Here is a 288,358-nt window from a genome sequence, read left to right on the forward strand (position 1 = left end):
ATAGTACAAATTTAGTTGTAACAAATTATATATGCGCGCTGCTGTTTTTACCTTGTACTACATCACTCAGGAACGACCGGCCCCACCGCCCGACTGCAAGCTACCACCACTACTGCCCACTGCTCCTACAGCAGCCGACACTGCTCTCTGGTCTGCGGTTCTATTGTTGTTATTGTTGTGGTCTTCAGTCCTGAGACTGGTTTGATGCAGCTCTCCATGCTACTCTATCCTGTGCAAGATTCTTCATCTCCCAGTAACTACTGCAACCTACATCCTTCTGAATCTGCTTAGTGATTTCATCTCTTGGTCTCCCTCTACGATTTTTACCCTCCACGCTGCCCTCCAATGCTAAATTTGTGATCCCTTGATGCCTCACAACATGTCCTACCAACCGATCCCTTCTTCTAGTCAAGTTGTGCCGCAAACTCCTCTTCTCCCCAATTCTATTCAATACCTCCTCATTAGTTACGTGATCTACCCATCTAATCTTCAGCATTCTTCTGTAGCACCACATTTCGAAAGATTCTATTCTCTTCTTGTCCAAACTAGTTATCGTCCATGTTTCACTTCCATACGTGGCTACACTCCATACAAACACTTTCAGAAACGACTTCCTGACTCTTAAATCTATACTCGATGTTAACAAATTTCTCTTCTTCAGAAACGCTTTTCTTGCCATTGCCAGTCTACATTTTATATCCTCTCTACTTCGACCATCATCAGTTATTTTGCTCCCCAAATAGCAAAACTCCTTTACTACTTTAAGTGTCTCATTTCCTAATCTAATTCCCTCAGCATCACCCGACTTAATTCGACTACATTCCATTATCCTCGTTTTGCTTTTGTTGATGTTCATCTTATATCCTCCTTTCAAGACACTGTCCATTCCGTTCAACTGCTCTTCCAGGTCCTTTGCTGTCTTAGCAGAATTACAATGTCATCGGCAAACCTCAAAGTTTTTATTTCTTCTCCATGGATTTTAATTCCTACTCCGAATTTTTCTTTTGTTTCCTTTACTGCTTCCTCAATATACAGATTGAATAACATCGGAGAGAGGCTACAACCCTGTCTCACTCCCTTCCCAACCACTGCTTCCCTTTCATGCCCCTCGACTCTTATAACAGCCTTCTCGTCTCTGAACAAATTGTAAATAGCCTTTCGCTCCCTTTATTTTACCCCTGCCACCTTCAGAATTTGAAAGAGAGTATTCCTGTCAACATTGTCACATAACTACTGAGAAGGTATTGAATAGAATTGGAGAGAAGAGAAATTTGTGGGGCAACTTGACTAGAAGAAGGGATCTGTTGGTAGGGCACATTCTGAGGCATCAATGGATCACCAATTTGGTATTGGGGGGCAGCGTGGAGGGTAAAAATCGTAGAGGGAGACCAAGAGATGAATACACTAAACAGATTCAGAAGGATGTGGGTCGCAGTAGGTACTGAGAGATGAAGAAGCTTGCACAGGATAGAGTAGCATGGAGAGACCAGAACAACATTCTTCGGCAATACATTTGTCTAGGTAACATAGTAATTATAAGATCACAGGCTAATGTAAGAGCGGGATAAATCATTGAAAATGTGGAACGCTGCTACATTAACAATCGCTCTAAGCGCCAGACTGTTGAATGCAAGCGTGCAAATGTGGCTGCATTGTGTTGTGCAGGTGTCGGGTGTCTGTCTGCGGAATGGAGTTGCGTGTCCGTTGCACTTTGTCGGTCAATACAGCAGTTAATGCTGGCTGTGGATGACGCAGCAGTTGTCGTAGGCTGATGCCACTTGTGTGCTCTTGGAGACACATCTGGTCATCGACCACTGCCAGCAGTCATCGACCAGGTCAAGGCAACATGTCGACACTCTGCAGAGCATGCCGGGTTATAATAGCGGTATGTGGGAGAGTGCTATCCTGTTAGAAAACACCCCCTGGAACTCTGATCAAAGACGGCAGCCCAACAGGTCAAATCACTAGAGTGACATACAAATTTGCAGATAAGGTGCGTGGGATGACCACGACAGTGCTCCTGCACCCCAGATCATAACACCACGTGTAGGTCCAATATATCTAGCACACAGACAGGTTGGTTGCAGGCCCTCAATTGGGCTCCTTCTAAGCAACACACGACGATCACTGGCACCGAGGCAGAACCATCTTTTATCAGAAAACACAAGAGACTTCCACCATGCCCTCCAATGAGCTCTCGCTTGATGTGACTGAAGTCGCAAATGGTGATGGTTTGTGGTCAGTGGAATGCACGCTACAGGGCACCACTGCCAGCAGTCATGTACATTCCTGCCAAGTCTTTCTGCAGTATCGCAGAAGGGACATCCAGGTTCTCTTAGCCCTATTACACGCCCTTGTTCAAACTCAGTGAGTTATAGTGTAAGTAGGCTGTGCAGGTTTTTAGATTGTTTAGGTTTTTATGTTGCTAACGCCACATAGCGCTCTGTATGAAAATCACTGACTGCTGTGTGCAGTCCGTGCTCTGGTTCGACTCATTGTTGGAATATTCGCTATTGTAGTGTTGGGCAGTTGGATGTGAACAGAGCGTAGCGTTGGCCAGTTGGAGGTGAGCCGCCAGCAGTGGTAAATGTGGCGAGAGAGACGCCAGAATTTTGAGAGCGGACTATCTGGACGTGTATCTGTCAGAAAAAGGAAATTTGTAAGAGTAGATGTCCTGAACTGATATATGTATAATGACTTTTGAACGCTATTAAGGTAAATACATTGTTTGTTCTCTATCAAAATCTTTCATTTGCTAACTATGACTATCAGTAGTTAGTGCCTTCAGTAGTTAGAATATTTTATTTAGTTGGCAGTATTGGCGCTCGCTGTATTGCAGTAGTTCGAGTAACGAAGATTTTTGTGAGGTAAGTGATTCATGAAAGGTATAGGTTATTGTTAGTCAGGGCCATTCCTTTGTAGGGATTATTGAAAGTCAGATTGCGTTGCGCTAAAATATTCTGTGTCAGTTTAGAGATCATCAGAATAAAGAGAAAACTGGGTATGTTGAGTTTTGTTCAGCTGTTTGAAAATCAAATAACGTAAGAGGTTTACCAGCACCGTCATTCATTATTTTTCTAAGGGGACGTTTCAGTAGATAATGGTGTCTTTGTCGCCGCAACTAACATTCTTAACTAACACCAATTCACCACGTGCAACCTCAAAGGTTATTAACACTCACAACCGTTACCGTGTGTATTTGAAGCAAACCCGATCTGAATCCTCTTAGTGGCGCTACTAGCGACATTCTTATACGAATTCGTGAAGTTTGAACAAACGTGATTTTCCTGATATAGAAACACGTCTACCAACTTCGTTTATATCGCACAACTCGTTTTTGATCTTTCGATTTTTTCCGTCAGTCTATTTCACCTTCTAAAATGTATTATATTAAAACTGAAATACACTCCTGGAAATGGAAAAAAGAACACATTGACACCGGTGTGTCAGACCCACCATACTTGCTCCGGACACTGCGAGAGGGCTGTACAAGCAATGATCACACGCACGGCACAGCGGACACACCAGGAACCGCGGTGTTGGCCGTCGAATGGCGCTAGCTGCGCAGCATTTGTGCACCGCCGCCGTCAGTGTCAGCCAGTTTGCCGTGGCATACGGAGCTCCATCGCAGTCTTTAACACTGGTAGCATGCCGCGACAGCGTGGACGTGAACCGTATGTGCAGTTAACGGACTTTGAGCGAGGGCGTATAGTGGGCATGCGGGAGGCCGGGTGGACGTACCGCCGAATTGCTCAACACGTGGGGCGTGAGGTCTCCACAGTACATCGATGTTGTCGCCAGTGGTCGGCGGAAGGTGCACGTGCCCGTCGACCTGGGACCGGACCGCAGCGACGCACGGATGCATGCCAAGACCGTAGGATCCTACGCAGTGCCGTAGGGGACCGCACCGCCACTTCCCAGCAAATTAGGGACACTGTTGCTCCTGGGGTATCGGCGAGGACCATTCGCAACCGTCTCCATGAAGCTGGGCTACGGTCCCGCACACCGTTAGGCCGTCTTCCGCCCACGCCCCAACATCGTGCAGCCCGCCTCCAGTGGTGTCGCGACAGGCGTGAATGGAGGGACGAATGGAGACGTGTCGTCTTCAGCGATGAGAGTCGCTTCTGCCTTGGTGCCAATGATGGTCGTATGCGTGTTTGGCGCCGTGCAGGTGAGCGCCACAATCAGGACTGCATACGACCGAGGCACACAGGGCCAACACCCGGCATCATGGTGTGGGGAGCGATCTCCTACACTGGCCGTACACCACTGGTGATCGTCGAGGGGACACTGAATAGTGCACGGTACATCCAAACCGTCATCGAACCCATCGTTCTACCATTCCTAGACCGGCAAGGGAACTTGCTGTTCCAACAGCACAATGCACGTCCGCATGTATCCCGTGCCACCCAACGTGCTCTAGAAGGTGTAAGTCAACTACCCTGGCCAGCAAGATCTCCGGATCTGTCCCCCATTGAGCATGTTTGGGACTGGATGAAGCGTCGTCTCACGCGGTCTGCACGTCCAGCACGAACGCTGGTCCAACTGAGGCGCCAGGTGGAAATGGCATGGCAAGCCGTTCCACAGGACTACATCCAGCATCTGTACGATCATCTCCATGGGAGAATAGCAGCCTGCATTGCTGCGAAAGGTAGATATACACTGTACTAGTGCCGACATTGTGCATGCTCTGTTGCCTGTGTCTATGTGCCTGTGGTTCTGTCAGTGTGATCATGTGATGTATCTGACCCCAGGAATGTGTCAATAAAGTTTCCCCTTCCTGGGACAATGAATTCACGGTGTTCTTATTTCAATTTCCAGGAGTGTATATTATAACGTAATGGCTGAAGAATGACAATTTGACCGCAGCCGACCTGCCCCACAGAGGGTAAATGTACATGACTGGTTAACAAACTCAACATCACCTCACCCATGACCACCCTCATACACAGCCCCTACATAACTGGTCGATGAAGCGGGCTGACACTACTCCAGCACAAGACAAGGAGACCGCTGTGCCAGGCAGCCTCTACGTCGGAGGCTGAAAAAATGCGCTTGCTGCATCTCCACTCCTATTAGAGACGAAAAACTAATCCCCACAGGACTGATACTCGTGACATATGCTGTTTGTCTGCCAAATTTGGGTGAAATCAATTCAGGGATTTTGAGGATATCCTGGAAGTACAAGTACGTACAGTCTGGTTCATTATATACAAATAGATTATGAAAATTTGTCTGACAGTAGTACAGTGTTTGAAATGTCCCCTTAGAAAAATTATGAATGACTGTGCTGGTAAACTTCTAGGTTATTTGAACGTACTCAGACAGTTCTCTCTTTACTTATTCTGATCATCACTAAACTGACACACAATATTTTTTAGCGCAACGCAATCTGACTTTCAATAATCCCTACAAATAATGGCCCTTACTAACAATAACCTATACCTTTCATGAATCACTTACCTCACAAAAATATTCGTTATTCGAACTACTGCAATACAGCGAGCGCCAATACTGCCAGCTAAATAAAAGATTCTAACTACTGAAGGCACTAACGACTGATAGGCATAGTTAGCAAATGAAAGATTTTGATAGAGAATAAACAATGTATTTACCTTAATACTGTTCAAAAGTCATTATATGACATCCTCCTTTACAAATTTCCTTTTTCTGGCGGACACACGTCCAGATCGTTAACTTATAGTAACCTCTCAAAACTCGGGCATCCCTCTCTCCACATCCACCACTGCTAGCAGCTCACCTCCAACTGCACAACGCTACGTGCTGTTCACATCCAACTGCCCAACACTACAATAGCGAATATTCCAACAATGCCAACCAGCCACAGACTGCACACAGCACAGTCAGTGATTTTCATACAGAGCGCTAGATGGCGTTACCAACATAAAAACCTAAACAGCCTACTTACATGTTATCTGTATATATGTATAAGATGATCAACACTTCAGAGTGCTTCGATAGTTCCTTAGTAGCATTAGTCAGTTCAATGTAAATGATCAGATGCAAACAGGGTGGCCGATTAGACTCTCCTTACTGCATGTAAATGGTCTGAAACGGACTATGTCGAATTACTTCTGTCACATTATTCTGCCATTATCATACTCATTCAGAGACTCATAAGGAATTGTGCGTTTTTATAGTATCCTGTGTGTAGCCTGCGAACAGCTTTGAACACAAACAGCATAATGTACTTCAGATTATATTTTTTTGCATTTGTTTTAATCGTTACTATGTGTTTTTTTCCGTTTGCTTATGAAGCTGCTGATTATATGTCATGGGGCCTTCAAAAAAATGTTGAAATGTGTGTGAAATCTTATGGGACTTAACTGCTAAGGTCATCAGTCCCTAAGCTTACACACTACTTAATCTAAATTATCCTAAGGACAAACACACACACCCATGCCCGAGGAAGGACTCAAACCTCCGCCAGGACCAGCCGCACAGTCCATGACTGCAGCGCCCGAGATCGCTCGACTAATCCCGCGCGGCATGGGGCTTTCAACTGCTAACCTGAACTGTGGTAGTTCCATGAATTTTGGACGACGGGCCGGAGCAATCTATATGCTGGGAAAGTTTCAAATCTGACATGATCTATAACAGTTGTCATCGTATAACATTTATTTCTCTTTCGCTAAAAATTTATCAGGAGGGTTTCTATAAAACACAACAAAATTGTACTTTACTTTAATGGTCTAAATAATAATATCCACTAAATATAACGAAACCTCTGACATTGCAAGAAATATTTGGTGGAATGTACATACGTGTGACAGTAAATTAGTGACCAGTCAGAATTCACTAGCCAACAAAAAAATATATGATCCAAAAAGGAACATCCACTAGAGCAAATACAACTTATTAGACACCATACTACAACATAATTTTCAATAAAGCTGTAAGATGGCAGAATAAATTATCAGATTCGCACCTTACATGAGAGCTTTATACATTGCAATGAGAAGGTGAATATGACACTTAACGTAATTCGGCGGTTATGAGAACATTTGACTATCAGTATGTAATGCAAAAATGGTTTACAGTAAATCGACAGTAATTAACGCACCATTCTCATACAATGCATGTCTTTGAGCGGAAGGTGGAACAGGCAACGTGAGCCGTTTTTACTTTGAACACCCAGGTGGACAATGGCGTAGCGACGACGCACTGCAGGGGTTACGACGGAAACCACTTAAAGGGGTAGCATGGAGAAGGTCAGCGACTCTGACCAGACGATTGAGGAGGGAGGGCCGAGTGTAGCGGCACATCTGCACAAGGGACAGAGAAAAAGCTTTAGAAAGCTGCGTTTTGGGATCCCAACAGGATACGAACAAGAACTAGTAATGCACTTCAATCACATATACAGTGAGTGCGACACACGGAAAGGTCAATGTACTTTAGATGTCCAGAATGGGCACAAAACGTCCTGCCGGCCAGAGTGGCCGTGCGCTTCTAGGCGCTCAAGTCTGGAACCGTGAGACCGCTACGGTCGCAGGTTCGAATCCTGCCTCGGGCATGAATGTGTGTGATGTCCTTAGGTTAGTTAGGTTTAGGTAGTTCTAAGTTCTAGGGGACTGATAACCTCAGATGTTAAGTCCCATAGTGCTCACAGCCATTTGAACAAAACGTCCGCTTGGCGGAAACGCCCTAGGAAGGAGAAAAACATTGAAGTTTCGACACAGTTTGATAGAAGGGACATTGCGATTGGTAGAGTTTCCACAAAATAAGAGGAAAGCTCCTATTGGTCGGAAAAGGCCGTGATGTGAATAACGAATGAACCCAAGTGGGGGAGGAAGTTCTGCCATGAGTAGGACAAGAGAGAAAATTTCGAGGACTCTTCTCTGAACTGACGTCAAGTGCAGAACGGAGCACTTAACACTCTGTACAACGCAGAGAAGAAATTTGTGTGGACACTGCATTCACAGTGGCTGCAATCCAGCTAGAGATTAGCTGTAGCAACGTTTACCTCCAGCTAAATTCTTGTGAGAACTGAAAGGGCACTATAATATGCACGCTGCTCCAACCATGTGCATGTATACCGCCACATACTAAGACTAGGGTTGAGTAAATGTTTTCTTGCATAACGAGAAACATAGGGAAAGTTTCTGCTGGAAAGTTCAGCAAAGGACTGATTAGTTTTGTAGGAATTTCGGTGGGAGACAGCAGCCTTGCAGTCGGCAGCTTAAGGTAAATACCGCGTGCAGAGGCGTAAACTTCGTTGGTTCACCAGCTTGCGTCCACTGTAAACTCGAGCGGCCTTGGGTAATCTTGCGCTCAAATTTGTCACATAACTGACCATCCACCGTAGACTTGATTGTCATTCTATATAATACCGAACTTTGAACCCGAATCGGACGATTTTTGTAGTACTGACCAACATCAAAACGTATGCGTAGGAGCAATTTTGTAAAGAAACTTCCAATTAAACTTTGATATTATTGTGCTTAGGATTAATGTTCTTTCAGAGAGTTAATATTTAATAGTGTTGTGTATAGGATTATCTCACTTTTTGATGTTGGCGAGATGCGTTATCCATTGGGCTCTTTTTATGTTGTCGATTTGAAAACTGTGTAAAAGCTGTAATTTTTGTGCTAAAATTTGCGACATTAAACTTGTCATTTCAACTTACACAGTTGTTCTCAGTTCTAGAATAAGTACCCACTTTACAAATCAAATATTACTATAGCACTCAGAAATGGGTACAAGGATCCACAATTGACATAGTTAAAATTCTTACTGCCTTTACCGAAAACGATTCCTGTTGATATCAACGTACTTCTTCCACACACTCTGTAATAACGTTTTCTGCAGTAGTTACGACCGCTATTCGACAGCATCCATGACATCGTTGTCAGCAGAAATCTTTATGCAACCGAGATCATCGTTGAGATTTGGAAATCACTGGGGCCATTTCAGCCAAGTACAAAGGATCTGAAAAACTTGGAAATCTGTTTGCAGAGCAATAAGATGTAGGTTTCGTCATGATTAGGAAAGTTACTGTGCACAGTTCAGTGATAGGGAGTAGCGGATCACGGACCAGGAAACATATTGGACTGGTTGGTTGATTTGGGGGAGGGGACAAAACAGCAACGCCATCAGTCCCATCAGATTAGGGAAAGATGGGGAAGGACCATCCCGGCATTTGCCTGAAGTGCTTTAGGGCAATTACGGAAAATCAATGTCAGGATGGCCGGACGCGGGTTTGAATTGTAGTCCTCCCGAATGCAAGTCCAGTGTGCCAGCCACTGCACCACCTCGCTCGGTGAAACATAATGGAAAATCGCCTTTCCTTCCCTTTTAATGTACGCACACCTAACGTACATAACGACCACCATCAACACCACCACCACCATCATCACCATTGCTACTCCTAGTACTAAGGCAATGACAACTACTAAACTACTACTTCTACTACTAATTCTAATAGTAATAATAATGACTCTCATTTTCTTACAAACAATCTGGTAGATTGTGTGTTTGAGCGTCGTAAAACAAGTAAACTCTCCGATCCTTCTTCCCGAATCTTTTCATGACGTCGTCTTACCATGTGTTTCGGCATTCAAGTATTCACAGTACTGGTTTCTCGACTTAAGTACAAGCAAGAGTCGATAAGGGCCCATACTGTTCCTTAAATACGTATTTACACGCTTAAGACGAGAAAAACTCCTTCCAACTGCAGCTTTCGTTTCAGGTATGGTAGCAATTATACAAAATAGTTTCAAAGCTTCTGGAAGAATTTGGTCCATTTCACTCTCGGTCATTCTTTTGATTACATCTCCCGAACTGACAGAGTGAACTGTTTCTTTAAGCTGGGATGACAAAACAGCCTCCAGTTCTACAAGCAACTGCGAGCGACTGAAGAACGCACCATATGTTTGTATTAATGAATCCACACTGTCTACAGGAAATGCTGAGCATAGCTTGCGAAATGAATAGCACCACCTAATTTAAGGAAGAGCAGTTTATCAAAATGTGAAATCTTGTTTCCAGGTGTGTTAAACAGTACCTCAAAGTACACCTGTTAGGCAAAATTGTGCGCCATTGGTTTTTTTTCTGAAGAATGTTGAAAAGCGGTTCAGTCTTTAAATTATGCTTTGGAAAACAAAGAGAAGAAAAAAAGTCAAGGCCTAGAAAGTTATTTTTTAAATCACAGATTTCTCTTGTAGTTGTTGCACTGTAGTATAAACTGTCTATTATTTCTGTTATTATACACTACTGACCATTACAATTGCTACACTAAGAAGATGACGTGCTACAGACGCGAAATTTAACTGACAGGAAGAAGATGCTGTGATATGCAAATGATTATTTTTCAGAGCATTCACACAAGGTTGGCGCCGGTGGCACAACCTACAACGAGCTGACATGAGGATGGTTTCCAACCGATTTCTCATACACAACAGCAGTTGACCGGCGTTGCCAGGTGAAACGTTGTGATGCCTCGTGTAAGGAGTAGAAATGCGTACCACCACATTTCTGACTGTGATAAACGTCGGATTGTAGCCTATCGCGATTGCGGTTTATCGTATCGCGACATTGCTGTTCGCTTTGGTCGAGATCCAATGACTGTTAGTAAAATGTGGAATCGGTGGGTTCAGGATGGTAATACGGAACGCCGTGCTGGATCCCAACGGCCTCGTATCACTAGCAGTCGAGATGACAGGCATCTTATCCGCATGGCTGTAACGGATCGTGCAGCCACGTCTCGATCCCTGAGTCAACAGATGGGGACGTTTGCAAGACAACAACCATCTGCACGAACACTTCGACGATGTTTGCAGCTCGGAGAGACCATGGCTGCGATTACCTTTGACGCTGCATCACAGACAGGAGCGCCTGCGATGGTGTACTGAACGACGAACCTGGGTGCACGAATGGCAAAACGTCATTTTTTCGGATGAATCCAGGTCCTGTTTACAGTATCATAATGGTCGCAACCGTGTTTGGCGACATCGCGGTGAACGCACGTTGGAAGCTTGTATTCGACATCGCCATACTGGCGTATCACCCGGCGTGATGGTATGGGGTGCCATTGGTTACACGTCTCGGTCACCTCTTGTTCGCATTGACAGCACTTTGAACAGTGGACGTTACATTTCAGATGTGTAACGACCCGTGACTCTACCCTTCACTCGATCCCTGCGAAACCCTACATTTCAGCTGGATAATGCACGACCGCATGTTGCAGGTCCTGTACGGGCCTTTTTGGATACAGAAAATGTTCGACTGCTGCCATGGCCACCACATTCTACAGATCTCTCACCAGTTGAAAACGTCTGGTCAATGGTGACCGAGCAGCTGGCTCGTCACAATACGCCAGTCACTACTCTTGAGGAACCGTGGTATCGTGTAGAAGCTGCATGGGCAGCTGTACCTGTACACGCCATCCAAGCTCTGTTTGACTTAATAGTTGGTTGGTTGGTTGTTTGGGGGAAGAGACCAAACAGCGAGGGTATCGGTCTCATAGGGTTAGGGAAGGATGGGAAAGGAAGTCGGCCGTGCCCTTTCAAAGGAACCATCCCGGCATTTGCCTGGAGCGATTTAGGAAAATCACGGAAAACCTAAATCAGGATGGCCGGACGCGGGATTGAACCGTCGTCCTTCCGAATGCTGTTTGACTTAATACCCAGGCGTATCAAGGCCGTTATTACGGCCAGAGGTGGTTGTTCTGGGTACTGATATCTCAGGATCTATGCATCCAAATTGCGTGAAAATGTAATCAGATGTCAGTTCTAGTATAATATATTTGTCCAATGAATACCCGTTTATCATCTGCATTTCTTCTTGGTGTAGCAATTTCAATAACCAGTAGTGTAGGTTATCTGTCTTGAGCTGACTGCAATGTAATTAAAAAGAATTACACTAGACGCATTTCGCTTTTATTTACAAAGCATCTTCTGTGGTATTTCTTTTTAATTACATTGCAGTCAGCTCAGGACAGATAACCTATGATAACAGATGTTAACAGCTGTTGCGGGAAACGGCCACACAAACTAACGTGTATTATTTCAATCAAAACCTCAATTGATCCGGACGGTTTTCGTGATCGGCAGATATTACGCTGGCGTTATTGTTCCGTCTCGTTCCACTGTTCGAAGGAATGCGTTTAAGAACAATACCGTTCAGAATTGCTGTGAACTTGGAATACCGGTGGAAGAAAGAGGGAATGCCCTGACGCATGGAGATTTAAATCCCTACTGGTTTTATATCAGAACAGCTCTGCTGGAAAACTAAATCCTAACGGCCTGGAAGACAGTGAGTTAAAGGAGTCTGGGGCAGTTTGAAGGACATTAGCTTGCAGACCATTCAGTTCTTCTACATGTAACAACGAGTAATAAAAATAAAAAACAAATATCACAATTACACTGTTTATAGTCCCATTTAAAGAAATATATCAGATTTCCTTAGTAGCAATAATATTCCAATTGTCTTTCTAATATGAGAAGACCCATAAACTGGTATGGCATCACTGTTCAAGCTCTATGAGTATTTCAGTAGCAAAATGTAATTCAGCTAAAGTTAATTCTTAGCTTCACATGGAATAGTTTATGTTTTTACTTTTCAAAGCAAATTGTTTAACTCTGAACTCAATTAATTTCAAAAAATCGTTCACGATAGTAATAAAGGCTAAATTATGTTTCAAATAAGTTTAACTTACGTGTCTTTTTCATCACCTGTGAAGCAGGTATTTTACACAGTAACCGTTACACAGTCTAGCACTGAATTTTTGCAAAACTATACTTTGCAGTAAGTTGAGAATATTTTAGAAAAATTCTAACTAGCTTCAACTTTTGCTAATCCTTGCACATTTGACAAACATAAATAAACCACTAGTTCATTTGAAACAAGATACTAGGGTTTATAAACACTTAGGAGGGGATCCTGCATAGGTTCATGATCAGGATAAAAGTTATGGTACTAAACACAAGTTTATAGCCCTTGGATTATTATTAAGATCACTCACACAAATTAACTGGTCCATGCTCTGATACATATCTGTATGCACGAAGTTGGTGGAGCAGTGGCGAAGTAATGGTGGCACGCGATGTGGCGGCTAACTGTACTCACGGCTCTTCATGTTTGAATGCTCTATAGAATTTCTTCTTGGCAACGGATTTTTAATGTGTCAGAGCCATGCCTTAATGCCGAGAGCACCATGCAACAGCTAAATCCACACCCGAGGCAAAATTCCTTGCAGAGCGGCTTCCAATTGTCTCCCTTGGCTCCGTCGATGCGTACCGTGCAACGGCTAGCCACTGACTGCGTACCGTTCATACAAAGGAGCCGCCCAGTTTGACCGCCAAAACCACCTTTTACATCGCGCCAAGCCACTTACGTTGAGGAGGGACTTCCCTGCATCTTTTACATTTTACAAACACAAACGCCCTAGGCATGAACCAGCTTCCAATATACAAAGTTTATGTTCTAAATATACACATATTACAAAATTTCATTATTTTAAACATCATTTAGCTTTTTCTATGTATACATTCCAGAACTCTAAATTTCCTGTCACAAATCAATGACCTTAACTAACAAAGAACACACACTTCATAATTACAGTTACACAGTTACCTAATATAAACCTGTCTTTAATCAAATGGTTCAAATGGCTCTGAGCACTACGGGACTTAACAGCTATGGTCATCAGTCCCCTAGAACTTAGAACTACTTAAACCTAACCAACCTAAGGACATCACACAACACCCAGTCATCACGAGGCAGAGAAAATCCCTGACCCCGCCGGGAATCGAACCCGGGAACCCGGGCGTGGGAAGCGAGAACGCTACCGCACGACCACGAGCTGCGGACTGTCACTAATCGATATAAGTGTTACAACTTGTTTGAATACTTTTTTGAAATGAAATAACAATACTCAGATGGTCTTTAGAAGAAGCATACCGTGCTAGACCCCTAGACAGATTCTCTAGACCGTCGATAGCCTCAGTGGACCGTACTGTTAACATGGCTAACATGGCCAGCAGAATTATTTTCCTTTTGTGGGGCTAGCACATAACCACTTGTTCTGCTCATACCATTAAGTTTGGAATGCACGTGTTTTGAACTTATCATTCTGAAGAAGGTGTAACATTTGTGGTGGATGCCCTTTCTTCAAAATTCCATGTCGTTCAGCTTCACACCTCCTTCAAATCGAAAGCTCCTGCAAGGAAGTAATGATGTTTTCACTCTAAAGCGTTACATCATTACTTGTACGAGGTTGGTCTTTACCCATATTCACTGTACACAGGACACCCAACGTATGGGACGTCTGGATACTCTAATAACGTAGCGTGATTGCAACGCAGTAGTAGGGGAAGGAATAGAAGACAGAGGGTTTGACATTCTCTAAGGCTGTAGATACCGCGACAACGAATACCACAGAAGACAGTCCATTTGAAGAGGAATGGACGTCTCTAAAAAGAGCAATGAAAGACCTTGGCCAGGCAAACATAGGTACAACGAAGCTAATTGCGAAGAAACCCAGACGAAATACTTCAATTGGTCAATGAAAGAAGTAAAATACAACAGCGTCCAGGAAAAGACAGGAATATAGCAATATAAGTCACTCAGGAATGAAATAAATAGGAAGTTCAGAGAAGATAAGACGAAATGGATGTGTGAATAACGCGAAGAAATTGAAAATGAATTGTTCGCAAATCTAAAAAACCTTCGGTAAAAAAGCAAACAAAGGTGTCAATGTTAAGAGTGCAAGAGGAATTCTACTGTTAAACATAGAGGAGAGAGCGGATAGGCGGAAGTATTACACTCTCTATTATAACTTAGAGAATATAATATTTCCGCCTACATTTATGGCCCGTCTGACGACGTGATAGAAGAAGAAACGGAAGTCTATATCAAAGACATAGCGGATTTAGTGTTAAAGGCGTAGTTTAACATATCCTGGAAGACTTAAATAAGGCGGAACGCTCAGATAACTCTTCTTTGGAATTCTAACATCACTGGGGACGTGGCAACCGAAGGACTATATAAATACTAAGATGGTATCTGTTCTTTCGGACATGTCCGAAAGAACATGCGGCTCGTTAGAATGAAATTATAATGAAATGAACACCCTTAGCTGCTTTCAGGCGTTGACATACGTCAACGGGGACAGATGAAAATATGTGCCCCGACCGGGACTCGAACCCGGGATCTCCTGCTTACATGGCAGACGCTCTATCCATCTTTTTTTTTTTTTTTTTTGGCGTTTTGTGCGTTGTTGATCGTTGTGTTTGGTCGTTGCGGACGTCACGTGACATCCACTCAAGTTCGTTGTTCATCGTTTCACTTAGTTTTTATTACAAAGGCCAACCAGCTCTCTGACCGAACACGCTGAGCTACCGTTCCGGCATCCATCTGAGCCACCGAGGACACAGAGGATAGCGCGACTGCAGGGATTTATCTCTGGCACGCCTCCCGCGAAACCCACATTCTCAACGTATTGTCCCGCACATTATACATTCGTAGTGCCTCCGCCCATTATACTCATTACTCGCGGCGCGTTGCCGATTCCCGTAAGAGTCCGGACTCTGTTTGTGCATTCGCACAGAAGAAGAAGATGGTCAAACGGCCGGTGAGCCTTAACTATATATATGCTAAGATGGTCCGAAAGAACAGATACCATCTTAGTATATATATAGTTAAAGCTCACCGGCCACTTGACCATCTTCTTCTTCTGTGCGAATGCACAAACAGTGTCCGAACTCTTACGGGAATCGGCAACGCGCCGCGAGTAATGAGTATAATGGGCGGGGGCATTACGATTGTAAAAATGGTTCAAATGGCTCTGAGCACTATGGTACTTAACATCTGAGGTCATCAGTCCCCTAGAACTTAGAACTACTTAAACCTAACTAACCTAAGGACATCACACACATCCATGCCCGAGGCAGGATTCGAACCTGCGACCGTAGCAGTCGCGGGGTTCCGGACTGAAGCACCTAGAACCGCACAGCCACCGCGGCCGGCTACTACGAATGTAGTGCGGGACAATACTTTGAGAATGTGGGTTTCGCGGGAGGCGTGCCAGAGATAAATCCCTGCAGTCGCCCTGTCCTCTGTGTCCTCGGTGGCTCAGATGGATTGGACACCGTGGCCAGGCCTCCAAGTACGAAGCCTGCCCACTGACCTACTACAGAAGATCCCGGGATCGAGTCCCGGTCGGGGCACACATTTTTATCTGTCCCCGTTGACGTATGTCAAAAGTGCCTGTAAGCAGCTAAGGGTGTTCATTTCATTGTAACCAAAGGGCTATTCCACTTGGTTTTTAAAATCTATGAGTTTGGGGACATGCCATCAGCCATTCGGAAAAATGTAATCCACACAATCCGAAGATAGTAATAGCGTATCATCTCAAGAACAAATGGAAAAAATGTCATCGACTTGTCATGAATAGAAATTATAGAACATATTTTTCGTACCCAAGATATATGGTTTTACGGGTTTATCTGGATAAAGGATACGATCCTTATAGAACGGGGAAAAGGCGTTTCTAGATGAATGCCTAAACAACGTGTAGTTAAAATTTGAGCCATTTGCAGTGGTTAGTTATTTAGATTATTGCGGCCCACGGTGCAAAAACGGCAAAAAAACCATTTTTGCGGTTTTCTGCGAAAGCCACTACCTTTGAACCTCTGGATCTCGGTAATGGACAATGATATAGAAAAAAGTTTCGAAGTTCCCCGACAATACCATCTTAAGAACGTATGGTAAAAATTTCGACGACCTGCCGTGAATATAAATTATAGAAGTGGCCGTCCCCAGAATTAGTGCTTTTCGTAACCATTAGAACCAACCAATTCTGTCAATCTGCCTGGGCTGGAAGAAGTGTGTAATGTTTAAATTCTGACAAGACGCTGTAGGATGACTAAAGTATGCCCGTTCTTCCGATCGGTATACAAATGGTAGCTAGAACAAGGGCTAACCAAAACCCTTGAGCCCTTATCTCTGTGATCAATAGAACCCATGACACGAACCCCTGACTCGTCACATTTTAGAGCGCGGCTTTTTGAACGTACTAGTACCGTCCACATCCGTCACGTCATTTTTAATGACCTTCGTGAACGTACAGGGTGACCGAAAAGTCTTTCCCTGATTACATAAATTGATAACTCAGGCTGGAAGTAAGATACAAATACGAAACTGGTGTCTAATTGTTTACAAACTATCAAAGTTTTTTCACACATCAGTAAACTTCCACATGAGTACCCTTGGTAGCACGTAGCACATCTAGGCGATATTCAATCTCCGTGCACACATTAGCCAACATCACTGGAGGGATCGATTCAACGACTGTGGTTATCCGTTGCCGCAGGGTTTCAAGATCTGGTACATGTGTTCGGTAGACCTCGTCCTTGACATAACTCCATAAAAAGAAGTCTAATGGGGTTATGCCAGGAGAGCGTGGAGGTCAAATCGTTGGCCCATCACGACCAATCCATCTCCCAGGAAAGGTCATATCGAGATAGGCACGGACGTCCAAACCCCAATGAGGCGGTGCGCCGTCTTGCTGAAACAAGACATCGGGGTGATACTGAAGCAGCTGAGGAACAGCATACAGTTGCAACATGTCCAGATACACTGAAGATGTGATGATAGCCTCAGCGAAGAAGAATGGACCGATAATTCGATCGTGCAATAGCGCGCACCAAACATTCACCTTTGGACTGCCTCTGGTGCACTCCATGACCTCGCCAGGGGGTTGTGAATCCCAAATGCGCACATTATGGCGATTCACTACTCCACTGACAAAAAATCTCGCTTCGTCGGAAAAGGCAATTCGACTGAGATAACCATCATCGTCCTCAATACGTGATAGCATTTCGACCGCAAAGTCATATCGACGTGTACTGTCATTGGGCAACAAGGCCTGAACGATTTGCACTTTCTTCACTTAAAACTTCCGAGCTGATAGGCCGTGGTCGAAGTATAAAACTCTCTCCTGACGTTTCGTCTCCGACTGCGGGAGACATCCTCGGAGGTACAGCGGGGAACTTTGCACTTTGTGTGCATGAAACAATAAACGTTTGTGTAAAATGTCATGGAGAGAGCTTTTTTGGCATCTGTAATTCACGTGAGGCCCTGCGTACCGATTTCTTCGGACTTCGCAGAAAAGACTGCCTTACAGCTTCCACCCTGTCTGCTGAGGTTCTTGGTCGACCAGACCTCGGAAGGTCAGCAACCGATCGTGTGTACTTGAACTTCTCATACCAGGCTTTAATGCTCTTGACATCAGGTGGATTCCTTCGAAATGTTGTCTGGAAGTGTCTCCGCACTGTGGTTGGTGATTGTGTCTCATGGTACCACAGGACACACTGTGCCTTCTCCTGATTGGTTAACATGGCTTCTTGGGCACTGCACCTCATCCACTACTTACGCACTGCGAACTTAAAACAGAAAAAAACTTTGATAGTTGTAAACAATTTGACACAAGTTTCATATTTGTATCTTACTTCTAGCCTGAGTTAGTGTGTGTGTATGTGTGTGTGTATGTGTGTGTGTGTGTGTGTGTGTGTGTATGTGCGTGCACGCGAGGGCGCGCGTGTGTGTCAGTATTTTTGGTTTTAGATAGTGACTAAACGCTACACGCATATTCTGTGTTATTCCTCTACAAGCTTTTCAGGGCAAACGAAACGATTGTTTACGTTTATCTGGTCAACAAGCACTATACGCAACTGAAGTTTTCAAAACCTCGAAGTGAGTCATCTGTGTCAAGCTTCACTTACTATCGAGACTTCAAGGAAACAGAACACCTTGAGAAACAGAAGCGGCTGATAAAACGCCGGCCACTGATGCGCCACAAACACACGCATATTTCTAAAAGATATTGGCGGTCAAAAGCTTCTTCCAATTACGGGAACACTTCACAAATAGCGTGCCTAAACTTGTAGTGGAAAGGAAACGTTTTAGGTGCGATCTACAGTTGTACAGCAAAGAGCTTTACTAACGCGAGAATTATAACGGGATGTTCGATACTGAAATTATGCACCTGTTGGTTTTTATAATTTTATGCTGATCAACAAGGAACACTTACACATTTGAGCTCCTCTTGCTCTTTAGAAATATTCTATTCTCATTATTTTTTTCATCTTTCTGTCAGATTCTGTTGTCTGTCTTCCGTCCGTTATGTTTTGTCTTTATTTCTCTAGCTCTTAATTCGCGAGGTGACTTTTCTGTAACGTATACCACGAGGTGGGGTCTCTGGTACTCCTAAGTTTAAACCAAGATTTAAGGCAAAAATCATTTGAAATTTTTAATTTATGCTATAAAACATTTATTTTTATAATTATTTCAGTGTAGTTTAAATGCTTCTAGTTTATTTTCTTGCACTAAACAAAGCCTGCAGCATTTTACTATATATCACACAAAAGCACATAATTTTGTGTGGTTCTTTTAAATAGTACACAAAATAGACTCTTAGAGTACTGAATTTTACATTCTGAAAAATTATACAATCTCTATAGCAAATAAATTTCCAAATAAAACTAAATTCCAGGGTTTAAAATTGCTCATAAAAATTCCACCCGATAGGTACAAAAAGAAAGTCCGTCAATCTGACACTCATTGCTGGGAACTACGTTTTTATCACCACTCAGAATACATTCGATTTTAACACATACTTTAAGTAGTTCATTGGAGAAAAAGACAGATCCCCATTACAACGTTCCTGAAGTTCTTCCTCTGAATGATACTCTTGATCGATAGCAGAACTGTGATCACTGGATACTGCAAGATCGTCGTCTTTTTAGTTTATTTCTTGATCTAATCACTGACACCTTCCTCCATAGACCGACTAACAATTTCATCAAACTCGGGAAAGTTAAAAATGACACATTCGTGCCAACACATTTTCAGCTATACGATACCGTACTGAAGGAAACAGGTAGGTAGTTCACGAGGCGCGGTCTAGGAGACTCCAACACCAATCAGTAACACGTGTCAACAATAAATACATAAGGTGATAAAGCAACCGACAACAAAACATCGAAGGCTTCGCAGTTTAAGGAGGGTAGGGGGAGTATAGAAGCATTCCACCACAAATGGCCTTTGAAATTGAGTTCGAACATTTCCGCGCTGTCTGAGAGACCACACCTCGTGAGTTACGTGCTAGCTTCTAATAATTTTTGTTTCGTTTCTTTTCCTATAATTATTTCTCTTTTTTTCAAAAACTACAGTTTAATTCTTCAAGGCATTTTGACATTCCGATACAAGCAATCGATTTGTTTTCCAAGAGATACGTAATTTTTTAAATCGAGGTTTTCTCATTCTGTAAAGGCGTGTACTTTTATCCCATTCTTAATTGTTCATGTGCATTGAACATCATTTTTAAATAGTATTCTACGTAAATTATACATTTTTTTTCTTTTCAGTTCGCCGTTAATTCTTGCTCATTTGTGATATTTTACATATTTAATTCTGAGAATTTTTGCGCTGTTGTCTGTTTCAGTAATTATGTAATCGACACCGTTTGTGGGTTACTCACGAATTCTTCTTCTGACAATATGCTGAATTCTGAAATGGCCTGATAGCGGTAGCTATTCTACCTCGTACATGTGTCGAATGTTGTAAGCTACCCGAAAAGCTAAATGTTGCTTAAATTCTGCGTACTTTCGCAAGTTATGAATTCCTGTTTTCAGACTTTTCGCCTTTTTAAGACAGAACTGCACACTGAAGATTATAATTCACGAACTTGTTTTAGGTCCAGTACATTTGATAATTTACATAGCATGTTTTTAGAGATATCCTTCATTAAGGGATCAATTTTTACCTGGAAATTGCAGTTTGTTACATGGCTCTGGTTTCTGTACGTTAGTCCATTGTGCGATACCTTATAGTTGATGTCAGGAAATTATATGACCAGCACATTAATTTGTTGAACCCAATGGCTGTCATTGTCTCAAGTCTCAAGTATGCATTAAAAACATCTGATTTTTGTGTGGGTCCACATCTATGAAGATACCGACACACCTTTATTTGTCCTCCCAAATTTAGAATATGGCAGTCACAGTACAGTAGTCTGCAGTATATTTTGGCAAGATAACATGTATAATTCTGAGTCACATTTTTTCGAAGCTCATGATTCTGAAGGCTTGGTTTTGTGCAACTGTTGTGGGGGCAGTCTCATCCAGCTGCTTCTAACCAAGTTGTTGTTGTTGTGGCCTTCAGTCCTGAGACTGCTTTGACGCAGCTCTCCATGCAACCCTATCCTGTGCAAGCTCCTTCATCTCCCAGTACCTACTGCAACCTACATCCTTCCGAATCTGCTTAGTGTATTCATCTCTTCGTCTCCCTCTACGATTTTTACCCACCACGCTGCCCTCCAATGCTAAATTTGTGATCCCTTGATGCACCAGAACATGTCCTACCAACCGGTCCCATCTTCTCGTCAAGTTGTGCCGCAAACTCCTCTTCTCCCCAATTCTATTCAATACCTCCTCATTAGTTATGTGATCTACCCATCTAATCTTCAGCATTCTTCTGTAGCACCACATTTCGAAAGCTTCTATTCTCCTCCTGTCCGAACTATTTATTGTCCATGTTTACCTTCCATACATGGTACACTCCATACAAATACTTTCAGCATAGGTTCTGAAGAAGATTCCATTACTGGAATCGAAACCTAGGTAAACGAATAAAATTACCTTGCAACTGAAGGCTGAAAAAATTGTTTAATTGTTTCAGAAACGACTTCCTCACACTTAAATCTATACTCGATGTTAACAAATTTCTCTTCTTCAGAAACGCTTTCCTTGCCATTGCCAGTCTACATTTTATATCTTCTCTACTTCGACCATCATCAGTTATTTAGCTCCCCAAACAGCAAAACTCCTTTACTACTTTAAGTGTCTCATTTCCTAATCTAATTCCCTCAGCATCACCCGACTTAATTCGACTTCATTCCATTATCCTCGTTTTGCTTTTGTTGATGTTCATCATATATCATTCTTTCAAGACACTGTCCATTCCGTTCAGCTGCTCTTCCAAGTCCTTTGCTATCTCTGACAGAATTACAATGTCATCGGCGAACCTCAAAGTTTTTATTTCTTTTCCATGGATTTTAATACCTACTCCGATCTTTTCTTTTGTTTCCTTTACTGCTTGCTCAATATACAGATTGAATAACATTGTGGAAAGGCTACAACCCTGTCTCACTCCCTTCCCAACCACTGCTTCCCTTTCAAGCCCCTCAACTCTTATAACTGCCATCTGGTTTCTGTACAAATTGTAAATAGCCTTTCGCTCCCTGTATTTTACTCCTGCCACCTTTAGAATTTGGAAGAGAGTATTCCAGTCAACATTGTCAAAAGCTTTCTCTAAGTCTTCAAATGCTAGAAACGTAGGTTTGCCTTTCCTTAATCTTTCTTCTAAGATAAGTCGTAAGGTCAGTATTGCCTCACGTGTTCCAATATTTCTACGGAATCCAAACTGATCTTCCCCGAGGTCCGCTTCTACCAGTTTTTCCATTCGTCTGTAAAGAATTCGTGTTAGTATTTTGCAGCTGCGACTTATTAAACTGATAGTTCGGTAATTTTCACATCTGTCAACACCTGCTTTCTTTGGGATTGGAATTATTATATTCTTCTTGAAGTCTGAGGGTACTTCACCTGTCTCATACATCTTCCTCACCAGATGGTAGAGTTTTGTCATGACTGGCTCTCCCAAGGCCGTCAGTAGTTCTAATGGAATGTTGTCTACTCCCGGGGCCTTGTTTCGGCTCAGGTCTTTCAGTGCTCTGTCAAACTCTTCACGCAGTATCGTATCTCCCATTTCATCTTCATCTACATTCTCTTCCATTTCTATAATATTGTCCTCAAGTACATCGCCCTTGTATAGACCCTCTATATACTCTTTCCACCTTTCTGCTTTCCCTTCTTTGGTTAGAACTGGGTTTCCATCTGAGATCTTGATATTCATACAAGTGGTTCTCTTTTCTCCAAAGGTCTCTTTAATTTTCCTGTAGGCAGTATCTATCTTACCCCTCGTGAGATAAGCCTCTACATCCTTACATTTGTCCTCTAGCCATCCCTGCTTAGCCATTTTGCACTTCCTATCGATCTCATTTTTGAGACGTTTGTATTCCTTTTTGCCTGCTTCATTTACTGCATTTTTATATTTTCTCGTTTCATCAATTAAATTCAATATTTCTTCTGTTACCCAAGGATTTCTGCTAGCCCTCGTCTTTTTACCTACTTGATCCTCTGCTGCCTTCACTATTTCATTCCTCAAAGCTACCCATTCTTCTTCTACTGTATTTCTTTCCCCCATTCCTGTCAATTATTCCCTTATGCTCTCCCTGAAACTCTGTACAACCTCTGGTTCTTTCAGTTTATCCAGGTCCAATCTCCTTAAATTCCCACCTTTTTGTAGTTTCTTCAATATTAATCTACAGTTCATAACCAATAGATTGTAGTCATTGTCCACATGTGGCCCTGGAAATGTCTTACAATTTAAAACCTGGTTCCTAAATCTCTGTCTCACCATTATATAATCTATCTGATACCTTTTAGCATCTCCAGGATTCTTCCATGTATACAACCTTCTTTTTTGATTCTTGAACCAAGTGTTAGCTATGATGAAGTTATGCTCTGTGCAAAATTCTACCAGACGGCTTCCTCTTTCATTTCTTAGCCCCAATCCATATTCACCTACTATGTTTCCTTCTCTCCCTTTTCCTACACTCGAATTCCAGTCACCAATGACTATTAAATTTTCGTCTCCCTTCACTATCTGAATAATTTCTTTTATCTCATCTTACATTTCATCAATTTCTTCATCATCTGCAGAGCTAGTTGGCATATAAACTTGTACTACTGTGGTAGGCGTGGGCTTTGTGTCTATCTTGGCCACAATAATGCGTTCGCTATGCTGTTTGTAGTAGCTTACCCGCATTCCTATTTTCCTATTCATTATTAAACCTACTCCCGCATTTCCCCTAATTGATTTTGTGTTTATAACCCTGTAGTCACCTGACCAAAAGTCTTGTTCCTCCTGCCACCGAACTTCACTAATTCCCACTATATCTAACTTTAACCTATCCATTTCCCTTTTTAAATTTTCTAACCTACTTGCCCGATTAAGGGATCCGACATTCCGCGCTCCGATCCGTAGAACGCCAGATTTCTTTCTCCCGATAACGACATCCTCTTGAGTAGTCCCCGGCCGGAGATCCGAATGGGGGACTATTTTACCTCCGGAATATTTTACCCAAGAGGACGCCATCATCATTTAACCATACAGTAAAGCTGCATGCCCTCGGGAAAAATTACGGCTGTAGTTTCCCCTTGCTTTCAGCCGTTCGCAGTACCAGCACAGCAAGGCCGTTTTGGTTATTGTTACGAGGCCAGATCAGTCAATCATCCAGACTGTTGCCCCTCAACTACTGAAAAGGCTACTGCCCGTCTTCAGGAACCACACGTTTGTCTGGCCTCTCAACAGATACCCCTCCGTTGTGGTTGCGCCTACGGTACGGCCATCTGTATCGCTGAGCCACGCAAGCCTCCCCACCAACGGCAAGGTCCATGGTTCATGGGGGGGGGGGGGGGGGGTCAACCTAGTACATGACATTATAACTGTGAAGGTTTCCTTTTCACCAGTATTTTATCCTATTTTCACTCCGATGTTCCGTGTACTCGTATCATGTCTCAAATGAGTTAACACCATACATTCGTACATCCCATGAACAAATTTTGCAACAGATCTTACCTGTTCTCTTATTTCCATCTAAGGTTGCCTTTTTGTTATACTCGCATGCAGTGGAGGATGCAACGCATGCAGTGGCGGATGCAGAAAAAGTTCAAAAAGTGGGCGCTCAAGATACCTTGAGCTACCATTACTTTTAACATAAATTGGTTAATTACATCATCAACAGGACAATCAATGTCAGGCTGAGTGTTCGACAGAGCTAAGCAATTAAGGGGCTCCGGAGCGCCCTATACTTGCAATGTTGAAATAACGCTTATAAATTACATCTTTCCTCACAAAGTATTTGAGGTAGGAAGTTGAACTTTTTACAGATTATTTATTTGAATATGGGCTACAACTTAACACAGGGATTTTACAAAATTTTAGTTCAGTTATTAAAGATGATTTTTTTCAATTGTAATGAAAATTCACAAAATTTTTTTGCAATTTTTTATTTATATGTTCAAAAATATACAGTTTTTTGGAAAAAGGCTATGTTAAATTATGCAGAAGGTACTGTGTAACATTTACTGAAAGTTTGAAACAAATATGTTTGGAAGATCCTTAGAAAACATGTAATTAGTATGAGAAAATAAAAGTTTTGGGAATCGAGCGACAAAGATTGGATTAACTTTTTAGTGCATTCCAGGTCCATAGGATGGATTATCTTCATCCTCTGCAAACTCCTCCTCCAGCTTCCTCTTGTTCCTCCTCCTGTTTACTCTTGCTTGTATTTCTAGACTCTTTACAGCCCTGTCTGCAGCCCCAAGGCGTTCCTTGTCTAAAGCAAGCATCGCTCGTACCATTTTAGAACCTATCTTCATTCCCAAATTTTTAAATACCTTTGGCTTTCCAACATTTCTCCTTTTCTTAAAAGCCTTCAGAGGATTTCTAATAACTTTACTTTTACTCATTATTATACTTCAACAAAACAGAGACTCAAGAAACAGAATTAATTACGAATATTTTCGAGATAACGACAGAGTAAATAAACATGAAACAATCGACAATCACACCAGCGATATATATTGAACCATCACAGGTTAGCCACAACACATACTTTATATCACATCACTAAAATGTACCTGATGAACACGGACGTTAATAATAACTCCATTTGACAGCAGTTTAACAGCGCCACAGTGGGTCACGCCCATGTAGAACACATTTCAAAAAAAATTTAAAAATAGTTGTAGTCTTCGGAATTGAATAAATTATATATCTATTAAAAGGTAATAGTCTGCAGATTCAGAAAACGCAAAAAAGTAAAAATTGAACTTTTCATGATTTTGAGCCTTTCCGGAGTCCCTTAAGTCAATCCTCCTTCATTGTCGACCTCGGCCATGTCTTACGAGTTAGGTATGGGAAACTGTTGTTGCGTTATTAGTAAAAATATTGTTAAGAATCTCGTAACAATATTTTTACTGAGAAATTACTATGAATTATTATTATTAATACTTCACAATCAGCTGATCACTCTTACTCTTGACTGATCCTCACACATGCACTTGCTACAACTAGGACTTTTTACTTATTCATTCTTCAGTCTTAATATTTCTGTTTCTGAATGTATAGCTTCCTATTAGGCAAGTTGTCCGTATTTATAACGCTACGTATCGAAGGTGCTCTTTACAAGAAAACAGTAGAATATTCGTGACTTTTCTGGAACAAATGCCCGACAGAATAACGTACCGAGATCTCAAGATTGACAGCGACTTTTCTCGTAGGTATTTGTTAGCCATATAAGTGCCAGACAGAAACGTATAAAATACGCGCCCCGCGCGGGCCCCCATCCGCCACTGCCCGCATGGAGTGCGTATCTGCACCAGCTGTGATCATGTAATACACTACTGGCCATTAAAATTGCTACACCACGAAGATGACGTGCTACAGACGCGAAATTTAATCGACAGGAACAAGATGCTGTGATATGGAAATAATTAGTTTTTCAGAGCATTCAAACAAGGTTGGCGCCAGGGGCGACACCTACAACTTTCTGACATGAGGAAAGTTTCCAACCGATTTCTCATACACAAACAGCAGTTGACCGGCGTTGCCTAGTGAAACGTTGTTGTGATGCCTCGTGTAAGGAGGAGAAATGTGTACCATCACGTTTCCAACTTTGATAAAGGTCGGATTGTAGCCTATCGCGATTGCGGTTTATCGTATCGCGACATTGCTGCTCGCGTTGGACGAGATCCAATGACTGTTAGCAGAATATGGAACCGGTGGGTTCAGGAGGGTGATACGGAATGCCGCGCTGCATCCCAACGGCCTCGTATCACTAGCAGTCGAGCTGACAGGCATCTTATCCGCATGGCTGTAACGGATCGTGCAGCCACGTCTCGATCCCTGAGTCAACAGATGGGGACGTTTGCAAGACAACAACCATCTGCACGAACAGTTCGACGACGTTTGCAGCAGCATGGACTATCAGCTCGGAGACCATAGCTGCGGTTACCCTTGACGCTGCATCACAGACAGGAACGCCTGCGATGGTGTACTCAACGACGAACCTGGGTGCACGAATGGCAAAACGTCATTTTTTCGGATGAATCCAGGTTCTGTTTACTGCATCATGATGGTCGCATCCGTGTTTGGCAACATCGCGGTGAACGCACATTGGAAGCGTGTAGTCGTCATCGCCATACTGGCGTATCACCCGGCGTGATGGTATGGGGTGCCATTGGTTACAAGTCTCGGTCACCTCTTGTTCGCATTGATGGCACTTTGAACAGTGGATGTTACATTTCAGATGTGTTACGACCCGTGGCTCTTCATTCGAGCCCTGCGAAACCCTACATTTCAGCAGGATAATGCACCACCGCACGTTCCAGGTCCTGTATGGGCCTTTCTGGATACAGAAAATGTTCGACTGCTGCCCTGGCCAGCACATTCTCCAGATCTCTCACCAACTGAAAACGTCTGGTAGATGGTGGCCGAGCAACTGGCTCGTCACAATACGCCAGTCACTACTCTTGATGAACTGTGGTATCGTGTTGAAGGTGCGTGGGCAGCTGTACCTGTACACGCCATCCGAGCTCTGTTAATGCCCAGGCGTATCAAGGCCGTTATTACGGCCAGAGGTGGTTGTTCTGGGTACAGATTTCTCAGGATCTATCCACCCAAATTGTGTGAAAATGTAATCACATGTCAATTCTAGTATAATATATTTGTCCAATGAATACCCGTTTATCATCTGCATTTCTTCTTGGTGTAGCAATGTTAATGGCCAGTAGTATATTATACCTCCATTTGTAGTTGCCGATGATTCTTCTGCTTAACACGCAGTTTGACTATTCCATCACTCTCCCTTACTTTCCTTCATGAAGCTAATTAATTTGTATAGCGTTGTAGAAGTGTGTACGTGTGCGTGCGTGCGTGTCTTTTTGGAGCTTACGGGTGCTCAATGGCGAGGTTATGAGTGCCCTTACACATATTAAAAAAAAAAAAAAAAAAAAGTGGATAAAACAAAAAAAATTGCTGTCACACAGTGAGGAGGAAGACTGTAAAATGACACTCACTCATTTCACTCGCGTTGACCCACACACTTACTATATCTCATTTGCCTTAAGACGACGGAGAAAGAGTGAAAGGTGCTATAACTGGGATTAAAACAGAAGTAAAACGACAGAAGAGTAAAAGACAGAGACCCTGTTAACACATAAAGAACATCTCCCTAAAATTTTAGGAAACTAGTTGGACAACTTACATTTAAAACTCCAACCGTATTCGTTTGAATGTGTCTTAAAATAGATGACAGATCTGTCGGCAAATCTGCCGCTGCCATCTGGTCGGAAAATAGAACACAGTCTAATAAAACGTGATACACTGTGATCTGTAGACAAGCACCACATATTGAAGGTTCCTCTCGCCAGAGCAAGAGGTCTTGCGTCATAGGGCCATGGCTTATACGAAGACGAGTAAGCAGAACCTTGTCCACCCTGCGCGGCTGCAAGGAGGCACACCACGACAGCGTTATGGGCTTTACTAGAAGGATCTTATTGTCTGTCACTTCCAGTCACTGATCTTCCCGTCGACTGTACCTCAACAGCTAGGCGACAGTGTCCAAGTGGATGGCACACTGAGCTAATGGAGGATCACGGCACGCCTCCGTGGCTGCTACATCCGCCCTTTCTTTCCCCGCAATGCCCGTGTGCCCTGGTACTCACCAGAAGGACACCTCCCTGCCCAGTTTTATAGTTGGAAGAGGGTGTCCTGGGTATCGTGGACTACTTTATAGGCTGGACAAAAGCGCTGTAGGGACTAAAGGGCCCTCAGGGAGTCGGATCAGACGAGGGATTTAGCAGTCATGGCACTTCTCATCTGCTCCAGCGTCCTCAAATTCGCATGTAGTTCGGCATCAAGTACAGTAAACTCTGGAGGCAACCGAATCTGGCGGACACGATTTGGGAAAACAACAGAGTCCCCCTGTTCAGACCCATACGTGAATACAACTACATAGTTGTGGTGCTCATTTGCAATGTCGGAAAAAATCTTATTAAATGGAGCGTAATCTCCCCTGTACTGCACTAATTCTCTACAGTAATCAGTGTGACAGTCCGTTAAAACCCTGGATTTGAGCGTGTACATGTCCCGCACCAAGGAACTCTAAAACACACTTACACACTTCACACGGATCCCAAACGGCCTCGTTGTCCATGGGGGGGCTGGGGTAAAGAGACGTTCCATAACTGGACAAGCAACGATGTGGTATGCTGGTGAATTGGGAGAAGTGAGGAATGCTCACGCCTGCCTCACCACAAGGAGTTGTCGCCGGATGGTAATCGGCAGTTCACTAGCCTTAGCACAGAGCCGTCCATACCCGGTAGCTGAGTGGTCAGCGCGACAGAGAATCAACCCTAAGGACCCGGGTTCGATTCCCGGCTGGATCGGATATTTCTCCACTCAGAGACTGGTTGTTGTGTTGTCCTAATCATCATCATTCCATCCCCATCGACGCGCAAGTCGCCGAAGTGGCGTCAAATCGAAAGACTTGCACCCGGTGAACGGTCTACCCGACGGGAGGCCCTAGGCACACGACATTTACATTTAGCACAGAACCTGGGTACGAGGGTAACCCTGTAAGCGCCCTCGGCCAGCCTGATCCCCTCATGGTGTACGGCTTCAACGATCTCCAGGTACAAAGGCCGAGTTGACCTGAACGTTGTGCACCCATAGTCCAGTCCAGCCGCGATCACACGAAAGCCCTATAAAACTGGAGCAGATGTGCCCTGTCTGCTCCCCAATACCTGTGGCTAAGACACTTCAGATGTTCAGTGCCTTCCGGAACCTTGCCTTCAGATGCTTCAGGTGTGGTAACCAAGACGGTTTGGCGTCAAAAACAAGGCCCAAAACCGCAAAGAGTCTTTATAAGGGAGAATGGTGTTCCACATATTAAAATTACGACGATAACGATTAAAATGAAAACACACACAGAGACTACTCTGCAGAAAATGTAAAACCAGTCTCTGCAGCCCACTCCTCCAGCCTCGTTACTGTAAGGTGCAACTGACTAGTTGCTGTTGCAATACTGAAGGAGACATAGAAAACGGAAAAATTGTCCACAATAACGAGCATTATACGGGACTCCTTACCATATAAGTGGTACTCTTTATGGCAACGAGGGTAACACTTAAAGCACTGCCCTGAGGAACGCCATTCCACTGCTTGAAAGTATTCGGCACACGTCAACAATACGGTACCGAAAAAAGTGCTTTGATAAGAAGGGCCAAATCAAGATGGGCCGATATCCACAGAGGCCCCATTGGTGGAGCTGCCCCAGAATAGTGTCTCCAAGTAGTGTCATATGCCTTACTGATATCAAATAATATACCTATACAATGCTGCTTACGTAGGAAAGCCTGCTAGACAGCTGCCCCCTGCAGGGTAAAGTTGTCAACAATTGACCAACATCTCTGGAATCCACACTTGGAACGACTTAGGAGTTGCTTAGTTTCTGACATCCACACCAGACGACAGTTAACCGTAGACTTCAAGGTCTTTCCAACACACTTGTTAAGCCAAGACTCCAGTAACTACTGGGACACTTTTGGTTCTTTCCTGTTTTCCCTCCACGAGCTGGGAAAGTGGCCCATCTACCATACAGAATTACAAAATTGCGAGAGGACTTCCTCTGACGCTGATTTTAGTGGCCCATCTACCATACAGAATTACAACATTCTGAGAGGACTTCCTTTGACGCTGATTTCAAGTTCTGCTGCATGCTACATCGCATTTGATCGTGGCTGGGTGTAGCATCAAGTGTGTCAGACAGTGCTGAACCCAGCCCCAATGTTGAGGATGGGCAGTTGTAGGACTCTGACGAGCTGGACCTTTCCATGGTCGCAAAGTAACGACGGAATGCTGGATCCTGGCTGGCAGTGGCAGTGGCTGTAGCCGTTGTAAAATTCTCTGTCATCGTCTGCATGATGTCTTCTTATGTTGTTTGCAGCCACCACTAATTCAACAATGCTGCTATAGCGACGTCTTTACCACAGATGCTTCCAATGGCAGATGTAGAACAATTGGAATGGTTGATGGAGTGCAGGAACAAAGAATCATGGGATGTTGATCCTTGATGTTTTAAGGGGCATCTGCCACCAACAGTGAAGGCAAAATGCAGAAATTACACAAGTATCTTGTTGCCATTCCAGGAGGCATGACTTTGCAACTATAACTGTTAAATGCAGTTTAAAGACCATCTGAAGCAGCTGTACAACAATTGGTTACTTCAAAGGGGTCCAGTCCTGACTCATACCAGGAAGTTGATGACGCCTTCAGTATCTCTAATTGCAGAATGGGGCCCAGACTACTCAGACACGCATATCCAGTGCATCAGTTGTGTATGGCTTTAAGAATTGTGCCATTTCTCTGGCGCATTGCGTATCCGGCACTATTGATAGCGACTTGTATTTCTGTTTCCGTCTGGTTCGGCCTGCGCAGGCGCTGAGGTGGCTGCTGCCCTCTGGAGCGTTTCTCGCGGGGGGCGGGGGGGGGGGGGGGCGGCGCGCTCGGCTCGGCAGTTGGATTCGCACTGAGCTGGTGGTATTTTGCCTTCCGCCACGGCACGGAGGTGTGGTCTCGTTGTTGGCGGGCCTCGTTGACTTGGCCGTTGGGCGGTGTGGCGTGTTGGTGACGTGATGTAGTGGACAACTGATGGATCCCCCGCACGCGATCGCTCGAGATTCTCCGCCTCTGAAAAGGGTGCCACGATATCGCTTGGGTTTCCGCACCCAGGAGTTGTAAGGACTGCAGGGTAGGCTTTCTGTGTGTTTGCTCTGCATGGTGGGGTTCGTTTCAGCTTCTGTTTATATTTTCTGCGTGATTCCGTTTTGGTCGGAGTCTAGGTGTCGAGTTTTCTGCTGGTGTGTACCCGGTCGTTGCCCCCGTTTTCCCGCCCGGGGGCAGCCGTATATGTTGGTGGGAATTATTTGGCAGTGTGTGTTTTGCGTGAACCCGGTGTGGTCACGCGCACTGATTCTGAGTTGAAATTACTGTGGTCAGGCTGCCTCGGTTGCTGGAGTGTGTGTTATTGGTTTTCTGGCTTGCTGGGGACTGCGCGTGCGCCTGTTCCGTTTTGTGACGTGGCACCAGTCTGATATTTTTGTGTGTGCTTGTTAAGTTGCTGGCAATTGCTTTTAGCCTTGTGCTTACTTATTTTTATTTAAATTGCTGGGCATTGTCATTTCCCTGTTCTTTTACCTTTGTTTATTTGTAGTGTCAATTAAGCCTAAGACAATGTCCAAGGTGCTAGCAATTGATTTTAGCCTCGTGTGTACTTAATCCTATTTAAATTCTTGGGTATTGCCATTTGCTTGTTCTTTTACTCTTACTTATTTGTTGTGCCAGTTAGCCCTAAGATGATGTCAGACCTTGGTATCTGTCAACCTTATTTTGGCTATTAGCACTCAGGTGCAATATTGCCAGCCTATCCCAGATTTTGTCGTTAATTGAGATACTTTTATACTATATTTTTAGTAGTAGGTTTGGCAAGTGCACTTGCATATGGTATTTATGGTCCCCCCCCCCCCCCCTCTTCCTCCTTCGTGTAAACTGATTTTGGTAAGATTGCTAGGTGGCCTATGTTCTTTTATTACCTATGTAAGTTTGCCCGCTGCCGCAGTCTTAATATGTTTTGACCGGCAAGCGGCCCATGTTGGCTAGAGTGAATGTGGTCTGCGCTGTTGAAATCAGCAAACTTTCTGTAAGGAAGCAAATGTTGGGTTTTGCCATACATATATTTATTATTTGAGCTAGTCATGTAAGTGTTGTCGTGTTAAGGGTTTTAGGGTGTTTTTAATCGAGATACCTTTTGGAAATTTTATCACTCTTTTAAAGAAGGTATAGGAAGGAGTAACTTCGACTGAAAATTTAATTGTAAATTATACATTTGTGCTTCACATTATAAAATTTAACTGTATTAGGTGAAAGTATGTAGTTTAGTGCACAATAATTATTTGTTAATGTATCAAATTGTAAACAGTTTTGTTTGACAGTGATTCAAACGACACAAATAAGTTTCTCTGTTCACCTGTGGAATATAACATTTTTATTACCTCATATTGTAAGCAGCTTGATTTGTTTGTGTCACTGTAATTTGTAAGCCACAGTGTAATTTATTACAATTAATTAATTGTTTTGGGGAAATAAACCTTGAATTGTATGTCCCCTTTTCATTAACCGAATCCCATCCAAATCATCCGCTGAAATTACTGTGTAACAAATGCATTAGATCGGAGTGAAAATGTACTATGAGAAGAAATGCAAGATAACCTCGACAGTCGTAGTGACCCTGAAGATTCTGTAGATCATTCCAGTGAGGAGGACCAAGTGGCATCTGTCTCTGAGTAAGGGAAGTCTTTATCTGATTTTATTGTCTGTGTACACGTACTTTTATAGCATTTTTCTGTCAGCAAAGACGACCTGCCATGGCTAGCTGAAACAACATTCAGTTTAACAATCACAGATTGCTTGTAATAGTCTATGAAGAGCCATGTGTGTGTGTGTGTGTGTGTGTGTGTGTTCATCTGAACTTGTATGAACCCAAGTGCATCCACTGCAATGTTAAAATACATTTTATTCACTAAAAGAGAGGAAAAAAGTGTGAAATATCAAGGTGGAGAAAATGTAACTTCAGGATACTGGTCTTACAAAAACATGGGATGCAACACAGCACAACATGCTGTCATCTTAGTTCAATACTAGGCTGTTAATAGTTGATTGTACCACGCAATTTGTGGTGGTTTTGGGAGGGTTCCGCATTCATCTCCTTGGATGCTGACCTGGATTACATTTACTCAAACCACCCAAAAACATAGCTTTTAAAAACTCGTGTAGTTAAACGTTAATTCTGGCAGTCAATTTTTAAAAGTATAAGGCATGAAAATAGTACAATAAATCCATCAACACGATCAGGTGTGAAGTTTCATTAGCACAGTGTGGCATAAGTTCGATGAGTTTTTAAAGTTTATTTCCTATTTCTTTACTTTGAGGAGAACTAATCAATGGCATTTTTGCTTGTTCTATTTGTTAATAAACCACAGGAATTGCTCAAGTTTCCTGGTACCAAAAATGTCAATTTTAGAATCTTGCCCCCCTCTTGCCTAAATTTTTGTGGATGCTCATGCCTAAGTGCACAGTAGTTTTATTCATTCATTCAAAGTTAATTATATACACAGTGGAGAAACTTTCAGTAAGTTTTGTAAGCCATCTCTCAACAACTCATTCTCAAATGGTATGTATAGCTTAAAGGCCTTTGCCAACTTTAATCTAAGGAGGTGCTGAAATTTTCTGGCACAGGAAAACAGTGTGTCACTCGAAGAGTAGAACATGGCACTGCATGTATCTAAGTAGGTATCTTCCCGAAAGTTACCAGTGTGTATGGGTGTACCTGCTGTTTTTTGGCAGATAGCAATTAGTTCTTAGTGACAACTGTGAGACACTAATTTACTGTTCTGGGCAGCTATTCTACATTTTGTATCACCTGGTCGAGTGAACATATCTACACAATAAGATTATATTGCCTTTTGAATACTTAGTTACTGAAAAAATGTTGCAATAAATGACGTGTTAGTGATTAGGTTGTGGTTCAGCAGGATCTGCTTGTTCCAGTCAAGCTGATGTACGAGTTGGAGAAAGAGATGCTCATACAAGTTACTCTAATTTGACAGGAGTCTTCTGGGGAAATGTACGGTCTTTAAAAATTATGCTTTTCATTGTTCAGAAAAGCAACAAGTTCACAATTCTCACCAGTATTGTCAAGCTCCTTAGGAAGTCATGGGAAACACTCAGAGCAGCTTAACTAGTGTCCTGGTCACTGCTTCCTCCGTAATTGCGCTCTCGGTAGACCTGCCACTACTTGGATGCTTTTGCACACCACCTGCATTCCTTCAAAGTTGATGTCTAACCTGACGGTAATGGCAGCTTCTGGCAAAATAATGGTCCAGCCCATGTCTCAAGGCCCGAATTGTGCTACAGTGGTTTGAGGAGTATGGTAGTGAACTTACATTGATGTCCTCGCCACCAATTTTCCTGTTCTGAATCCAATGGAACACCTCTGGGATGCTATTGGGCAGCATCTCTGTGCCTGTAAACAACTCGTCTGTAATTTATGGAAATTGTATGATCTGTGCATACGCATCTGGTGCCATATATCTGACACCCATGTAGAAATTGTCAAATAGATGCCATGCAGAATCGCTGCTGTACTGCCTTCCAAAGGTGAACCAACGCACTATTAAGCAGGTAATGTAAGTAAAGGGGATGGCAATACTGAAAGTCATGGGTTCTTTATCATAGCCCCACATGGAATCTGCAAACAGACATCGTATGTTTTTTCCTCAGTAATTCCCTTCTTAGATTTAAATATATTGTGTGAGTGTAGTAGGTTGCCTAAAGATATGTCATAAAATACCAGAGAATAACAATAAAGAGCTTAATACATTAGTCACAATCTAGGGCGAATGGAATAACACCTAAAATTGGTTACTGGATGAACTACATGATTCTCTGGACCCTTTTAATCAATGATTAATTCAATGGCCAACTTAACTGACTACAGCCGTTCATATGAAGGTAAGATTTTACTTTTAGTTGAGATATATGGCACATACTGTATGTGCCATTGGAAAGTACATTCCGAAATTTTTCACACACACACACACACACACACACACACACACACACACAAAATATATTCGTACAATAGTGAAAGCTGTAATAACATTAATGATCATTTGAATTGCACTACTTTCTAATTTAAACACATTATTTGACTGACTTGTAGTGTTTTTGCAACTCTTTCACCATCTGTATACTGATAAGATAACCATTCACTAAGTTACACCTACAATAATTATTTGAACACAGAAATTGGGTGTAGAGCTGCAATAAAGTGGCTTAAGAACAAACTTTAGTCTGTTCGGTGAAGTTAGTCAACTTTCAATGGAGCTACGTGGTTGTAGACATACCTGTAACTAGCAAACAAATCACAAACACTAACACCAATGTCTTCTTACATTTTAACTCTCCATGAAGAATAATCTCCAGTTTAACAGGAAAAATTTGGCCATCTAAATGTCTCCGTATCATTTTATTGTTTTCTATAAAACTGTCTGATAATGTGCCTAGGGGATTTGGAGAGATAACAAATGAATTACTTTAACAACATTGGTCAAACTGACCTCTCAAAATAAGACACATTAAGTGTTTTCTTAAATAACACAGATTATAAAAGAAAATAACTGAATGCTCAATATCTGCAGTCAATAACATTATCCTTTTCCGTTTTTCTGAGCATATCATCTCACTATTTATTTCTTCTGGGTGCAGGAATGAGTATACATTGCCAGTATGGTGATTCTGACGTTGGGTGGAAGTGAAATGAAGAAAGGAAGCTCAAGAATTTCAATGTCCCACTGACATCAAGGGGTCAGGGGTAGAGCAATAACCAAGCTTGGCAAGAACAGGGAAAAAAATCCACCATGGACTATTTAAATAATGAAAAGAAGCATCTTTTTAATCTCCCAAATTGACTTTATTCTTGTCGTATGTGTCACTATGCACATAACAGAAGATATGAACTCAGAAAACACAACAAATGCACACGAGGATAAAGTCACTTTAGGGGATTAGAGAGGTGCTTCTTTTAATTATTTAAATAGGCCACGGCTGATTTCTTTCTGTTCTTTTTCAACTTGGTCTGACACTTGACATCAGTGGGACACATTGTAATTCTACAATCCAGACTACGATTCAAATACTATACCTGCCTTTCACATGTATTATTACTTCTCTAACTCTTTCACAAGATGAAAGAAAAGAACTGGTTAAGAGAAGAAGGAAAGAGAGTATGTTAATCCAATTTTTTTTTCCTCCTTAACGAAACTTGTCAAAAACACACTGCAGTGAAATTCCTGGACTGTCACGATAGACGTAATGTACGTTAATATATAAATAAGCAGAGACCAGAACACTGCACAAGAGTGATTCTCGACAACAGCAAAAAGTATCTGTTGATGTTAAAGGAGCATTCCATGTATTTAAATGAATAATGGTACTATTTAGTATTTGTGCTGAAGAAACTGAAAGAAATGATCATGGGTGGATTATATGCAATTATTTGACTATTTCTGCACTTATTGGACAATAATAATATGCCCATGTTTCTTATATGAATGTTACATCTATGTTGAGTGCTAACACTGGTTTTGAAAGGAGTGACCTCTTAAATATTAAAACCTGCAACTGGATGTACAATTAAAAAACAATGGACAAATAGTTCTTTTCACCTTTAATTCAGATTTAATTGGAACTAATAAAATAGAGTCTTTAAAGAAGCTTACGAAAGGGTAGACGGCTGGAGATGGTGGGGAGGCAGGGGAAGGTTAAATTCTGTTAGCAGTTTGTCATATATGGGCAATGCAGTATCATCAGTTTTAATTTTTAATGTACTTCCACTAAGCAGAACATTCAACATTTATGAAATTCTATGACTGATGTGAAAAAAGGACAGCAATAATAATTTAGAACATCCTACTGCAGCGGGATCACTGGAATAAAAAATAAATAATAAATAAATAAAACATAAAAAATAAAAAGTTATTGATGACCCAAATCTTGCAGGCCTTTCTTATTAGCACAAAAGGGAAAGTATTATATACTTCATGTGAATTATGCAGTCCAAAAACCCTCTGGATTAAGTAAACGTGAAAGGAATTACAAAAAGGAAAAATAATGTTAAAAAAAAAACATTGTTGTATTAACACACAGTGAGCTCTACAATGTACAAACTTCAAAATAAATAATTTTAATTACAAAGAGACACAGGACAATGTAATATTACATTAATTTCAATAAAGTTGTCAACCATCTCATGGAAGTTTGATTATTGGAAAATGACGATGAGTTGAAAAGTCAAATTCTGGTGGTGTGGTCGAATCTTTCTTGTGGCCTCCTGCAAGTAGTTTCAGAACAACAAAGTTTGTTTTGGCCACTTTCAGCAGATCATTAACCTGTATAAAAAGTAAATGTACCATTAGATCTTTGTTTTAGACATTGCACTACACACTAACGAGAGGGAAAGAGAATAAAAATAATCATATCCCATGCAGCTAACATAATAAGCATTAATATAAAACATCCATAAGCAGGTTCCATGCATTAAAATAACCCAGTTAGACTGAAGTGTGTGGGAGACAGACAGAGAGAGAGAGAGAGAGAGAGAGAGAGAGAGAGAGAGAGAAATGTTTTTGATCTATCAACAGAAGTTTATTCACAATCAAAATGTTTATCTAAATTCACAATGGATGAAATTTTGACTTGTAACAAACACAATAAAAATTACAACCTTACTATTATTTGATGGTTAGGAGTGAGACAATACAGAGATACCCAACAGCACAGTTTATTAGCACTCTCATGAGCGTAATTTAGGACAAAAAGCTCAACACATCATCTACTGCAATTCCTTGTGACTAAGCAACCAAAAAGTATACTGGACCCAAGAAAGAGAGACATTGTAGAGGTAATGTGAATTTAGGGAGCAGAGATCTTAAATAGCTTCTAACCAGGAGTGAACTATATAGTTTCATCTGTGTGTTTTGGTAGTTTAGTTTTTGAATCTCTATGTATTAATCTACTTTATTGGACACAGTTCTTGCATTTACCCCCGTGTCTACTGTAGAGTTCTGTAGCGCTTTTTATAAGAGAACACTGGTAACCCATGTCCTGAAATACTGATTTAACCTTCCTCTCACGTTGACAACAACTACTGGTACATTGCAAAAATATCTGCCATTAAGAATTACTACATGGCCACAACCAACTACTTGTCATCTAGACCAACTACCTGTCATCTAGAGCTACAAGTATGTGTCTGTCTGTGTATATGAATTTTATGTACTTCCAATCACAGCTTTCATGGTCCAGTTGGCTAGCCAATGGGATTTGCACCAATCCAGCAATGGTAGCTGAATGATCTCCAGTCAATCTCTGGGCACTGACCCAGATGGCACTGATTTGTTGAAGTTTTGTTCTGATATACTGGCACATGTTGTGCAATAATCTAAGTCAAGTGACAATTTGATCAGCAGAATAGTCTTGTTAATATGCTGTGTGACATGTGGTTCCATCATGTGGATAAGTTGGAATACCGTCCATCATAAATTCTTTATTTCAGGTGGTCTGTCATCAATGAAAGTTTATCCAACTGGAAAATGTTTATCAGAAATATAACAGAAACAATGAGGAAGTGCACAATACACTATAGTACAAAGGGTGATTAGTGATTCAAAGGGTACGAAATAGATGATACTATGGGCATTTCAGAAAGAGCACTGTACAGGAGGAGGGGGAGGAGGAGGAGGAGGAGATTAGTGTTTAATATCCTGTAGACAATGAGGTCATTAGAGACGGAGCACAAGCTCGGTCTACGAAAGCATGGGGAAGTAAATCGACCGTGCCCTTTCAAGGGAACTACCCCAGCATTCGCCTGAAGTGATTTAGGGAAGACGTGGAAACCTAAATCGGATGGCTGGACGTGGGTTTGAACCATCATCCTCCTCAATGTGAGTCCAGTGTGCTTAACCACTGTGCCATCTGGCTGGGTAGGAGTACTGTACAATTCATATGAAAAAGCTATGTGTGAGATGGAAGCTGCATCGGTTGAATACTGAGCAAAAGCAATGTGACAACGAAATTTCCCGCTATGTTTGGGCCATTTTTTTCAGAATGATTCTAACTGAATGCCTGAAGCAATTAAATTTGTTACTGTTGGTGACACGCAGGTACTGTGGTTGATGACAGAAGGGAAGAATAATCAATGAAGTGAATGGAAGCCATTAGCTCTGCAACTAAAAAATAAAATTTACTTCACTAAGTGATGTTAAGTATGATTTGCTGGAACATTCACATCATTTGCCAGATATGGCACACACTGACTTCCATCTATTGTAACACCTAAAGAAATCTGTGGTTGGAAAAGGTTGCAGCACTCATGAATGGCTATTTTGTAGATCCTCCTGAATCCAACCTTTGGGATGGAATCTACTCACTGGAAGAGTGTTTCACAATGTCTATTAAAGAAGACCACGTCATCATTTTGGGAAAAAAAGATATTTCATATCCAGTTGAGAATTCCTCTCCCCCCTGCTCTTATAAATTTTGATTTTCCTAGTTGGACCTCTCACAAAATTGTAAACATGGTCCACCTCACACTACAATCTAAAATATTATTCATGGATAGCTATCCAGTCATGCAATATGAAACACCCCCCCCCCCCCCCTCTCTCTCTCTCTCTCTCTCTCTCTCTCTCTCTCCCCCCCCTCCCCCATATAATAATACATACAGTAAGTAATGCTTACCTCTTGATCTTGATTTGTAATCCCTTCTAATATTGTTCGGGCTTTATGGAAATGTTGACACCCCGACAAGTACAAGTTTGTGCTTGTAGGTGGCTGCTCATAGCGTTGCAAGGAAGTCATCTCTCTAAACTCCGTATACTGCATAGGTGGGGGAGTCAACAAGCTAGCAAATGGTGCAAATCGATGCTCATAGCGTACTTGTTCATTATCAAATTCTGGATGAGGAAGCCTGATTTTTCCATCCAGTCGGAAACCCACCATAGCCTGTGAACGTATGAGGAGTATTTCATAATGACCAGTTGCTTACATCATGAAATTAAATTTACATGACTCTATAAACTTGAGAAAACGTCTTGATAATTTTTAACATTCATGTGCCACATTCATGACTTAAATGAAATATGATAATACAACAAAATTTTGGTTTGTATAACAATAATGGAAATTCCTGGAAGAAGCAATACATAAAATACGGGAATGACACATTTACAGACACAACCACACAGACATCCAAACGCACTCTCCCACGGCTAAAGAAAGACTAATTATTGATACTCGATTATTGAAAGCAGTTGCCTGAGCTAGTGGAGAGGGTGACAGGGGTAGTGAAACACATAAGGAGGGGGTAGTGGAAAAGAGGCAGATCTTTGGATGGATGACTCCATGGCTGCACAATGAGATAAAAAGTGTAGAGAGGGTAAAGCAAAAAAGAAATGTAGGAACAGGGAACGGGGGAGGGGTGGAAAACAGAGAGAAAGGTGAAGGTGAAAAGAGAAAACGGGAAACGAGACGGGTTGAAACAGGAAGGAAGGAGAGGGGGAGACAGTGAGTGGGAGTGGGAGTGGGAGTGAGAGAGAGAGAGAGAGAGAGAGAGAGAGAGAGAGAGAGAGAGAGACTGGATGGGGGGAGAGGTGGGACAAAGAGTGGTGGAAAAGACAGATCATGATCTGGACTGCGGAAGAGTGGTGTGGACAGAAGATAGAAGGGAAAACGTAAGGCAAGGCAGTGGTAACAGTTTAGTGGAAGTGTAGGCTACAGGGGATTGCGAGAGTGCAGAATATGTTGAAGTGACAAAAGGTCCATGTAGAGAAGCAGCTGTTGACGTCATTTGTGTTGCGGAGTGCACCATGTTCAGCAACTGGATGGTCAAGTTTTCAGTTTGCCACAATTTGGCAGTGGTCACTCATGTGAGTTAACAGTTGGTTACCTGTCATGTCCACGTAAAATACTGTACAGTAATTGCACCATAACAGATATGTGACAACTGCTTTCACACCTGGCCTTATCTTTTACTCACTAGGAAATGCCTGCAACTGGACTTATGTGGGTGGTTGTATGGGACAGGTCTTAAACCTACTACTTTCTCCCACCACACAACTCCCCCCCCCCCCCCCCCCCCATGTGGGCACTCACTCACTCTCTCCTCTCGACACTCTGTGCCTCGTCATCTGTCCAAAGACCTGCCTCTTTTGTGTAACTCCCTCTTTGTGACCCCTTCCGCATCTGTTCAGACAACTGCTTTCTGTAATCGAGTGTCAATAATTAGTCTTGCCGTCGCCACGGGAGTGGGTGTTATGGTGTCTGTATGGGTGCACGTGTGAACATATGTACTTTTGCTAGAGACAGCAACTGTACTCGAAAGCTAGTGAGAGTGCTGTTTTCCATTACATGTTTCTGGGCTCAATGCACTGGTCCACTACAGGTGAGTAGTTGCCTTTCCCTTATTTTATGTAAATATTGGTTTGGCTATGTTTTCTACTACGCTACCATAAAATGACCATCACAGAAGTTATACCTTGTACAAACCACCACAGATATTCTGCAGTGCTTGATAGATCATGATCTCCCTCCCATAAGGTCTCATTTTCTTTTTCTTGGCTTTATTCTTTTTATTTGCTCTACTCCTGTTATGTTGCTCAACTACAGATTCTTGCTCAGCAAAGAAGCTTTCAGCACGGTTCAGGGCAGAAACCAACCAGCTATACAAGAATTCATACATGTACCTGCAAATAAGTTTCTGGTAAGTATGGTCAGTATCAAACAACAGATTTCACCATTTGCAACAATGCATTAATTTCTAACAGATCAATGAATTCAAGCACTTAATGAATGTTCTTAACAATAATACATTGGGGTCACTGTTTCATCATAACAAATTTTTATGTGGAAGACAAAGGTGAAAAATGCTTTTTGTTTTGTTAGAAGGCACAACCTATTACAGAGTCTTCCTCCTAAAACGTGTGTCCATCACCACCTAAAGCATGAGTAAGCAACACCCTTCCCCCACCAATATTTTTATTCTTATTTTTCTGAATGGACTGCTCCCTTTCATACATGATACAGTATGAAAGTTATACATTGCTGAATTCACAGCAGAATCATTTTATCAGATCTGGATGGAGAGACAAAGGGAAGTTGATGGTTAAAGAGACAGTTATAAGGTCCAACTGTAATGAAAAATTTCTCTTGGGCATCAAAACTTGTATATTTCTAACCTGGAATTTTACCTCAGCTGTCACAGACAGTGCAGCATTTTGCTTACAGAAGTGGCAGTAAAAAATTTTTGATAGTAGTAGTAGTTGTTGTGGTCTTCAGTCCCGAGACTACAGTAGAAACCCTCTAATTTGACCTTGGATGGTCCGTCACTCCGGTTAGTCCGACCATGCTCAGGCTCGCAAGCCTGTGCCAACTTGTCCCTGACTGGACACCTGTTGGGCCATTGTTGTGGTGTCTATCGCTGCGCATATTGTTATACTATACATTACTGTGCAGTTTTATCCTTTGCTTGGATTAAAAAACATCGTCGTTTGCTTTATTCCGTATTCTCTACAGTACTTCCTACTGTAGATTAATTGTGTGTACAGTTGTCTGTTCTTCAACATGTCTGGATTCAAACGTAAACACTTAACTCTTCCGCTAAATGAAAAATTAGCAGTGCTACAAAGACTGGATGAAGGGGAATCACTCCAAAAAATTGCAAAGGAACTGAACGTAGGTGTTACGACAATTAAGGATTGGAGGAAGAATCGGAAAGACATTGACTCCTATACAGTTACAATTGATGGTTAAAACACTCGGCAGAATCGCAAAACATTAAAAAAGCCTAAACTTGAACTGCTTGATAATGCATTGTGGATGTGGTTTTGTCAAGAAATAAGGAAAGGAAATCCAATATCCGGACCAATTCTCAAAGAAAAAGCAACAGTTTTGCACAAAAAACTGGAAGCCGAAAGTAAATTTGCTACCAGTGAAGCTGGATTGATCGCTGGAATACTCATCATAGTGTCCGATTTTTTTCTATTTCTGGTGAAAAACTCTCTTCCGATGAAGCAGCTGCTAAGGAGTTTTCTGTTAAGTTCCAAGAAATTGTAGGAGAAAATGATCTGTTACCATAGCAAGTGTGTAACGTCGACGAGACAGGGCTGAACTTTAAAATGTTACCAACAAAAACACTCGCAGCTTCAAATGAATCCGTAGTAGAAAAAACTTATAAAAGATAAAATAATAGTCATTCCTTGTAGCAACGCAGATGGTACCCACAAGATCCTCTTGTTCATCATTGACAAATCTAAGAAGCCAAGGGCATTTAAAAATCTAAAATTATCTTCCTTGTCGGTTTATTAACGCAATCAAAAATCTGCTTGGACGGACTGCAACCTTTTTAAATCCTGGTTTTTCGACGAGTTTGTGCCATCAGTCGAAAATGACTTCATGCAAAAAAATCTGCCTGTTCGTGCTCTACTGCTGTTGGATAATGCACCATCACATCCATCTGAGGAAGATTTGGTGAAAGGTGACATAAAAGCTCTCTTTCTGCCTCCTAATGTGACCTCGTTCATCCAACGAATGGATCAGGGCGTTATCAAATGGTTAAAAAGGCGATATCACAGGAAGTATATCAGCTCAGTATTGGAAAAATCTGAAGGAGGTCATAACTTATTTGATGCAATGTAATCCCTGAACATCAAAGATGATATCTACACAATCGCTGCAGCATGGGATGAACTGAAACTTGACACACTGCGGAAATCATGGTGTAAGCTTTGGCCAAAGTTATGACTGAAAATGAGCATACCAAAGAGGAGCAAAACAACAATGCACTGCAAATCGTTAAAGATCTACAAACTCTGGAGCTGAACATCCATGCCAATGAAGTTGAAGAGTGGGTCAACGAATGTGACAAAGACTGGAACACTTTTGTAGAGCTGAATCACGACCAGATTGTTGCCACTGTTAGGCAGGAAACTGTGAATGAGAACTCTGACGGCGAAGACGAACCCCCCAACGCAGATTTCACACAACAATGCAAAAACCGCTTTTGACATGGCCCTTCAATACATCGAGCAGAATCCAACTTCAACTCCAATGGAAGTTTTGGGGATAAAAAAATGGAGGGACACTGCAGATAAATCTAGAATAACATCTGTTAAGCAAAAATGTATCACTGACTTTTTTTTCCAAGTAATCTGTTTTCGTTTTTACTGTAAAAACAATTCATACAGTGTAATCATTTCTTAGTTTATACATACAGTAGTTTATTTCATTGCAAAAAATCTCTTTTTTATATACAGTGCTATAAACATTTTTTAGTTTACAGTATATATCGTTTATACGTTATTAAGTACAGTACAGTACTCTAATTTGTCGTTTTTCCTTTCCAAAAAACCAATACATATTATAGTGTGTGTACACTTTTATAGTAAATATATTGTTTAACACTGTGTAAAAAACATCTTTTTATATTACTGTAGATGTCTTTTAGTTCTTAAATTGTTTAATTTTTTGTACTAAATATCTTCATATGTTTTGCAATAAATATTAGATTTTTCGGATAATCTGCCCTTTTTTTCTTTCCGACCATGGGCCCGGTCCCAAAGGTGACGTATTAGAGGGGTTCTACTTTAGTTTGATGCAGCTCTCCATGCTACTCTATCTTGTGCAAGCTTCTCCATCTCCCAGTACCTATTGCACCCTACATCCTTCTGAATCTGCTTAATGTATTCATCTCTTCGTCTCCCTCTACGATTTTTACCCTCCACGCTGCCCTCCAACGGTAAATTGGTGATCCTTTGATGCCTCAGAACATGTCCTACCAACCAATGCCTTCTTCAGTCAAGTTGTGCCACAAACTTCTCTTCTCCCCAATTCTATTCAATACCTCCTCGTTAGTTATGTGATCTACCTATCTAATCTTCAGCATTCTTCTGTAGCACCACATTTCGAAAGCTTCTAGTCTCTTCTTGTCCAAACTATTTATAGTCCATTTTTCACTTCCATAAATGGCTACACTCCATACAAATACTTTCAGAAACGACTTCCTGACACTTAAATCTATACTCGATGTTAACAAATTTCTCTTCTTCAGAAATGCTTTCCTTGCCATTGCCAGACTACATTTTATATCCCCTCTACTTTGACCATCATCAGTTATTTTGCTCCCCAAATAGCAAAATTCCTTTACTACTTTAAGTGTCTCATTTCCTAATCTAATTCCCTCAGCATCACCCGATTTAATTCGACTACATTCCATTATCCTCGTTTTGCTTTTGTTGATGTTCATCTTATATCCTCCTTTCAAGACACTGTCCATTCCGTTCAACTGCTCTTCCAAGTCCTTTGCTGTCTCTGACAGAATTACAACGTCATCGGCAAACCTCAAATATTTCTTCTCCATGGATTTTAATACCTACTCTGAACTTTTCTTTTGTTTCTTTATTGCTTGCTCAATATACAGATTGAATAACATCGGGGAGACGCTACAACCCTGTCTCACTCCCTTCCCAACCACTGCTTCCCTTTCAAGCCCCTTGATTCTTATAACTGCCATCTGGTTTCTGTACAAATTGTAAATAGCCTTTCGCTCCCTGTATTTTACCCCTGCCACCTTCAGAATTTGAAAGAGTTTTCCAGTCAACATTGTCAAAAGCTTTCTCTAAGTCCACAAGTGCTAGAAGTGTAGGTTTGCCTTTCCTTAATCTTTCTTCTAAAATAAGTTGTAGTGTCAGTACTGCCTCACGTGTTCCAACATTTCTACAGAATCCCAACTGATCTCCGCGTGAGGTCGGCTTCTACCAGTTTTTCCATTCGTCTGTAAAGAATTCATGTTAGTATTTTGCAGCCGTGACTTATTAAACTCATAGTTTGGTAATTTTCACATCTGTCAACACCTGCTTTCTTTGGGATTGGAGTTACTATATTCTTCTTGAAGTCTAAGGGTATTTCGCCTGTCTCATACATCTTGCTCACCAGATGGTAGAGTTTTGTGAGGACTGGCTCTCCCAAGACCGTCAGTAGTTCTAATGGAATGTTGTCTACTCCCAGGGCCTCGTTTCAACACAGGTCCTTCAGTGCTCTGTCAAACTCTTCACACAGTATCTTATCTCCCATTTCATCTTCATCCTCTTCCATTTCCATAATACTGTCCTCAAATACATCGCCGTTGTATAAACCCTTTATATACTCCTTCCACCTTTCTGCTTTCCTTTCTTTGCTTAGAACTCGATTTCCATCTGAGCTCTTGATATTCATACAAGTGGTTCTCTTTTCTCCAAAGGTCTCTTTAATTTTCCTGTAGGCAGTATCTATCTTACCCCTAGTGAGATAAGCCTCTACATCCTTACATTTGTCCTCTAGCCATCCCTGCTTAGCCATTTTGCACTTCTTGTTGATCTCATTTTTGAGACGTTTGGATTCCTTTTTGTCTGCTTAATTTACTGCATTTTTATATTTTCTCCTTTCATCAATTAAATTCAACATTTCTTCTGTTACCCAATGATTTCTACTAGCCCTCGTCTTTTTATCTACTTCACCATCTGCTGCCTTCACTATTTCATCCCTCAAAGCTACCCATTGTTCTTCTACTGTATTTCTTTCTCCAATTCCTGTCAATTGTTCCATTATGCTCTCCCTGAATCTTTGTACAACCTCTGGTTTAGTCAGTTTATCCAGGTCCCATCTCCTTAAATTCCCATATTTTTGCAGTTTCTTCAGTTTTAATCTACAGTTTATAAGCAATAGGTTATGGTCAGAGTCCACATCTGCCCCTGGAAATGTCTTACAATTTAAAACCTGGTTCCTAAATCTGTCTTACCATTATATAATCTATCTGATACCTTTTAGTATCTCCAGGATTCTTCCATGTATACAACCTTCTTTCATGATTCTCGCACCAAGTGCTAGCTATGATTAAGTTATGCTCTGTGCAAAATTTTACCAGGCGGCTTCCTCTCATTTCTTAGCCCCAATCCATATTCACCTACTATGTTTCCTTCTCTTCCTTTACCTACTATCGAATTCCAGTCACCCGTGACTATTAAATTTTCGTCTGCCTTCACTATCTGAATAATTTCTTTTATCTCATCTTACATTTCATCATTCTCTTTGAAGCAAGTTGGCATATAAACTTGTATTACTGTGGTAGGCATGGGCTATCTATCTTGGCCACAATAAGGCGTTCACTATGCTGTTTGTTCCCCCATGAACCATGGACCTTGAGGTTGGTGGGGAGGCTTGCGTGCCTCAGCGATACAGATGGCCGTACCGTAGGTGCAACCACAACGGAGGGGTATCTGTTGAGAGGCCAGACAAACGTGTGGTTCCTGAAGAGGGGCAGCAGCCTTTTCAGTACCTGAAGGGGCAACAGTCTGGATGATTGACTGATCTGGCCATGTAACATTAACCAAAACGGCCTTGCTGTGCTGGTACTGCGAACGGCTGAAAGCAAGGGGAAACTACAGCCGTAATTTTTCCCGAGGAAATGCAGCTTTACTGTATGATTAAATGATGATGGCGTCCTCTTGGGTAAAATATTCCGGAGGTAAAATAGTCCCCCATTCGGATCTCCGGGCGGGGACTACTCAAGAGGACGTCGTTATCAGGAGAAAGAAAACTGGCGTTCTACGGATCGCAGCGTGGAATGTCAGGTCTCTTAATCGGGCAGGTAGGTTAGAAAATTTAAAAAGGGAAATGGATAGGTTAAAGTTAGATATAGTGGGAATTAGTGAAGTTCGGTGGCAGGAGGAACAAGACTTTTGGTCAGGTGATTACCGGGTTATAAATACAAAATCAAATACGGGTAATGAAGGAGTAGGTTTAATAATGAATAAAAAAATAGGAGTGCGGGTTAGCTACTACAAACAGCATAGTGAACGCATTTTTGTGGTCAAGATAGACACAAAGCCCATGCCTACTACAGTAGTACAAGCTTATATGCCAACTAGCTCTGCAGATGATGAAGAAATTGATGAAATGTATGACGAGATAAAAGAAATTATTCAGGTAGTGAAGGGAGACGAAAATTTAATAGTCATGGGTGACTGGAATTCGTCAGTAGGAAAAGGGAGAGAAGGAAACATAGTAGGTGAATATGGATTGGGGGGAAGAAATGAAAGAGGAAGCCGCCTAGTAGAATTTTGCACAGAGCATAACTTAATCATAGCTAACACTTGGTTCAAGAATCATAAAAGAAGGTTGTATACCTAGAAGAATCCTGGAGATACTAAAAGGTATCAGATAGATTATATAATGGTAAGACAGATTTAGGAACCAGGTTTTAAATTGTAAGACATTTCCAGGGGCAGATGTGGATTCTGACCACAATATATTGGTTATGAACTTCAGATTGAAACTGAAGAAACTGCAAAAAGGTGGGAATTTAAGGAGATGGGACCTGGATAAACTGAAAGAACCAGAGGTTGTAAAGAGTTTCAGGGAGAGCATAAGGGAACAATTGACAGGAATGTGGGAAAGAAATACAGTAGAAGAAGAATGGGTAGCTCTGAGGGATAGAGTAGTGAAGGCAGCAGAGGATCAAGTAGGTAAAAAGACGAGGGCTGATAGAAATCCTTGGGTAACAGAAGAAATATTGAATTTAATTGATGAAAGGAGAAAATATAAAAATGCAGTAAACGAAGCAGGCAAAAAGGAATACAAACGTCTCAAAAATGAGATCGACAGGAAGTGCAAAATGGCTAAGCAGGGATGGCTAGAGGACAAATGTAAGGATGTAGAGGCTTGTCTCACTAGGGGTAAGATAGATACTGCCTACAAGAAAATTAAAGAGACCTTTGGAGAGAAGAGAACCACTTGTATGAATATCAAGAGCTCAGATGGCAACCCAGTTCTAAGCAAAGAAGGGAAGGCAGAAAGGTGGAAGCAGTATATAGAGGGTTTATACAAGGGCGATGTACTTGAGGACAATATTATGGAAATGGAAGAGGATGCAGATGAAGATGAAATGGGAGATAAGATACTGCGTGAAGAGTTTGACAGAGCACTGAAAGACCTGAGTCGAAACAAGGCCCCGGGAGTAGACAAAATTCCATTAGAACTACTGATGGCCTTGGGAGAGCCAGTCATGACAAAACTCTACCATCTGGTGAGCAAGATGTATGAGACAGGCGAAATACCCACAGACTTCAAGAAGAATATAATAATACCAATCCCAAAGAAAGCAGGTGTTGACAGATGTGAAAATTACCGAACTATCAGTTTAATAAGTCACAGCTGCAAAATACTAACGCAAATTCTTTAGAGACGAATGGAAAACTGATAGAAGCCGACCTCGGGGAAGATCAGTTTGGATTTCATAGAAATGTTGGAACACGTGAGGCAATACTGACCCTACGACTTATCTTAGAAGAAAGATTAAGAAAAGGCAAACCTACGGTTCTAGCATTTATAGACTTAGAGAAAGCTTTTGACAACGTTAACTGGAATACTCTCTTTCAAATTCTGAAGGTGGCAGGGGTAAAATACAGGGAGCGAAAGGCTATTTACAATTTGTACAGAAACCAGATAGCGGTTATAAGAGTCGAGGGGCATGAAAGGGAAGCAGTGGTTGGGAAAGGAGTGAGACAGGGTTGTAGCCTCTCCCCGATGTTATTCAATCTGTATATTGAGAAAGCAGTAAAGGAAACAAAGGAAAAATTCGGAGTAGGTATTAAAATTCATGGAGAAGAAGTAAAAACTTTGAGGTTCACCGATGACATTGTAATTCTGTCAGAGACAGCAAAGGACTTGGAAGAGCAGTTGAACGGAATGGACAGTGTCTTGAAAGGAGGATATAAGATGAACATCAACAAAAGCAAAACGAGGATAATGGAATATAGTCAAATTAAATCGGGTGATGCTGAGGGGACTAGATTAGGAAATGAGACACTTAAAGTAGTAAAGGAGTTTTGCTATTTAGGGAGTAAAATAACTGATGATGGTCGAAGTAGAGAGGATATAAAATGTAGACTGGCAATGGCAAGGAAATCGTTTCTGAAGAAGAGAAATTTGTTAACATCGAGTATAGATTTAAGTGTCAGGAAGTCGTTTCTGAAACTATTTGTATGGAGTGTAGCCATGTATGGAAGTGAAACATGGACGATAACCAGTTTGGACAAGAAGAGAATAGAAGCTTTCGAAATGTGGTGCTACAGAAGAATGCTGAAGATAAGGTGGGTAGATCACGTAACTAATGAGGAGGTATTGAATAGGATTGGGGAGAAGAGAAGTTTGTGGCACAACTTGACTAGAAGAAGGGATCGGTTGGTAGCACATGTTTTGAGGCATCAAGGGATCACAAATTTAGCATTGGAGGGCAGCGTGGAGGGTAAAAATCGTAGAGGGAGACCAAGAGATCAATACACTAAGCAGATTCAGAAGGATGTAGGTTGCAGTAGGTACTGGGAGATGAAGAAGCTTGCACAGGATAGAGTAGCATGGAGAGCTGCATCAAACCAGTCTCAGGACTGAAGACCACAACAACAACAATGGTGTTTGTAGTAGCTTACCCGCATTCCTATTTTTTTATTCATCATTAAACCTACTCCTGCATTACCCTTATTTGATTTTGCATTTATAACCTGTATTCACCTGCCCAGAAGTCTTGTTCATCCTGCCACCGAACTTCACTAATTCCCACTATATCTAACTTTAACCTATCCATTTCCGTTTTTAAATTTTCTAACCTACCTGCCCGATTAAGGGATCTAACATTCCATGCTCCGATCCGTAGGACGCCAGTTTTCTTTCTCCTGATAACTGTGTTACTTAGAGTCTCAAAAATATCATTCATGGCAATCACACTGGGATGAACACACATTTGCTTATATTATAATATATTCTGGGCTCACACATCTAACTAATAATTTGAATCTCAGAACAGATATATTCACATCCGTCTTTTGCATTCATACACCGAGAAGAATTCACCGTTTCTTCTTAATTTATCAATTTTTGGGGTTCTACTTTCTTATCTTGTTTGATCTTTTGTATTTTTAGTATGAAGTGAAGGGAAATTTATCTTATTGATACTATAAATATCCTTGTGTTGTGTATCCATTACTAGAGCTGAAATTATTTCCAAGCATATTTTAATTACATAATGTCTAATTATACGCAGAACAGAAATATAACATACACATATGGCTTCAGATTCCTTACCAAAAGATGTAATGATATTCATGTGTGCTGTACAGTTCAAGTTCAAACCCAGACAGCAAATACATAATCATTATCCTCAAAGTATGATACAAAATCCAGGTTCCAAAACATGCTAAGTGTGGCCTTGGTGTTTCAGACTTCAAGGAAAGTGTGTGCAGATATCCATCAACTCGTTCAGCCTGATTCAGAAACACAGAAGAAAAATAAATAAACTGTTTACAAACATGTAACTAACAGGTTGTTGCAGTTTAAATTAACAATACCTGATAGCACAGAAACCAAATCACGCATTTTTTTAAGAAAGAGAGGAAAACAGAAGATTAAGGTTTAATGTCCTGTCAACAATGACATTAAGGAGACAGGACCAAAAAGGTAGAGACAAGATGAGAGGACAGGAAGAAAATGAAGGCAATACTTGCATGAAATTTACAAGAAATGTCATACACAAGTGTCACATATCAAAACGTGCAGCTCTAGAATAATGTAATTTATTATTGATGTAATATGGCTGGAACTACTGTTTAATGTGTGACGAACATCATTGTTATGGAAAACATGATAATCTCCAACTTTTGTATTCTTGAAAGGTAGGAAGTGCAAAATCACCCACCCTTTCCTGGTGAAAGGGGGGGGGGGGGGTGTTATTTTCCTAAAAAAGAAATATTTTTCTCAGATATTCGAAACAAAAACTGAGCACTTAACCACACCTTCAAATATACACTGAAATTATGCAGTGGAACATACTTGTCAAGAAGGTAACTCTGGATTTAGAACTTAGTGTGGTTTCTCTTCACTATTAATTAAAATTTTTAGTATTCTGTTTAAGCAGATTATTTTCATTTTCTACAGCATAAGGAAAAGACACATATTAAGTTGCGGACAGGCACAACTAAAAGACACTCACACATTAGATTTATGCCACAGCCTTCATCAGCAAGCACACCTCATGTACACAATTTCCATCACCTGAAGTTCAGATCAGAATGCAGCTGTTACTTAGAATGGAAACTGCTATCTGGTGGAGGCAGCGAGTGGGAAGAGTACGGATGAGGAGAGAGAAGAATACAGTCTGGCAGAGGATGCACGGACTAGACTGCCGATAGATGCAGCATTGGAAGGCTGTGGTGTGATAGGAAGGTGGGGGACATGGAATGAAAATGGAGAGGGGCAGGGAAGGGGATAGATGGGCAGGTGTGTTGGCTGAGGGTGGCAAGCAAAGAGAGGGGAGATGAAAATATGGAGCAGGTGATAGGACAGAGAGGGTGGAAACAGTTGGGTGGAGGGTGTGGAGACGGTATGCTGCTTTAGGTTGAGGCTGGGATAATCTCAGGAATGGAGAAAGTATTGTAAGCATAACTCTCATCTGTGCAGTTCAGAGAAGCCGGTGGTAGAGTGAAGGATCCAGAGGGCTCAAGTAGTGAAGCAGCCATTGAAAGCACACATTTTATTTTCAGCTGTGTTTTGGGCCACAGGGTGGTCTACTTTGCCCTTGGCCACAGTTTGGCGATGGCCATTCATCCTGGTGGACAGCAAGTTAGTAGCTGTGCAATGATTGCAATAGAACTAGTATATGACAAGGCTGCTTTCATGGGTGGCCTGGCCTCTGGTTGGAGCCCTCTTATTGGGTAGGATAAGGCAATGACAGGACTGGAATAGGAAGTGCTGGATGGTGGATTGGGCAGGTCTTGAACCTAGGTCTTCCACAGGGGTATGATTTTTGTGGCAAGAGGTTTGGATTGGGAGTGGTGTAGGGATGGACTAGGATGATGCTGAGGTTGGGTGGGCAACATAATGCTATTTTAGGAGGGATGTGAAGGATCTTTGGCAGAATGTTCCTCATTTCAGGGCAAGATGATAGGTAATCGAAGCTCTGTCGAAGGATGTGGTTCAGCTGTTCCAGTCCTGGGTGATATTGCATGACAAAGCCACTCTGCATCAATGACCTTATCTGTGCACAACACATGACTAAATGACCTTGCTGATTGTTGTTCTTCCCACCAATTATCATCCCACTTCCTCCCTCATCCTCACATATTTTAGCATTTTATTTTCCACACCTATCAGTGCCACACGACTTTTGGTCCTCAACTTAATCAATGCCGCCTCCCTCTTTTTTTCCCTTATCCCAACACATGCATACTATCACACATTATTGGTTCCTTTTCTCCCAGGTTTTTGAATGTTTTAATGTACTTTGTGCATTTTTATACATTTGTGTGCATTTTTATGTATTCGTGTCTATTTTGCATGTATGTGCATGTTTTTGCATGTCTAAGTATTTTTATGCACCTTTTCTCTTATCCAGCTCCCCTCATAACCATCTGACACCTTTTTTCGCCCATTTCTGCATCGTTCCCATTTCCCTTATGCCATCCCCACCACAATGGACCCAGCTCCATTTTTCTGCGCCAGTTCAGAAAAGTATCTCTTTCCCTGACTAAAACCCAGTCCCACATCCTGCTTCTTAAATGCTACCTAAACCATGGGATCTCCCCCAATGCCCTAAACATAAAAATTCCTTGCTCTGGATCCCACCTCTCCTTTCACAATTACCTTTGCCTTTTCAGATTCTCCAAAAACACATCTCCATGGCACATGCATCCCAGAACCACCTCTGCTCCCTCTGCAAGACACTGCTACTGTGCAATCCCTACGCCATACATCACATCTCTGAAACTGAGCTCCTTGCTCTCCAACACCTCGACGATCATTCCAACACCACCTCCATAAGTCATCCAACCTGTTAGCATCTACTGCCAAAGTGGTTCCATCCCAGAAGTCCAGCATAACCTCCAATCTCTACTTAAAGCCTTTGGCTCTTCCCAGAACATCTTCCCCGAATCCATTCCCCCTCACCCCTATGACACCCCACATACCCATCTTCTACATGGTCCCAGAAATCAACAAACCCAACAACACTGGATGCCCCATTGTGGCTGGTTATTGTGCCCCCAGTGAAACATTTCAGCTCTCACTGATCAACAGCTTCAACCAATTGCCCATGATCTAGCCTTCCTACATCGATTCTCCACCAGCCCTACCTCTTTACCTCCTGGAGTCCTACTTATCACTATTAACACCACCTCCCTATATGCAAACATTCCTCATGCCCATGTGCTTACTGCTATTGAACACTGCCTTTCCCAAAGTGCTACTGACTCCAAACTCATTACCTCATTCCTCCTACACCCTGCTAAATTTATACTAACTCACAACCACTTCTCCTTTGAAGAGAAGGTATACAAATGAATCTGCAGCACAACCATGGACACTCACATGGCACCCTCCTATGCTCATCTGTTAATAGGATATTTAGAGGTGATCTTCCTAGCCTCTCAAAATGCCAAACCCCTAGTCTGGTTCAGGTTCACTGATGATATCTTCGTGATCTGGACTCAGGCCTGAGACATACTGTCTTTGTTCCTTCACACCCTCCAACATCTCTCCCATCCCCTTCACCTGGTCCTCCTCAACTCAGTATGCTACCTTCATAGATACTGACCTCTTCCTCTCTGATTGCTCTTTCCACACCTCTGTCTATATTAAACCCACCAACAGAACCTGCATTTTGACAGCTGTCATCTCTTCCACGCCAAAAAATTCCTCCCACAGAGCCTGGCCACTCATGTCCAGCACATCTGCAATGACAAAAACTCCCCCTTGCCCAGCATGCTGAGGGTCTCCCCTGAAGGTCTTCACAGACAGGCACTACCCCCCACCCCACCCTCACCCCCTTCCCACCCTCCCTAAGACCTACTCCACAGACAGATCTCTTGAGTCATTTCCCTCTCATACCCCCAATCCTCCCACCATTGAACCACATCCTTCATCAGGGCTTTCATTATCTATCATACCCTGAAATGAGGGACATGCTACCCAAGAACCTTCCCACCCCTCCTAAAGCAGTGTTCCACTGCCCACCGAATCTCCGTAACATCCTAGTCCACGCCTACACCTGCCCCAATCACAATCCCTTGCCACAGAGATCATATCCCTATGGAAGACCCAGGTGCAAGACTTGCCCAATCCATCCATTCATCCATCCATCCAGCAATTTCTATTTCAGTCTTGTCACAGGCTTATCCTACTCCATCTATCCCAGCAGTGGCCAGGCCACCAGTGAAAGCAGAAATTTCACATACCAGCTCTGCTGCAATCATTGCACAGCTGTTTGTATTGGCATGACTACCAACCAGCTGTCCACCAGGATAAACTGCCACTGCCAAACTGTGTCCAAGAGCAAAGTATACCACTCTGTAGCTAAACATACAGCCGAACATAACATGCTTCACTTCAATCCCTATTCTCGTCTCCCATCTTCTTTGTGTGCCGCTCTCTGCCAACGCACCTGCCCATCTTTCTCCTTCCCCACTCACCATCTTTTTCACCGACCCCACAGCCTCCATATGTTGCACTTGTTGCCAAGACTGCCATTTCCATTCTAGGTGACTCTTGCATTTCAGTCCAAGATGCTGGAGACAGCAGCTTGTGTGAATGAATGCATGTTTGGTTCCTTTTCTGATGAATGCTGTTGCTGCAAGGTAATGTGTAAGTATCTTTTAGTGTACCTGTCTGCAATTTAATGTGCCATCTTTACAGTAAGCAGCAATCTATCTTTCCTTTGTATGTTTGATATTCCAACCTGGAATTTCCATTATTCTCACTTTCTCCACTGTTGTTTACCTCAGACTGCCTCTCTTGACCTTCCTCATCACAGCAAGAAGGTGTGACGAAGACCTCTAATTCACTTCTCAGTTTCAGTTAAGTAACCACAGAAGATGTCTAGACCTCTAGAGTTGTAGTGCAAAAGAACTATCAGATTCACATAATCACTTAGGTTTCTTCCACACATGTGACAATGTGTGTCCACAAAATGGAACAAGGCTATTTTTAATATCTGAAAAATAATGGGATCTCTTTCAAGTCAAATGAATGGATCAATGGGCAGTGAAAGCAGAAATTTCACATATCAGCTCTGCTGCAATCATTGCACAACTGTTTGTATTGGCATGACTACCAACCAGCTGTCCACCGGGATAAACTGCCACTGCCAAACTGTGGCCAAGAGCAAAGTAGATACTGTATTGTATGGTGTCCCCAGGAGCAGATCTAGGCTCAGATCACAATGTAGTAGTGATGAAGAGTAGGCCGAAGTAAGGAATAGCTCAGTAGGCAGTTTGTAGTGATTTGAGACTTTTGGTGTAAATTCTAGAACCACTCGGAATTCTACCGTCTCGAACACACAACATTTTAGATGTTAGTGTGGGGTGATAGAATCCTACCTACTGCGCGTCACATGTTTGTGTGTGCAGGTTTGAAATTCAGCTGCGAGAAGAATGTAGGCGCGGTGGTCAAACGGCACTGACTAGTACCTGTCGGGTGATCCATGGAAGTTTTAGAGGAAGTGTGTATGAGAGGACCATGGAGTATTTATGTGACTCTGTGATAATAGTGTCAGTGGCTATTGTTAGTGAAAAAAGAACAATGGAGAAAGAACTCTTTTAAAAAAAACTCTTATTCCAGCCTTGCTAGTGGCAAGACATATTTTATGAATCCTGTGATAGATTCATGGTTATTAAATCAACTCCGTTGAAAACGTAACTTAATTGTTTCTAATGTGAGACGACACGGGTGACTTGCAAGAAGTCGAATGTTTATGTGAGAAGTGTGAATTTTGTTCTGTATGAAGTTCTAATATATCGTTAGTTGATGAAAAGTAACCTTCGAGTATCTACTTATTTCACAAGTAGAGGGAGTACTTTAAATATTCCTGTACCTAGCATCACTCTTCGGAGAAGAAGTTTAAAGAGATTCCAGCAGCCAACTAACCAGCGAAGAAGATCGGCTGCGCACTTCCAAGTAAGTCAACTCGTATAAAGGAGGTGGGAAGGTAGCATACATACACTTCACACATTCTTCTGTCGTCAAAACCGTTAGAAGTTCAGTTGAAGAGGAACGGATATCTCTAAATGGGCAACCATGGAAGTTGGAAAGAATAACATAGGAACAAGGGAGGTAACTGAAAAAACCATGGGTAACAGAAGAAATACTTCAGTTGATCGATCAAAGAAGAAAGTACAAAAATGTTCAGGGACTTTGAGGAATACAGAAACACAAGCTGCTGAAGAATGAAATAAATAAAAAGTGCAGGGAAGCTAAGACGAAATGGCTGCATGAAAAATATGAAGAAATACAAAAAGAAAGTCAAAACAACCTTCGGTGACATTAAAAGCAAGGTGACATTAAAAGCAAGGATGGTAACATTAAGAGAGCAATGGAAATTCCACTGTTAAATTCAGAGGAGAAAGTGTATAGCTGGAAAGAGTACATTGAAGGCCTCTATGAGGAGGAGGATTTGTCCGACGTGTGAGAAGAAGAAATAGAAATCGATTTAGAAGAGATGGGGGATCCAGTATTAGAATCAGAATTTAAGGCAGCTCTGGAGGATTTAAGATCAAATAAGCAAATTATTCAAGTTTATGTGTAGACTGTATGAGTCTTGTGATATATCATCTAACTTTCAGAAAAATACCATCCACATGATCCCGAGGACAGCAAGAGCTGACAAGTGCAAGAATTATCGCATAATGAGCTCAACAGCTCATGCATCCAAGTTAATATAGAGAAGAAAATTGAGGAAGAAAATCATGAAAAAAGCTGCGAGCTGTTCAAAATTCTGAGAAAAATAAGAGGAAGTTGTAGGGAGAGAAGGGCAAAATACAACATGTACAAGAGCCGAGAGGTGATAATAAGAATGGATGACCAAGAATGAAGAGCTTGGATTAAAAAGGGTGTAAGGCAGGGACGTAGTCTTTTGCCCCCAAGGTTCAATCAGTACACTGAAGAAGCAATGATGGAAGTAAAAGAAAAGTGCAGGAGTGAAATTAAAATTCAATGCAAAAGTACGTCAATGACATCCTGGGTGAATGTGAAGAAGAATTACATGATCTGCTGAATGGAATAAACAGTCTAATGAATACAGAATATGGACTTGACAGTAAATTGAAGGAAGTTGAAGGTAAAGAAAGGTAGCAGAAACGAGAACAGTGAGAAACTTAAGATGAGGATTGATGGTCACGAAGTAGATGAAGTTGAGGAATTCTACTACCTAGGCAGCAAACTAACCAATGACGGACGGAGCAAGGAGAACATCTTGCCATTCCTGGCTAAGATAAGTCTATTAGTATTAAACATTTGCCTTAATTTGAAGAAGAAATTTCTGAGAATGTATGTTTGCAGCACAGCACTGTATAGCAGGGTGAAACATGGACTGTGGGAAAACTAGAACAGAAGACAATCAAAGCATTTGAAATGCGGTGTTACAGATGAACGTTGAAAATTAGGTGGACTTTTAAGATACGAAATGAGGAGATTCTGCCCAGAATCAGAGAGGAAAGGAATATATGGAGAACACGGAGATCAGGGAATGACTTCCGTGATACTAGAGGGAGCCACATATCAAACCAGTCGGAAGACTGGTGGTGGTGGTGGTGGTGGTGGTTAGGTCCAGTATTGACATATGGCTCAGAATCATGGGCATTGATATAGCAGTGTGTAAACTTATAGGGTGTTTTGAACAGAAGGTGCTACACAAAATGTATGGGGCGACTAGTGAAGGTGGGCTATGTCGTACACAATGTAGATGTGAACTTTGTGGATTCTGTAGACCTCTTGAAGTCACAAATTTCATCAAAATAAACCGCTCGAAATGAGTCAGACATATTTTTTGTAAGGAACAAATAACCCAACAAAAATAGTGGTGCTACAAAACCCAGTGGGATGAAGAAGCAGGGGAAGATCAAGACTTTGATGACATACAACGAGCTCTAAAATCTACCGTATTTACTCGAATCTAAGCCGGACTCGAATCTAAGCCGCACATGAAAAATGAGATTCGAAATCAAGGAAAAAAATTTTTCCCGAATCTAAGCCGCACCTGAAATTTGAGACTCGAAATTCAAGGGGAGAGAAAAGTTTTAGGCCGCACCTCCAAATCGAAACAAAATTGGTCCATTGTAATAGGAGACACAATTCAGGTCGAATGAATGACGATACAGCTACAGTAGTTTGGTTCGAGCCGTAAGCTTAGCAGTTAAGCTTTACCAGGTGGCCATTACTATGCGTCAGGCGCTCCGTCCATATTTATACGGGTACCCTTCCTTTTTCTCGTGCTTCGTCTGGTTTGAATTGATTGCTTATTTTTCTTTGATCTGATAAGTGCCGTTCTTTTTGTTATAGGTGTTAACGTCACTCTAAGCTGAAAATGCATTATTGTACTGTGTCATGCATTATTTGTCTCATACTGTAATGAGTGTTTATGGCCTGTCACCGCTCGCGGCATGGCTTGCTTTTGTGCGCGCTACCGCCACTTGAGAGAGAGAGAGAGAGAGAGAGAGAGAGAGAGAGAGAGAGAGAGAGAGAGAGAGAGAGAGAATCGTATAATTAGCGAAACAATGGCAAGAGACTGCTATTTGTTGTTACTTACACTGCTGCTTTCTTTGGTAATGATCAACAAGAGCTAAATAATAGACTGCGTATGATAGAAGATGTTCTGAACAAGAGTTTAGCGAAAATTTTTCTCCGTTTGAAAATCTTTGCAGACGCCTCTTTAGTACATTACATTCTGCACAGAAATTAGAGTCATCTTAGCTTTAAAAATCTAGTCAATTGCCGTGCTTCATTTCTGACTGTATCACTATTGGGCATAAGAATAATACGGATATAAACATGACATGATATGATATGTATATTCTTCCGCGTTTGTTGCTGTCTCACTCTAGTTTCGTAGTTTATTAGGCAAACAGGATTTAAATGAGATAGCAGCAAATACGAAATAATAAATGGCAAAATGTTTATATTCGTATTATTCTCACCGGTAGGAAAAAATTCAGAACGTAGTTTTGGCCATTTTGACAAACATCCCGAACAGTCTTGCCCAGTGATGTCCATACCAGTAAGTAGTATAGAGATCACTGGTCTTGCCAGTCGGATTTTCGTAGCACATTGAAATGTTGCTACATTCGAAGATAAACAATACGGAATTTGTATTTACTTCGTTGTATAATGTATGAAAATGCAGTGGCCGAAACTCGGGGCGGAGAAAAAAGCTTGTCTTCCACCTTTTTCTTTTCTTTTTTTTTTTAATTCATTTACTGACGCAGAGGTTTAGGCGCCAGTATTTATCATTGTGCCTGCAAAACATGCCTGTGTAGCGTTACATATATTCGACGGCAGAAGTTAGTTGTGGCGGCACCTACCAACATTTTTCAGAACTTCCGATTGCTTTGCATTCGATTCTAAGCCGCAGGCAGCTTTTTGGATTACAAAAACCGGAAAAAAAGTGCGGCTTAGATTCGAGTTATTACGGTACTGGTGGCTGAGTATGGAGAGACAAAACACTGGACAGGGACAAACAGAATTATGTCACAGAGCAGGTCAACATCCAAGATGACCTGTACAGAGAGGAAGAAGAAGAAGAAGAAGAAATACAATTCATTTCAAAATCTTTCGATAACAAATCATCACGTGGGAATTATCAATGCTATAATTAAGAAAGTAGTTAGGAGAAGAGTCTGACAATGTAACAGATCTTATATACTTGATATAGTATTTATGAAATCTACAACGTCACATGTTAAAGGCAGTTCCAAGAGGAACAGCAACGAAGCTGAGGCAATGACCAGCTGATACATCTATCCATTATTCTCTTGACACAGAGTATTTTTCCACCTCCTAGTCACTACTTTTATTTTTTGAAAACTTTTTCATAAAGGTATTTATTATATGTAGAAATTTGAATATTACCTCATCTTGAAGGGCTGCAAAATCTTCAAGTAGATGGGCTAATTTATCCCTCTGTCTGGCTCTGTTATGGCCACACAGTTGAATTAAATTTCCAAATGGCCTCACACAGTGACCAAGGAATGATTCCACAAATTCTTTTGCCTGAAATTCAAAGCAAACATTGCATCATTCTGCTATAAATCTGACAATGGCAAATGATATGATATTCCTGTATCGCCATGCTAATTAACACAGGAAAATAAAGAGCTTCCTTAAAATTCTTTAGTCCCGTCAAAGTTTCAGAGTTGATAAAGTACATATATCAGACTTACATGAAGACAATTATTATCAAAAACATAATGAAAAAATCATATGATTTATAGAAGTTTTGTTTTGATAGTTACATAGGAGACTGTATGAGGTTGAAATTTTGTAGCTAAAATTCTGTACTACATCTCACACAATACGTACTTAATGTAAAATTTGTTTTAAACCTACTATTCGTGAGAGGATAGAGGTATCTGAGTGTAAACAAGGAATCAGACAAGACAAATACAACAATCGAAAATCCACGATGCATTGTAACAATATTATGGAAAGGATAGTTGTTACTCACCATACAGCGGAGATGCTGAGTCGTCAACAAAGTCTTCACTGGAGATACAACACACACACACACACACACACACACACACACACACACACACACACACCAGTCACATGCACATGACCACAGTCTCTCAGTCTCTGGCTGCTGAGGCCACACTGTGAGCAGCAGTGCATGATGGGAGTGGTGGGGGTAAGGAAGAAGCTGGGGTAGGAAGGGGGAGGGATAGCACGGTAGGGTTGGGGGGATGATAAAGTGCTGCTTGCAAGAGCATACAGGGACAGCTAGACACATAGTCGGACAGCTAGGTGCAGTTGGGAGGCTAGACGGAAGGTGGGGGAGGGTTAGTGGAAAAGGAGGGAGGTAAAAAGACTATGCATGCACTGGTAGAATAGAGGACTGTGTAGTGCTGGAATGGGAAGAGGAAGGAGCTAGAGGGTAACGACAAAGACTAACAGAGGTTGAGGCCAGGAGGGTTATGGGAACGTATGATATATTGCAGGGGGAGTTCTCACCTGTGCAATTCAGAAAAGCTTGTGTTGGTGGGAAGGATCCAGATGGCACGGGCTGTGAAGTAGTCACTGAAATGAAGAACACTGTTTTGGGTGGCGTGCTCAGCAATGGGGTGGTCCAGCTGTTTCTTGACCACCGTTTGTTGGTGGCCATTTATGCAGACAGACAACTGGTTGGTTGTCAAGGCCACATAAAATACATTACTGCCGCTTAGCATTTAGATCACATGACTGGTTTCAAAGGTAGCCCTGCACCCGACTGTACTAGGTGGTGGTGGGAAGATATATGGGACAGGTCTTGCATCTTTGTCTGTTACAGGAGTATGAGCTATAAGACAAGGGGTTGAGAACAGGAATTGTGTAGGGATGGACGAGGATATTGTGCAGGTTTGGTAGATGGTGGAATAGCACTGTGGGAGGGATGGGAAGGATATGGCTAAGGACACTCCTTATTTGAGGGCACAATGAGAGGTAATCAAACCCCAGTGGAGAATGTGATTCAGTTGCTTCTTTTCTTGTATGTGTTTAGGGCACTCAACTACTAAGGTCATTAGCGCCCAGTCACAAACGTTAGTGCACTAATAGCATAGAAAAACGCAAGGGGGCAACACCAGAAAATATGTACAAAGACACAGATAAACAAAATAAAAGAGTTAGATCTCTTTGGACAAGTCCGTCAATGTAATAAAACTAAGGACACGAGCAACTGCTCGAGCATCATCAGCTAAAAGTTCCTGTAAGGTAGACGGCAGACACAGGACAACATGAGTGAAGAAAATGGGGGACAGGACTATAAAACATGGCGCACTGTCAATGGATGACCACAGGGGCACTGCGGGGCAGGGTCACCAGACAACAGGTAGTGGTGGCTAAATCGGCAATGCCCAATCCACAACCTGGCCAAAACGACCTCCTCTCGCCAGGAAGGGCGTGAGGAGGTCGTCCAATCCGTCAGGATCGGTTTGATGGCCCTAAGCTTATTTTCATGGAGAGAGGACCAAGCCTCATGTCACAATGATGAAACGCGCCGACAAAGAACCCCACTAACATCAGTTGATGGAACACAAAAGGAAGCTGTCCGAGGCAGGAGGACAGCAGCCTTCGCCACAGCATCAGCAGCTTCGTTCCCAGGCACACCAACGTGGGCAGGAATCCACAAAAAAAAGGACACGAGCACCAGTATCAGCTAGTGACTGAAGGGACTGGTGAATTCGTTGCACGAGAGGGTGGTCCGAATATGGGTCACGGAGACTCTGAATGGCACTGAAAGAATCAGAGCAGATGGCATAGGGAGAATGACGATGGCAGCGGATATACTGAACAGCCTGATAGAGAGCAAAAAGCTCAGCTGTAAAGCTTAAACACTGGTCAAGGAGCCGATATTGAAAGGTATCATCCCCAACAACAAAGGCAGATCCGACAGCAGCAGTAGTCTTGGAGCCATCAGTGTAAATAAAGACATTATTAGCAAGCCTCGAACAAAGTTCGAAAAACCTTGAGCGGTATATCGAATCTGTGGTCATCTCCTTTGGGAGCAAGCTGAGTTCAAGGTGAACGCGAACCTGAGCCTGGAGCCAAGGTGGCGTCGGGCTCTCACCCACTCGAAAAGTCGTAGGGAGGGTAAAATCAAGTTGCTGAAGCAGGCGATAAAAGCGAACTCCAGGAGGTAACAGGGCAGAGACATACAGCCCATATCGGTGATCGAGAGAGTCGTCAAAGAAGGAGAAATATGACGAGTGGTCGGGCACCGACATCAGTCGGCAGGCGTACCGACAAAACAACATATCGCGTCGGTAGTTTAGCGGTAATGCGGCAGCTTCGGCATACAGACTCTCAACAGGGCTGATGTAGAATGCTCCAGTCGCCAGACGTAACCCCTGATGGTGGACAGAGTTTAGACGGCGTAAGATGGACCGCCGGGTAGAAGAGTAGACAAAGTTCCCATAATCCAGCTTTGATCAGACAATGGACCGATATAAGTGAAGCAGGAGCATTCGATCCGCTCCACATGATGTACCACTGAGAACACTGAGGACATTTAGGGAACGGGTACAACGAGCAGCCAAGTAAGACACATGTGGAGACCAGCAAAGTTTCCTGTAAAATGTAAGACCTAAAAATTTTGTTGTCTCCACGAATGGGAGAGCAACGGGACCGAGATGTAAGGACGGTGGAAGAAACTATTTGTAATGCCAAAAGTTCATACAGACCGTTTTCTCACCAGAGAAACGGAAACAGTTAGCAACACTCCAGGAATATAGGCGTTCTAGACAACACTGAAGACAGCGCTCCAGGAGACTTATTCTCTGAGCACTGCAATAGTACCTAAAGTCGTCCACCAAAAGGGAGCCTGAAACCTCAGCTGGAAGGGAATCCATTATTGGATTGATAGCTATGGCAAAAAGGGCCACACTCAAAACGGAGCCCTGGGGCACCCCATTCTCCTGGCGAAAGGCATCTGACAAAACAGAACCCACACATACCCTGAACATTCAGTCCATTAAAAATGCATTAATAAAAAGAAGGAGGCGACCGCGAAGGCCCCAAGTGTGCATGGTGCGGAGAATACCCGCCCTCCAACAGATATCGTAAGCCTTCTCCAAATTGAAGAACACAGCCGCCGTCTGGTGCTTACGCAAAATGTTGTTCATAGTGAAGGTCGACAAGGTAACTAGGTGGTCAACAGCAGAGCGGCGCCTACGAAAGCCACATTGGACACTGGTAAGGAGGCGTCGAGATTCAAGGAGCCAAACCAATCGAGAATTTACCATGCGCTCCATCACCTTGCAGACGCAGCTGGTAAGGGAGATGGGGCGATAACTGGAAGGAAGGTGTTTGTCCTTTCCTGGTTTGGGTATGGGAAAAACAACTGCTTCACGCCAGTGTGTGGCAACATGACCTTTAGTCCAGATGTGATTATAGGTGCGAAGAAGAAAGCCTTTACCTGTAGGAGAAAGGTTCTTCAGCATCTGAATATGGATACCATTGGGCCCCGGAGCAGAGGATCGGGACCGGGCGAGTGCACTTTTTGAGTTCCTGCACGGTGTAGGTGGCATTGTAACTTTCACGATTCAAAGACTGGAAAGAAGGTGGCCGTGCCTCCTCTGCTTGTTTTCGGGGGAGGAAGGTAATGGGCAGAGCTCGAAACCTCCATGAAAAAGCAGCTGAAGGCAGTTGAGACATCCTCAAGATCCACAAGGACTTCATTCGCTACAGTCAGGCCAAAAATCGGGGAGTGGACCTTGGTGCCAGATAGGCCACCCCAGACAATCGAAGGAGGAGTAAAACTATTGAATGAGCTGGTGAAAGCCACCCAGCAAGCCTTTTTGCTTTCTTTGATAACACAGCAACATTGTGCACAGAGTTGTTTGTAACTGATACAGTTCGCCATCGTAGGGTGGCGTTGGAAGGTGCGTAAAGCACATCACCGAGCATGAATAGCGCCGCTGCATACTGTAGTCCACCAGGGGACTGGGACTCAATGAGGAGAAAAGGAAGTATGAGGGATGGAATATTCAGCAGCAGTGAAGTGGAGGTCGACATCGAGGAATGTGGCTCGTTAGGCTGAATTTGATCAGGTGCAGCGAATGGAGGAGAAGGTGTTCACGTTCTGGAGGAATGTTGATGGGGTGTCTTCATCCTTTATCCAAATAATGAATATGTCACCAATCAATCTGAACCAGTGAAGAGATGGAGATTCTAGGTGTTTAGGAACTATTCCCCTAGATGGCTCATGAAAAGGTCAGGGAGAGATTCTGGGATGGGCCTAAGGATTTGAGGAGAGACTGGAGATCCTGCTGGAATTTTTGGAATGGGGGTCACTCTGGCAGGGTTTGTAGGTGGCTGAATCAGTCAGCTGGTGGAGTCTTTCCACCAGGTAACCTTTGCAGTTCATAACAGCAGTGGTGGAGCCTTAGTCAGCAGGTAGGATTATAAGTCCATGATCAGTTTTTAAATGGTGGATTGTGGTTTTCCATGGATGTGAGGTTAGTTTGCATGTTAGGCATTTGGGGATTGACAATGAGACAAGGTTTTTGGTTAAGAAATTCTGAAAAGTTAGCAGGGGGTGGTAATTAGTGGAGCAGTGGGGGTGAATCACAGTTTGATGGCAGAGTGAACTGAGTCAGGCAAGGTTTAACATTTGTCTTTGGTTGAGTCCGATTGCCAGGGATGGTGGCGAAAAAGTGTTTCCACTGCAGGGATCAGCAGAAGGAGAGAAGGTCTTTAACAAGTCCTGCATGACTGAATTTGGGAGTGGGGGAAAAGGTGAGGCCTTTGAAAAGGACTGATACTTCTGTAGGCCTAAGGCTATTGGAGGAAAGGTTCATGACCGTGTTTTATGTCTGTTTAGGTTCTGAATTCTATATGGTGATGGCAGGGAATTTTTGAGGGTGAGGTAAATGTAGCAGGTCTGTGAGGTAGGGTTTGTCAGCTATCAGGGGAAGTGGGGAAGGTTTGACGGTGGTTGTAGAGGTGGTGAACAGTGGTTGCTCAAGGCGGGAGTAGGACGTGAACAGGGTGGAGTGTTTTTGAGGTGGCGTTGTGCATGTTGCTCTAGTTCCTGGAGAGCAAGAGTTTTAGTGTGTGTTATGGGATCCAGGAATTTGGGATTGCATAGCAGGAGAATTTTACAGATGGAGTGAAGGTATTGGAAGGAGGTTTGGGTCAGACTGATAATGGTTTTGAAGGATTATATTGGCGAGCGTTAAGGATTGGAGGAATCTGAACAGATGGATGTCATTGCTGAAGGAAGGGTGGCAGCCAGAGATGGGAAATTTGATGGTACAGTCATTGAGGGGGGGGGGGGGGGGGATTCTATGAGTCAAGCAACAATGAGGGGAAAAACACACAAAAATAGTTAAATAACGCAGAATTATGTCTGAAAAAATTTGCAAAAATACACCAAAAATGTGGGAAAAACACAAAAAGAATGAAATAAGGGGAAACATGATGAAATCTGAGGGAGTAGGCCGACAGCGAATGGCAAAACCCAACTGGATGTGGCGTGAAGGCACAATGAGATCAAAGAAAAATGAATAAAAAGATTGTAATGTGAGTTACAGGTCTGTTGGTGGTTTAAGTGTGAAGAAGGGGATGACAGATGTTACTAGATTAGGTGAAGTTAGTAGGTGCGAACTGTAACAGAGAGGGGATGGGGGACGGTTGGTATGATGCAAGTTCGTGTTGCACAGGAAGGTATGGGAAATAACATGCAAAAATACTTGAGAGTGACGCAGGAAGAGTAATCAATTTGGTGGTATTGGACTAAGATATCAGCAGAAGTAATGTGGGACACGAGATGCTGCACCAACAATCAGCGCAGTCTCGTACTTGTCTGTTGTGCGCAGCACAGACTGTTGATACAGAGTGACTTGTAAGTGAAGCATGCACTGCATTTCGTAAGTTGACATGAGAGACACAGGAAAGAGAAAGGAGGATGGACACTGATTATATTAATGCAGTAGAAAACAGTAACACAAGAAAACAGCACTGGGTTATGGGATGAAAAAAAGTTGTCAGCAAAATTGAACAATGGAAAATCCAGGATGGAATGTAACAATATTATGAAAAGGATAGTTGCTACTCACCACACAGTGGAGATGCTCAGTCACAGATAGGCATCATTACCCACCCCTACCCTACTATCCTTCCCCTCCCCTGCCCCAGCCTCCTCCTTACCCCCACCACCCGGCTGTGTCTCCAACCATGCACTGCTGCTCTCAATGTGGCTTCAGCAGCCAGAGACTGCAGTCTCTCTCTCTCTCTCTCTCTCTCTCTCTCTATCTCTCTCTCTCTCTGTGTGTGTGTGTGTGTGTGTGTGTGTGTTTCTGTCTCCAATGAATGCCTTGTTGGCTGAAAGCTAATTTTCTGAGTGTCTTTTTGTTGTGCCTATCTGCAACTCAACATCTTCGGCATATGGTGAGTAGTAACTATCCTTTTCATAATATTTTTATAAGACAAATACAGTTACTTTTCCTTGGAAATCACAATTTTTATCATCCATTCATACATATCACATAAAACCAAAACAGTAACATAAAATTTGAATCAATAATGTAATGATAGTGAGAAGACGCACTTATTAGCAAGGCACTTGCTGTGTTGAACATTTTGTGTGAAGTTAAAACTGTTTGCTTGACTGTGGTTCAAAAGAGGATTCCAATTTGCAGTATCCAAGCACACCTTATGGATCACACTTTTGAGAAGTATGGAGAGGAACTAGTGGCTACATGCAGCTCTGAGTAGATCTGCAACGCATGTTTCAAAAGGCAGTTGGTAGCACACTGATTTTAAAAGCAGGACTTGAGATTTTTGTTTCTGTTTGGTGCTAAGTTTCTTCACAAAATGCTGGTAGTTCTAGACACTGTGAACTAGAACTTCACTCTAAAACTGGTAAAATTAGAATGTTAAGAACAACTGCATTAGACTAAATAATATATCTACCTTTTATTGTGAAATTTTTCTCACATGATATACTCAATGATATACTCATCACATATTTCATCTACTGACTCTTAAACATTTTTGACAGTTATCTGAGAGAGATAAAATTAGCAAATGAAGCAGAGTGTTTGTTCAAGCAATGAAACCCTGGTATCTTTTGACAGTTAGCAAACTGGTTCTTTTGTGTATTCATGGTCTGAAACAGTTTAAGATTTTTGCACTGCTCAAACACTATTTCATTCTCATGCCATGAGATGTACAATAAATAATCTGAGTGCATCATATATTCTTCATTAGTAGTGGAAGTTACTAAGTCGATAGACTGATACAGCAAATGTCATTTCTACACATGTAATTATTCAATGTCTTTTAATGGAGTCTACTGTTGCACCTATCTCACAACCATTGCAGATCTTGTACTTTATTGAACATCTTCAAAACCATCGTACTCACTGAGCAAGGTGTTAGTTTCATTTGTTATGCACAGTGTCCTATAGAGTTCAGATATTTGTTAAATATGAAACTAGAAAATGGGGATTTTATTTGTATAGTTAAACAATGGCTTATAGCAAGTGCCAATGTACCACTGCCAAAAATGACTGAAAAATTTTTAAAAGTTTAATGATAATTTTCTCATTTTAAGGAAAGTAACTTCTTCCACATAAAGCTCATTTTTTTCCTCGCTTGAATACCTCAAATAATGCAGTTCTTATACACTAATATTCTAAAAAAATGAATGCTGTAATTAGTCTAATTTTGTCTTTGTGGCCCCTATGATAGTGATATACAGGGGGGTGCAGCATATGCCTTGATTCATCACTTACTGCTGGTTCTTGAAACTTTGTATGTAAGTTTTCATAGGATATTTTGCTTCCATCTTCAAGTGAGTGCCAGTTCAGTGTCTCCCCCCCCCCCCCCCCCCACTCCCACCGCACCAGCATCTCTGTGATCCTCTCCCTACAGTCAGACAAACTTGTGACTATTCAGGCTGCCCTACTTCATATGCATTCAATAAGCTGACTGCATTTCCCCAGCATTTTATAAATGAAACAAAATATGCCATTTGCTTTACCTAAGGCTGAGTGATCATTCTATTTCATATTCCTCTCAATTGTTACAGCCATGTATTTTTACAAGTTGACCGATTCCGACTGGGACTCAGTGATATCCAAGGTACAATTTTTTTTTATGCACAGTTTTACATTTCTGAACATTTAATGCAAGTTGCCAGTCCTTGCACCACTTTGAAATCTTATCAAAATATGAATGAATATCCGGGCAGCTTTAACAACTGCATTACCTGTGAAAAGCATGAGCTTACTTTTAATATTGCCTGCAAGGGCATTAATACACAACATGAATAGAAAATGTCCCAACATATTTTTCTGTGGCATGCCAAAAATTGCTTCAGCATCAGTCTGCTGATGAGTCTCCAAAAAAATGAGCTGTGTGCCTCCTAATACGAAATCATCAGTCCACTAACAAATTTCACTTCATACCCCACACAACCATACTTTCAACACTAAGTGTAAGTGGGGTATTGAGCTGAAATAATGCACCTTCCTGACTGCCTTGATCCACAACTTTCAGGATGCCATGTGAGAAAAGTACAAGCTGTCTTTCACATAATGAATTTTTCAGAATCTCTGCTGGTTGGTGTGGAGGAAGATATTCTGTTTGAGATACCTCATTACATTAGATCTCAGAATATATTCTAAGATTCTACAACAAGTAGATGTCAAGGATACCAGAGAGTAGTTTTATGGATATGTGTGTATCCTCACACAGTGAGCTACCCAGCCTCTGATGTGTAGTACAAATTTGACTCATTTATGGGGATTCTGCAGTTCTCGACATGAAGCAAATCTAGAAATTGGCAACCTCGATTTTCACAGAAGCTTTGAAGTATATGGTTCAAGACTTCCACCCAACTCAGAACCTGGGGGGCCATGGTTAGTTCTAATTACAATGCTGCAGATTGTGAGATTCATTGTAATTTTGTGAGCAACTCTAGAGTACCTGGTGGGTGAGATCCAACTATGACCTCAGGGCCTATATGACATGCATTGTTTGTGCCCGTGTGCATCATAATCCACGGTTAGCTGCATCCTGTTTGCCCAGTGGCCCAAAATCACCTCTTCAATTTGAATTGTGTGTCCAGGTATACACACAGAATGCAGCTGCTGTTCCTTCCCACCCCTTCCCACCATTTCTCTAAGGGGAAATTATACTGAGGTGGCAGAAGCCATGGGATACCACCTAATATTGTGTCAGACCACCTTTTTCCAAGTGTAGTGCAGCAACTCGATGTGGCATGGACTCAACGAGTCGTTGGAAGTCCACTGCAGAAATACTGAGCCATGCTGCCTCTGTAGCTATCCATAATTACGAAAGTGTTTCTGGTGCAGAATTTAGTGCACAAACTGATCTCTCATTTAAGACCCATAGATATTCAATGGGATTCATGTTGAGTGATCTGGGTGGCCAAATCATGCACTCAAATTGTCCAGAATGTTCTTCAAACCAATTGTGAACAGTTGTGACCCAGTGACATGATGCAGTCTCATCCATAAAAATTCCATCCACAAATGACTGCAAATGGTCTCCAAGTAGCTGAACATAACCATTTCCAATCAATGATTGGTCCAGTTGAGCCAGAGTACCCACTCCATTCCATTTAAACACAGCCCACACCAATATAGAGCCAGCTTGCACAGTGCCTTCCTCACAACTTCAGTTGTGGCTTTGTGGGGTCTGCACCACACTCAAACCCTACCATCCACTCTCACCAACTGCATTTGACGTTCATTTGACCAGACCATGGCTTTTTTCAATCATCTAGGGTCCAGCAATACGGTCACAAGGCCAGGAGAGGTGCTGTACGCAATGTCGTGCTGTTAGCAAAGACACTCACATAGGTCCTCCACTTCTTGGTCCTCCACTTCTGTAGCCTGATTTCTGCAGATATTTCACACAAGGTTGCTTGTATGTTAGTACTGGCAACTCTACCCAAACGCCGCTGCTCACGGTCATTAAGTGAAGGCCGCTGGCCACTGCATTGTCTGTGGTGAGAGGTAATGCTTGAAATTCAGTATTATTGGCACACTCTTGATGCTGGGGACATCAGGATATTGAATTCCCTAATCATTTCCAAAATGGAATGCCCCAGGCATCTAGCTCCATCTACCACTGCATGTCCAAAATCTGTTCATTCCCATCATGCGGCCAAAATCATATCACAAACCTTTTCACTTGAATCACCCAAGTACAAATGACAGCTCTTTTGTACCTCGTGCACATGATACTACCACCATCAGTTATAAGCATATTGCTATACCATGATGTTTGTCACCTCAGTGTATTAGACCTATGTCTGAAGTGTCAACTATTAACAAACCCCCCACTCTTATTGTGTATCTTCAAGTTTTTGCTGTGCAATGACTGATCCATTAGATTTTGGCCACGCAATTGGAGAAGACTTTTTCTTCACCTGACATTTCAGCTACGTATCTTTTGGCCATCTTATAAGTGAACCATCACACAAACCCTAGTACTCACTCTTGTCCTTTTAAACCCACAGTCTGCAACACCGCACGTGCGGCCAGTTACCCTTGCACATTAGCTTCCCCTCAACACGAGACTCAGCAGGTTTCCCAACAGGTGAAGTGAGTCTCACTGGCTCATTTCCAATTTCAATGGAAGACACCAGCTCAAACATAGTTACAAAGGTAAAGGACACCTATCCCTACCATTTCCATGCCACTCACAGTGCAGATCCTATACCTTCTGTAGAGCAGAGGAGAGGAGAGAACAGTACTTGAAGTATCCCTGATTTATGACTCTTAGTAGCCCTCCCAACAAACACTTTTGCAGCAGCTTCCAATCACACTGCAATTTAGCACAAAATACTTTTTTCCCAGCAATCAACTGTATGCATATCAAACACACACAGTTCGCATATAGCTAAAATCATAAACCTTATCACCTCAACAAGTCTTTAGTTGCGGGCAATGGCCACCCCACTAAAACAATTTGATTCTTTGTTGATCAAAGCTCAGTCCTCCTCATGAAACTGATTCTCACAGAAAAAAATATTACTGCCACCTATAATTCAATTTACAGTTTGATTCTCTCCTCTTACTTTTTTTTCTACACATTTTTTCATAAATGTGATCTCTAGTAACTTTCTCACCCACTGACCTGAGAAACCACACAAAATTATATTTCACAGATCTCTTGAAGATATGGAGAATTTACATGCAAATATCAACAAGGTTTTCATGCTACTCTAAGGATTTCTGGTTTGCCTGTCTTCCCTTGTTACAAACTCAAACAAACACTTCTTGCAGTTTACATGTACAGATAAAGATTTCAGAATGTGAGTAAATTATGTTATTGTCTCTTAGTCTTCCACAAATACAACTTATTTGGCAGTTCACTCCTCTGTTCTTACACCACACAAGTCATCAACAGTATCTGCACAGCTGTTACTGTTTCCATAACTAAATTTGTCATTTGCATTGTACATGGACACACACTGACAGAAAAAGAAATCACAACACTAAGAAGCCGTATGACATAACCTAAAGTTGATAACTGTTTCTACATCTGAATGATGATGTATATTCAAGTTTAATACCAGTTAGTTACTTTTGAGATTTGATGTTGGTCAAGGATGCCTTTAAAGTGAAACACACACACACACACACACACACACACACACACACACACACACACACCACTCAATGCGGTTGAACAAGATCATGCAATAGGGCTATGAGAAGTTGGATGTTCCTTCTGCAATACTGCAGAAGGACTTGGCATAATCTGGTTGTTAATGTCTTAATTCATTTTACCATATTTCCTCGATATAATTACATGCACTGGGGCATGAGGTGGTTTTTAACGGTCTCTCTTCTCACAGAGATCAATATTAATACCTTACAATGTCATACATCACTTGTCAGTTCTTCACACCTGTTCTTATACATCCACTTTCTACGTATGTAACAAAGTGTTTAAGTCCTGATACTGCTATGATATCTTGCTAACTGATAAAAGCAGGTGATTTCTGTTAATTTGTTTATGTGGTTCAAGACAGATCCTTTCTCAAATGTTCGCTCTTATCCATAACAGGAATTAACAGCTTAAACAGCACAATTTTAGGATTGCTTATTTAGTAAAGACCATTTCTCAAAAATATCACCTCAGAACAAAATTAGGGATTTATTTACCTGTTGATTGTTCAAAAGTGTAGACCTAGGCATCAAAGCAGGAGGAAATATAAAGTTTTTTGCAGCATCTCTAAGAACATCAACAAAATTTAGACTGCCAAACACCTTATTACACTGCGGTAAATACAGGAGCTGAAGAATGGATCGAGAAAGAATACAAGGGCCATGTCGACTGAAATCAATGAAGAAGTCCTGCAAAGAAAAATTTAGTACATCAGCAATGTGCTACACATAACATCTTACAAAATGGATGGGAGCTACATCTACTTATTGCTCAAAAACGTTACCATCAGTGAATACATGTCCAACCATGTCTCTTATACATGGCCTCATAATACATCGGTAAAGAATAAAAATATGTACATTAATAAATTATGAGATTTAACTTCAATGTTGAACTTCATCAGTGTCAGATATACAATGAATATGTCATCACCATGTACTCACAAACCTAAAGTTTATGTTATCTTTTCCAGTTTTGGTGATGCCTTTTTTGTGGCATTACAATCCACCAATCTTAACCTAATCAAATTATCTATTACTAATCAAAATATCGCTAATAGATAAAAAAAATCTACTCACCAAGCAGCAGCAAAACACACACACACACACACACACACACACACATGAAGGTTGTAATTAGGCAAGCTTTTGCAGCCTCACCTTAGTTCAAGTATATATTTATGTCCATGGAAACGAACTACAGTCTTTCATTACCAGCAAAGCTATTTTAATGAGTTTCAAATATTTGTGGCTTTCTTAAAAATTTATGCTGTAATCTCACAGAATCTCAAGGAAGATTTAAATTTACTTACTTACAAAATTTTGTCTTTTATCCAAAATTCATTTCCAGATAAGCTCTATACAACTTAACATACTTTATTTTCATACTACTTTGCAAACTGAACTGTGTAAAAGCTTAATTCCCTCTCTCCTTCTCCAAATCTCTCTTTTTGTTCCATCTCTCTTGGATAAATCAACCCAAAACTTAATAATTTTGCCTATCTTATTTACACAATTGTGCAGAGAAAACACGACTACAGTGTCTGTCATGATTTATTTACAGAATAAGATACAGAGCTTCTCCCATTCATGTTTGCTTACACTACCATATGATCAGGTCAAAGGCTACGTGCACACTAAGTCTCTGTGGGTAATTTCTTGTGGTGGTGTTGATAAACTCCTGCAGGAGTGTTGCTGGTTCCATAGCATTGCAGGGTGGCATGCTGAGGCCACCACATTGTACATCCACAGGATAAAACAGTGATATCTGTCAGTTTATGAAATTGCCTGTAGGCCCATGCAAAACTGCACTCGCTACCTGCAGCACATAACCACAGTTGCACCCTATTCCCTTGACATTTGGTGCAGAGTGATGCCTGTGTCTGAATGAGGGGTCGCTGTTTGTTGAGTTGCTATGTTTGGAATATGCTTTGAGGTCTATTTGGCAGTGAGCGGCTATTTGACAAAATCTTCAATACTTACGTATGACAAATGATGAAAACAGCTTTGTTTTCCCCTATTATCTTAAAGGTTTGTCTTTTGCTACATGTAGGGATATTGGTACAGTGGCTTAAAATCTTAGACAATGGGCCTCAGTGCAGAAAGCTGTATTTTGTCATGGCCAGGTCTGTGAGAACAAATGTGGTTCACCTGTTGTGTTAGGCCATATGTTAGCTTAGTAGCAGACTCCTTCAGCATAATATGCAGTTTGAGCTGTACTAGTGGGAGTATTCATACCACAATCTGTCACGTGGTACATGATGACAGCCGTATTTGAATGGCGAAGATGCTCTCTTGTCCCACAGAAGATTTGTGGCACAGTGCCGACAGTTGTGAGTTAAACGTCATACAAATGTGTTGTGGTACTGAATATCTCAGCCTCCCACAGGCAATCTTGGTCTGATTTCACCTGTTCTGGGAAGCTGAAATTTACTATTAAACTGAACTCAACAGCATGAACCACACTCTTTACTATCACATCTTCCAGTGTTAAGACTTCATATGGTGCACATGTTCATCACAGGCAGTGGCAATTATTGTGAGGGATAGGTAGCAAGCCAATGAGATTCACAAGCAGATGTGTGAAATTTTCATTGGTAAGGAAAAAGTTATCAAGCAGTGTTTGTACATAATGTGATACTTTGCACCTGTGGCAGTGGATGCATTCCTGGGTCCATGAGTTTCAGTGCTTCTGCACATTAGGCCATAAATAACATCACATCTGTATTATTCTGGCAGCAGGGATGCCTGGCAACTTAATAATGCAAATACTGAAATACGCTGTTGTGTAGAGATGTGAGTATGTAAGGCCACAGTTGACATGTGGCTTCATCACACTACACTGGTGCCCGACAGTGGCACATGATGTAAACAATGAGCCAACATTCCTTGCGGTAGATCCATCAGTTCTGTATTGTTGATCTGCGCCACTGTCAAGTGCACTGAAATCTAGAAGTTAAGAAATAGCTCCAACTCTAGACACAGCATCAGCAACAATATTTTCAGCACTAGTAATGTGTTGCATTTCAGTCAGAAAGTGGGTACTGAAACTACGGCGGTTCAGCTGTACTGACAGATAATTATTCTGGGACTTTAAAGTCAAACATTAGCAATCGGCAGTCAGTGTATATAATGAAGATGTGGTTTTTGCCCACAGAGATAATGTATCTTTTTCCCTCATAGACAGCCAAGGGCACTGTATAAAATGGCAGCAAAGAATATTGTTGTTCTGTTGGTTTTTTGGATGAAAAGCCTACGGGCTCCCAGGCTCCACTGACGCACTGCTGCAGAACCACAACCAGAGAGTGGGCTAAAACATTACCAAAAGCACTAGGGCTACATTCATGTAAGTGTCCACAAAACATCAACAAAGGTTATAGAGAAATTCAGGTCCTTAGCAATTCATTAATAATCTCTTGGAAGGTCTGTGCATTGCTGCACAGAGCACACAACAAGTAAGTCAGTGCTGTAATTCTGTATTTGGCTTTAACCATCAATGAGGTTCAGAATGAGAAAAAAATATATAACTGAAAAGGTAATGTGTTTAACCTCCAAGGTATCACACTAGGTAGTGTGTCTGGGATTGTCCAAGTATTTAGTACTCTACAGGGTGTTACAAAAAGGTACGGCCAAACTTTCAGGAAACATTCCTCACACACAAATAAAGAAAAGATGTTATGTGTACATGTGTCAGGAAACGCTTAATTTCCATATTAGAGCTCATTTTAGTTTCATTCTTCAACCTACACTCAATGGAGCACGTTATCATGATTTCACACGGGATACTCCACCTGTGCTGCTAGAACATGTACCTTTACAAGTACGACACAACATGTGGTTCATGCACGATGGAGCTCCTGCACATTTCAGTCAAAGTGTTTGTACACTTCTCAACAACAGATTCGGTGACCGATGGATTGGTAGAGGTGGACCAATTCCATGGCCTCCACGCTCTCCTGACTTCAACCCTCTTGACTTTCATTTATGGGGGCATTTAAAAGCTCTTGTCTACGCAACCCCGGTACCAAATGTAGAGACTCTTCGTGGTCGTATTGTGGACGGCTGTGATACAATACGGCATTCTCCAGGGCTGCATCAGTGCATCAGGGATTCCATGCGACGGAGGGTGGATGCATGTATCCTCGCTAACGGAGGACATTTTGAATATTTCCTGTAACAAAGTGTTTGAAGTCACGCTGGTACGTTCTGTTGCTGTGTGTTTCCATTCCATGATTAATGTGATTTGAAGAGAAGTAATAAAATGAGCTCTAACATGGAAAGTAAGTGTTTCCGGACACATGTCCACATAACATATTTTATTTCTTTGTGTGTGAGGAATGTTTCCTGAAAGTTTGGCCGTACCTTTTTGTAATACCCTGTATAATCATCACACACTCACCACAATCTGGCTTCTGTGCTACCAGATGCAACAATAATGCCCACGGGCTATCTGCGTGTTCTAAGTCTTCCTGACCCAGTATGTTAAATATCCAAAGTTTATCATGGGGCAAGACACAGTTATAGAGAGAAGATAGGATGGCCAGCTCTGTCTATTTTTGGTGCACTTTTGTTTGGCATAGGTGATGGAGGTGGGTGTCTGGCACACCCAATAATCAATGCACAGTCCATTAACAGATGCACAAGAATTGATTGAAATTTACATCAACGTCTACATGACTGTTTTGCAAGTCATACCTAAGTGCCTGGCAGAGGGTTCATTGGACCATTTTCATTCTATTTCTCGACCGTTCCACTCTCAAACAGCGCATGGGAAAAATGAACACTTTCCATGCAAGCTCTGATTTATCTTACTTTATTACAAAGAACATTTGTCACTATGTAGGTGGGTGCCAACAAAATATTTTCAAAGTTAGAGGAGAATGTTGGAGATTGAAATTTCATGAAAATATCTCGCCGCAACAAAAAATAACTTTGTTTTAATGACTGCCACCCCAACTCATGTATTATATCCATGAAATCCTCCCCTAACTTGCAATAATACAAAATGAGCTGTCCTCCTTTGAACTTTTTTGATGTCCTCTGTCAATCCTATCTGGCATGGACCCAACACTACACAGCAAAGAAAGCAGGTGTTGACAGATGTGAAAATTACCAGTTTAATAAGTCATGGCTGCAAAATACTAATATGAATTCTTTACAGACGAATGGAAAAAATGGTAGAAGCCTACATTGGGGAAGATCAGTTTGGATTCTGTAGAAATGTTGGAACACATCAGGCAATATGGACCCTAGAATTTGTCTTAGAAGATAGATTACGGAAAGGCAAACCTACATTTCTAGCATTTGTAGACTTAGAGAAAGCTTTTAACAGCGTTGGCTGGAATACTCTCTTTCGAATTCTGAAGGTGGCAGGGGTCCAATACAGGGAGCCACAGGCTATTTACAATTTGTATAGAAACCAGACGGCAGTAATAAGACTTGAGGGGCATGAAAGGGAAGCAGTGGTTGGGAAGGGAGTGAGACAGAGTTGTAGCCTATCCCCAATGTTAGCCAATCTGTATATTGAGCAAGCAGTAAAGGAAACAAAAGAAAAATTCGGAGTAGGTATTAAAATCCATGGAGAAGAAATAAAAACTTTGACATTCGCCGAAGCATTGTAATTCTGTCAGAGACAGCAAAGGACTTGGAAGAGCAGTTGAACGGAATAGACAGTGTCTTGAACGGAGGATATAAGAAGAACATCAACAACAGCAAAACTAGGATAATGGAATGTAGTCGAATTAAGTCGGGTGATGCTGTGGGAATTAGGTTAGGAAATGAGACACTTAAAGTAGTAAAGGAATTTTGCTATTTGGGGAGCAAAATAACTGATGATTGTCGAAGTAGAGAGGATATAAAATATAGACTGGCAATGGCAAGGAAAGTGTTTCTGAAGAAGAAAAATTTGTTAACATCGAGTATTGATTTAAGTGTCAGGAAGTCATTTCTGAAAGTATTTGTATGGAAGTGAAACATGGATGATAAATAGTTTAGACAAGAAGAGAATAGAAGCTTTCGAAATGTGGTGCTACAGAAGAATGTTGAAGAGTAGATGGGTAGATCACATGACTAATGAGGAGGTACTGAATAGAATTGGGGAGAAGAGAAATTTGTGGCACAACTTGACTAGAAGAAGGGATCGGTTGGTAGCACATGTTCTGAGGCATCAAGGGATCACCAATTTAGTATTGGTGGGCAGCATGGAGGGTAAAAATCGTAGAGAGAGACCAAGAGATGAATACACTAAGCAGATTCAGAAGGATGTAGGTTGCAGTAGGTACTGGGAGTTGATGAAGCTTGCACAGGATAGAGTAGCATGGAGAGCTGTATCAAACCAGTGTCTGGACTGAAGACGACATCGACGACGACGACAACAGCACTCAGTACTTGAGGAGAATAGAGAGCTAGTTGTTTCACAAGAACAACATTTCTGAATCCATGCTGACTATGCATCAACAGATTATTTTTCTCAAATTAATTCTTTATGTTCAAACACAGTATATGTTCCAAAATCCTACTGCAAATCAATGTAAGTGATATGGGTCTGTAATTCATCAGACTACTACTACTACTACTACTACTACTACTGCCTCTCTCAAGTATTGGTGTGGCCTGTGCACCTTTCCAGTCTTTAGATATGAACCTTTCATCGAGCAAGCGGTTGTATGACAAGTACAGAGCTATTTTATCAGCATACTCTGAAAGGAATCTGACTGGTATACAATCTGGACTGGAGGACTTGATTTTATTAAGTGATTTAAGATGTTTTGCTCCACGGAAAATATCTACCTCTAAGTAACTCATGTTGGTAGTAGATCTTGATTCAAGTTCTGGAAAACTGTGTTTTGTACCTCTGCTTTAGTGGCACTGTCATTGGTAACATTATCAACGCTGCTGCACAGGGAAGATATTGACTGTATCTTGCCAGTGGAGTACTTCACATATGACTAGAATCCCTTTGGATTTTCTGGCAGATTTCAAGAGATGGTGTCATTATGGGAACAATCAAGAACATTCCACATTGAAGTTTTTGCTGCATTTCGAGCTTATCTAACACTTTGCTAATCTTGGAGATATTGCATTCTTTTAAATTTGGCATGCTTTTTTCGTTGCTTCTGCAACAATATTCTAACCTGTTTTGCATACCACTGGAGGTCAGTCCTGTGTCTTATTAATCTATTTGGTATAAATCCCTCCATTGCTGTCGATACTATTTCTCTGAATTAAGGCGCAACTGTTCTACACTTACATATTTATGGAGGAATGGGGCTGTCTCTCACGAAGGCTTCAACCATATTTTTATCTGATTTTTTTTTTAAACAGACGTATTTTGCATTTACTTTTGATGGGTTTGGGTGATACAGTATTCAGTCTCATTAGAACGGTTTTGTCTCACTAATCCCTGTAATCTGTCATAATGCCCCGTTTGCTTGGGATTATTTGTTGTGATGAGATTCTGTATGTTTTCGCAATCACTCCCAATTTGAGTGGGCTCCTGAACTAATTGTTCAAAATACTTTTCAGAGAAGTCACTTAATATGGTTTCAGACAATGTTTTATGTCTACCTAATTCTTTGACATACTGAGGGTAAGTCCTGCACCCTGTGATATCCAGATAAAAATACTAAACACACAAGTGACAAGAGACCACCTTGTAATGGTCTCCACAAAAGTGGGGGCATTGAGAAGTTCCATTTTTTTTTTTTTTGGGGGGGGGGGGGGGGTTAATGCAGATGTGTGGCTTCTGCTGCCTTTAGAGACCCTGTGTGACCCATAAATTTTAGTATCAGTGTTTCTTAGTGTAACAGGACAGAAGTAAGACGCCCCACATTGGGTGCCAAAATGTAGCAGGTCAGAAGTAGCTGCACAAAAATAGGAGTAAAATTTAAACACTTCTTTCTTCTCATTATGTGCTCAAGTCTTCTTTCGGTGTTGTGAGTTTCAAGGTGGCTTGGGAGATAGGTGAGAAGTTGAGGAGAAGATGCATACAAACATTTGGTGAACAAACAGTTCTTTATAAATTTGTTCAGCTTGGACAGTCATTCAGAAGTGCCCGTCTGTAGTTTGGCACAGCATTCTATCATGCTGTTTCCTCTTGTAGCAGCGGGTGGGGCAGTGCAGTGTGTGGTCAACACATGCTGCCAAGGAAGGCAGTGGGTTGACCTGGCAGAGGCGGTATGCTGGGGCTGAGTGGACAAAGAAAACCGAGCACTGCTAGTGACACTCTGTGGTGCGAGGTGGCTGGTGAAGTGAACAGGTGTGGAGCTACCCAGAGTCTGGCTCTTAACCAACAGCTAGAGAGTGATAGCAGACTGCTCATTGAGACGATGCTCAAGCGTTGGCTGTTAGAGCATTGGCAGTCAGGCAGTGGACCCACACTCAGAGCCTTGTGATGGCTGTGGTGGTGGTAGCGGTAGCAGCAGTAGCAGCAGCAGTATAGTTACACCGAAGACTCCAAGGCTGCTGCTGACACACACTGGGTGCAGTTTCATTGCCCAGCTGATCAAACAATGATGAGCTGATTTGGGTGAGTTTAGATGCTGCTGGTCCCTGCTGAATTCGTGGTAGTGGCTGCATTTATGTGTCACACCAATTGACCTGGAACATGGGTAACACTCGGAATGGCTGTCATATGTAGCAGTATGTCTGGCTGTCATAGCTTCCTGAACACCAGCCTGAGTGCTGCCAAGTGGTGCTCTGTTGACATAGAGGTGGTTGCTTCCACTTATCACACAGCTGACTGTGACTGTGGCCTGATTATAGCTCTGGGTTCTATCTTCTGCTTCATGTTCTACTACAGTTTATTCCCTTACAACTCCTCCTTCCTAAGGAAAAAATCTTACTCCATTACAGGCAGTTATTAATTTACAAGTATTTACACTTTACATTTACAACTGCACTCACATTTAGTCCTTCACATTATTTACACTTCTTTTTTTGGCCACACTAGCACTTGGTTCACCATAGAGTCTCTATACTTTCATTTACACACTCTTCACTTCAACTCACTTTTGTCCTGCTAACAGTTACATGATTTCAAGTCATGGGAAAGGAATGTGCTTCAAGAAGGCACCCTATCAGCTAGTCTTCCCACTTAATATTTACATACGCATTTTCCCATTTCCTACGTTCTCTTATTACATACACTGATACGTCTAATAACTAACAAGAAAAACCCAGGAAAATTCTCTTATATCACATTCCACATTAGTCCCACATTTTCACAAACATTTTCTAACACTTTCCAATGTTGACATAAGAAGACCACGCATTCCTTGATCTGTATAACTCGTTTACATTGATCTTTAAGCATACTATCCTGTCACCTCATCATTATGACCTAACCAGTAATGAAAGCTATTTACAATAGAACGGAGTCACTGGCAGTGTTACTATCTACGTGTACTTAGTCACACTCACCAGGCAAAATGCTATAATGAACACAATTCTCAAACTTTGTTCTCACAATACACAATAATACTTCACCATCATATTCCTCATGATACTTCATAATGAACCTCAGTATCTAAACTCATAGATTCCCTTCATTCTGAGACCAGTGCATTACACTGCATGAGCTGCTCAATATTACTGTCTTACAACCTGGTTCACAGGCACTTTCCAGCTATGCACTGCTACCTCTCACCCCCCAGAGACTATTTCCTAGTTTACCCTTGTGCCCATAATATACCTTTGAAAAACTTCATAAAACTTTCCCATCACATTCTCCTGTTGTGTGAATTCCTACAAGCATCATTGGTGGATTTACTGCTGTTACGTGCACTGTCTACAGGCAGACCTATAGCAGTTTAATTGATGACGTGATGTCTAATGATAAAATCTGATACCTGTGTGGTACACCTAAGTGTATTGCTGCTTTGGGTCAGTGTCGCACAATGCACAGACGGAAAATTTGAACCAGCCGATTCAGTTGCGACTCTCAGACCTTGCTCTACTTAGTCAGTGCTGAACTACCACTTGCTACATCTAGCTTATATCTATCTATGTCTGCGAACTAAATCACATTCACTAACTTCATACTACACACTTTACTAATTATTCCAACTGCTAATGTTTCCTACAAAACTAAACCCACTAAGTACCAATGGATCACATATTCCAAGTAATCTAAATCTAACCTAAAAGCTCCTCTAACCTTTTACCTAAACTTTACTGCTTACAATATTAATTCTACTTTATGAAATTCCTATTTACAGGAAAAGCTTATTGCTATTTTGGCCTATTCCTTCATCCTCTTGGCACCCATGATTTACCACGTCTAAGCCATCACTGGTCTGCGGAATGAACTTTTTGAAGGCAAACCCAACAAAACACATAATTTAACTTGACGACAAAGCTGAATGGCCTAGTAAATAATGTAGCATACAGGTTACTGGCAATAGGGGTTCATTATCAGATCTTTCCCAAGCACTACAACTGAGCCTACTCCTGACATACTGAACAAGGAAACAAAGATACCAGAATACATGGATCCCATGAGTGAAAATTAAAATTCTGTGCTGCTACTCGCACATGTTACTGTCCCAGCTGAATCACTCTTGCAGTCTTCTGCCTCAGAATGCTGCAGATCTCCTTTGTTGCCATCAATCATCAGTGTCACTTCTGTCACCCAAAATGTAAAGGGACAGAAGAAAGCAGCTCCACGATGGGTGGCAAAATGTAGCAGATCAGAAGTAGTTGCAGAGATACAGGAGTGAAACAGACAGTTGTTTCTTGTCATGGTATGCCTGGGTCTTCCTTGGACCGATGTCCAACGGTTCATAGAAGGCTTGGGAGACAAGTGCTACACTGTGGGGAAGCTGCAGATGAACATAAACAGTTCTTTATCAATTTATTCAGCTTGGACAGTCATTCAGATGTGGTTAACACATGCTGCTGGGAAGGAAGCGCACTGACCTGGTGTAGTCAGTATACCAAAGTTGAGATGACAGAGGAGGTCAAACACTGCACTTGGCCCTCTGCAGCACATGGCGGCCGGCAGCAGTGACAGGTGTTGTGACAGGTCGTCGTACTGTCCAGAGTCTAACTCTGAACTGATGGCTAGAGAGCAGTGGTGGACTGCTTGTCGAGACAGTGGTGGAGTGTTAGCTGCCAGGGCCTGGGCAGCCAACAACTGGCCCCTCGTTCATGGCCCAGTGATGGCTTGGTGGCAACATAGTTATGGCAAAGATTCCAAGGTTGCAGCTGACATGGAATGAGCACAATTTTGTTGCCCAGCTGGTCAAATGATGACGAGCTGGTTTGTTGCTGTTGTTGTTGTGGTCTTCAGTCCTGAGACTGGTTTGATGCAGCTCTCCATGCTACTCTATCCTGTGCAAACTTCTTCATCTCCCAGTACCTACTGCAGCCTACATCCTTCTGAGTCTGCTTAGTGTATTCATCTCTTGGTCTCCCTCTACGATTTTTACCCTCCACGCTGCCCTCCAATACTACACTCCTGGAAATGGAAAAAAGAACACACTGACACCGGTGTGTCAGACCCACCATACTTGCTCCGGACACTGCGAGAGGGCTGTACAAGCAATGATCACACGCACGGCACAGCGGACACACCAGGAACCGCGGTGTTGGCCGTCGAATGGCGCTAGCTGTGCAGCATTTGTGCACCGCCGCCGTCAGTGTCAGCCAGTTTGCCGTGGCATACGGAGCTCCATCGCAGTCTTTAACACTGGTAGCACGCCGCGACAGCGTGGACGTGAACCGTATGTGCAGTTGACGGACTTTGAGCGAGGGCGTATAGTGGGCATGCGGGAGGCCGGGTGGACGTACCGCCGAATTGCTCAACACGTGGGGCGTGAGGTCTCCACAGTACATCGATGTTGTCGCCAGTGGTCGGCGGAAGGTGCATGTGCCCGTCGACCTGGGACCGGACCGCAGCGACGCACGGATGCACGCCAAGACCGTAGGATCCTACGCAGTGCCGTAGGGGACCGCACCGCCACTTCCCAGCAAATTAGGGACACTGTTGCTCCTGGGGTATCGGCGAGGACCATTCGCAACCGTCTCCATGAAGCTGGGCTACGGTCCCGCACACCGTTAGGCCGTCTTCCGCTCACGCCCCAACATCGTGCAGCCCGCCTCCAGTGGTGTCGCGACAGGCGTGAATGGAGGGACGAATGGAGACGTATCGTCTTCAGCGATGAGAGTCGCTTCTGCCTTGGTGCCAATGATGGTCGTATGCGTGTTTGGCGCCGTGCAGGTGAGCGCCACAATCAGGACTGCATACGACCGAGGCACACAGGGCCAACACCCGGCATCATGGTGTGGGGAGCGATCTCCTACACTGGCCGTACACCACTGGTGATCGTCGAGGGGACACTGAATAGTGCACGGTACATCCAAACCGTCATCGAACCCATCGTTCTACCATTCCTAGACCGGCAAGGGAACTTGCTGTTCCAACAGGACAATGCACGTCCGCATGTATCCCATGCCACCCAACGTGCTCTAGAAGGTGTAAGTCAACTACCCTGGCCAGCAAGATCTCCGGATCTGTCCCCCATTGAGCATGTTTGGGACTGGATGAAGCGTCGTCTCACGCGGTCTGCACGTCCAGCACGAACGCTGGTCCAACTGAGGCGCCAGGTGGAAATGGCATGGCAAGCCGTTCCACAGGACTACATCCAGCATCTCTACGATCGTCTCCATGGGAGAATAGCAGCCTGCATTGCTGCGAAAGGTGGATATACACTATGCTAGTGCCGACATTGTGCATGCTCTGTTGCCTGTGTCTATGTGCCTGTGGTTCTGTCAGTGTGATCATGTGATGTATCTGACCCCACGAATGTGTCAATAAAGTTTCCCCTTCCTGGGACAATGAATTCACGGTGTTCTTATTTCAATTTCCAGGAGTGTAAATTGGTGATCCCTCGATGTCTCAGAACATGTCCTACCAACCGATCCCTTCTTCTAGTCAAGTTGTGCCACAAGCTCCTCTTCTCCCCAATTCTATTCAGTACCTACTCATCAGTTATGTGATCTACCCATCTAATCTTCAGCATTCTTCTGTAGCACCACATTTCGAAAGCTTCTATTCTCTTCTAGTCTAAACTATTTATCGTCCACGTTTCACTTCCATACATGGCTACACTCCATACAAATACTTTCAGAAACGACTTCCTGACATTTAAATCTATACTCGATGTTAACAAATTTTTCTTCTTCAGAAACGCTTTCCTTGCCATTGCCATTCTACATTTTATATCCTCTCTACTTTGCCCATCATCAGTTATTTTGCTCCCCAAATAGCAAAACTCCTTTACTACTTTAGGTGTCTCATTTCCTAATCTAATCCCCGCAGCATCACCCGACTTAATTTGACTACATTCTATTATCCTCGTTTTGCTTTTGTTGATGTTCATCTTATACCCTCCTTTCAAGACACTGTTGATTCCGTTCAGCTGCTCTTCCAAGTCCTTTGCTGTCTCTGACAGAATTACTATGTCATCAGCGAACCTCAAAGTTTTTATTTCTTTTCCATGGATTTTAATACCTACTCCGAACTTTTCTTTTGTTTCCTTTATTGCTTGCTCAATATACAGATTGAATAACATCGGGCATAGGCTACAACCCTATCTCACTCCCTTCCTAACCACTGCTTCACTTTCATACCCCTCGACTCTTATAACGCCATCTGCTTTCTGTACAAATTGTAAATAGCCTTTTGCTCCCTGTATTTTACCCCTGCCACCTTCAGAATTTGAAAGAGAGCATTCCAGTTAACATTATCCAAAGCTTTCCCGAAGTCTACAAGTGCTAGAAACGTAGGTTTGCCTTTTCTTAATCTTTCTTCTAAGATAAGTCGTAGGGTCAGTATTGCCTCACGTGTTCCAACATTTCTATGAAATCCAAACTGATCTTCCCCGAGGTCGGCTTCTATCAGTTTTCCATTCGTCTCTAAAGAATTCGCGTTAGTATTTTGCAGGTGTGACTTATTCCACTGATAGATCGGTAATTTTTACATCTGTCAACACCTGCTCTCTTTGGGATTGGAATTATTATATTCTTCTTGAAGTCTGAGGGTATTTCGCCTGTCTCATACATCTTGCTCACCAAATGGTAGAGTTTTGTCAGGACTGGCTCTCCCACGGCTGTCAGTAGTTCTAACGGAATGTTGTCTACTCCCGGGGCCTTGTTTCAACTTAGGTCTTTCAGTGCTCTATCAAACTCTTCATGCAGTATCGTATCTCCCATTTCATCTTCATCTACATCCTCTTCCATTTCCATAATATTGTCCTCAAGTACATCGCCCTTGTATAAACCCTCTATATACTGCTTCCACCTTTATGCTTTCCCTTCTTTGCTTAGAACTGGGTTTCCATCAAAACTCTTGATATTCATGCAAGTGATTCTCCTTTCTCCAAAGGTCTCTTTAATTTTCCTGTAGGCAGTATCTATCTTACCCCTAGTGAGATAAGCCTCTACATCCTTACATTTGTCCTCTAGCCATCCCTGCTTAGCCATTTTGCACTTCCTGTCGATCTCACTTTTGAGACGTTCGTATTCCGTTTTTCCTGCTTCATTTACTGAATTTTTTCTCCTTTCATCAATTAAATTCAATATTTCTTCTGTTACCCAAGGGTTTCTACTAGCCCTCATCTTTTTACCTATTTGATCCTCTGCTGCCTTCATTATTTCATCTCTCAAAGCTACCCATTCTTCTTCTACTGTATTTCGTTCCCCCGTTCTTGTCAATCATTCCCTAATGCTCTCTCTGAAACTCTCTACAACTTCTGGTTCTTTCAGTTTATCCAGGTTCCATCTCCTTAAATTCTCACCTTTTTGTAGTTTCTTCAGTTTTAATCTACAGTTCATAACCAACAGATTGTGGTCAGAGCCCACATCTGCCCCTGGAAATGTCTTACAATTTAAAACCTGGTTCCTAAATCTCTGTCTTACCATTATATAATCTATCTGATACCTTTTAGTATCTCCAGGGTTCTTCCATGTATACAACCTTCTTTCATGATTCTTGAACCAAGTGTTAGCTATGATTAAGTTATGCTCTGCGCAAAATTCTACCAGGCGGCTTCCTCTTTCATTTCTTAGCCCCAATCCATATTCACCTACTACGTTTCCTTCTCTCCCTTTTCCTACTCTCGAATTCCAGTCACCCATGACGATTAAATTTTCGTCTCCCTTCACTACCTGAATAATTTCTTTTATCTCACACATTTCATCAATTTCTTCGCCATCTGCAGAGCTAGTTGGCATATAAACTTGTACTACTGTAGTAGGTGTGAACTTCGTGTCTATCTTGGCCACAATAATGCATTCACTATGCTGTTTGTAGTTGCTTACCCGCACTCCTATTTTTTTATTCATTATTAAACTTACTCCTGCATTACCCCTATTTGATTTTGTATTTATAACCCTGTATTCATCTGACCAAAAGTCTTGTTCCTCCTGCCACCGAACTTCACTAATTCCCACTATATCTCACTTTATCCTATCCATTTCCCTTTTTAAATTTTCTAATCTAACTGCCCGATTAAGGGATCTGACATTCCACACTCTGATCCGTTGTAGACGCCAGTTTTCTTTCTCCTGATAACGACGTCCTCTTGAGTAGTCCCCACCCGGAGATCCGAATGGGGGACTATTTTACCTCCGGAATATTTTACCCACAAGGACGCCATCATCATTTAATCATACAGTAAAGCTGCATGCCCTCGGGAAAAATTACGGCTGTAGTTTCCCTTTGCTTTCAGCCGTTCGCAGTACCAGCACAGCAAGGCCATTTTGGTTAGTGTTACAAGGCCAGATCAGTCAATCATTCAGACTGTTGCCCCTGCAATTACTGAAAAGGCTGCTGCTCCTCTTCAGGAACCACACGTTTCTCTGGCCTCTCAACGGATACCCCTCCGTGGTGGTTGCACCTACGCTATGGCTATATGTATTGTTGAGGCACGCAAGCCTCCCCACCAACGGCAAGGTCCATGGTTCATGGGGGGTTTTGGCCAGTTTAAAAGCTGCTGCTCCGTGCTGACTTTGATGTAGTGGCTGTATTTGTATGTCACACCAAACAATCTGGAACAAGTGTGACTATTGGAATGGGTGTCATAACCGGCAGTAGGTCTGGCTGTAGTAACTTCCTGAAAGTTGGGCTACACATTGGCAAGTGGACGTCCAATGACACAGAAGCAGTTGCATCTGCTGATCATGCAGTTCAATGACCAGTGCTGGCTGGCTAGGGCCAGATTACAACTATGGAATCCATCTTCCATTCCCAGTTCTGCTATGGTTTATCCCCTTACACCAGGAACTGCAGCTCAGTGGCTTCACTGCTACACTATGTGCAGCAGTCATTGGCAAAACTGCAGCTGTTAGCAAACTTGGCACTAACCACATGGGGTTTCCCTCGGGTTTTTTAACAAGCATCATAATAATCTACATTGACATGTCTTGCTCCAAATTGTCTATGACAAGGACATTCCTAACAGTCTACCATCAGCAAGATTCGTACAATGCCAAATCCACAAAGCAGTGCATTCCTTTTTTTTTCTGTGGGCTGTAGACCATTTACACACTCTGGAGAGCAACCTGGTGCACGATACCAATATGTCTTGATGCCAAGTCATACGTAGTAACCTAATGAGGTGCAATGCTCATGGTATATATTTGTAGAGCTGCAATCTATGGCAAACTGTCCGTACTTTCTGATAACTTGTTCAAATCTAGTTTGTATTACATTCACAAACAGGTGTGTTGAGTTTCTGACAAGTGTGACATCCATTTTCAGTGCAGGAATCACCATGCTCTTCTGCACCCTCGGACAGGTGGAGATGAGGAGTGGTAATGATTTCGTGTCTTCCAGATTTTCCCTGCACATAAGTTGGTGTAACTATTATGTATATGAGGATGATAAGCAGCAAATGGTCTGTTCTTTCAGATATTCATATTGGTTTGTTCTATGGAAGGGGAGAGGGGGATTTCATGGTCACACTGCTTACACTGAGGATGGTATGGGTGTCATGATGTGACATTACTTTGTTGCATCCTGTGTTATGTCAGTGGTGGCAGAATGGCTCTCAGCAAGACTGAACCACAGTGCTAGCACTCAGCACAGAAGGTCACACAGTGCATTTCCACACTTAGGAAGCATGAGCAATCTGGCTTATCGGACTTACCACTGCAGGTAGATAGTGGCTGATTCACTTTGTCTGCTGTTGTTGTTGTTGTTGTTGTTGTTGTTGTTAGTCTTGCATCTAGTGCATCAAACTGTTGCTGGCTTGGACAGAAGTGAGTTTGCTGCCATGAAGAAATTTCACACATGGTATTCATTTTATGATTTCTGCTGACAACCTTGAGATTCCCTGTGTAAGGCAGCAACTTCCTCCTGATGCAAAATACAGTATTGTTTGTTGCTGGATTAAAAGAAGAGCTAAAGGAGATTAGAAAAAAGGATGCTTCATCATAGGCTCGTTAACACAAGAACATCACAGAAACGTTCAATGAACTCCAGTGGGAAACATTTTACAAAGGGGGTTGTGTACTGTGGAGAGACTCACTCTCAAACTCCAGATAGCCTGCATTCGAAGACATATCAATAAACACATTTTCTATACACACTTCGTTTAAGGTGTGTGAGCAAAATAGTGGAATATACAGAGCAGCAGCAACAATCTTTTTTCCTGTGCACTGACTGCAAATGGAATGGAAAAAGGGAAAATGACTCTGGTACATCATGTATCTTCTACTACCCAGTAGTTTGCAATGTGTAGATATAGAGGGAAATGTAAAAGTGATTCACTGTAATCTTCTATAGGGGTTACAAACCCTGCTGCAGAAAACACATTTTCTACATTTCTATTGACTGCCCAAACAACTGTTATATTTGCACTATCAGTACAGTATGAGAGGGATTAATGTCATCCACTAGTTAAGAGAAAAGTGGTTCACTTCATGAACTGTCATCTGTTATTCTATGAGTTTGTCCTCACAACTTCTTGCATTTAATATCACTTCCCAAGTGTGAAAATCAGGTAACACAAGTATCAATGCCACATCATTTTGGTTTGTGAAGCCATTTTTAATTTCTTAAATGTTGGAGATGTAGTGTTTTGCTATACCACTGAGGATTGCTGCATCTTTGTTGTCACATGATGAATCCAAATTTTGTCGATTATAACAATATTTTGTAAAAAGGGCATTGCTTTCATATAAAGTACATCTAGTACAGAAGGCACACTCCCATCCAAGCAGCTTCTAAGGATCTAAAATTTGCCTTGACATCCAGCATGAGTGTGTCATATGGGAGCATAGGTACTAATGAAGGGGTGTGTACACACTGTAACAGACTAAGCCTGCTAGCAATATTGTTAAGAGAAAAGCTGCAGATATTCTACATAATGCCTTTAACAGGAGGTTTTAAGGATGAAAAAATATGATTACACTACATGCACCTCTACAAGGGCATACAACAGTGAGCGATCAACAAATAATGTGAGGTTATGACTCACTATGTGTATCATACATAACATGGTTACTCTGCTGTATTCCTCACAGGTATTTTAAGGATCCAAATAGAACATGGAAACTATAAAAGTTAATATTACCTTAATTTATGAACTGTCATCATATCACACTTTTAATTAGTCAACCATATCTCTCAAATAACAACAAAGATGTCTTTTTATTAAAGTACCTGTCTAGAAAAAGAAACACCTACAATATACTAACATTGTAAATGAATGAAAATACGTAAACAGGCAGTGAACTTACAAGTGCAGAGTGGAAAGATGTGTAGTTAGTAATTTTGCAAACCACTTTCAGTCTGTTTAATAGCTCCTCAAAATATTCAAAGGCTTCAATCCGAGATTTTATTTTTGTATAGCGTGGAAAAGTTGGTGGCAGCAGACGTTGATTAACAAGGGGATCAAATCCCATTATTGTTGGATGATCGGCTGAAATGTAATTAAAATTAAAATCAGTGAACTATTTCAAGAGCTTGTGGTGAAAAATGACAGCTTGCATCACTTTTGTATATAAGGAGAAAATTAAATAATACAGTAACTCTATTTATTTCCATCTATCTAATGCCAGAAGATTATTTTTCATGCAAATAGGCCAACAGATACCAGAAGACCAACAGTGATCCCTCTAAAAGTAATAGTTATAAACTTAACTCATAGGTGGAGTGACACTGAATTTTCGAAATTAGAATAATGAGGTTGTAATTTTTTGTTTCCAGATAAAGATCCGTCAAAAGTAATATCACAATGTCTGTAGGTGAACAGAAGGATTGCACTTGAGAAAACACACACACACACACACACACACACACACACACACACACAAAACTGTATTACTATGCAGATACACACAAAAATTTCAAGGTGCTTTGAGTTAAAAGACAAATCATCATTTCAAATATGTATTTACATTCAACTTCAGGTTGCACTCCACGGCCAACAGTGCGATGAACAGTAGACAACAATTCCAGGCAGCTGGAAAGAAGTCGGGGGCAATCAGCAAGAGTTGCTGAAGTTAGTTGTTGATCTCGGCGCCCGAGTGTGCATAAGGCCTGATATAAAAGTCTTGTTAGTTTGATACGTGACATCAATGCCACAAGATCATCATGCTGAAAGAAGAAGAAGAAGAAAATGTATATTATCACCATAATTAAACTCATCTGTTAGAACTTTGCTTATTCTTAAGCATTCTAACAATATTATTAAGTAAAACACAACATTAAAAGAGTGACATTAATTACAAATATACTTACAATTGGTAATGCAAATACTTTGAAATGTGAGGAAATAGCACAGTCAGCAGACACCAAAAATGGTCAATTATAGTAAAAAATTGTGTAGTTGCAAATTTTTGCACAATGCTAAGGGAGAGTGTCATGAATGACATACTAAAAATCCTGACCAGTGGCATGTGAGTGTTGGGAGGAGGGTGGGTTTAAAGGTCACTTTGTTAGGTTATTCTCAAATAACTCTAAAGCCACAGCTTCTAGTGAAAATATTGTCTAGTACAAAATTATAGTACAGTGTAACCTGAATGAGATTTTCACTCTGCAGCGGAGTGTGCGCTGATATGAAACTTCCTGGCAGATTAAAACTGTGTGCCCGACCGAGACTCGAACTCGGGACCTTTGCCTTTCAGGCGAAAGGCAAAGGTCCCGAGTTCGAGTCTCGGTCGGGCACACAGTTTTAATCTGCCAGGAAGTTTCACAGTGTAACCTCTCAAGAAGACCACCCCAACAAGCCACCCCTGTCTCTAAATGACTGTTTTTTAAGGAACAGAAATAAACTTCCATAAGAGCAACGTATCTTTATCCCCTTTAAGATGACCACCCCTTTACCCGACCAACAACCAGTCTTTAACTAACAATGTCCTCTCGTTATGATGACCACCAATAATCAATGAAGAGGGAATTAGAATAATGTATTACTATAACGTTCCTTGTCAACAATCTCAAAAATTTCATTGCCATTTTTACTTCTAATGATGAAAGGAGAAAATATAAAAATGCAGTAAATGAAGCAGGCAAAAAGGAATACAAACGTCTCAAAAATGAGATCGACAGGAAGTGCAAAATGGCTAAGCAGGGATGGCTAGAGGACAAATGTAAGGATGTAGAGGCTTGTCTCACTAGGGGTAAGATAGATACTGCCTACAGGAAAATTAAAGAGACCTTTGGAGAGAAGAGAACCACTTGTATGAATATCAAGAGCTCAGATGGCAACCCAGTTCTAAGCAAAGAAGGGAAGGCAGAAAGGTGGAAGGAGTATATAGAGGGTTTATACAAGGGCGATGTACTTGAGGACAATATTATGGAATGGAAGAGGATGTAGATGAAGACGACATGGGAGATAAGATACTGCGTGAAGAGTTTGACAGAGCACTGAAAGACCTGAGTCGAAACAAGGCCCCGGGAGTAGACAACATTCCATTAGAACTACTGATGGCCTTGGGAGAGCCAGTCATGACAAAACTCTACCATCTGGTGAGCAAGACGTATGAGACAGGTGAAATACCCTCAGACTTCAAAAAGAATATAATAATTCCAATCCCAAAGAAAGCAGGTGTTGACAGATGTGAAAATTACCGAACTATCACTTTAATAAGTCACAGCTGCAAAATACTAACGCGAATTCTTTACAGACGAATGGAAAAACTGGTCGAAGCGGACCTCGGGGAAGATCAGTTTGGATTCCGTAGAAATGTTGGAACACGTGAGGCAATACTAACCTTACGACTTATCTTAGAAGAAAGATTAAAGAAAGGCAAACCTACGTTTCTAGCATTTGTAGACTTAGAGAAAGCTTTTGACAATGTTAACTGGAATACTCTCTTTCAAAATCTGAAGGTGGCAGGGGTAAAATACAGGGAGCGAAAGGCTATTTACAATTTGTACAGAAACCAGATGGCACTTATAAGAGTCGACGGGCGTGAAAGGGAAGCAGTGGTTGGGAAAGGAGTGAGACAGGGTTGTAGCCTCTCCCCGATGTTATTCAATCTGTATATTGAGCAAGCAGTAAAGGAAACAAAAGAAAAATTCGGAGTAGGTATTAAAATTCATGAAGAAGAAATAAAAACTTTGAGGTTCGCCGATGACATTGTAATTCTGTCAGAGACAGCAAAGGACTTGGAAGAGCAGTTGAACGGAATGGACAGTGTCTTGAAAGGAGGATATAAGATGAACATCAAAAAAAGCAAAATGAGGATAATGGAATGTAGTCAAATTAAATCGGGTGATGCTGAGGGAATTAGATTAGGAAATGAGACACTTAAAGTAGTAAAGGAGTTTTGCTATTTAGGGAGTAAAATAACTGATGATGGTCGAAGTAGAGAGGATATAAAATGTAGACTGGCAATGGCAAGGAAATCGTTTCTGAAGAAGAGAAATTTGTTAACATCGAGTATAGATTTAAGTGTCAGGAAGTCATTTCTGAAAGTATTTGTATGGAGTGTAGCCAGGTATGGAAGTGAAACATGGACGATAACTAGTTTGGACAAGAAGAGAATAGAAGCTTTCGAAACGTGGTGCTACAGAAGAATGCTGAAGATAAGGTGGGTAGATCACGTAACTAATGAGGAGGTATTGAAAAGGATTGGGGAGAAGAGAAGTTTGTGGCACAACTTGACTAGAAGAAGGGATCAGTTGGTAGGACATGTTTTGAGGCATAAAGGGATCACAAATTTAGCATTGGAGGGCAGTGTGGAAGGTAAAAATCGTAGAGGGAGACCAAGAGATGAATACACTAAGCAGATTCAGAAGGATGTAGGTTGCAGTAGGTACTGGGAGATGAAGAAGCTTGCACAGGATAGAGTAGCATGGAGAGCTGCATTAAACCAGTCTCAGGACTGAAGACCACAACAACAGCAAACAGTTCTGATTTTTCCTCTGCAGTGAACGGTCATGGCTACTTCAAATAAAATAAAAGTAGTTGTTCTTTCACTACAACAGCGAATATCTGTTATTACAGACAGAGTGAAAAAGGGGAATCTCAGCATCAATTTGCAAGGGAGTTTAACCGTGGAAAAAGCCAAATATAGAATACAATTGCAAACTCCAGCAAGTGTGTTAAGGAATGGGAAGAAACTTCCAACAAAAATTCAAAGAAAAGATGGTGGCAACCATTTGAAGACATTAATAATGCTGTTTCAGAGTGGTTTAATAAAGCACATCATAAAGGATTGCCTATTAGTGGACCGATGCTACAAGAAAAAGCTCTTAAATTTGCTTCTTATCTCAGAATTCCTAATTTCAACACAAGCAACGGCTGGTTGGACTAATTTCATGTTCGACACAGTATCGTTTTCCGAGCAGTCTGTGGAGAAAGTGCAGAAGTCAATTAATATGCTTTATCTGACTGTAATTCAGGGCTTAGTGCAGTTACAAGTGGCTGTTATGATAGTGCCATTAACAATACGGGTGAAACTGGCGTATTTTTTAAAGCTATTTCAGACAAAACACCAACTGTGAAGGATGATCAATGTAAAGACACAAAATGGTGAAACAAATATTAACAATCAGTCTTTGAGCTAACCGCTGTTGTGGAAAAGAAGAACCACTACTGATATATATAGCAAATTGTCCACTGTGCTTCCAAAACAATGACATTTCTTTGCTTGTTGTCTCTTGGCATGCTAATACTTGGTGTCTCTTGGCATGCAAATAAAAATGCATGGATGATGTGTGACACTTTTTGTTCTTGGCTGAATAACTTAAATTCTAAATTGAATATTCAGAAATTCAAAATCATATTTTTGTACATAATGCATGTCACTGCAGCGAAAAGTTATCAAATGTTTCCTGCCAACACTATGTCATGTGTTCAGCCTCTTGACCAGGGAATGACCTGGTCTTTTAAGTTAAATTACCAAAAGAAGCTTCTGCATTTCCTAATTGTAAAAATGGACAACGCCATATCCGTTTATGATCTAGCTAAGTCTGTGACCGCTAGGTGATGGCACCAGCTGGATTAAAGTGCGTGAAACGAAATGAAAAACAAAATAATTAGAAAATGCTTCATTAATTCTGATTTTCAGTCTTTACAAAATGTGGACACTGGACGAGGAGGAGGAGGAAGAGGTGGCAAGGAATCAATAAACATCCACAGCCACCTGTGTGATGATGCCAATACTGAACTGGATATTTCTATAGTGAACAAAGAAATTGAATGCTTCAGTATCACTTTAGCAGTTGTTGTCATTCATTGTGTTTAAATGATTATGTTCAATATCACATTTTAACTTGATCACCTTTTAACAAGACCACCACTCCAGAAGACCACTTTCTCAAAAAAATTCAAGGGGTCACCTTAAAGCAGTTTCTCTGTATAGTAAGTTTCTCATAAAAAATGTCCTATTCATTTTTTTTCTTTACAAGCAGATGACATAAGAAGAATGTCGGTGGCGGTGGATGTAAAGAACAGCCTGATAGAGGGCAAATAGCTCAGCTGTGAAGACCGAACAATGGCCATGGAGCCTGTATTTGAAACTGTGTGCCCCAACAATAAAAGAACACCCAACACCGTCATTAGTCTTAGAGCAATCTGTATAAATGAAGATCGTATTAATGAACTTCAAACGAAGTTCGACAAACCGCAAGCGGTATACCGAAGCTGGGATAACCTCCTTTGGGAGCGAGCTGAGGTCAAGGTGAACGCGAACCTGACCCTGGAGCCAAGGTGGCGTTTGGCTCTCGCCCACTCTAAAGGTTGCAGGGAGTTGAAAATCAAGTAGCTGAAGGAGGCGACGAAAGCAAACTCCAGGGGGTAGCAGGGCAGATACATACAACCCGTATTGACGGTCGAGAGAGTCATCAAAAAAGGAACGATAAGACGGGTGGTCAGGCATTGATAATAGCCAACAGGCATACCGACAGAGCAGTATATCGAGCTGGTAGGTTAGTGGCAATTCACCAGTTTCAGTATGACGACTCTCGACGGGACTAGTATAGAACGCTCCGATCGCAAGACATAACCCCCGATGTTGTATAGAGTTGAGGCGGCGTAAGATGGACGGCCGTGCAGAGGAGTATACAAAGCTCCCATAATCCAGCTTTGAGCGGACGATCGACCGATATGGGCAAAGTAGGACGGTTCGATCCGCTCCCCACGACGTACTGCTGAGAACACAGAGGACATTTAGGGAATGGGTACAACAGGCAGCCAAATATGACACATGTGGAGACCAGCTAAGTTTCCTGTCAAATGTAAGACCTAAAAATTTTATTGTCTCCACGAATGGGAGAGCAACGGGACCGAGATGAAAGGACGGTGGGAGAAACTCTTTGTAGCGCCAGAAGTTAATATATACCGTCTTCTCGGCAGAAAAACAGAAGCCATTGGCGACACTCCAGGACTAAAGACGGTCAAGACAACGCTAAAGATAGCCCTCCAGGAAACATGTATGCTGCACACTGCAGTAGATGGTAAAATCGTCCACGAAAAGGGAGCCTGATACATCAGCTGGGAGGCAATCCATTATTGGATTGATCGCTATGGCGAAGAGAGCGACGCTCAAAACTGAGCCCTGTGGAACCCCATTCTCCTGGCGAAAGGCGTCGGACAGGACAGAACCCACATGTACCCTGAACTGTTGATCCATTAAAAAAGGCACGAATAAAAAGAGGGAGGCGACCACGAAGGTTCTATGTATGCATGGTGCAGAGAATGCCCGCCCTCCAACAGGTGTGGTAAGCCTTCTCCAAATCAAAGAACACAGCCACTGTCTGGCACTTCCGCAAGAAGTTATTCATAATGAAGATCGGCAAGGTAACCAGATGGTCAACAGCAGAGTGGCACCTACGAAATCCACATTGTACACTGGTAAGTAGGCCTCGAGATTCGAGCAGCCAAACCAAACGAGAGTTCCATCACCTTACAGATACAGCTGGTAAGGGAAATGGGTCAATAACTGGTAGGCAAGTGCTTGTCCTTCCCCAGCTTAGGAACTGGGGCAACAATAGATTCGTGCCAGCATGTGGGAACATGACCATCAATCCAGATGCGATTATAAGTACTAAGAAGAAAACCTTTACCCGCAGGAGAAAGGTTCTTCAGCATCTGAATATGAATAGAATCAGGCCTCGGAGCAGGGAACCATGACCGGGCAAGTGCACTTTCTAGTTCCCGCATGGTGAATGAGGCATTGTAACTTTCATGATTCGAGGAGTGGAGGTTAAGTGGCCTTGCTGCCTCTGTCTGTTTACATGAGAGGAAGGCAGGGTGGTAATGAGCGAAGCTCGAAACCTCTGAAAAAAATCGGCCGAAGGCATTGGAGACATCCTCAGGGGCCACAAGGACATCATTCGCGACCATCAAGCCAGAAACTGGTGAGTGGAGCTTAGTGCCAGATAGCCGGCGCAGGCTACCCCAGACAACAGAAGAAGGAGTAAAACTGTTGAAGGAGCTTGTGAAAGCAGCCCAGCTGGCTTTCTTGCTTTCTTTAATAACATGACGACACTGCGCAGGTAATCGTTTATAACTAATACAATTCGCCATCGTAGGGTGGCGTTTAAAGGTGCGTTAAGCACGTTGATGAGCATGTATAGCGTCTCTACATGCTGCGGTCCACCAGGGGACCGGTACGTGACGTGGAGAAGAAGTAGTATGAGGGATGGAATATTCAACAGCAGTGAGAGTGACTTCCAAGAGGTGTGCGACCTGACTATTGCAGCTTGCGAAGTTTTGATCCTGAAATGTTGCCCTGAAAGAGAAGAGCCCCCAGTCTGCTTTGGAGATGTTCCAACTAGTTGAGCATGGAGATGGGGTATGATGCAGGAGATGGATAACACAAGGGAAGGGGTCACTCGAATATGTATCAGAAAGAGCGTACCACTCAAACTGACGTGCAAGTTGGGTAGTACATATAGAGGGGTCTAAATGGGAATAGGTGTGAGTTGTGTCCGAAAGAAAAGTAGGGGCACCAGTATTGAGGTAGACAAGATGGAGGTGGTTGAAAAGGTCTGCTAACAGGGAACCTCTCGGGCAGGATGCTGGAGAGCCCCAAAGGGGATGGTGGGCATCGAAGTCTCCAGTCAACAAAAATGGTGCATGTAGCTGAACAATAATTTGCATCATGTCTGCCCTAGTAATGGCAGACAATGATGGAGTGTAAACAGTACAAATGAAAATGTAAAAGCGGGGAGAGTAATTCGGCAACTAACTGCAGATCGGTGTGCAATGTGATGGGATCGTAGTAGATATCATCCCGGACCAGCAACATAAACCCTCCATGAGCCAGAATACCTGCCACAGGGGGTAGGTCAAAACGCACAGAGGTATAGTGTGCCAAGTCAGTACGATCACATGGGCGTAGCTTCGTTTCCTGGAGAGCTACTACGAGCGGACAGTGCAAGCGTAGCAGCAACTTTAAGTCGTCTCGGTTGGAGCGAATGCCGCGAATATACCAATGAAGAAGTGCCATCGTGAGAAGAAAAAGGAGAAGCAAGAAGGAGTCACCTTAAAGGCTGCTGAGAGCCTGGCTTCGAGCGAGCACTGCTGCTGCCATCAATAGGTAGTGTGTCATTGTCCATTTTTTCAATAGGTTCGTCGGCCACCATGTTAAGATGGTCGGGAGGGGAAGCTTCCTCCTCCGGTGAATGGCCAGAGGTTCGGCTACCAGCGGTGCAGCCAGGCGAAACGGATGATGGCCTGGGGCGGCAACCGCTGGGTGGTGCAGGAGAAGAAATGCGCCGTGGTGGAGAAAGAGAACTTTTCTTCCTATGAGCCTACCTGGAAGGTCGTTTAGTCGAAGTACTGGCTGATGGCTGGGAGTTCGGGGTACGTAAGAAGTCTTCACGGGATGGTTCCTTCTTGAAGGCCCGTGCATCTGACTTCTAGGTCTTAGTCTTGGCAGAAGCTGATGAAGGTACTTGCGTCTTAGGGGTGACGGGAGGAAGAGGAGACTTTGACCGGGCGATCTTAGCACTGGCCGAACGGACAACCGTAGCGATAAAGGTCAGATCACCTGTCTGCGTTGATACCTCCCTGGTAGGCCGAGGAGAGGCGAGGACAGTACTGTATTTCCCCACTGGGAGCAGCGTGGGCTTCCTACTAGCAAAAAGCTTGTGAGCAGCCGAGGTGGACACTTTCTCTTTGACCCAAATTTCCTGTATACAGCGTTCATCCTTGTAGATGGGACAGTCGCGAGAGGACACTGCATGGTCACCCTGACAGTTCACGCAACGAGGAGACGGAGGTGGACAGTCACCCTCATGGGCATCCCTGTCACAAGTAACACATTTAGCCGCATTAGAATAAGACTGGGGGGTGTGGTTAAAATGCTGACACTGGTAGCAGCGCGTAGGTGTCGGGACATAGGGGCGAACAGAAATAACCTCATAGCCCGCTTTGATGCGCGACAACAGCTGAACACTATCAAAGGTCAAGAAAAGTGTCCGGGTCGGTACAAGGTCATTGTCGACCTTTCTCATGACCCTACGGACAGCCGTCATGCCCTGCTCAGCAAGGAAAGACTGAATCTCCTCGTCAGTCAATCCGCCGAGTGATCTAGTAGATACCACAACAAATTCAAAGTGCGATGAGCCTCCACCCAGACAGGGAACATGTACAGGAGTGTGGCCCAAAGGAGTTTCTGTGCCTGAAAGGCACTCTCAGTTTCCAACAACAAGGTACCGTTACGCATCCTGGTACAAGACTTGACAGGTCCGGCTATGGCATCTATGCCCTTCTGAATAATGGAAGGGTTGACAGACGAAAAATCCTTTCCGTCCTCAGATCTAGAAACTATGAGGAACTGTGGGGCAGGTGGTAGTACTTTTGTCACTGGTGGCTGTTCAAGTTTCCGTTTTTGGGCAGAAGTTGAGAGAGAAGAAGGGAAATCCATTGCGGATGAATCCCCCATGATTTCCAGTGTCTCCGATGGCGTGCTCCTTCCGTGTGGGGACCCTCTCAGAGGGTGCTCCCGCCTTAGGTGAATGTTTACACCTCAGGTCATACCTCCCACGAAACGGACGGAGGGACCAATCGGCATGGTCGGAAGGTGTCAGCTCGGGCAATCACCCCTCCCCGGGCCTGGCCTTTACGAGGGGGTACGCACGGGCCCTACTTGTCTACCCAGGGTGGGGAATTACGCTTTACCCCGTCACCGGCTACGCGTGCGAACACGTGGGTCGGCCTTCACGCATGCACAGGGAGGAAAGAAGAATAGGAAAAAAAAGGGAGAGGGGGAGAGAAAGGACAGACTGTCTCAAACGATGAGGTGGAGACCATAGAGTGGAGCAGAAGGCAAGGAGAAGAAGGCAATGTAAAAAGTAAGGAAGACAGTGAGAGAGGGAGAAGGACAAAGAAAGGAAACAAAGGAAGGAAGAAACCAAAATAAGCGAAAAACCAAAATGACCACAAATGTAAGTCGTTGAACCGTCCGTCTCCAGACGCAGGCGCAAACTACCCTCTTGAGGGAGAGGGACTCCTTTTAGTCGCCTCTTACGACAGGCAGGCATACCTCAGGCCTATTCATACCCCGGACCCGCAGGGGGGATACACATTGATGAAAAGCAAAACTTTCATGCACGTATAGAAATCATCGGCTGGAGAGACATTAAAATCCTGAACCAAATAGCAACCACTGACTAGAGAAGTTTTCAGCTGCCAGTAAGTACAATAAGAACATACCACAATGCACTCTTAAATGCTACTGTGGGCTTCAGGTCGCGCATTTTGGGCTCATAGGGCCAGCAAGGTAAGGACAGTACAGGTTATACACTGAGTGCACAGAAGTGTACTCCTACACCTGACAGCCGCATACAGAACAATACCAACTGAGGTGATGCTGATGATACTACGCTTGCTATCTCTAGACCTAGCAATAAGAAAGAGATGTGCACAATTTTGGATGGAAAAGGGCAAGAGAATGGCAAGAAATATGGGACAGTGCCGAAGCAGGGAGGAGAACCCACCCGTTCCTTCCTAACATAAAAGAAAGATAAAGAGTGTCATACTTTCTTCCGACCAAAAGAGTTATAAGTAACCTGTTGAGATATGGTCCATATCCCTACTACTTACTGAAAATACGACGACACACCGCGGACACTTTTGTATGTGGGGCAATCAGTATGCCGGACCCATTGTCTAGGAATGTGCCATTAGACAAGAAGAGGCCATACATCTTGACAATAAAACACATAATGGCTGAACATCCACTGTAGCAACATTCCTGAAGCACTGAGGAGATGAGCCTCATGGAGGACCAGAAAGGATTTGCTGAGACCCTGACAGCCATCACCCAATCTCTGTACCTCGGATCACAAAGCAGCTGAGTCCCTTTGAATCCCGAGTTGAACCTCAGTGCTCCAGGGCTAAGTATCTGGGCAAATGGGAAATCTAGCTTGGTTCCGATACCTAGTACAGTAGTGTAATGTGGTGCAATGTAGTGCTACATGGTGTACTGTTGTACAGCAATGTAGTTCAGACTTATAAATTACAAAATTTTTAGGATAGCATAACAAACCAGGAGATGTGCCTTCTGGATTCCAAATGAACATGTATCTGTGCACCAGATGGCCAAAAAGAGTATGTCGACTTTTTCTTTTTTTAAAAAAATATTTTCTTTTTTACGTACACATTTTATGTAGATTTTTTCCTCTCAAAAGGCCATAATGCTTAGTTATACTAACACATTTGAAATTATTTTACAATATTATGTGCTATATTCATGCCAATTCACATGCAGCAATTGATAACACACTAAATGAAAACAGCAAATAAATAATGTTCGCATGCTGTTCACTGGTATGGCAGCAGAAGTTAAGCATTTTCTCTTCACTGTGTAGAGTTAATTGCAGATAGAAAGAAACCAAAACAATAAACTATTTCAGATTTTTTTTTAAAAATATGCACTTAATTTAAATTGTTTTAATCTCATACTCTGAGTATGTAAATAGAATGACAGCAAGAGTAATTTATTCATTTTTGCTTGCTGTGTTTCCAACGTTTTCCTATATTTTACACTTTCTTGCAGTTATACTTTTTTGGGTCAGGTCACTGTAAAGTGTAAAGCGGGGGGTTTACTATGTACGTAAATAAATGGGATAGTGACACACACATACAAAGATGGTGGTATCATGTACACAAGATATAAAAGGACAGTGCATTGAAAGAGTTGTCTTTTGTACTCAGGTGAGTCGTGTGCAAAAGGTTCCCCGTCATGATTATGGCCACGCAATGGGAATTAATGGACTGTGAGTGAGGAATGGTAGTTGGAGCTAGAAGCAAAGGACATTTAGAAAGTGTTAACAAATTCAATATTTCAAGATCCACAGTGTCAATAATGTGCCACGAAAACCAAATTTCAAGCATTGCCTTTCACCACAGACAATGCAGTGACTAAAGGCCTTCACTTAACAATCAAGAACAGTGACATTTGTGTTGTCAGTACTAACAGACAAGCAACACTGCATGAAATAACAGCTGAAATCAATGTGGGATGTATGATGAAAGTATCCATTACGAGAGTGTGGTGAAATTTGGCATTAATGGGCAATGGCAGCAGATGACTGATGTGAGGGCCTTTAATAACAGCATGACATTGTCTGCAGCATCTCTCCTGCATTTGTCACCACATCAATTTGACCCTAGATGATGAAAACAATGGCATGGTCAGAAGAGTCCCAATTTCTTTTGGTAAGAGCTGATGATAGGGATTGAGTGTGGAGCAGAGCCCACGAAACCATGGTCCCAAGTCTATAAGGCACCGTGCAAGGTGGTGGTGGCTTCTTAATGGTGTGAGCTGGGTTTACATGGAACTGACTGGGTCCTCTGGTTCATGTGAACTGATTGTTGCCTGGAAATGGTTATGTTCGACTACTTGGAAACCATTTGCAACCATTCATCGATTTCATGTTCCCAAACAATGGTGGAATTTTTATGGAGACAATGTGATATGTCACAGGGTCCCAACTGTTGGCTACAGTTTGAAGAACATTCAGGACAATTTGAGAGAATGTTTTGTCCCTCCTAATTGTCCAAGATGAATCCCATCAAACATTTATGGGACATAATCAAGAGGTAAGCTCATGCACAAAATGCTGCACCAGCAACAATTTCACAATTATGGACAGCTATAGATGCAGCATGGCCCAATATTTCTCCTGGGGACTTCCAACGACTTGCCGAGCCCATGCCACACCGAGTTGCTGCAGTAAGCCAGGCAAAAAGAGGTCTGACATAATATTAGGAGGTACCCAAGACCTGTGACGTCAGTGTGTATATACAGGGTTAATCACCTAAAACTCGCACCACAAATACTGCGGAAATAGAGAGAACTACTGATGTGCGGTTTTCACAGAATGTATTGATAGTCAGGGGCTCATATTGTTAGCCAATCAACAGATTGTAATAATACATAGAAAGCGTATTTTTTTCTGCACACATACACTTTTCTAAATGGGAAAATACCTACTGACATTTACAAACTAAAAGTAGGGTAAATTAGAATGTTAGTGGTGTTTGTTGCAGGATTCTAGTGCAACTCATTTATGAGATATCTCATTTTGAAAAGTTTCCACACCAACACTCGTACAATACCTGTAGTAGCGCACACTAATGAAGAACACAAGTGCATACACAAGTTGTGTGGATTCTTACGAGTAATAAGACAACTGATAACAAGGTTGTGTTCAAAATGACCAACGGCAGCATCAATACAAGTTTTCAGTCTGGCATGGAACAACTGCTGCACCCTTACTAGCATTTCAGCAGAGATGTCTGAGTAGGGTGCGGTAATACATCATTATCATTGGATGTAGATCGTATGTCCTTGTAGACAGAGTCTTTCAGTTTTCAACACAGAAAAAAAGTCTACAGGTGTCAAATCTGGGGAATGGGCCAGCTGAGGTACAGGTCCTCTGCATCCAATCCAACACTTTGGAAACAATTTGTAAAGAAATTCTATAGTACTTCATACACTATGGGCTGGACAAGTATGTTGGTATCACGAGTTCCTTCTAGTCTGCAGAGGAACAGCTTCTGGCATCCATGGACGATGGTCCATTAGGTGTCTGCAATACTTGTTGCATTCACTGTTCAGTTTATGAAAAACGAACCTATGAACTGATGGTTCACTGTCAAACCCCACCCATTTCCTTCCCATGGCCACTGACGTGCTACAGTGGTTTACCTGGCTATGACTGATAAATGTGGCTTTAGTCACTAAACAAGGTACATGATACATCTTGAGTGCCATGTAGTAATGCTCATGTACAGAAGTTATCACAATTATCACAATATTTCCATGCATTTTTTGATGGAGAGAGATGTGATGGGGATGGAACAAATGTCGATGGAGAATGCGTACGACACTAGTCTGATTCATGCCACTTCCTCAAGCATTTCCATGGGTGCTAATGTGTTGATCAACTGCAAACAGCAGCATGAACATGAATTTCCTCCTCTTCCGTTGTCACTTGTTTCCTTCTGTTACAGTGTCTAGGTGTTACAATGCCACGCTGATAAATAATTGCCAAGATGATTGATGGCTATTGGGATATCTTGCCGCATACACTGAACAAGAATGAACTACTTTATTTCCACACTCTACATACACCACGAGTACCTCAGCTTTTTCTGGATTGGTAAATCTCATCGTCCACTTGTGACGAAGCAAGCTGGGATAATTTTAATTCCTCTCGTTTCGCCATCTGCCTCCTTAAATTCAGTTTGTTACTTTTAACTATTTACCATTAGCGTAAGCGAATATAATCTGCATTTTCATACAAGAGAAGGGTGGGCCCTCAGTTTTAAAGTAAATAACACCAGATCTAATTTTGTGCCTTGTTTAATATATGTAACTGATTTTCTAATTTATTTTGACTATTCTTAGTTAGTATCTTTCAGTACAGGGTGAAATCAGTAACTGTTTCGTAATTTAAATTCTACTTTTGATGTATAAACAAATATAAATTCTGTAATAATTGTAAACATTTGGAAGACGAAATGCAAGCATTCTTTAAGTATTTATTTGGCTCTATTCGAAAACGTTAGCACAGCCAGTCCTTAATTAATTCCAAACTAATTAACAGTTTTGTCAAAAGTATTGTTTACATAAATATATATGTATGTTACTTTCATGATTTAAACAAATAATTCAGCCTAACTCTTGCAGTGGAAGAAACTTAACAAGAACCAATCTTTCTATGTATTCAGTTAATTTAATGAAGTAAGTTTTCAGTTAATTTAATGAAGTAAGTTTTAATTTTAATTTCTGTAAATTTCACTTCGAACAACGTACAGTTTCAGATATATAAGGGCCCAATTTCCGGTCATGAGTCAGTCGGTCAACGGCCAAGTTTCAGATGAGAAATCTGAGTTGGTTAGAACACCACAATGCTTCACCTTAACTGTGGAATAAGTGTTAAACAATTAGGCCGTGTGTAAAAACAATGACAGTGTCTGCTCCATACGTAAATGATTATTCTTCAAGAACTGTGAACTTGTGGTTAGGTTTTACTGCTTGTAGATGTTCAATAGTACACTACTGTAGCAGTACGTGGAGTTTCACCTGCAAACTATTAACGACACTTACCAAAAGTTTAACAATAGTGCACTGGCCGTATAACTGTGTATTATTGAGCAGTTGTGAACAGTGAAATTAAAGTACTGTGAAATGCAACTGTGCACCTCTCGGCTACATTATTTACAGCAGCCAGTGTCGGAATCCACAACCTATTTTTCAGCCAGTGTAGCAACGCAGTACATCGACATTGAGGACAACAAACGAATAAGAGATAAAAGCAGGCAGAACTGCTACACACTCATGACCCACCGCTTGGACTGTCACACACTGGCTGATTGGCACACAGGCATACTGTAAGAAAACATAACATCATACCTAATAACTATGCAGGCTGAATGGCATGAACAAATGTAGTGTGGAAACTTTTCAAAATACAATATCTCATAAATGGCTTGCATTAGAATTCTGCAAAAAATACCACTGACATTCTGATTACCCTAATTTTAGGTTGTGAATGTCAAGAGGCATTGTTCCATTTAAAAAGTGTATGTTTGCACAAAAATACATTTTCTAAGTATTATTACAATCTGTTGATTGGCTAACAGTACATGCCCCTGACTACCAATCTCCATTCCATGAAAAGTATATAAAAAGGAGGGGGGAGAAAGAGAGAGAAACAGGCGGCAGGGGGGGGGGGGGGGGGGGAAGGAGGGCAGGATTGTATTATCTGCAACCTACCTAATGATATAGTTTGGTTTATACATTTTTCATACGGGAGGTTAACTTACCTCAGTATAAACAGTCTACCTCATATTTTACCCTTACTGAAATTTGAGAAAGATACATAAATGTACTGTAGGACTGTCATCATGCGGAATCTGTCACCTTCACTGATAATCTATCCACATGCTTTCCATTCTTTTTTTGAGGTCATCACTCTTCTTATGGGTTTGATGTGGCCCGCCATGAATTCCTCTCCTGTGCCAACCTCTTCATCTCAAGGTAGCACTAGCAACCTACATCCTCAATTATTTGCTGGATGTATTCCAACCTCTGTCTTCCTCTACAGCTTTTGCCCTCTACAGCTCCCTCTAGCACCAAGGAAGTCATTCCCTCATGTCTAACAGATGTCCTATCATCTTGTCCCTTCTCCTTGTCAGTGTTTTCAACATATTCCTTTCCTCTCCGATCTGCACAGAACCTCCTCATTCCTTACCTTATCGGTCCACCTAATTTTCAACATTCGTTAGTAGCACCACATCTCAAATGCTTCAATTCTCTTCTGTTCCAGTTTTCCCACAGTCCATGTTTCACCACCAAACAATGCTGTGCTCCAAATTTACATTCTCAGAAATTTCTCCCTCAAATTAAGACCTGTGTTCGATACTAGTAGACTTCTCTTGGCCAGCAATTTCCTTTTTGCAACTGCTAGTCTAGTTTGATGTCCTCCTTGCTCCGTCCGTCATTCGTTATTTTGCTGTCTAGTTAGTAGAATTCCGTAACTTCATCTACTTCGTGACCATCAATGCTGATATTAGGTTTCTCTGTGTCCTCATTTCTGCTACTTCTCATTACTTTCATCTTTCTTCAATTTACTCTCAATCCATATTCTGTACTCATTAGATTGATCATTCTATTCAGCCGATCATGTAATTCTTCTTCACTTTCATTCAGGAAAGCAATGTCATCAGCAATTTTTATCATTGACATCCTTTCACCTTGAATTTTAATTCCACTCCTGAACCTTTCTTTTATTTCCATCACTGCATCTTCGATGTACAGATTGAACAGTAGGGGGGAAAGACAACATCCCTGTTTTACAACCTTTTTAATCTGGGCACTTAGTTCTTGGTTGTCCACCCTTATTATTCCCTCTTGGTTCTTGTACATACAGTATATTATCCATCTCTCTCTCTCTCTCTCTCTCTCTCTCTCTCTCTCTCTCTCTCTCTCTCTCTCTCTCTCTCTCTCCAGCTTACCTCTATTTTTCTCAGAATTTCGAACGTCTTGCACCATTTTACATTGTCGAACGCTTCTTCCAGGTTGACAAATCCTATGAGCATGTCCTGAAATTTCTTTAGTCTTTCTTCCATTATCAACTGCAAAGTCAAAATTGCCTCTCGGGTGCCATTACCTTTTCTAAAGCCAAACTGATTGTCATTTAGTACATTAATTTTCTTTTCCATTCTTCAAGCCTTGTTAGCAACTTGGATGCATGAGCTGTTAAGCTGATTGTGCGATAATTCTCACACTTGTCAGCTCTTGCAGTCTTTGGAAGTGTGTGGATGATATTTTTCTGAAAGTCAGAGGGTGTGTCACCAGACTCATACATTCTCCACACCAACGTGAAGAGTCGTTTTGTTGCTACTCCCCCCAATGATTTTAGAAATTCTGATGGAATGTTATCTACTCCTGCCTTATTTGATCTTAAGTCCTCCAAAGCTCTCTTAAATTCTGATTCTAACATTGGATGCCGTATCTCTTCCAAATCGACTCCTGTTTCTTCTTCTATCACATCAGACATATCATACCCCCAATAAAGGACTTCAGTGTACTCTTCCCACCCACCTGTCCTCTTCTCTGCATGTAACAGGGAATTCCTGTTGCATTCTATATGCTAACATCCTTGCTTTTAATGTTACCGAAAGTTGTTTTGACTTTCCTATATGGTGAGTCAGGCCTTCTGACAATCATTTCTATTTTTTATTTCTTCACATTTTTCATGCAGCCATTTCATGTTAGCTTCCCTACACTTACTATTTATTTCATTCCTCAGCGACATGTATTTCTGTATTCCTGAATTTCCGTGAACATTTTTGTACTTCTTTCATCGATCAACTGAAGTATTTCTTCTGTTACCCATGGTTTCTTCGCAGTTACCTTCTTTGTACGTATGTTTCTCTTTCCAACTTCTGTGACTGCCCCTTTTAGAGATGTACATCCCTCTTATAGAACTTCAAGCCTGTCTCGTCATCCCTTAATACTTCTGTATCCCATTTCTTTGCACACTGATTCTTCCTTACTAACGATCTGAGTCTACATCTGCTCCTGGGTACACCTTACAATCCAGTATCTGATTTCGAAATCTCTGTCTGACCATTATGTAACCTACCTGAAATCTTCCCGTGTCACTCGGACTTTTCCAAGTATACCGCCTCCCCATGTGATTCTTGAACATAGTATTCACTATTACTACTGAAATTTATTACAGAACTCAGTCTTTCGCCTGTCTCATTCCTTGTCCCAAGCCCGTATTCTCCTGTAACCTTTCCTTCTACTCCTTCCCCTACAACTGCATTCCAGTCCCCCATGACTATTAGACTTTCATCTCCCTTTATGTACTGTATAATCCTTTGGATACTCTTGTATATTTTCTCGGGCTCTTTATCTTCAGCTTGGGATGTCGGCATGTATACCTGAACTATCATTGTTGGTGTTAGTTTGCTGTTCATTCTGATAAGAATAACCCTGTCACTGAACTGTTCACTGTAACACACTTTTTGTACTACCTTCCTATTCATAACGAATCCTACTCCCATTATACCATTTTCTGCTGCTGTTGATATTACTCTATACTCATCTGACCAGAAATCCTTGTCTTTTTTCCATTTCACTTCACTGACCCTTTCTGTATCTAGACTCAGCCTTTGCATTTCCCTTTCCAGATTTTCTAGCTTCCCTACCACATTCAAGCTTATGACATTCCATGTCCCGACTCATACAATATTATCCTTTCATTGATTATTGAATCTTTTTCTCACGGTCACCTCCCCCTTGCCAGTCCCCTCCTGGAGATCCGAATAGGGGACTATTCTAGAATCTTTTGCCAACGGAGAGATCATCATGACACTTTTTCAATTACAGGCCATATGTTCTGTGGATACACATTATGTGTCTTTAACGCAGTGGTTTTCATTGCCTTCTGCATTCTCATACCATTGATCATTGCTGATTCTTCCACCTTCAGGGGCAGTTTCCCACCCCAAGGACAAGAGAGTGCCCTGAACCTCTGTCCACTCCTCCGCCCTCTTTGACAATGCTGTTGGAAGTATGAGGTTGACTTCTTATGCCGGAAGTCTTTGGCTGCAAATGCTGATTAGTAATCAAAATTTAAGCAGCGGACAGTTTTGAATCAAGGACTGAGGACATTTTGATTACTAATCAAAGACGCTACCACTAGACGGGGCCTGTGTAGATGAAGCCAGTGGTGTCCATTCTGTAGGACTGGCACAGATCTTTGTCTTATGGCCCACCAGTGAAGTTCCTCCCAGGGCGGGATTCTTGGAGTGGAGGTGGGAAGGGTATCTGTCTAAAACTGAAAACCCAACACAATGGAACCATGGAATGGTTCGACTCAAAAGAAACCAGCACATGCATTAAGACATTTATGCCACTAGGATGAAAGACAATCAATTCCTGTTTCACAGAAATTAGTTGGCCACTGCAAAGATCCACAACCACACCCACTCTTGCACTTCCTCGTCCGAGCAAAACCAATGGCCACGCATCTCTTTCTTCAGGTCACTGAAGATGTGAAAATCATACAGTGAACAACCCAGGCTGTACAGAGGATGTTGCCAGAATTTCCCAACCAAACTGCTGAAGTGCAGCTTCTATCTGATATGCAGTGTGAGAGCAAGTATTTGGTAAGGAAGATATGGGATGTCTCCACTGTTGTCTTTGCCCTTTGCCCTCAGGCTTGAAATGGTTGGACCATTTAAGGCCACACTGATTTCCTCCAACTGCAGGGGCCCTCTGCTCATTGAATTCCTTGAGCATGGAATCAAAACCAATGTGCAATGCTAAGAAGACACTTTGCAGAAACTGTCATGTGCCATAAGTCAAAACATCCAGCAATATTGTCAGACAGAACCATCCTGTTGCATGATAAGGATCGTCCCCACACTGTCAATAAGATGAAGGCTATGCTTCAGCTTGGGAAACACTAAAAGTTTCTCTATGCAGCTCTGATCCCTCACCATACGATTTTCACACCTTTGGCAAGCTGAAAAAAGAGGGGTGGGTGTCAGTTTTGGTGAGACAAGGAAGTGAAAGAGTGGATGCGGTTGTGGATCAATCAGTGGCTGACCATGTTCTACAAAACAGGAACCAATGGTTTTGTCTCCCAGTGGGATAAATGTCTTAATGGGTGTGGTGATTACTTCTGAATGGAACCATTCCATGGTCCCATTGTGGCAGTTATTTGGTTTTCATTTGACTGCCCCTCACATACAACTTTCCTAGACTTATTTTTTTTTCCTTCTCTCTTCTCCACCAGGAGTACCAAGTCTATCCCTCCCTCCCTCTTTCCATAATCAATAGTTTCCATTGCGAAAACCCTTCTCTTCTACATATATTTAAACCTGATTCCTCAGTACTGACTGAGATGTATCAACACACAAGTAGCTTCTAGACAAACTAAATAATGTTAAATTCATATTTACTTGATTACTACTGGGAAGAAATAATGTTTTTTGTGTATCCTGATTTATCTGAAGTCCACATGTATGTGTAAATTAAAACTATGTGAATATAAATGAACTAAAGTACCATAAGAATTGGTTAGAGACAAGTTTATCTGGTTTTGTGCCATACTTAGAGAGTTTCAAGTGAGATTACATGAGTTGCCATAGCATAGAACTACAAGTCAATGTAATTAAAGAATTACAATCAATATTGAGTTACCAGAATGAGATTTTCACTCTGCAGCGGAGTGTGCGCTGATATGAAACTTCCTGGCAGATTAAAACTGTGTGCCCGACCGAGACTCGAACTCGGGACCTTTGCCTTTCGCGGGCAAATGCTCTACCAACTGAGCTACCGAAGCACGACTCAGGCAGAAGTAAAGCTGTGGGTACCGGGCCTGAGTCGTGCTTCGGTAGCTCAGTTGGTAGAGCATTTGCCCGCGAAAGGCAAAGGTCCCGAGTTCGAGTCTCGGTCGGACACACAGTTTTAATCTGCCAGGAAGTTTAATATTGAGTTAGTTTGCTTTTACTACTCTTACAATAATTCTGTAGTTTTATCTCAACTGTCAGTTTGAAATTGCACACTGAGATTATTGTGGTGTTCCCTATAAAGAGGCATTAATAAGAAGTCATTGTATTTGAGGCCACAAATATATGTCAAATTAATATGAGAAGTTTCCAGAATGAGATTTTCACTCTGCAGCGGAGTGTGCACTGATATGAAACTTCCTGGCATATTAAAACTGTGTGCCAGACTGAGACTCGAACTCCGGACCTTTGCCTTTCGCGGGCAAGTGCTCTACCACTTGCCCGCGAAAGGCAAAGGTCCCGAGTTCGAGTCTCGGCCCAGCACACAGTTTTAATCTGCCAGGAAGTTTAATATGAGAAGTGTTATATTCATTTTTTAAATTGGATATTGTGTTGTACTCTTGATTTCCAGGGACTGCTACAGAGTATGGAAAACCAAGTCTGAGCTTTTCAAGACTGGTGGTCATGAAGAAGTAAATGGGGAGTGCATTCATATCCTGAAAAAATGGTTCATGAACAAATTAAACATTCACAATCAATGGGAACACCACAGACATAAGTACTGAGGAGCCTTTGTGAGAATTTATTATAAAATTCCTGTTCTTATATAATTATGTATTACTTCTATATAATGCAATACCCATTCCACTTACCTCAGATGAAGAACTTATATCAGGAACTTTACCACGTATCCGTCTCTGTATGTCTTCCTCAACCTCCTTCAGCATGCCTACAGCTCTCTGTTCTGTAACATCTGGTATGAGACGGTATCCATATACCATTGGCTGGAAATCTTCTTCTTCAAAAACCTGAGCCCTAGAAAGAGTTTCCCAATATACTGTGGAAACAGTGATAAAAAGGCAGAGATAAAGTAATAGATCTGCATTTTAGAAAGGATACTTAATATATGAATGTGTACTTCACATTTTTTACAACTTTGCCTTTTGTTTCCAAAACATGTACCATGCCACGTAGTTCAATACTGAAAATTATTACATACCTGTTAACAAAATCTTTTATGACATCAACTATTTTAAACACACATATGCTGAAAGCTTTAATTGGACGATCTTCAATTTGATGTGGCTTATGCAAGTACAAATTTGTGAATACAGTTTGAGCTAGAGAATGCCCCTCAAGCCAAGAAACCAAACAAGCGAAGGTAGAATCAATTATTCCAATCTGTTCTGCTATGCTTAGATCTTGAACTTTTAAGACTCCGCCCTGTAAATAAAATTATACACTTATGAAACTAAAAAAGTAGCTTACAGCAAACATTTGCTAATTTGGCAGTAAGTGCACAGCTTAACAAGGGATCAAAATAATTGTCAATTTCCAACATTTATCTTAACTATCAGACCAAAAAGTTTTGAGACTGATTTAATAAAATATAAAGAAAAGTTAAGATGGTCGTTTTAATGCTTTTCATGCTACACAGTCTACCCCCAACATAACTACAACACACAGAATGTTCATGCAACCACGTGAAACTGTCAGGAAAATCAATCTTTGGGGTGACATTCAACTCACACATTACATTCACACTTTTTTCAGTCCTGACGAACTGTCGTGGACCCATTCTGCACTGTTTTCCTTTTGTGGTAGGTTTGTACTGATAATACTAAGTCTCATCACCCATGATGTCCAAAGTTTTTCATTTCAATAAACTCACAGAAGAGATGACCTGTACACGGTGGCAGTCAGCCAAGGAATATTTTAGGGAATTAGTTTCAAAAATTTGTTTCAAAGGCCCTGGGAAATCCTTACAAGTTTTCTCCCAGAGCTACTTTCACTGTGCCTACGTGACACAAGTTACCTCTCTTTAAGAATCAAGGTTATTCTGTCCAGTTAAAGCTGCTGAAAATAGACACATTGAGCCCTATGCTGAAATTGCTAGTGAATTCATGCCTTTGGTTTTAGCCAATAGCATGCATGGGATACAGGTCACTTGTGTGAACACTGAAGGATTCACAGTGCAGAACACCAAACAGAGAGTCCATTAATCACATGATCTAAGGTGGCAGAAACCAAGGGGGGGAGGAAAAATAAATAATAATAATAAAAAAAAGCAGTCCACCCAAGAGCACGGAAAAACGGACAAACACAGAGGTAAAAGCAATGTCGGGGCACAAGGAAGAGGAAAGAATGGGGAGGGGGCTACGGCAAGAGCAGGGGCGCCCCATACATGCTATGCATGTTTGAGCACCAGCACCGCTCCTGACTCTTTCCGATCCCCAAGCTATACCATGATCACAACACAATGGGGACAACACCTGGGAAAAAGACACAAGAAAAGGGGAAAATGTATGGGAAAAAGGGAGGGAGAAACCAGCTACTACGGAGGCAAGGCCAATGCTAACTGAGAAACTCCACTTCCCAAGGGAAATGCAAGGACTTAAACCTGGGAGGACAAACCACTTTCATGAAATAAACCAAGGACAGACATAACCATGCAAGGGTCATGCACTAACACCCTGGACAAAGAAGGTGGGAGGGCGACTTATTGTGGAGAAAAAAAAAACCATGTGTCAAACTATTATGGCCAATAAGAAGACAGCAGAAGATGGTAGATTCCTGCAAGGAGAGACAGAGGGAAGAGTACCACATGATGCGAGTTTCCTTGACTGTACGCAGTTTATTAGACAAGGGGGTAGTCGCCCTACAGTCAGTCCACAACTGAGCAGAAAGGGATTTGACGTAAAGCCACAAATCCGCCTCTGGACATGTCATGAGGAATGGAGCATAGGTGGCCGCCATCCATCCATCCATCCATCCATCCATCCATCCATCCATCCACCCCCCCCCCCCCACCCCCCTCCCCTCCCCAGCCAGACAATCAGATCAGCAAGTTAATTACCTGGGATACCTACAGTCAGGAGCCAAAAGGAAATCAACAAACAGCAACAGCACCACCAAGATCGGCAAGAAGGTCAGGGATGGCAGAGACCAATGGGTGACAAGGGAAACATCGAGTGATGGCCTGAAGGCCACTCATTGAGTCCATATATAATAAAACTCGGGTGAGGAAGAATCATTGAATATAGCAGAGGGCCTGATTGATGGCAATCAATTCTGCAGGAAACACCCCCTAAATGGCAGGTAAGATATCATGTTCTGTGCCAACAGAATATATGAAGGTATGTCCCATGTGACCAGCAGATTTAGAGCCATTGGTGTACGAAACAATGGCATCCTGAAAATACCATAAGAATGTTCGGAATAAACAACCCAACATCTTTGGAGCGATGGTGGCCTTTGGACCCCAGTAGAGATCCACCCAAAGGGGGTGTTCGGGAGAGAATGTGGGGAAGAGGACAAAGAGAGGAGACGGAAATCACAGAGGAGAGAAGCGAGGCAGAGCACAACTGGTAAACCGACCTGAGGGTGGGCAATAGGCGGGCGATGGCTTGAGGCCACAAAAAGAATAGAATAGGAGAGATGAGCAGGGGAAGAGCAACAAGTGATGGCATAGGAAACCAGGAACTGGGACTACCGAACCAAAAGGGGATGGATCTAACATCAACCAGAAAACTATCGACAGGTCTAGTGCAAAAGGCACTGATAGCTAAATGGATCCCACGATAATGAAACAGGTCCAAGAGGAGCAGCATGGAAGGGGCAGTTGATCCATAAACTTGACAACCATAGTCCAGACAAGACAGAACTAATGCCCAGTACAGGCAGAGAGGGGTTGAATGACCCACAACTCAAGAGGTGTGGGCAAGGAAGTGAAAGACATTGAGTTTACGAAAACATTCAACCTTCAGACGATGGATATAGGGCAACCAAGAAAGCTTGTTGTCAAAAAGAAGACCCAAGACATGGAACTGGGGGACCATGGTCAGGTGTTGGGTGTTGAGGTAGAGCACTTGATCAGGATGGACCACTGTGACAGAACTGTGCTACCCTCAACTTAAGGGGAGAGAAATGAAAACGTTGCTAGAGTGTCCACACAGAAGCATGCTGGATGGCACCATGGAGCTGTCATTCTGCAGGGACCACCACGTGGCAACTAGTCCAGATACAAAAATCATCCACACGCAGACCAGGGGTGGCAAACAGTCCAATAAATGTTACAAGTCCATTAATATTGATGAGAAAAAGAAGGACTGTGACATGCCATTCTCTTGGGCCTGTGGAGAGCAGAGAACGGTGCCAACCTGAACTCTAAATGACCTGTGGGACAGACAATGGCAAATAAAAATAGGGAGGCATGCCTGAAGACTCCACTCATGGACCGTAAAGAGGATATGACGACACTAAGGTGTCTCATAGGCCTCACGAAAGATTGAAGAGAACTGCAATTTCCAACTGAATCAGATGATCGATAAGACTGTCCTCCCCAAAAGCCACACTGGTATGGAGACAAAATGGCTCAAGATTCAATGACCCAACTGAGCCGATGAGCCACCATCCATTCAAGTAACTTGCAGGAGAGACTGGACAAGCTGAATGACCGGCAACTATCAAGGGACAATGGATCTTTCCTGGGCTTTAGGACTGGAAACACAATACTCTCTCTTCACTGTGAGGGGAAAAATGTCTTGGAGCCAAATACGATTCGACACCTAGAAAATATATTGACATTGTGAAGTATTGAGGTGTTGAAGCAACTGATTATGAATGGAATCAGGACCAGGGGCTGAATCATGGTAAGAAGAGAGGGCCAGAAGAAGCTCCCATTCAGTAAAAATTTTATTGTAGGATTCCACTTGACAAGGGGTAAAACATAAGTGGGAAGCTTCAGCACACTGTTTCAAGAGGTAGTAGGCAGCTGGATAGGTGGCCGAAGCCGATGCTGTTGCAAAATGGGTCACAAAGTGTTGCAGGAGAACTGATGGATCTGTACAAAAGTCACCAAAAGGAGCAAGGACCAGAATGGAAGACAGCACAACTAATGCTATATCTGAACATTATGGGTTTGTTTTTCCTACTTATCCACATTAACTAACTTACTTTTTTTTCCCTAGCTGACATTAATCACACCAACTAGAAAATTTGTCTGTCATTTTGCATCCTCCTAGTCACTTAACTTTGACATCTTACCATACACCACAGCATCAGATTGCTGACCACCCTTTCTGTCATATCATTTATGTATATTGAGTACAACAGCAGTCCTATCATACTTCCCTGGGGCACTCCTGACACCATGAACTACTTGTTCAGTTCCTTTAATTTTAAACTGAAGCCCAAAAATATTCATAACACAGTGCAGTGGAGCAAGACTTAAGTTGTAGAAATCACACATGGCTGCAACAGTCTCAAAGTTCCTTTTATCCAACCTATGATTTCCCCTAAATCCCTCAAATGAATGCAACATTGCCATAACAGCTCACAGTCAGCTCCATCCTTTTTTGCACAACTAAGCTAAAGTTTAGTCTCTAAAGAAATTGTTTTATAGGACATTAAACTTCAACCATTGTTAATTTTTTATTTATTCTAGGTTTAAAATTATTTTGTACTTGCAGAAAACATATCTACATGACTAAGACTGTGATTCTAGCATCATAAGAGTTCTTCCACATTGTATGTTGTTCCAAAGCATCACTGACTACTATGAAATTTCCAAAATATCACCCCCTCTGCAATCATAGTACCCATTTTCTGCCCCCTATCCAGCAATAAATGCTTATGTGTAATACACATCCAACACTCATGGTTTTTAAAAAAACAAACCAGAACAATCCTTTTACTTCAGTTAATTGTAATGTCTTTCCTTAGTGTTGACTGTCAACAGCCATCATGTATTAACAATATACCATGTTACAACAAGAGAATATATATAGTTACTTTAACAACATAACCATGCAAGCTACTGTCAGTAGCACTGTTTTAACTTCAGTGGTATGACAGTGTTTCAACAAACAAAACATATAAAAAATTGTTAGCTGTATGCGGTGTACAGTGTGGCTATTTAAGATACTGTTATATCTTACTACACGAGGAAAATTAATAACAGATAAACATAAATAAATAATGTTTCTACCTTTACAGCCTGGTCAAAATTTAGTGCTGTTTTGTTTCCTCTATTGCATAACATGCCAGCATCCATTTTGGGATCCATCATTTCAATTGCCGACATTGCTTCAAATAAACCAAACAGTTCATCGTGCAGAAGTTCACCCAACTCTAGGCCTGTTTAAAAGAAATAATATCAGTATCCTATCACAGAAAATAAAAAATAGTATCTTCCCAAAAACATTGAATATAAATATTACACAGTTGTAACAGTATGAAAAGGAAAATTCAATTTAAAATGCAGATGACAAGATTGGCCAGAGTCTATATTCAGCGAGCACTACTCTCAGTGACAATTGTGCTAGTAGAAAGACATAACTATAAATCACAGCATTTCTAGCTTTCAGAATAAGTTTCTTCTACAGGCAGGAAAGAGGAATTGGTTACACATATTAGAGAGAGAGCTGAAAGCAGAATCAATACTGTAATTAAAGAATGATAAATAGAAGCCAAGGAGAAAAAAATGTACATTAGGGAGAAGTGGGGGCAATATGACAGCAGAATCAATTCTTCCTACTTCTAAATGTTTGAAAAGAAGACCTGACATTACACTGTATTCTCTAGACCTTGAATACTTCAATACATTACTCTGTCTGCCATATAAACCTCTCAAATCAAGTACACAAATAAACCTCTCAAATCAAGTACACAAATGTATCTTTCCCCGTACCAACCAAAGGGCACTTCCCTTGCCATTCTAAACCACCACCTCATATCGCTTGATATTCTCAGAAAATCATTCTTCCCCAAGGTTCCAACCCCCTGCAAACATGCTTGCTGTAAAATGTGCCCCATGAAACCATCAACTGCCACATACTCAAGCCCCATCACTAACAAATTGTATAACACTGAAGAAGACAAGTGAAACTACACACAATATTTAACTGTTGATACTGTTCACTCCACAGCTTTCATTAGGGATCACCAAATTGGCAGAACCCATGAATAGACATATAAGAACTATCTGCCTTAGAGAGGTTAAGTATCCACCTGCACTGCAGCATGATTTAAGCAAGCTGAGTGCATGCTATAGCACATGGGCCATTTGGATCTTCTCAACCAAGACCCAGTATTCAAAACTCCAGAGATGAGAACTTGCTCTCCAATAAATCCTTTCACCCTGACACTTACAGGATGCAACCTCCATTAGCCTACACCCCCCCCCCCTTCCATTCCTATGTTCATGTTTGTTAGTATTTTATCTTATTTCATTATTTACTTGTTTGTATTCTCTCCCCCTCTCACATTCCCATGCACCTTTCCCCCTTTCTTTTCCTTGTTTTCTACTAATTACACTTAAGTTGCATTATTTGATCCACTTCCTCTCATATTCCATGTTTGATTCTCATTCCCTCTCTTGTCTCAAATTCACTAATGCACTAATTACAACCTCCTTCCTACTCTCTCTGTTGTCTTTTCCTCTGTCCTTTATTCCCTTCCTCCCCATAATAGGCAATTACATCTTCCCTAGGTTTTGAGTAACATCCCCCATTCCTTGCCACCTACCACAATCAATTCTTCTTTCCTCTCTTGAGAAGGAACATTTTTTTTCCAAAAGCTATGATCAATTTTTATGCAGTTACATAGGCAGTACTGAAACTTGCACCTCTTGAGTGTAAGTACTGACCTGTCTTTTGTGATTTTAATACCGCTGTAATTGTATGGAACACACACACAATCACTTAAAAAGTAGTTTGAGTTTATGCTGATATAGGAGGATTTATGAATTGCCCACTGAATTAATTCACAACTTTTAAAGGATATGCTTTCCACCTGTTTTTATGGTATTTCCTAAAATATTGCTGTGAGTGAGAAAACTTGAGAGACAGGAAAGGAAATACGTACCAACATATGAATTGCACTGATCAACAAGAAACATGAATTTTTCCAGTGGACAGAATTCCATTAATGCCAATGACCTCCCAAATCCAGTTGGTCAAGTATGAGAAAGTTATTGGCCTGTCACTCAACAATGCACAGAAACCGTGGAAAAATGTCACCAGGATGGGTGGATAAGCGATGTTAACTCTAGCCACTATCACTAGTAAGTTACGAGTGTGATATATTGGGTCACTTCACTGAGTGAAATACGAAAAAATTGGGAATTATAAAATTCCCTATTTTTTCATATTTGGTATAAACCAAATTTCAGCAACTGAATATTAAATTTACAACAATCTTACAAAAAAGAACACCAAATAATAAAAGTAATACAGCATAGGCAAGTCACCGAGAAATTCTGACATGCAATAAGGCTTAACTGACTTTTCTAAACAAACATTTCAGCCTCTGCCTATATTGACCACTCATAATATTTCTCTGCAAAAGACACACACACACACACACACACACACACACACACACACACACAGAGTAATAATTATAGTATGCTCTTAGATCAAAAGTGTGCAGACATAAAATAAACTGCAACAAAGGTTAGGTTTACTTCTGTAAGCAGTCCTAGGAAAAACTCGGTCCATTTCTTATCTATGTGATACATTTCATTGTTGAAGAAACATATGTAATAAAATGGAAAATAGTTTTGCGAAGTATATCAGGCCAGTTTTCAAAGAAAACTGCAACAGTACTGATAATACGGCATAAAGCATTTGATGCCTTTGGTCATGGAGCTGCTCACCTGTGAACCATTCAGTAAGGAAGAACTTAGTTCTGCATTGACACAATAAACTCTCATTTCTAAAAATGTAGGTATGGAAGCATGCCTAAAATTACTGAAATTACTGGCGCGCTGACCATTTTCATACCAGAAACGGACTTTATTTATTTGGACATACAAACCAGCCTAAACACCGACTAAAGCTTCTTGACAGAAAGGAGGATTAAAAACACTTTTTTTCAATCTGGCCTCCACCATCCCACACAGCCAGCTCACTCACACCTATTTATTGCTTAAACTGAATCAACATATAAAACTAGAACAAAATTGCATGTAACAATAACAAAAAACAATCAGGAAAATTATTTCATTATAATAAAAATAATAATGACAAGCAGTTATTCAGCACAAATATACCTAAAATTAGAGAAATCTTTAAAGTGCAGCTATGCAAAACCATTTCCAGAATAATACAAACAAAATATTTACAATTTTTAATTTTTAACTGCAATGTGGAAAATCATCTGGCTATTTTTTTTTCTTTCAAATTCAGTTCATCTAAACCCAATTGGCTTGTGCTTCTTTGAAAAAAAAAATGTTTTTATAAAATGGCATTTTTGCTTATCAACTGGTTTCTGTGCCTTATATATGTTGTCAAACAATGGAGAGTCCACGATGGAATAACAATAATGTGAAAAGGACAGACTGCTATCCACCACATAGGAGGCAGCACTGAGTTACAGAGAGGCATAATGAAAAGACTGCTAAACATTTAAGCTTTAAGGAAAAAGAGTCCTCCTCCTTCAGAACTAGAAAACACACAAACCATTCACATAAGAGCAACTAGCACACACATGGCCACTGTGGCCTGACTGCAGACTGCAACTACATTTGTGTGTGGAACGATCTGGAATGGGTGATGGGGGAAATCCTCTCTTGCCGCCCCCCCCCCCCCCCTCCCCTCCCGCAGAGCCTCCTCACTCTGCACCTAGCAGCCTTGTCCTGATCCCTCTCACAAACAGCCCATCAATTTTCGCCCACCCATGCCCTGCTATCCTTATCCCTACCCCTCCTTGCCGCATGCCTCCTCCTTACTCCCCACGTCCTACTCACCACAGATTGCTGCTCACATTAGACACAGTTGCAGTCGGGCCACAATGACCAGATACAATGGGCAAGTGTCTGAATTGTGCTTGTTTGAATGTGGGTGTTATATAGGTTAATACTGTCTTTTGTGACAGTGATAACAGTCTTATTAAGATCAAATCCATTTTGCTTGATTTCAAAGTATCTTCAGTGACCACTGGAACAAACATTTAACACTGTTCATAGCCACCAGAATCTGACAAGACCTGGAATGACTCGAGAACCAGAAGATGAGGGCGTCACAGCAAGTCGCCTGAGAGTAAAGAGGTGGACAACACAATTAGAGAATTGCAAAACAATGGAGATGACATAGCAGAATAATAAGTCGAGAAACCAAGCCCAGATTGAAACCTGAGATGCAGCTAATTCGGAAACAAGACAACAACATGCAGTGAGATCAATACAGTAGTGCAGAGAAATTGCAACTGACTGCAGAGCTGCGGCACTGCTGGCTTTAAAGGGCAGCCACTGGCACTGATAGACTGGCACAAAAGGCTTGTCTCTGTAGTCAGCACTGCATTGGCAACAGCAGTGCTGTCTAATAGCTGTCATTGAGACCCATGCAATTCAGAGGGATTTCGAACTCACCGGTTAGGATTCCAGACTGTTTATAGTAGTAAACGAAAGCAAGGGAATTGTTCATGACTAACAGACAAAATTGTAAGAAGAGATATATTGTTAACAGTGACCATGGAATATGCTTTGAAATAAAGCACAACATGTTTGGTCTCAATAATACTTTTAGTATGCATCATGTGAACTGACAGTAGAGGGGGGAGAAAGAAAAGGAATTACTGATGTCAGCTACATCAGAACTTTATGTGGAAACAGCAGGGACGAGTGAAATTTGAACCGGACCGGGACTCAAATGTGGGATCTGCTTACTAGACAGTTGCATAAACCACTGTGCCATTTGGACACAACTGTTTATTGCAATTGCACTGACTACCTAGGCACACCAGCCAGCTGACCACACTCCCACTGAGCACCACCTATCCGAATACCCATCCATATCCTTTATGTCCACTATTTTCAGATTCCCACAGGTCGAATGTAGTTAAGCATCTACACTGAAGTTGGTGGATTCATAGCCCATCAAGATGAACTCATGCATTCATATAGTTTTATTACAGTCGCAAAAGACGGTATTAACCCACGCAACCTGTTAAGTATGACTATACAAAAAAAGAGGCTGTAAAACAAAGAACAAAACATGAATGTGCGTGTGCATGTTTTCTATTTCTGAGGGAGGTTGTTTTTTTTTTTTTTTTTTTTTTTTTTTTTTTTTTTTTTTTTTTTTTGTCCAGAAGCTTAAATGTTCAGCAGTCTTTTCATTGTGTCTTTCTGTGACTCAATGCCTCCTCCACATTTTCTATGCCTTTAATTTTCTTCACTTCCTGTTCCACAAATTTTGCGGCATTCTGCAACATTGCTTGGGCCACACTAGTTCCTGCTGAACCACTTTTATTTATTGCTCTTTTAACGACTCATTTACAGCATCCAATTATCCATCAGCAGTCAATATTTTCTCCTTTTCTTCCTCTTTCAGTTTCCTCTGTGCCTTTGAACCATGCCCAATATTTACTTACAGAGAGAGTAACATCAAACAAATGCTAAGCTCTAAACAATGTGAAATGATGTAAATTACATGAACTGATATCAATGTTAACATTGTTGATGTTACTGTATTTCTACAGTGAAAAGGATTATTTTTGACAATGACATGTATACCTGTCACGGGATTTTAAAGTCTGACATGCGATGAAGCAAAATATTACAGTTTTGAACATTGCTGTTATTCAGCAACCATATATCAGTTTCAACACAGGATTAAAGAGTCAACCGGTCACAGATAAACGGTAGGTACAATGGCCTATAATGTTTCAAATGGGCACATTACTGCCCATGCCTAACAGGTGGCACAACTCTTATTGTTTTTGTGTCAGCAACTTAAGCCACTGGGCCAATCAGTCTGAAGTCATTCTCAGCTGGGCACACATGGCAAAGGGTAGAATGTTATATTTTACTTTTGACAGGAGCTTCGCTGCTCCAAATTCTCTTGCTTTTTAGCAATGTAATTTTACGCAAGTAACCTTTGTGCATCATGAATACTGTCATCTTGTTTTTGGGCAGACCTCATTTCCTATGTATTATTTTATAGGATTTAGTAACATTTATTCTGATCAAGATACTCCTAGCAGGTGTCAAAACCTAGGCCAATATACCTACTGTTTGTGGCAACCGATTGGCTGTTTAATCTTATGTTGTATGCAAAATCTTTTGCAATACTGCGTGAAATTGGCCCAAAAGCCGAAATTGCAATTGTGAAATAAATAACGTCTACTGTCAATGGTGAATATGGCGTCTTTTAAAAAATTCTACACGACTATGAGAAGTTAACCTCTGTACTTGCTTGCAACAATTTTTCTTTATCGTGTTGTTCTTGTTTCCACAGTTTTTCCTCCAGCCGCTCTCTTCTTGTGTTTTCAGTACTGCTGTTGTCTGATATGAGCAGTGCGTTCCAACTGAAGAAATTTCTGAGTGATAACTATACAGTGAACTTACTGCTCAAACAAATTCATTACAGCATCTTACAGCCAAACAAGCATCCAATGTTCTATCACACATATTTGCAGTGTCTTCATTCAAGATGTTCCCAAATAATGACAATCCCCTTTCTACATCTGCATTGATGTGCAAAAGTGCAAGTGCAGCCTTCACAATTTTTGTAGCAGTAGCATATTTCTTTTTTTCCAGAGGTATATGTCTTTTCAAAAAACTGACTGCAGTAAATATCGACTGGGTTCTTATCCCTACCTAACTTTCTTCCTGTAATGTCAATAGTTTCCATTCATCAACTAGTGCATGTTCATTGTGCTCAACTGGAAAAACGGAAAAACTGCAGCTAATTTCACTAAGTTTTAGTAACATCCTTATTTCATTGTCTTTGCAGGATGCAAAAATTGAATGTACCACAACACAAATTTATCCAAAGACGACTTTTCCAAAATATGTGCTCGAGCAGACACAGTGCTTTCTAGCCTGCATGGGAATATAAGGTCTATTTTGTGCACTTAACTTCTTGAGATAGTCACTTTCTCTCTGTTTTTCAATGGTCAGTAACATTTATTACAAAATGCTTCCAGACACTATGGAGTAGCCCTAACAATAATTGATTTGTGGGTGTTCTGAAATGGTTTGTGAACTCATTATAGATTAGATGCATTAAAGGATCCCTCCTCTTCTGAAAGAATCTTTAACATGTATGAGCATTTGCACAAGCAAACGTAATTTCTACTTTAACGACAAAAATAATCAATTTTTGACAATATAATATAATTAGATAGATAAAAAAATCTACTCATCAAGTGGCGGCAGAAGAACACACACACTACAGAAGGTAAAACTTGTACAAGCTTTCAGAGCCAGTGGCTCTGAAAGCTTGTGTAAGTATTTTAAATCTATCCAATAACATTACAATTTCTACTTTGGTAGTTTTGTCATTTAATAGTTTAACAATATTTTTGTATTTCAAAGAACTCGTCAGCTTGATTTGTGCTGGGGTATAAACTGAGGAACATATTTTTCAACAGTTGACCATTATTCTAAAAGTCTCTCTCCAGCTGGTTCTGATGTCAGCCATCTAGAGGAAACATATTTCATAAACCAATGACCGAGAAGTTTCATACTCAATTGCGTTTTTTTCAAAATCTTCCCAACAAGATGTTTGGCCATAAAAAAAAATTTAGAGAGGAACACAATCATGTCTGAAGCACTTTCACCAAAGTCTGGTAATCCTTTTTTTGAATACATTACGGATGATGTGTATGTTACACATGCCAATATCAATCAACTGTTTTCTTCTTAACAGAATAAGAGAATCATTCATAAGACAATTCACAGTTTTGTTAACACTGGATCCATCACAACCCATCATCAATACCTTCGAACAAGAAAGCTGTGCATTATCCAAGACTTCATTTCATTTGGAGTAAAGATCACCCACAGTGGCTTTATCAATGAAGAAAGTGTCTAGACGTCACGTCATATTCATTTATCAAACCAGTATTTAACTAAAGTCTGAAGCTCTTTCTTTGAATCTGCATTCACAGTTCTGTTAAAAGGAAGATAGAAATGTGCTCATCCAATACTATCCACCATTTTTATTTATTTATTTATTTTTCTGGAGCTAAAGCATCACATAGTAAATATCTTGCCTTTGTCTTGAAAGTGTGAACTTAGAAGGAACACTTCCAGGAAACATTGCCTCAAAAGGTTTTTTTCACAAGCTGGACAGGCACCAAAGTTCTCTCTAATCATTTTCAAATACCACATTAACTATCCTTGAAGCAGCTTGTTTAGCAGAATGAAGCAGAAATGATGGTGTAGCTCCAAAGGATGGAATTACATCATCACTGTTACATCCAGGATTGTCTAAACAGCACATTTTCCCATATTTTAGATGGAAGGAACCCATTTAACCGGAAAAAAATATAAAGACAGCTACATCAGAGAGAGAGAGAGAGAAATTTATAAGTGGGGTGTCTATTAAAATCCTACGGTAAAATTTATTGAGTATTTCCAGATCAAAAGTTTCATGCTGGTATAGGGCTCCACCCTGCCCTCATTCCAGTATAGGTCGCACCCTGTCTGGGGTCATTCCATGTCAAGTCATCCAGGCCATTACACCCACTATTTAGTTGTGAACTGAGATTTTGTGTACTGCTTTCGTATCTAATATTATGAACTTTTGCCAATTTTTATTGCCTCATATACATTCTGTTGGTAGCAATTGCTGAAAGTTTGATGCAATGTGTTACTTCAAATCAAACTGTAAAAATTTGAAAATTGGCTGCAGTTTTTAAACAAAGAATGGTATGCTGACAATTTTTTCCCTGAATATCCTTTCAGACATGTAGTTTCTGAAAGTGTGTTAGAATTGTCCAATTAAATTTTTATAAATTAATTTTATTTTATTTTATTGTTAAATTAGAAAAAAATATTTTTGACAATTGACCCCCTCTGGAAAACATTGAAAAAATTAGAAAGTGATCTACAAATAATAAAGTTTTGTCACACAAAAAAATCGTTTTGAAAAATTAATGGCACTGGGGAAAAAAATTGTGATACATATATATATATATATACTGGAGAGAAGTACGATTACTACTCAAGAAACATTAACAACATAAGTACACATAACAATATCCAAACTGAACAAAAATTGCAATATATGAAACAAAATTACACATTATAAAATATAGGGCAACTAGTACATTACAAGGCTTATGAACACTTTCTTACCTCTGCCATAACCAAATTAATTCAATGTAAAAATACATAGCATTTTGTTTATAATATTTATGCATTTTGTCAAAAGCTAATATTGTCAATATTGCATAAAAAGCTGGTCCTGCAATCTGCATTCAAGTTGATTTGGAACTACACATGTGGCGAGACACTTTGACGCTTAGATAATATTTTTTTGTATGAGAAACACTTTCCTTCCACCAACTTTGAGGAATCTTTGCTCAGAGAATAAGTACAGCCTATTGCTGTAGTGATATCAACTTCACACAGAAGAAGAGAGAAAGAAACATCATTATGAGGCCAACAGAAGGACAGGAATGGTCCATCAGGATGCATGAACCTTACTGTAACATTTCCTTCACAATTCATCTCCTCAACGATTGCTAAATACCAAGAAGAGTCATATGCACATCCAACACAGCAGTTGGGCTCCACAGTGCATTCTGGCATTAGTGGCGGAAGTGCATCTGAGAAATCATGCGCAATACTAAAATCCGTATCGCAGCTCAGCCTTTTTGCTTCAATCTTGGTTGGTAATATTGGTACAATGTGATGCATAGGTCGTGTTCGAGGAATTGTTTCTGCACTTGTGAAGCAATGAGAAAGATAATGTCTGACTTGTACCATTTTACCTTTTGAAACAAAGAGAACTGAAATGTCTTGCAGGTTCTTGCGACAGAATTCAAATACCCGTGAAGCTGTAAGTATTTACTCTTTATAGACTCTTTGCAAACTAGTTTTTGTGACAAGTCTTTTAACAGTGCCACCAATACCACCACAAGGAGATTTGCCATGGCTGGTAGTAAAAAAGGACCAGCTGCACTTTATGTTGAAGTCGTGTTTATGGTAGCAGATATTTCTGAAATTCTTACTATTTTCATATTGTGCAGCACAACCATCAGTTAAATAGTCTAAATACGCAAGTCGAATTTCTGAAAATTCACACTTAACAAAATTCAATACAGTCTTCTGAGTTCGTACACCAAGGCAACATCATATTCTAGATCATCAGAAACAATACAAATACTTTTAGCATGCAACTGTTTGTCCTTTTTGTAATATATATGGACAGTGTGAAGAGTGCCGCTGCCATTGTTCCAATGGTACCCCTGTACTTCAGCTTGAACAACAAAATTGAGATTTTCCTTCTTCATTTTCAGATAATCAGATTGTGATTGAGAAATAAAAGAGTGTGGAGCAAGTTTTTCAATTTTCTTAGTGTGCCACAGAATTCTGATAGAGGAGTGATTTGGACACAAAGTCATTCTATCAGTTGATACTCATTGACTGTACTGAACCATCTCATCAGGATCATGGTCTTCTATTTTGTTTTCTAAATGGATTTGAAGCAATGAACTGGTGGGGCATTTTTCACACATACGAAGCATACAGGCTCGGTTATTTTTATCACAAGTTATTATTTTAATTATATCTTGGTATGTTTCTTTAATAGAAATGGAATTTAGAGGTAATTTAACATTTTGGTGGTAAATGCACACACATACGGTATGTGTTCCTGATGATCCTGCAAGTATACACTCTTTTGGTCAAAGAGAAGCAAATTTTGAGAATCCTACTTTGTCTTCAGGATACTTTTTTATGGAGAGAATCATCATCATCATCATAATCATCATCATCTTGGACAGTTTCCAGCCTCTGGCCGGGTCTGTATGGAGCATAGGCCTCTCCATTGTCTTCTGTCTTGCCACCATCTCTCCGTCTTCACCTTGGTCTGGTCTTCTCCTTTCTTCTGGATGCATTCTTCTTCTCCTTTCAGCCGTCTGTCTCTAGGTCTTCCTCTTGGTCTCTTTCCTTCCAGTTTCATCTCGTGTATCCTCCTGGGTATCCTCTTCTCCTCCATTCTCTTAATGTGTCCATACCATCTCAGCCTTGATTTCTCTATTTCCTCCTGTAATGGTTCCACCTTCATTAACTCTCTGATCCTCTCATTTCTTAACCTGTCTATCTTTGTCACTACAATACTGTTTCTCAAGAATTTCATCTCACTAGCTTGTACTTTGCTTTCCTCTCTTCCTTTCATAACCCAGGTTTCTGATGCATATGTCAGGATAGAGAGAATACAGTTCAGTTAAATTACTTAAAACAAGAAGCTTTTGTTCACAGGTATTTTTGCTAGTGTTCACTTTGTCTTTTTTCCTCAGGCATTATTCTTGTGTTTTCGTCATCCAAATAAAAACTCTTTACTTATCATGTGGCAATGTCTTTCCTCTTTTTTGCTTAGCCATCAATAAAATACCCTTCCCCATTAAAAGAGCTCTTGCTTGTCGTACCAAATATACAGAAACCTGAAATTTGGAACTGACTTTGTCGAGACCAAGCTGGCAGCACAAGAGTAAGTAACTGAATTTTTTCACGATTATTTGCATATTCAATTTTCTGTTTGATTTTGTCCATGAGTTTATCATGATGTTTTGCCTTTTCTTCCAGTTCTGTTAAATCACTGTCAGGGATAGTGCTTGCATCACCAGCCAGCTCAACTTGATATGTATGAGAAATTTTAATTTTCAGAGCCCCAGCTGCTGATCCCAATTTTCGTTTGGCCGCTGCATACTGACTATGTCGAGCAATTGAATGCAGCTTTGCAGGAGATACTCCTAAGCTACTACTGAGCACAAAATTTTTCAGGAGTCTGCACCTTCAAATACTGTCATTTATATAGTCTGTTAATGAATCGTCACTTGCTTGTTTTTCAGTAATAAGTTTGATACAGGTTGGGCACATTTTCTCTCCAGGTATAATCCCAAAGCTTCCCATTTTGAAGGTCTTTTGTCTTTTCTAAACTAATTCCATGCAATCCAGAAGAAACAGATCATTTTTGGCACCAGAAGGAATCACAGCAAATTTTCTTATGCAGAGAGAATTTGTGCAGGTACTTGTCTTTCCGTTTAACACACACACACATGAAACACTTAAATCACAGTGTGAATGACTGTTGCTTCACCATAATAAAAGTTCTTGTTCTTCACTGGTCAGTTCATTCATATAAGTCAGGGCATTATCAAATATATCTTGCAGCTACTGTCCAAGAAAACACTGCCTACTTGTACTTTCCATACTGCTTCAGTCATAAAACAAATATTTGTTGTAAATTATTCAAAAGATGATTCGTGTAACCTGAAAAGTAATTAAATAATGAAAAATCTTTCTATCCCATTGTCTCATTACAAAAGTATTTCACATTATTATTGTAACATTAGGGGGCTTACTTTTTTTTGGAATGAATAGTTAAAAACTGCAACAATTGAATTTTTAACTACTAACTGACTCTGGATACAACACGTAGTTGCAATAAAACAGTGTTCTTAGACATTATTTGTTCCTAGGGAAATCCAGTGTAACCAACTTCAGCAATTTAGTAGTGACATGGTAGTCATGAATTAGAAACTTCAATATTTATTTTACAATAATGTTGTTTTTCACACTTTCCATTATGTGTACCAACTGATTCTTTTTATGTGACATAATGGAATATTTATAATTATACTGTAAATTTTTAAAGGGTATCTATGAGGGGGCACTACCTTAAAAAAATTATAATGTCCATGCATGAATTTTGTTTAAAAGAAATTATTTACAATTTTTTCTGAGATGTAGATGATGGATATTCACTACAAGAAGCATAACTATAAAAATATAAACCTTCCTCTTTAACTAAAAATACCAAGCTTCCACTGCAAAAGCTGTAGAAACTATTGCATTTTTAAATTATAAAAGAGCTTGTCTATGAAAGCCTGAATTCCTGAATCTATACAACTTCTTTTTATCATAATTGAAAAAGGAATTGACGTGCAACATTTACATTTTGGAAATGTGAATATATCTAGGTAAACTTCCATTACCCAAAATTTCACGGATTTGCGTGACAATGAGTGTCATTTCCTAAAATTTCTGGATGATTTGAGGAGGAATGACCCCCTACACAGCTGTGAACTACCAGGCCACTGCAATGTACAAATGTCACCTCCATATTATTATTTTTAGAAAAATTTCTTTTAAAAAACGGCATGGATAACTTAAAAATCACAATTAACCAGATAAGATCATGAACTACAATCAGACACAGAGAGGGGCAGACACACTCAGAGACTGACACACAGACAGCACTTTAGAAACACTGAAATCAAATACATGTATTTATCATGAAACCTCAAATCTGAAGTTTTGCACAGTTACAATTCTTGCTCATATTAATGGATGAGAACATAATACAAAAAATTATAGGAAATACAGTACAAAGGCTCAGAATGTAGGGAATGTAAGATTGGCAAGATCATAGTTTGCATCTGTGTGTGCACGCAACTCTTATAAAACCAAAATAACACATGTGGCAAGGAAGCACCAGACAGAGAATTCCATATCTGTAGGTTTTTTCCTGTCAGTTTGTAGCTGCTGTTTGATTAATAATGTGAATTAGAGCTTCATTTCAGTCGACAATATGAGTGGTCCTAGCAATATGGATTGTTTCTTCATATGCTCACTTATCTATAATGTCTGAGAGGTGATTTTTTTTTTTTGTTGAGATTGTATATATATTTTTTCTATGACACAACCACATGTGAGCCTTACAGGTTTGGATGCAGCCACCTCGTGTGAGTACAAGTGTGAGCTGGTGCTATCTTGGAATGTTGATGAATTGCAGTGTCACTATACACTGGCCGCAGAACATCTCCATGCACGCAGTAGTCGCGTTGCATCGCTGGCCACCTGCTGGGCAAAACTGTTTCCAAAGCAATTGGTTTCAATGCGGAATTTAGGTCTTTTGTGGTTCACAATGGATTTGTTCATGGCAAGACGTCAGAGGCTGTTATGACAGGTCAATGAGCAATCATATTATTATAAATTTTTTACAGAAATAAAGTGGTGATGGTTAATAAGTCACAGTTTGTGTATTTCTGTGCCACTTAGACACAATGCCTGCAATATTCCTTACAAATACCAAAGGCAAGCCCTTGGCCAAGGACACAAAACTCATAATCGCCTTATAGAAGTGGTGTCAGCATGGGGATCAATTACAGAAATCCTACAGACCTGAGGAGATGCAGCAATGTGTAAAGTTCTGAGAACTTCTGGGTTCCTGTCACATATCCATGGCGAAGCAGCAGCAGGATGGATACCATCTGACAATACAGTGTCATCCAATGCTGGAACTCATGTTAGTCTAATCAGATTTGGCTACAATATGAAAGGCAGCGATGGATCTGTAAAACTTTTGCTGTAATAGAGTGATTTTGTTGGCGCACATCAATGTACAGCAGAATCTAACACAAGTAACACGGTCAATCTGCAAACTGTTGTAAACAATTTGAGAAAAGAGATTCAATGTTTAGACACAGTTGAAGTGAGTGCAGTCTTCCACATGACTCGTCAAATGACAGCTCTTGCAGTGCTGGCCCATGAGGAATTCCTCATCATTGCCTTTAGCACTAGTGTTTAGCGGTAAACGCAAGGAAGATGTGAAAGTATTCTTCTGTAAACTTGAAGGGACTGCCTTGTTGGATTCGTGGACCGATTCAGATAGATTCATCATCATCATCATCAGCCAATTCAATCATTAGATGATGTGGCCTCTTCCGAGTTGTGGATTCAGGTAGGCTTTCAGAAGTCTTCTCCAAGTGGGACGGTCTTGGGCAGTTCTCTGCCAGGTGTTACCAGCGATCTTCTTGATGTCTTTGTCCCATCTGTCTGGTGGTCTTCCTCTAGGCCTCCGGTGCTCTCTCGGACTCCACTCCAGTACTAGCTTCGTCCATCTGTTGTCTTTTCTTCTTGCAACGTGGCCAGCCCACTGCCATTTCAAGGAACCTACTCTCTCTAAGATGTCATTAACCTTCGTCACAGACCGGATGTCATCTGCCCTTTTCCTGTCCTTTCTTGTATAGCCCAGCATTGATCTATCCATGGCTCTCTGTGCTGTCCTAAGTTTCCCTTTTGTGAATGAGTTCAGTGTCCATGTCTCGCAGCCATACGTCATCACAGGAAGAATTCATTGATCAAATACTGCTTTCTTCAGATTTACTGGCATTTTTGATCTGAATACTTTTGAATTCTTCCCAAATGCTTGACAGCCAAGTTTGGTGCGTCGATAGATTTCTGGCCTTATGCCTCCCTTCATATTTATAATCTGGCCAAGGTAGACATATTCACTGACCTCTTCTAGTAGACTGTCCTTGACTTTCACATATCCAGCTGGGACCCTTTTGTTGGATATTACTTTTGTTTTGGAAAGGTTCATGTTCAAGCCAACCAGCTGACATTCCGATGCAAGATCTGTAACTAAGTTTTTGGAGCTCTGCGAAGTCTTTGGCCAGTAAGGCAATATCATCAGCAAATCTCAAATTGGTAAGCCTTCTTCCATTAATTCTAATTCCCTTACCTTCAGATAGATTAGCAGATCCTAAATTAAGAATTCAGGGAGCCACACAAAATTTCAGTACCACAGAGTCCACTTGCATGGAATCAAAAAACTACAATGAATTCAAAGTGACAGTTGTTCAGAGATTCAAGTGGGAAAATGCTATCAGATTCTGCACAGAGCAACTACATGGACTGTGGATGTGAAGAGATGAATCTATCAAGCAGTTTGCCAACGGAGTTAAAAACATTAACACACAAAACGTACGAGAATGAGACCCACTTTCAGCTGTTTGAAGCCAACGGTTGTAGGCAAGGAAGTAGGTAAAGCAGTCAGACTGGCACAGTGTAAGACCACTTTAGAAGGAGTTGTTGGCTTCACCAAAGCATTATAACGGCCAAATGATATGCAAAAAGAAGAGTGTCACTTATTCAACACAAATGCAGACTATTACAGATATAACAAGCCTGGTCATAAAGGTAAAGACTGTAAGGAGAAACAAATTTGCTACAATAGTGGTATGCTGGGCCACATATCGAGAGATTGCCTCAATAAAAGAAAGGGTGGTGCGAGCAACAGATGACTTGGATCGTTACCGAGTTTGGAGACATATGTACCACCACACCATCCCCCCCCCCCCTGCCCAAGACAGTGATTCCTGTTGGCTCCACCAAAAATCAGATCGACAATGAATTTCTGACGGTGCTGTATATCATGGACGACAGATCAAGCTACTTACTGATACACGAGCACAGGTAATACACTGACAAAAGTACCTACTTACTGATAAAAGAGCACAGATATCACTAATGAATGTGATGTTACATTGACAAAAGGGATAAGTTAAGACCACCACCACTAAAGGTGCGTGGGTCAAGATGTGTAACAATGGAAAGATTGATATAAAATTATATTTAGGCCAAGAAAAATACACAGCAAGAATGCAAGTAGTTTCAAACAATGAAACTTGTTAAGCTGGTGTACTTGGATTTGATTTCTTGTCCGCAAACAGGGCAGAAATATTTGTCGCAAACAAAAGGAGCAGATTAGGTTGAAGAAATTATGATGTAAGAAATCATTCTTCACATGGTACTAAAAGGAGCAGCAACACTGACATCATGGGCTCTATCAACCTGACTGACGCATCAGTTCAATCCCTCCGAGTCAATGTAGAAATTAATCAGCCTCAGCAAACTCCTCAGGGAGCAGGAAAAACAATCTATGTTGAAGTCAAGTCACCCTGATGCAATGACGGCACTCTGTTATCGACCAAACAGTTGGATAAATGTGAGTTACTGGATAAAATGCATTGTTATGATTTCAGAAGTGTAGGCATGGCTACAATGGCGGGACAGAAAGTAGCTAGAGTCCCAATAACAATAACTAACATGAGCCACAAAAACATTATATTGCTATGAGGAGTGAAAGTTGCTGAAATGCTGAGCATAAATAAAAGTGATTACAAATGTCGCAGTTATAAAGCCACACTTTTGGAGTAGTACTGAAAAGTTGCACAACAGGAGTCAAAATTAATAATGAACCAAAGAATAAGATTTGGCAGAAGATAGAACATTTAACAGTTCAAGAGCGGAAGGTTTTAGCACTTGTTTTATTGGAGTATGCAGATGTTTTCTGAGAACTTTCAGATTTACCTGTTACTCATCTGGATCAGCATCATATACATATTAGAAATGCAGCACCAACCACTCAGAAACCTTACAGAATACCATTCAGTCAAAAAGAGCTGGTAGAATAAATAGTTAAAGAACAACTGGAAGGCGGAATTATAGAACCAAGACATCCTGCAGATCTGCTATGGTGTTCACTGTCATCACTGTTAAAAAGAAATCTGTTTACGGAGAACCACAGATCCATTTTTGGATGGACTACAAAGCTCTGAATGCAGTAACCACACTAGACATTTAGCCCTTACCAAACCTGGTAGAAACTCTGAATTCTTTGGGAAGGCATCAAATTTTTCTGGTTTTTGATCTAACAAGTGGATATCATCAGCTGACAGTGCATCCAAAGGAAAGATCGAGCAAAAACTTCATTTGTTACAACAACAAGAGTGAATAAATACTTGCTATGGCATTTGGACTTTGCAATGTGCCAGCCACCTTTCAGCATCTAATGTATTCAGTTTTACGAGGACTCACACTAACACAAGCTCTTGTATACCTTGATGGCGTAATAATTTTCGGTAGAAACATAAAACAGCATACTGAGTGATTTCAAGTCATTTTTGAGTGTATAAGAAATTCAAATCTGCCTTTGTCAAAAGATAAATGTCACTTTGCACAAAGTCAAGTGAACTATCTTAGATATGTTAACCAGCGGAGGCATCCGTCATGATCCAAAATAAATTGAAGCTGTCAAGAACTTCCCCAAGAGACAGAATTTAAAGGAATTACAATCGTTCTTGGGATTAGCAAATTTCTGTAGGCATCTCATAGCCAGTTCTGCAAATATAGCATGTCCAATGACATGGCTACTTAAGACAGGAACTACATTCAATTGGTCAACAGAACGCACAAAGGCAATGGACGAACTTCAAACAGCCCTAACCAAAGCTCCACTGTTACTCGATCCTGGTTTCAGCAAGCCCTTCATTCTTTCAATAGATGCTTCAAATTTTGCTCTTGGTGCTATTTTGTATTAAAAAAATTGATGGCCATGAACGCTCAATATAATTTGCTTCCAGACAGTTTAACAAAGCAGAATGTAGTTATACTACAACAGAAAAGGAGCTTTGTGTTTTGGTTTTTGGTATAATACGTAACAGATGTTATTTGACAGGAAGAGAAATCACAGTGATTACAGACAATGCCGCACTTAAATTGCTATTGAGCTTAAAGGAACTAAGTTCCAGACTAACAAGGTGTGCTTTGAGACTGAGTGAGTTTCAGTTTAAAGTTATTCATTGACCTGGCAAACTACACATACATGCTGACATGATGAGACAAAATGTACGTGTTTGTGTTAAGAGTAAGTCATGAAGAAAAGTTAAAAGCAGCTCAAGAGGAAGATCAAAAATGCAAAATCTGGAAAAAGATCAACGTTTTGTCAAAATAGATGGATTGCTGTACAAAGTCGCTTGTAAAGGAAACTATTCCGGAGAGCTTAGAGGGCAAATCATGACGAAACTGTTATCTGGATATAGTATGGCAAAAAAGCAACAAACATCAAAATGGCTGAGGTATACTGGCAGCCAAGTTGTAAAGCAGATGTTTTTGAGTTTGTTTCACTATGTGATTATTGTAACAAATGGAACAATTTGGGGAAAACTAAGGCAGCATTACTAGAACTGCCAGAGACTAGTGAACCGTTCGAAAGAGTAGGATCTGATATCGTCGGACCTTTGCCTAAGACCAAAGATGGAAATAAATACCATACTATTGACCATATTAGATCATTTCTCCAGATATCTTCTCACAATACCAATAGTTGATCGGAGTGCCAAGACCATAGCTAAAGTTCTTTGTAAAAGAGTTGATTCTCAAGTTTATATCACCATTATAAGCATAATCAGTGATTAAGAATCAAATTTAACAAGTGAACTACTTAAACAGACTTGTAAGCTAATGCAAATAACACAACTAAGAATTACACACCCTGAATGAAATGGCTGCACTGAGCGAGTTCACAGAACTACATAAGCAGCAAGCATGCGTATACACATTCAGAGTACCATGTAGAAGGACTGGTGGCACACGTAAACACATTCAGAGCACACAGGGACAGGTACAAAGGCACGCGCGTTAACATGTCCAGAGCAGTTAAAGAAGAGTCAGGTCAAAAAGTTTAAGAAGTTTTGAAAGGGCGGTATCAGATCTTAGAGGTGTTGTCACCAGTTACTCTTAATCTCCAACTCGCTTTCCACTTGATTGCCTTCATATCAATCATGCAAAACCATTTCTGAGTGACTTTCTATAGCATCGTGAGATGACGACGAGGATCAGCTGAGGGGCTGACCAACTGTTCTTAAATCCAGGAAATGAGCAGCACAGGGCTGCAGTCCAGGCCGAAGCATCGTGATACACCCAGCAACCCAATCCCAGACGCCCCTACAATCTTCATAGAGGTATGCAGTGTGAGTGAGTGCAAAGCATGTGTTTCTCAGACACGTGCATATGTAACTGTATTGTGCAAATATAGACTGCAACTATTACATAAAGTGAGCAAGTGTAACATTTTATTCCACAGGTTACTGCAAGAGATGCATTTGTATTATATTCATTGTTTAACTTTATAATGTTTAGAACAGATTAACCATGTTTACTGTAATTCGAATTTTTGCTATGTCAATGTGTTCCTTTAATACTACAGTAACAGTGCCACAGACAGCAGATGTCTTGTTTGAACTACAACTGGACATGGTAGTTTCAACGGATAATCTAAGCTCGTATTTAAATAAAACCCGAGAGAGATTCAACAACAATTCAGTTCTTTTAAGAAGCAAATTGATTTAATTCATTCAGTCAAGAATAATGTCACAGCTTTGGAAATGGAATGTCTTGGTATAACAACTGGATTACCGCCAAAATGCAGGTGGAGGCCACATTTGCTACTTATAAAAAAGAGATTAACTGTTTCTTAAACCTTCTGCCAAACAACACTTTGATTAGGTGCAAACATGCCTGGTTTCATTTTTGAATAAGTGTCCTTTGTACTGTGTTTGGTAATTTAACCAGCCGAGATATAATGGACGTTAGAGACAAAATTTTTGCCCTTGAGCAACAGTCTAGTATGAATTCAATTAACCTATCTAGTGAAATAATTGTATTAATAAATACACAAAAAACCATTACTAATCACACAGTTTTATTGAACAAATTGTAAAGCAATTTATTATACATTTCAACATAATTTGTGGTGAGATGAATGCAACCATCCACGAGTTGTTTGAAGGATTAAATCCTGCAAGTACTCACTTAATCTGAACACTGCTTTTGAGAATTACTGACAATCTATCAAATGCTAGAAATGATGCTCTTAATTTAAGAACAGCTCTAGAAACTAGTTAAAATGCTTCCTCAAGTAGTGCACTATTGGATCCAGACCAATCCGTACAGATTGCATAAACTTTATACTTACCCTGTCATGTGGCAACAAGCAGGCCTTCATGTTATGAATCAGCTAGAAAATGATTTACTGATCAGCAAGGATCAAAGATTTCTCTCTTAATGAGTGCGGTCTGTATACATGGAAACCTAGTCATAAGTTAATTTGCCCAGAATCAGCAGTATTTTTAGATAGTAGAGTGCACAGCTGTGAGAAAGAATTGTTTATGAATAATTCTCGGAGAGATGATTGTCCTAGGAATTTAATGTACCTGTATCATCCATTTCTTAAACAATTTTCTGAAGGTATAATTTACTCTTTTAATTCGACTCTCAATTCACATTTAGATGTACAACTTCTGGCACTCCGGACCAACCTTTTACACTCAAATTAAATGGTAATGGATTGATTTTAAATGCCAATCAAAGTGTTTTATCATGTGATCTGTTTGATATGCCCTCTGTATTGTCAACTACTTTTCATGCAGCTGGAAAGCTTCCATTAATGACAATGTTACCAGTTTACTATGAAAAATCGTACATACCATTCTCTGTCAAATTTTCCCAAGGATAATGATTTAATTATAGATATCCAAGAAAATGTAATGATTACTAACAATGAGCTAAATTATTTCATTTGAACAGAAAACAAGATTAAGTCTTTTGAATCTCTAAGTAATGTTAACCCATACTTAACTATCAGTATTTAGGGCCACTTTACCCGGTTGGATAACAGGAGTAGGATAGGGACACACAAGTCACCAAAGTGGTGTCCACAACTTCCACCAGGCCACTGAGCCACACAAAATTATCATTATACAGAAGGCAACAGTAGGTAGAGGGTGAGGTTCTGTAGACCAATTTAAAACAACAACCGAAACAAAGACTGAAAGGGTACTGAGCCATCTGATCACAGATGCAACCACATTTAGGATCTTTCAACAACTAATATATTTCTTACTTTGTTGAAATTGTAACTACAAAACATTTAATCACATTCAGACAATTTTATAAAAATTTTGACCTATGTGATCTTTTTCATATGGTTTACATATTATTTCAATTTTGTGAAATTTCTGACATCCTCAGATTTGTCAAATGTCTTCATGTTTTTAGTGACTTCACATCACTCAGATAACATTCCCAATACAGACATCAAGAATGACTCTTTGGTGCACAAGGCTATTAACACAGCTATGACTGAAAGCCTTTTAGCAGCATTTTCTAATTGTTCAATCAATCTGTCACATAAAACTTTATTGCCTACAAACTTTTTTTCCCTATCACATAAATCTTTTTTAAAAAAAGCCATGGCATTAAAATGACTTTAAAGACCAAAACTGAAAAATAGTAACCAGGACCGACAAATCTGAAAAATATGGACTTTTACCGATTTTACTGACCATTTTTCATCCCTGGAAATGCTGTTTCAGTGGCAGAGACAATAAGAGATTGGCATGTCCATGTGCACCTCTCCTGTAACATGTGTAAATAGTGCAATAAGAACACATGCCTTTAATATTTACAAAGAATAGTTCTTCACCTGCATATTTCACTGCAGACACTAAATGTGTTTGCAAATGTCAATAATCACATGTTACACCTAGCATGCTTCCACCAGAACACCACATAACATATTCTGATTTCTTGCAGTAGAAAATCCTGTTCATAGTTTGGTGGTATCACTCCAAGCCACACACGAGACATGAGCATTTGCATCTTTAATATGGCCTAATATGTGGTACATAGGTAGCTGAAGTAGGTTGGGGCAGGCAAGTTTACATAGCTCAAGCACAACATGGAAACTGTTTTTTGACTTTCTCAATGGTCAATAGTCTTGTGTACGAGTAAGGTTGGGCTGCTTCATTTTTTAAGGGTGGATATTTTGCTGCATTTGCAGTTCAACCTGAAATCAGAGACAACACCACTATCTGTATGTTGCCACAAGGTACTTCTCAATTGGATTAACTCTGACACACAGCTCTTTGCTCATGGGATAAATACTATAGCAACAACCAATCAGAGAATGAGTTTGGTCATGAATTCTTTTTCTTTTTTTTTAAGTGTTGTCACAATTATCTTCAGTATCTTGCCATCATCACTTGAGTCTGTAATGTAACTGTGATGCGTTTTCACTGTGTACTTTATTTCTACATCTACATCTACACCTACTTTCACAGTCTGCACGCCACCATAAGGTGCATAGCGGAGAGTATCTTGTACTACTGCTAGTCAGTAATTGTCTGTTTCCCTCACAATGGAGTGATTTCTCTTATTATGTCTTTGCAATTGTTAAGTGAGATGTACATCAGTGGCAGTAGAATCGTTCTGCAGTTAGTAGCAAACACTGGTTCTTTAAACTTTCTCGAGAATTATTTACAAAAAGAGCAATTTCTTCCCTCCATTTAAGTTCATAAAGTATTTCTGTAACACTTATTTATCAATCAAATCTACCGGTAATAAAACTAGCAGCACACTCCGAATTCTTCGATATTTACCTTTAATACAACCTTCTGAGGATCCCAAAGACTCAAAGCAATACCAAGGATGGGTCGCCTTGGAAGTGTTGTGTATGCAGTCTCCTTTACAGATGACTAACACTTCCCTAAAATTCTCCCATTAAACCTAACACGACACTCACCTTCTCTACAACTGTCCTAACTTGCTCATTCCACTTCACGTCGCTTTGTAACATTATGCTCAGACACTTAATCGATGTGACTGTGTTAAGCAGCACACCACTAATACTGTATTTAAATATTACAGGATATGTTTACTACTGATCTGCATTAAACTACATTTTTACACATTTAGAGCAAGCTTTCCTGTTGACTTTTTGTCTTTGCAATGTATATTGGAGAGGGGAAACGGAGGGAGAGAGAGAGAGTGGATAAAATTCTACTAATGAAGTAGTCGATCCAAATCTCTGGTATACTTTATGACATGAATTTACAACAGCATAACGTAATACGAAAGCTCACATAAAAGTACTCCTTTTATTCAGTACGGTTGTAACTAAATAGAAGCATTTTCTTTCAGTTATTGTTGTGTGCAATATGTACGTATAAGACATTACTTATTTTGGAACATAGGAAGTACTTACAACGGGAGGGTGCAGAATGGATCTCACCGATTTGACTCAAAGTGTGTGAGTGGAAGGAGGTAGGTGATCCTTCCAAGTACCTACAATACCTCGCCTGAGTAGAATAGTTATTTATATATATATTTTAAAAAATCAATTTATATGTGTTAAATTAATCTATTCAGTTTTGTTTCAATTACTTTAATTTAATTAATACATTTAAACAGGAATTGTTTCAAACGACTATTTTGATGCTTTGTGTTTTCAACAAATATATAGTTATGGCATATATAGTTATAGTCTTGTGACGTGTCTGTGGTGATCTTCCATTAAAAATTATTATTATTATTATTATTGGAAAATGAAAATGTACCATGAATTTTCTACCATTGAAGTGAATGGAGAACACATCAAAACTGCAACTTTTCTTAATGAAGATAAAAAAAAGAAAGGCGTCATGAATTTTCATGTCATTGCTAACTATCTTCATAAATAAAAATGTAAATGTTTGTTTGTTAAAAATCATCTATCTCAAAAGCGTCTTCACCGACTGCTTTGAAATATTGACATGACCTTGCACTCATACAGGGTTATTTTTAAATACCTACTGCAACACCATAAAGTGCATAAATATATATAATATATAAAGAGCTATGTTGTTACCAAAAACCTCAAATCTTGAAACTGAAAGTTCTTTCCAGTTCCTTTTAAATTCTGACACAAAATTGCATTCAAATATGTGTGTATATAAAAAGTCATGCATATTTGAATGCAACATTCTGTCAAATTTCAAAGGCATCATTGAAGAACTTTCAGAGATTTAAGATTTTAAACAAATGATCATTTACATTTTTATTTATATAAAGGTAAATGTTTGTTCATTCAAAATCTTACATCTATGGAAGTTCTTCACCAACTGCTTCAAAATTTTGACACAATGTTGCATTCTAATAAGCACATGTTTTTATATACCCGTTTCTTAATATACGTAACATATAAATAAATATGGGGCAATGTACAGTTACAGTTACAGTTACACACACACACACACACACAGGGGAGGGAGGGAGGGGGAGGGGGAGGGGTGGGGAGGGGGGAGGGGGGAGAGGGAGGAGAGAGAGAGAGAGAGAGAGAGAGAGAGAGAGAGAGAGAGAGAGAAGGCCCAAGGCCAAGGAAAAGGGCAAGATGGAATGGACAAAATGGTGGAACTAGAAATAACAAAATTGTATTCATCAACTCGAAACATGGGAAAGGTGTCTGGATGCATGAGGATGTTATGAACAAATGATGAGGACAATATTACAACAATGGACAATGACAGTTGCATTCTCATATTTGTCAGGCAAATTACACTTTATTACTAGTGACATCGGGGTAATATATTTCAAATGTAAATATTCAATAAGGCACTGAAAAATCACCAAATTCATCAGCAAAAATAATGTAGCATGTTTTGAAGAAACATAGGAAGCAGCAAATAGATTATATAATTAACACTGACTAGACTGGAAGCCAGTATGATATGAATAAACAAACATATAACAAGACACTGGATTACAATGGTGCAGAGACTGTTTTGGTGAGAAACCACCCTGTCTTGCACAGTGCAGTACAGTTTAGCCACTTCAGGGAAACTGCTACCCCTTGTATTCTAGAGCCTGCCAGTATGTTCAGTCAAGTTGCTGCTACCATCAAGAAATTAGAAGAAGAACATGAGAATGTTGTCGTTACTTGCTCCAAGTCAGGGAAACAACGAAAGAGCTTTATGTAAAATTCTTGGAAACAACACTAAAACCATAAATTGCTAACAACAAATTCCTTCTATTGGTGGATTCATAGGGTGGCCAAGATGATTTGTCATTGTATGATAAGACATTCACCAATGAAGATGGCAAAGCAACATGTAATATTACGATCATTCCACCCACATGTACTCTTCTTGGTCAATGCTTTGGTGTATATTTCCACTGCCAAGCCAAAAATCTAATTAAAAAACTGTAAAGTGCTCCTGCATTGCTGCTACAACAACAACAACAACAACTATTGTCAAGAGAAGATTACATTACAATACATTCAATTGCACTGCATCAAACCAGTGCTCCTACTTTCACCCTAGTGATTTTATATGCTTGGTATGCATAAAAATTGATACGGCAGGCCTGTAAAACCGTGGCTCACAAGACACACCCTCTGTTGAGCACTCCCTCTTCATCTCTAGTCACATGGCATATCCACAGCCTTGCTGCAGCCTATGGTTTGCTTGTTTAACTGCAATTGAGTGGGACAGCTTCTCTTGAACTGTTTCCTCAATGTATAGGCTTTTGCACCTTCACTGGCTTTCCAACTTCGAAGAGGCATAACTGTTTTGCTAGTCCTCTTGGACTTGGTGTTTTGTTCAGATTTTTTCTCCTTATTATTGTGCTATTGGTCAGATTGTCATTACTGTGATTATTATTCTAGTTTTCATTTTGGTTGGTGCTATCGTTATTTTTCTAGAACGATTCTTAAGAATGTCGGGGGACAAAAAAAGAATACTGAAAACAGTGTTTTCAATGAGTGGGAGATTAAGTACATTTTTGTACACAATTTTGATGGAAGACCCCAATGTCTGACACATAAAAAATGCTTAAAATAAAGCAAAGGTAGTAATGTGGATCAAACTTTTACTCCATGTGCATCGCACGGGTGTCACTTCTATGACGAACAATGTGCTTTAGCAGATAAGTTGGAAAAAAAAGAAAGAAGTAGTACAAGGGGTGCCTGAATCACCACGTACTATACACAAGTTTAACTGTGTCATATGTGGTATGCTTAAAATTAGAAAAAGCACAGAAATGCTTCAGTGATGGCGTACTAGTGAAAGAATGTCCAACAGAAATGGCCAAAGTATTTGGTTGTGACAATGGCACTGAACATTTAAAAAAAAGATACTTTGTCATGTAGCACTGCCATAAGCCGAAATCTCCATAGGGGATATAGCATAAAAAGGAAACTAAACAATTTATTGCATTTTTTATTAATGATCAAATGTCATTTCCCTAGTTGCTGCAAACTGAAACAGAAATACAAGAAAGTACATTTTTTCAAGGTTTAAATCCAATACTGATGAAGTCTGTGATCAGTTTCATAGTTGTGTTAAAGATTGTAAGTCTCTAGAACCAGATACCACTTTCTTTAATAAACTACTGAATGTCTGTCTCGGCAGTGTTGAAACTGATCTTCAAGGAGAAGTGTTCAGTTTACAAAATGATCCATTCATGCTATCAAAAACAGAAAGAGATGCTGCAATTTTTGAATTAATGCCACAAGATCACTAACCAAAACCTGCAAACTTAGCCATTAAAATAAAGCCTTTTTTCGATTCAGCATACATTTGTGAATACATTTTCTTCAATGAAGTACATTGAATCTGCTCTGTGTTATGCAGTGACCACTGATTTGGTGGAACATAATCTTCGTTCCACTGCAATCCACAATGAAACTGACATTGCAGAGCTCAAGCCTAAGTTCAAGAAAACTGACCTAAATATTAAAATATCTCATTAATAGAAGTACAAGTGTTTGAGATAAATAACCAAGAAAAATGAAAGTTTTAGTAGTTTATGTCTTATGAAGTTTATGTTTAGGGAGTAGGTAGAGTTCACGATCCACGATGAGTGATACTGCAATTGGACAATTGGTCAGTGTGGTTGTGTCAGGCCATGATGGCACTGTTCAAGTAGAGCTGGAGGATGAAGTACTTGCTGAAGGCGAAGGTCTTGTGAGCCATGTCTTGACAGGTCTATTCTAGGAACTTTAAATGGTCCTCTACCTGCTCCTACTTACATAGTTTGAGCCAAATTGGTAAGACCCATCTTCCTGCACCCACTACTTGTTAGAAATAAAAAAGGAAAAATCTATCTGTTTCAAACTGTTTATTGTCTTCTATTAGGCAATGTATTGAATATAAACATTTCCAAAAAGTAAAAATTATATTTAAAATGTTTTGGATTAAAATTTATTATTCATGATTCAGATATCTGCTACTTGTTTGAAACAATATGACTAGTACATCGGCCCAGAACATAACTGCAGAGAAGGCTACAAGATGACATCAGCCACCAGAACACTGACTAGGACTGCACCATGACAGGAGTGGCACCTATAGGAAGAGAATATAAGTCTCGCTCCAGCTAGCCTCGACCCCACTACAAGAGTCACACTAGAAGACACACACTAGGAGAGCCGCACTTGAAGACAAATCGTCATCCTAACTCTTCAGTAGTGACTTATGTTTTGCTTGCATGGAAATTGTATGTATCAAAGGACATTGATTATTTGCATGTCACCATTTGCTTGCGACTCATCACTGTAAGAAGGCAAAAATAAGTACTGCCAATTCAATTTATTGTAATAAACTCCATTAATTACATTTGCTTGAATATTGTCTAGATATCCGAGAAAACAGCTTCCTAGGCACCCTATATTAGAGGAGTGTGCAGGATCCTACAGAAAACATGTTACTTGAACAAAAAAAAAAAAAAAAAAAAAAAATCACAAAATTACAACTTGCATAGCATGTTTCCTTTACAGAACAGAATGTTTAAAGCCAGAATAAATGGTGGCCTTAATAGTGGTAAGGCTATTACAATACTGCAATGCAAAATGAATGCTGAATGTTAACAGGGCACGATGATTCTAATCAGTATAGAAATGCACAACTGTTGGAGCCAAAGCTAAGCAGCAAAACAAGTTAAAAGTGAACTGACAACATTACCCATTTCCATGCTCAACTGACTGTCATAAATTATGTTGTTATAATCCACATATACTGATAAGTGGTGCCACTGACAGCAATACGCATGGTGAAGTTAGTGCAGTTTTGGTCACATAGTCTACAGCCAGGAGCTGACAGGTATGAGGATTACCATACCATTAATTCAACAAGTCATGCTTGCAAAAATAGTAACACGATTTTTTTTATTGAAGAATGAAACAATTGGTAGAAGCCAACCAAAGTGACATTCAGTTTGGATTCTGGGGAAAAATAGGAACACGTGAAGCAGTACTTCAAATTATGAGGTTATCAAAGATGTAATACAATGAGTGGAAGGTTACCTATAACTTGGGCAGAAGTTGCACATGTATAGAAGACTCAAAGAACATGAGAGGGAGGCAGTAATTGAAAAGAGAGTGGGACAGGATTGCTACCTATACCCCTTGTTATTCAATCTGTACATAGAGGGCACAGTGAAGGACAATGAGATTAAATTAGAAATGGAATTATAGTTTAGGGAGGGAAAAAAAAGAAAAAGAAAAAAAGAAAAAAAAATACATTACGGAAAGTCACTGACATTGTAATCCTGCGAGACAGCAGGTGGCTTGAAAAATCAGCACACCAGAGTGGATAGTATCCTCAAAAGTAGTTACAAAATGAATACCAACCAAAGTAAAACAAGTGTAATGGAGTGAGGTCAAAGTAAATGCTGAGGGGTTCAAGTTATGAAAGTAGACAGAAAAAGTAGGGACAAGTTTTATCATTTTGGCAGTAAAATAACTGATAATGCCAGAAGTAAACAGAACTTGCAACACTGACTGAGTCATTTGCCCTTACCTTTAACAGCTTTGAAGAATTCCTCAGTAACGTCTACCCAGTTGTAGTGAATAAATGGCAAAGGATGGCTAGGAATCTGTTCTGTGCCAACTCCAAAGCTGTAACATAAAATTAAGTAACATAAGATTTAAAAAGATTTGCATATAAGTTGGAGATACATTACTGCAAGTCACCTGGTACTCTGATGCCACAATACTTAGTCTAAGTGTTGGGAATGGTTAAATTAAATTCTACAGGGTCATTTTACTCCATCTGTACTAATTTCCATGAGCCATGTGAGTAAATGTACCTGCTTATGTGCTGCCACTTTGATATAGCTGGTTAAAATTATGGTGGTAAGCAAATTTTCCTTGCCTGTATTTAATTGGCAAGAGGAAGAGAGACTGTGGCTTAATATTCCTAATCAGCAATACCAATGTTTTGCATTTAACTTAAAACCACTCCACAATCTTACGTGGAGTGAGGGCAAGTAAAACTGTTGATGATGTTCCATTCATTAGAAAAGGATGATAAGCTTGGCCAAAGCTGGCTGTTCTAATGCTGTCAGAGGTTGGGATCATTCCACTGGATTCTCTTGCATCATTTGGAAGTTAATATTGATGGAGTCGTGGTGTTATGTATGATGGAGTGCAATTAAATACGAATATTATTCTGTTAGGGGGCAAAATATAAAAACTTGTGTGTTTGGGAGGGACAAATAAGTCAGTGCAATTAAATACGAATATTATTCTGTTAGGGGGCAAAATATAAAAACTTGTGTGTTTGGGAGGGACAAATAAGTCAGATTTCTCCACTACACCTTCATATAACAGTATGTCAGCTGATTTTGCCTAGCAAGGACTTTGTTAACTATGTCGTGTATGTGCACACAGCACTTTCCCCTTACAGTCTCACTCGAGCCTCCGACAGCTGACATCTCATGACGGAATCTAGTGCAATACAGCCTCCTAGCATAAGACATCATTTGAATTCCCACTCATAAAACCAAATTTGAGGACTAGTGCCTCAATGCTAACAGAAACAGCAGATTATCACACCAACACCTGCATATGCAAATGCAATGTAAGGCTGCATCTGTAAAAGTATATTCACAGTTAAATTTACACTGATGCAGACAACAAAACAGATCCATCAATCACTGAACACATACAGTCTTCCCAGTTACAGCTCTAGCATTCCCCCCATCATAACAGAAGGAGGAGGTTCCTTAATGGTAAAAAAAAAAAAAAAAAAAAAAAAAAAACACACACACACACACACACACACACACACACATACACCAGAGTAAAAGCTACATGATTAAGAAACTTCAACAGCCTTTGATATAAATGATGGAGGTATGGAGATAGAGGCACCATGCAACAAAACCATCTCTTTTTCCTAGTTCTGATTGAGCTCTGTCAGAGCTACCTCTTCCACAAAGGGAGAAAGTGATTAAGGAAGACAGCACTTTGTACTTCAGTGGAATATGAATAGTTAGAAGGTTTATATAGAAGAGAGAGAATTCAAGTCCTATGACTCCCTTTTGTTAAGGTATATAAGCTTTATAGGAAGGCTGATTTCAGTAATGAAAGGTCGGAGACTGGAGTTGCTACGTTTGTGAATGACTTTTATGACTTCTCATCTATCATGTTAAATATTTGACAACACGTTATAGCTGTATCGGTTTATGTTCCAGCTGTAACAATAGCTCCTCATGAATACATTAACAGTGTTCTCAAAGAAATTAATGCACACAATGTGCTTTGGGTTTCCTCTAACATCTCCCCCTAGAGCCAAATTTTAGAGCACCAGCTTCTATTCAACTTCTTGTATCTCCTAAATATGGATAATACTGCACAATTCCGGGACAAATTGGGATCCATCTCTGGCACAAACCTTGCAATATGTTCACCTGCCCATGGGAAGTGGTAAGTAATTTTCATTCCAGTGACTACCTCCATATCTCAATCCACTTAGCAGTGAGTGAGTGAGTGACTGGGTTAGTCCCATGTTCTGTGGATCATTTGCACAATTAATCTTAATGATCTGGGATGAGTCATTTTACATTCACATTACACATTAAAATACGTAATTTTCTCTTTTTAGTTAATTCCTACACATTACAAAATTAGAAATTTTTCTACATTATAGAAGGAGTTGTCAGGAGAAACTCTTGTCAGTTTCTTTTCAAATTAAACTTTGGTATCTGTCAGTCATTTTACATCACTGGGTAAGCAATCAACAATTTTGGAATACTTACTTCTTAAAAAAATGTCTACCTGATGATTGTGGGTGAGGACCACATGATATTCTTACAGCATGTTTTCGATCAATGCTCACTTTCCTTCTTAAAGCTGAGTTACACCAGAACATTATTCCATATGACATTATTAAATGAAAATATGTAAATTAAGTCAAGTTACTGATTTGTCTATCCTCAAGATTTGCAATGATTTGAAGTGCAAATGTGGCTGAACCAGGTTGTTTTAGGAGTTTGAAAATGTGTTTTTTCCTGTTCAAATTCTCATCGATGTGAACACCTAAAATTTTTGACACTTCTGCCTTAGCTACTATTTCCTCATCACGTGTTATGCTTATCATTGATGTAGTACCTCTAAATATGCAGAAATGAATAAGTTGTCTTTTTGATACCATCCACAGAAAATGGCTCAATAATACTTTTAAGGGCATTATTAATCATTTCTTGTCTTGCTAGGATTGATAACAATACTAAGGTCATCCACAAAAAGAACAAATTCTGCTTGTATGTTAGATGGAAGATCGTTTACATACAGGGTGATTCACAAAGATATGCAAATATTTTAATATATTATTCTGCAAGTGAAACTAAAGAAAAAAGTTCATATAAACATAGGTCCGCAAATGTTTAGTTACAGCTAATGAAAAATTTTGCCTGAAATTTAGCAACTTTGCTAATGTGAAGCCATCGAGAAACTGTATGAGGTTAAGGGGCTCCGGAAAGGCTCAAAATCATGAAAAGTTCAATTTTTACTTTTTTGCGTTTTCTGAATCTGCAGACTATTACCTTTTAATAGATATATAATTTATTCAATTCCGAAGACTACAACTATTTTTAAATTTTTTTTGAAATATGTTCTACATGGGTGTGACCCACTGTGGCGCTGTTAAACTGCTGTCAAATGGTGTTATTATTAACGTCCGTGTTCATCAGGTACATTTTAGTGATGTGAGATAAAGTATGTGTTGTGGCTAACCTGTGATGGTTCAATATATATCGCTGGTGTGATTGTCGATTGTTTCATGTTTATTTACTCTGTCGTTATCTCGAAAATATTCGTAATTAATTCTGTTTCTTGAGTCTCCGTTTTGTTGAAGTATAATAATGAGTAAAAGTAAAGTTATTAGAAATCCTCTGAAGGCTTTTAAGAAAAGGAGAAATGTTGGAAAGCCAAAGGTATGTGTTATTACTGTAAACAATAAAGACGATGAAAATCCCCAACATAGCTTGTGTCCCAAAGAAGAAGACAGTTGGTGTAAATATAACAAAGGATTGCTAACTGGTGAAGTGTACACTCATAAGCATAGTCTGCCTCATGCAATAATGGAGGTGATAAAACCTATTTTCAGAGACTTAGCAGCACCTGAACTGTTGAAAAAGTGTATTCACGGAAAAACTCAAAACCCCAATGAAAGTGTAAATAGTGTTATATGGTCAAGAATCCCCAAGACTGTATTTGTTGGAATAGAAACACTTCACTTTGGTGTGTATGATGCTGTTGCGACTTTCAATGATGGCAACATTGTAAGGTGCAAGGTATTTAGAAATATGGGAATGAAGATAGGTTCTAACATGGTACGAGCGATGCTTGCTTTAGACAAGGAACACCTTCGGGCAGCAGACAGGGCTGTAAAGAGTCTAGAAATACAAGCAAGAGTAAACAGGAGGAGGAACAAGAGGAAGCTGGAGGAGGAGTTTGCAGAGGATGAAGATAATCCATCCTATGCACCTGGAATGCATTAAAAAGTTAATCCAATCGTTGTCGCTCGATTCCCAAAACTTTAATTTTCTCATACTAATTACATGTTTTCTAAGGATCTTTCAAACATATTTGTTTCAAACTTTCAGTAAATGTTACACAGTACCTTCTTCATAATTTAACACAACCTTTTTCCAAAAAACTGTATATTTTTGAATATATAAATAAAAAATTGCAAAAAAATGTTGTGAATTTTCATTACAATTGAAAAAAAAATCATCTTTAATAACTGAACTAAAATTTTGTAAAATCCCTGTGTTAAGTTGTAGCCCATATTCCAATAAATAACCCGTAAAAAGTTCAACTTCCTACCTCAAATACTTTGTGAGGAAAGATGTAATTTATAAGTGTTATTTTAACATTGCAAGTATAGGGCGTTCCGGAGCCCCTTAAAGTAAATAATAATTTCTATTTATTTTGTTGTTATTGATCTGGCGAATCTAACAAAAGATGTCCCAGACGTGCATCTGCAGTAGTTTTCCAGAACATCCAGAGAAGCAAAGAAGTAATTTCATAAAATTTTTAATTTATTAACTACTTGACCCAATTTGTTTTTTAAAGTCCAGACAATTGCACGATGTTTTCAACGGAAGTTGTAGAGATTTTAATTTTGGAAAAATGATGGTAATAACATCAACTGAAACTGTATGAATGTATCAGATAATCTGCTTTTATTAATACCATAGTACATGTGAATTCACGTTAAATCAGAAAAAACAAAGCTCTGTGTTAAGGAAGTTGTACAGTGTACATACAATTTTACAATACAATCACAATAAATGTTCAAAAATGTCCGCACCAAGTTCAATGCATTTAGCTGCACGTCTATGAACATATTTTGTTGCACATTTCAGTTTCACAGAGTTGTTCTTAATTTTGTCTTTGCTTCTCTGGATGTTCTAGAAAACTACTGCAGATACACATCTGGGACATGTTTTATTAGATTCACCAGATCACCAACAACAAAATAAATGGAAATCGTGTTTTCCTTTAACCCCGTACAGTTTACCGATGGCTTCATATTAGCGAAGTTGCTACAAATCCAGGCAAAATCTTTTACTAGCCATAATTAAACAATCGCAGACCTACATTTATATGAACTTTTTTCTTTAGTTTTACTTGTAGAATAACATTTTAAAATATTTGCATATCTTCGTGAATCACTCTGTATATGAGAAACATAGTGGACCTAAGACAGGGCCTTGTGGAACCCCTTAAGTGATTTCTCCCCAGGTGAAAAATCTCCCCTGCTTAAATGACTGAATTATTAGGTATAACTTTTTCCATTCTTTTAGTCAGGTATTACACTATCCTTTGCTTTGTTACAATATCAATTCCATACATTCTCAGTTTATCCAGGAGAATATTGTGATTCACATAGTCAAACGAGTTATATACACTATGTTATTAAAAGTATCCGGACACCTGGCTGAAAATGACTTACAGGTTCGTGGCACCCCTCCATCGGTAATGCTGAAATTCAATATGGCGCTGGCCCACCCTTAGCCTTGATGACAGCTTCCACTCTCAGAGGCACACTTTCAATCAAGTGCTGGAAGGTTTATTGCGGAATGGCAGCCCATTCGCCATGGAGTGCTGCACTGGGGAGAGGTATCGATGTCAGTTGATGAGGCTTGGCACGAAGTTGGCATTCCAAAACATCCCAAAGGTGTTCTATAGGATTTAGGTCAGGACTCTGTGCAGGCCAGTCCATTACAGGGATGTTATTGTCGTGTAGCCACTCCATCACAGGCCGTGCATTATGAACAGGTGCTCGATCATGTTGAAAGATGCAATCACCATCCCCGAATTGCTCTTCAACAATGGGAAGCAAGAAGGTGCTTTAACATCAATGCAGGCTTGTGCTGTGATAGTGCCACGCAAAACAACGAGGGGTGAAAGCCCCATCCATGAAACACGTGACCACACCACAACACCACATCCTCCAAATGTTACTGTTGACACTACAAATGCTGGCACATGATGTTCACCAGGCATTCGCCATACCCACACCCTATCATCAGCTCATCACATTGTGTACCATGATTTGTCAATCCTCACAATGTTTTTCCACTGTTCAATCATCGAATGGTTATGCTTCTTACACCAAACGAGGCCTCGTTTGGCATTTACCGGCATGATGTGTGGCTTATGAGCAGCCGCTTGACCATGAAATCAAAGTTTTCTCACCTCCCGCCTAACTGTCGTAGTAATTGCAGTGCATCCTGATGCAGTTTGGAATTCCTGTGATGGTCTGGATAGATGTCTACCTATTACACATTATGACCCTCTTCAACTGTCGGCAGTCTCTTTCAGTCAACATACAAGGTCGGCCTGTACACTTTTGCGCTTTACGTGTCCCTTCACATTTCCGCTTCACTATTACATCGGAACTGTGGACCTAGGGATGTTTAGGAGTGTGGAAATCCCACATACAGATGTATGACACAAGTGACACCCAATTGCCTGATCACGTTCGAAGTCTGTGAGTTCCCGGACTGCCCCATTCTGCTCTCTCGTGATGTCTAATGACTACTGATGTTGCCAATATGGAGTACCTGGCAGTAGGTGGCAGCACAATGCACCTAATATGAAAAACGCACGTTTTTGGGGTGTCCAGATACTTTTGATTACATAGTGTAGGTACAAAAAATACCAATGGGTGCTATTTTATTATTCAGTGCTTGCAAAATTTGGTGAGAGAATGTATAAATGGCATTCTCAGTCGAACAACTCTTCTGAAATCCAAACTATGATTTACTGAGAATATAAATGTTGCTTAGGTGGGATGTTGTTTTGGAATAGATGACGAACCCAGAAATTTTGGAAAATAGTGCCAGTAGTCAAACAGACCAGTAGTTTTAAAACCTCTCCTTTCACCTTTCTTACAGCAAGTTTTGACACTGGCATATTTCAATCTCTCTGGAAAAATACCTGTAGTAAAGCTGTGAGGATGGGTAGCTCAGATGGTAGAGCACTTGCCCACGAAAGTCAAAGGTTGCGAGTTCGAGTCTCAGTCCAACACACAGTTTTAATCTGCCAGAAAGTTTCAGACTTCAGTATTAAGCTTGTTGTCGGAGTATTGATTTCTCACACAATGTGTATGTTCCTTGATTTTTTAATAACTTTTCTCAGCAACTTGGAGAAGTTTCCATAGTGTGCAACTAGGGCAGGATCTAAGAAAGAGAAAGAGACTGATACAGAGTTAGAGAGAGAGAGAGAGAGAGAGAGAGAGAGAGAGAGAGAGAGAGAGACATGGAACAGTAACTGGCATGTGTGTGGAGGAACAGGAAGGCAGCACTGCAAAGATTCAATAGTAGTTCATCTGTAAGGGATATAACAGCACTTCAGATAGCTGGAGATAAATCCAAGCAGATGTTCAAAGGAGCAAAAGCATGTCATGTAATAAATTCCTGTACCTATAAACCATTCCACTTCCTCAGACAAAGTACTGATATCAATAGACAATTTCTGGGAGAGGATGAATACATCAGCTCACTGTGTTATGAAGCTGCGAGAAGGAAGACACCAAATTTAATAGTAAACAAAACAGGTGCGAACAAAACAGATGTGGCAATTGGAATCAGCTCTTTCATTGGCTTATGATACCTCGCCTGGGACAACTAAGATTTGGATTGTTGTGTGTGTGTGTGTGTGTGTGTGTGTGTGTGTGTGTGCGTGTTTTAAATCAATATTTTGACCAGTTTGATGTAGCTTATCACAATTTCATCTTCTGGGGCAAAATCTTCATCTCGGAGTAGCATGCGAAACACCTCAGTTTGCTAACAAAAAGAAATCTTACTCTTTTTTTAAAGGCACAGAGGGACAAAATAAACTGAGTATAATTACTTTTTATGTTATTAAGTTAACCAGTTCCAAGTCTATAAAATACAGAATGGTGAATTAGGTGTACTTCAATGAGTTAGTATGTTTGTTAGTACCTGACTTGTCCTGTCTTCATTAAATGTGTGTACCATCATATGTCTGCGTATCTGATGCTTTCCTAACCTTAATCTGACAAATCTTATACCACTGCAAAATGGTCCTTGGGTGAAGAAATTACTAATACTGACTGCTATAATTCCAACACTCCACAGGAAACCATCTTAATATTCTTCCTGCAACCAAAAGAATATAGTACATTCCCTAGAAGCATGGCTTCAAATGAATCATTAACTATCATACTGTATGGATTCTGTAGTTTATTAAGGTAGTTAGCTTCCTTTACAAAAAAGCCACCTTGTGGGAGACTTATCTGATATAAAAAACACGTATGATAGTACTTTGGAGGCATAATATTATTTAAGATGGTGAGTTGCAGATAGGCACAATAAAAAGACTCACAAAATAAGGTTTTGGCCAACAAGGCCTTTGTCAAGTACACACACACACACACACGTTCGTGCCTGCGCAAATGCAACTCACCCACCCATGACCACAGTCTCTGGCAGCTGAACCCACAATACGAGCAGCAGCAGCAGCAGCAGTGGCAAATTGATGGAAGAGGCAACAGGGTGGTGGTAAGGAGAAGGCTGGGGCAGGGAGAGGGAGGGGAAGCTGCATAGGGGTACAGGACAGTAAAGTGCTGCTGGGGAGCTTGCACGGACAAGGTGGAGGGAGGGTAGGGCAGCTAGATGCAGTCATGAGATCAGACAGAGGCCTTCGTCATCACCCAGCCTAACCGAGGCATCGGGCTATGCTTCTACACACTCTGTTACAACCATCTAATTCGAGAAATTAATATGAATCAGTGCTCTGATTTCTTTCTATGTGCACACGTAAATCATTAAGTTATGGGATGATGCTGACATTCGATATTGGAATATTAATTTGATTTGCTCTCTTCTTTTAGAGCCACAGTTTCTTTTTCCAGAGATCTACAGTACTTACATAGCCTGTGAACTGACTGATTCATGTAGCAGAAAATGTGCAAATTGTCTATGAAACATAGTTAATCATAACATACTCTTAGTGTCATTCTCCTCCACCACTAAAATAAATTTCACTCTTTTCCAGTGTAATTTTTAGATGATTGATTGCTTAGGTACATCAAAAACTTCAGTTTGCTTTTTGAGAAAGTATGTACTACAAATGGAATGCATGTGTTGATATGTATTTGTTTTTCACTATAATAATCTCCTGAATGTGGTCAGTAGCTTGTACAGTTTGTACTGAGTTGGTCAATACATTTCTTTCAATCTTATGCTAAACTTTCTCCTACTTCCCTAATACTCATTTTTCTGGAGTTTTCATACCTGAAGTACACATCTTTTTTATGTCAGAATTACTGAAACAATAGTAATGTGGCCTAATCATTGGTATATATGGCGTCTATTTGACTTCCCTTCTGTGCTCACATTCATTTAATATGGAGCAGTAGAGCTGACTCATCATGACCATCATCTTTCCTTGTACTGATCTCAATGCACATCAAAAATTCGTTTCAGCTAATTCATATACATTCATGAGTTAGCTGCCTGAGATGAAACACAAGTGACACCTCCCTCTTGGTGAACATGTTGCCTATGCTTAAAGTATAGAATTAGAACAAACTTTACAGTGGTGGACAAGATGATTTATGGTAGTGGATTCTGTAATCTAGCAGTTGCCAAACATTGAATAGCTTAGACTGTTATTCCGTTTATTCTTGCATTCATTGTCTCACTGAAGAAAGAAAACCATAGCACACAGCCCACCCTAGACACAATGCAAAAACTTTTGACCTAGCTTAACTCTAGTCAATATGACAGCTTCTATTAGTCTTGTACAAGACAAAAAGAAGTCACTTAAATGGACATAGGAAAGCACTGAGGAGGTCCATCCTCCATTTACCTGAATAAGGAGGTATATACACCAGCTTCTCTATATTTATGGAAGGAAAGTCTGATATGATATACATGTATCTATGTAACAAGAAGGTAATCACTTACTCACCAATCTCCTAGCAGTGGAGAGAGAGATCTGTGACTGCCACTGGGCCTGGTCCAGACTTTAGTCTAAATTGGACTGTCTGGTTGGGGAGAGAAAATATTCCTAACACACAAATACAAAATTTCCAGAAACACACAACCTCAACCAAATATTACAACTAGGAGGGTAAGTAGGCAGTGAAGCACTTTCGGTGAAAGACATTGGACTTCACATAGTCAATGTGACTATCCCACTACTCAAGCAATTTTGAAATCCATGAAAAACAAAATTTGGCTGACCAGTTGGTGATTTTGGGTCCCTCCCTCCTTGCTATTCTTTACTTAAAAATTACTTTTTCTGGGTGAATTTTCTGAAACTACCACTGCTCTGTTTATTTGTATCCATTTTTAGCCTATACATAGTGCAGATATTAATCTTTATCAATAATCAGGCAAAGTAATACTTAGGAATGTAGAATCTGAAATCAGTGTTAATATAAAATACCTATCTGTGTAGGCAGAACATGTATGAGTATCAAGGTGGTTTCAAATCCTCCAGTATTTTCAGGCAGAATACACACACAACTCATCATTATGAGGCTTTTTCTTAATTAACTTCTTGATTTTTTTTCCTTATTCCTAAATGCTGTCTCTGATGTTGTCATGTAATGGACAGCTAAGTACCAATTATAATAGTTCATGACAGAAGGGACTGTCAAGGGTCATGCTGTAAAGAAACTTCTAAGGAAACAGAGATTCAAAAATGGCTCTGAGCACTATGGGACTCAACTGCTGTGGTCATAAGTCCCCTAGGACTTAGAACTACTTAAACCTAACTAACCTAAGGACATCACACACATCCATGCCCGAGGCAGGATTCGAACCTGCGACCGTAGCAGTCGCACGGTTCCGGACTGCACGCCTAGAACCGCGAGACCACCGCGGCCGGCGAAACAGAGATTACTGCATAACATGGGGCCAACAGGAATGTTTGAGATGAGTCGTTGACCTTGGCCAGTGACGTAATGTTAATGGCTGCATGTCATATTTGGTATACTTTCCCAGTTTTGTTATTCATTGGTGAAGAAAACGAATTTGAAAGGGGAAAAAAAAGAAGGGAAAAAAATATCAATAGTGTTTGCAGCATTTGTTGCATGTTTCCTGTGTGTCTGATCAAAACCAACGACTCGTACTGAACATTGCTCTACATCCCATAATAGGTACACAACAAAGCCTAGGGCTACAGGTAAAGATACATTGAATGAAACATGCCTCGCTGTCAAGACAGCAATGTGTGAAACCTTCAATGACTACTACAGCAGAATATTATCAAAAGATCTTTCACGAAACCCACAGAAATTCCGGTCATATGTAAAGGTTGTTAGTGGTATTGAAGTTAGTGTCCAACCACTCACACAGGAAACAGAAACTGAGAGCAGCAAAGCAAAAGCAGAAATGCTTAACTCTGTTTTCAAAAGTTCCATTCCAAAGGAAAACCCTGGAGTGTTTCACCAATTTAATTCTCGTATCACTGAAAAGACAAGAAACAGATGTCAGTGTCAGTGGCATTGAGAAATAGCTATAATCATTGAAACTGAACAAAGCCCCTAGCTAGATGGAATTACTGACGGACTCTATACCCAATTTGTGGCTGAGTGTGCCCCTCTACTAACTATAATCTATCACAGATCCCTCAAACAAAAAAATGCTGCTCAACAGCTGGAAAAAGCACAGGTCACACTCATCTAGAAGAAGGGTAGCAGATATGACTCACCACTATTCTTGACATCCATTTGTGTAGATCTTAGAACACAAACAGAGATCAATCTTAGAACATATACTGAGATCAAACATAATGAGGACCTCAAACAGAATGACCTCCTCCATATCAACCCAGAACGTATTTCAAAAACATCAGTCATGTGAAACTCAACTCGCATTTATCTTACATGACATACTGAAAGCCAAGCGTTTTACTCAGTAACACACCTACACTTATTCTCAAAAGTATAAATGTGTATATCAAGTGAAATTTGTGACTGGATTGAAGATTGTTTGGTAGGGAAGACTCAGCAAATTATCTTGTATGGAGACTCACTGACAAATGTATGTGTAACTTTGGGTGTTGGTTGGTTGATTATAGGGACCAAACTAATAGTTCATCAGCCACTTTGTCCTCGAACACACAGGTGTACATTACATGACTTTACATGATAGATGGCCTACCACACAAAAACCAGGGAAAGAAAGCCCCAAGGTCTATCAAAGGTTAACGAAGGCTAGATAAGGGACAACAAGGAAGAAAGTGGGGATATAAAAAGAAAGGCAGGTGACATGCCCTCTTTAGGAAGCAGCCGGAAGCCCCTGAAAACAGAATGCAATGAGGAGACATACATCCCCCATCCCCTGCCACCTACCACAGGTATTCCACTCGGACTGCCAAGGGGAAACATGGACAGGGCAAGAGAAGCACAGGCACACATAAGATGAACAAGTCAAACAGATCGTGCAAACAGCTGGGCAGAGTAAAAGAGCAGGAGGGATGAGGGCCTGGGTGGACCACCAAGCCCAGACAGCTGCAGCCCTGTCTGGGCATAGGAAGCAACAGAGCATTCTGCCAACCCCTCAATGGGCTGATATTTTTAAGTCCCCCCCCCCCTTCCTCTTGAAGAGAGTGGTAAAAGCCGCCTTCACAAATAAAACATAAAACTAAGTCAGCCGCTTAGGCATTGTCTCCAAATATCAGGGGGAGTGAGTCAGAGAGATTAAGAGTCTGCTGCAGGGTGGCTAGTTTGGATAGCCCAGCAAAATGTGGATCGCCATCACATGGGAACCAGTACAGTGGGGTGGGTCCTCGTGACAAAAGGAGATGACCATGAGTCAGCGAAGTACGGCCAATGCAGAACTGGCAAAGGACAGTACAGTTCTTGTGAGAGGCCTGCACAGAGGACCTCCAAGGATTTTTAGTCTCCTTTATCACCTGTAGTTAGTTTGGTGAAGTCAGAGTGGCCATTCCATATTCCAGATCCCTAAAACTTGATGGCGTAGCACCAATCGGAGGTCTATTTACAGAATACGTAATTCAAGAGTTGGCTTATTGACAGCCAACCTGGCTAATCTATCGGCAAGTTTATTCCCCAGGATCCCAACATGTCCTGGGATCTAGACGAAGGTCACTGAGCATCCACCACCATTCAAGGACCTATGGGGAACCCTAGATAGCCAAGACATAGGGGTGGCGAGAGTAACACTGGTCACGAGCTTGCAAACCGCTCAAGGACTCAATACAAATTAGAAAGGTCTCAACGAAGCAGGGACGGGTATGCTCAAGAACACGAGGGATGGCGACCAACTCTGTAGATAAAACACTACAGCCACCCAGCAAGGAGTGCAGTTCAATGTGTTTGCCACGAGTATAAGCAAAGCCTACGTGATCAGCAACAATCAAGCCATAAGACTACTTCTGAACCTAGGGATGCATCAAGGATGGAGAAAAATGGATAGAGAAGGACTTTGGGAGAGAACAAATCTTCCGAACCTTGTGATAGGTCAAGATGAAGCTGTGGCTGAGGAATGTACCATGGAGGTTTATGTAGGAGGAGTTGGGGGGTTGTTTTGGGGAAGGAGACCAGACAGAGAGGTCATCGGTCTCATCGGATTAGGGAAGGAAGTCGGCCATGCCCTTTGAAAGGAACCATCCCGGCATTTGCCTGGAGCGATTTAGGGAAATCATGGAAAACCTAAATCAGGATGGCCGGACGCGGGATTGAACCGTCGTCCTCCCGAATGCGAGTCCAGTGTTTAACCACTGCGCCACCTCGCTCGGTATATGTAGGAGGATTCAGAGGAGAGGCAGGAGAGGAAACAGCTGTAGTTAGAGAGGATGGGCCGGATGCAGATTGCAATCGCAATCCCTGATCTGGGCCACTGTTGCAGCAGACTAATTTCCATGTTTGGAAAGAGGAGATGGTAGTTTGGGTGCTTAGGGGACCTGCAAACATGCGTAGCACAACTGACATGCCATTTTTGGTGCCTGATCCACAATGGAGGGATCCCAGCCTGAGTAAACTGTTCCCAGGACTACTTTGAAAGGCTCCTGTCACAAGTGGTGTATCGGATCCAGTATCTGCAATGCTGAGGGTGATGCCAAACCACACACCCAACTCCCATAATCAACGCAGGCCTTTATCATGGCTTTGTAAAGCTACAGAAGGGTAGGGTCATCTGCACCCCAGCTGGTGTTACTCAGGCAGTGAAGTGTACTATGGTGCAGCCAGCACTTTCACATAAGCTGGCGAGGATGTGGAATCCACGTCAAACGAACATTAAAGACCAGTCCAAAAATGCAGTAAGTCTCTACCACATTGAGTAGTTGGTTGTTGTGGTAAAGTTCGGGTTATGGGTGAACGGTATGATATTTACAGAAGTGCATGACGCGAACCTTGAAGGCTGAAAACCAGAAGCCATGGGTGACGGCCCATTACTGCACCATTTGTATAGCACTTTGCAGTAGACATTCAACAATACCCATACTAGAAGAGCAATAGTGAAGACAAAAGTTGTCAGCATACAAGGAGGGTGATACTGAGGACGCCACAGCTGCTGATGGACCACTGATGGCTACTAGAAAGAGAGGGACTTTCAGTACAGAGCCCTATGGGACATCATTCTCTTGTATATAGGTGTAGGGGGGGGGGGGGGGGGGAGACTGTGAGAAGCATAACTTGAACCCGGAACATATGGTGTGACAGGAAATTCTGGATAAATATCTGGAGCGGGCCCGAGAGACCCACTAGTGTAATGTAGCAAGGATGTGGTGTCATAATCCTTTTGCGGGTTGAAGAAGACAGCTATAAGGTGTTGACATTGGGCCAAAGCTGTTTGGGTGGCAGACTACGGGTAAACCAGATTAACAGTAGTGGAATGGCCTTGGCGAAAACTTTCCTGGGATGGAGCCAGAAGACCCTGAGACTCAAGGAGCCAACACAGCCGTCAGCTCACCATGAAGTCAAGCAACTTACAGAGAACAATGGCAAGACTAATTGGGTGATAACTATCCATCACTAAAGAGTGCTTAACTGGTTTCAGCACTGGGACAATGATGCTTTCTTGCCATTGCAGCGGGAACTTTCCCTCATTCCAGATGCAGTTAAAGATGGCAAGGATATTATGATGATGATGATCCACCAGTAGGTGCTGATCATTTGGTTGTGGATGCAGTCCAGCCCTGGAGCTGTATCAGGGCAGTGGGCTACAACCCAGACGAATTCCCAATCACTGAGTGGAGAATTATATGGCTCTATGTGGCATGCAGTAAAAGATAATTTCTTTCGCTCCTTCCACTGTTTTAGAACACGAAAAAAAATTCAATAATTCCCAGATGCTGAGGCTCGAGTACAATGCACAGCAAAAATTTCAGCGACAGCATCTGATCTGGGTCAGAGGAGACAGTACCTTTTTAAGGTGATATCAGGTACACCTGCAGGTGCCTGGTATCTGTAGAAATGTCCAATCTTAGCCCAAACCTGCAAAGGAGAGGTGTGTGGTTCGATGATTGAAACATACGTTACGAGCATTCTCACATCTGTCGTTTTATTAGATGGTAGACCTGGACACAGAACCACTTAAAGGCAATGGTTGGTAGGTTTAAAGGAGGGGGGAAGGGACCAAACTACAAGGTCATAGGTATCTTGTTCCCGGTAAAATAATTACACAAGGGAAAGAAGAAGAGAAAGGAGACGTACAGCACAACAACAGGAGAATGGAAGAACCGGAAGAACAACAGAAGGACAACCAACACTACTATGGACAAAACAAGAAAAGAAAACCATAAAGGGAAGCAAGAATCACGTGGAGGGGATAAAAACAAGAGAGCACATGATCGTGCCTGGCTGACCATGAGAATAAAAAGGGAAAGCTAGCCACTCTGCAACACATGAAACCATCCAGCCTAAAAGCATTAGAGTGGAGAACACAAAGGGATAAAAGACTTACGCGAAATCTTATATAGAATGATAAAACCCACCATCATGTATAAAACATAAAACTAAATTAGTCAATGAGGCACGGTCAGCTAAAATTAATGGCAACGAGTGCGATAATGGAAGCATCTGTCTCAAGGCAGCCAAAAGAGGACAGCTCACCAAGATATGGGCCACTGTCAGCCGAGCGCCACACCGACAATGAGGTGGGTCATCACGGCATAGGAGGTAGCCATGTGTCACCCAAGTGTGGCCAATGTGGTGCCGACAGAGAACCACAGACACCCTGCGAGAGGCCCGCGTGGAAGTCTTCCACACATTCGTAGTCTCCTTAATGGAATGCAGTTTGGTATGCGTACTGAGGTTACGCCATTCTCTCTCCCAAAGCCGCAAAAATCTTACGGCGTAGTACTGAACGCAGATCAGTTGTAGAGAAGCCAGTCTCCATAAGCGGTTTCCGCGTAGCCTGTTTGGCCAGCCTGTCGGCAAGTTCGTTGCCCGGGATTCCGACGTGACCTAGGGTCCAGACAAACACCACTGAACGATTGGACTGTTCCAGGGCATAGATGTCTCCTGGATGGTCGCAACCAAAGGATGATGAGGGTAGTACTAGTCGATAGCTTGTAGGCTGCTTAAGCAGTCAGTACACAAAAGAAACGACTCCCCAGGGCATGAACGGATGTGCCCAAGAGCACGAGATACAGCCACCAGCTCAGCAGTGACCAGCCATCGGCCAAGGAATGCTGTTCAATATGCCCTCAATGGACATACGCGAAGCCGACGTGACCATCAGCCATCGGTGTAAACCACTTCAGCCGGCCAGAGTGGCCGTGCGGTTCTGGGCGCTGCAGTCTGGAACTGAGCGACCGCTGCGGTCGCAGGTTCGAATCCTGCCTCGGGCATGGATGTGTGTGATGTCCTTAGGTTAGTTAGGTTTAATTAGTTCTAAGTTCTAAGCGACTAATGACCTCAGAAGTTAAGTCGCATAGTGCTCAGAGCCATTTGTAAACCACTTCATGGCCTCGGTACATGTCAAGAATCGAGAGGAAGTGGCTGCGGAGAGCCGCAGGGTTAACTGAGTCCTTCGGGTCATGTGAAAGGTCCAGGTGGAGCTCTGTCCTAGGTGTACACTGTGGAGGTGCATGTGAATGGACATCAAGTATAGGTGGTAAAGGCAAGTACTCCAGTTCAGAAAGAAGGGATGAGACATGAACTGCAATTGGAAGCCCTGACCTGGGTCACCAATGCCAGAGATGAACCACCATGGGTGGGAAAAGGAGAAAGTAATTCGGATGCGCAGGAGAACTAAAAATGTGTGCAACGTAACTGGCCAGCAGTTGTGCCCGCCTAACTTCCAAGGAGGGGGACTCCGACCTCCACCAGGACACTAGTCACCGGACTCTTCCTAAAAGCTCCTGTTGCTAGTTGAACGACACAGTGGTGCACTAGGTCGAGTAAACACAATGCTGAATGCGCCGCTGCCATAAACCCACAGTCCAGGTGGGACTGAACAAGGGCTCTGTAGAGCTGCAGCAGAGTAGAGTGATCTGCACTCCAGTTTGTGTTGCTCAGGCAGTGGAGGACATTGAGGTGCTGCCGGCACTTCCGCTTACGCTGGCTGATGCAGGTGAGGAGGCCAAATCAATAGGGTGTTGAAAACCAGTCCTAAGAATCAATATATCTCCACTACAGTGAGTGGATTGTCATTAAGGTAAAGTTCTGGTTCCGGATGAACGGTGCAACGCCAACATAAGCGCATAACACACAACTTTGCAGCCGAACAATGGAAACTGTGGGCTAGAGCCCATGACTGCACGTTATGGATGGCTCCCTGTAGGTGCCGCTCAGCAACAGCAGTACTTGTGGAGCAGTACGAAATGCAGAAGTCGTCTGCGTACAGAGAAGGTGAGACGGACAGCCCTACAACTGCTGATAGACCATTAATGGCCACTAAAAAGAGAGATACATTCAATTCAGAGCCCTGCAGGACCCCATTCTCCCGGATATGGGGGGCTGTGGAAGGCACCAACTTGGTCATGGAAAGTACGAAGCGACAGGACATTTTGGATAAAAATCAGGAGGGGGGGTCTTGGAGACCCACTCGTATAATGTGGCAAGGATATGATGTCACCAGGTTGTTTCATACGCTTTTCGTAAATCAAAAAAGACGGCAACCAGGTGTTGGCGTCTGGGAAAGACTGTATGGCAGACTCGAGGGACACAAGATTATCAGTGGTAGAGTGACCATGGAGGAAGCCGCCCTGATATGGAGTCAGTAGGTCGCGTGAACTCCAGGACCCAACCCAACTGCCGACACACCATAAGTTCCAGCAGCTTACTAAGAACGTTGGTGAGGCTGATGGGCCGAGAACTATCCACATCAAGTGGAGTTTTTACTGGGTTTGAGCACCAGAATGATGATTCTCTCCTGCCACAGCGATGGAAAGATGCCATCGCACCAGATCTGGTTGAAGATGGAGGTGGTGTCGCTGGTAGTAAAATGAGTGATGTTTAATCATCTGGCTGTGGATCCAGTCTGGCCCAGGAGCAGTATCGGGGCAATGTGCAAGGGCACTGAGGAGCTCTCACTCTGTAAATGAGGCGTTATAGGGTTCACTGTGACGTGTAATGAATGAGAGGACTCTCCCTTTCAGCCACCATTTGAGAGTGCGAAAGGCTAATTCTCCAGTGCAGAGGCTTGAGCATAGTGCTCAGCAATCGCGATTGCGTTGGTAGATAACATGCCATTTATGTTAACAGCGTGAACAGCTGTTGGGGTGTGGTACCCAAAAACACGATGATCCTTGCCCAGATTTGGGAAGGTGACATATGGCACCCAATGGTCAAGACGTAGTTGTAGTCAACTGCTCGATCATCACATCGATGTTCCCGTGTGGGGGAAGATTCAACGGTGACAGCAGTGGTGAAAGTTTCCCAGTCCGCCTTGTTTAAAGCCCATCTGGATAGGCATCTGAATGCTTGATGCCAGGGCAGTGACAGGAAGATGGGGAAGTGGTCACTACCACACAGGTCATCATGACCTCTCCATTGGATAGATGGGAGAAGTCCTGGGCTGCAAATTTACAAATCAATGGCCAAGTAACTACCATGAGCCACACTGAAATGTGTGGTGGCCCCAGTATTTAAGAAGCAGAGGTTGAACTGATACAGTCAAGTTTCAACATCTCCGCCTCGGCCAGTAAGGACGTTGCCACCATACAAGGGGCTATAGGTGTTAAAATCTCCCAAAAATAGTAAAGATTTAGGGAGTTGACCAATCAGTGCAGCTAATACATTCAGGGGTACAGCACCATCTTGAGGAAGATATACACTGGAGACAGTTATTTCCTGCGTCGTCCTTATTCTGACAGCCACAGCTTCAAGAGGGATTTGAAGGGGCACAGTTTCACAACAGATTGAGTTTAGGACATAAACACAACCTCCACCTGACACTCGATTATAGTTCCTAAAGTTCCTGTAATATCCCTTATAGGCGTGGAGGGCAGGGGTCCACATTGCCGGGAACCAGGTTTCCTGGAGGGCAATGCAGAAAGCACGAGTAAAGCTTAATAGTTGGCATAGCTCAGCCAGGGGGTGGAAAAAACTGCCGCAATTCCACTGGAAGATGACGTCATCGTGAGACTGGGAGGCATGGAACATTCAATGAGGCAGTTTACGTCTCAGGGTCACCTGCTGCCACTGACTTATTGCCTGAGCAGTCTATAGCCAATGTGTCTGAGGGTCCAGTGAAACCCAGGTCCTCAGCAGATTCCAGAATCTCCACCTCATCCTCAGACGCGGAGCTTGTAGGTAACGTTGGTGTGGGCACCACCACAATTCCCTTGGTCTTGGGGATCATCTTTTTGGATTTCTCTCGCTGCTCCTTGGGTTTCCCTGGCTGGGAGTACTTCACTAATTCAGTCTCCGGAACTGAGGATGAGCGTAAAGCCCTACGACCACCTGCTTTTGGGCTCTTCAGCCATTGGCGGGTGTCATCTTTCCCACTAGCAGATGGAGTGACCCAACGGACTACTCCCTAGCGAGAGGAGCCAAAGAAGACTTACACTTCTCCGGCACGGAAGTGGGGAATGGTATCCTCAATTGTTGGGGGGGGGGGGGGGGGGAGTTACCCCTGAAGTAGGTGGTGCAGGAGCAACAGAGAGGGAAGTGCCCCCCACCATCAAGGGGGCACGTGTGCTTCTGGCTCTGAGAGGTAACTGGGGTTGGCAGAGCTGACGGGGCTAGAACTGTCGTAGGGGCGGCGTAAGGCGATTTCATACGTACTAGATGAAGGCGATCAAATTTTCTCTTAGCCTCAGTGTAGGTCAGTCGGTCCAGAGTCTTGTACTCCATGATTTTCCTTTCTTTCGGAGTTGGGAGCCCCCGAGAGGTAACTTCGGGTGTACTATAGGGAACTGTGTTGAGTCCCTTGCTGTTCACGTTGTATATTAATGCCCTTCCAGAAAATATTAATAACAACCTCAGACACTTCACAGATAATTCAGTTATCTACAATGAAGTACAGTCTGAAAGAAGCTGCACAATATTCAGTCAGATCTTGGTGAGATTTCAAAGTGGTGCACAGATTGGCAACTTGCTTTAAATGTTCAAAAATGTAAAACTGCACATTTCAAAAAATGAAAGAAAGTAGTATCCTATGACTACAGTATGAACGAGTAGCATCAACCGAAAAATGTGATTTCATCCATCTGCTTTGTCCCGTGACTTAACTGTGTAATATGGTGTGGTATGATGTGAAGTCATGGTGTTTTTGAATCGTGTCATATTAGTAGATGGCATGTTGTAGCATTTGGTGGTGCTCTCTTGTGCTAGGTGTTGGGCTGAGTGTGTCAGGTTGTTATTGAAAGAGATTGTGGCAGTTTGCTAGTGAATTGCTTTGATTTTGTGAATAGTGGCTGATGGATTCATGTTTGTTGGGAATTATTAGTGCTACAAGTTTCTTATGGCCAGAGATTCAATACTATTTTTCATTTTTTGTCAGTCATGGATAGCGGCTTTGGTTCATAAGTATCTGTCTGAGGTTTTATTCTTTGTTATTGTAATATGTATAGCATGTGAATTTATAGTTGTTTGTGTACATCAAAATTCATGATGATGCAAGTTGTCGGGAATTTCTGGGTTTTTCTTGTTAGTGTTTGGTAACTGTTTTGATTTGTAAATGTAAGTATTGTGGATTTGGTTAGTGAGTTTTGGTTTGTTATACTGTAGACTTAGTTTCAGATAGATAGGGTAAGAGAATGTTTGGATAACAGATGTGTCAATTTGAGTGTCGGTTTTTGGTCCTGTGGACTCCGTTTTAGCTGCCAAATAGGTCAAGTGAAATTTGGGGTATCTTGTTCTGGATTTGTGCTTTGGTTAGTGGTACTGAGGGCTTCGTAGAGGCTATATAGGTCAACTGAAATTTGTAATACTGGGCTTTTTACTTTTAGGAAGGACTGCAAAGAAATTACAGAGTTCTCAGTTCAGTAAGTCGTACAAAATACTAATGAGAATTCTTTAAAGAAGAATGGAAACCTGATAGAAGCTGATCTTGGGGAATAACAACTGGGATTCTGGAGAAATATAGGAACACGCAAGCTAATAAAGAGCCTACAACTTATCTTAGAAGATAAGTTAAGGACATGCAAACCTAAATTTATAGCATTTGTAGAATTAAATAAAGCTTTTTACAATGTGGACTGGAATACACTACTTAAATTCCTGAAGGTATTGGGGGTACAATACAGGGAGCAAAAGATTATTTATAGCTTGTAAAGAAAGCAGATGGCAGTTATGAGTCACGTGGCGCGAAAGGGAAGCAGTGGTTGAGAAGGTAGTGGGACAGGCTTGTAGTCTATCTTTTATGTCTTTCAATCTGTACACTGAGCAAGCAATAACAGAAAGCAAAGAAAAATTTGGAGTAGGAATTAAGGTTCAGGGAGAAGAAATAAAAACTCTGCTGGCATTATAATGCTGTCAGAGTTGGCAAAAGACTTGAAAGAGCGGTTGAGCAGAAAGGACAGTGTCTTGTAAAGAGGATATAAAATGATCCTCAACAAAAGTAAAACAAGGATAATGGAATGAAATCAAGTTAAGTCAGGTGATGCTGAGGGAATTAGTTCAGGAAACAAAGCACTTAAAGTAGTACATGAGTTTTGCTATTTGGGCAGTAAAAGGAAGTCTTTTCTGAAGGTATTTGTCTGGTGGATAACCATGTATGGAAGGGAAACATGAATAATAAACAGTTTAGACAGGAAGAGAATAGAACTCTTCAAAATGTGGTGCTACAGAAGAATGCTGAAGATTAGATGGGTAGATCACATAACTAATGAGGAGGTATTAAACAGAACTGAGGGGAAAAGAAATTTGTGACAAACTGAGTAGAAGAAGGGATCAGTCAATAGGATACAATCTGAGACATCAAGGGATCACAAATTTAGTATTAGAGGGATGTGTGGAGAGTAAAAGTCATAGAGGAAGACCAAGAGATGAATACTGTAAGCAGATTCAGAAAGATGCAGAGTGCAGTTTTGAGATGAAGAGGGTTGCACAGGATGCAATAGTACGGAGAGCTGCATCAAATCAGTCTTCAAACTGAAGATGATGACACAATGACGACAACAGAAACAACAACAGTGGTGTCGATGTCTTCATCTGACATATATGTGAAGCGAGATTTGCGATACCAATGATGTTACTTTTTTTGGTTGTGTGGTTGTGTTGCATTTTGAGCTTGATTGTTGGGTTAGTATTTATTTTAGAATGGTGTCATTCTAATTGTCGTTTATTTTGTCTGTCCACACCCAAAACCCGCTACTTCCCAGGTTGCTCCTTTTGGTTGCTGGAGTTTTATTCTGCGAGTGTAACGAGTGACGTCACAGTCACCATACTGCATACGCTTGAAATACAGACCTATCTGATAACGTCACGTAACAAAGCAGGCGGTGGAACAAGAATTGCAACTTTCGGTTTTGGAATCGGTTAACTCATAAATACTTGGGTGTAGCACTTTGTACAGTTACGAAATGGGAGGATTACATAAGCTCAGTCGTGAGAAAAGCTGATAGCACATTTCGGTTTATTGGGAGAATATTAAGGAAATGCAATCAGTTCACAAAGGAAATTGTACCAATCACTCATCCGACTCGTCCTACAATATTGACCGAGTGTTGAGATACCTACTAAATTGGACTATAACAGGGGATAATGAACATGTACAGAAATGGGCAGCATGAATGCTTACAGATTTATCAGACCCGTGGGAGAGTGTCACAGCAATGTTGAAAGAACACACTTGCTAACAACCTATACCGCGTGAGCCTACTTACAAAGTTTCAAGATTCGGCTTCAAATGATGACTCTAGGAATATATTACAACCACCTACATATCACTTCTGTAGGGATCGTGTGTGCAAGATTACATTAATTACAACAAGCGCAGAGGCATTTAATCATTTTTCCGCGCTCCAAACGTGAATGGAACGGGAAGAAGCCTCGTAACTGGTAAGATGGGACGTATCTCTGCCACGCACTTCACAGCGGTTTGCATTGTAAAGATGTAGATGCATAAAACAAAGTCTTGAGCCGATGAAACAAGCAAATTTCTTGCGTTTAAGGTTTACGTTAACAGTAAACTCTACGCAACTGTCAACAAGATGGGGCAGGTACAGCCTCCACAAAACCTTTTATTAACGAGTACATCGTTATAGTTTATATACATGGGATTGGAGATATACACTGCACTATGTTCATTGAGTTCTTCACTGTCGTTCTGTAACCTTTCAATGACAAAATCAACGCAGAATGTCAATTCACACCATTACCTTCACTCCAACAGCGACTTTTTAATTGCACACACATAAACAATTTACTGTGCAGTTATTGCTCACCCATCTTTCTGACCATCCTCTGTAATTTCAGGATTCCCATCATCAAATTCTATTGACGCCATGCTCCAACACAAACTCAATCCACCGAGCTCACTGACACAAACAGCCAAACACACTTGTTGACTGTATGGACCGAACAGGAATTGAGTGCGTTTCCGGAGTAAATTGTAATATAACAAAACTATGGGAAAAACTGACACATGAATGCGTGTAATATATTTGACTAAATGTTTATTACCAATATATAGAAAGAAGTAAAATTTCTATCATTATTTACAGAGTGATGTATTATTTCAGGTATGTTTACGCGGTAGGTATGGAATATCTCTAAATGCTATTACTTTGGCAAGGCGGTTGTATGTTTGTCAACACTGAAGAACACAGACGGGAACACATGTTCCAGGACAGAAGTTGATGTGGGCAGGTTTCTATATTTGTGAACAAAAAGTAAGTAGCGTAATAGCAGTTGCATAGTATTGCCCCAATTGTTGTCTGAAATTTAATTCTTGATGTTTCCTTTCCGAGTTATATGACAGCATCTGTTCCTTTCATAATTTCTTTCCGTTACGTTTACATTTTTTTCCCTTGATTTTTCTCTACATCACATTTTGTTAAGCTTATTTCCATACCTGCTTCTTCAATTACTCTCTGCCATATATTTATCATAATACGAGGTAAAATAGGACACCTTTTTTTATCTAATGTTTTCGGACACCTTTTTTTTATCTAATGTTTTCAGCAATTTAACTCAATTATACCTGTAAACGTACGTGCACAAAATCCTGGTGACTTTGTAGCCTGTATATTTTGTGAACATTATCTATATGGTTTCGCATCTGACACTAACGCAGTTATTGAGGTCATTTCCATTAAATCATCAACATCTGGGGAAACATATGTTTTCTTGCATTTTAATGATTTCTCCAAGAACTGGACTTGAAGCTTTACCTGGTAATTAGAAGTAGAAAATAATTGTGCATAAAACTACTTCTCATATTCCTTCTTAGTGTCCTTGTTGTATACAAGCTTAAGACTGCAAATGCATCTACTGGCACACTGCTTGGAGAAAAATTTATACTTTTAGATGGAAATTGTCTTTCTTTATTTTCTTCTGCTGTTTCCTCTACAGGTGTTTCAAGAAAGGACATGTTTCCATTTGAATCAGACTCATGAACTGAATACATCTCACATTCATGTCGGGTTTCTTATCTTTGTTTTTGTTGACATATTTCTTTGAAGTCTCAGGAACTGCAGTTGTAGTGCAGTCTCTCAGTGATATAGTTTTTCCTGCAGGAACACCCATTCTTTTCCTTTTACTTCGCAGGGGTTTTGTGTCATTTCTTCTCATTTGCTCAAGAAAATTTTCTAAAGTTTGAACCCATTCTGGTTCATGGAGATTGCAATTTTATCAGCACTTGTTCTCTGTCTATAGGAACAATGCTTATACTTCTGAAACCCGATTTCAGATTCTTTTCACAGATGTCACCAAACTTTTATTTATTTATTTATTGCTCCATGGGACCACATTAAGGAGAAGTCTCCATGGTCATGGAACGAGTCAATACATGAAATTACAACACGATTGTAGAAACAGATAAAATGAAATAGCCTATAAGAAACATATTCAGTTGTAGATTGTAGAAACAGATAAAATGAAATATAAGAAACATATTCAGGCAACACGTCGTTAGTTTAAATAAAGAAAATCAAGAATGTAACACTGGAATTTGCTTAATTTTTTTAGCTTTTCCAGGAGCTCCTCGACAGAGTAGAAGGAGTGAGCCATGAGGAAACTCTTCAGTTTAGACTTAAAAGTGTTTGGGCTACTGCTAAGATTTTTGAGTTCTTGTGGTAGCTTATTGAAAATGGATGCAGCAGAATACTGCACTCCTTTCTGCACAAGAGTCAAGGAAGTGCATTCCACATGCAGATTTGATTTCTGCCTAGTATTAACTGAGTGAAAGCTGCTAACTCTTGTGAATAAGCTAATATTGCTAACAACAAATGACATTAAAGAAAATATGTACTGTGAGGGCAATGTCAAAATTCCCAGACTGTTGAATAGGGGTCGACAAGAGGTTTTCGAACTTACACCACACATAGCTCGAACAACCCGTTTTTGAGCCAAAAATACCCTTTTTGAATCAGAAGAATTACCCCAAAAAATAATACCATATGACATAAGCATATGAAAATATGCGAATTAGACTACTTTTCGTTTTGAAATGTCACTTATTTCAGATACTGTTCTAATGGTAAATAAAGCGGCATTTAGTTTCTGAACAAGATCCTGAACATGGGCTTTCCACAACAGCTTACTATCTATCCGTACGCCTAGGAACTTGAACTGTTCCATCTCGCTTATAACATGCCCATTCTGTCTGATTAAAATATCAGTTCTTGTTGAAGTGTGAGTTAGAAACTGTAAAAACTGAGTCTTACTGTGATTTAGCATGAAATTATTTTCCACAAGCCAAAAGCCTTCGTTAAATCAAAGAAAACACCTAACGTTCGCAACCTTTTATTTAATCTGTCCAAAACCTCACAGAGAAAAGAGACTACAGCATTTTCAGTTGTTAAGCCATTTCTAAAACCAAACTGTACATTTGACAGCAAATTATGTGAATTTAAATGCTGCAGTAACCTTGTATATACAACCCTCTCGATAACTTAAGCAAACACCGATGGCATAGAAATAGGTCTATAATTATCAACATTATCCCTGTCTCCCTTTCTATAAAGTGGCTTCACTACCGAGTACTTTAATCGGTCAGGAAACCGACCACTCCTAAAGGAAAAGTTACAGATATGGCTAAGTACTGGGCTAACATACATGGAACAATACTTCAGTATTCTGCTAGATACCCCGTCATATCCATGAGAGTTCTTGGTCTTTAGTGATTTAATTATTAACTCAATCTCCCTCTTGTCAGTATCATGGAGGAGCATTTCAGGTAACAGTCTCGGAACACTTTTTTCTACGAGCGCTATATGATTCCCTGTTGGGACTAGGTTTCTATTTAGTTCACCTGCTATATTCAGAAAGTGATTATTAAATACTGTACATATATGCGACTTATCAGTAACACGGACATTCCCACTACGCACTGATTCTATATCCTCGACCTGTCTCTGCAGACCAGCCACTTCCTTTACGACTGACCATATGGTTTTAATTTTATCCTGAGACTCAGCTATTCTATCCGCATACCACATACTTTTTGCCTTCCTACTAACTTTTTTAAGCACCTTACAATACTGTTTGTAATGGGCTATTGCATTCAGATTGTGATTGTTTCTAACGTTTTGATATAATTGCCACTTTGTTCTACAAGATATTCTTATATGTCGGCCACTCAGGCTGCCTGTTTGTGCTAGTACCCTGTTTTGAACGTTCTAACGGAAAGCAACTTTCAAAGAGCACGAGAAAAGTCTTGAGGAAAGCATTATATTTATCGTCTACTGTATCAGCACTATAAACATCTTGCCACTCTTGTTCCTTGATAAGGTTTACAAAGGTCTACAGCAACTGGATCAGCTTTCCCAAACAGTTGATAACTATATTTAACATGTGTTGCAGCACAAAAATCTTTTAGACTTAAAATTTGTGCATCATGATCTGAAAGGCCATTCACCATTTTGCTAACAGAATGCCCTTCTAGTAATGACGAATGAACAAAAATATTGTCTGTGGTTGTTCTACTGTTCCCTTGCACTCCCGTTGGAAAGAATACAGTTTGCATAAGATTATATGAATTAAGGTGGTCTACCAGCATCCTTTTCCTTGCACACTCACTTATACAATTTATATTGAAGTCACCACATATAACTAACTTTTTGTATTTCCTATAAAGTGAACCAAGAACCTCCTCTAGCTTTAGCAAAAATGTTGTGAAATCGGAGTCTGTTGATCTATAAATAACAACAGTAAGAAGTTTAGCTCCACTAAATTTAACCACACCTGCTCATCAAGACATTTAGCAGTCCAGGAAACCGGTCTTTTGGAATCTTCCCTCTGTTGTTCTGTTTCCAGTTCTCAGTAACAGTTTTTCACTTAATTTTTAAATGCCTGAAAAAGGGAACATCGAGTTGTTGGAGGACGGCTATGCTGTTGGAAGGAAGTAAAACAAATCTGATGATGTTCTGCCATTCAGATATTACTTTTGCTGATACATGGCTGCTTAGATCATCTTCAATTAAAATTTTTGGAGATTCAGCCCTGAATTGTTTGAAATAAGGTAAAGCTACCATTTCAAACCAGTGTTCAGAAATTTCTATTGTGAACCAACCACTTTTGCTCTTGTTATAAACTGTTCTTTTGGTCCCCCTTCTGTCCAGATGCTGTACAGATTTTGTGCTTTACATGTCACGTAGGGAGGCAGCAGTATCCCAACAGCTGTTCCCAAAAACATGACTGAAACACTTGATTTATTTGAGTCAACAGTTCTTTGAGGATGTTGACAGCAAAGTCTGACAATGCTAATTTTCTTCTTAGGTCATCGGTAATATTGTTTGGGGCTAAGGCATCTAGGTAGATGCAGTGTTTCTTGATTTCCGAAAAGCATTTGACCAGAACAACGCCTATGCTTATTGTCAAATGTTCAGTCATATGGGGAATCAAGTGAAATTTGAGATTGGATTGAGGACTTTTTGGTAGGGAGGCTGTAGCATGCTGTCTTGGATGGAGTGTCATCGTCAGAAGTAGGAGTAACTTCAGGTGTGGCTCAGGGGCCCTTGCTGTCTGTATTGTATATTAATGACCTGGCAGACAATGTTAATAGTAAAGACAGGCATTTTGCAGATGATAAGTTACCTGTAATGAAGTACTATCTGAGAGAATCCGCATACATATTCAGTCAGATCTTGATAAAATTTCAAAGTGGTACAGAGATTGGCAACTTGCTCTAAATGTTCAGAAATGTAAAAATTTGCACTTCACAAAATGCAAAGACATAATATCCTATCACTATAATATCAATGAGTCACTGTTGGGATCGGCCAACTCATACAAATACCTGGGTGTAACACTTTGTGCCGATATGAAATGGAATGATCACATAGTTTCAGTCATGGGTAAAGCAGGTGCTAGACTTCAGTTTATTGATGGAATACTAGGGAACTGCAGTCAGTCTACAAAAGAGGTTGCTTCAAAATCATTCATGTGACCCATCCTAGAATGTTGCTCAAGTGTTTGAGACCCTCACCATATAGGTATAACAGCGGATATTGAACATGTACAGAGAAGGGCAGCACGAATGTTCACAGGTTTGTTTAATCCATGAGAGAGTGTCATAGAGATGCTGAAGGAGCTGAACTGGCATACTCTTAAAGGCAGGTGTAAACTATCTCGAGAAAGTCTATTAACAAAATTTCACTGAACCGGCTTTAAATTGTTACTCTAGTGATATACTACAACCCCCTATGTATCAATCACACAGGGATCATGAGGATAAGATTAGAATATAATAACTGGTACAATGGGATTTATCCTCTTCCATGCACCTCACAGTAGTTTGCGGAGTATAGGGCTAGATGTAGATTGGTCACATCATAGTTTAAAATAAGATGTGGTTTGATACCTTCAAAAGATTGTTGCAATTCATCAAAATATTGATTTACTACCTCATGAATGAGTTGAGCTCTCGATCTTTGCACATTCGGAAACAATTTTTGTGAGCGTTTTTGTTTATGACAAGATAAAAATGATAAAAACCAATCTTTGCCTGGTAAATTATTGTTGAATATCTTTTAGTAATTCCTTTGTGGTCATGGAACGATTTCACTATTAGACGAATGTCTAAAGGTGTCAAAGGGACACCTGAGTCTCCTGCAGAAATGATATAAGACACAAGGACATGTTGGTCATCTTTAGAAATTGTGTAAGGTCTGCCCACTTTTCCAATCTTTACACCCTGTATATGATAATCTAAAGTGGATATGGTGACCCCGTATAATTCAGCAGCTCTTCTTACAGGTAGACCTTTATTTTTTCACTTCATCAGTCACTTTCTGTAATTGTTCATGAGTGAAACACGATATTTACATGACCCAGTCGTCCTCTTTGGATTTCTAGGCATACTGATTCTCGTAAAACGGAAAAAAATGCTATCAATATGTTGAAACATCATTTAAAAATAACAAGTGGATAAACATAGGACACTGTCCCATGGCACCTCACCACTGCTAATTAGAAGAATTTTGGCAAGCAGCATTACTTCTGTTGGCAGCACTACTTTCAAATGTGCCAGTGTAACATCAATATTTGATATTATGTTACAAAAGCATTGATACTTACTCAATAATGAAGGTCATTTCAGGACAATAAGTTGAAACCCACCTTCAACAAATACAACAACTTTTTATTCAAAAATAAACCAGCACTTCTTTGACCACATCATCATAACATAAACAGTATACTAGATACCAGTGTAACCACAGTGTGCACTTAAAACAATCGATGTCAGAATGGCTCATGTTACTCCAATGTTCTATTTTACTTTCCAATTCCTGTGCATTGCCTTTCCAAGTCATCACATCGTCTGCATATGCTATGATTTTCATATCCTGTGCAGCTGACCCTTGGCAAACGTTGGTTATAGATGTTTCTGATTGTGAGTTGCATTCCTTTTCACAATTTCAAGCTATTCACTCCATGCCTCCCCTCTTCCTTTCTAACAGTATCATAAGCCTTTTTTTATATCTCTGAATGCAACTTCTGTCTCTTTCCCAAATTTCCGTTTCTTCTCTCCTGAGTGTCTTAACTGTAAATATATCATCCATAGTTGGCCTTTCAGGTCACTGTCCTTGTTGTTGCTCTTCTCTTAATTGTTTTTCTATCTTGTTCTTGATTTTCTTTAAAATTATCTTTTTATAAAGCCTCATGCAGTTTCACAGTACTGCTGTTCCTCCGTAGTTCTCAGAGTCTGTTACCCTTTTTAAAAATAGGTAAAATAATTACCTTTTCTGGTCATGAGGAATCTTTCTTTAAATCCATACTATCCTCATTATTCTTTACAGCCACACAATTCCAAAGGTCCTTCAACTGTGATCATTTTCATTGTGATGTCATCTACACCAGGAGCTTTGCTGTTTTTAATTTCTAATACAGCTTTATCTACTCCCATCATATGCAGATCTCCTCTTCTGTTTCCTCTGTAATGATGTTACCATTTTTGTCTTCCTGTTTTTAATTGTGTGTATTTGTTTCATTCTATTCTTCATATAGATTTTGGAAGTATTCTTTCCGTACTTTCAAAATCCTTCTTCCTTGCACAAGGCTTTTGAACTTTGTCGATGACTTTGGAAGTCTTTTCTTTTTACTTCATTAGATGTTACATAATATGCAGTATGTCTTCTTGTCACCTCTAAAATTCTCTTCTATATCTTTTGTGACTATTTCCCAAGACATCATCTTAGACAATGCTATCATTTTCCTTTCTGTTCTGCTTTGTGATTTCCATTTGTCTCCAAAATCTCCTGTCCTGTTTTTGAATCATTCTCTTTATGCATTATTCTTCTCCTTTACTGCTTCAGCAGTTCTCTCATTTCATCCTGGAGTTTCTTTGTGTCTGACTTTTGATGATGTCCTTCCACATGTTTGTTTTGCTGTCTTGACTAGGGCTTTTAAATCTACATCTACATAGATACTCCACAAGCCACCGTACAGTGCATGTCAGAGGGTACCCTGTAGCACTGCTTGTCATTTCCCCTCCTGTTCCACTTGCAAACAGAGCGAGAGAAATACAACTGCCTGTACACCTTTGCATGAGCCCTAATCTTACCTTCGTGGTCCATACATTTAATGTATGTTGGCGGCAGTAGAATCATTCGGCAGTCAACTTCAAGTGTCTCTTCAATAAATCTTCTCAGTAGTGTTTCTCAAAAAGGTCACATTCCCTCCAGGGATTCCCATTTGAGTTGCCAAAGCATCTCCTTGACACTTACATGTTGTTCGAACCTACTAGTAACAAATCTAGTAGCCCACGTCTGAATTGCTTTGATGTCTTCCTTCAATCCGATCTGGTACAGATCCCAAACACTTGAGCAGTACTCAAGAACAGGTCATCCCAATGTCCTACATGTGGTCTTCTTTACAGGTGAACTGCTCTTTGCTAAAATTCTCCCAATAAACCGAAATCGACCATTTGTCTTCCCTGCCAGTTCTCATATGCTCATTCCACCTCATATTGCTTTGCAATGTTACACCCAGGTATTTAAATGACTTGATTGTGTCAAGCAGGACACTAGTAATACTGTATCCGAACATTACAGGTTTGATCTTCGTACTCATCCTCTTTAACTTGCATTTTTCTACATTTAGGGCTATCTGCCACGCATCACACCAACTGGAAATTTCGTCTAAGTGATCATATATCTTCCTAAGGTTGTTTAATTTTGACACCTTGCTGTACACCACGGCATCATCAGCAAACAGCTGCAGATTGCTGCCCACCATGTCTGCCAAATCGTTTATGTATATAGAGAACAACAGCAGTCCTATAGCAATTCCCTGGGGCACTCCTGACGATACCCTTGTCTCTGATGAACACTTGCCGTCGAGGACAACATACTGGGTTTTATTATTTAAGCCTTCGAGCCACTCACATATCTGTGAACTTATTCCATATGCTTGTATCTTCATTAACAGCCTGCAATGGGGCACCATGTCAAATGCTTTCCGGAAATTTAGAAGTACAGAATCTATCTGTTGCCCCTCATCCATACGTCTCAATATATCGTGAGAAAAGGGCAAGCTGAGTTTCACATGAGCAATGCTTTCTAAAACTATGCTGATTCATGAACTTAAGCTTCTCAGTCACATGAAAGTTTATTATATTCAAACTGAGAATATGTTCAAGGATTCTGCACCAAACAAAAGTTACGGGTATTGGTCTGTAATTTTGTGGGTCCATTCTTTTGCCTTTCTTGTATGCTGGAGTCATCTTCATTTTTTTCCCAGTCGCTTGGGACTTTGTGCTGGGCGAGAGATTCACAATAAATGCAAGCCTGATGCCATTGAGAACGCTTTGTTAAATCGAACTGGGATTCCATCCAAACCTGGTGATTTATTCACTTTCAAATCTTTCAGTTGTTTCTCTATACCAGCTATACTTATTACTATGTTGCCCATATGGGAGTCTGTCCGATGTTCAAATGATGGTATATTTGTACGATTCTCCGGTGTGAATGGTTTCTTGAACATAAAATTTAAAATTTTGGCTTTTGCTTTGCTATCTTCAACTGCCACACCGGACTGATCAACAAGGGACTGAATGGAAGCCTTAGACCTGCTTAGCTATTTTATGTACAACCAGAATTTTCTCGGGTTCCCGTCAGATCGTTTGCTAAGCTGTGATGGTTGTAGTTGTTGTTTGCTTTGTGCATAGATTTTTTTACATAAGCACAGATCTCTACTAACCTTCGCTTGTTGTCATTTACACAATCTATTTTGAACCAGGAGTGCAACAGCATCTGCTTTCTCAGCATCCACCAAATTTTGTTGCTAAACCATGGTTGGTCTTTTCCATCTCCAGACCACAATTTACAGTCTGCTTAAACATTGCCCATAATTCCTCTACATCCATCTTACTGGAACCAAGTGATGCCAATTCATTGTCCAAGTGAGATGTTAATAACTGCTTATATACTCTACGTAGCAGAAACACTCTCTTAGCCTTCTTGTTTGAACATCCTCCAGCTTCCCCCCATCTTTGTGAAGCTGTGTCTTAATCATTTCTCTGTATATCTCTTGGGTTTATTTACCTTCCAGTTTCCAGCACTTGATTTTTGCCTGTCTTTTTTCCCTGTATGTACCCTTTCGAAATTTCTTCAATGACCCTTTCAATAATCTGAGGTCCCCATTGAGATTAATGCTTGGTATCACTTTCACTTCTGTCAGACATCTTCTGATTTCTTCAGTTACAATAAAGTTTTTATCCTGGATTTCTGTAGCAAATTCCAACAGTGTCTGGTGAACTTGTGGCTGCCTGTTTTCTTATACCATCCATTACCAATTATTCATTTATTTCTGGATCATGTGTCTGGTAATACCTCCCCTTTGTCTCTTTTGTGGTCATCTCAGTGGCTTCATATGACTGCTTCATTTATTTTTTCATTCCAACCTCTAACATTGAAGTCTTGTTAAATGTTACAGCATCCTCCAGTTTATCAAAAATCTTTTCCTTTTAATCTGTTTTGAGGAACGTAAACCTGGACTACATCAAGAATATTTCTCTCCATCATTATCTTAAGTTAAATATTCTGTCACACACATTTTCCACGTTAAGTTCTTGTTCACCAGTTCTTTGGCTACTATGATTGTGGTACCAATTCTTCTTTTGTCTCTTCCTGACCACCACACCTTCTGTGTTTACATCTACATCTGTACTCCGCAAACCACCATGAAGTGCATGGCAAAGGGTATGCTCCATTATACCTGTTAGTAGGGTTTCTTTCCATTCCAGTTATGTATGGAGAACAAGAAGAACTATTGTTTCAATGCCTGTATGCATGCTGTAATTACTCTAATCTCATCTCCACAATCCCTATGTGAGTGATATGTGGGGGGTTGTAGTATATTCCTAGAGTAATCATTTAAAGTCGGTTATTGAAACTTAGTAGAGTTTGCCAATGCCTAGTAGAGTTTGCCAATGCCTATCTTCAAGATTCTTGTGACACTTTCGCATGGATCAAACAAACCTGTATGGTAACCATTTATGCTGCCCTTCTCTGTATACATTCAATATCCCCCATGAGTCCTATTTGATATTTGCCCCCCCTCCCCCTCCCCACACACATATACATACACACACATATACATACACATACATACACTTGACCAATATTCTAGAAATGGTAGCACAGTTGATTTGTTAGCAAGTTCCTTTGTAGACAGATTGCAATTCCCCAATATTCTACCAATAAACCAAAGTCTACCACCTGCTATATACACTACTGAGCCTATGTGATAATTCTATTTCACATCCTTACAAAGTGTTACATCTGGGTATTTGTACGAGATAGCAGACTTCAACAGTGACTCCGTGGTATTATAGTCATAGGATAAAACTATGTTTTTTTAAGTACACTATTTTACAGTTTTGGACATTTAAAGCAAGTATGCAGCACTTATCCAGATCTGACTGAAGGTTTATGCAGCTTCTTTCAGTCACTACTTCATTACATGTAACTGCATCATCTGCAGAAAGTCTAAGGGTAATATTAATATTGCCTGCAAGGTCATTAATACACAACATGAACAGCAACAGTCCCATTACACTTTCCTGGGGCACACCTTAAGTTACTTCTGCATCTGATGATGACTCTCCATCCAGGATAACAACAAACTGAGTCATCCCTACTGAAAAGTCCTCAAACCAGTCACATATGATCGTATTGTGGACAATAGGCATAGGTGTGGTACTGAGTCAAATGCTTTTCAGACATCAAGAATGCATCTACCTGCCTGCCGTGATTCAAAGCTTTCAATATATCCTGTGACAAAAGTGTAAGTTGAATTTCACATGATCATTATTTTCCAAATCCATGCTGGTTAGCATGGAAGAGGTCATTCTGTTTGAGATGCCTCATTATGTTTGAGCTCAGAATATGTTCTAAGATTCTGCAACAAATCCATGTCGAGGATATTGGACGGTAGTTTTATGGATGACAGCTACTACCCTTCTTGTAGATGGGTGTGACATGTGCTTTATTCCAAGAACTGCACATGGTTTTTTGCTCAGGGATCAGTGATAGATTATACGTAGAAGAAGAGCTAACTCAGCCCCAAATTCAGTATAAAATCTGATAAGGATTCCATTGGGTCCTGGAGCTTTGTTCAGTTTTAATGATTTCAGCTGTTTTTCACACCACTGACACTAATACTTATTTCACTCGTCTTTTCAGTGGTACAATGATTAAATTGAGGCAATTCCTCTGGGTTTTCCTTTGTAGAGAAACATTTGAAAACATAGTTAAGCATTTCAGCATTTGCTTTGTTACCCTCAGTTTCAGTTCCTGTCTCATTCATTAAGGACTGGACACTAACTGTGGTGCCACAAACAGCCCTTACTTACAACTATAATTTCTTTGGGTTGTGTGAAATATCATTTGGCAATATTCTGCTATGATAGTCATTGAAGGCGCAAGGCATTGCTCTCTTGACAGCCAAATGTGTTTCATTCAGCATCTCTCTGTCTGTAGTCCTATGCTTTGTTTTACACCTATTATGCTGTAGTCTCCTTTTCTTTAGAAGTTTATTTACAATGACTCTATATCATAGAGGGTCCTTCCTATTATGAACTGTTATACTGGGTACATGTCTATCCAGTATGTGGTCAACCATTCTTTTAAACTTGAGCCAAAGTTCTTCTACATGCTCCTGCCCTGTGCTGAAAGTTTCTAGTGCCTCATTGAGATATGACACTACTGATTTTGTATCTACTTTACTGAACATACATATCTTTCTGCTTGTTGTAATTGTCCTCTGTGCTTTGGTGATCATTGTTGCCACAAATGTGTCATGATCACGCGAGATGGAGGTTAGTTTTTAATGTCCTGTTAATAACAAGGTCATTAGAGATGGAGTGTAAGCTCAGTTTAGGAAAGGATGAAGAAGAAAAGCTGTTGTTCCCCTTTAGAAGGAATCATCCTAGCACTTCCCTTAAGCAATTTAGGGAAATCCTGGAAAACGTAAATCAAGATGGCCGGACATGGGTTTGAAGCGTGATCCTCCAGAATCTGAGTCCAGTGTCCTAACCATTGAGCCACCTCACTCGGTGCATCATGATCACTGATGCCAGTTTTGATGTGGACATCCACAAAGAGGTCAGGTCTATTTTTTGCCATTAGGTCCAATATATTTCCACAGTGAGTGTGGTTCCAAACTATCTGTTCTGGGTAGTTTTCAAAAAGGCATTTATTAATGTTTCACAGGATGTCCTATCATGCCCACCACTAACAAAATTTTCCAAGTTGATTGCTGGATGATTAGTCTCCACCAACGATTACAGTCTGATGGAGACTTAAATACAAGTGAACTGAGGTTTTCTCTAAAGTTTTCGGTTACTTCAGTAGATCACCCCTGATACTGAGTCTTTCTCAAACAGTTTCACATGCAGCTTCAGTTTCTATCTCAAGGGATTTGAGTTTCTTGTCTCCTGCGACAAATACACTAAGCTTCAGTTTCTATCAGGGGATTTGAGTTTCTTGTCTACTGCAACAAATACACTACTTCCATTTCCCATTTGCTTATCCTTTCAATATACACTTAAATTTCCCCCTAAAATTTCACTGGTATCAATTTCAGGTTTCAACCAGCTTTCTGTACCTAAAGTTATGTGAACTTCACTGATTTGTAGGTGTGCTTTGTTGCGAATGATTTGGCAGTTAACCATTAGGATTTTAATACCGTCACTTGTGGAAGGCATTTTGATTTTACACTGATACTTCTGGGTTTCCTACAGCTATCATTATTTGTATTGGATTTAGAGTTGCTAATCTAAAAAAATCCTTGTGTGCAAGCCACACACAGTCAGCTACTGGAGTAGCAGCCTCTGATGTGTAGTGCACACATGACCCATTTAAGGGGATCCTACAGTTCTTAATCGTATGGCACAAGTCCAGGAATTCACAGCCTAGCTTGTCACAGAACCTTTGAAGTCTCTGGTTCAGTGGACCCACTTGATACAGCCCTCAGGGGCTCAGCATTCATTTGCTGGGAATGGGCTTGGTGACCCCAGTGTTCCTGATCTAGGACTGGTAAGTGCCGCCAGTCCAGTGTTCACCTTAAGCTCTGGGCATGCTTAAGCAACCACCGTGCGGTACGGCGATGGAACATTGTGTGTGTTAGGGAACGGGGATCTTGACTTGACAGCCTGGATTGTCAGCGGACAACTTTTGGGGAACCTACTACAGCTCGGTTGTACAAGGCTTATTCAGGCATGTGGGACTCTGTCTGAGTGGACCCCTATTTCTGTAGCTGCTCATGGGACAGATATGGAATCCTCAAAATCATCTTCTCTCCGTCCCGGCGGGAAGGGAGTATTCACAACCATTCATCCGAGAGAATGAGAGGGACTAGTCCCCCTGACAGTAAGGATAATTTGGACATGGGTAATAAGGCTCACGGAGTTATCAATAATAATGTGTTTCTTGTGATAAAGAGGAGGAAGGGACATTTGAAAAAGTGTCCCCCATATATATCCACAAGGGTTTGGAAGGGCTAGCTGGCACTTTAGAATCTGTAAAATGACTACGTAGTGGCTCCTTGTTGGTCAAAACTAAGAGGTCAAAGCAGGTGGGACTTCTCAAGAACTCTCACAAACTGGGTGAATATGACATTATTGTTGAGATGCACAACTCTCTCAACTCAGGATATGGATATAGCAGAGCTGAAACAAGAATGGGCATCCCAGGGGATAGTTGATGTAGAGCATTGAACGTGAAGTAATAGTGGAGAAACTGAAAAGACTTCCACTTTCATTGTCACGTTCAATTTTCCAACGCTTCCTGAACATATTATGGCAGGGTTCCTTCGACTTATAGTTTGGCTGTTCGTATCTAACCCAATGGGGTGCTATAAATGCCATACAACCATGAGTTGTGAAGGTGAAGTGACCTGTGGGAAGTGCAGCAAAGCAACCTGTAGCACTGGGTCTAACTACCCATCTCTAGCAATCCGCATCCACTGCTCTGGGAGGCATCCAGTCTGGAGGTGAGACTGCCCTGTTTTTGCTGAGGAATGCAAAATACAGGAAATAAAAGTGACCAAGCGGGTCCCCTATGCCGAAACCAAAAAAGAATATAAGGTGACGAAAGCTCCTGTCTTTGCCACTTCGTATTCTTCCATGGTGCAGAACCTGTTCCCAAGGTGGACGCCTCAACTCAGATGACATCCAGCTTGCATGTGTCCACCACAAGCATCTGCATGTGTACATGCCAAGGTAAAAAGAGTAAGTACAAAGCAATCCAGGCAGCTGCAACTGGACAGACCAACAACAGTTCTGCAGTGAGCATCCAGAAGGCACATGAAAAGCAGAGTGCCTCTCAACGCCCTCTTTCCCCCACATCCTCAAAGTGACAGGATCCCAAAGTTTGGGTCAAAGGTTGTCCCAGGCACCATCGTATGTCATTGTGGTGCATTTGACTGATGAGGAAGACATCATGGAGTTCGATGCCTCGGATCCAGGCAGCCTCTCCACTCCCCCTTGCTCTACAAGTGCTTCAGCTCCCTGGTGCAAAGACAGGGATAAATTAAAACAACACTGATGAAATGGCTCCCACACTACAGTGGAACTCGAATGGGTTCAGGACTTTAGTGGAGGAACTGAAACTTCTAGCACAGCCATGCCCCTTGTGCTTGTGTTTACAAGAAACATATTTTAAAGATACTGATGTTCCTGGGCTACAGGACTATACACTATACTGCAAGGATGATCTATCTGGAGAAAGAGCCAGGGGAGGGATTGCAGTGTTTGTAAATAATGCACACCACTCATCTCCTCTCCCCCTGGCTACTGACCCGCAAGCAGTTACAGTCGAAATTCATGCTCATCAGAGGATTACTGTTTTCTCACTGTATTTACCTCCGTTAGATGCAGTACTCTCTGAGGCTCTCACAGATCTTCTGAAACAACTCCCTCGATAATTTCCCCTCCTGAAAGACTTCAATGCCCATCATGTTTTGTGGGGCCCAACCTCTACTTGTCCTTGGGGTCAGGTTTTGGAGAGCCTCATGTCATCTCATGAGCTGTGAATCCTTAACACAGGTGCTCACATTCGTTTCTGTACTGCTACTGGGTCAATCTCTCTGGGGCTCTCACAGATCTTCTGAAACAACTCCCTCGACCATTTCTCCTCCTGAAAGACTTCAATGCCCATCATGTTTTGTGGGGCCCAACCTCTACTTGTCCTTGGGGTCAGGTTTTGGAGAGCCTCATGTCATCTCATGAGCTGTGAATCCTTAACACAGGTGCTCACATTCGTTTCTGTACTGCTACTGTGTCAATCTCAGCCATCGACCTGTCTTTCTGCTCTCCCACCCTTGCGGACTCTGTTCAGTGGGAGGTCATTGACAGCCTTCGTTCCAGTGACTACTTCCCACTCCACATTCACCTGCTGGATGAAGCACTACCTGCAGAGAAGCCACCAAAATGGATGGTCAACAGGACTATCTGGACACTATTCAGGCATCTGGCTGTGATTGAACAGCATGACACCGTCCAAGTATGGGTGGGCCACATCACACGAGTGATCCATCATGCCGATGACCTTTCCATACCAAAATCCTCAGGTCATCTTAGGAGGTGGCCTGTTCCTTAGTAGACAGATGAATGCTATTAATCAGTCTGGGAAAGGCCTGCAGCTCTTAGAGATTTTAAATGCTGACTGACAACAGGCAACCTTTGGAATTGCAAAAGCCAATGCTCAACACATCATTAGGGAGAGTGTACCTGGACTCCATCGACCGCTCCACATCTCCTAGAAAAGTATGGGAAGCCATTCGGGGGATTTCCCGTAAACCCAGTTGTTTACCAATAGCAGCAGTAGTGAAATAGGGTTGTCTCCAAACAACACCCGGAGACATTGCCCAGTTGCTAGCCAAGCGTTTTGCAACAACTACTGCCAGTGCCTACCAGGATTCGGCATTTCATTGCTACCGTGCGACTGCAGAGAGGGAAAAATTGGACTTCAGCTCCAACAATTCTGAGAATTACAACTACCCTTTCTCCATGTGGGAGCTGGAATCAGCTCTGTCTGAGACTCATGATACTGCATCCGGTCACGACCATATCTGGTACAGCTTGCTTCGACATTTTCCAGTGGCTTCAAATGAAGTATTCCTCAAATGCTTTAATCTCACACTGCAGACTGGTAACTTCCCAAACTCAGGGAGAGAGGAACTTTTGATACCTTGCCTCAAACCAGGAAAGGACCGAACATGTTCCAGTCATTATTGGAGTATCAGCTTAACTGGCTGTTTAGGAAAGATACTGAAGTGGATGGTTAACTGTCATTGGTCCTGTTGTTAGAGACCAGGCAACTCCTTAGCCATTTTCAGTGTGGATTCTTGATATTTCTGTCCACTGTCAACAACTTCACTGTGCTAGAGGCGGCTATTCAACAGGCTTTCCTATGTAACCATCACTGCATTGGCATATTGTTTGATATCAGTAAGGCTTACAATACTACTTGGAGACACTGTATTCTCGAACAACTGGATCAGTGCAGTTTTCGTGGCCACCTCACTGTCTTCATGTGGTCTTTTCTGTCTCAGCTGTTTTTTAGGACCCGAGATTGTCTCACTCTCAGATTGTTTTGAGCAGGAAAATGGTGTCCCTTAGGGCAGTGTTTTAAGTGTTACCCTCTTTGACATTGCCATTAATAATATCAAATCTACAGTAAGGAGTCCTGTTCAGTGCCCCTTATTTTTGGACAATTTTGCTGTTTTCTGTTCCTCCTCCAGTGTTGCAACAGCGAGCCGTCAGTTGCAACTTATAGTGCAGAGGTTGGAAGAGTGGGCTGCAAAGACGGACTTTCAGTTTTCTGCAGATAAGTGTGTGTGTGTGTTCATTTTAATCACTTTCATCGTATTTTTAATTTGCCTACGTGTTGCATATGAGGGACACCATCATATATTTTAGAGACTCACTGAGGTTTCTGGGCTTCATTTTTTACTCACAATGGTTGTGGTTGCCACACCTGAGAGACCTGAAAGCCAGAACTATGTAGGCACTGAATATCATCAAGTGCCTTAGCTACAGGCCTTGGGGAGTGGATGGGCCATGTCTGCTCCAGTTTTATAAGGCTTTCATGCATTCGCAGCTGGACGATGGGTGCACAGTGTATGGATCAGCAAGACCTTCTTATTTGAAGATTGATGCTGTCCACCATGAGGGGATTCGGATGGGCACGGGTGCCTTTAGGACCAGTCCCATACCCAGTCTCTGTGGTGAGGCTGGGGAACTGCCACTCACCATCCGGCAGCAGCTCCTCATGGTGCATCAGGCATGTAAGTTCCTTGCAGCACCGACTTCAACCCCCCCCCCTTCCCCCGCCTGCGGGTTAGAATAGGCCCGCAGTATTCCCTGTTGTAAGAGGCGACTAAAAGGAGTCTCAAATGTTTCGGTGTATATGTGATGGTCCCCTCTCGGGTTTGACCTCCATATTCTCAAATTCTTCTGAAGAGTGAGCCATTTGAGGAAGGGCGCCTTACATGGTGCATTGTGACCATCGTGCGTTGAGACCTTTCGCCAGCTTTCTCATCGTCGCATTGCCGTCCCGCTCGTTCTCCATCTCTTGAGCGAGGCAGTTCCTAGTTTGTACAAGAACTGATGGGTAGTCTTTCATGTCAACAAAGCCTCAATTCTTCGTAGAACATTTAGAGGACAAGTTTGGGGAGGTGGAGGGCTTGTCCAAAATGTGCTGTGGGTCAGTATTGATAAAAATGGCATCCTCTGCCCAGTCACGAAGGTTACTTGCTTGTGACAAGTTGGAGGATGTTGCAGTTACCATCACACCCCACAAGAGTTTAAATATGGTCCAGGGTATTATATTGCATAGGGACCTTCTTTTGCTGCCTGATGACGAGCTGTGCGCCAATTTAGAGCATTGAGGCGTTCATTTCAATTAGCACGTTCATCGGGGTCCGAAGGATAATCAGATTGCTACCAGTGCCTTCATCTTGGCCTTTGAAGGTGATACATTACCGGAGAAGGTCAAGGTGATGGTGTACCGCTGTGATGTCAAGCCCTATATCCCTCCCCCCATGCAGTACTGTAAGTGCTGGAAGTTCGGCCATATGTCTACCCATTGTACTTCCAGCCTCACATATCCCAAAGGCTCAGTCTTGGGCTGTAGCGCATGGCTTCCAGTTTTTGGCTGCCAAGACCTGCGTTATGCATTTCTGCCGGCGATGCACTGTTCACCCTGAGACACGGCTTTATCTTGACGGGGAACCTCTCACTGTGGTGGAGAAGCATCGGTTTTTGGGATTGGTATTCAATACCCGGTTGACTTGGCTGCCTCATATTCAGCAGCTTAGACAAACGTGCTGGCGGCATCTTAACGTTCTTCATTGCTTGAGTCACACCAGCTGGGGTGCCAATCAGTCTACCCTTCTATGGCTGTACCAGGCATTAATTCAGTCCCGTCTAGGTAATGGAGCCTGGCTTACGGTTCGGCATCACCTTCCGCATTGTGGTTGCTGGACCCAATCCTTCACAGCAGGATCGGACTCGCCACTGGAGCTTTCTGGACAAGCCCTGTCAACAGCATACTTGTGGAGGCTAGTGTCCCTCCATTGCGGTTCCGGCGCCAATGATTACTAGCCACTTATGCTACACACGTTTGTAGCTTGCCCGGGCATCTCACTTATCGTCTCCTGTTCCTTCAGTCAGTCGTCCATCTTACAGAACGGCGGCCCCGGTCAGAGTGTACGATCGCGGTTCGCATCAGAGCTCTTCTCTGTGGGCTTGAGGTTTTCCATCTTCCACCTCTTTTCTGGGCTCCTCTGCGTATACCCCCATGGTGTGTGCCCCAGCCGTGCCTTCGGCTTGATTTGGCACAGTGCCCGAAGAAATCAGTCCCTCCCAAGGCCTGAGGCCCTCCACCGCCACATTCTTTCAATCCTTGCCGCATTTCAAGGCTCTGACGTTGTCTATACTGATGGTTCAATGGTTGCTGGTCGTATCGGCTATACTCTTACTCTAGGGGAACATTATGAACAACACCCATTGCTGGCTGGCTGCAGTGTTTTCACTGCCAAGCTGGTCGCCATCTGAGTCCTTCGTTACCTGTAGTGACTCCCTGAGCGGTTTACGAGCTTTCGACCAGTGTTTCCCTCGCTCTCGTCTGGTGATGGCTATCCAGAAGTCCCTCCATACTCTTGCCCGTTGCGGCCGCTCTGTGGTCTTTGTGTGGACCCCGGGTCATGTAGGCATCCCAGGAAATGAATGTGTTGACATTCTGGCCAAAGAGGCTGTCGATGGACCAGCCTTGGAGATTGGCCTTTCGGAGAGTGACATAAGGTCAGTTTTGCGGCAGAAGGTACTTCGCTCCTGGGCTGAAGAATGGTGCGCCGTGCCTTCACCCAACAAACTTCACACCATCAAGGAGGCTACCGGTGCGTGGCGCTCCTCCTTGCGGGTCTCTCGTAAGGACTCAGTTGTCCTCTGCCGTCTGCGCATTGGCCACACCTGGATAACACACAGCTATTTATTGCGGCACAAGGACCCACCTTTATGTCGCTGCGGGTCAGCTTTGACTGTGGTCCACATCTTGTTGGACTGCCCGCTTTTAACTCCGCTCAGGCAGATGTTTGCGCTGCCTGATATGCTTCCTGCATTTTTATCAGATGATGTTGCGATGGCAGATTTAGTTTTGAGTTTTATTCGTCCAGGGGGTTTTATTGCTTGCTCTAAGTGGTTGTCCTTTTTTCTTTGTGTTGAGTCTGGCCTTTGGCCTATGATTTTAGACTGGGGTTTTTAGTGCGTTTCTTGGTGGTTGGCTTTTCCTTTTTTTTTTCCGCCTATGGTTGGCCAACCACTGTCACACTCGGTGTGATTTTAATTCCTTTTGTCTGGTCTCTATCTGTATCTGTCTTGTCCTGAGTCATCTCTTGTCACCTCCATTGTTTGTTTTTAATTCCTTGTGGGGGTTTCTAGTTCATGGAAAAAAGGACCGATGGCCCTAGTAGTCTAGTCCCTTCAATCCCACAAACCAACCAACCAACTTCACCCACATACCATACTGTTGTTTGCCTTTCCTCCAGCCATCCACGAGCCACAGTGCCATTCGGGATCCGGTGCAGTGAGTGCTGGGGTCACCTGTGTGGAACAAGTACAACCCCAAATCCAGGGTTTTAACTGTCAGCCACCCAGGTTACTGCATAGGCCCAGCGTCATTTTAGACTTAGTGCAGTACAGGAGAGATTGCACTCCTGCATCTCTTTTTTAATTTGATATTTTAAGACATTTTATATGAGCTCCACAACTATGTAGCTGTCTTTATGGATGAGTCTAAGAATGGGGTCTCCGTTGGTTGCTCTGCCATTTTCCCAGATCGTGTCCTGAAGGCCTGACTGCCTCAAGAATTTACAGTCTTCAGCGCAGAATTATATGCGGTCTTGTGGGCACTGGAGCAGATCAGACATTCTTTCAGTGCTAACTAAATTTCTTGTCTGTTCAGATACTCTGAGTGCTCTTCCCTATCTCCAGCATTTGTACCCAGCAGATAAAGTCATCCAGGACGTCCTCCTTCAACTACGACAACTGGGGAAGGAGGTGACTTTCTGCTGGGTACTTGGGCAAATGGGCATTGCGGGGAGTGAAAAGGCAGATCAAGCAGCCAAGAAGGCATATCATGATCCTCAGGTATTTTAGTGTGCCATCCCCCTGCATGCTACCACCTCGTTGTTGAGGTACAAAGTCATACGTCGATGGGAAGACGAGTGGCTGGAAGTGACCTACAACAAGCTTGTAAATCCCCCAACTCGGCCATGGCGTACTTCCAGCCATGTCAATGGGGCGAGGTCCTTACTCATTTTCACATAGGCCACAGCCCCATGACACATGGGTTCTTACTCTGGCAAGATAGCATTCCAATGTGTGGCGCTTGTGGTACGCAGATCACTGTGCACCACATTTTATTGGATTGCATTTTATTTTCCGACCAGCAGACTGTGGTGGATTTGCCTACAGATCTGCCCTCTATTTTAAGAAACATTCAAGCGAATGTGGTTCAAGTTTTTAAACTTTTGTGAGTTGTCCAACATTTTAATAAGATTTTAGGGAGATGTTTTTAATGTATCAACAGGGTGACTGGCTCATCCAAATTTTTTGTTAGATGTCAGCCAGTCACATTTCCCAGTTTTTTTTTCTTTTGGCTCTTCTGTGCTTTGTTTTTTCTGTGTTTTAAGGTAATTTCTCTCTTAAATGGTTGGTCTTCTCAACCTTCTCTGCCAGTCGCAGAAATGACAAAAGTATGACCTCGGAGCCCAGACGATGGACATCATTTATTCCAACATGCGCCACAGTCTGCAGTTGGGTGCACGATGCTTCCTCAATAGCTTCCAGAATTCCAATGTGTGCCACAGTAGACACTTCAACATCTTAAATGAGGCCCCCAGGCATACACACTGAGTGCATGTGGTGTCCTTTCTTGTCCCTTGCTGCCATTTTCCAAAGGGGTACCATCATTCACCATACATTTGAACTTCCAATGATTAATAGACTTTAACCTTTTGTGTTAGCCTCCTCTTAACACTGAACAAAAAAGGTTTCCTCAAAACAGGTGAAGTGTGAGTCCCACTGGCCCAGATTCACTGAAAGACAACACCTCAGATTTGTAAGCTAGGGGAATCGGTACAACACCCTGAGTCCTCTCTGGTCCCTGTCCACCCTGTACAGGATGCATCGATCTACCATTGAAATGCCACTCGCAGTGAACTGGATGAGTAATGACAGATCCTGTACTTTCTGCAAAGGAGCGGATAATACTTGAGGTGCCTTTGGTACCACTGCCACAGGTACACAACTCTCAGGGGTTCTTCCAACATGATGGCTTGCTGCAGCAGCTAATCGTTTGACAGTTATTAGGGCAATTTCCAGCTGCTTGTGAATGTGTTACCTACTTTTTCCAGCACTTTATTTCCATTCCCTTTCTTTCTTACTTCACTTAGTCACATTAAAGATATGTACCTCTTGTCATTATCCATGTGATTTCCTGGATTCTTGTGTCCTTTTCTTAAGATACAACATTAATAGCCCCTTTCCTTGCACTTTTCATCAAACAAATATCTCTCTCATCAATACCAGCTGGATGTCATACCTGATATATCTGTTCAGAGGCTGTGTCATCTTTGGTATTGGTTTTGATCAGAGGCTTGTTTGGTTGTTGAAAGCAAAGGGATTATCCACTACTGGCTTTCTGGGCCCTATTGGCAGCCAACGTTCCTCTAGGACCTGCACAGCTACTGTAGCAGTCTCGGGACACACTTTGACCACACTGTACTTCGTTCCTACAGGCAGTCCCCTGCTTTGTGCCGTTGTCTGTCTCCCTCAACATGGACAAGGGATTGGACATGGGGAGACTGACTCAGTCCTGTCATAGTCAAAAGGTACTGCAATTTGTGATGTGCACAAATTTGTTTCTCAATGTCTAGAGTGAGTTACTAATCTTTGCACAACTTTGAAATCTTATAAAGATCTGAGTGAATATTTTTGCAGCATTTTTACAGTACTCCATTATAGACATCAGCAGCAAGTTTAAGTCGCCACTAATATTGCCTGACCACGTATTTATACATGGTATGAACATGAAGAGTCTCAACACACTTCCATGAAGCATATGTGAACTTACTTGGACATCTGTCAGTGACTATCCATCCACCATAACACTTTGCACTCCCCTACAAAGAAATTCTCAGTCAAATCCTCAGTTTCAGTCAGCACCCTCATAAAATTATACTTTCCTTAATAAGTGTGTGGTACTAAATCAAATGCTTTTTGAAAGTTAAGAAGTACTCTACGACCCTGAATTACGGCTTTCAGGATGTCATGTGAGGAAAGTGCAAATTGGTTTTTACATTATCAGTGTTTTTGGGGTATAATCATGGTTGGATTTTTTGTTATATCTGGGAGTGAGTTAGGGTATCTGTAGAAGGATACAATTTTATGTTTTTGCCAACTGATCCCTTCCAACTTGTCCTAACAATATGGCATGCAACATCAGTTTCCATGTCCGTGAAGCTGAGTTTCTTGTCTGTTGTGAAAAATGCAACTCCAGTTTCCATTAGCTTATTCTATCGACACAGACATGGATTTGCCCTAAAAACGTCATTGCACTATGAATTTCAGGTTTTTGCCTGCTTTCTGTTCCTAGTTTTTTGTGAGCTTTACTGTGTTGTGGGAGTATTTCTAACTCTGGCACTTTTTTGTGAATTACTGATACTTTGGCATCTCTTGCAACTATCACTATCTCTGTTTGATGGAGAGTCATCTAATCTGACTAACCCTCGTGTGCATCTGCACATACAGTGAGCTTCCTGAGTAGCAGCCTCCAAGGTGTAGTACACATTTAGAGGGACTCTACAGCTTTCAAAGCTGTAGTGTAAGCCTGTGAAGTCTCAACCTAGTTTGTCATGGAATGTTCAAAGGCTGTGGTTGAAGTGTCCCACTTGACTCTTAACCAGAGGGCACAATCAGTTATAGGAACAATGCTACTTTGTTGGAATACTGTAAGCTAGGCATGTCATCTTAACCTTCTGTACCACATGCTGCAGTGATGTAGGTATGACCTCCAAGGCCAGATAAAAGGCATTGTTGATTGCAACATCTGCAACACTCTTCACTTGGTTGCATCCTGTTCTCTCAGTACCTGCCAGAACAATTTCAACATGATGAATGGCACACACTTAGCACACAAGGCAATCCTTCCCATTCCTTGCTGCCATTTTCCTCAAGAGTACAATTATTCACTGTATGTTCTAACTGATAATGATTAACAGATTGCATCTGCTTCTCTGACATAGCCATTGCAACCTTCCCAACAGATTGAGTGTGTGTAACTGGCTCAGTTTCATTGAGAGACAGCAACTTGAACTTGTTGGTTACGGATATGGTGTACACTCTTGAGTTCTTGCTGGTCCCTGCCTCTCATATGCGAGGTCCCTAGACCTACAGCTGACACATCATCATTCAATCAAATGAACAAATGGTGGTAGATCTTGTTCTTGTTCTTCTTGTAGAGGAGACATTATCGACAGTAGAGGATAGTACTTAAGGTATCTTTGGTTCATGTCTCTCAGTAGACCTCTCTACACACCCAGAATTCTGCTGCTCTTTCTTTACCAATCTCACATAAGACCTTATTGATGACGTGATTTGTTTTTGTAAAAGGATTCAGCAGTGCTACTGCAAGAATTCAAACTGCGTGAGAATCAGCCAAAGTGCCTGTTTCTGGTTTCAGCTATCTGTTGTAAAGGTTGGAGTTCAGTGACTCAGTGTTTTTAAAAAAAAAAAGAAGGAAAAAAATATAATATGCTAAACTGCTGATGGCATTCTAAATTATCCAGGCAACCAGCTGTGCAAGGTGGTTAGTCAGGGCAAACATTTATATCCATCTATTCTGTGACATTAAATAATTTTAATTAAGCATTATTTCGTCTGCAACACCTTGAACTTTATAATAAACAAAACAGTTCTATTTTTATTGCATGCATCACAAATATTTTACTTTTATTGCAGGAATCACAAATAAGATAGTGACAAATATCTCAGTATATCCTTGGACTCAAAAGATTGCCACTGACCTATTGATCATCTTCTTTATTTTCATGGCCCTTATCTTTTACCTTCACAGGATCGATGTGTTAATTATTGTATTTGGAAATGTTAGAGGTAGACAATGGCTGGATGCCCTTCCTTCACTATTGCCAGTTTTTGAATTGATCTTTGATATGCATTTGGACCCTGTTTCCTTATCCCTCATTGATGCAGCATTGTGTACACCAACTTGTTGCACCAGTCAATTTAGGCAGCGCTTTGATGGTAAATTGAGAAAGTGACATCTCTGCATATTCTTTGAAGTGACACATACCTAAAAGAAGAAGTGGTTATTTCATATACTGTGATGGTTCTTTCCAAGATGATCATGGTCGTCTGCCTTGATGCTTGTTAGCTAAATAACAGCAAGTCCTACTTAATAATCAATTACAAGCAATTACTGTTACTTTTAATTGCATACTGTGTCGTCCCAATAAGAGTTAGTTGTTCTGCCATGCATTACATGTAGAGCTCTAACTCAATTTGAAGTTCTAATGTATTGCCGAAAATTTGGTTGATGACCAACTTATGTCTTGAGTTATTGTCAGTCTCCCACTTCTTTATTTTTAATTCAAAATCATCCATACTATTTCTGCAAAGTGTGTATGTGTAACTGTGTATGCAGTACTAAACTTAAATTTGTATATTTTCCTCTCCTAGGTTACTTTTTCGTGATGTCCTCATGGAAGAAGACTTCAAAGGCAAACCAGAAAACACACCGAGAAAGATCTCAACCAGAAAGCAGGGCACACCTGGGAATCCTAGAGAAAAAGAAAGATTATAAAGAGAGAGCAAAAAATTATGGGAAAAAGAAAAAGACACTCAAAATATTGAAAAAACGTGCTCTAGATAGAAATCCAGATGAGTTTTATTTTCATATGATCAATTCTCGTGTTATGGATGGTGAGCATCACGAAGTTGATAAACCAGATGAACATACACCAGAGCAGATCAAATTGATGCAAACTCAGGATTTAAGGTACGTTACCACAAAACGAACAATGGAGTCAAAGAAGATAGATAAACTTCAGTCACAACTTCACTTGATCGATGTAGCAGATCAAACGGAAAATACACACATATTCTTTGTCGATACAGAAGAAGAGGCCAAAAAATTTGATGTTGCTGCTAGGTTAGACACACATCCCTCCTTGCTCGGTCGGCGAACAAACCGACCTAGACTGTCAGTTTTGAAGAATACATTGTTGCCAGAAGTAGATGAAAATATTTTGGAGAAAGCTGTTCTTCAGCGGACTCAGGCATACAAAGAATTGAGCAAGAGAATTCAGCGAGAGAAGGAACTCGCAGTTGTACAACAGAAGCTCGAAATTGAACGTCATCTTCAAAACAAAAAGGAGGAACGTCCAAAGAAAATCAAACCTGGGTCACAAGATTCTGCACCTGTCTACGAATGGAAATTTGAACGAAAACGATAACTTTTATTTTGTAAATTAACAAATGCATTTATTATGTACTTATGTATGATTGTGTAATAAATAAAGTATTTTTACAAATGAGTAGCCACCTGTTACTTTCTGGTCACTGTTTATTGCAATGAAAGACATGCAGTTGCTTTGAGAACTGTAGCAAGTGTTGTGTATCTGGCATGTGTTGTGACCCTACAGTGGGTGCCAGTGTGTCTTCTGTACCTCCAGAACTTCAGAAGATGGCTGCATAAAACTAAAAGACATACAGAAAAATGAACGCATATCAATGGATACAGCATCTCTCCAAGTTTAAATTTAATACATGCCGTGGCACAGTTGCAGTAGCGGCTAGATGTGTCAGAACATGTAACCAAATAATCCTCTCCATATTGTCACCTAGAATTAGTTAGCGCTTACAAATTGTCAACAAAATGAACAGGATTTTCAAAATGGGCTGCTGTTGTGCTTTTCTAACCAATTCGTGTTAGCGATTCGATGAATTGAAGCCACTTGTTAATGTTGGCGGCACTGTAAATTGTCCTCCTATTGAGCACCTGTAATATGAGTTAAAACTTGGATACACACACTATCCACTGACATGCATATGTTTGCAGTACATCTTGTCTTCTTACAGTCATCTTTTGAAATCTCAGAGGTATTTTTGAATAACAGTGTATGATGTGGTCATTAATTTATCAAGGATATTAATGCACTAAAATTGGCTCCTCATTCGTGCTGTAATGTAAAGTTCATAAACCTGTCTTTTGGCAGCTCTTAAAAAATTACTATTATGTTCAATAACCACCTTGAAATAATAGAGATAGTGGTGATTTTGCAATGAACTTAATAATAATGAATGGTATTTTGGTGACTGACCCAGTTAACTTTATTATCTGCTGGGAGTTTTGGTTTTGAGTGTCCTCAGTCTCTGGAACCTGACCCAGCTGAAGCATAATTGTATCTTCTCCCACTCTGCCGAGAACAATTGTGAATAGCTTTGGTTGAATCAGCCTATTGTTCTAATAGTGTTCACTTTAAACTCTCCTAATCTCTGTAATAGCTGCCTTGTGTCATTCTTTACTTTTCCCTTCATACTTCCTATATCTGTTTATTTTGTGCTTTTGTTTTGTGTTGCTCATAAATACTTTTATTAAATTAGCACTCCTTTCATCTATGGTGTATAATTTTAATTTTCCTGAACTTGTTGCATAATTTCACTTGATGTACCTCCCTACTCTTAATCAAATTATCACAGAACATGTTCATGACTTCTACTTGTATCTATTTTTAATCTGTGTCTTATGAGTCTATCTTCACTTGCAATTTGAAAGTGATTACAAACTGTTACATACTGTACAGTTTCTTTTGGTTTTCACAGCCAGTCACCTCTAGCATAATAAAAGCAATCTGCATGTACATCTATAGTCTGCAAACCACCACGAGGTGCATGGCAGAGGGTACACCAATTTGTACCCATTGTTAGGGTTTATTCCTGGTCCATTCATGTATGGAGTGTGGGAAGAATTATTGTTTGAATGCCTCTATGCATAGACTTTCTTGGTATAGTTTATGTCTATTTTAAAGAGTCTTCCAGTTCAGTTCCTTCACTATTGCTGTGACACTCTCCCACGGATTAAACAAACCTGTGACCATTCATGATGCCCATCTCTCTGTACATTCAATATCCCCTGATTAGTCCTATTTGGCAAGGGTCCCACACACTTGAGCAATAATTCTAGAAAGGTTTGCACGAGTGATTTTTAAGCAACCTTGTTTGTAGATTGATTGCACTTCCCCAGTATTCTACCAACAAATAGAAGTCGTATCACCTGCTCTACCCATGACTGAACCTATGTGATCATTCCATTTCATATCCCTACAGAGTGTTACACCCAGGTATCTGTAAGAGTTAGCTGATACCAACAGTGACTCATTAATATTATAGTCACAGGATACTATGTCTTTTTTTAAAAAAGTGGACAGTTTTACATTTCTGAACATTTAAAGCAAATTGCCAATCTCTACACCACTTTGAAATCTTATCAAGATCTGACTGAATATTTATGCAGTTTATTGCAGATAATACTCTGTTAGAAATAACTGTTTCATCTGGAAAAAGTCTGATTTTACTATTAATATTGTCTGCAAGGTCATTAATATACAACATGAACAGCAAAAGTCCCAACACACTTCGTGGGGCACGGTCGCTGTTTCCGGAATCCATGTTGATTCCTGCAGAGTAGATTCTGGGTTTCCAGAAATGACATGATATGCGAGCAAAAAACATGTTCTAAAATTCTACAACAGATCGATGTCAGAGATATAGGTCTATAGTTTTGCGCATCTGCTCAACAACTCTTCTTGAAGACTGGGACTACCTGTGCTCTTTTCCAATCATTTGGAACCTTCCGTTCCTCTAGAGACTTGTGGTACACGGCTGTTAGAAGGGGGGCAAGTTCTTTTGCTCAATATAGTACTATACATAATTGCTGACTTCAGAATTGTCATCGGTAAAGACAGTAAATAACCAGGAAGCTGACAGTTATACATTGCATGCTATTTGGGCTAGGAATGATTGCCTATTCAGCTGGCACTTGTGTGTGAAACAAGGCCTAAGTGGTACCAAGCTTCAGCATGTTAAAGGACATCATAATTTTCCAAGTACCTTACACATAAAATTTTTAGTAAATGCAATATTAGCATGCCTCCCTATGTTTGAAAGCAAGGGTTTGAACAACTCAGCTTTCAGCTGAGGATGGGCAGACTGTGCTAATTGCTTCAAGCGAGGTCTTCTCTTCTTCCTAATGAAGGCAGTCCACCACCTGGAGATCACAGTGGGCAAGATAGCAGTCTGAGCAGATACTGTCATAGGTTGTCCTTGTATAAGAAATGTAGGTATTTGTAGGATACTACAACATATGTATACTGAAGTGAAAATTGGACAAAAGCATTAAGTCAGTATTTTCATTATTTCTGAAATTTTAGTTATTTTTTCCCCTACCAACCCATAAACTATGTCTGTTTATTGTCTATCAGATGAGCTGGTATACATTATATTCAAACAATCGTTCTTCCAGCACTCCATACAAGAATGAAATGGGAAGAAACCCTAATACCTGGAACAAAGGAATGTACACTCTGCCATGCACCTTTTTGTGGTTTGCAGAGTATAAATGTAGGTTACGTGGTATGAAAGTTCAAGTAAAGTAATCATTCACTTTGAAAATGAGTAGTGTTGTAGTATGCTATGTTGAGGCTGCATGTAAGATTTGAATTGAGAAAATGCTTTTGTTAGGGTGAGGTAGTTACGGAGGTCATATCACAAAAGTATCCCACTAGTTTGATCATATTAAATTGTAATATACAATGCCAACCAAAGAGGGGAAAGCTTGTTGCAAGGGCTGGCCTCACTACCCTTTACTACCTTGCATAACATCACTGTCACCAGAAGTGCCAATCACAATCACACCTCTGTTATCTGCACCATCTTCACCATGTGAACTAACATCCCCAAAGATGTTCTGGCTCACATGCAGTTCCTCTTCATCAAAATGTGTTGCTCAAACTCATCTAGGGGTTGAACTGCACATGTTGTATTACATGCCCTAAATTAGATACTTGTGACCCTTTGGTTAAATTGTCTGGCTGATGGCAAATTTGCAAAATAAAGAGTTAATATAACATATAATAATAGTAATAATAATATTGGGAACTAAATTAATGACCCATAAATGATGTAAGCCACTCAGTTGTGATTTGGTTAGAATAATGTTTATTCAGAAAACAAATTAATAGTGAAAGTAGTCGTATTAAGAGTTACTGCTAAACTCAAGCGCAGATCCATTTGACACAGTTCGACCATTCTCAATCCCATCGTGAAATGCAACTTATATCGCAAAAGATTAGGGTTCACACAAGGCATGCAGCTGCTCACCACTCAGAGACTAGGTCCCGCGATACCACACAATGTAAAATTTTCTATGTTGTTCCACTTCCTAGCTACCTAAAGACCGACTATCTGCTTTCGCATCTCAATCCGAACTGCGCCCTTTGGTGTCTCCAGCCGAACTGTCCATTTTCGCATCTCCATCCGAACTGTCCCCTTTGATGTCTCAACTAGAACTGCCCTCTGCCCATCTCCGACCCTGTTTCCCACGCATCGAACATCTTTGCTCAACTGACTAGCGCAGTTCCCTTTCCTGAAGTTGTCCATCTGATTGGCAACAGTTTATTCTACATTACTTTACATTTTAACATATTTAAATAATCAAAGCATGACCACTTTCACGTTCTAAATAAAGTAACAATAATACCCATTACATAATAAATGTTAAATTCTTTTACATAAAACCAACACAATTTCCTTCTTAACTTTGAATGTCATGGCCAGTAGACTTGCACCAATGTGCTTTCTGATAAATAAATAAAGAACAAATGTAATTACTATGCACTAAACTTTGCGACAAATATTCTGTTACCTAATGATTCAATAAGGTGACATGCTGTCATCGTTCAATGTGTTTTGTATGAAGGAAATGATGATCTGATGCTTAACTGAAAATGCTGTTAATTTAAACAAATGAAGTTACATAGTTGATATTTCCAACATTTGTCATTTTAATGATGTCAATTGTTAAGATCGACTAAAGCATTCAGATTTTAGCATTCAGGTCTTTGTTACAAAATTTGTGAGTTTCACTTTCACAGTAAATCCAATACTATTACAAATATGATCAGTATTCAAGTTTTATTGGGATCACCATGAAAATTTATGGAGGATGGTAGATTAAAATTACTGTGGCTTTATTCCCTGCATCACTACAGAATTAAATAGTTTCCATAAATATTTCCCTTTATGGCCAATCTGAGGTCCACCATATTTAACACTGCTATCTCTCCTATGTCAAGGGGCATGAATAGGAATCAGTGGTTGGGAAGGGAGTGAGACAGGGTTGTAGCCTATCCCTGATGTTAAGTAAGCAGTAAAGGAAACAAAAGAAAAGTTTGGAGTAGGAATTAAAATCCATGGTGAAGAAATAAAAACGTTGAGGTTCACCGATGACACTGTAATTCTGTCAGAGACAGCAAAGGGCCTAGAAGAGCAGTTGAACGGAATAGACGGTGTCTTGAAAGGAAGACGTAAGATGAACATTAACAAAAGCAAAATGAGGATAATGGAATGCAGTTGAATAAAATCGGGTGATACTGAGGGAATTAGATTAGGAAATGAGCCACTTAAAGTAGTAAATGAGTTTTACTATTTGTGGGGAAAAATAACTGAGGATGGTTGAAGTAGAGAGGATATAAAATGTTGACTGACTGCCAATGGCAAGGAAAGCGTTTCTGAAGATGAGAAATTTGTTAACTTCGAGTATAGATTTAAGTGTCAGGAAGTCGTTTCTGAAAGTATTTGTGTGGAGTGTATGAAAGTGAAACATGGAGGATAAATAGTTTAGACAAGAAGAGAATAGAAGCTTTCAAAATGAGGTGCTACAGAAGAATGCTGAAGATTAGATGGGTAGATCACATAACTAATGAGGAGATATTAAATAGAATTGGGGAGAAGAGAAAATTGTGACACAACTTGACTAGATGAAGGGATCAGTTGGTAGGACATATTCTGAGGCATCAAGGGATCACCAATTTAGTATTGGAGGGCAGTGTGTAGGGTAAAAATCGTAGAGGGACACCAAGAGATGAATACACTAACCTGATTCAGAAGGATGTAGGTTGCAATAGGTACTGGGAAATGAAGAAGCTTGTACAGGATAGAGAAGCATAGAGAGCTGCATCAAACCAGTCTCTGGACTGAAGATCATAACAACAACAACAACAACATGTCTTCTTGACCACAAACGGTTTCTATGGGGTTTCTGTATGATGTAGGTTCTTGTCTGTCTCACTTGCACACTACAATGCTTAGGCCTCATTCAGCACAATAGACAGTTTCCCCATTTCGTGGCAAAGATGTCTGTTTCACAATTCCTGAAGGCTGACTTTTTCGGCCATATACTTAAATGAGAGCAAAATGCTTGCTAACTCATACACTTCCACTTCATAACATGTTGATGTGCCATATATGTTATAAAGTACGAGGTGAATTCAAGTTCTAAGGCCTCCGATTTTTTTTCTAAGTAACTACTCACCCGAAATCGATGAAACTGGCGTTACTTCTCGACGTAATCGCCCTGCACACGTACACATTTTTCACAACACTGACGCCATGATTCCATGGCAGCGGCGAAGGCTTCTTTAGGAGTCTGTTTTGACCACTGGAAAATCGCTGAGGCAATAGCAGCACGGCTGGTGAATGTGCGGCCATGGAGAGTGTCTTTCATTGTAGGAAAAAGTCACTAGGAGCCAGGTCAGGTGAGTAGGGAGCATGAGGAATCACTTCAAAGTTGTTATTACGAAGAAACTGTGCGGGTGCGTTGTCTTGGTGAAACAGCCCTTCCCGGACGTTTTTGTTGCAGTACAGGAAGGAATTTGTTCTTCAAAACATTTTCGTAGGATGCACCTGTTACCATAGTGCCCTTTGGAACGCAATGGGTAAGGATTACGCCCTTGCTGTCCCAGAACATGGACACCATCATTTTTTCAGCACTGGCGGTTATCCGAAAGTTTTTTGGTGGCGGTGAATCTGTGTGCTTCCATTGAGCTGACTGGCGCTTTGTTTCTGGATTGAAAAATGGCATCCATGTCTCATCCATTGTCACAACCGACGAAAAGAAAGTCCCATTCATGCTGTCACTGTGCGTCAACATTGTTTGGCAACATGCCACACGGGCAGCCATGTGGTCATCCGTCAGCATTCGTGGCACCCACCTGGATGACACTTTTTGCATTTTCAGGTCGTCATGCAGGATTGTGTGCACAGAAACCACAGAAATGCCAACTCTGGAGGCGATCTGTTCAACAGTCATTCGGCGATCCCCCAAAACAATTCTCTCCACTTTCTCGATCATGTCGTCAGACCGGCTTGTGCGAGCCCGAGGTTGTTTCGGTTTGTTGTCACACGATGTTCTGCCTTCATTAAACTGTCGCACCCACGAACGCACTTTCGACACATCCATAACTCCATCACCACATGTCTCCTTCAACTGTCGATGAATTTCAATTGGTTTCACACCACACAAATTCAGAAAACAAATGATTGCACGCTGTTCAATTAAGGAAAACGTCGCCATTTTAAGTATTTAAAACAGTTCTCATTCTCACCGCTGGCGGTAAAATTCCATCTGCCGTACGGTGCTGCCATCTCTGGGACGTATTGTCAATGAACGCGGCCTCATTTTAAAACAATGCGCATGTTTCTATCTCTTTCCAGTCCAGAGAAAAAAAATCGGAGGCCTTAGAACTTGAATGCACCTTGTAGCACCCACATTTATAAGACACAAATTTGTAATGCAATTACATAAATATCCTAAGTGCTAGATCAGTAGTGTGATTATTTTTAGTGGTGTTGATGCAGCATGCTTTTAATTTAAAAAAAAACTTATATCTAACATAAATTATGGGTTGTGGCTTGTTAATTATATGCAAAATAAAACTATACATTTATTAAAATCGACTGTTCTATTGAAATGCTGCAGAAATATCAGGGTCACTGCACTCACTTTCACAGAACCTATTTGTCACAACTATGTCTCCAACAGTTCTCCACAGTTTCAGAGATAAGTATCCCACCGAAATTCTGTATGGCTCTGCATTCCATCACCAACGTTTTTCGGGAATAAATCTGTTTAAATTTGAATCAGGTGAAGATACCAGAAAACAAATACTTTCGAAACCACCCAGGATCTGCACTGAAAGCTTCCCCCAGTGGAATCAATACAAACAGATCTAAACAACTGATTTATGGTGTTTACAAGATGCACGTAAATTCTTCAATTATTCTGACACGTTATTCACGTCCCACTAGTGACATGCATCTCGTGACAGATTTCCAGTTGACTTCATCAGCAAATTAATATTTTCTTTTAATTTAAATAGCCCCCTTAGACTCAAAATAATAACAAGTATAAGCAAATCTCACCCCTCGTTTAATTTCATGCAGTGAAGTTGCGTACTCAAATCGTTACTCCATACAACATTAATTTATTCCCCCAAAATATTCTCAGATAACTAGGTAAACCTACATCTGTCATCCTAGGTACGCATTATTAATTTTTATGTTCCAAATTTCTCCGACCTCCATGCACCCAAATTGGCATGACAATAATTTATAATTTGGAAATTACATCAAACATAAAACCATCCAAAAACTTAAGCCTAACACATACATATACATAAATAAATCCCTTATATACCACCAAAAACCTAATTTATATTCATACTGTGCACTGATTTTTGACTTGATACTGTTCACCAAATAATTGCATTCTCCGACCTCCTCACACCCAAATGTGCATCTAAACTATCTATTTATAACTGCACAGACCTTGTGCCAAAAAAATCCTTATGCCATGAAACAACAAACAAAATGCAATAAATTCTGAAATAAAACATTACAAATTACCCCTCCAAATAATCTTATAATCTAAACATAGATACACTTATTTCTTAACCTATTTTCCCCTGCCTTATCAGCCTACTTAAACCACTAACTTTTTACACTATTTACAGGTTGTTGTTGTTGTTGTTGTGGTCTTCAGTCGTGAGACTGGTTTGATGCAGCTCTACATGCTACTCTATCCTGTGCAAGCTTCTTCATCTCCCACTACTTACTGCAACCTACATCCTTCTGAATCTACTTAGTGTATTCATCTCTTGGTCTCCCTCTACAATTTTTACCCTCCACGCTGCCCTCCAATGCTAAATTTGTGATCCCTTGATGCCTCAGAACATGTCCTACCAACTGGTCCCTTCTTCTTGTCAAGTTGTGCCACAAGCTCCTCTTCTCCCCAATTCTATTCAATACTTCCTCATTAGTTATGTGATCCCCATCTAATCTTCAGCATTCTTCTGTAGCACCACAATTCGAAAGCTTCTATTCTCTTCTTGTCCAAACTATTTATCATACATGTTTCACTTCCATACATGGCTACACTCCATGCAGCAAGGCGACTAGCGCGAGTTTTGGTGTTCTCGTAAAGATAAGTCATTTTAGATTATAAAACATATAGATTAGTACTGAATATGTGGTAAATAAGTGTATTAGTGTGCCGTTTAAGTCTACCATTAAAGGTTTCATTTTTCTTTACGTAATATAGCAGAAAACACGAAAAGACCGTACAGTCGTATTTTCTGTTTACGTTCTGCTGAAGCAAATCTATAGAATTTCGTTTAGTTGTTCCTTGCTCTCTCCAGCAATTTAACTTAGCGTACCTCTTCATTATTTAACTAGCATTTCCGGAAAGTAGCGTAAAGTTTAAGTTGTTGTTTCAGAAACTTTGCACTTTTGTTTTTGTTTACACACAGTTGCGTAAACAGTTGCGTATAGGCCAAATTTGTGTAACCATATTTTCGTGTTTATCTGTAATTTAACTGACTTATTCTTAATAAACTATTACGTTTATCATGAGTGAAAAGTGCTTGACTTGCCGTAGAATTGTTAGGTCGGGGCTTTGGTGTGATGGGTGCTGTAGTTTTTTCCATGTGGGTGACTGTAGTGGCGTGGGAATAGGGGAAGTAAATGAGACTCATCAGTGGTTTTGTAGGATTTGTAGTAGAGATAGGAAGATACTAGAACAGGAGGGGAAAATTGCCGCCATTCAGGCTGAGTTAGACAAGGCCAGGGGAGATCTTGACAGGTTGAGGAGGGAGAAGGGTAAAGAGAGGTGGGAAGTGGCAACAGGCAACAGGAGGAACAGGCCTAGAACTTTGTCTGACAGCTTTATGGTGAATGTGGAAAATAGATTTGACCTGTTGCTTCAGTTAGAAGCTGGTGAGCCTCAAGCAGTTGCAGGTGTAGACAGGGCACAACAAACTTTCAGCAGCAAATTGAAAAGTAAGAATGTAGGGAAATCAGTAAAGAGAAAGAAAGTGTTGTTGTTAGGTAGTTCCCATGGAAGAGGTGTTGGCCAACTTTTGCAGGATGAACTAGGATCAGAATACCAGGTCACCAATTTTTTTAAACCTAGTGCTGGTCTGGAGCAGGTGACAGAGGATTTAGGATCACTTTGCAAAGATTTCACTAAGGAAGACACCGTGGTTATAGTGGGTGGGGCAGGTAACAGTATTGACAGAGATCCTGGGTACAGTATAGAGTGTGACCTGGCGAAGATTGCGTCAGCATCGAAGCATACTAGTGTTGAGTTTGTATCTGTTCTTGGGCGCCATGACCGACCTCATTTGAACTCTTCTGTCAAGAGAGTTAATTTGGAGCTGGAACGGCTGCTCATGTCGGGTGCGGGGTCACACATTGGTGTGGTTCCTGTTGATTCTCTCAGTAGGTGGGATTATACTAGGCATGGCCTTCACCTCAACAGGAAGGGGAAGGGTAAATTGGCTGGGGAAATAGCAGGAAAGTTAAAGGGGGGAGGCACTATCATGAGTGGTAAAATACCAGTGGTTATAGGATTCAGAAAAGACCCTTTTTTAGGGTAGGGAGGACAGAAAGAAAGCAAATTTTAAGAGAGGTTAGAACTGAGACAAATCTTCAGTTTGAGAAAGAAATCAAAAAACATAATTCCAGCTTATTACATCAGCATAAACAGCCATTGGTTAAGAATTTCCAACTGTCAGCAGATATTTTAACTCCACCCAATCTTAACTCAGTCAATGAGAAATGTCAGCTATCTTTATTGCATCAAAATATTCGAGGACTGAGAAATAAAATTAATGAATTAACTATCTGCATAGATGAATTAGAGTCTTCAAACCCAGCTGACATAATCTGCCTCTCTGAACATCATGTGACCACTGGTATAGAACTTTTAAGTGTTACAGGGTTTAGGTTAGCATCTCACTTTTGTAGATCAGAAATGGAGAAAGGAGGAGTTGCCACATTCATCAGGAACTGTCATAAATTTAAGAACATAGACATTCATAAATTTTGCCTAGAACAGCATATGGAAGCATGTGCAACAGAATTAGAATTTCACAAAAAATCCTTCATAATATTAAGTGTATATCGAGCACCTGCAGGTAACTTTAATCTGTTTGTCAACCACCTTGAAGCTGTACTGGCCCATTTAACAACCAAAAACAAAGAAATAGTGGTTGCTGGTGATTTCAATGTAGATTTCCTTAAAGACTCTCCCAATAAGAACTTGTTTGAGTTAGTAACACTATCATTCAACTTAATTCCCACAGTAAAGTTCCCCACTAGGATAGCCACTTGCTCACAAACAGCCATTGATAATATCTTTATAGAAAAGTCCAATGAACAAAATTATATTACAAAACCAATAGTCAATGGCCTCTCAGACCATGACATGCAGTTCCTTCTGTTAAATGTTAATACTGAACAGGATATAAAATCTGTTAAATCTGAGCTCAAAAGGGTAATCAGTAAGCCAAAAATTGATTATTTTAGGACACTCCTCAGAGACATTCACTGGACTGATGTTTACAGCGTTCATGGCATGAATGAAAAATATAACATTTTTGCTAATAAAGTGCTTACCTTATTCGAACACTGCTTTCCCCCAAAACTTACCAAGGTTAGAGCAAAGTCTACAAAGAAGCCATGGATTACTCGAGGAATAGGGGTATCTTGTAAAACAAAAAGAAAACTGTATCTGTCACTCCGAAACATTTCCAATGTTGATGCTATAGCACATTATAAGAAATACTGCAAAATATTAAAGACTGTAATACGGATGTCAAAGCAAATATATTACAAGGAAAAGATAATCATATCAGATAACAAAATAAAGACAATATGGGATATAGTGAAGGAGGAGACCGGTAGAACCAGGCATGAAGAGGAACAAATAGCATTAAGAGTAAATGATACATTGGTGACAGATGTGTATAGTGTTGCAGAACTTTTTAACAAACATTTTATAACTGTTACTGACAAGATGGGGTTATCAGGTTCGGTAGATGCTGCTATGGATTACCTTAGACCAGACATTTCAAGTAACTTCCTTAATATGAATTTGACCCTCACTACCCCAACAGAAATAATGTCCATCATAAAATCTTTAAAATCAAAAACATCTAGTGGGTATGATGAAATATCAACAAAGTTAATTAAAGAATGTGATTCTGAGCTGAGTAACATATTAAGCTATCTGTGTAACCAGTCGTTTATTAGTGGAATATTTCCTGAATGGCTGAAATATGCTGAAGTTAAGCCACTGTTTAAGAAGGGAGATAAAGAAATAGCATCAAATTTCCGTCCAATTTCACTGTTGCCAGCATTCTCAAAAATTTTCGAAAAAGTAATGTACAGTCGTCTTTATAACCATCTTATCTCAAATAACATACTGTCAAAGTCACAGTTTGGATTTCTAAAAGGTTTAGATATTGAGAAGGCTATCTACACTTACAGTGAAAATGTGCTTAATTCATTAGACAAAAAATTGCAGGCAACTGGTATATTTTGTGATCTGTCAAAGGCATTTGACTGTGTAAATCACAATATCCTTTTAAGTAAACTAGAATATTATAGTATAACAGGAAATGCTGCAAAATGGTTCAAATCTTATATCTCTGGCAGGAAACAAAGGGTGTTATTAGGAAAGAGACATGTATCAAGCTATCAGGCCTTATCCAACTGGGAACTAATTACATGTGGGGTCCCACAAGGTTCCATTTTGGGGCCCTTACTATTTCTTGTGTATATCAATGACCTTTCATCAGTAACATTACCAGATGCCAAGTTTGTTTTGTTTGCCGATGACACAAACATTGCAATAAATAGCAAGTCAAATGTAGTCTTAGAAATATCAGCCAATAAAATATTTGTGGACATTAATCACTGGTTCCTAGCCAATTCTTTGTCACTAAACTTTGAAAAAACACACTACATGCAGTTCAGAACTTGTAAGGGGTGTCCCAAGAGTATATGTCTAACATACGATGACAAGAAGATAGAAGAAGTGGACAGTGTTAAATTCTTGGGATTACAGCTTGATAATAAATTCAACTGGGAGGAGCACACCACAGAACTGCTGAAGCGTCTTAACAAATCTCTGTTTGCAATGCGAATTTTGTCAGACATAGGGGATAAAAAATGAAAAAGCTGGCATACTATGCTTACTTTCATTCCATAATGTCATATGGGATTATTTTTTGGGGTAATTCATCAAGCCAAGCTAAAGTTTTCCGGGCACAAAAACGTGCAGTGAGAGTTATATGTGGTGTGAACTCAAGAACATCCTGCAGAAGCCTGTTTAGGGAACTAGGGATACTAACTACTGCTTCCCAATATATTTATTCCTTAATGAAATTTGTCATTAAAAATATATCACTTTTTCAAACCAACAGCTCAATTCATGGAATCAATACTAGAAATAAGAATAATCTTCACAAGGATTTAAAGTCACTTAGTCTTGTACAAAAAGGTGTGCATTATTCAGGAACACACATTTTCAATAACTTGCCAGCAGCCATAAAAATCTTAACAACCAATGAAATTCAGTTTAAGAGAAGCCTAAAGGATTTATTGGTGGCCAACTCCTTCTACTCCATTGATGAATTTCTTAGTAAAACCAACTGATTTGTATATAAGTACAACATAACTTCTGCACAATTTCAGTGCAGTAATGTGTTCATTGTAAATAAGTATTACAGTAGTTGTATTACCTTATAAATAAATAAAAAACTTTTTTATTTTAAATTCAGTGCATTAGTATTTGTAAAATTACTCTTAGTGTTCATTAAAAAATGACGATCATTCCACTTGGGACCTGTGGAATGGTACATTAGCTTATTTGTTTTAATTGTAAATATTTGTCATGTATTGTTGTTTTTCTGACATGTTCCACATCCTGGAGGACCTCCTCACTACGGATCAATTGGAATGAAAGTAAATCTAATCTAATCTAATCTAATCAAATACTTTCAGAAATGACTTCCTGACACTTAAGCCTATACTCGATGTTAACAAATTTCTCTTCTTCAGAAACGCTTTCCTTGCCATTGCCAGTCTACATTTTATATCCTCTCTACTTCGACCATCATCAGTTATTTTACTCCCTAAATAGCAAAACTCCTTTACTACTTTAAGTGTCTCATTTCCTAATCTAATACCCTCAGCATCACCCAGTTTAATTTGCCTACATTCCATTATCCTCGTTTTGCTTTTGTTGATGTTCATCTTATATCCTCCTTTCAAGACACTGTCCATTCCATTCAACTGCTCTTCCAAGTCCTTTACTGTCTCACAGAATTACAATGTCATCGGCGAACCTCAAAGTATTTATTTCTTCTCCATGGATTTTAATACCTACTCCGAATTTTTCTTTTGTTTCCTTTACTGCAGTGCTTAACAACTGGCCGGTTTTGAGCACGAGTACTTGCATCTGCTCAGGCATGTGCTCGCGAGCAGGTGCACAGTCGCGGAGTAGGGAAGGAGGGGAAATGCGCGCGCACGTTTGAATAGGGCCGCAGCATGCCTATTGAATTCGCACCGACTGTGTAACATTTAAATGTACTACGATCAGCTCTAACAGTCACTTTGCTGCTTAAGAATCATGTCAAGTCGCCGTTGTGTTACCCCAACCATGCTTCCGCAGTTCAACCCCCATTGGGAGGAATTGTATCTGTTTACAGAAAAAGATGGAGTTGCAAAATGTTTCGCATGTCACAAAACGCTGAATTCTTTTAGGAAATTGAATTTGCAGCGACATTATATGTCGTACCACGCGAAAGACTACGGAAGTGGAAAATGTGATGGACCAGATCGTGCACAGGAAGTTATTAAACTTATAAGGAAGCTATCCGAAGAAGATCTGGACGACGAAGAAAAATCAACAGAAGCAGCTCTCAGAGTGAGTTACAAAATTGCTTTGCTTTTAGCAAAATCCCTGCGCCCCTTCACTGATGGCGATTTAATAAAAGAATGTTTGGTAACTGCAGCGGAACATTTGTGTCCATCTCAAGTTGAACAGTTTCGGATTGTGCCATTATCTAACATGACCAATATGCGTCGCATACAGGACATGGCAGACGACGTCCACAGCCAGCTTGCAAATATCTGTAAAGATTTTATGGCGTATTCTCTAGCTCTGGACGAAAGTGTTGATATCACTGGAACAGACAGCTTGCCATATTTATTAGAGGTGTTAATAGAGATCTTCAGGTGAAGGAGGAGCTCCTCGATGTAGTAGCCATTAAGAACACTGCAACTGGAGGTGATATTTTAAGTAGTGTTGAAGAAAGTGTTGAAAATATAGGATTGTCATGGAATTCTTTAGTTCCAGTGTCTACAGACGGTGCACCAGCGATGACGGGGAAAAAATAGGTTTCGTTGCGGTGTTGAAGGAGAAAATGCTAAAACTAACCGTGCCGAATGAAATAAGGGGCGTTCACTGTGTGATCCACCAGGAAAACTTATGTGCAAAGAGTATCACTCTAAAAAATGTGATGAGTGTTGTTCGTACAACCCATTATATAAGGAAGCATGGGCTACAACACAGGCAGTTTAAAAGCTTTCTTGAGGATGTAGAAAGCCAGTATGGTAGCCTGCCTTATTACAGCGAGGTTCGCTGGCTTAGTCGTGGCGAATTACTAAATCGATTTTTTTGCCTATTAGATGAGATAAATATGTTCATGGAAATAAATAACATGTGTGTTCCTGAATTGAAAGAGCCTCCATGGAAATGTGATCTCGCGTTCTTAGCAGATTTAACTAGCCATCTGAATGCTTTGAACATTTCACTACAAGGTAAAGATCTGCTAATTACTCATTTCATAGATCGAATACGAGCTTTTAAAATGAAATTGACACTCTGGGTGAGTCAGCTGGAAACAGGAAATCTAGATCATTTTCCTAAATTACCATCCATGCAAGATGTTCACAAAAACTGTGAACGTTATTCACATAGTTTAGTTGCCCTTAAGGAAGAATTTGATCAACGCTTTCAAGATCTGACAGCACTAGAAGGTGATTTTGATATGTTCTCCTCTCCATATTCAGCGAATATTGAAGAGATTCGTCCTGAGCTGCAACTAGAAATTATTGACCTGCAGTGTGACAGAGAATACAGAGACAAATTTCAGAACAAGAAAAACATTTTGGAATTCTACAGACACTTCCCTCGGCATAGATTTCCTCGTTTACCCAAACTGGCGGCTACAATAATATCAATGTTCGGTTCCACGTATGTTTGTGAAAAACTGTTCCCTGCAATGAAATGTAAGAAGACGCGCCTGAGAAACGCATTTTCTGATTGAAATTTAAATTGCACGCTGCGCCTACAATGCACAAGAACAATCAATCCGAACATTAACGCAATTGTAAAGGGCAAAAAGTACAAGATAACCGAGAATCCCACACTTCAGTGACACCTTTTATTGTGTAACAGTTCACAAATTAATACGAATGTAGAGGCATACACTAAGCTAATAAAATTATCTGGCACGTGTACATTCTCCTTTATTTGTTTCATTTGTCGCAGTAATAATTCGTGAGTGATATCCCTGCAGGTGGCCGCAGATTTACATTGACTGGCGGCAGCTGTTGTGTGCCTCACATGACTCTCCCCACTCTCCGCTCTGGTCCGGTAGTGGGGGTAGCGTGCTCGCGCTGCTCCGTGCTCGCGCCTTGGTGCTCGCAGCTTGCTCCGCGAGCACGTATGTTGTGAAGCCCTGCTTTACTGCTTGCTCAATATACAGATTGAATAACATCGTGGAGAGGCTACAACCCTGTCTCACTCCCTTCCCAACCACTGCTTCCCTTTCATGCCCCTCGACTCTTATAACTGCTATCTGGTTTCTGCACAAATTGTAAATAGCCTTTCGCTCCCTGTATTTTACCCCTGCCACCTTTAGAATTTGAAAGAGAGTATTCCAGTCAACATTGTCAAAAGCTTTCTCTAAGTCTACAAATACTAGAAACGTAGGTTTGCCTTTCCTTAACCTTTCTTCTAAGATAAGTCGTAAGGTTAGTATTGCCTCACGTGTTCCAATATTTCTCTGGAATCCGAACTGATCTTCCCCAAGGTCTGCTTCTACTAGTTTTTCCATTCGTCTGTAAAGAATTCGCGGTAGTATTTTGCAGCTGTGACTTATTAAACTGATAGTTCGGTAATTCTCACATCTGTCAGCACCTGCTTTCTTTTGGATTGGAATTATTATATTCTTCTTGAAGTCTGAGGGTATTTCGCCGTCTCATACATCTTGCTCACCAGATGGTAGAGTTTTGTCAAGACTGGCTCTCCCAAGGCCGTCAGTAGTTCTAATGGAATGTTGTCTACTCCCGGGGCCTTGTTTCGACTCAGGTCTTTCAGTGCTCTGTCAAACTCTTCATGCAGTATTGTATCTCCCATTTCATCTTCATCTACATCCTGTCCCATTTCCATAATATTGTCCTCAAATACATCGCCCTTGTATAGACCCTCTATATACTCCTTCCACCTTTTTGCTTTCCCTTCTTTGCTTAGAACTGGGTTTCCATCTGAGCTCTTGATATTCATGCAAGTGGTTCTCTTTTCTCCAAAGGTCTCTTTAATTTTCCTGTAGGCAGTATCTATCTTACCTCTAGTGAGATAAGCCTCTACATCCCTACATTTGTCCTCTAGCCATCCCTGCTTAGCCATTTTGCACTTCCTGTCGATATCATTTTTGAGACGTTTGTATTCCTTTTTGCCTGCTTCATTTACTGCATTTTTATATTTTCTCCTTTCATCAATTAAATTCAATATTTCTTCTGTTACCCAAGGATTTCTACTAGCTCTCGTCTTTTTACCTACTTGATCCTCTGCTGCCTTCACTACTTCATCCCTCAGAGCTACCCATTCGTCTTCAACTGTATTTCTTTCCCCCATTTGTGACAATTGTACCCTTATGCTCTCCCTGAAACTCTGTAAACGTCTGGTTTAATCAGTTTGTCCAGGTCCCATCTCCAAAATTCCCACCTTTTTGCAGTTTCTTCAGTTTTAATCTACAGTTCATAACCAATAGATTGTGGTCAGAGACTACATCTGCCCCTGGAAATGTCTTACAATTTAATACCTGGTTCCTAAATCTCTGTCTTACCATTATATAATCTATCTGATACCTTCTAGTATTTCCAGGATTCTTCCATGTGTACAACCTTGTTTTATGATTCTTGAACCAAGTGTTAGCTATGATTAAGTTATGCTCTGTGCAAAATTCTACCAGATGGCTTCCTCTTTCATTTCTTTCCCCCAATCCATATTCACCTACTATGTTTCCTTCTCTCCCTTTTCCTACTCTCAAATTCCAGTCACCCATGACTATTAAATTTTCGTCTCCCTTCACTGCCTGAATAATTTCTTTTATCTCATCATACATTTCATCAATTTCTTCGTCATCTGCGGAGCTAGTTGGCATATAAACTTGTACTACTGTAGTAGGTGTGGGCTTCGTGTCTATCGTGGTCACAATAATGTGTTCACTATGCCGTTTGTAGTAGCTTACCAGCACTTCTATTTTTTTTATTCATTATTAAACCTACTCCTGCATTACCCCTATTTGATTTTGTATATATAACCCTGTATTCACCTGACCAAAAGTCTTGTTCCTCCTGCCACCGAACTTCAGTAATTCCCACTATATCTAACTTTAACCTATCCATTTCCTTTTTTAAGTTTTCTAACCTACCTGTCTGATTAAGGGATCTAAATGATTAATGGAAAATCTCATATAAAGATGTGAAACAAATACTAACAAAGAGATAGAGGGGCTGGCCAGTATTTACCTCAGCTCAGTACAGCCGATAGATACACAAAAAACAGAACCGAAAATTTACATTCCTAACTTTCGGAACAAATGTTCCTTCATCAGGGAGGAGAGAGGGGAAAGAAAGGGGAAAGTGGATTGCTACCCTCCTTGTTTTCCTTTCCCTGTTGCTTCATAACCAGGGTTGTGAGTAACTCAGTCCACTTTCCCCTCTTCCCTTTCTTTCCCCTCTCTCCTCCCTGATGAAGGAACATTTGTTCCGAAAGCTAGGAACGTAAATTTTCGGTTTTGTTTTCTGTGTATCTATCGGCTGTACTGGGCTGAGGTAAGTACTGGCCAGCCCCTCTATCTCTTTGTTAGTATTTGATTACGGGATCTGACATTCCACACTCCGATCCACAGAACACCAGTTTTCTTTCTCCTGATAACGACGTCCTCTTGAGTAGTCCCCGCCCGGAGATCCGAATGGGGGACTATTTTACCTCCGGAATATTTTACCCAAGAGGACGCCATCATCATTTAACCATACAGTAAAGCTGCATGCCCTTGGGAAAAATTACGGCTGTAGTTTCCCCTTGCTTTCAGCTGTTTGCAGTACCAGCACAGTAAGGCCGTTTTGGTTAGTGTTACAAGGCCAGATCAGTCAATCATCCGGACTGTTACCCCTGCAACTACTGAAAAGGCTGCTGCCCCTCTTCAGGAACCACACGTTTGTCTGGCCTCTCAACAGATACCCCTCCGTTGTGGTTGCACCTATGGTAAGGTCCATGGTTCATGGGGGGGCGCGGGGGGGGGGGGGGGTATTTACAGGTAGTAATACTAATTTCTTATTCTGTATCTTGCGTACAAAACCTTCCGACACTGCTGACACATTACTTCCAGAATCGAGCAGTGCGTCTACTTTCTCATCATTTACTCTAATTTCAAAGATAGGCAGATCATTAATCATTTCTTTTTCGCTCCAAACACTGTTCCCTCAACAAATCATTCTCTATGTCTCAATCACATTCCTCCTTAGGATATGATTCTGTCCAAATATCACTTTCTCTATTAGAATCAAACTCACTGTATTCTCCCTTAAAATTATCGACATTAGTAGCTACATCATCATTATCATGAAATAAAGCATAAAGTTTTACTTCCATGTCATTACAAACACCTTCACAAACAGCACTTTCAACAGCTGCTGATACATCATACAACTCGCTACATAAAACCTCATTTACCTCCGTCGACAAATTGCCAATATAAGAACCGTTCATAGTTTCACCATACTCTGCCATTACATCAGATAAATTGTAGCTACAGCGTTGTGCAATTTCAGAATCAATAGTACCATTAAATTCTGCTATGTTTTGATTTAAATCTGAGCATAATACCTTTTCCTCTCCCACACACTCCTGCGCCACATTAATTTCAGATCGCGCACTAAATTCAGACCCACATTCATTCTCAAACAAACAATTGAGATCCATTGATCCAGCCAGACTTTTGAGTTCACCTCCATTAGTAGAGAGATACCTTCCTCTAAAGTATCAATACCAGCAGCTTCAACTTTCGTTAACTTCAGCACATACGACATCATTACTAACTTCCTTCAAAAATAATTCACCAATATCCACCAATACATACACAAATTTCTCAACAGCTGACGAGACCAATGCTACGCCACCCTTATTAACCTCCTTAATAACTTTCGGCGTCATCACTATAATCGTTATCGCTGGTTAGTACCTCTTAAGAATTTTCTATACCATCTAACCCCACCAAATTCAGCTCCACCTCAGCCTCCCTTCGGCACATAGAATCTTTCATTGTATTAACATTCACACTCTCTTTCATCTTACATTCATAAAACTCATTTGGCCCTAAATCGTTGTCATTGCCTTTATCATTATCTTAGGATTACCCCTTTTATGTACAGTCTGATTTGAAAATTTACCTATTTGATTCTCATATCATACTAATTACATTTCAAAATTCTGACCCCTTTCTGGCACTTTATTAACACCTATCACATTTCCGTTTACTCGAGTCCTATTCATCGCTGATATATTTTGCCATCTCTGGACCTGAGATGTGGCGAAAGTTAGATTCCCGATCTCCCATTATGCTGGTTCATTTCGCCAGGTTCCAGTCCCTCAAATCTACGTTCTTGGTGTCAAGCCCTGTCATTAAAATATCTGTTCCCATTACCACTTTGAAATTTGTCATTGGATGTGTTCTTGTTACCGTTTCCCTTATCAAAACTATTGTTTGTGTTCTGTTGATAACTTCCCGGATGTCAGTCATAGTAGTTACTTGGATTGTGGTTATGATTTCCACTCTGAAAACTATTTGTCTGCTTACTTTGCGGTTTAAATTTCCACACCTGTTCTAATTTTCCTACAAAGTCCAAAATTCATCTATTGAGTTGCTAGGACTGTGCACTAGATCCCACTGCAAATTTTCCAGTAACTGCCTTTTCAACGTCGTAATTTCCGTAAGCACTGCCAATAGATGTTTCACATGCATTAATCTCCCAAGTTCACATTTACAAAATTCTCACATCGATCCATTCCCATATTTAAATGTTGGTCCCTTCAGAAATTCATTTTGAAGTCGCGTTTGCTTCGCTTCACTCCAGAACTTGTTCAGGAAACTTTCTTGTGACCATAGACATAAATTAAAGGAAACTTATCCTTTCAAATATTTCGTGGGTAGTGAACATATCACTGTGTATGTTTGCCCACAATTGTGGCTTTCCTTCCAAATGTATCTTCTCCTCATCAGACATTCCCCTTATAAAACCACCCCTGCATGCTACTAGAAAATTTATTAGGTGATATTTCCTCTCGTGTCCAAAACATATGACCGATCCCAAGTTCATCTTTGGAACACTGATCATTGTAGAGGTTTGATGTGCAGCTAAGGAATTCAATTCACTTTTTATTTCATTGATGTCATTCACGACATCTCTGGTGATCCATACCTTGTCCTCATTATCTCTGAAATTAACTCATTCATGTATTACCTTATTAGTAATTATGCCATTTACCATCAAAAACACCACTTTGAACCCTTCAGATCACATAACCAAACATACTAATGCTCCACCCAAGACTGTAAAACCCTCCCAATTGTTTTCATTGCGAAACCATTATCTGCTGCAACCATGTCCAAATCTATGATCTCCTGCCCTACGTAAGAACTGAAACCTATCCCACCAAACCTACTCCTCCTGTAGATGTGGAAAAGCTAAGCTTCCTCTCATCAAACCTTGCCCTGTCGATATACCACTGTACATGACCGTGATCGACCCCCCCCCTCTGCCCCCCCCCCCCAAACACAAAAAGCAGTGATGGTTGTGGGAATTGTTGTTATTGTTGTTAGAGGTAGAGAAATTGAAGGTGGATGGGTGGAAATGTGCACATCATGCAACTGGAAATACTGCCTCTGCAATAGTTTGTGTGACTAGGCACAGAGGCATCAGATGTAGAAACAGGAGCTTTGATGTAGTGTTGTATCAGGTTGGTGCTTTTATTATTATTCCCCATTATTTATTAATATAGTGAAGTTCTGATATAAAGTAAATGTCAATATGGAAGTAGGAAAGGTCTCAGTGCTGCATGCTACAGAAAATTAGTCGAAACAAAAGAGGAGGAGGGAAAAGGAAGTTTTAGATTAAATGCCAAACCTACACACATTTTTGTTAACAGAGGACTTGATGTTGTATCTGCAAGTTCTCTTGAGAGCTTGAAACAACAAATGATTTGCAGTGCAGCAGCAACTGTGGTGAAAAGATTGACGTTAGTGAATCTGAAGTTGATAATGAACGTATGAACAATTCCGCAGCAAGTGAACCAGAGTTATGCCTAGGGGAATATTCATCAGACTTTACAGCTGATGAGGAACCCTTCTTTTGGGAAATCAGTGAAGATATATGAGGTCACATAGTTCAAAACATAAATAATCAGAATAAAGTCACAGTGAGCATATACTGATGAACAAAGATTTATTTCCAAGGATTTGTTTGAAAGGAAATTATCAAATGGAGACGTAATGCTATGTGATTTCTTGATTTACTCTACCAGTCAGGGGTTACTTTACCGTGCACCATGCAAATGGTTTGGGGTTTATCCTAGTTCAGTATAAGTGGCTTTAGTGATTTGAAATAAACCAATCAAGGGGTGACTGAACAAGAAAATTCCAGTGTACATTGTGATTGTGTTGTAAGTTGCAGAGAAAGAGGAAATACTCTGTACAGAATTGATAAACAGTTCATTGCTCAGTTCAAGAAGTAGTAAAGTATTGGAGATGGGTATTACAGAGGGTAGTGGCTACGGAGAAAAAGCTTTCTTCAAGGGGACTGCAATTTTGTGGATGTGAAGAACAGTTTGGTTCCTTAAGGGGTGATAATTTTGTGATGTGTTTAGAGGTTATAACTTCATTTGATCCATTCTTAGCAGGTCATAAAGCTAAACATGGAAACCTGGATAAAGGAAACAACCCATATTTATCATCCAGCACTAATGAAGAAATTAAAAATATTGTGGGGAAGACTGTCATAGAAGAAAGTTGTGATTAAATCAGGAGCAATGGGAATATTACAAAAGCTTAATTCTAAAGACACTGGGTTCATTCACGGCTACAATGTGAGGTTTTCTTTTACGCAAAGAGTACGATAGGACAGTCATAAGAAGTTGACATATCTGCAATAGTGAAACTTAATATTTTACTTCTAACTTTCATAGATGAGATGACAGTCTTTTGAAGGTACAAAAAGTAGGGGGGAGAGAGAACTGGAGACCACACAACTTGTACAAGTCAATGAAGCTAAAGAAAAACATGCGAAAAAACGAACAAAGTTCTTTGATGACTCAGATTTTGAGCCAGAGAATAAAACTTTGGTTTGTAAATGTCATGGCAACATATTGAAGACTATTTATTTAATTATATTGAACAAACTATCCACAGAACTCTATTAGTGTCTTGGTGTCTACAGAGAGTTTTCTGAAAAGTTCTAGTTCTTAACCAGTTTCACTAAAATGGACCCTGATAAAGTCTATAACACTGCAAAACAGCTGCAGCATGTTTCCACATAGAATATAGATGAGTCTTTTGGAACAGAATGTGTTCGGCTCAAAAGCTTCCTCTTGAATTCTGGATATAAAAATGGTACTTCTTTCTGTGTTTTAAATAAAATACTAAGAGAGAAATATCTCTTTGATAATTAAACACCAGAATCACTCTACAAATTTATTTGAGCACACCAACAATGAACTGCTCTGCTGAAGAATCCCAGTTCTTGGTGGGGTTAAGAACTATCTGCATGCTTCTCAGATTCAGGACAGTTGAATCACCTGGCTGTTCTAGCAATAGAAAATGATATGACTTTGAGACTGTGATAAATATGTATGCTGATAACAATGCAAGAAGAAAGCTAGTGAACTACTGACATTTTTTGCTGATGTACTAATCCTTTTTTTTATTTATACTGGGTTATCCTTTGAGTGTACGCATGTGTGGTTAATAATAGTATACATCTGATGTTTCCATCCTTAATTTTGGATGTGCTGCAACCAGTATTTGTACTCCAAGCTCAAGGTTAGTTACCATAATTCATACAATACTTTTCCTTTTTCAATGATTTCTTCTCTACATAATATATACCTGTTGTAAATAACCTATTTATAATTTTACTGCTAATTTGTTGTTGGGAGATGGGGAGGATAAAAAAAAAAATTACGGGACCCATGGGCATAACTCTATCTGAATAAGCAACTGTTTATGTCTCACATTGACATTTGTTTTGTAAACATAGTTCTCCAAAATATTTATCTATTTTAGTTATAGTATAGCCTTCAAAAAATTATATTAAATGCCCTCTCTGTATTTCACCTTAATGCCTCAGCCACATACCCCCAGAACCACTCCCATTTCAATTTCTCCCATCTACATACCCATTACTAATACCAGTTCTGTCTCACCTTGCACAACAAACCTATCATCTTGCACTCTTCCCACCATAAACACAATAATATCCTGTTCTGTTAACCTAACCGTCGCAGTACTACATATTGGTAGAGGAAACCTGCCCAAAATATGGCAACATAGTGTGGATAATGAGAGTATGTAAGACCTGCTACTAGTCTCTCTCTCTCTCTCTCTCTCTCTCTCTCTCTCTCTCTCTCTCTCTCTCTCTCTCTCTCACCCTCACCCTCCAATTCTCCCTCCCCCCTCTCCAAACTGCCCTACCCTGCCCCCACCACCCTGCATGTTCTCAACAGGCATCACTAGGCTTTATGCTGAAAGCTCACATATTCTTTTTAGTGTGCCTGTCTGTGACTCAACATCTCCTATATAGTAAGTAGCAGTCTATCCTTTTCATAATAGAGTTCAGAGAAATAATTGCCCAAGCCCTGGACTGATATGTGCTCATCAGAGTGATTAGATCTAATAGAACTGTTCATAATGGGAGATACTTCCCTGGCATATGAAGAGTCTTCTACAGAAACAGTGGCTACTGTACAATTAGTGTAAAATACAACATAAGTAAAGCTGTTGATGGAGAAATGCTGAAAGAAACACTTTTGGCTGTCAATATAGCAATTCATGAAGCCTTTGATGATTATTGTTGCAGAATCTTATCAAAAGATCTTTGCAAAACCCAAGACACTCATGTCATTTGTAATGGCTGTCAGTGGCATCAAAGATAGCATCAACTCAAGAATGACCTAGGTTCCAAATTTGAGGTAGCAAAACAAAAGCAGAAATTTTGAACTGCTTTTCTTAATATAACTTTACAAACAAATATATGGTATTGCTTCTACAGTTTAAGCCTCACACCACATCAAAGATGAATAATATAGATTTTAGTGCCAGTGGTACTGACAAACTACAGAACATGCAAAAATTAAATATGGCCGCAGGACCATATGGGATTCTTGTCTGATTACACACAAAATTTGCAACTGAGTTCATCCCTTTCAACCATAAAATACTGTAGGTCCCTCGAGGGCTCAAATATACTGAGAAATCTTTAACAGAATGACATCCCCCGTGCTAACCAACACACACTTGTGCATTTCTACCAAATTGATAATCGCTCAAAGTATTGACTAAGTACAGGCAATTCAAAAAGAACAGATTTCATTTGCGTATTACAGACACCATATGAAATACAGAAACACCTTTCATATGGTCCTGGATGGAGAAAGGTTTGAAGTCTTTTGTTCGCATAGACACTATACCATACACTCACCATTAGTGCCATATGTTGCTCAAGAAACACAGAAATGGTAGTTCATTTCGTTCCACACAATGTAGGTTCCTATTTATTGAACTGACAGCTTCAATAACGTGATTTCTCAGCTCTTGAAGAGTAGCTGCCAAAGGTGAGACAAAGACTCTGTCTTTTATGTAAGTGGGCAAAAAAATTGTGAGGTCTGGTGACCAGGGAGGCAAAAGCAATGAACAATATCTTGTCCACATCTTCAAATCCATCATTGTGGAATACTGATATTAAGATAATGCCACACCTCAAGTTGAAAGTGGTGGGTTGGGGGGTGTCATGCATAAAAATGAAATCAATGGAATCTTCATGAAATTGAGGAAACAAGAGGTTTGCAGCATGTCTATATATGACATCACTGTCACTGTTTCCTCCACAAAAAAGAAAGGTCCATAAATTTTGTGAAGAGAAATGGCATAAAACATGTTCAGCTTCAGTGAGTCTCTTTTATGATCGGTGACATTGTCATGTTTTGTCACCCTCAAATTCTTGTGTTATGGCAGTTTAGTTTATCCAATAGATGAAATGTCGAGTCATCTGAAAAGATGATTTATACCTTCTGTTATGGTCACCAGGACGCAATTTCTGCAGTAATTGCAACTTGTAAGGCTTTTTATACACAGGTGCTGTTTCAGAACATGCCACACCACTGTTTGAGGACGTGGAAGTTTCCTGCCTGCGTGTCTTGTGGACAATTGAGAACTCCATGTGAATGCATCTCAGATATGCTCCAGATTTTCATCAGATGTGCACAGCTGACCAGTGCTCTTCTCTTTGCATATGCAATCAACTTCCAAGAATTTTGTATGCCAGTCATAAATCTGCTTGTGCAGAGGCAGCTTCATAGTGAATTGATGGCAGAAGTTTTTACTGTAATACTATCAAGCATTGTTAATTTCAAGCAACATTATTTCATATGTTATGAGGGAAAAAATGAAAAAACAAAAGTGACATATCAAATGCAAATTATTATCTACTTGCTTATAGTTTTAATTATTTAATGAGGAAATTGAGACACAATTGTATCATGACTTGCAGCATATGGTTGATCTAATTTTGTGTGTGTTAACCTGTGACTTATAACTACAGTATTTACCCTGCACATACAAAAAAGATATACTACTGCACTTTGGGTGCACTGAAAATAATATTAGCACATCCATATGTCATCCTTGGCAAGTGTGACCAGCTGTAACAAGTGTTGGAATAGACCAAAATGAATTAATAAATAAAATATAGCATTAGCTGCCTGATATTAAGATAACACTTCTGCTTTTGAGTAATTGCACATCTGCCTTTAACAAGATTAGGGGTAGTGCCTTCATTACAATGTACTCTACAGAGAAAGTCTTTTACTTCCTCACACAGTAAAGCAATACCTACATCATAAAAAGTTCTATTTGTATTCAACATGATTTGCCCTGTCATATAGCACCCCCACCAAATGCATAGGCTGTGTTGTCGACATCATGATCACCTCATGTACCAAAACTGCCTGCTGAGCTATCCACTGTGGTGGCCTTCCAGATAGCTAAGAAAAACTTAATATCATCATTCTTTTTTTCGCAAAATACCAGAATAACAAGTTCCCTGGATCCCCTTTCCTGTCAACACCATATCTTAACACATATCTGTAAATTAACATAGGGAGGCAGTAGAGCATCAGAATATTGCACAACCTGTCGGCTATGTACTGAGTGCATTTCATGAGGCGCTGTGTTCCATGCCTGTCTCAACTTCCCAGACATGCCACACACAAATAGAGATGTCATTAGTGTTGACGCATGTCAGACACTGCGCATGGCCTGCACATGTCTTGACACAGTGGGCTCTCATTCAGGTTAGTGATATGCAAAATCACATAAACTGTAAATATCAAGACATTTATATCAAGAACTAAATTGACTGCCCAAATCAGAAAGCCTTCAATACACAGCCTCCTGCAGCATAATGCACTCAGCGAACACTTGAAGATATTGCAGAGGTTCCGTTCAAAGTTATGCATCCTGCTGGCTTGGCTAGCATTTTCCATGGTACCCTACACAGGGTTAGTAGTCAAAAACAACTTTTAACTATATGTCTGCGTAAACAGGAAAACTGACCGCAGTTGCTCATTCAAATCGAAGCCCAAGGTGTCACTGCACCATGGACCGAGATGTTACATTCATATTACATACTGTCAATTCAACTACCAAGCATAAAGTGCAGAATAGTAGTTCATAGTATGCTGCTATGATGGCACTGCATCACAATCCACTTAAAACATGAAGAGTCTCTGATATGGCACAATTAGCTACTGTTAGAGTCTGATAGTTGTTCTGACATATGCATATGTACACAAGGCTGGTTTACTATCTTCAGAATAATAAAACAGATTTCATCATATTTTCTCATGATAATTAATTAATAATTTATTAATCAATCCTCCTGTATTTTATACATAACACACACAATGCATATCTGAAATTGGGACTATGTAGGTGATAAATAGCTATAGATTAGGCATATTTAAATTAACATCTTGTTAGGGAACTATATCACATTTACACATATAATGCTATCTGTTGGAGACCTCAGTCTCCTGACTGCTTTGATGTGGCCCGCCATGAATTCCTCTCCTGTGCCAGCCTCTTCATGTCAGGGTAACATCTGCAACCTATGTCCTCAATTACTTGCTGGATGTATTCCAGTCTCTGTCTTCCTCTACAGTTTTTGCCCTCTAAATCTCCCTTTAGTACGATGGAAGTCATTTCCTGATGTCTTAACAGGTGTCCTATCATCCTGTCCCTTCTCCTTGTCAGTGTTTTCCTCATATTCCTCTTCTCTCCGATTCCTTACCTTATCAGTCCACCTAATTTTCAACATTTGTCTGTAGCACCACATCTCAAATGCTTCGATTCTCTTCTGTTCCAGTTTTGCCACAGTCCATGTTTCACTTCCATACGATGCCTTGCTCCAAACGTATATTCAGAAATTTCTTCCTCAAATTAAGGCCTACTTTTGATACTAGCAGACTTCTCTTGACCAGGAATGCCCCTTTTGCCAGTGCTAGTCTGCTTTTGATATCTTCCTTGCTCCATCTCCTATTCGTTATTTTGCTGCCTAGGTAACAGAATACCTTAACTTCATCTACATCTTGACAGTCAATCCTGATATTAAGTTTCTCAATGTTATCATTTCTGCTACTTCTTATTACTTTCACCTTTCTTCGATTTACTCTCAATGTATATTCTGTACTCTAATGTGTACAGAATATGGATTGAAAGTTCATTCCCTTCAGCAGATTCTGTAATTCTTCCTCATTTTCACTCAGGATAGCAATGTCAGTAGCAAATCATATCATTGATATCCTTTCACCTCGAATTTTAACAGCACTCCTGAACCTTTCTTTTATTTCCATCATTGCTTCTTAGATATACAGATTGAGCAGTAGGGATGAAAGACTCCCTGTCTTACACCCTTTTTAATCCGAGCACTTCGTTCTTGGTTGTCCACTCTTATTATTCCCGTTTGGCTCCTGTAAATTATCTGTCTCTGTCTGTAGCTTACCCTGTTTTTCCCAGAATTTTGAACATCTTGCACCATTTTACATTGCTGAATGCTTTTTCAGGTCAAAAAATCGTATGGGGTGTCTTGATTTTTCTTTAGTTTTGCTTACATTATCAACTGCAACATCAGAATTACTTCTCTGGTGTTTTTACCTTTCCTAAAGCCAAACTGATTGTCATCTAACACATCCACAATTTCCTTTTCCATTCTTCTGTATATTATTCATGTCAGCAACTTGGATGCATGAGCTGTTAAACTGATTGTGCAATAATTCTCACACTTGTCAGGTCTTGCAGTCTTCGGAATTGTGTGGATGATATTTTTCCGAAAGTCAGATCGTATGTTGCCAGACTCATACATTCTACACACCAACGTGAATAGTCATTTTGTTGGCACTTCCCCCAGTGATTTTAAAAACTTGGATGGAATGTTATCTATCCCTTGTGCCTTATTTAATCTTAAGTCCTCCAAAGCTCTTTTACATTCTGATTCTAATATTGGATCTCCCATCTCTTCTAAATCAACTCCTGTTTCTTCTTCTATCACATCAGACAAATCTTCATCCTCATAGAGGCTTTCAATGTATTCTTTCCACCTATCTGCTCTCTCCTCTGCATTTAACAGTGGAATTCCCATTGCACTCTTAATGTTACCACCCTTACTTTTAATTTCACCGTAGGTTGTTTTGACTTTCCTATATGCTGAGCCAGTCCTTCTGACAATCACTTATTTTTCGATTTCTTCACAATTTTCACATAGCCACTTCATCTTAGCTTCTCTGCACTTCCTATTTATTTCATTCCTCAGCGACTTGTATTTCTGTATTCCTGAATTTCCCTGAACAATTTTGTACTTCCTTCTTTCACGACCAACTGAACTATTTCCTCTGTTACCCATGGTTTCTTAAGTTACCTTCTTTGTACCCATGTTTTTCTTTCCAATATCTGTGATTGCCCTTTTTAGAGATGTCTTCTTGAATTGTATTGCCTACTGAACTATTCCTTATTGCTATTTCTATAGCCTTCGAGAACTTTAAGTGTATCTTGTCATTCCTTAGTACTTCTGTATCCCACTTCTTTGCACATTGATTTTTCCTAACTAATCTCTTAAACTTCAGCCCAATCTTCATTACTACTATATTGTGATCTGCTCCTGGGTACACCTCACAATCCAATATCTGATTTTGGAATCCCTGCCTGAGCTTGATGTAATCCAACTGAAATCTTCCCATATCACCCAGCCTTTTCCAAGTATATGTCCTCCTCTTGTGTTTCTTGAACAGAGTATTCATTATCACTAGCTGAAATTTATTACAGAACTCAGTAAGTCTTTCTCTTCTCTAATTCCTTGTTCCAAGCCCATATTCTCCTGTAACGATATCTTCTGCTCCTTCCCCTACAACTGCATTTCAATCCCCCATGACTATTAGATTTTCATCTCCCTTTACGTACTGTATTACCCTTTCAGTATCTTCATATACTTTCTCTCTTTCTTCATCTTCAGCTTGTGACATCTGCATGTATACCTGAACTATCATTGTCAGTGTTGGCTTGCTGTCGATTCTGATAGGAACAATCCTGTCACTGCACTGTTCACAGTAACTCACTCACTGCCCTACCTTCCTATTGGTAACAAATCCTACTCCTGTTATACCATTTTCTGCTTCTGTTGATATTACTATATACTCATCTGACCAGAAACCCTTGTCTTCTTTCCATTTCAGTTCACTGACCTCTACTGTATCTAGATTGAGCCTTTGCATTTCTGTTTTCGTATTTGCTAGCTTCTGTACCATGTTCAAGCTTCTGACATTCCATGCCCAACTCGTAGGAAATTATTCTTTACCTCCCCCTTAGAAGCCCCTCTTGGAGATCCGAATGGGGGACTATTACATAATATTTTGCCAACAGAGAGATGATCATGATCCCTTATTCACTTACAGGCCACATGTCCTGTGGATACACGTTGTATATCATTAATGCAGTGGCTTCCATTGCCTTCTGCATTCTCATGTCATTGATCATTGCTGATTCCTCTGCCTTTAGGGTCAGTTTTCCACCCCAAGGACAAGAGAGTGCCCTGAACCTCTCTCTGCTCCTCTACCCTCTTTGACAAGACCATTGACAGAATGACGGTGACTTCTTATGCTGGAAGCCTTCAGTTGTTGTTGTTGTGGTCTTCAGTCCTGAGACTGGTTTGATGCAGCTCTCCATGCTACTCTATCCTGTGCAAGCTGCTTCATCTCCCAGTATGCACTGCAGCCTATATCCAGTAAAGCTGCATGCCCTTGGGAAAAATTATGGTTGTAGTTTCCCCTCGCTTTCAGCCATTTGCAGCTGCCAATACTGATTACTAATCAAAATTTAAATAGTGGCAAGTTTCGAACCTGGGACCAAGGACCTCTTGATTAATCATCAAAGACGCTACCCATAGGTGGTCCCTTAATATGTAATGTGTTGAGTGTGCTCAGCATTCTGACAGCTTCAGGTATCTATCTTTGTCAGCAAGACAGTCAAGCCTCTGGACATGTATAGTTATTCTTTGTACTTCTCCTACTAGATTTTATCCCTTTCTCTAACACTAGCAAAGAAAACTGGTGGGAAGGTGGTGCTATTTCCAGCCATAGTAACTGTAAATAATAAACGTGTTTCTCACTACCATCATATTACCTGCTTTTTACTCAATAGCAAATATCTGACCCCAGTAAAATAGATGTAGACTCAGTTTCCATGTAAGTTGACATAAAGTTCTCCACAAAAATTCCACAATCAATAGCTGGCCATCAACTCACTCCAACCATTAAAAAATTCTATGTGAAAAAAAGACAGTGTTTCTACAGCATACACATCGCATACTGAATTTGAAATGTAACTTGCTTACAACGAATAGACTGTCATCCGCCACAACAGCACAGAATTCCATCAAGGGATTGTCTACAATAACAATTGACTGTATGGATGTTTTGGTAGTTTGTGTAATTGATTGCCATGTTAAAATTATTAAATAGCAAATGAAAGGATGCCTACCAGTTTACATCAAAAATAGAATCTTATACCTGGGAACAGAAAGGATAATGTGTTTGAGCACATCAAACAGTGTTTACAATGTGCTCAACTCTGTGCAGATCACTTTACATATGTACTTATGTCAGACCAACTATCAGACTGAAATGCTGGCTAATTCTCCACACATGTTGCAGTTTCTTTGTTTTCTATGTGGATTGTTGTGCAGCACCATCACAACAGCATACTGTGAACTACTGTTCTCCACTTGCATTAGGTAGTTGATTGACAGTATTCATGTGACATCTTGAGCTGTAACACCATGGACTTTGATTTGTACAATCAACTGCTGTCAACTGTTTACACAAGCATACGGTTAAAAATGTCTGCTGTTTATTGACTACTAACCCAGTGTAGAGTGCCACAGGAAATGCTAGCCAAGCTGGCAGGTTATGTAACAACAAATGGAACCTACACAATGTCCCCAAGTGTTCTGTGAGTGCATTATGTTTCAGGAGACACCATATCAAAGGCTTTCTGATTCAGGTAATGGATTTGGTTCTCAAATAAGTGTTCTAATGTAGTTTATGTGAATCAAGACACACGCTGGCCCTGTGCAGTATCTGTCACGCATCATCGAGGCTAGTGAGGTCTTCGTGTGCGTGTGGCATGGCTGATGATTTGATACAGGTGAGGGACACAGCAGCTCATGAAATGCACTTAATATAGAGCTGATCAGCTGTATGATGTTCTAGTACTATATAATCTCACTATGTTAATTTGTAGGTGTGCATTAAGATTTGGTGCTGACATCTGCTTGGGTGCAGGATGCTTTTTTTTCTAGTATTCTGGGAAAAAATAAGTAATAAAATGACATTTTTCTTACCCATCTGGAAGGCCATCTACAGTGGATAGCTCTTCTGGCAATATTGGCAGGAAAGGTGATTGTGACATTGACAACAAACGTCCTACATGTTTGGTGGGGGTGTCACACGATAGGGCAAGTATCATTGTAGATAAACAGAACATTTTTTTGCTTTGGCTGTCACTTTACTGTGTGAGAATGTAAAAGATGGCTGGTGGTCATGCTTTTTAGTGCTCACCGGCAATGAATTGATTCTTTAATGGTAGTAAAACTCTGTCTTTCTTCCTAGAACACATTATAGTGGAGGCAGTGCCCCTAACCATGTTACAGACAGCCATGCAATTACTCAAAAGGAGAAGTGTAATCTTAATGAAAGGAAGCTAACTTTACCATTTTTTTTACACTTTAATTTTGTTGTATTCCACCACTTTTTATGGCTGGCACTCTTGGCAAAGGTGACATGCTAACGTCATTTTCAGGACACTCACAGAGCAGAATTACAATATCTTCTTCGTATGCACTGCAGTTATAATTGACAGTTAAAAAAAAAAAAAAGATCAGCCTTATGTGCAAGAGATGATACCACAGTATCTTGATTAGTAGAAGACCAGTGAGTATACAAGCCAAAAATGCATTGACATCAGAATTACATTCCTGAAAGCGATGACATCAGCATCAGCTCCTTTCTTGGAATCTCTGAAACCAGCATCCAGCACTAGTTAATGACATTATTCCCAGAATTCCACCCCCCCCGCTTCCCCCTGTAGTCTATGGCATTATGTGTTTTGCAAAAAAGCAGTGTGGCCAATGGCATGCAAGTTCAGCTGCACACCCTTCAAGCAAGTTTAATTTTTATAGCTCAGTTGAGTGAGGGCGCCCTCATTAACTGTTCAGTATGAAGTGCGACCAGCACTAGCAATCAGCTGGGAAGAAGCAGCTTGTTAGTAAGTATTTGTCAATTGTTTTTTGTTATAACAATATGGTTATTTTTGCACGCATGTCACAGCATTTCAGCATTATACTGCTTCTACACATGACTTCACACACTATCTGTGATCAAATTAACAGTGTTTATACATAGGTTTTTTGTTATTGTTCCACACAATGACACGCAGAAACTCTTATCTGAACCAGAGCAGCAGCAGCAGCAACAGTCAGTGTCATTTTTTTGCTGTCAAGAAGGGGCTCCCACTGCTTTGAAGCAACATGCTCTCCATTATATCTCAGTACTTCGACATTCATTATAAGAAATTTAATTTTGCCCAATAGTATTTGAACAGCCTGACAGCATCACACAGTGTAGTGCCAGCCTCATGTCAGCACTGTGTTGATGTCGTTTTGGTATCATGGTGGCATTACAGATGTCACACACCTGCATAATGTCACATCAGTGCCCGTAAGTAATTTACTGCTCAGAAAAAGGTTTAACCACTTGAACATGCACTTGCTACTAAGATAACTAATTAAGTGTCAAAGATAATAACATTATTCAATATTATGAGAAGGAAAGATGCTACTCACCATATACTAGAGATCCTGAGTCACAGATGGGCACAACAAAAAGACTCTTATAGTTAATTGTGAGAGTCTTTTTGTTGTGCCTATCTGCAACTCAGGATCTCTGCTATATGGTAAGCAGCAACTTTCCTTTTCATAATATTGTTACATTCCCTCCTGGATTTTCTATTGTTTGATAATAACACCATTCATTATACCAAAAGCTATATATTTACGCCTATCGATAAATTTTTCAAGCAGTCATGTGGGAACTTTCAAACAGTGAACATGTCAGGGCATATAGCAGCAAGACAGACATTGTATAAGTATTAGTATTGATGATGAATAAAAAATTCTAACCATGATACAGACATAATAAGCTTAAATATTTTTTTTTCCTTACCGACAATGCCCTGCCATTGCAGCAGCAGGAGCAGCTGCTGTCTGATACAGAAATAGTATTATATAACCTCATGTATATTTTAAACAAATATGGTACTAAATGAGTCTGTGTGAGTATGAAGTTGGAACATGAATTCTATACAGTGAAGGTATTTGGAAACCCATGATTTAGTGATGTTGAAGTAACATTATCACCGTATGAGTGTAATCGCTGTGTGATTGCTTCATCTCAGTGATATTGGGTGGATGTACAATCTCTACAGGGGACTTACCACATACAGTTAAAATATTTGAAGGAGCATATGTTTAAAAATCTAATGCTTACTAGCTGCACAGTGCAGCATGATATAGAGTGTCAGCAAAATTGGAAGCCATATGTCAACTGGTTCTTTGAGAAGCTGTGGACCAGTCTGCTGGATGTGACATGCAAAACTTGTTGACCATCAAAAGAAACCATCACTCAACTCTACAATCCATGTTGTGCATTGATGGCAATGGAAATGAATGAAATGTTCGCTGGATATAGGCACAGAACTATACTCTTGCTTAATTATTTTCATATAACCTGCTGTATGTAAGAATTTATAAGAATAAAAAAGTGTAAGAGTTACATGTGCATTATTTATTTCTCTATGAAACCCCTGTATACTGAGATAAATGACAGCCGTCAACATGGCCGAGTGAACAAAGCAGCCTCATCACAAGTCTGTTGTGGTAAGTGACTGGTCCTTCAATGGTACTAGAAAGAGGGAGGGGGAGAAGAAGAAAATGAAGAAGAAGAAGAAGAAGAAGAAGAAGAAGAAGAAGAGGAGGAGGAAGAGGAATGGTACACTGCTTCCCTATAATATAGGAGCTTTGATTGTCACACCTTCTGATTATTTTCAAAACACTAATTCAACCTAAATATAACTATTACAGGAATTTTTGTGTGCCATTGATGGAGTAACTTACCAGACATTCAGCAAAAAGCAATGATATTCCACCACCTGAGAAAGTGGAACCAAACAGTATTCACATTTGACAATGATGTTGTGGAAAACCTGGGTATGATACACAAATATTTTTGTTTCGATTGTCATCTGAAAGGCAATGTTTTTTATTTCAGTCAGACATACTCAAGGACACCAAACCAGTTGGTGAGGGATAATGCAAACTTTATTATTTTCAAACAAAACAATATTAATTTAAAAGTTATTTACCAAGTACACATAGGGAACGATATTATGTTCAACAAGTTTTTCAGCATATCTGCTAATTGCTAGAATAACACACATTAAGGCTTTATGGTGATTGATAAAATGAAAAAATTAAATAACTGAATGTGATGGAACTTCCAGGAGTTTGTGCATAAAGGGTAGTGCGTATGCTGTGGGCTATAGAAAATTTGCACATCTGCCATTCAATTGTTGTAGCGTATGGTGATTAACACACTGGATTTGCATTTGGGAGGATGTTGCTTCAAAATCTATGTCTTTAACAGTGTTGTTTATAGAGATTAATATGTCCCACACATCTTAAGACCTATGTTAAACCATGAAAGTTGGTATAGATGACTGTTGAACAGACATGAAGAGTTTTATAAATAGGTCTCCATGTTTACTGTGCACTTTACTCGCAGGGCAAAATGGCATGATACAAACCATTCCACTGTATAATCTTTCTTCGATGTACAATGTGAGCTTTTCATAATCTGAAAAGAAAATACACTGCACTTGCGGCAACAGCCCTTCTGACTGTGTTGCTTTCTTCAAGATATCTCATAATGTTCAAACATGGTGTGTGTTATAGATTATTACTGCAAATTTGGTTCAGTGATATTTTCGTCTGTACTGAACAACTTTCCAGTCTTTAGGCATAGACCTTCTGTTGGGTGAATGGCTGTATATGAATATTAAATCTGAACGTACTTAATCAATGTACCTCAAAAGAAACCTAAGTCGTGTGCAGTCTGGACTGAAAAACTTGCTGCAACCACTGTCAGTTTGCAATTTCTATGGATGTGTGGTTAAAAGACTGACTGTTATCCTTGTGTAGGGAATCACATGAAATTCATGCAGGTTGCACTGCTGCAAATTGTAGCTAGGAGCACACTGGCATTGGTTTGCACATGCCAGTTGATGCAGATTTCGTCCTGACAAGCTCGGGCTTGAATAGAAATGTATGTGTATTGAGGCAGCTCAAAAGTGAGCTGCCTAATCCACACGTGTGTCAATCATATAGTCTAACATCTGTGATCGCTAACCCATATTCACAGCACCTGAATATTTAATACAAATGTGTTACAGTATCGATATCTGCTCATAGATACAAAAGGCGCTAATTGTACTAATACTGACTACCATTTTTTAGATTCAATCATATATATATAATTTGCCTAGAGGACTAACAGTTCTTGTAGAATTCACATACACATAATGTCAGTGCCATGTGCCCGGCGTTCACCTAAAGGGATTAGCAAGCCCTCCGTCGCTGAAACATCATGGGTTTGCACATGTACAAGGCATTGCCTCTCTGGACTTCATTGATAACAAAAATGATGACAGATGGCAGGACAAGTGCCACTGGAGGTTCTCCATGCCAGGGACCTGTTTCCTCTGCATGTCAAGTGTGCAGAAGGGGATTGTCAAGAATTCCTCAGCACCCCAGCTATATAGGGTAGCATAATCCAACACATAGGCAGTTACCTCCTCTGGGCCAATTCATGCACCATCTCTTAGCAGCCCATCAGTCAGAGCCCATTCAGAAGCCACTGCTGCGGGACCTATGACTTTTCAGTGATATCCCGAGATGTACCTGTCAGCCAGCTACGCCGAACTCTCAACTTCCATCGTTGGAGTTTATCAGTGGTATAGTCTTTAGATCCTACAACAATTATTCACTGTGTGTTCCAGGCATATGCTTGTTAGTGTCTGAGAAGTTGTATTATTATTATTATTATTTTTTTTTATTGAGAAGAGTTTTTCCTTTGTTATTAAATCTCTCTACTGTGGTCATAATAAACCCTTGTTCTTGTTTACTTGTGTCTTATACTTTCTTATCAAGCATCTCCCTGTGGAAGGTATAGCACAAAGTGTCTCACATTAACATTTATCACCATTTTTCAGAATATGCTGTGACAAAAAAAAAAAAAAAAAAAAAAAAAAAAAAAAAAAAAAACCATAAGTTAATTTGTTATATGGAGGTGTTATGATGAGGGGCATTTAATAAGTAATGCAACACAGTTTTTTATAATCTCTCTACTGTGGCTGCAACAAACGTTGGTTCACTTGTGTGTTATTCTTTCTTATCAAGCATCTGTCTGTGGGAGATATAGCAGAAAGTGTCTTATGTTAACATATGTCACTATCAGGCATATCCTGTAAATTGTATCAAGCATCTTTGTTCTTGAAATTTCCTGGCAGATTAAAACTGTGTGCCGGACCGAGACTCGAACTCTGGACCTTTGCCTTTCGCGGGCAAGTGCTCTACCAACTGAGCTACCCAAGTATGACTCACGCCCCATCCTCACAGCTTTACTTCTGCCAGTATCTCGTCTCCTATCTTCCAAACTTTACAGAAGCTCTCCTGCGAAACTTGCAGAACTAGCACTCCTGAAAGAAAGGATATAGTGGAGACATGGCTTAGCCACAGCCTGGGGGATGTATCCAGAATGAGATTTTCACTCTGCAGCAGAGTGTGCGCTGATATGAAACTTCCTGGCAGATTAAAACTGTGTGCCGGACCGAGACTCGAACTCGGGACCTCTGCATTTCGCGGGCAAGTGTAGTGGTAAAGCACTTGCCCGCGAAAGGCAAAGGTCCCGTGTTCGAGTCTCGGTCTGGCACACAGTTTTAATCTGCCAGGAAGTTTCATATCAGCCCACACTCCACTGCAGAGTGAAAATCTCGTTCTGGATCTTTGTTCTTCTTTGAATATCCATAGTTTTTCTTATGCACTGCATGGTCATATTGCTGTCGACTTATTCGAAATCTGTTCAAATTGTTTTTTATTATGCTGCAGATGATCCTCCATGTACATAATTATGTTTAGTATCTGCTAGCTGAAGAACAATTGCTCTTTACTATGTTTCACTGGTGACAGAATTTATGGCTCCCTGACCAACAAGAATGATGAACTACGTGGCTTAATACTTGTTTCAATATCACTTTCACTTGTTAAGCATGTATCATCATTGTACCCCTCATGTACATTGCCTGCACAGTTGAGCATATAGGACACCACGCATTCGTGTGGCTCATGTTGCAGAAATGCTAATCTTTCATCTCCCACTTCTTTCTCACTCTACAAAATTTTTAGGATTCCTTTATGACAGAATGTCAATTCAGTAACTATTGTTGTAGATATAATCCAGTGTTTGCTTTGTTTATCAGTGTCATTGCTCTGCTTTCTATCGGTGCCGCTAGCATTGTAGCAGTGTTGTGAGTTACTTGTCAACTAAGCAATTCAACTACACTTTGTAGCCTCATGCTATGCCCACCATTGGATACCTCCAGTCCTGTCCCCTTTTACCATTAGCAGCCAATATTGTAGTTGCATGGTAGACAATATGTGGGGCATCAAATAAAATATCATTGATCTTTTGTAACCTGTCACTCAAGGGGTTCCTTGTGAGACTCAAGTTCTGGTAGTTGTTGCTGCTGCAGTGGCTGTGATACAATATAATCTAACAATACTGTGTTTGAAAGGTTTGGGAAGAAGACAGCCAACAGTGACTGCTGGTGTGGCTGTGCTATGACTTAGTCAAATGAGACCAGGTCTGCTGACATCCTGTGAACAGTGACTGCTGGTACTGCTACTGTAGTTCAGGTAGGAACGTATGCACGCCTTCATCTGTAAAAATAACAGAAAAAATCTTAGTATAAATGTTTTTAATTTGTCATAGAGCATATGTAAAATCTTGCATAGAGGCAGTGTAATGTTGTAGTGCTGTAGCACATGCACACAAAATAACCATATTGTTAGAACAAATAAGAATAGCAAATACTTACTGATACACTCCTTCACAGCTGATTGCTGCTGCTGGTGGCACTCATACTGAACGGTAAATGATGGCACTTATGCAATTGAATCATAAAAATTTTGGTGCGGGTTGAACTTGTAGGCCATGGGCCACACTCTGTATATCATCAATTTACAACTGACAGGTACAGTAATAGCCACTCATTGTCCTGCTATATTCCTCCTGTTTGCTTTGCAGACCAAGTAAACTGTCATGTCTTTCTATACAAGACCACTGCTGTGGCTCAGGCAACAGAAAGTCATGGAACACCTCTGTGCCCCAGTCCAGCAGTTCTGTCATCTTTGGATCAGGGGCCCCTTGAGCCGCAGGTGCCTGCCACTGTAGCTGTGCTGTTGCATAGTCAAATGACAGCAGGTCCGGTAGGCTGGGACAGTGGCTGCTGCTGCTGAGGCTATAGTACCACACAGATCACATCTGTGTTCTGGGCCAGCACCTGATTGGGGCTTGCAACAGTAACAATAAAACCTAAGTATAAACCCATTAAATGATGTGTAAAAACACACATGCAATATTTCTTTCTGTCATGCATGGAAACAATATAACATTAACTGCTGCCATCCCTCCACTCTGGGGTGCTGTGACATGTGCATTCAAACTGACGGCTTTTGCAAATGATAATGATATAAATAAAATAATATCAATAAAATAATATCAATAAATTAATAGGAAAAAATTGTTATAACAAAAAAAAGAATTTTCGAGTACTGTCAGACTTCTTCTCACCAGCTGATTGCTGTTATTATTAGTGGCCCTTCATACTGGACAAAGAACAGACAGCAAATGACAGCACTTGGGCTGTGGGCTGTCAAATTACAAAAATTAAAATTTTTTGAGGAGTGGGCACTGAGCTTGCATGCCATTGCCAGACACCATGATGACATCGACGAGTGCCCAATGAAGTGCGAGGCTCAGGATGGTAGGGGGTGTGGGATGAGCACGGCCTTCACATTGCAGTAATGTAATGATGTCATGGCCTTGTTGCAATTATCTGGATCTGATGACATCAGAATTGTAGGAAAGCAGATGCTGATGTCAATGCAATATTAACAAGCACACTTGCCTGAGCACCAGAAACTGAAGTCGGCAGCTCCAAGAATGCTGATGCAGATGTCATCTGTTCCAGAAATGCTGATGCTGGCATCAACGATTTGATCCAGAACCTGCAATGATCCTCTACTGTAAGATTCTCTCTTACCCACATTTTACTCTCTTGAAATCTCTGTGATGGAGGTCAGAATCACAATGACATCATTGATAGTCTTTGATGCTGCTCTGATATCCCCCCTCCTCCTAGGACACTTTAAACCTTCTCTAAGAACATTGTGGACCTGCAGCAGCACTGAACATGAACACACACCTTTGGTGTGTTGTGCGACTGCAATCTTTACTCTGGTGTACTTTACAAATGGCCCTGTACAGAAACAGCCATCCACTGATTCCTAGGTTCCCGTGTGTTCCTAGGTTCCCGTGTGACAGCCAACCATTTTGATACACCTCATCTGAGTGGCACTACATTGCTGAACTAGCACTTGCTGGCCACATTTATGGCAGAGTAAAGACTGTGGTCACACTGTACTCCAAAAGAGTGCAGTCACGTTCAGTGGGTTTCCAGGCTCACGATGTCCTTAAAATCGTTGAATCATCCAGTGCTTGTACACTGTGTCAAAGGTTGTCAAGAACATCCCCCTGTTGCTTTTGGTGTTGCGCTGTGTTGTTTTCGACTGCGGAGTGGGTGGAAATCAACGCCATCTAAGGAAGGAGTAGGTTCATTTACGCCCTTTATGCCATCCTCTGAGGCCTTTTTGTGTCAGTTTTGAGCAGTGTTGTGTCTGAAATGTTTTCCTGGACACCCGTAAGACAACCACGTGATTTATACACTGGGTGCTGAGGTTCTGACCTCCATCAAAAAGGGTGAAATATGGGTAACTAGGGTGAGATGGGATGGGGCCCCTCCACGCCCGCACCAACGTGGTGACCAAACCAAAAGTTCTACTGTCACCTCCATAAACATGTTAGTTATCTAGTAAGTGGATCACAGGATGCTGGGCTGTGATGTTATTCGTGCGTCTGGGTAAGACTAAGCATTAACGCGGTCCATCGGGTGATAGATAGTGGACGAAACACGAGTGAGGGTAGCGATTTGAAGAGCAGAGGGAAAAAAGTGCCAAGGCTCGTGCTGTGGGAAAAAAACCTCTGCGACAGTGGGATGGGTAGTAAGAGCAGTAGTGGCTTACTAGCTGTGATAGTTCATGCAAGGTTGGATTTGTTAGTATGGGTATCATGCATCATTACCGTAGCAAGTGATAGCGATGTATCCCAGTTGCTGCAGCTGCTACATTTCTGGAACAATCAAGATCGTTATACAGTAGTGGGAGATCGGCCATAGATCATCTCACTGTGTGGGGGATGTGTTGAGCTTGTCTGCATGCAGTGTACGGTACGGCTTCCCTGCATGGTGCCAATTATTCAGCCGTGTATTCCAGCTGGATATCCAGTAATGGCATCTGATTAACAGGGACTCACCTGTACCGTTGTGTTTGCGTGTGCTTGGCCATAGATGTTAGGTCCTTACAAGTATGTCTTTTGGTCTTTTATGTTTCCATCTATGGTTGTGGTCATAGTTCCCCAGATTCAGAATAAACGGGTTCTGCGAATGTCTGGAGTTTCTGTATAGTCTTGTGGTGAGTTTGTGGATTACCTCCGCGAGAGTCTCAAGTCGGTACTCCCGGTGAAGGTCCGCAATGCCTGTGTATCGTGGAGAATTGCTTATGAGCAGCCTTCCCAGTGGGTGACACATCCATGGTGGCGTTGAGCAGAATTTTGTTGACAATGTGACACCATTAACCCTTACACTCAAATGAACGTCTGAGTGAGTTCTGCACTTTTTCTCACATGTGCCAATCCTTTTGCACCATTACAGGGGAAGGATGTAGTCATCTTTGTGGCAAAATTCAGTGTCGCAATGGTAAACAATTAAGGGGCTTTGAAAATTGATACTTTAATTGTGTTGCACATTGCGGAAGTAACTTGCGGCGTGCCGCAGGGAAGTGTGTTATGACTCTTACTGTCTTGTTGTATACTGAGGACTCGGTGCACAAGCCATGGGTGGTAGCCGCATGGCCTGAGGCGCCTTGCCACGGTTCGTGCGGGTCCCCCCGTCAGAGATTCAAGTCCACCCTCTTGCATGAATGTGTGTGTGTGTGTGTGTGTGTGTGTGTTTTCTTTAGCGTAAGTTAGTTTAGGTTAGATTAAATAGTGTTTAAGTCTAGGGACAAATGACCTCGGCTGTTTCGCCTCATAGGAACTTAACACTTCCACTACCACCACCCAGTGCACAATATTAACAGTAACCTCACTCTATTTACAGTACAGTCCAGAATCAGCATCCCAATCAGGAAAAATTGCCAGGAGCATTGAGGCGGTCATCCCATGGACGCGCCAGGTTGAAGATACCTCTATGGTAAGACACTATGTCCTGCTGCGTGAAGATATTTGCAACAGCCCGCCGCACATCCTTGTCCGACATGAACTGTCGATCCTTTGAGGCCTTTTCGAAGGGACCAAAGGTGTGATGATCAACACTATAGAGCGGGTGCTCGAGTGTCTCCCTTTTGAGTTCCATAACTTCTGCATTGCGACATTTGCGGTGTAGAGAAGTTTGTTATCATGAAGCAGCAGCACTCCTTGTCGTGGTTTTCCTGGATTTTTCTGACATACGAACTGCCCCATACACGGTGGTCCTGCCTGGCCGCATTTGGTAATAACGTCGCCATAATTCATGATTCCACATTTGCCACACACACGTCAGGAGGAAGCGAATGGCACACTTATCCCTTGCCTACAAGCCAGTGCTTATACCCCGCATCCAAGTTCTGCTACGTTGCGTATATGGTGCAGGAATGCCCCCAAACAGAAACTTTTTAATCGCACCTTTACCAATACCATCTGAGAAAATGCTGCTCAAATATTCAGTAAAATATAGATAAAATTTCAAAGTGGTGCAAAGATTGTCAGCTTGCAGAATGAGATTTTCACTCTGTAGCGGAGTGTGCGCTGATATGAAACTTCTTGATAGATTAAAACTGTGTGCCGGACCGAGACTCGAACTAGGGACCTTTGCCTTTCGCGTGTAAGTGCTCTACCAATTGAGCTACCCAAGCACGACTCATGCTCCATCCTCACAGCTTTACTTCTGCCAGTACCTCGTGTCCTACCTTCCAAACTTTAGAGACGCTCTCCTGCGAACCTTGCAGAACTAGCACTCCTGAAAGAAAGGATACTGCGGAGACACGGCTTAGCCACAGCCTGGGGGATGTTTCCAGAATGAGATTTTCACTCTGCAGCGGAGTGTGCGCTGATATGAAACTTCCTGGCTGATTAAAACTGTGTGCCGGACCGAGACTCGAACTCGGGACCTTTGCTTTTCACGGGCAAGTGCTCTGCCATCTGAGCTACCCTAAGCACGACTCACGACAATGATGGTAGAGCACTTGCCTGCGAAAGGAAAAGGTCCTGAGTTCGAGTCTCGGTCCGGCACACAGTTTTAATCTGCCTGTAAGTTTCATTGTCAGCTTGCTTTAAATGGTGCACTTAACCCACAAGCACTAAATATGAGTGAATCACAACTGGAATCTGCGAACTCATATAAAGACGTGCAAGTAACAATTTCTATTGCTATGAAGGGGAAGTATTACAAGTGACGGATTTACATTTAGGCCCATTAGGCACGGGCATAGGGGCGGCACCTTAAGGGGGGTGGCATTTTTTGCTCTGTACTCATTTCAACCTTTTATGTTTTAAAAGAACTGCACTAACAAACGACAAAAAATTTTAATATTGTTAAACAACTTGCTAGTTTAAAGAATCCTTAAGAACGATATTCAACAATACAAGCTTCGAAATATACATAGTTTACTTGGTGACTGAATGGAAATTTAACATTAGGTTTCTGTCTGGCATCATCTTCATGATTGTTCAAAGTATTTTGAAGTAAGCAGTCAGGACGGTAATCTACAATAGAATGTTTGAAACGTTATTATACCGTACCGAGAATGTTGTCGGCTTCTACTTCACCCTACCATATTTTCCCCGTGAAAATACCGGGACCCCTGAAAACCTGTGATAAACTAATCAGCAGTTTCTTAAATACTGTAACATGTGTGGGCCTCAGTATGTAAAACCCGACTCTACTTAAATTTCTTGTAGAAATTACGGGAAAGTATCAAGACAACCCTTCATTACTGTAATTAATGTAATAGCTCTGTGGTCTTCAATATCTGAGCTTTGATTTAATGAAACCGTTTAACAAAAGATGTTGATACTGGGAATGTTTTAAGCCCATGTTTACACGAAAAGAACAGAAGCAGAATATCTAATAATGTGTGAAATACACTTCACAACAGTTAAAAAATTTGTTTTTATTTATAGTTACTTTTTTGTCGAAAAAAGAAGAAAAAACCAAATTTCGTTTGTCTCATTTATTGTGCTCCAGGCTGCACGACATCAAAGTTACCACTTTTTGCAAATTTTATATTATACTTCTTAAGTAAGCTTTTTTTCTTCGAGGGGCAGTTATTTTTATTTTGTATTGGAACAAAAGGTGCATTTGCGTGTAGATATAACAGCAGTGATCACACATGTGACACACTACATCAACTGCCAACAAGACTACTAAAACTTTGTAGTCTGTCTTCTCTGCCCACAGAAACCGCTAAAATGATATAAGTGGGATAAGAGTTGATCCAGCACACCTCACTCCAAGAAATTGCAAAAACGATTTGCTTTTTAAATTAGAAAGACAGTGTCAAGAATATTCAGAACATGTTTGCGTCCCAGCTACAACACCGGCCAAAAAAGGGAGTGTCCCGTTTTCTTTACGAGACGAATTCCAGCAGGCAGGTGTGCTTCTACTGTTCACTGACGACAGAGGAACAGACGACAATGAAATTAAATTATTCTGCATTGTCGTTCTTTCATAGCACAGTTATGTCGAGTAATCCTAGTTGGTCAGTTCATCGCTCCGTGTTTAAAGGAAAAATCTTTGTGCCCGTGTGCCGTGTCCATGTGCGGTGTAATACGATTGTAACTGGATACTGCCTTTCTTTCTTTTCTTTTACAATTTTTCTTCTTTTGTTTTGACTGTTGGTTGAATATTTTGTAAGTGCCTTAACATGAATAACAGTGAAACAAGCAAACGTGCAAAATTAAGTGGAGTGGCATTTTGGAAATTATCAAAGGAAAGGCGAGAACGAGAAGCCAATGTTCTAAAAACTCACGGCAGAGTAGATAAATTTTTCGCAAAAAAAGTTGTTGGTTCGACTTCGAGTTCAAGTAGTATGGATGATATTTCTGTCACTGCAGCTGTTGTAAAAGAAGTAAATACAAACGAAACAAAAGTTAAAGACGAAGAAAAGCAAATTGTTCCTGATTTCCAGTTTCACGAAAAACGAAGTGTCGAGTCAGATATTACAATAAGAAATAACATCGTTACTGATGATCCTGCATGCTGTGTCAATGAATCCATAATCACAATTAACAAAAAAGTCACTGGGAACAATAGATAACCATTTCGAGTTGAGTCGTATGTTGAGACAGAAAAAATATACTGGCGCTGTGTGTTGAAAAGGGTATTTGCAATAGTGAGGAAGCTAACAAGTCGTGGATTTCCCCTATGTGGACACGTTGAAAGATTCCATTCATACAAGTTTTCTTTCTTCAACAATCTGTGATGAAATAACAGAGCTTCTTTCTAAACGAATAAAAAAAATTATCATAAGTGAATTAAAACAGGCCAAATATTTCTCTATAATAGTAGATTCTACTGTGGACATTTCACATATTGATTAATTATCTTTCATATTAAGATATGTGAAAGAGAATGGTGAAACTGTTGAACATTTTCTTCTGCTTTTACCAAACCCGGGACACAGGTGCGAAAACTTAGCTGAGGCCGTACTAAAAGTCCTGTCTACAAATTACATTGATATTACTGACTGTAGAGGCCAGTCATATGACAACGCAAGCAATATGTCAGGACCCTACACTGGCTTGCAGGCACGCATTAAAGAACGAAATCCGAAAGCGCATTGAGTACCTTGTGCAGCACATCCTTCGAATTTAGTCGGCACTAGTGCTGCAAGCTGTTGTCGGGAAGCATGTTCATTTTTCAGTGTTGTGCAAAACCTTTATAATTTTTTCTCTGCTTCTACACAGCGCTGAAATAATCTTCTTCATGAAATCAGTAAGCAAAACGGTAAAAAGTTTATCAAAAACACACCGGTCAGCAAGAGAGGAAGCATGTGTAAACATACATGAAAACTGGGAGGGCATTATCAATGCCCTCACACATATTGCCAATAATACGTTTGAAAAACAACTTGAGCGAAATGAGGCTTAAGCTTTATTGAATCAACTCAGCAGACCAAAAGTAGTATTCATGACGACAGTTTGGACCCAGCTAGCACTCAAGCTTATTTCAAGGTGGATATTGAGTTTAGGTTCAGTTGAAAATTCAAGATTAAAAAATCAACCTGTTACACAGCTTATTTCAAGGTGGATATTGAGTTTAGGTTCAGTTGAAAATTCAAGATTGAAAAATCAACCTGTTACACAGTTTACATCAAGCTGTAAAAATTTAGCTTGAATTAAAATAATTTTCCCAAGCTTGAAATAAACTGTAATTTCCCTGGAAGGTTGTACAGCAGATGCGCGCGCAGCATAGCTTCCATAGACGTCCACGGGAAGCGCCACAAGCGTTTATAAGCCTTGCAGTTGCACTGACTCTGCTAGGTTTACGGCAATTTTATTTTTGTGACGTGCGTTAATGATTGTTGACTGTTGTGAAGTTTGTTTTATACTGGAAAATATTTCGGAAAGTGTGTGGTGTCCCCTGCCTTACTGCTACACCGGGTCTGAAGAAGATATATAGTGTATTACAGGTACGCTGGTGCATTTTTTCTCTAGTGGTACCTTAATATTACAAATGTTAAATATTATTACGTAACGTAAAGAAATATCATATTCTTTTACGTAGAAAAATTGAACCTGGATGAAAGTGAAATGGATTACCAGCTAAGAAAACATATTACAAGTTGTTCAGCAAAAAGAGGTCGTTTTAAACTAGCTCTCTAGTACGTGGCACCAATAAATTAAAACTTAATGTTATTTTACCTTTTTAAAATCTCGCCTTTTTATATATATCGCCCTATTACATTTGTTTACTTGTAAATACTTGTGTGTGTCACACCATGAATGAATAATCATGAAGTGTGAAAAGTTTCTTTGCTAATACAAATATTAATGACATGGTGAACGGGAAAAGTGCATCAAGAACCAGTCACTACATAGGTGTCAGTCTTTTTTTTTTATGTAGCTTTGACTGGTCTTCAATTGCTCTTAATTTTGTTGTTCCCTAGGTGAAATAATACTGCAAGGCCTACTGGTATTTCTTACTTTTATTGTTAGGCTATTTGTAATGTGGCTGAAATCTAATAAAATGCAATATTAAAATATGACAAGGAGAACATTTTTTGTTCTTTTACATTTCAGTTTCACTGAACTGGTAATTTCTTAGATTCATTTCGATTTCATCTTTTATTTCATTTTGATTCAGTTTTACTCACCAAAATATAATTGTGGATAGAATAAAACATCTACATTTTTCTAAACGGTAGTTTCCTTATAAGCTTACAGTATGAGGTGTATATGATTTCAAGTAATTGCGTCTTTATAATTCAGATTAAATGGTCCTGAAACTGTTAGAAATAGTGATGTGTGGCTTCTTCATGAAGTCATCGCAAAATTACCCAACTGTCATCTTTACTTTCAAAATTTCAAACAAAAAGTTATTTCAAATTACTTTAAAAACTGTTTGGAATGAAGTCACCAAAAGCAGCTGCTTACTCAGTGACGTTTATACTAGTTAATGATTCTTACTACATCAGTGAGTTTTAAGTTATTTTGCTAATCTGGGGCATAAATTATATTTAGGTTGATCAGTTTCAACGTTTTACATTTTTTATGTTTAGGTATGGCTAACATTTTCTTTTACCTGTTACAGGAGCATTATACCAGCAGAAGTCAGCGATATTTGATCCTGCTCTGGTCTGTGTGCTGGGGCCGGAGGGGCTTCAGAATAATTAAATTTTAAATTAAAACAATTTTAAACACTTCGAAAATAAAATTTTTTAAACATACATGTCTTGATAATTTTTTTTCACATCATTTCCATTCTGATATTTATTTATTTAATTAGGTTCAATAAATTCAGATTAATAATTATGTAGCTTAAAACAAGCTGTAAATACCAGGCTGTATTCCACGTGTGTAGATACAGCTGGAGCCAAACTTGATAAGTCAAGCTTGAAATATAGCTTGAACTCTGCCAACTTTGATGTTTGTTTCAAGCTTGAATCCAACTAACAGGCCGGAATATTCCAGCTTTGATCAAGCTCATAAACTTGAACTTTACATCTGGAAACAAGTTTGAAACCAGCTTACTGTGCTATCTGGGGAAGGACATACTCCAGAGATTTAATAGTGTAAATCTGGAATTGCAAAGTGTAAATATTGATACTAAAATAGAGCATGAATTATATAAATCACTCGTAGGATTTATTGCATCTATTCGTGGCATGTTCAACAAGTATCCATGGAGAATGTGACTGATACAGACTATGAATGCACCTATAAAAGATCACAAAAACACAAACTTCATGATGACAAAGAAGCGGACTCTTTTCCTGACTGGAAGGGAAAAATTTAGATTGAAACATTTCACCCAGTACTCGACAAGTTGTACGCCGAAAAATTGAGGAAGAAGGAAAGATATAAAAACACTGTTGGACTCCTTCACAGTTTTCAGTAACCTTAAGAACAGTTCACCTGATGATATTGCTGAACGTGCAACAAAACTCCGAGCGTCATATGACACAAATTTAGAGCCTTCCTTCCCTAGTGAATATGTACATTTCGCGAAACTTTTGAAATCTTCTGAGATTAGTGATACACCAGTCGAAATGAGTAATTTTTTTTACGAAAAGAGAGGTTACAGTCCGTGTTTCCGAATGTTGACATCGCTCTTCGAATATTTCTATGTAGGGCACTTACAAATTGTTCAGCTGAACGCTCGTTTTCGGCTCTTAAAAGACTGAAATCGTACCTACGTTCTACCTTGTCTGAGGAGAGATTGAACGATTGTCCATTCTTCACATCGAAGCCGACCTCCTAACTGATAACAGTATGAAGACATGATCAACAAGTTTTCTGCCACCAAAGCCAGACGCAAACTTTGCTGACTGGTGAGTTTCTTTATTTATTCATATTAGTTTTAAAAAATTATTTTTATTATAACTTAGAGCACATTCATTGGATTTACAAACTACATATTACCTTTTTATTTTACAATTGCCGATGGCAGAATGCGGAACTAAGCCTCGTATACGTGCAGACGTGACCGAAGGCGCCCGGCAACACTAAACAACACCCGAATGGCCCAGGCCGGTCGGCGCTGTACAGGCAAGTCATACTGATACTGTAATTATATATTACAACTGATGCGTGTTCTTGGCGTCTGCGGAAATGCATAGTTATCGTGGAAATATACATTATCGGAGAGTACGCTCAGCTGAAAAAATGTTAATAAATAACGCAGTTCAGTTCTGTCGATAAATACGTAAAAGCTTTCCTAATGCCGTTAGAGCTATGACGAGAGCAGTAGGTGCAGTACAAAACTGTTAAGCCCTTACAAGGTTTGAAGGTATTGTGTACACTTATTATGCAGCATCTAGCTACACAGACCCTAATGCTTTACCCTTTAACTAACAAATTTGATTTTTCCACACTAGACCGTAATACTATGTAATAGCAAATCCAGTTCTGTGTTTGTTCGCCTGAATTTAGTTATTAGTTCGTACACCGAAATCTCTGTTTCATTTTCACTTCTTACACTTTCTATAGATTCACATATTAATACCGAACGTGTTTTTTTTATCTGCTACACATTCAAGTTATTAGATCGATAAACTACAGTTTAATTTTAATTTTGAACGCATGTCTGTCAAAGTAGGTATTAATTTCTAACATATGACACGTTCGCTTCAATTTTTAGATCATATCACAACTTTTTTTCCAATTTCAACGGCTTCGTGTAAAAGAACATATTAAAAGTGAACGTATAACAAAAATCCTTTGTCTCCTACACGCTCTGCTGAATTTTTAGGCCATAAAATAAAAGTCATTTTTCTAGTGTTCGTTTCTGTTGTCTTTCGACAGAAGAATGTGTTAACACAATGCAGTTTTAAGTTTGTTTTATCCGCTGCCGTACACTAAATAAAGTTCAGGAACCATATTGCATTTTGATTGAGCGCGACTAGAACGCTGACGCGTCCTCCAGAACAGCGAATAGCAGAGTACGGAAAAAGCTCACAGCGCTCCCACTCAAAAGGCAATTGTGAAGTGATCGAGTAATAGTTAATATTTAAAACACGTTTTTGGGGGAAGGCGCATATAATATGGTGTGCCTAGGGGAGCAAAATTTTTAAATCCGCCACTGAATATTACATACCAGGTGTAGAAATATGAAACCGGAATTTCCCTACAGACGGTGCTAGCTGTCAGACCGTGTGACCACCTCTGCAGCGCCAATTGCTTCCTGTAACGGCTGATGGCGAATGTCAGCACACCGTAATCCAAGATCCATACATTGGTATCTGTTTCAAACCTGTACACATGTCAAGTATTGTGCATAAGAACAATGATTTGCGGACAGCATTGGTTTTCTGTTATGATTTGAAGAAAATTGCTGCAGAATCGCATCGAATGCTCGTCGATGCTTTCGGCGAACATGCTCTTTGGAAAAAACAATGTTTCGAGTGGTTCAAAAAATTCAAAAGTGCTCCCTGCCGCCATTGGATAAGCAGCTGCCAGCAGCAAGTCGTATACTCTTAGCTCACTTTTTTGTTACACAGTTTAATTCTTAATTTTTTTTGCGTGTTTTTGGGTACTTGCATTGTTTAATTCGTAAATTTCGGGCGTATTATAGTATTTGAGATTTGTAGCATCGCGTTTTAGTACCTGAATAGTGTAAAATCGCGTAGTCTCCTTCCGCCAAGCCCGCATCTCGTGGTCGTGCGGTAGCGTTCTCGCTTCCCACGCCCGGGTTCCCGGGTTCGATTCCCGGCGGGGTCAGGGATTTTCTCTGCCTCGTGATCGCTGGGTGTTGTGTGTTGTCCTTAGGTTAGTTAGGTTTAAGTAGTTCTAAGTTCTAGGGGACTGATGACCATAGATGTTAAGTCCCATAGTGCTCAGAGCCATTTGAACCATTTCTTTTCCTTCCGCCGCCGAGCAGTGTGTCAGCAGTGCCCAAGTAGCAGCATTACTGCATTTACTAGGCAATCTTGTATTTTAATAACCGTTTAAATTTTGTGTCGAATTGTTTGTGCTCTCTGTAGATTAGTTCAGACGTTATTTGCACAACAGTTTCTAGCATGGATAGGGACTGCAACTGCTGTGTTCGGATGCGGGCTGAGTTAGCATCCCTTCGCTCCAATCTTCAGGCAGTGTTGGCTTCGGTCACACAGCTTGAGGCTATTGCCAACGGGCATCACTGTGGGGGTTCGGATGGGGGTTTGTCGGGGACGGCCAGCCCATCCCACGCATCCCCTGATCGGACTACGGCTGTGGCTGCCCGGGATACTGCCCATATTGAGGCTGACCCCTCACCCGTGGTAGAGTGGAAGGTCGTCTCGAGGTGCGGCAGAGGGCGAAAGACATTCCGGAGGGCTGAACGGAAGGCCTCTCCAGTTTGTCTGATGAACTGGTTTCAGGCTCTGTCTCCGGCTGATACTGATCTTCGGCCGGACATGGCTGCTTGTCCTGTTCCAGAGGTTGCCCCTCAGTCTGCAAGATCCAGGCGGTCGCAGAGGGTGGGCTTACTGGTAGTGGGGAGCTCCAGCGTCAGGCGCGTAATGGGGCCCCTTAGGGATATGGCAGCAAGAGAGGGAAGAAAACCAATGTGCACTCCATGTGCATTCTGGGGGGAGTCATTCCAGATGTGGAAACGGTCCTTCCGGATGCCATGAAGGGTACAGGGTGCACCCATCTGCAGGTGGTCGCTCATGTCGGCACCAATGATGTCTGTCGCTATGGACCGGAGGAAATCCTCTCTGGCTTCTGGCGGCTATCTGATTTGGTGAAGACTACCAGTCTTGCTAGCGGGATGGAAGCAGAGCTCACCATCTGCAGCATCGTCGACAGGACTGACTGTGGACCTTTGGTACAGAGCCGAGTGGAGGGTCTGAATCAGAGGCTGAGACGGTTCTGCGACCGAGTGGGCTGCAGATTCCTCGACTTGCGCCATAGGGTGGTGGGGTTTCGGGTTCCGCTGGATAGGTCAGGAGTCCACTACATGTAGCAGGCGGCTACACGGGTAGCAGGGGTTGTGTGGTGTGGACTGGGCGGTTTTTTATGTTAGATGGCCTCGGGCAAGTACAGAAAGGGCAACAGCTTCAGAGGGTGCGGGGCAAAGTCAGGACGTGCGGGGACCAAGCAGCAATCGGTATTGTAATTGTAAACTGTCGAAGCTGCGATGGTAAAGTACCGGAACTTCAAGCGCTGATAGAAAGCACCGAAGCTGAAATCGTTATAGGTACGGAAAGCTGGCTGAAGCCAGAGATAAATTCTGCCGAAATTTTTACAAAGGCACAGATGGTGTTTAGAAAGGATAGATTGCATGCAACCGGTTGTGGCGTGTTTGTCGCTGTTAGTAGTAGTTTATCCTGTAGTGAAGTAGAAGTGGATAGTTCCTGTGAATTATTATGGATGGAGGTTACACTCAACAACCGAGCTAGGTTAATAGTTGGCTCCTTTTACCGACCTCCCGACTCAGCAGCATTAGTGGCAGAACAACTGAGAGAAAATCTGGAATACATTTCACATAAATTTTCTCAGCATGTTATAGTCTTACGTGGAGATTTCAATTTACCAGATATAGATTGGGATAGTCAGATGTTTAGGACAGGTGGTAGGGACAGAGCATCGAGTGACATTATACTGAGTGCACTAACCAAAAATTACCTCGAGCAATTAAACAGAGAACTGACTCGTGGAGATAACATCTTGGACCTACTGATAACAAACAGACCCGAACTTTTCGACTCTGTAAGTGCAGAACAGGGAATCAGTGATCATAAGGCCGTTGCAGCATCCCTGAATATGGAAGTAAATAGGAATATAAAAAAAGGGAGGAAGGTTTATCTGTTTAGCAAGAGTAATAGAAGGCAGATTTCAGACTACCTAACAGATCAAAACGAAAATTTCTGTTCCGACACTGACAATGTTGAGTGTTTATGGAAAAAGTTCAAGGCAACCGTAAAATGCGTTTTAGACAGGTACGTGCCGAGTAAAACCGTGAGGGATGGGAAAAACCCACCGTGGTACAACAACATAGTTAGGAAACTACTGCGAAAGCAAAGAGAGCTTCACTGCAAATTTAAACGCAGTCAAAACCTCTCAGACAAACAGAAGCTAAACGATGTCAAAGTTAGCGTAAGGAGGGCTATGCGTGAAGCGTTCAGTGAATTCGAAAGTAAAATTCTATGTAGCGACGTGACAGAAAATCCTAGGAAGTTCTGGTTTACGTTAAATCAGTAAGTGGCTCGAAACAGCATATCCAGACACTCCGGGATGATGATGGCATTGAAACAGAGGGTGACACATGTAAAGCTGAAATAGTAAACACCTTTTTCCAAAGCTGTTTCACAGAGGAAGACCGCACTGCAGTTCCTTCTCTAAATCCTCGCACAAACGAAAAAGTGGCTGACATCGAAATAAGTGTCCAAGGAATAGAAAAGCAACTGGAATCACTCACCAGAGGAAAGTCCACTGGACTTGACGGTATACCAATTCGATTCTACACAGAGTACGCGAAAGAACGTGCCCCCCTTCTAACAGCCGTGTACCGCAAGTCTCTAGAGGAACGGAAGGTTCCAAATGATTGGAAAAGGGCACAGGTAGTCCCAGTCTTCAAGAAGGGTCGTCGAGCAGATGCGCAAAACTACAGACATACAGTATATCTCTGACGTCGATCTGTTGTAGAATTTTAGAACATGTTTTTTGCTCACGTATCATGTCGTTTCTGGAAACCCAGAATCTACTCTGTAGGAATCAGCATAGATTCCGGAAACAGCGATCGTGTGAGACCCAACTCGCTTTATTTGTTCATGAGACCCAGAAAATATTAGATACAGGCTCCCAGGTAGATGCTATTTTCCTTGACTTCCGGAAGGTGTTCGATACAGTTCCGCACTGTCGCCTGATAAACAAAGTAAGAGCCTACGGAATATCAGACCAGCTGTGTGGCTGGATTGAAGAGTTTTTAGCAAGCAGAACACAGCATGTTGTTATCAATGGAGAGACGTCTACAGACGTTAAAGTAACCTCTGGCGTGCCACAGGGGAGTGTTATGGGACCATTACTTTTCACAATATATATAAATGACCTAGTAGATAGTGTCGAAAGTTCCACGCGGCTTTTCGCGGATGATGCTGTAGTATACAGAGAAGTTGCAGCATTAGAAAATTGTAGCGAAATGCAGGAAGATCTGCAGCGGATAGGCACTAGGTGCAGGGAGTGGCAACTGATCCCTAACAGAAACAAATGTAATGTATTGCGAATACATACAAAGAAGGATCCTTTTTGTATAATTATATGATAGCGGAACAAACACTGGTAGCAGTTACTTCTGTAAGATATCTGGGAGTATGTGTGCGGAACAATTTGAAGTGGAATGATCATATAAAATTAATTGTAGGTAAGGCGGGTACCAGGTTGAGATTCATTGGGAGAGTCCTTAGAAAATGTAGTCCATCAACAAATGAGGTGGCTTACAAAACACTCGTTCGACCTACACTTGAGTATTGCTCATCAGTGTGGGATCCGTACCAGATCGGGTTGACTGAGGAGATAGAGAGGATCCAAAGAAGAGCGGCGCGTTTCGTCACAGGATTATTTGGTAAGCGTGATAGCGTTACGGAGATGTTTAGCAAACTCAAGTGGTAGACTCTTCAAGAGAGGCGCTCTGCATCGCGGTGTAGCTTGCTGTCCAGGTTTCGAGTGGGTTCGTTTCTGGATGAGGTATCGAATATATTGCTTCCCCCTACTTATACCTCCCGAGGAGATCACGAATGTAAAATTAGAGAGATTCGAGCGCGCACGGAGGCTTTCCGGCAGTCGTTCTTCCCGCGAACCATACGCGACTGGAACAGGAAAGGGAGGTAATGACAGTGGCACGTAAAGTGCCCTTCGCCACACACCGTTGGGTGGCTTGCGCAGTATGAATGGAGATGTAGATTTTGACGTGAGAAACGACGAGCGCGAGATTCCACCTAAAAGTTCGGAGACAACGAATTGCAAGCCTTATTGGATGAAGATGATACTCAAACTCAACAGGAACTCGCGGAACAATTGAATGTCACGCAGAAAACAGTTTCTCTTCGGTTGAAAACTATGGGAAAGAGGCAGAAACTGGGAAAATGGGTTCCGCATGAACTGAATGAAAGACAGCAAGCGAATCGAAAGACCCCTTTTTAAATGCTGCTCGCCAGATACAAAAGAAAGTCGTTTCTCCATCGAACAGTGACAGGTGATGAAAATGGATATATTTCGAGAATCCTAAGCGTTGTAAGTCATGGGTGAATCCAGGCAAACCATCGACATCGAATACAAGACCAAATCGCTTTGGAAAGAAGACAATGCTCTGTGTTTGGTGGTATCAGAAGGACGTCATCTATTATGAGCTGCTAAAACCTGGGGAAACCTTTAACAATGATCGCTACCAACAGCAAATGATCGATTTAAATCGAGCATTACGTGAAAAACGACCGCAATATGGAAAAAAGGCAGCACAATGTCATATTGCTCCATGATAACGCCCCACCACAAACAGGAAAACGGGTCAAGGAAAAGGTCGAGGCGTTTATTTGGGAAATACTAGGGCATGCTGCTTACTCTCCCTATCTGACTCCTTCCAGTTATCTATTTGCATAACTGAGACCCACACTCGTTAAACAGCGCTTCAATTCGTATGAAAATGTACGAAAATGGATCGTTGACTGGTTCGCTTCAAAAGAATAACTGTTTTTTGGCGTGGCCTTCCGGAGAGGTGGGAGAAATGTATAAATAGCAATGAAGATTATTTTGAATAAAATATTGTTTATCAGTTTCAAACAACAGAGTGTAATTATTGCAACCAAATTCCGGTTTCATACTTCTACACCTGGTAGGCTCAGTCGTCTATAAAGCAGGTGACAGAATTTAGCTCACTGGTAGGATACTGGGAAAAATGCAGTAAATCTAAAAGGGGGTGTTTTGGAGAGTTCGATGATTTTCTATGGTTGGAAATGCCAAACATAAAGAATTTTTTAATTTGAGTGTAACGTAATACTAACAGGAAAGCCGCGCGGGATTAGCCGAGCGGTCTAGGGCGCTGCAGTCATGGACTGTGCGGCTAGTCCCGGCGGAGGTTCGAGTCCTCCCTCGGGCGGATATGTGTGTTTGTTCTTAGGATAATTTAGGTTAAGTACTGTGTAAGCTTAGGGACTGATGACCTTAGCAGTTAAGTGCCATAAGATTTCACACACATTGTTGAACTAATAGGAAAACAGAAGTATATGCCTGGTTTTCTCACTGTAGAGGTGTGTTTGATGTTGTACAACAGTGCATCAGTTAATTAGTTAGTGCCATGTCACACAGGTCATTTGCTTGATTTCTGCCATGATGATGTGGAGCTAGACTGTGACTACTTATAAACGAACTGTTCATGTGTATGACTGTAGTCTATGCTGGCCATTTACTGATTATTAATTATAATGGGTCTTCAATTTAATGAATTCAAGTGGATCTAATTTACTAAATTTAACAACAAAAGCGAATTACTTTATCTTCTGAAAGCTATAGTTTTTATTCTAAAAATTTGACAGTAGAGTGGGAAGTGATGTTAAAAAAAAACGTATTTTTAGATTTAAAAATTTGCTTTGCTGCCTCCTGGGCACTTTGTGTTCTTGAGTATTCAAATATTTTGTGGCATATTATTCATGTCTTTATGAAGAATCAAACAACTTTTTTCAGGAGTAGTGAAGGCCATTGTGTGTTGTAGAGCTGCAGCTCTAGGAATTACTATAAATTACTTTGGAACATTTATTTCAAAATTCAGTGTTACTCACGTCTTTCACAAATAACATTTCCGTGACCATTTCGATGAAGTTGCCTCCTTTCTGAACTACCTTTCGTATTTCATATGTATACGTATTTCGTGCATCAACATGGCGTAAACGTCATTCGTTGCCTACTGTGTCTTGGTTTTTACTCACTTCGGTACGTGTGAACTATGCATTCTGCATTGTCTGTATGTTACGTGGCCAAGTCCTGACACGGCAGATGTTCCGTACATGTGGGATATTCCCTCAAACACATAGATCCCTGCTCGAAGATGTGCCAACTGAACCTCCGAATATTACTTTATGTCGTATCACCAGGACAGAGAGTAAAATACCTCTTGTGACAAGACATGACACGACAAGTCCTATGTTCAGTGGCAGCCAGCCAAGTCTGTTCCAGCGTAACAGATATCTGGTCCTGTGAGAATAAGGAAAGTTACGTCAGCTGTTACCCTGAGTATTAAGAAACTTTTTTCAGTCTGTGTGTGTGCGTGTGTTCTGCTTGGAATGAAAAGTATTTCAGTATGCGTCAGGATGTGTCTTGAATGATTATAAAGCTGGGTGTCTCGCCACCTTTCGGAGGAGACCAGGGGAGAGGGATTCAGATCGTCTTGATTCATATAACTGCATAGGAGCAAAATCTTTACAGCTCTCGGGCGTCCTGTCGGAGATTTCATTGAATTAGAATGTCATGTTACTTCTTTCTTAACGCTCATTCCCCCACGTGGTACTAACTGTCCAGCGCTAGAGTTGCAAACCTACTGTAGGCTACCGTAAACTACTGTAGACTACCTAATTTTCGTAGTAGTTTTAGTCAGTTAAGATCATACACATTACCTGTACGTTAGGTGTGTTGCATACCTATTGGGCGTTAGTTAGTTAGTGTTCCATTGATCAACCTCACAGTAACGTGTCAAGTGCATAAGGAATGCACACATGAATGAAGCGTTTTTTTTTAAAAAAAAAGCTTCAAATTATTATTACCTACCTCATTTCCTTAAATGGCACAAAATGCATATATTATACCTATAGGTTTATTTATTCCTATTCAAGAATTCATCTGTGGTACAGAATGAGTTGTCAAAGAGATACGATTTCAATTTATTTTTAAAACTATTACTGCTGTCTGTCAGACATTTTATTTCATCTCGTAATTTATCAAAAAGTTTTACAGCAGCATATTTTACCCATTTGTGTGCAAAAGATAGGTTAAGTAGAGGATAGTGTAAATCCTTCTTTCTTCTGGTGTTATAATCATGAATGTCACTGTTGTTTCTAAGCTAGTCTGTGTTATTAAGAACAAATTTCATTACTGAGTAAATATACTGTGAGGCTGTTGTAAGAATTCCTATCCTTTTAAAGAGATACCTACAAGATTTGCTACTATGAGCTCCACACATTATTCTAGCAATTGTTTTGAGCAGTGAATACTTTTTGCCCAAGTGTTGAGTTACCCCAAAATATTATTCCATATGACATCAGGGAGTGAAAGTATGCAAACTATGTTGGCTTGCTAATTTCTGTATCCTCAAATTCTGACTGGAAAAACTATTGAACCTAGTCGCGTTAGGAGATCCAAAATATGAATTTCCCAATTAAGATTCTCATCTATATGTACACCCAAAAACTTAGTATGCTCTATCCTGGCTACTGACTTCTGTTGGTGTGTTATATTTATTGAAGGAACTATACTTCCTGCAGTAGAAAATTGGATGTACTGTGTTTGTTCCAAAATTCAGAGTAAGCCCATTTGCAGAAATCCAATCAATAACTTTTCCAAAGACAATATTTGTATCATTTTCTATTGGAGTTTCTTTTATTAGATTAATAATGATGTTTTTTATCACCAGCAAACAGTATCTTGTTTCAGACAAGATGGGAGGGTCATTCACATATACCAAGAACAGAAGGGGACCCATGATCGAACCCTGTGGAACACCTAATGTAATTTCATCCCAGTTAGATGAAGTGGAAAGCTTCCTTAAATCACTTAGACCATGTAAAGAAACTTCTTGCTTCCTGTTCTGTAGGTATGACTTGAACCTCTCACATGCTGTTCCATTTATACCATAGAATTGCAAATGTTACCATATAACGATTTCCATATAACGATCGCTTTCTTTGCGTATGTGATCAGTGTCTTACTAGATTCCCCTAAAAACTGGAAGCGGCGAACCGTCTAGAAATTGAGTGACGATATATAAAGGGCCAGGTTACCTACAGAAAATTTCTGTTCTACATAGTTATCCTCCTGTCTGTTACTTAAAAGTAAACAGTATTTACAGCAAAATTGAAACTGCCTATGTTTAATTCTGATTTTATTCGAAAATTGTTGATTTGTGATGTGAAACAGAGGGCTGTTGTAAAAATAAAGAAAACAATACAGATTTATCGTATAGCACTAGAAAATGCAATTTCCTCAACAAAAAGGTAAAATAAAGAAAAACCCACAAAACAAAAATACATCAAACATCGTTTCAATACTTCGTGAAACTTACATAAAACATCTTTCAGTTACTCATTAACAACTTTTGCATTTATCGATAGTAACAAGGAATTCTTGCCTTTGATCATGATAAAGAACGTTCTATTAAATATATTTCTTTGTGTTTTGTACGTGTAAACTGTACTTTCATCACAAGTAATTGCTGTGCTTGCATAAAAACGCAGATGTTCGCGATCAACAAATTTTTATTACTTATAAAATGCAATTTCTATTCTGTAAGGATATAAAATACACAGTGGACTTAGACTGAATGATGTGCAGTTCTACTTATGTGCAAAACAATAAAAAAAAAACAAAGAGAAGTCGTCGGCTTCCAGTTTCTCTCTTACACATTCATTTGTGTTTCTTTCGCTACCTATGCTGCCAACACTACCGAGCCGGCCGCGGTGGTCGTGCGGTTCTAGGCGCTCCAGTCCGGAGCCGCGCTGCTGCTACGGTCGCAGGTTCGAATCCTGCCTCGGGCATGGATGTGTGTGATGTCCTTAGGTTAGTTAGGTTTAATTAGTTCTAAGTTCTAGGGGACTGATGACCACAGCAGTTGAGTCCCATAGTGCTCAGAGCCATTTTTGAACCAACACTACCGATAATCCTACCATATAGTATGTCATTTGTATAGTGTACCCAAACTACTGAACCGTAGTTTTGGCAGAGCGCAACTCTATCCAGCGCACGTTCGGACCAGTTATGTAATTTGTCAGTCACTCATCAAAAAAAGGAATTTGCGGTGCAGTAATTGAGGTCGCCAGCTCGTCGAAGTTGATTAATGGTGGTGCCTGAGACGTCAGCGCCCGCTCCCAATTGCCGGTGGCCCCTTAAAGTCCCAGGTCGGAGCGTGAAACTTGTACACACGCCACTAAACGGTTGGCTCCAGGACTAACGAGACCTTCCCCTACTGCAATTAGGCACACAGTGGCGCCCGTCTTATCAGGGTGCCGGCCGCCGACTGCTCATACAGTTTCTTACAAGGGGACCGCGCCTGTTTGTTATCACAGGTTTCTCACAAATTTACGATGTACGCAGGGCCTGGCCAGAAATGAATGTTACAGAAGTGAGAGTTCGAGATAGCCAACCGTTTAAAATAAATAAACATTTTTGTCGCGGACCGAGCGAGGCACGAGCCATTTATATTAGTGAAATGTCAAGGCATCGGCTGGGGCAGTGGAAAGAGTACAGAACGATAATCAGAGGGTTGTGGGATCGAGTCCATATGCCCAAACATTTTTTTTTCTTTTTTCTTTTTACATCTCTTGCACTGCAGAAAAAACTCAAATAATGCTCATTATACCGCCTTTGTTAACATTTTCAAGAAAGGCATGAAATGGAAAGGCAAAGCAAAATTTGCGATTGTTATCTAACATGCAGGAAGGCAGACACGAGACCTACGTACATATGATTAGATAATTTTATTATTTTATACTAGATTATTTACACATGCTGGGACGATATTCATCGTAAAACTAGGGGAATCACTAATTTTCTTGTTATCCTGTACAAGTTATATACGCCGTATTTCTACGATTACACAGTTGTTTTAAAGTTTCTAAAAAGATGATAGATTTGGTTTACACTCATGAAAGGTCCTTTCTCATCGAACAGTTTGGCAGTAAACCATGAGTAACGCATCATTTCGTCCAATACTGACTAGGATAGCAGGTGATGTGCAATGGGATGTATTTTTTTGCAGTCTTCTCGGGATAGGATTTCTTTTTCTCTCTCAATTGTACGATGGTTGACTGAAAAGTAATGCCTGCACCTTCATAACTCTTCAACAGTTGGCAGCATTGGTATGCGGCAGGTGCTAGCTTGTTCTATAGCCTCTTCTTTACAGCTCCAGTTAGCGGGAAACCTTAGCATTGAACGGTTGTGTTGATACAGTGTGAAGTATGGAACCATGCGCAGGCGGTATCTCATTGCGATCTAAGCAACGTGCAGTCATTGAATTCTTGCCAACAGAAGGTATCACCACAAAGGAGATTCATCAGAGAATGAAAGCAGTTTATGGTGATTGTGTTGATGCGAGTGCTGTGCGAATAAGTTTAAAGATGTTGAGGCGGGAACATCTGACCTGTGTGACAAACAAAGAGTTGGACGTCATGTGACAGCAACCACCGAGTTTCACAAGCGAAATGTTGACAGACTGATTCAGGACGATCGTCGTACCACTCAAAGAGAAACTGCAAGCACAATCAGCATTTCACAAGAACGTGTGGGTCACACTATTGCTTTGCTTGGCTATCGGAAGATCTGTGCACGATGGGTACCCCGGATACTGACTTCTGAAATGAAAGTACACAGACTTGAAATTTCCCAGGGACTCCTCTCACGTTGCGAGAATGAAGGTGACGCCTTTCTCCATTCAATTGTGACAGGAGACGAAACGTGAGTAAACCATTACGACCCATAGACGAAGCGTGTCTATGGAATATCGACACAAAGACTCGTCCCAGAAAAAGAAATTCAAAAGAAATTCACAGCTGGAAAAATCATGGTCACAGTGTTCTGGGACGCAGAAGGTGTTATCCATGTTGATTTCCTTGGTCGTGGAACGACAATAAATTCAGAGCGTTTCATCACAACGCTGCAAACTCTGAAACGATGGCTAACTGGGGTCCCATAGGAAAAGGGAAATGTTTTCCTGCAGCATGACACTGCCAAACCACACACTTCACATTCCACCACAGAAGAACTTCAGGGACTGAATCTCATCACCGTACAGTATCCTCCATACATTCCAGATTTAGCACCATCTGACTTCCATCTGTTCCCGATAGTGAAAAACGACCTGCTGGGACATCATTATGCTTCTGATGAAGACATTGAGAGAAGTATGAGACTGTGGTTGTGGAAACAGTGTCGGCTTCTTCCGTGACGGCATCAGAAAACTTGTTCATCGTTGGCAGAAATGTTTCCAATTGGCTGGTGATTTTGTGGAAAAGTGAATATTGGTAATTAAAGATCACATTCTAAGGATTATTTCTGTGTTTGAGTTATTAAAATATTCCCATCCAAACCCAAGTAAAGACGGTGGAGGCATTACTTTTCATTCAACCCTAGTATAAGAGTAGTTTTGAAGCTTTTTGGTCAAATTCTTCAACATGATGGTAAAAATAGTCATCACAGGGCTGCACTGACGGAGTGCGTTTGGGGGGTGTGGGGTGGCGGTGGGGAAGCACAATGGCAATCTTCCTTTGTCTTGAAAATACAATATATTGAGCACAATAAAAGACACTTACAGAAATCTTTTGGCCACAGCCTTCATCTGTAAAAGCGAGACAACCACCATTCACACATACAGTAGAGCACACCTCACGCACACACGACTGTCAACTCCAGCAACTCGGGCCAGATATGCTGGAATTAGCTTGTGGTGTGATTGTTTGTGTGTGTGAATGGTGTGTGTGTGTGTCTGTTTTACTGATGAAGGCTGCGGCCGAAAGCTTTATGTAAGTGTCTTTTAACTGTGCCTGTCTGCAACATAAAGCGCCTTCTTTACAGTAAATAGCAATCTGTCTTTTCCTATATTGTCAGTGTATTGAGCTTCTTTTCGGTTTATCTGCAATGTAAGTAACGTAAAAATTGAAGGAAAAATGTCTACATTGAGACTTGACCCCACGACCTTCAGATTAGCGTTGTGTGCTCTTTCCACTGCGCCAACTGCTGCGTGGAACCTATGCTAACTTAAATGACTCATGTCTCACATGTCCCAGGTCAAAAATACAATTTTTTCTGAACACTTCCCCTTCTGTCACTTTCATTTCTGGCCAAGCTCTGCATGTACCATAAATTTCGACGCAGTCGATGGTGACGGGCAGGCGCGGTCTTCCTGTTACTGTTAGTGTTATCAACAGTAAGGCCTTGCTAGAAGCTGAAGATCTGTGCAATCTGCCACATTCCGTCGCTGGTCGTTAGCGCGGGAAAAGTACGCTGAACCAGGCTGTAAATGAGCCTTTTGAGCTCAATCACTATAGGAGTGCAGTACTATGAAATCCAATACCTCCTAAGTCTTTGAATTTACTGATATGAATACTAAAAAGGAACATATAAGAGTAGAACATCACCGCCCAACCATGGTGAGTGGTATCGTTTTATCGAAAAATAGGTTATTGCATTTGGCAGACAAAGAAAAAGCAGATGGCAGCGAGAAGTTCCTGACTGTCCCACTGAGCGCCACTGACCTGGGCTGAATTTCAAACATTTCCAACGTGCCTCGTGGAGTTGCTGTTGATGTTGAGCATTAATTGGATGCCGATGTTAAGCTTAGTGGCCACTTATTGGAATTCGAGAGGTGTAGGCTATGCATAGGCAGCAAATTTTGTCCCTTCCTTCTATCCAATGCCCATCTGCAGCAACACGATCGCACTGCTGAAAGACTAATCATAATTGTACTCATGATACAGAAACACACTTGAACTCCATAACTGGGCGAAGGAAGACAACACCAAACCAACTCGACTAGGACATTGCTCTCGAATGTCAGGCAATGTTCTAGCATTCTCATCGTTGACTGGTGACGTGATGATTGCTAGCACTCAGTCACGTGCACTAGCTACCTTATGTTAATAATATGAATAGCATTGGTTATGTGCCCAGATCAACCATTATGTTTTTCAAACAGAGAAATACCGGTGCGCCATGGGCAAAGCTTTGTGTCTTGGTGCTGTACAATAACAAACTACATTCTACAGAAAGATAATACTAGTACTGCAGTTCCCAATCTTTTTAGCTGTGTAAACCTAGGCGGAAGTCAACAAAATACATTTTCGAAAAAAAATAGTACACCCTTTCAGAGGTTCCCAGTTCACTCAAGATTTATTGTTACATCTGTGTACGTGGTGTACTTGAAATGATTACATTTACAGATCACTAGCACAAGCAGTAGCAGGTGTCCATCCATGTTGAAACACCCATATTAGTACACTGCGTAGCCTCCGTGGGTGGCAATGCAGTGCTGGCTCTGGCATCTGGTCGATCATACAGGTGGCAAACACTGTCGTAGGATACGCCTGCTCGATCTGTTCTCGTGGTTCTGTAAGAGTTGTCGGTTGACAAGTCGCACAAATCGCTTCTCGTCCCATCATATCCCACATGTGTTCGATTGGAGACGAGACAGCGACCATCAGTTGCGTGCACGCAGAATCTGCTTTCATTGCCGAAGAGCACGGCGCGCTATTCCACGTTCCAAGTGATTCTCTGATAGCACCAGTCGAGCTGTGTATGTCGGTGTTGTGGCGTGTGTGGAAGACGGGCTAGAGGTGTGCTTGCCCACAGTCCCTCTGCTAATAACCGGTTCGCAACTGTTCTTATTGACACGTCTGGGCTCACAAGCCCTCTTATCTGTGCTGTGTTAGCTGTGTGATCTTCCGCTGTTGCCCTTACAATATGACGATCCTGGCGGGCGTCTGTGTTGCGTGGACGTCCAGAACATCGACTACGGGTGTGAGAATGTTCACATGACCGCTGGTACCAGTATCGGTGCACAGATGATGCAGCACGTCCAACTTGTGTGGCGGACTCCAAAAGGACCGTCCCGCCACTCGGAAGGCCACAATTTAACCCCTTTCAAAGTCGCTCAGACGGCTCTAACAAGGGAATCTCCCCATCGCACCCCCCTCAGATTTAGTTATAATTTGGCACAGTGGATAGGCCTTGAAAAACTGAACACAGATCAGTCGAGAAAACAGGAAGAAGTTGTGTGGAACTATGAAAAAATAAGCAAAATATACAAACTGAGTAGTCCATGGGCAACATAGGCAACATCAAGGTCCCGTGGTTAGCGTGAGCAGCTGCTGAGTGACAGGTCCTCGGTTCAAGTCTACCTTCGAGCGAAAAGTTTACTTACTTTACTTTCACAAAGTTATGATCTGTCCATTCGTTCATTGACGTGTCTGTTCACTGTAATAAGTTTAGTGTCTGTGTTTTGCGACCGCACCGCAAAACCGTGCGATTAGTAGACGATAGGACGTGCCTCTCCAATGGGAACCGGAAACATTTGATCCAGGAAAACAAGTCTGATATATTCTATATGACACTGGTGACGGCATGTGCGTCACATGACAGGAATATGTTGTCGACCCACATAACTTGCACACTTGGCGAATGGGTAAATAGATTCTTCTACCTTGCCCGATTTAGGTTTTCTTGTGGATGTGATAATCACTCCCAAAAAAGTGATGAAAACATGAGAGTGTGTCACATAAACTGCAACAAATGATTGCAACAGTTTCACAGTCGCACAGTTTTCCCTGTGCTCTGTCAAAACATATGTTTTTTACGTTCTCAAATTTTTCCGTGTGTAGACCGTCAAATCCGGCATATGTCCAAGCAAATCTGAACATGTCCTGGAATTTTGGAGAGCGAAATTGATTATGTGTGTGTGTCTGAACTCTGATAATTGTTTGAAAATAAAAATTCAAATTTTTTACTGGAGGGAAGACTTGAACCAAGGACCTCTTGGTCCACAGCTGCTCACGCTAACCACGGGACCACGGCGCTCCTGTGCCCACATTATCCGTGATCTTGCCTATGTTGCCCATAGACTACTCAGTTTGTATATTTTGCTTATTTTTTCGTAGTTCCACACAACTTCTTCATGTTTTCTAGATTGATCTGTGTTCAGTTTTTCAAGCCCTATCCACTGTGCCAAATTATAACTAAATCTGAGGGGGGTGCGATGGGGAGGTTCCCTTGTAAGAAGCACGATGCTACAATGAGTTTTCTGGTTGAGAGTATTCCCTATTAGAGAGTAGGCTCAGATGGCGCTATGGTAGGTATACCACTACGCTACCATTCGGCGAACAATGTGGAAACCATTATCAGTAGATCTGCTATCTCCTTTATATAGGGAGCGACAATAAAGTAATGAGACTGATTTTATTTGCACGATGTGGCAACCCTGCAGGCTTGCATAGGCACAATATCTTTGGTCTTGGTCTATAAGCTGGTTCTAGTCCAAGCAGCACATCAATGCAACTGCTCAGTAGTGAGTTGTGCTGTAATAAGTTAACATGTGTTTGTGTCTCTCATCACGGAAATGGAACCACATAATATTGCGCAACGGTATGCCATTTCTTTTTGCATTAAATTGGTTGAAAATGCGACGACAACTTATGGTAGGTTTCAGAAGGCTTTTGGAGAGGAGGTGATGTCAAGAGCTCAAGTTTTTCATTGGCATAAAATGTTTAGTAAAGGCAGAACGAATGTTGAAGATGAAGACCACAGTGGACAACCATCAACCTCACGGACGGATGTCAACTTGGCCAGGGTGCGTGAACTCATACGATCTGGTTGAAGATCTGAACATCAATCGAGAAACGGTTCGCCTAGTAATAACTGAAGATCTTCGTATGAGAAATATTTGTGCAAAAATGGTCCCCAAAAATCTCACAACACAATAGCGAGAAACACGCAAAAATGTGGCAGCCGATCTGTTAGAGCAAACGGAAATCAATCCAGAATTGTTGAACTGGGCACAGATGATAAAAGTTGGTTTTTTTCAGTACGATTCAAGGACAAAACGCCAAAGTTCGCAATGGTGCTCAAAGGGATCACCCAGGCCAAAAACAAAACAAAAAAAAAAACCTCGCATGTCAAGGTCAGAAGTGAAATGCGTGCTTGTGTGCTTCTTTGATTCCAAGGGAATTGTTCTTAAAGTGTGGGTGCCTCCTGGACAAAAAGTTAACCAATATTACTACAAAGAAATTTTGGAAAGACTTCGTAAAAGAGTTCTTCATGTCCGTGCCAACATTGCTAATAATTGGATTCTGCATCACGATAATGCGCCATACCATACTGCTCTGTCAATACAGCAATTCTTAACCTCAAAACAAATTTCAGTACTACCACAGCCACCTTATTCACCAGATATCGCTCCGTGCGACTTTTTTCTATTTCCAAGAGTCAAAACGGCGGTCAAGGGACACCATTTTCAAACAACACAAGATGTCCATAAAGCTTTGATGAGGGTCTTGGAGGATATTACAGAAGATGAGTTCCAGAAATGTTACCATCAATGGCAGAAGCACTGGAAAAAGAGTGTGCAATCAGAAGGGAACTACTTTGAAGGAGGCAGCACTAAACGTGTCTAAAACGGTAAGCAATATTTTTTTTTCACATCAGTCTCATTACTTTATTGTCGCACCTCGTATATACTTTGCGGATTTATTGGTTATTTTTCTTTGAATGCTGATAAACGCAGCATAGATGCTTAAATCTACCGCGCTACTGCTCCTCTAGAATCCGTGAAACTTGGCATCAGGGTCGCGAGCACACCTTCGGTTATGAGCGTGAAGTAATTGACTTACGCGCCAAATACCTACGGATTTGATAAACAACATACACGGTTCACGATGTGCGCAGCCTAGCCCTCGCCACTGAACTGGAAGTTTACGTCAGTGCCACCAGGTGGTAGCACACTTTGGAAGACTTTTATCCCCGTTCGCTCAGCATAAATCCTGCTAGATTACAGTACACATCTCAGATATGCTAATTCACTCACTATATACTGTAGTAAAATTCGATTGGACGTCAATATATATTAAAGCTGTACTGGCAGTAAACCTATTTTGTGGGTTTCTGAATGAGTTACAGTATATTAAGTTATGAATTTTATCATGCAGTGATCCATTTGAGGTGCTGAGAATTATAACGGCCTAAGTACATCACTGTCGATTGTGATGTTGTAAGCTTTTATTCATGCTTCTGAAATCTTGATCTTCTGGTGAGTCAGGTTTATTTGTGCTGTAGGCCCACATGTATACATGAAAATTAACAAAAAGCTATATCACAGGTTTCTCTGATATTCACTGACAGTGAATGTGGGATAGACGGTAGTTTGCTTTAGGCTCTTATAGATCTCAGCGCCTCAATGGTATTCTAGACAAGTGACCATGTCGGTAGACGTTACTACTCGAGTTTAATCATTTCCACAAACGGTACTTTGTGTTTGAAGTTGGTTGTCTACTATACGGAAATCGACTTTCGTGTGCAGTGTAAACATGAAGCATGTTGAATCTGTTTTAAATACTAACACATATATATATATATATATATATATATATATATATATATATATATATATATATATATATATATATGTGTGTGTGTGTGTGTGTGTGCTAAAAAGAACTCGATGGGTTTTTGATGTTGTTTGTCCCTAACGAGATAATCAATATCTGGATCAAAACCGGAGAAAGTTTTCCTCACTTAATGACATTTTTAATATTTTTAAGTAACCTTCTTCAAAAGAATTTTTGATCCATTGGATTGCATCCTCAGTTTTAGGGAAGCAGCTCCTAAAAGAAACATGAAAAGGCTTAGATACTGCTCTAGCAAGTCTAGTTAGTAGATTTCTCTTTCATTGAAATGAAGAACAAACTATAACCACAGCATAAGACAAATTACTAGAATAATTTATTATTATTATTAGGTTGGTGCATTAGTTTGTAGCGTTTTTGTTTTACACCTTGGTATCCCGGCTGCTATCGGTTTATTTATCGATTGCCATTTTTTATTTGTAATTCGCTGTTGCTATTTGAGTTTTCATTTTGTCATTTGGAGATAGTGAGTGGAACTGTGGACGCTAGAAAATGGAGTGCCTAGTGAAGAAATTGGAATATTTCTTTCGTATTCTTCTGTTTGAGTACAATAGAGGGGTGACGGCAGCGGAGGCAGCCATGGTGTCTTTATGCTAACATAAGTAAAGGAAGGAATGGCTGAGCCCAAACAAAGCAACAGCTCCCTGTACAAAGATCTATGTGCATCCACAAAAGATAGTGTTATGCTTCTGGTGGTACAGCGCCAGTGTGGCGTACTATGAATTGGTTCCCCGAGGTATAACCATCACTACAGACATTTACTGTCAACAACTGAGACATGCTGCAGACCCATTCCAAGAACAACGACCAGGAAGACTACGTCGAGTGATGCTACTCCACGATACAGCCCGCCCACATTCTGCTAGACAGACAAAAAAACACAATACGGGAGTTGTGTTGGGAAGGCATTCCGCACCCACCTTATTCAGCTGATATTGCTCCCTCACATTTTCACGTTTTCCGCTCTTTATCGAACACCCTTCAAGGAAGTTCCTTTCCGGGTGAAAATGGTCTCCGAACATGGCTAGACTAGTTCTTCGTCTCAGAACCACGTGATTTCTGCAGTCCCGGAATCGAAAATTACTCCAGCGTTGGTTGACTATTATAAATAGTGAACGAGAATATATTATTGATGACTAAGGCTTCTGTTATGTATCTGTGTTGTGTTTATTAAACTTATGGAAAAATCCTACGAACTTATGCACCAAGCCAATAGATTTAAAAATGATTGTGTCTGAAAAATTAACTGTTTTAGGTGAAGTTACCGTTTAAAGAAAGTTTTGTGTTTCCGATTAGGCCTATCAAAAACATTTACATAAAATTTAGAAAAAATTATAATATTTAATTACCTGACGCTGGAACCAAGCATTTGAGATGAAGTTATGTGGTTGTAGCTGTTGTTTTCTCAATTTTGAATTCGTTTGTTCCCAGGAAAGCAAGCAAGACTGGAAATACGTCGAAGAAATCTTGTTCCACTTTTTGAGCCTATCGTTGAAGTTTCATCATCATTGATTCTACTTTGTCTTGTACAAACGCTTATGTACGTCCTTGCCCCGCAGGTTTAAGTTAAGAATGTTGAGAGTACCGTTAATATCCGCCAAATATGCCAACTGCGTTAACCAGTTTTCTTCCGTCACGCAGCCTAAATAGGAATTCGCCAATTTTCCATCACCCCAGTTGGAGGATGAGTTTTATGAGCAGGTTGATGTCGTGGCCATGGGTAGCCCATTGAGTCCTACTATCGCCAATTTTTATATGGAAAAATTCAAACAATTAGCTCTGGAAAAAGCGAATAAGAAACCATGTCGATCTTATCGATACGTGGATGATACATTTGTGGTTTCCCCACATGGCAAAAAACCTTTAGAAGAATTCTTTTGTTATTTAAATAGTATAAATTCTAAAATCCAGTTTACCATGGAAATGGAGAAAGACAATGCAATATCCTTCATGGATGTCTTCGTCATGAGACAGACTGATGGCAGCTTGAAACATAAAGTATTTCGGAAGGTTACACGTACCGACAGATACTTGCAAAAGGATTCCAATCATCATCCACAACAGAAAAGAGGTATAATTAAAAGTCTAGTGGACAGAGCTAAAAGGATTTGTGCGCCGCAATACCTCGACGCCGAGTTAAAACATCTAAAGCAAGCTTTTGAGAAGGATGGGTACTCTAGTAAGGAAATAAATAGAAATTTGCGATCGAATAACAGGAGGCCTGAGGACAACGATAGGACACAGCGATGGAAGAACACGGTTTCTCTACCCTTCATCAAAAAAGTAACGCATCAAATCGGCAAGATTTTAAGGAAAGCTAACGTTCGACCGATTTTCAGACCAACTAAGAAAATAGGCCAAGCACTTCGTTTCATTAAGGATAAACGTTCCCTTCTGTCCGCAAGTGGTGTATACAAGATTCCGTGTACATGTGGTAGGGTCTACATTGGAACTACAAAGAGAAGTGTGAATACACGGTTGAAGGAGCATAAAAATCTTTACCGACTAGGGAAAACAGACAAGTCAGCCGTGGCGGAACATGCTCTTCACTCAGATGATCACGTAGTGAAATTTTCGGAAACTGAAGTTTTGTGTACTATGACGAACTGTTGTCCACGGCTGTATAGAGAAGCCATCGGAATATGTTAACATAGGGATAATTTTTACAGAAAAGAAGCAGCTATGAAACTCAGCGATATATGGCCAGTGGCGCTACAGATGAAAAGTTTTTATCTTTGACGTACTATGATCGATAGTTATATTTTATCCTTGACGAGGTTTATCTCTGCTATCACATGGAATCCAGACCACGCCCACTTTCCACGGTATTTAGGCCGTTCTTCGGCAAGACTCAGCACAACCAGGAGCACCTCCGAAGATTTCCAACGTAGCTTTGGACGAAACGTCAGCGATAGAAGAGTTCCATGGACCACGGCTATACAACCCAGCTCGGCAGCTGAAACATCCGGTCGTGAAAGCCTTCATTGTATGATTCGTCTACAAACCTACACAAATACAAATTCTATTAGCAGCCAAATATGAAGAAAACTCAGTGAATACTTATTTATCATTATCTCCACGAGGACTGAGAGAGGTGGTGTAGTGGGTAATGCCCTCGACTCGCATTCGAGAGACACGGTTTGGGCTGCTTCGTTCCCTTCCAGTTGTATGAAATCAGAGCAAAGGTCTATGTCTAATAATCTTAGCTGTGGAAGAGACGTAAAACACCAGTCTCCTTTCCTGCCTTTTTGTTTTGTCTGGATATTAAATGAGCAAATTCCAACGATTCGGTCTTGTGAACAATTGTTTCTGATTAAGTACCAGCTCGACAAATTACAATCGGTCTGTGGCATGTGCCAGGGCACATGGCTACTTATAGCGACTCCAACGCCCTTTCCTTCGTTCCTTAAATTCACGTAGTTGAATTTTCACATTCATAAAATAAACTACATAATTATGTATAACCTTTGAAACAGTAATTTCTAGAATATAATACTTTAGTTAAACGTTAATAAATCACTAGTGAGCTCTTCCGTGCACTCATGTGCGCATTTTTAAACTGCACTTATAGCACCCCTGTGTAGATGACACAGGTAACAAAAATCTTTTCATGTAGAATATTTCCGTCTAGCGAACAACTGGTTAACATTCTACAGTTTTTAAGTTTCATGCAACATTTTATGTAAATTCTAAAAATTATGAACACACCCAATGACAATTGGAATGGTGTGATCATATGTATGTACCTCTATGTTTACATCTTGCATACGTATTGGGTCTCTAACTATAAATTGTCTCTTATTTACTGAATATATTTTGACCTTTTTTTTTGGGATTTGATTTAAAATGGTCCAGTCCCGGGGGTCCACCATACACACCATACGTAACACAATTTACATCTTCTTAGTAAGAACATACATTTCTAAGTTTCTATTACGCAACGAGTTTCCAGTGCATCGTTTGTATACACAAGCACATGTAAATTCAAGTCAAATATTTCTTTCAGAGTATCGACGTCTCGATTGGTCAGTCACTTCGTCTATATTTTAATTCCAGTCATAATTCTCTCTGCACTCTGAAATGTTGCCCTCAACAGTTTGCATCCCTTCCACTCCGATAATTTAGGCTGCCCGCATGCGAATAACTGCTTCGTCATTCAGCTGTCAGTACTTCGTTGGTGCATGCTGAATTTGCGTGCTTCTGTGCTGCGTGTGAATAATAAATACGTTGCTTGCTGTCGGTGTAAACTTTCTTACACCAGGTTCATCATGTGTGTGCAACGACTGTTCACGTGCCTCCACTTTTGTGAGCACTAAATAATGTTTTCTTCTTTTCTTTGTGCGCTAGGCAGCGCCCGGAAGCCTTTAACGGTGTTTGTGGCTTGGAGTCCATCGGAGTATATAAATTCAAAAAAAATCTGCTTTCTTCGAGCATCTCAGTGTTGACGCGATGTACAGAAGCACATCTGTTGTTGAATTTCCATATTTCGGAAAATGACTCTTTTATTTGCTTCACAATGCTTCACTCGATCATGTAAGCCATAATATTGTCAGTATTTCGTTTTGTGTCGTTAGCGTCTTCAAAGTGTCGCTCGCTTCAACCGTATCTTCAGTTCGCGTACATCGTCATTCCTCTCATTGAGAAGTGTTATGTATTCTCAAGACGTTTCCAGTTCGGCCGAGCAACCTGAATAAACTGACAATAAAGCGCTTCTCCCCTTCTCCTGATCGGCCAGCAGATTTACCGCAACTTGGGCGATCACGGGTGTGCTACATTCACATTGCTGAATAATTCCGTCAGACTCGTGATGAGATTTTTCTTGTGCATTTTGAACTACTCTGTAGCTTTTTTCCACTTCCGCGAACCTTCTTTAAGAAATGTCGTTTCTCTCTGCGGTCTTCTGTTTCTCACCATCTAATGCTGTCAAACAGGCACTTTCTCGCTCTTTTCTTCGTAATGCAACCACTCATTAAGACACAAATCACAGCTCTGTACAAGACTTTCATCCCTACGCGAGAACTAATGACAAGACTATATAGAATTTAGTTGTAGTTGTAAGACGTTAAACGTTGTCATACGGACAATAACTTCAAGGATGCTACAGTTTGAATCAGTCATATGCAAAAATAACTGTCAACCGAGATACTAATTGCATACTTTCTGACGAGCAGCATAATTTTTATCACAGTCACCGGTTGTAGATCATGTACATTTCTAAGTGAAATTAGGATTGGGAAAGCGGAGGGGGACGGGGGAGGGAGGGGAGCCGTTCCTGCCCCCCCCCCCCCCTCCCAAACATTATAGTGAGTGGGGTGAGTGCCATCTGCCCCAATCCCCCCCATCCCCACCGTTGCTCTTCACCAACTTGAAATTAAAAGCCTCATGTACGATCTGTAATGTCTCTCTTCTACCTTCCACACTCAAGAATGCTCAGTGTTCGTTGCACTTCTGTTGTCGGCCGTTACACTCCAAGCTTCTACTCACGTATGTTTTTCTGCAAAAGTCTACCGAAAAAGCACTTCGGCATGCGCTAAACTTGCCCCGTAGTACTCTTTCGATGTCGTGTAATCGGCAGACTTCATGAAGTCACCCGTTGCCGAATTTCATGAAATAGAAAAATCAGTGCAGTAGTTTTAAATAATTCGCAATTAATATTTATTTTATAGTTTTCAAACGATTATGTGGTCTTCTCCTTTGGCTTCGAAGATTGCAGCGAAGTTGCTACATCAAAAGGCAAATTTACGTGTTTCTTGTTGTTCTATTCTGCATGAAGACAGTATTGGGCGGACTACTGCAAGACTCAGCAGAACGTGGAGTACCTATGAAGATGCCCAGTACAGCTCTGGACGGAATTTTGGAGTGGAAAAGTTCAATCGAGCACTGCCATACAACTGGGAAGACTCACCAGCAAATGAATTGAAGTTTTACCTGTTGTCTCGTTGTCGTTGCTTTCGTCTTGCAGAAAACATGTGGTGAGGTTCTGCTCTTTGATAGTGCTCAGCTGTTTGGACTATGGAATTTCATTTACATCGTGGTTCGTTACATTTGTAATCAATAAATTTAGCTCTTATACAGTCACCTGTTTGTTTGAAGGAAGGTAGGTGCTTATTTACCATATTTATACGTTGCTTAGCACCAGAACATACAGATGCATCCGAGTAATATAACAACCAGAATGTCAGAGTGTCTTACTCTACAAGAATCTTCATTTATTATAAAAAAATACTTAAGCCAGAAATTTTGGTACATTTCGAAAATTAATAATATTGCAGCTGAAGGCTGCTCCACTCATGCCTTTGCTTAGTATCATTGTAAAACTGAAAGATTCGCCGATTGGCGAAATTACAAGCAAATGCTTGTCTTAGCAATCTGTTATTAATATCGCAGTACTTAATTTTTGTGTTATGATAATTTCTTTCAACCTCAGGAATCTGCTGAAGTTCTTGGCTTCAGAACCATAAGTCAAGTTTTTCAGACACCAACGATGCACTTCTTAGAGAAGCTTTCCTAGAAAAGACCAGTGCCATTATTCTCTAAGACACACTACGTAATTTATTTCTAATGTTTTCTGACTAGCTACAATAAACGTTTTCTAATATGTTCCGCTTCATGTCCTGATATTATTACTTTAACTGTACTGGATTTAGTAAATGTCATAAGATCGATGACCTCGCTGTATGATCCCCTCCTCTCAATTTAACCAACCCAATGTCATGATGTAAACGCTCATATTGTGTAAAAACGGACCTGCTTTGTAATAGCTCTCCATACAGTTCTTTCTGTTCTTACTAGAAAGATACCCTGTTTCATATATTTGTATCCTGACCGCGACCCAGCCATCACCTTCCTCTCGTATTTGCAAGCGTAATTAACCTTGGCCTCTCGCTTAATCACTGCGACTATTATCAAGCAACTAACAGAAATTAAGGTCACCTGGAGATAGCTACATAAATAAGGGTTATAGACAGACTCAAATAAACAGATGTATTAAAAATGGTTCAAATGGCTCTGAGCACTATGGGACTCAACTTCTGAGGTCATTAGTCCCCTAGAACTTAGAAATAGTTAAACCTAACTAACCTAAGGACATCACAAACATCCATGCCCGAGGCAGGATTCGAACCTGCGACCGTAGCGGTCTTGCGGTTCCAGACTGCAGCGCCTTTAACCGCACGGCCACTTCGGCCGGCAGATGTATTAAATACAGCTATAACTGTATAGATAAAAGAAACTCACGCAAACAATTAATTTAATAGTACTGAAATGAGCGGAAAAGCGTGCTTGAACCGTTCAACTTCTACTGTTCACTAGAGCGCCATCACTCACCGTTCAACAAGAGAAAATCACAAACAGTAAGTTAATTATTGTAATACATGAGAAAATGAAGAAGGCGAGCGAGAGATTCTGTCAAGGGGTGCTACGATGGTAGCAGAATGTTTAGCATTAACTGAGCGGCAGCATGGATGACTTCATAGACCGGTTGCAGTCGTACTTTGAGGTATCATCATAACATTTACTTATCGAGTTGTCTCGAATAGCAAGCAACAGTATGCTTCAACGGTTTGCTCGTCGAAAACTAGCAGCCTCTTCTATACTTCTGAGGCCTTAGCACTCAGGAACACCGCTTCAATATGGCGCCTAGAATGTTGATCCACGTGGTACGTAGGCTGACCGTACCTATCAAGGAACAGTATCTTAATTTCTCCGTGGTAGTCCAAAGGTGGAGGCTATTTCGGTGCTATTTAAAACCTTGGCTCCCCAAGGAAAACAGTCGATAAACCTAAATGGCAGTGCTTTTTATAGCCAACCTAACTCTGTCTTTTGGTAGCAATTCTGGAAGGATCATCCTAGAACGTAAAGTTGCCAGACACTGGCCCTTTTACCGGGAAACTTCATCCTGCAGGAGTATCATTGCGCGTGAAAGTGTTAAAGAGTTCGCACAAAACTTGGTTTTAACGAAAACCACGATCTTGGAGATAATTAGTATCGTTTTCATTAAAAATGGTTTTGACTCTCATAAAATAGGGAAAATGCGGAATAGAATACCTCAGCAAAGGTAGGAGATGAGGTACTGTTGGAAACCGCGGGCAGCCTCGTGGAGTTCCAACGTTACCCAGTAAGTCACTTATAGACTACGATTTGTGATTGCTGCTACAACACTGCCTCGGGGTACGCTCAAAGTTACTTTTATGTTGGAAGGTCTCTCTCCATTAAAAATGAGACGCGGCTTTATATTTATTTGCTGGGAACTTTGCAGTCCAATTAGAAAGCTGGTTAGCTGTTGTTCATTAGCCGACAGTAAGGAATTATATCGAATCCTTTCCGGAAGCAAAGACCACAGCATCAAATAATCGGCATATTTACTGTTGCCCGCAAAAGGTAAAGGTCGCAGGTTCGATATGCGGTCCACACACTATTTTCATCTGCATGGAACTTTGTGTACCTCAGTAATGTTTGGACAGTTTTATAAAAATAAACCAGCTGATTTTGTGCGCCGATTTTATCTATGGATGAGACGTGGGTCTACCTTTTGATGACAGGATAGAAATAGCAATCAAAGCTGTAGGTAAACACTGATGAACTCGCGTTAAAACAGGCAAAATTTTCTCATTAGCCTAAAAGTTGTAGTGTGATGCAAAAGCTATTTTTTTATAGACAACACTTTCTACTTTTTAGCAGGTCTTCCTTGCTGAAGTTTAAACACCACTACCTGAATACTAAGCAAGTAGTCATCTTGAGGTGTTCACTTTTTCATCTGTTTTTGCTTCAAAAAGTGAGTTTTTTTTTAAAAAAGATTCTGTCTTGAGCAAACAGTTTTCTTCTTTTTTTCACGCATGTATATGTCAGTGAAGTTTCATAGTCATAAATTGGTTCCACTGATTTTTTTATTTAGAAAAAACTGTTGTTCCTGTAGTAGTCTGACATCTGCACAGCAGCTGGTCTTTCAGTACAGTTTGTCAAGTCAAAACTGCACTTGCAAACATACACTATATCACTGTTTGTCAAACATTCTGCTGTGAATGCGAGTAGGAGTTTCATAGAGCTCCAAACTAATGATTGATGCCTTGCAACTATCTAATTACATTCAGAAAGACTCAGAGATTCGGCCCCTGAACTGAATAACGTGAATACACCGCCTCCTGCTACTTACGCCGACAGTCTGCACCAAGACAAAAGAAACATGTCACTCAAAGACACTGGTCTTTAAATTTTCCGGAAACTTCTATCTTTGTTCGTCCACGGGACCGAGAAAACAGTAGATACTGGCGAGCAGGTTGATGCTGTGGTCTTTGCTTCCGGAAAATTTTCTATACAGTTCCTTACTGTCGGCTAATGAACAAAGGAACATCAAACCAGCTTTTTAGTCGGACTGTAGAGTTCTTAGCAAATATAAAGCCGCGTGTCATTTTTAACAGAGCGAGACCTTTAGACATAAAAGTAACTTCGGACGTACCCCGAGGCAGTGTTGTAGCATCGTTACTTAATACAAAATATGTAGTCTATTAATGACTTAGTTGGTGACGCCGGAACTCCAGGAGACTGTTCGCGGATGACAAGAGAAGTCGCAGCGTTAAGAAATTCGTAGCGAATTGCATGGGATCTACGCTTGGAGCAAGGACTGGCAGCAGATCCTCAACATAAACAAATGCAGCCTATTGCCTATAAATAGGTAGAAGACCCGTTATTGTATGATTACACGATTACCGAAAACTTTCTGTAAGCTATCGTATCCATTAAAATCTGAGAGTATACGTACAGAGCTACACTCCTGGAAATTGAAATAAGAACACCGTGAATTCATTGTCCCAGGAAGGGGAAACTTTATTGACACATTCCTGGGGTCAGATACATCACATGATCACACTGACAGAACCACAGGCACATAGACACAGGCAACAGAGCATGCACAATGTCGGCACTAGTACAGTGTATATCCACCTTTCGCAGCAATGCAGGCTGCTATTCTCCCATGGAGACGATCGTAGAGATGCTGGATGTAGTCCCGTGGAACGGCTTGCCATGCCATTTCCATCTGGCGCCTCAGTTGGACCAGCGTTCGTGCTGGACGTGCAGACCGCGTGAGACGACGCTTCATCCAGTCCCAAACATGCTCAATGGGGGACAGATCCGGAGATCTTGCTGGCCAGGATAGTTGACTTACACCTTCTAGAGCACGTTGGGTGGCACGGGATACATGCGGACGTGCATTGTCCTGTTGGAACAGCAAGTTCCCTTGCCGGTCTGGGAATGGTAGAACGATGGGGTCGATGACGGTTTGGATGTACCGTGCACTATTCAGTGTCCCCTCGACGATCACCAGTGGTGTACGGCCAGTGTAGGAGATCGCTCCCCACACCATGATGCCGGGTGTTGGCCCTGTGTGCCTCGGTCGTATGCAGTCCTGATTGTGGCGCTCACCTGCACGGCGCCAAACACGCATACGACCATCATTGGCACCAAGGCAGAAGCGACTCTCATCGCTGAAGACGACACGTCTCCATTCGTCCCTCCATTCACGCCTGTCACGACACCACTGGAGGCGGGCTGCACGATGTTGGGGCGTGAGCGGAAGACGGCCTAACGGTGTGCGGGACCGTAGCCCAGCTTCATGGAGACGGTTGCGAATGGTCCTCGCCGATACCCCAGGAGCAACAGTGTCCCTAATTTGCTGGGAAGTGGCGGTGCGGTCCCCTACGGCACTGCGTAGGATCCTACGGTCTTGGCGTGCATCCGTGCGTCGCTGCGGTCCGGTCCCAGGTCGACGGGCACGTGCACCTTCCGCCGACCACTGGCGACGACATCGATGTACTGTGGAGACCTCACGCCCCACGTGTTGAGCAATTCGGCGGTACGTCCACCCGGCCTCCCGCATGCCCACTATACGCCCTCGCTCAAAGTCCGTCAACTGCACATACGGTTCACGTCCACGCTGTCGCGGCATGCTACCAGTGTTAAAGACTGCGATGGAGCTCCGTATGCCACGGCAAACTGGCTGACACTGACGGCGGCGGTGCACAAATGCTGCGCAGCTAGCGCCATTCGACGGCCAACACCGCGGTTCCTGGTGTGTCCGCTGTGCCGTGCGTGTGATCATTGCTTGTACAGCCCTCTCGCAGTGTCCGGAGCAAGTATGGTGGGTCTGACACACCGGTGTCAATGTGTTCTTTTTTCCATTTCCAGGAGTGTATTTAAAGTGGAACGATCTCATAAAGCTAATTATTAGAGGAATATTCATGAAGTGTAGTTTATCTACAAAGGAGGTAGCTTGCAAAACCCTCGTTCGACCGTTACTAGAGTACTCCTCGTCAGTCAGTAAGTTTCGCCAGATAGATTGATAGAGGCAATAGAGAAGATCCAAAGAAGACCAACGAGCGTTACCAAACAGGTTCATTTAATCAGGGCGAAAGCGTCACTGACACGCTCACAGAGTTCCATTGGCAGGCCCTACAAGAGATGCATCGTGCATGACGGAATTGTTTCCCCGTTTAAATTTCTAGAGCGTACGTTCCTCGAAGAGACATCCAACTTCTTCAACGTACACTTCGCAAAAAGACCATTAAGATAAAATCAGAGAGATTCCAGCCCACACGGAAGCTTACCATCAATCACTCTTCCTCGTGGCAGGAACAAGAAAAGTGGAGGAGGGGGGGGGGGGGTTGGGGGTTGACACCGATACACAAAATACTCTCCGCCACACACCATAATGTTGCGTGCGGGGTATAGAAGTAGATGTAGAGGTTTCGGCCTAATTTAAGAAACGGCAAGTGGTAAGCACAGTGATCGGAACTCCCAGCTGGAACACGTCTTTCACTTAGAAACACACGATGCGCTTGCGCAGTTGGTAGGCGCTTTTCCACTACTAGTGTGGAACAAATTAGAAAATGACTTTCTTCCATAAGCACACCGAAAACAACGTGTAGTTCTATTGTTCAGCGGTGACAAAACGTCGTGTGAGTCATCTAAATCATTGTAAATCGACAGCTGTTCGATTCGATTTCGTAATTCACTCCTCCTGAATGTGAGTCCAGAGATCTCGTCAAGTAAATGTGTAGCAATATCACTGACTACCTTGCCCCGTCGATGGGATGTAGTACATATCAGTAAAATACCATGGAGGTATAAGGAGGGGAGATGGCACTATGGCCGTCTGCTGTACGTCTGTTTGAAGCCGGTGGGCCGCCATGTTTGATTGGTCAAACCAGTGACAGAGCTCTTGTTAGAATTGCGTGTTCTTCATATTTAACGTTATGTCTGTGAAATAATTTCAGATGATGAGTGTTACAATGTTTACATGCATAACACAACGTCAGAATAGCTTTTTCAGGTGTTTTCGTTTTGTTTTTAATGCGTTTTTACCCCAGCAATACAACTGATTTGGTCTCGTTAACTTAAGTGTTTCTTTTGGATACGAACTTCGAATGATGAAAAATAACAGTGTACAAAGCTCTTTTCAAACTCAAATCGCCTTTTACTGTATTTGTGTCGATGTAAACTGAAAGCAGAACCCGAAAGCTATGCTAGTTTACATACCGGATGATATTTCTTACTCGTTTACACACTTATACTAAATTTCATTTGTAAATACAAACATCGTTTGTGCTTTGTCAAGAAAAATAAGCATATGAACCCACAGAGCCCTACGAGCTTCATTGATCGGAAATCTGAAATAAAATAAGAAGAAAACAGTTTCACAAAACGTAAACAAGGCCGCACATCTCACGAATATAAACGACAATATTTTACGAACGGGGCCACTTACGCATGGAACGTGATTCCTTTTAACTTGGTAGCACTATTCCAACGGTTAGTACACCCGTAGCCGGCCGGTGTGGCCGTGCGGTCTAGGCGCTTCAGTCTGGAACCGCGTGACCGCTCCGGTCGCAGGTTCGAATCCTGCCTCGGGCATGGATGTGTGTGATGTCCTTAGGTTAGTTAGGTTTAAGTAGTTCTAAGTTCTAGGGGACTAATGACCACAGATGTTAAGTCCCATAGTGCTCAGAGCCATTTGCACCATTTTTTGAGTACACCCGTAAACAACGCAAACCGGCATTTTAAAATGAAAAAACCTTCAGCAGCTCTAGACAGTAGCATAATCGGAAACGAGTCTTCTGACCAAACTGCAATGGCGGAGCTCGGTTTCTGTCGGCTTCAAGTTTGTGACGTCATGGCATCTCCCCTCCTTATACCTCCATGTAAAATACCGTGACTGCGAAACTGTATCAGTCCAAGAAAACAACTCTTGAAATACTATGGCAGTTAGCTGTTAATATTTTTTCTGAGGTATACAGAGCATCGACAGTCCTAGCCTAAAGATTTGCTTTTAAAAACAGAAAGAAATGCCGAACTGAACAATAAGTGAAAGTGACGTAAAGGTTGCAATGGTTTGAATATTTGCCCTTTTTAGCTATATGTTGTGAACGTTTGTCATTATTTTGTTCTAGAGTTTGTTCATTAACAAATTAATTTCTAGATTTTTCGTATTGTTATTTAGTTTTCCATCAGGCAATAAAAGCATGATACAAAATTGAGCCATGCTGCGGCTCGCGTTTGTGCCATGTGTAGGTTTCTGCCAGACTGTATTCTTTAGTGTTCACTGGCGCCACTCGGTTTCGTAAGCGTTGCCTGTCCGCTAGTGGCAGCAGCGGCGCTTATCGATATGTAGTTCTGAGTCCTGCCTTTAGGGCGACCTCGTTCTTCTTCCGGTGGTGTGTGTGTGCGGAGTTCGGTAGGGGACGCAGGAACAGCGAGGTCCGAGCAGAGCGACAACACGCCGGGACTGCTGGCAGCGTGTACGGACGGCCGGATCGAAGGGCAGTGGTCACGATGGTGCACGACTTCGTGGAAACCGGATCCTGCATCTTTGAGTGCATTGCAATTCGCGTAGAAAAACCTCCACCATTGCGATATCTCGCGATTCTCCACTGACTTGGGTTCGTGTTGCTGCTCGTAGTGTCGCCGAGGCGAAAAGCAGCGAGTGGAATACCTAGGGAAGGTGGATCTGATTAGCCTTCCTGAACATCTAATTACTATTTACTATTTTCATCTTCTTACATTGTTAAGTTCAACCAGCGGTATTTTTCTGTCTTGTGACCGCTAACGCCCCAGTACCTCCCCTGGGGGTTTGTGTATGTAATGGCAGTGTACATTTCCTTGCCTTGCCTCCGCTGTCTGGTGAGGCGTGTAAGTTTCTCAGCTTCTTGATTGTAGGTGGGGTGGCGTTCTTCTGCCTTTCCTTCTTGTTCTGGGCGCTCTAAGCACAGTATTCTCAGGGCGGAGCCCAGACCGCCGGTTCCGGCTTTGGCGTAATTTTACATCTTGTATTTGTTTTGTTGGATGTCAGGTAGCCTCATTATCATTAGTCGCTCGTTAGACTGCCACTAGACCAAGTTACCATCTTGTGATCTGAATGCATCTCTTGGCTGCCTTTCTCTTCGTTCGCGAATGTGTTTTTGGTGTGTCCTACTCAGAGGTCGATTCCTGGAGCACCGTCTGTCACTGGCCCTTGTGTTTTATTTTATTATTGTGTTATTAAGTTACCATCATTTGTCTCACCTGTTTGCTGATCTGTTGTTAGGTTTTTTAAATTAACTTTTGCTATGCCATTCCCCGTTTGACAGTATATTTGTTAAATTTTTAAATAACTGCCATTTTTCACGTTAAAGGCCTCCAGCTGTGATTGTGGTTACTTGCTTTAAAATTCTGACTGCGACCACATTGAGTTGTTTTCAAAAAAATTTTGCTGTCTGTATTTTGTGTATATTTGTTAAATTTTTTAATAATTGTCATTTTGGGCGTTAAAGGCCTTCAGCAGTGATTGTGGTTACTTGCCTTAAAATTCTGATTTCAACCACATTGGCTTTTCTTCAAAATTATTAGCTGTCTGTATTTTATCTTTTGTTAAATTTTTTAATAATTGCCATTTTTCGGTTAAAGGCTTTCACTCGTGATTGTGGTTACATGCCTTAAAAGTCTGATTGCGAACTCATTGGCTTGTTTTCAAAAATTATTTATTACAATAAATGAGTGAAATTGCAAAGCAACCCAATAGTAATTGATTAGGGCCCCGTCCACAATCCGTAAGTCATCCTGCCTTCCTTAATTACCAGATTTCAAGATTTTTTTTACTGTCTCACTTAAGTCTTAAATTACATGCTTGCTCGTATTTTCGATCAGCAACCGTCTTCTTCGCAACCCATTTGTAAATATCTGACTGTGATTCACTTATTGTATCAGTTGCAGTAGTACACTGACAATGAGGTGGCAAAACTCTTGGGATATCGCGTCGGGCCTCCTTTTTCCCGGCGTAGTGCCGCAACAGCACGTAGCATGTGCTCATCATTTCGCAGGAAGTTCCGTGCAGAAATGCTGAGCCATACTGCCTCTGTAGCCGACCATAATTACGGAAGTGTTGCCGGTGCAGGATTTTGTGCATGAAGTGACCTCTCAATTACGCCCCATAAACGTTCGACGGGATTCATGTCGGGCGATCTGGCTGGCCAAATCATTCGGTCGAATTATCCAGAATGTTCTTCAAACCAGTCGCGATCAATTGTGGCCCGGTGTCATGGCGCTTTGTCATCCACCGTTGTTTGAGAACATGATGTCCATGAATTTCTGCATATGGTCTCCATGTAGCCGAACATAACCAGTTCCAGTCAATGATCTGTTCAGTTGTACCATAGGACCCAGTCCATTCCACGTAAACACAGTCCACACTACTATGGAGCCACGACCACCTTGCACAGTGCCTTGTTAACAACTTGGGTCCCTGCTTCCTGGGGTCCGCGCCCCACTCTAACCGTACCGTCAGCTACCATCCCTCCAGGCCACGGTTTTCCAGTCGTCTTGGGCCCAACCGATATGGTCACGCCGGCCGAAGTGGCCGTGCGGTTAAAGGCGCTGCAGTCTGGAACCGCAAGACCGCTACGGTCGCAGGTTCGAATCCTGCCTCGGGCATGGATGTTTGTGATGTCCTTAGGTTAGTTAGGTTTAACTAGTTCTAAGTTCTAGGGGACTAATGACCTCAGCAGTTGAGTCCCATAGTGCTCAGAGCCATTTTTGATATGGTCACGAGCCCAGGAGACGCGCTGCAGGCGAAGTCGTTCTGTCAGCAAAGGTACTCACCTCTGTCGTCTGCTGCCGTAGTCCATTAACACCAGATTTTTGCCGCACTTTCCTAACGGATATGTTCGTCGTATGTCCCACATTGATTTTTCCGAATATGTCATGCAGTGTTGCTGGTCTGTTAGCACTGATAACTCTACGCAAACACCGCTACTCTCAGTCATTAACTGAAGGCAATCGGCCACTATGTCACCCGTGCTGAGAGGTAATGCCTAAAATTTGCTATTCCCGGCACAGCCTTGACACTGTGACCCCCGGAAAATTGAATTCCCTAACGATTTCCGAAATCGAGTGTCCCATGCGTCTAGCCCCAACTACAATTCCACGTTCAAAGTCTGTTAATTTCCGTGATGCCGCCATAATCACGTTGGAAATCTTCTCACATGAATCATCTGACTACAAATCACAGCTTCGCCAATGCACTGTCCTATTATGCCTTGTGTATGCGATATTACCGCCACTTGTATATGTGCATCTCGCTATCTTACGACTTCCGTCACCTCTTTGTATAATGGTAGGCTTTAAAATCGCAAACCTTTCTGTTTATAGCCTGGAACTTGCCAACTGAATCATTTTATTATTATTATTATTATTATTATTATTATTATTATTCGCTCTCCAGTTACACCTTCATCGAGCTTCTCTGCAATATTTTCCTAAAAGAAAAATCCGATGTGAACTGTCAATACTTTTCTTTCATTGCCCGTGCACCTTTAGAAATGGGAGTAATAATGTAAACCGATACTTCTTCGCGAAGTAAATTAAATGTAACCATCCTGATAAAATTCTTTCCTTCTTGTTCTTAGACTTACTTTGTCCTTACGTAGTGAACAGATCAAAATGTTTTTCACAGTCGTTAAAACAAAATTTAAAAGGAAAGAAAACATAAAATTAACGTCCTTTTGACAAGTTGAGCTGTATATCTCCAACTTTTTTTAGAAACTTAGGCAAATGATGAAAGCAGTTGAAGAACGGAAACTTCATATGATAAATGAGTCTTCTAGCATAGACTCTTTGTATGTTTTTAGGTTGTTAGCCTAAAAATGCGATTTGCGGTGTGGGGAACTTTATGTATGTATTAGAGGTAAAACTCTCACTTTTTAGAAATTGGTTAAAATAAGATTTCCTCAGAATTTTTGGAATTCCATGATTATTTCTCCTTGTTTTTAGTTCTATGTGACAGTCTATAGTTATGATACATATTTTGTTCCCAGTTTCGAAATTCTTTGTATTTTCCATTTTTTCCTCCTTAGATGGTCCTGGAAACCTATGCGTTTTGTTTCATCGAGTTTAACGCTTCTTTCTGTTCACGGGTTTCCACAGGATATGTATCATTCTATGACCGATGACCATTACTTCCTAATACACGATCGAAAATAGGCTTCATTCGGTGAATTCGATGGGTCGTTTGCCCAGGAGACAGTGTTTCACTCCCACCAGGCTTGGTTTGCAGCTCGTGGAATTCTCTCACATGCAACACAAAGATACATTTTGGTGGGACTTCATTGTCCATCCACTTGTCCTTTTTATGTTTTTTGATATTCGAATAGTAGTTTTGGATTCCTCTTCTTAGGTTTTTCACTATTTGTCATGTCTGTTTTGAGCAAGTTATGTTGTTGGTGTGTGCTTTCGCAGTGAAGAAGTGTAGAAGAGGTTTTGTTGTTGGGTCCAATCCACAGATTTTTCCAGCGTGGTGCCTTCATCAGTCATACGTTCGTCGTCGCATTTGTTTTCTCCGTATTCAGAATATCTATTTTCACTGTTTTTCTATTGTTCTTTGCTCTCACTAACGCTTGTTGCCATCCTCTACCACTTTCACAGGCGGATTGTGGTGTCCTTGTGGTGACATCGATATCAACTTCATCCATTGATTTAGTTTTACTGCCAGCTTTATCGCTCTCTATTCCGTTCCCTTGCTCTTCGGCTATAGTTTATGTTACTTCTCCATTCACATTTCTCCCACATCCAGCCCTCGATGCAGCCACAGAGGTGTCGATATGTCCACACAGAACGATTGCGTATGTCGGTACTGGTTGTTTCCTACTGGCAACTGAACAGGGCGTCTACACTCACAAATTCCCCTCACGTGCGCGGTTGGATTTCGTGCTCAACATACACCTTATGAGCGCATATAGTCACGTAAGAGGGTATGTGTTTTTGAAATTCTATTTTGGCTATTCGGTTGTCCATGAACTTGCCATGCCAAAGGTTTCAGACCACACTTCTTTTCTGACAAGGTAAACTGTTCCATACAAGCTAAGCTCTTCGCTGAATTTTTCGAATGGCTCTCCGAGTAGTCA

At 41.0% G+C, this 288,358-nt stretch overlaps 2 protein-coding genes and 1 non-coding gene across 4 annotated transcripts; 2 read left to right on the forward strand and 1 right to left on the reverse strand.

The window, feature by feature from the left end:
* Window positions 1-37,985: 37,985 nt before the first annotated feature.
* Window positions 37,986-173,154, reverse strand: LOC126262436 (N-alpha-acetyltransferase 35, NatC auxiliary subunit). Of its 2 annotated transcripts, XM_049959083.1 has the most exons (14): window positions 173,008-173,032; window positions 149,228-149,325; window positions 141,956-142,028; window positions 120,015-120,163; window positions 115,026-115,249; window positions 114,679-114,841; window positions 93,480-93,678; window positions 92,820-93,001; window positions 74,574-74,765; window positions 61,798-61,938; window positions 51,994-52,172; window positions 42,359-42,566; window positions 40,564-40,827; window positions 37,986-38,213 (listed from the first exon to the last, which is right to left on the reverse strand). In XM_049959083.1, the coding sequence occupies exons 3-14, from the start codon at window positions 141,963-141,965 to the stop codon at window positions 38,073-38,075; spliced, it is 2,052 nt and encodes a 683-aa protein (XP_049815040.1). In that variant the 5' UTR covers window positions 141,966-142,028; window positions 149,228-149,325; window positions 173,008-173,032; the 3' UTR covers window positions 37,986-38,072. The 2 variants fall into 2 exon arrangements, with proteins under 2 accessions (XP_049815040.1, XP_049815039.1); XM_049959082.1 differs by lacking the exon at window positions 141,956-142,028 and having other exon boundaries at window positions 173,008-173,154.
* Trnas-cga (transfer RNA serine (anticodon CGA)) lies at window positions 113,905-113,979 on the forward strand. Its single transcript has one exon. It is a non-coding gene; the product is annotated as a tRNA-Ser (tRNA).
* Window positions 173,155-173,324: 170 nt separating the features above from the next.
* Window positions 173,325-199,846, forward strand: LOC126262437 (probable U3 small nucleolar RNA-associated protein 11). Its single transcript, XM_049959084.1, has 2 exons — window positions 173,325-173,454; window positions 198,990-199,846. Exon 2 carries the CDS (start codon window positions 199,004-199,006, stop codon window positions 199,763-199,765), a length of 762 nt encoding a protein of 253 aa, XP_049815041.1. The 5' UTR covers window positions 173,325-173,454; window positions 198,990-199,003; the 3' UTR covers window positions 199,766-199,846.
* The last annotated feature ends 88,512 nt before the right edge of the window (window positions 199,847-288,358 follow it).

This window comes from Schistocerca nitens, chromosome 6, assembly GCF_023898315.1.
Source record: "Schistocerca nitens isolate TAMUIC-IGC-003100 chromosome 6, iqSchNite1.1, whole genome shotgun sequence".
Classification (NCBI taxonomy): Eukaryota; Metazoa; Arthropoda; class Insecta; order Orthoptera; family Acrididae; genus Schistocerca; species Schistocerca nitens.

Excerpts from the sequence above, each read along its gene's own strand:
- LOC126262436 (XM_049959082.1), bottom strand. The coding sequence starts at position 173,069 with ATGGCGTCAATAGAATTTGATGATGGGAATCCTGAAATTACAGAGGAT. Across the intron at positions 114,842-115,025 it reads ATAAAAGATTTTGTTAACAG|GGCTCAGGTTTTTGAAGAAG; the intron begins GTATGTAATAAT and ends AACTCTTTCTAG. Across the intron at positions 61,939-74,573 it reads CACTTTTGAACAATCAACAG|GCAAAAGAATTTGTGGAATC; the intron begins GTAAATAAATCC and ends TTTGAATTTCAG.
- LOC126262437 (XM_049959084.1), top strand. The coding sequence starts at position 199,004 with ATGTCCTCATGGAAGAAGACTTCAAAGGCAAACCAGAAAACACACCGA.